This window comes from Muscardinus avellanarius (genome assembly GCF_963383645.1).
Source record: "Muscardinus avellanarius genome assembly, chromosome: 10".
Taxonomy (NCBI): domain Eukaryota; kingdom Metazoa; phylum Chordata; class Mammalia; order Rodentia; family Gliridae; genus Muscardinus; species Muscardinus avellanarius.
The window spans coordinates 2,403,570-2,686,873 of NC_137796.1; the positions used below are offsets into that span (position 1 = coordinate 2,403,570).

The 283,304-nt window shown below is 54.9% G+C and overlaps 2 protein-coding genes across 3 annotated transcripts in view; one reads left to right on the forward strand and one right to left on the reverse strand.

Moving 5' to 3' along the window:
- MTHFSD (methenyltetrahydrofolate synthetase domain containing) overlaps window positions 1-4,287 on the forward strand; it is a gene marked incomplete at its 3' end in the record, with an annotated part of 12,973 nt that extends 8,686 nt beyond the window's left edge. Inside the window, exons 5-7 of the mRNA XM_080702869.1 lie at window positions 143-255; window positions 465-590; window positions 3,793-4,287. Coding sequence (XP_080558995.1) covers window positions 143-255; window positions 465-590; window positions 3,793-4,287 — 734 coding nt within the window. The remainder of the gene's footprint in view (window positions 1-142; window positions 256-464; window positions 591-3,792) is intronic.
- An 11,913-nt stretch (window positions 4,288-16,200) lies between these two features.
- Window positions 16,201-167,626, reverse strand: FOXF1 (forkhead box F1; the record flags this gene model as incomplete). Of its 2 annotated transcripts, none has more annotated exons than XM_080702322.1 (3): window positions 167,521-167,626; window positions 17,649-18,636; window positions 16,201-16,361 (listed from the first exon to the last, which is right to left on the reverse strand). In XM_080702322.1, the coding sequence occupies exons 2-3, from the start codon at window positions 18,613-18,615 to the stop codon at window positions 16,201-16,203; spliced, it is 1,128 nt and encodes a 375-aa protein (XP_080558448.1). In that variant the 5' UTR covers window positions 18,616-18,636; window positions 167,521-167,626. The 2 variants fall into 2 exon arrangements, with proteins under 2 accessions (XP_080558448.1, XP_080558449.1); XM_080702323.1 differs by lacking the exon at window positions 167,521-167,626 and adding an exon at window positions 77,781-77,843 and having other exon boundaries at window positions 17,649-18,650.
- Window positions 167,627-283,304: the final 115,678 nt, after the last annotated feature.

Genomic DNA, 283,304 nt, shown 5'->3' on the forward strand with positions numbered 1-283,304 from the left:
GGGCTGCTTGTGTTGCTATGGAGATAGCTCTGGTACTGGGATGTCGGGTCAGGTGTCTCCTTCCACAGTGGCCAGACAAGAGCGCACTCCTGCAAGGCGCCCAGACCCCAGCGAGACACTAACGTTCCGTCTTGTCTCTCAGGCTGGAGAATCGGGAAGGGAGAAGGTTACGCCGACCTTGAGTACGCCATGATGGTGTCGTTGGGAGCCGTCTGCGAGGCGACACCAGTGGTCACCATTGTCCACGACTGCCAGGTGCTCCTGTGGGCCACTCAGCAGGGCCACCGCCCCCTGCTCGAGAGGAGGGGTCTGCTGGGCACCTGTGTCCCACGCAGCGTTGGCCGGGGTGGGGTTGCTGGTGGCGTGTTGCTGGTGGCATGGATTGGGGTGCTTCTGTAACCGCCTCGTGTGCTCTGCGCGGCGGCGCAGTGAGCCCGGCTTCTTGCCCGCCTCTGTCTGACCAGGTTGTGGACATCCCGGAAGCGCTCCTCGAGGATCATGACCTCACAGTGGACTACATCCTCACCCCAACCAGGGTCATCTCCACGGGCTGCAAGCGCCCAAAGCCAGCGGGCATCCTGTGGTCCAAGGTGGGTCTCTGCGGCCAGCTCAAGCTGTGGGCGGCTCCTCCCATGGACCCCCCGCACGGCCACCTCTGTAGGCCAGAGGCTGTATGTTAGAATCTCCTGCGGAGCTTTGAGCAGCTTAGCTCAGAGTCATGCCCCTGGGTGGTCTGAGGCTCTGAAACCAGTGTCGGTCTGAACAAGCAGCCAGGCTGGAGGTCCACAGAGGGCAGAGTGGCTGGGGACAGAGAGCGTGTGCTTGTGACGGTGCCTGCAGACTTTTTTTTGTTGTTCCTAGAGCCGCCCCCCCCCCATCTTGAGTGCACATCAGGGCCTGGCTCTTAGTTGAGCACACCACAGGCCGCATCTCCAGACAGGGTGACGCAGAAGCTGGCCAGAGCCCCCGGCCAGGTGACCGCATGCGCTGCAGTTGGCCTGCCTCGGGAGGGGGGCCAGAAGCCAGCCGGTGGCTCACAGTGCTGTGTCTGGTGGCAAGCAGTCCCAAGAGAACTGCAGGTCCCCATCCTTGGGTGCAGTCTGGCACAGCGCCGCTGCGGCCCAGCCCTTCCCTTCCTGGTAGAGCCAGGCCTTGCCTGTCCTGCACCCAGGAGAGGCATGGTTGATGTGATCACACAGCTGACCCTGTGATCACCGGTGCTGAGGGATGTCCTGAGCACGCTGTGTCATCAGGAAGGGGTGCTGCCTAGGAAGCCCCAGGGCCGGGGTCGAGCACCGTTGCCCCGTGGCCTCCCGGCGCGCCCCAGGCAGGTGGCATCCCAGCGCAGCAGTGCTGCCTTGGCCGTGCGGAAATATCAAAGTGTTTTCATCAGTGGATGGAAAGCGTTAGTGTCCCGAGTGGGCGCTCGTCTGTTCTGCAGAGGTGGGTTAGCAGTAGGAGCGCTCTGGGCCTGAGTTTACTTTGCCCAGACAAAGTAAACTTTTTTTTTTTTTTTTGCTCCCCAGACATCTGTGAGTTTTAGAATGAATTTCAGTATCATCCTTCTCTTCTCTCAGTCAAGTGAGGTGAGAGCCAGAAAGAGAATTATCTTGCACCGAGCTGCAGCAGCGTGTGGCTGCGTGGAGGCCACGCCGCGTCTCCCGCACCGGCGGGCAGCAAGCAAGCGGGATTTCTGACTCGGATCTGACTTGCTGCGTTTCCAGGGGACAGGGTTTCCGACTGGCTCTGCAGAGAGAACACATATTTCTAAGTGGCCAGCAGCTATGTGCTCCCTGGAGAGCCATCTTGGCCTGTGGGAGTCTGATTCGCATTATAATTTTTGAAGAATGGAGTGATTGTCTTCAGAGGGCAAACAGTATTATGTTTGATTAACAAACAGAATCTTTGATTTCACGTGGCACATTGACAAAATGTAATAGCTGTTCCTAATTGCCAGCCAGGAAAACCGAGTAGCGGCCTGCGGGCTGCCCAGAGAGCCGCTGTCCAGCCGCCCCACAGAGGGCCCTCTGTCCGCGCTGAAATGGCTCGCAGCTGGCCCGCACACTGGCCTACAGATGAGCCAGCTGACCTCAGCTTTGTCATCCTCTCCCAGAAGCATCTGCTCTGGACAGGAGCAGCCGTACTTAAAGGGGCCGTGTGTCCACCCACGAGAGCCCAGCACGCCAGAGCCCGAGGTTTGCGTGGCTCACCTTCTGATCCTGCCCCACTGGCTCTCCTCGGCCCGCATGTGTCCACTCAGGGTCAGTGGCTCCTGTGCCGTGCACGAAGGACTAGGGTGTATTTTTCATCATGTGACTGATTTTGTGTGTGTGTGGCACTGGGGATTGAACCCAGAGGCATTCTACCGTCATGCTCCACCCCCAGCCTTTTATTTCTTATTTGGAAACGGTCTTGTTAGGTGATGCAAGTCTTGCTAATTTCTGAGGCTGCCCTCAGGCCTGTGATCCTCCTGTTTCAGCCTCCTGAGTATGGGGATTACAGGCCTGCGCCGCTGCCTGGCTCCTGTGACTAAAGGTGGTCCCTGTGCAGAAGCCTGAGCCTCATCAGGAGGACAGTGGCTTCTGCGGGGGCCCTGGGAGGACGGAGCCCACCAGAGGCGCCGTGTGAGCAGGAGGCGGCTGCGCCCTGGCTGCCCGCCCTCCGTCCCTGTGTCGCGCTGTCACTTCTGTTCTCCAGATGGCGCATGTTCAGTTTCTCGCCATGCAGTTTTAATTTGACCATATTTTATAAGTGCTTGTTCTGGTGACCTAAGAAGCCCTTGGAAAGCAGATGACGACCCTGTCAACCCGCTGCCCAGCGTCTGAGCGGGCGGGGAGGCGGGCCCGGAGGGCTGTGGTGGGACTCGGGCCCAGGGCTCCGAGGCTCCTCCGAGCTCTCTCCCTCCAGGGAGAGTCACGGGAATGGCGAGGGCCAGGTGGCTGCTCAAGGTCAGAAGAGCGGAGTCGCCATGTAGGTGAGTGGGGTGTCGACCCGACTCTCACGGTGCTAGTTGGACGGTTAGTTTAGCGACACCTTGAATGCAGCTCAGTGCGGGTCTGTATCGTGCTGTGCGCACACTGCTTGTGGCCCAGGGAAAGGCAGAGGCTCTCTAGGAGGGGAGAGCTGTCCGAACCAGATGTGTCACGGTGTCGCCCCTCGGGAAGCCAGTCCACGCAGTGTCCAGCCGGCTCCGCCCAGGCCAGTGGGCCAGCCGCCTCAGTGCTGGGCCGCCTTCTGCCCCAGGGTGTTTGCTGGGCCTTGTGCCCGTCCGGGTCTAGCAAAGCCGCCCTTGTGCAGGGCCCCATGTGAGTGGCTCCGCCTCCCAGGTCTTCACAGCGTGGCCTCGCTGGCAGCCGTGGGTACCGTGCTGCGCTCAGTGTCAGCCTGGCTGGTGCTGCCTCCTGGCTCTGTGTGGAAGACCGTCCTCCTGCCCACCAGAGGCGCAGTGTGTGGTGTGAGGCTATCCTGGGGCGGTCTGGGAAGTTGCTGCAAGTGACTAACCTAATGCCCTAGCCCTTGAGGCCTCTTCTGGGTGGGGCCTTGGGCAAGCGCCCAGCTCACTCTGTGCCTGCTGGTGGGTTCGGCACGAGCCCAGGCTTCGCTAGGCCAAGGAGCCAGGCAGGGCTGCAGGGGGTGTCAGGACACCTCTCCTTCTGGCGGGCCCTGCAGCCCACTGGGCACGCAGCCCACATGTGCAGTAACAGATGCAGATGTCGCAGGACTGCGCGGGGCCCTCCCTGGGCCACCATCCCCTCAGACGCCCGAGGATGCTCAACAGCTCTTCCTTTCCAGGTCAGCTGCGAGATGCTAGAGAAGATCCCAGTGCTCAGAAGCTTCCTGGAGCGAGAGAGGCGGGCTGGGAAGGACGTCACCCTCTGGGAGGAGCGCCAGCCCCTTCCGGGGCCAGGCAGCCAGCACCCAGCTGCCCCTAGCGCCCCGGGGCCTGACTCCATGGGAGCGGTTCGAGGCCGCCCGCGGTGGGAGGACACGCTGGCCGCCTCCACCCTGTTTGTGGAGGACCTCCCCGGCGATGCCCGCGTGAGCAAGCTGAAGCATGTCCTGCGCGAGCGGGGCGCGGCGCCCCTGCGGCTCACCTGGCAGGCACCGCAGCACAGGGCTCTCCTCCACTACCAGGACCCGGCGGCGGCCCGGCAGGCCTTCTCCTGCCTGCAGGGCCTGCACCTGGGCGCCAGCGCCCTGAGGGTGGTGCTGGCCAGGCAGCAGAAGGACGAGGGGCCTGCTGGGCCTCCCCCAGCTGCCGCGCCGTCTCCCTCGCCGGGCGTCTGACACATGGCAACCCCCACTGCCGCTCCGTGGATCTCCAGAGCCCGCCCGCCAGCAGCCCGTGGGCCCTGGCAGGCAGGCCGGGAGGTGGCTAGTGGTCGGTTTCCTGCTGCTCGGGGGCTGCAGACTACAGGCTGACCTGGTTCTGGTCCTGGGTCTTAAGCCTGTGCGGCTGCATTTCTCTGCAGGACAGAGCAGCTCTGAGGGCTCAGGGCAGTGTTAGGGAGGGGTGACAGTTCAGGCCTTAGGAGAGGTAGGGCAGGGGAGACCGTGGGCAGAGACTGTGCCCAGGAGAGGCTGCCCAGGACCAGGAGCCAGGCAGGCCAGGCCCCGGTGGAAACTCTTTGTCAGGGTGCAGCGCAGCCGCCAGGCAGGAGCCCGAGGTGGGGCGACCCAGGCCCCTGGCCGGACGCAGGAAGCTTCGTCCGGGCACTGCTCTGTCCACGCACGCCCTCACACCTGCCCGATGCCCGTGTTTCCTCTCTACCCCAGTTCTTGGTGTCTGCAAAGCAAGCTGGGTTGGTGCACTGCTCTTTCTCAGCAGAAGTGCTTTTGCAGTTGACTGGACAAAAGTGGGATCTGCATTATAGTGGAGCTGTGTTCGCTCCAGGGCGGCCGGGAGCTCCCGGCTGTGGCACCAAGCCTCACCTGAGCGTTCAGGCTCAGGACCTCCCCAGGCAGCCTCGCCGGCTACCGCAGACGGAGCAGGAGGCTGGGTCGGGGGGGTGGGTCCGCAGTCTCCTGTGAGATGCTCTGGGGACTTTGGGGAGATGTCCATGGACAGATCTCGTCCGTCACCACGAACGAGCGAGGCGCCTGTGCAGCAACGGCTCCCCGGCCGCCCGCTGGTCCCGCAGCCTGGCGGGCACCCGGCCGCCTCGCCCTTCAGCCTGGTTTTTCCTCTTGCCAGAGCACTGCTGTGTTTGAGGGAGTCTTGTTCACTTTTGTCAACTTTTTTTATAGTACTGGGGATTGAACCTAGGGGCACTCTACCTTTCTGCCACAGCCCAGACCTTTTTATTTTATTTTTGGGTTTAAAACAGGGTCTTGCTAGGTTGCGGAGATTCTTGCTACTTGCCGAGGCTGGTCTCTAACCTGCGATTCTCCCGTCTGTCTCTGCCTCCCAAGTACTGAGATTGCAGGCCTGTGCCACTGTGCCCGGCATTGGAAACTTTTTGAAAATGGTTAACGTGCCCCAGTGAGGACAGCAGCTCAGGGAGGTGGCCGTGGCGCTGCCCAGTGGCTCCCTGCCACACCCCAGGGGATGTGTCCACGGGTGGTCCAGCGGCTGAGCAGTGGAGAGGTGCGCTCTCCCCGCCACGCCAGCTCCGCTGTCCAGCGCTCCTGATGCCAGCTCTGCTGCAGGCGGCTGTGTGATCACCGCGGGCAGGCCGGCTGCTGGGGTTCCCTGCACAGAGTGGTCTGAAACAGTCATCCGTGTCTGAAATGCCAGTACCCGAAATCAGCCTCCCCGAGCACCCCAGTGTACTGGGCTGCAAGTACCCAAGTGCCGGTGGCCGTGGGCCGCAGTCCCGGCTTCATGCGGAGGCACGGGCGCTGGCTGTGTGCTCTCGAGCACATGTTAGGTCTCACGTGGGTAAGTCCCGTGATGGTGGTCAGGGGCCTGAGAGCCCGACTGCTGGGCCAGGCAGCTGTGAGAGGAAGCCCCGGGGGTCAAGGCCGTCCTCTCGTGTTCCCAAGCAGTGGTGTGGCCTGGCTGGGGTGGGAGGGGACTGAGCAGGGGCTGCAGCTGCACAAAGCCCCCTTTGGCTCCGTCTCCTTGGCTCTCCCACCATGGGCACCGAGGCCGGAGCCCGAGTCCGCTCTCACTTGCTGCCCGTCCTGTGCGTGGCGGCGACACGGCCGCCTGGGCTCTGGGTTCCTGCTCTAGAGGGCTGAGGGTGTGTCCGGGCTCTGCCAGCTCTGGGTGATGCGTGTCACTGAGGCCGACTTGTCACCACCACTTAGACCTTGTTCTGTCTAGAAAAGTGAGCGTCCATTCTAGAAGTTTAGGAAGGTGAGAAGTGTAAGGCTCCACTCGGGGGCCTGGACACTGCCCGCTTTCTTTCCAGTCTTTCTCTTTGCAGTTTTAAAATGTGTCTGGGGAGCCGGGTGTGGTGGTGCACACCTGTAATCCAGTACTTGGGGAGCAGACAGGAGGATCACAGGTTCGAGGTCAGCCCCAGCAACTTTAGCGCGGCCCTCAGCAGTTTAGCGAGGCCTTGTTTCCAAATAAAATAGGGCTGGGGCCGTAGCTCAGAGGTAGAAGGCAGGCCTCCCTAGGGCCCCAGCACCACACACGCGCTGGGAAGGGCAACGGGGCGAGCGTCTCCAGGCACCGGCTCCGCCACTGTCGGGCACGGTGGGCAGGAGGCACCTGTCAGTGGGCATCGCGTCACACCCACCACCAGGCCGCGTGGACGTGCCCAGGCGTGCTCACACGGCAGGCTCATGAAGTCAGCCGCTAGAGCCACTGCCTCTGACAGGTTAAAAAGGAATCTTACAAACCAAAGGCCTCCGTGGTTGGGCAGAAGGTAAAACAGGCCAGTGTGCAGTGAGGACAAGCCGCAGGGCCCTTCCCGAGCCAGGGTGGACAGGGAGAGCCGGGCACATCCGCGACATGCGCACAGGAGTCCCTGCGAGGGCAAAGGTGAGCCCTGCTGCAGCTCTAAGGCGCGCCCCTCGGCAGGTAGCGGGTTGCCAGATTGTGGCAACCTGGATTCTACTCAGCAGTTCAAACAACACAGTCGTGTCATTCTTCAGAAGACGGAAAGACCTGGAGAACATTGTTGCGTGAGATCAGCCAAGCGCAGAAAGAGAAGGGACGTGTTTTCTCTAATATGCTCGAGTGAGGGAGTTTGGGGGTGCCAGCGGGCTCCAGGTAATGAGATCCTGGGGGCGGGGTGGGCAGAGGCTCCGTAATGGGAACCTGTGACTGTACATGTGAATAGAACGTTGTTAACCTGGACGCTCGGTCCTGGGAGGGAGGGGAGTGGGGAGGCGGGGCGCCGGGTGAGCGTGTGCCACTGTCAACATGATCTGCGGAATGACCTGAGGCTGTAATGCACCAATTAAAAAAAGACTAAGGATTGCATCACCCCAGCTACAGAGCCATGATATCCACGCCTTCTGGAAACCCCGTTAACAACAACAAAAAGGCTGGGGTGTAACTCAAGAGGTAAAATGACCCTAGTTTCAATCCCCAGGGCCAAAAAATAGTAATAAGCAGGGTGTGCTGGTGCACACTGGCAATCCTAGTACTTGGGTGGCTGAGACTGGAGGATCACAGGTTCGAGGACAGCTTCGGCAAGTACTGAGATGCTTATCAACCTAGGGGACCCTATTTCAAAGTAAAACAAAAAACATCAGCCTGGGGGTGTAGGTCAGAATGCCCCTGGGTTCAATCCCCAATAGCACAAAATAATTGATTAAAAATAAGCAGTAACTGGTCTAAGGGTGGTAACTCTAGGATCAATATTCCCATCTACTTGGTACCCACTAGACAACAGCCAGGGCCCGCTGATCTTATTTACACGAGGTGTGCAGCTCTGTCTGTCCACAGAAGGAGCAGGAGTAGGCATCCCCTTCACGTCCTGCCCGCTGCGTTTCCAGCCGCCCTCCCCAGCTCCTGGGAAGCACCTGGCCTGCCCAGGGCTCTCCGCCATCCTCAAGCCCTGGCCTGCAGAGGAGGGCTGGGGGTGGGCTGTGGAACCCACTGTCCTTTACCTGCAGCAAGTGTAACTAGTGTTCCAAATAGGACAGATACCCCCAAACTTGCAGACCTTGTCTCTGCGTTGAGGGCCGCCCATGCGGAAGCGGGAGGGAGGGAAAGGTGGGTGTGCGGGTAGCGCTGCAGAAGTCACGAACCTTGGCCCCAAGGCTCCTCAACACTCCCAAAGAGCCGCCCCTAAGCGAGACAGAGGTCACGGGCGTCCACTCGCACAGACGGCGTCTACTGTGTCCCTGGGAACCCAGCCACATGCCCTGAGCAGAGGGCCACACGGGCCCTGCAGTGGCACCCACCGCCGCCAGGGGGCGCCATCTTGGAGGGTCCAGTGGGCTGAGCAGCGCAGGGAGCCCAGGTGAGCTGTTTCCGCCCTGCCCTGCCCTGCCCTGCGGGTGGTGGTGGGATTTTACCACTGCTATTCAGGTGAGCTCTTTGTTCCTCAGTAATTGGTGTGTAATTTCATTCAGAGATAAGGACAGTCGTTTATAAAGTGTGATGCATTGATATATATTTCTATTAAAGATAGGCTATGTAAGTTGCACACGTAGATACGTCAGTGCACCGTTTACTTAGCCCTCACAGTCGCCTCGGAGACGCCCTGTTTCACAGCCTTGGTGGCTCTGATTCGGGGAGAGGAGCCCGGGGCGAGGGAGTGGGCACCAGCACTCGGGAGGCTGAGACAGGAGGATCGTGGTTCACGGACAGCCTCAGCTACCACTTAGTGAGGACCTCAGCAACTCAGTGAGACCCTGTTTCAAAATAAAGAATAAAAATAGGGCTGGGGGTGTAGCCCCTGGGGTCCATCCCCAGTTGTGAACGCGCGCGCACACACACACACACACACACACACACACACACACACACACACACCAGCTTCATGGAAGAAGCCAGAATGACCCATGCACTTTCTTTCCTTCATTGTCCATCCCTCCTGATTTGCCCTAAGTTAAGACAGAAGGAAGTAAAGCCAAGCACTTTGTAGAGGAGAGCAGCACCCCGGGGGAGGTCAGCGTGACGGGGCAGGCTGTGTAGACACCTGGCGCTGCCCGCGGGGTGGGGGGAGTCTCGGGCACAAGCAGCAGCTGCGCTCGCGTGGGCTCCCCGCACCTTCAGTCCCGAGCGCCCCTCCCTGGTCCTACCCCCCTCCGCTCCTCCGCTCCCCCAGGCTCCGACCCCCAGCCACTCCCCCGCCGCACTGCCCAGAGTCCCTGTCCCCTGGCCAGTCTTCGTGGTCATCTGAGGTTTTTACTGGCCACCGCCTGGGCGACCTTCCAAAGAGCAGAGGCTTTTACGCTAGGAGCCCGCACTGGCTCCCCGCTCACCGGGCAGGACTTCTTCCCGTGAATAGAGCCCTTTATGCTTGATGTCCATAAATCATAAAGGTTAAAATGGGAGCTGACATGTGACCGTGTGCTGTGGACATTTTGCACTTTGGAGGTTTGGAAGCTGCAAACGCAGCCCCGAGGTGCTGAGTTGCGAGCGCATTATACACCGCCACCCTGCAGAGAGCAAGTTCCCCACCCCGGGAAGAGCGCCCAGGTAGGAGGACGCGCCCACTCCAGGTGGGAGGAGCAGCCTGTCCCTGGGGCACGGCTGAGGACTCGTCTCCTGGCCAGGAGCTGATGAAGAGCCACGGCAGCTGCTGGAGCAGAGAGCCGTTGAGCAGCTGAGGGACACGGTGGTGTGGTCGCACACACCAGGGCTCGCAGTGGGTCCGGGCCGGGTGGCTCCGGCAGGGCGCCCGCCCCCTCGGGCCTGCTCCACGTAGGTCCACTCATTTGAGCCACACGGGCTCAAATCCTGCGTCCCAGGGGGCACGGGGAGGCCTGCAGAAGGGCGGCCTGCCCAGAGTTACCAGCCTAGGAGGAGGTGGAGTCCGCACTTGACCTTGGCCCAAGGTGTTTGTGCCCTCCATCACCCTGACTCCATCACCCCGGCTCAGTGTCTCCCGGAGCCCACGAACCTGCCCCCGGGGTGGGATCTGACATAACTTTTACTTTTTTTCTTTTCTTTTTTGGTTTATTTATTTGCAGTACTGGGGATGGAACCCAGGGGCATCCTACCTCCGAGCTTCACCCCTAGCCGTATTTTTCAGTCTTTTTTTTTTTTTTTTTTTTTTTGGTACTGGGGATGGAACCCTTCTACCTCTGGGCTACACTCTCAGACCTATTTTATATTTTATTTGGAAACAGGGTCTCTTAAGCCAGCGAGGCTGGCTTCAAACCTGAGCGATCCTCCTGTCTCCGCCTCCCAAACAAGGGGATTACAAGTGTGCACCACCACACCCGGCCAGTCTTTTTATTTTTGAAACAAGGTCTCACTGAATTGCAACGGGCCTCGCTAAGTAGCTGGGGCTGTCCCTGAACCATGATCCTCCTGTCTCAGCCTCCTGAATGCTGGGATTACAAGCATGCACGACCACACCCAGCTTTGGGTTTATTTTAAATAAACCCTATCATTTGTGTAATTAGAAGAAGACTAAATTAGTTTTATCCCCTTAAAAAAAAAACTCCAGCTACTCCTAAACAACGGTCAAAGGGTCTGAATGTCCAAACCAGGTTCGTTTCTGCCCATGCCAGCGCCCAGCTGGGGTGGAATCCTTTTTCCTTCAGGAACCAGGAGGTCCCGGTACACTACACAAAGGGGACAGTAGGTGGCGCTGCCTCCTTGCGGAGAAACAGCCTGGGCGAGGCGGCCAACTGAGGGGCGGTCGGAGGCTTCCTGGCGAGGACTCGGGTGTCCTGGGCTCTTCCTGTGCTTCCCAGGGGACTCTCGGACCCGAGCTCCCTGCCTGGGTTGGGCATCACCGCAAAGCACTCTGCCATCCTGTCCCCACTGCCCAGCCTCTGATCACCTGCGGTGTCCCTCCCCCGCCGGGCTCCCCGCGCACCCCAGGGAAGTGACTGGGAGCCCCGGGGCTGAGACAGGCTCGGCCCCTCCCCTGCTGAGCTAGAGCCCCCCCCACCCTGCTGCCCCTCCCCAGCAAGCCTGGCGGCCAGTGGGGCTGACCAGGGAGGGCACGCTACAGGGCCCGGGGTGGGAGGAAAGGGTGTCCAGGAGCCCTGAAGTGTTATGCTTAGGGACAAGGGTTTGGGGGTGAGAAAGTCCTGGGTTTGAATCCAAATTGCATCTCTTACCGAGTCCATGTCTGGAGCAAGCCGCCCTCCAAAGTCATTGTTCGCCTGGGAGGGGAGGTGCCAGGTAGCCTGGGCCGTGGGCCTGTGCGCACCGCAGCCCAGCACGGCACACCGCCTCGGTGCTGGCCATCCGTTGGGCCTGCTGGCCCGGGACTCCGCGCTCTCCACTGGAGCTAACCCCGGGCGGGCCGGCAGAGGGGGCAGGGGCCAGGTCCAGCCAGCTCACCAGGGTCTCCCGGGGGAAGAGACACTTGAACTTCGGCACTCCCAGGACCTCCGGGAGCTGGGAAGGCAGGCGCAGATTCCTGGGGCCCAACTTGGAGAGTTTAATCAGAGCGGGCACAGTGCTGGGTGCTGGTGCTCCGAGGAGGCGGCTCCGGGAGTCACCCTCCTCTGATCCCGCCTGCCCTAGTTGCCTCCCGGGCTCTCAGACCTCGTGGGGCAGTGAGGCTGGGGTCCTGGAGAGGGTCTATGGGGAGCAGGCCCAAACCCACTCTCCTTGGAAAGCCCACTTTCTGGAGCCGCCTGGGGCATCTTTTTCCCTCCTGGAAAGGAGGGAAAGTTCAGGTGCAAACATCAGGAGAGAGGGAGGGGGCCACCCCAAGGGGGCCTTCCTGACCCGAGTCCTTGGAGTAGGGGCCCTCGTAAAATATAGATTATTAGCTGGGCCATCTCAGTACCCGGGAAGCTGAGACGGGAGGTTTGCCACAGGTTCGAGCCAGCCTCAGCTACTTAGTGAGGCCCTCTGCAAATTAGTGAGACCCTGTTTCAAAATAAAGAATAAAAAGTAGGGCTGGAGTCTGTAGCTTGGAGGTAGAGTGACCCTGGTTCCATCCCCTGTGCCACCAAAAAAAAAAAAAGTATTGATTACGGCACCTCTAGGACAGTGGCCCCCACAAACACCCACACGCCACCATATTTCTGGGGTCTGATGGCCACTGTCGTCTGGGTCCTGGGTATCTCCTTGCTCCTGAGGACAGAATTCCCAGAGAGGGGGTGACCCAGGCTCAAATCAGGTGGCGCAGGGCAGAGACCCCATCCTCCCTCCCTCCCTCCCTCCCTCCCTCCCTCCCTCCCTTTTCTCCTTCCCAGGAAAACCAGGCTGCCAGTGTGTGTCTTCCAGGCACAGAGCCAGGCTTTAGTGTGCCACCCGCCTTTCCCAGCCCCAAAGAGTAAAGAAAGTAGTGGGAGAAGTGCCCTGGGAGGGCCAGGCACGGTCCCAACAAGAGCCCACACCCTGGGCACCTTCCGGCCTCTAAGTCCCCCCCACCCCAGGGCCCACAGGAACCCAGTCAAATGCTTCTGTGCAACAGACGGGCTTTGGGGCTCAGCTGCCCCCCAGGACTGGCCTGCATGGAGAAGCTGGCCTCTGAGAAACCCCACTCCCCATCCTCACCCTGTCCCCTCCCCCGGGCCTTCGACTGCTGGGAGTTCTGGGTACCCAGGGCCTCCACGCCACACTGCCTCCAAACAAGCTCCTATGGATGCAGAAAGACTGGGATCCGCTCTCCCGGATGCGTAGCTGGTGACTGCTCAGGCTGTAGAATTCTGCACCAGACAGGAGCTTCTGCATTTTAAACTTGTAACCGGCCCGCCGCTTTAGTGCCCCCCACAAAGACAGTGGGACGTTCCGAACCCCCAGGACCCTGAGGCAGACCCAGGCAGAAATGAGCCCCCGGGAAAATACTGTCCAACCCAGAGCAGTCTACCCGCAGCAAGAGCCCCGCAGACTCTCCGGTGTGGGCATGCAGGTGCGTTTGCCCGCAGACACTGGCCCTCCTGGGCTTGCCTGAAGCCGGGCTCTCCTGGTGGGAAGACTGGGCTTTGCCTCTCCTCCTAAGGGTGGGGGGCAGGGGAGGCCTAGAGACCAGGCCAGGCTGCATCCCCGAGGAACCTGGGCCAGCTCTATGGAAGTCCCTTGGGGCGCTCCTACCCAGCCATCCCCATGCCACCGAAACCCAGGGCTGTGAACAGGAGTTTCACGGCCTCCCGGGTCCAGCGGGCGGCCTGGGGTGCGGCGCAGGGAGGCCTCTGGTGTTCCAGGGGCCAAGGGAGCACAAGCGAGTGTTCGGCCGGCCTGGGGCTGGCGTTGGGTTTCTCCTAATTAGCTTCATCCTAATTGGGGAGCAGTCTCTGACTGCGGGGCAGGCGCCTGCTCTATCTAGCCTTGGTAAGCTGTCCAGATGCAAGCGCCATGTTGCTGGGCCGGGAGCCTAGGCGGCTCTCTCTGGACTGGGCGCGGCAGGAGCGGGCCTCGCAGGGAGGATCACGACTTCTCTGCCGCCCCGCAGACCTGTTCCCAAGTTCCACAAACTAGAGCGACTGGGATCTGGTGCAAGAGCACAGCGCACTCAGCCCGTCCCACAGCCGGCGTCCCAGGGATGGAGTCGCCGGCTTTTTTTTTACCGTCCCCTTTACCTCAGTTTTATAGACAGCTGCTAGTTTGGGACATTAATTGCCCAGGGTGAGTTTATTGATAATTTTGATGTAACAGAGCACGGGAGAAATTACCCCCTCGTCCAAAATGTCAAATCTGAGAAGAAGCAAGTCCGGAGACCCCACAGCGGGGACAGGGCGGTGGGTCAGCCCCACCGACAGCGCGACTCGCCGCGTCTGTCTAGGTAGCCGGGATCCCAATAGAGGGGGGCGGTCAGTAGAAGACACAAACATAATTTTTTCCCAGAAAAGGAAAAATATGATTTAGAAGCAGCCGGGAGCGGCGGGCGCTCCCTCGGCTATAATCCCAGAGACTTGAGGGGCTGAGACCAGAGGATCACAAATTTCAGTCCAGCCTAGACAACTAAACCGACGCCCTGTCTCAAAACAAAATGGGCTGGAGGTGTAGCTCAGAGGTAGAATGCTTGCCTAGCATGGGTGAGGCCCAGGGTCCATTCCAAATACACAAAATTTTATACACATTTATATTTATACATTTACATATATTTATATTATATACTTTCCCTGTTAACTCATATGATTTAACAGGGAAAGTCCATATATATATGATTTGAGAAGGAAAAGTTACTGAATTGGAAACGAAATTGAAATTGAAAATTTGAAATAAATATAGTCTTGGGTCTCCCACCAAAAGTCTCTTTCTTGCTCAAATTTTACTCAATTTTCAATTAGGGAAAACCAAGCATAAAGCACCACATAACAATAATAATGATGATAAGAATGCTAGTAAGCTGGGAGCCGCGTTTTAAAGCTGCTTCATGACCTAGAACCTCTGGGGTGTGGGGCTGGTAAAGTCTGACTCACGAGTAAAACGCTGATGGGCCTTGAGCGGCACACACGCAAATCTGTTACATATATAGCATGTATAAACACGTGTGTGTGTGTGTGTGTGTGTGTGTGTGTGTGTGTTCTGCTGGGGTTTTCCCAGGGGAAGGAGGACTACAGTTTTTCTTTAAACATCTGATTATTTCTTTAAAACCCAAATGACATGTAGAAGAGGCAGAGGGCTCTTCTTAAAAAACGGAAGCCAAGAAAAATCGCGACTCCACTCCACGCCGGCCCCACACACACAAGCACGCCAAGAAAGGATTTCAGGTCACCCAGATTAAAAAACAAACGTCCACTAAAAAGTCTATTTGTAGAGGGTAATACAAGAAAGTCGGGGTAAGAAGACGGCAGAAAAATGGGCCAGCAAAGTGGGCGAAGGTCTCAAAGCTTTCAAACAAACAAACAAAAATTTTAAGTCTAGAGAGCCCGGGAAATATTCTGCAATCACGGAACCCCTCTAACACACACAAAAATCCATGTGACTTTATTTCTAATTGATACAATTTTAAAGTCCATGTACAAATGTTATACATTTTTATTTTTGTTTTTTTAGGAAAAATACACAAAGGGTAAAACATCCTCAAATTATCATTTTATACAGTGCAGAAAGAAATTTAAAATACGTGTCACAAACGCTGCACCCCGGCAGCCAAAATACTAAAAAAAAAAAGGGAGGGAGGGAATAGTCCTTCATATTATATATATATTTATATAAAACATATGAAAATTTGTTTTTACACGGATCAGGTCTTTGTTTCAAATTTACAATGGGCAATCTAAAAAAATTCTACACGGCAAATATTGCCAACAAGGTACACCATTAATACTGATAAACGGAGGAGCCTAGGCGGTGTTTTGATTGTTAGGGAAAGAAAATAGAATAAATAACAGGTTGAGCCTTGCTATCGTTTTAAAAGTGCCTTAACCTTTCTGCGTCAGCGCGGTGCCGAGTGCGCGCGGCCCGGGCCTCCAGGTCCCGCCTCGCTGTGTTAGCCTCCATCTTGGACCAGAAAGTTTACAGTATAGCTCGGGAAAGAGAGAGAAAAAAACCCATCAAAAAGATAAAACTGAAATTCAAAACAAAACAGGCTGCAGGGACAGGAGAGGAGGGTGGCGGGGCACAGCAGAGGCCCGCGGCCGCTGGCTTCTTGGCTCCTACTTTAAGGACAGGCAGTGGCGTCAGAAATGGGAGTTTTTCCGCACAGACATCCACTTTGCCGCGGCTAGTGGAGGCGTCCGAGGCGGGAGGGAGTGCCACGGCCTCGGCCCTCCCCTTCCTACAAAAGTCCGTTCTAAAGGGTGGCTTGCGCATTCCAAGACATTCTTTCCAAAAAAAAAAAAGTTAAAAATAAAAAGATAAATACTCAACCAAAAAATAAAAGTATTTGATAATGACTGGTCTCGTGTTTGCCTTTGCTAAAACTCGTGCGGGGACCTCGGCAGAACTCTCCTCCGCGGTCCAGGCCCTTCCCCGACGCAGCGCCCTGCGGCGTCTAGAGGGTCGCGCAGAGAGCTCCTCTCGGACAGACAGCAGCGGGTGGGATCCCGGCGCCCCGCAGCCAGTGTGAAGACGCCGGGGGCGCCGGGGGAGCCGCTGGGGGAGCCGCCGCCGCAGTCCGTCGGGTCTTGGCGCCGAGGCTGGGGATTTCTTTTCAAATAATCCGGCTGGGGAAGGGACCGAACGTTTTTCTTCTGCCGAAGGTTATACCTCAAGAAAAAAAAAAAAGTTTCTCGCCGTGGGCGCCGAGGTGCCTGGGCCGCCGCTCCTCACATCACGCAGGGCTTGATGTCTTGGTAGGTGACCTGCTGGTGGTAGTAGGAGCCTCCGCTGGCCGAGTGCATGGACGAGGACGCCATGGCGTTGAAGGAGAAGACGAACTCCTTTCTGTCGCACATGCTGGGGGACTGGGAGTGATACCGCGGGATGCCTGCGGCCGGGGAGAAGGTCAAGGAACAAGAGAGTGTTACTTAGCCAGAGCCAGAGTTCGGGGTGGAGAAGCGGGCGCAGGGGGCTGCTTAGCCCGGCTCGGGCGCACGCGCCGCCAGGCCAGCTGTGTGGGACTCCCCGAGTTCCCTGTCGGTCGGCCAGGCGCGGCCCGCCGCTCTTCACCCCAGAGAGCCAGCCAGGATGCTGGCCACCAGCCCTGCTCTGAAACTTCCACCTCCAGGACACTATGCCAGGCCAAGGGCTTCCCGAAGGGGAAGGGGTAGAGGTAAAGGAAGCGCCTCTGTCTGCCGATGCTGGAGAGGGCCCCGGCGGCTGGCCGAGGCAGCCATCTCTGCTCCAGAAGAGCTAGAGGCCAGGCCGGCCGCTGGCTGGCTAGCGGCACAGCCATCCCCCAAGGTGAAAAGTGGTTTCTCCAGGAGAGCAATCTCTTGGAGAACAGGCGGCCAGGGCAGCTGGGATGGGGTACTTGAAACCACCACTGTACTGGGAGACCCCCGTGGAGAAGCGCCTGCCGAGAGTCTCCTGGCCAGGCTCCTGCCTCCCGCAGGCTGCTGACAGCTGACCCTCGACAGGCCCCTCTAGCCATTCCCAGACCAGGGGCTATCTGCTTTCTCAAGGAGGTGTGAGTGTCTGGAGCAGGGGTCTGGGGACCTGAAAACCTGAATCCTGAGAAAGAAAGAGCCTGCAGGGTCAGCTTGAAGCTCTGACCCTGGCTGGGCCTGGCTCGGGACTGCCCTGCCTTGGACTAGCCGCCAGGCCTGGCTCCTGAAGGACCCAGCCATGGGGCTGCCCGCTCAGCCGGGACGGCTGTGGGCCAGGCCGGCAGCCTGCTTGGGACCGCCAAGGGACAGTGGGCCTGCTCAGCGCTGGCCTGGGAGTTTCGAATCCTCTGGGAGAAGTAAGGAGACCTAAGGGGCCCCAAACAACTCAGAGTATCAGGGTCTGGTTCTTTCTGGTGGGAACGGGCCTACCTGGTCAGGCTTGGGGCAATCAGTAGGATGCAGTTGGAACAGAAAGAGAAATAAATTAGCCCAAATCGGTTCCAGGGGCACTCAGCTCTCATGGGAAGGACCCATGAGAGGAGGGACCTGCAGGCACCTGGGGGAGCCGCAACCTTCCCTCCCTGTGCAGGTTTGCCCCCGGGAAGCCCGGAGGCTCCTCCGCGGGTGGTCACGGCGGCGGTCACGGGGTCTCGGGGTCTGGAGCTAGGTCCTGCTGGGCGCGGGCAGGCGCTGGGCCCCAGGGGAAGGTCCCGGCCCCTGCTCACCTTGAAGCTCAGCCGGGGCGTTGTGGCTGTTCTGGTGTAGATATGGCTGGTCCAGGGAGTGCGTGGAGAGGCTGCCGGACAGGGGGTTGGCTGCGGGGTTGCAGGGAGATAGAGACTGCTGCTTGATGTAGGAGGCCCCGCTGTTGAGCGCGGCCGAGGCGGAGGGAGGCCAGGCAGTGGCCGAGCCCGAGTAGACGGCGTGGGGCTCCATGACCCCGCCGGCCGCAGCGGGCAGCAGCGGGGAGGCCGGCACGGAGCTGTCGTGGTGTGGGTACTCCGCGGCCGCCGGGCCGCCGCAGCCGCCCATGTACGAGTGCCCGCCGTTGGCGGGCAGGTGGGGCACGGAGTGGCCGGGCAAAGCCATGCCGTCCACGTTGGCTGGCAAGTGGCCGTTCATCATGCCCAGGCCGCCCTCCAGGGCCAGGCTGTTGGGCGGGCAGGCCAGGCCGCCGGCGGAGCCCTGGAAGCCGTAGGTGTCCGGGAGGTGGTTGAAGCCCAGCCCGTTCATCATGCCGTACATGGGCTTGAGCGCCTGGCACTTTCTGCGGAAGCCGCGCGGCCGCCGGCGGAACGAGCCCTCCTCGAACATGAACTCGCTGGCCGGGTCGATGGTCCAGTAGTGGCCCTTGCCCGGCCGGCCGAGCCCCTTGGGCAGCTTGATGAAGCACTCGTTGAGCGAGAGGTTGTGGCGCACCGAGTTCTTCCAGCCCTGGTAGGCGCCGCGGAAGAAGGGGAAGCGGCTCTGCAGGAACTGGTAGATCTCGCTCAGCGTCAGCCGCTTGCTGGGCGAGCTCTGGATGGCCATCACGATGAGCGCGATGTACGAGTAGGGCGGCTTCTCGGGCCGCCGGACGCCCGCGTTGGTCTTCTTGGCCTTGGCCGGCGCGGAGGACGCGGGGTCCATGGCCGCGCCGCCTCCCCCGCCGCCGCCCTGCGGAGGCTGCTGCTTCTCGGGCGCCGAAGACATGGAGGGCTGCTGCCGCCGCCGCTGCTGCCGCAGCTCTGCGCCGGGGCCGGGGAGGAGGAGCAGGGGGCGGGGCGGGGCGGGGAGGGGGCTGCGCGGCCGGGCCCCCCCTCCCGCCTCCCGCCGCGCGGGGGCTCCGCGGCCGCCCGACCCCGGCCGCGACCCCGGCCGTCAGGGCATCGCGCCCCCGGCCGCGAGTGTGGACGCCCCCGGCCGCGAGTGTGGACGCCCCCGGCCGCGAGTGTGGACGCGCCCGGCCCGCAGTGTGGACGCGAGTGTGGACGCGCCCGGCCGCGAGTGTGGACGCCCCCGGCCCGCGAGTGTGGACGCGCCCGGCCCGCAGTGTGGACGCGCCCGGCCGCGAGTGTGGACGCCCCCGGCCCGCAGTGTGGACGCCCCCGGCCCGCGAGTGTGGACGCGCCCGGCCCGCGAGTGTGGACGCGCCCGGCCGCGAGTGTGGACGCGCCCGGCCGCGAGTGTGGACGCGCCCGGCCCGCGAGTGTGGACGCGCCCGGCCCGCAGTGTGGACGCGCCCGGCCGCGAGTGTGGACGCGCCCGGCCCGCAGAGTGGACGCGCCCCGCCCGCCAGTGGCCAGCGGAGGCTCGGCGGCCGGGGTGCGCTCAGGCCCGCCCCGCCCCGCCCGGAGGACGGCCGGACTCGCCCCGCGGGCGGAAAGCGAAAGTCCAGCTTCGGCCCGGAGCCCGCGGGCCGCGCCGAGTCCACGCCGCCCCTCCCGCCCTGGGCGCGCGCACGACCGCGCAGCCCCGGCCCGCGGGCGAGCTCCCGGCCTCGCCGCCCCACCCACGGGCGATCGGGACTCCCCCGCGGGCTCCGCGCCCGGGGTTCCAGGTCCGAGCGCAGGCCGGACTCCCCGGCGACGGCCGAGGCTCGGGCGGGAGGTTCACAGGGCTCCGTGTAAACGCGCCCCGGGAGTCTGGCGATAGTCGCGGTCCGCGCGGGGGAGCTGGCCGGGCCGCGGGGCTGGGCGCGGGGACCGGCGCGGGACCGCCCGGCCAGGTGAGTGGCGGGGCGGCGGGGCGGCGGGTGCCCGCTGTGCCCAGCCCCGCTCGCGCGGCCCCTTCCTGGGGGCGGGGGGCGCCCGGCCGGCTCCCCGCCCGCCTGGGGAAGGCTCCCCGGGCCGCTCAGGTTTGCCTGGGGTTCGCAGGGGTGGGCGCGGGCAGGTCCACTCCCGGCACGCGACCGCGCTCGGACACCCCCGCAGAGGGGCTGCCTGCACCTTCCGAGCGAGCGCGCCCGCGCGTGGCAGCCTAGACCTGCCCTGGCGCCCGCCGGGCTGCGAAAGCCACCCCTCCACGCAGTGCGCTCCCGCCCCGCGCGCGCCCTCGCGGGGTCCCCCACCTTTTTTCCCTTTTCTGAACCCCCATCTCCAAAAGGCAGCGGCTGCAAAGGAAGCCCAGGTGTGCCCACTGGGAGGTTCCCAGAAAGGGGCAGCCAGGTCTCTGGGCTTTAGCAGAGAGGCAGCTGGGGGCCTGCCCGACCGTCCCCACGCCAGTGAGGGGCGCACCACAAACCCCAGGACTCCCCGAGACAGGTCCTAATGTTTCTTTTCTCTCCCACCCTCCCCAACGCAGGAGGCACCTCCCAAATTGGGGGGCGTTTATAGAACGGAAAGTGGGGCAGCCCTTTTCCAGGTGCCGTTTCCTCCCCTTCAGGCCCCTCCAGACCAGTGGTTGTTCTGTCCTTGACACCCCATCACATCCGTGACTTTCACGGGCTCCCTGGGGGGCTCCTTCTGTGTTGGGGTGCGAGAGCTTCTCCAAAGGAAGAAGCATGGAATTGGGGCACCCCGGCTGCAAGCCAGTGTGTACAGGGGAAGAACTGTGGACAGGGAGAGGGGAGGCCCCACAGCCAGAGAGGCGTGGGAGTGCAGAGACCAGAGCTCGCTCCTAATCCCTCTCTGCCCCGTGGGAGGTGGCAGGGAGGGTGTGCTGGGCTCTGTAATCTGGAGCCCCCACCCCCATTCTGGGAAAACCACAGGCACAGCAAAGGAGGGCTTTTCTATGAGTCCAGAGACGGAGGAGTTCTTGGCTCTTACGGGACCCTGAGAGCCTCCCTTAATTCTGCACTTTTAAGGTGGGGAAACTGAGGCCCAGGAGAGACTTGGTCTAGGCCAGCCGCCGCCGCCAAGCTACCTCTGTGCCCTCAAGGGCAGAGGCCGCGGCCTCTCCTCCCGTAGTGCAGAGGCTTTAAGTTTTCTGTCAACACAGAGCCCGGCTTCCCAGGCTGCAGGGGACAGAGACCTTGGAGAACAGCGCGCGGATGTGATCATAACAAAACCTGCAAGAAGGCGGCGTACGTTTCCAGTGCTGACCGCTCACCGCACGGCGGTCACTGCTCTATGAACTGCCCCGGACGCTCTTAATCTCTCTCTGGGCTCTGAGTTCCTTTGGTAAACGGTTGGAAAGCACAATCTCAGAGAGCCCCACCGCAGGGTGCATCCCTGCGACACTCGCAGGATAATTTTCTTCAAGGTTTCACCAAATGGAGGGGGGACTCATTCTCCAAGCTGTGGCCCTCCGTGCATGCCCCTCAGACCTTCAGAGATGCCCCAGCGATACTCAGTCTTCCCAGAAGCCCCTACCAGCCAGTCTCCTCCACCCCCCTTTACAGATGAGGTATTAATTCCAATTTCCCTGTCACCCTGCACGGCCGGGGACCCAAGCTGGTCTGGCTGCAGGTCCCAGCGGTCTCTCCACCCCATGAGGTCCCGCGGAGGACCAGGCAGAGCCCCTCCAGCCCGTGGGATTCATTCCATCCGGTTCCCACCTCCTCCTCGGAAGCCGCAGGAGCTGTGCCTTAGATTTTCCTCAGAATAATGGACCTGACAGCAGCACCCGCTTCTCGGGGCTGTGGGAAGGCACCTGGAGCTGAGCAGGACAAGCTGAGCTCTTCAAACAGAAACAAAGACCCCAGGGGCTCAGCCGGGGGTGGGGGGGGGGTGGGGGGGTGGAGGGCCAGGCAGCTCTTCTGCTCTTAGCTCAAAAGCCATGACGATGCCCTCCCCCTTCCATCCCAATCTGAATCTGCTCTTCGGCCTCAAAAATCTCAAAATTGGAGGGGGGGGCGCGTAAACGCAGACACGCGTGCGATGCCCGCTCCCCAGGCCCAAGGTATTTTTACTAGCTAATTGCATAAGTGAAGCCGCCGGCCGAGAGCGCGCCGTAACCCGAGCGGGAACCAGATCCAGCCCCGACCGTGCGGGCCGCCGCGGGGCGGGGGCAGGGCGCCGCCGACCACCCACCGCGAGGGCAGCCCTCCCGCGGCCCCCAGGCCGCTGCCTCGGCGCCTCGAGGTAGGGCGGTGGGGTGCCCGAGCCCGGCGGGAGAGAGGGGAGGGGTCCGGCAGGGGGACAAGCTTGGCGAGGCCCCAGGGCCAGGGCTTGCAGGGGGCGTTATTTGGAGATAGAAATGAAGCTTTTGGGTAGGAGGACTTGAGTGGGGAGTGTTAGGGTCAGAAGGAGAAGAGGGTGCCTGGATTCTAGGCGGTGGCCGAGGGGTGCAAACCATGTGGGTGAAATAGCAGGGTTTGATGTGTAATGGATACTGTGTGTGTGTGGGGTGTGTGTGTGTGTGTGTGTGTGTGTGTGTGTGTGTGTGTGTCTGGGGATTGGACTCAGGGGCATTCTACTTCAGAGCCACACTCCCAGCCCTTTTCATTTGTAATTTTTGAAAGAGGGAGGGTCTCACTAAATTGCTGAGACTGGCCTCAAACCTGTGACCCTCTTTTCTCAGCCTCCCAAGTACCGGGGTTACAGGCAAGCGCCACCACGCCTGGCTGGAATGGGTATTTTAAGGTGTGGACAATACGGTGTGTGTTCGCAGAACGTTTGAGTATAAGACATGTGCTGTACACAGAATATTATAAATGTGTGCACAGCGTTACACCGTTATGTATACAATTAAGGCGTTTAGAGTGCAGCCCATTGCACACACAAAATAGTACACACAATAGTATAGTACACAAAATATAGAGAATAGTATGCATTCTGGATGTATACTGCCACAGGCTCTCCAGACAGTGCACTCTAGAGTGTATAAAGGCAGGCGTAGGGTACAGAGAGATCATGTGTGTGCAGGATAAGTTATGTATGTGGAGCCTTGTGAGAGGCATGACCTCTGCACAGTGTGTAAGGAGAGAGCCCAGTAGAAATAATAATAATAATAATAATAATAATAATAATTAATAATAATAATAATAATAATGCTGTGTCACCTTGCCCTGTGGCTGGGGATGCATGGAGCCCAGTAGAAATTAATAATAATAATAATAATACTGTGTCATCTTGCCCTGTGGCTGGGGATGCATGGAGCCCAGTAGAAATAATAATAATAATAATAATAATAATAATAATAATAATAATAATGCTGTGTCTCCTTGCCCTGTGGCTGGGGATGCGTGGAGCCCAATGGTAATGATAATAATCACAATAGCGCGCCATCCTTGCCCTGTGGCTCGAGCTCCTCTGGGCTCCTGGACTTGCACCACAGCCCTGTGAGGCAGATTCCGTTTTGATCTCAGGTGTCAGGAAGCAGAGTGACATTCCTGCTGACTTCTACAGTGAAGGAATGCCTGTTGCCTGCGTGCTCTGGGAGGGTGTGCAAGCTGAGAGGTGCAAAGTCCCTGCGGCGTGGGGTGCAGGCGCCAGGCGCTTGCCACGGGGGATGAGGGGGCAGTGCCCCCCGTGGCTGGCAAGAGATGCAGGGACTGGGAGGAGTGTGCAGGCGGCTGGCAGAAGAGACCGCTGCCTAGGGGCCCCTGGAGAGCGACTGGTGTGGACGGCACACCCAGGACTCGACCCGCGTGGCTCTGGTGCTGTTCAATCAGCTCAGACTGAGGTGGTCAGTAGCAAGCCAGATTCCAGGACCCCCAGAGACTGTGCATGGGCACCTCCAAGAGAGGGGGGAGCAGGCAGCCCTCAGCTGCCAGAGCTGGACTCTGCCACACACACACACTCACACACTCACACTCACACATACACTCACACACTCACACTCACACATACACTCACACACTCACACTCACACACACACTCACACACACACACACTCACACACTCACACACACTCAGTGGCCCCCGTGGGGCCCAGCAAGGAGGCCAAGTTTGGAAAGCGTCTGTGACCAAGGCTATCTCTGGGCCAGGCCCTTGCAGTTAGTTATGTCCCCTGCTGGCTCTATGTGAAGAGGTTCATAATTTGTTTAAAAAAAAAAAAGATTGTGGTTTCGGCTGCAGCCCTGCTCGTGGCCCTCCACTTGGCCCTTTTACCCGAAAGCACGCACTTTCCATGACGTCCTTCAATGAAATATTTGACAACAGCGCAGGCCAGGAATTTTCAGCTCTCTCCCCTGCAAGATTTTTGGGAGTTTTTTGGCATTAGTAGTACACACTGCTCCAAGAAACAGAACGCGCTCTGGGGACATGCAGCGTCCTGGTGTTCTCGTCCGGATGCCCGGGCCTCTGCAGCTCTCTTCCCACACAGGCAGGCCCCCATCATCCCAAAGTATTTTTATCTCTGCTGCCCGAGCAGCTGTCCTCAGAAAGATGGCGCAAATATTTCCTCCCAGTGTGGTGTGCGAGGGAAGATTTGCGTGCCTGGTGGGTGTGTATGCGTGTGAAGGGGCTCCCAGAGATGGTTTCCCAGCAAAGGGTTGGACCTGAAGGAGAGTGATGGGCAGGAGGTGAGGCAGGGACTGTGGGGGGGTGGGGCGGGCAGGGACGGTGGCTCTGCCTTTACTCAGGGGGTGGGGCTCCGTGGAACCCAAAGGTGGAGAGGGGGTGCGGGGAGGGAAGGCAAAGTCAAGGCTGTCCACACAGCAGCCCCAAGAGGAAATAGAAATTAAATTTCAAGGGCCAGGTATCTTGTATATTTCAGACTATAGAGAGGTGCTCCTGCTCCAAGGGGCAGAGGGGCCTTGGTGGGGAGCCACAGGCCAAGGGCCCCACAGTCGGAGGCGGTAGGAGCGCGTGCTCAGATTCGGTTCTTAATCAAAAGCAGCACCCTGCTCCCAGAATTCAACCAGTGGGGACACTCGACATGTGCCTGAGGACCCACCTACGGGGCTGTCAACCTCTGCTGTCCCTGTTCTGGGGCATTAGCGTGTGTGTGTGTGTGTGTGTGTGTGTGTGTGTGTGTGTGTGTGTTGGGGACTGAACCCAGGGACATTCTACCTCCCAGCTATACCCCTAGCCATTTTTATTTTTATTTATTTATTTTTGGTACCAGAGATGGAACCCAATTTTTTATTCTTTATTTTGAAACTGGGTTGCAGAGGGCCTCATTAAGTAGCTGAGGCTGTCTGAGAATTACTATCGATCGTCCTGTCTCAGCCTCCGGAATGAATGCTGGGATTACAAGCTGCGCCACCACGCCCGGCTCCTTATTTTTATTTGGAAACAGGGTCTGCCTGGTTGCTGAGAGCCTCGCCAAGTTGCCGGCTCTGGCCTTGAACTTTGGGTCTTCCTGTTTCAACCTCCTGAGTACTGGGCTTACAGACATGTGCCACCACACCTGGCTACTCTGGGATATATCCCCAGACTTATTTTTACTTTTTTTTATTTGGAAACAGAGTTTCGCTAAGTTACTGAGGGCCTCTGTAAGTTGCTGTGGCTGGCTTCAAATGGTCATCCTCCTGTCTCAGCCTCAGCCTTCAAGTACTGGCATTACAGGCATGTGTCCACAGGCCTGGTTACAAGTGTGTATTCTTAGGATGAAAAATATGCCCCCCCTTGCAGGGCTTAGATGGGAGGAAGGGGCTTACCTGCCCCTTCAGGACCTGCCCAAGTCAGGACCTGCTCCCAACCCAAATGGAGGTAAGGCCCTCCTCCCGCACTCTCCGGGGTCCGGCTCAGCCCTCTGAGTCCCAGCAGGGTTGTGGTTCTGGGGACCCCTTGGGGATTTGCATGAGTGTGTGTATGTGTGTGTGTGCGCGCGTGTGTGCCCGTGCGTGCACAGATGGGGGTGGGGAGCCGGTGGGGGGAGCTTGGAAGGCAGATGTCACAGAGGCAGAGAGACCCCCACAAGCCGGAGAATCTGGGGCTCTCTGATCATCAGAACTCAGAGCCATCTACATGCCAGAGGGACAGGGCTGTGAGACCAGGGGCCACCTAGTGTGGGGAGAGACCTCAGCTCCAAGATGGATCCCATCCGGGGCTGCTGTAGCAGCAGCAAGCACCCCCTCTGCCCCACACCTACTGGACACTGGATCTGTGTCCAGAGCCCCATTCCAAGGCCCAGCAGGACAAAGAGGTCCAGGGCTCAGCCCTGACTTGGCCCCCACCATGCAGGCGGGGGCCCCAGAGAAAAGGGAGGTGATGGCTTTCCCCGCAGCCCTAGCTTTGAGCCTCAGGCTAAGGCTTCAACCGCTGCCGGTGGTTTTCCTCTTACAACAGTGTCACTAATGCCATCCACAGGGGACCCAAGGACCAGCGGAGGGACATCAGGGCTGCCCGTGCAGAGCTCGGGCAGGGTGGGGTGGATGGGCATCGTGAATCCAGGAACAGAAACACAATACAACCGTGGATGCCTAGGGGCTTGAGCCTTGTGGGATCAAGCCTGGACTCTCAGGCCGGTGGTTTTCCTCAACCGTGAAACAGTCACAAGGGCAGTACTTCTCTTCTGGGTAGTCAAGAGGATTAGATAAGTTAGTAATCATTAGCTGTGGTTCCCATCCCTGGGGGTGCAGCAGAGCCCCCTTAAACCTGGTTCCTTGGGGAGCTGGTGGACGAAATCCCTTACTCCCTTCTTGTGGCAGTCAGTCCCTGATAGGTGGGAACTTGTCTGCGGGGACCAAGAATTTGGTGGAGAGGAGACCAGTAGGGGAATCGAGGGTCACCTGAGACTCTGGGCCAGCGCCTTTCCCCTGGCTTCTGTGGCAGGACAGGGGCTTCCTTGGCCCTTACAAACTCTGAGTAAGCCAGGGGTGGTGGGTGTAATCCCAGCACTTGGGAGGCTGAGACAGGAGGATCGCTCAGGTTCGGAGCCAGCCTCAGCTGCCTAGTGAGGCTCCCAGCAACTTAGTGAGACCCTGTTTCCAAATAAAGTATAAAAAAAAATAGGTCTGGGAGTTTAGCCCGGAGGTAAAAGGTCCCTTGGTTCTATCCCCAGTACCACACACACACACACACACAAAAAGACCTCTGAGCAGCCCTCTGTGGTCTGGGAGTTAGCCCTACCCTCATGACCGAGTTCACTCCTGGTCACCCTCTGCAAGGTCTCCTGCTGCCCTGGGTGGCCGCCTGCAGCTGGCTGCCCCATCTACTGGGTGACTTCTGAGCAGCTGCCTCCCCTCTCTTAGCCCCCATTCCTCTTGTGCACGAAGTCTGTCTGTAGGAACGAACGCCAGGCTGCCAAGAAGCCTGACGGAGAACAGCGTGACCATTAGAATCATTGATGCCCGGAGAGGGGCGCACGCTTGTCATCCCAGCCTCCGGGAGGCTGAGACAGGAGGATCTCGGACAGCTTCAGCTACTATTTAGTGAGGCCATTTGCAACTCAGTGAGACCCTGTTACAAAATAAAGAATTAAAAAAAATAGGGCTGGGGGAGTTGCTTGAAGGTAGAATGCTCCCGGGTCCCATCCCCAGTATTGAAAAAATAAAGTGCTTGTGTCCACCTTCCCCCGATTTACCACACATAATAACCAAATGATAGTCCCCACAAACTCTCTCCCATCGGGGCCCAGCACCTGCTCACTCCTGCCCCAGTCCCCCATCCAGTTCCGAGAAATGGCAGGGGAGGAGGAGCAGGGGGTCAGGCCTGAGTGTGTCCAGAAAGGCACTTGTGAGCCGGGTATGATAGTGCATGTGTGTAATCCCAGCATTCGGGAGGGTGAGACAGGAGGATCGCAGTTTGCAGCCAGCCTCAGCTACTTACTTAGTGAGGCCCTTTGCAACTTGGTGAGATCCTGTTTCAAAATAAAGAATAAAAAATAGGGCTGAAAGTGTAGCTCAGAGGTAGGATGCCCCTGGGTTCCATTCCCTAGTACCACACGAAAGAAAGAAAGAAAGAAAGAAAGAAAGAAAGAAAGAAAGAAAGAAAGAAAGAAAGAAAGGAAGGAAGGAGGGAGGGAGAGAGGAAGGAAGGAAGGGAGGGAGGGAGGGAGGGAAGAAAAGGCACAGCGGGAGTTTTCCCGACTGGGCCGGCGGGGGCAACCCTCGCAGCCCCTTCCCAGGCATCCGGGAGGATTCCTCCCAGGGCTCCTTTCAGGACTCACAGTGTCACAGACAGACCAGCCCAGCTCTTTGGGGATCAGAGGCCCCTCTCCCACCCCTCGAGAAGCCCTCCTGGGAGGACTCTGCCCGGGGCCAGTGCCCCAAGAGGCCGGAGCGCCCGCCGCGGGACGGCTGTTCTTTCCGCCCCGCTCACCTGGTCGCCAGCGGCAGCTTTCTGCCTACAGAACTGAAAATCTGAAGGGAGGTGAACCAGCAGGAGCCACGCGAGCTTTCTCGTCCTTTTATTTCAAAGTATATTTCCTCAGTGGTTGAAATGCACCCGGTCCGCTCTGTCCTCTCTTTTGCCTCTTTCGTCCAGCCTATTTTTATTTTCTCTCAGTGTTTTGCAATGGTACACGATAGTGAAACTCTGGTGAACCCCTCTTGCACACAGGCTGCTTCTTTGGTTCCCTTCCTTATCCTCCTGGGTCCCGTCTCCCCTCACACAGGAGCGTGAGACTGAGTCCGCGTTGTAGCTGAAATACACCAACTCTAAACAACTTGATCACTCGGAGTCTGGTGCTCTTCCGTTTCTAAAGTAATTTCATTGGTTTACTTGGTTTTCATTTGTGCCCAGTACCAATTCTTTTCTTTTCTTTCTTCCTTCCTTCCTTCTTTCAATATTTTTTGCTAGAAAAAAATGACCCACGACCATCCTGACACGAGAAGTTCCAGACTCGCGCCTCTCGACAGCACAAGCCTCTGAGTATTTTAAATATTTTCTCCTATTCTCGAGGTCAGATCGTCCTTTTATCTCCATTTCTCTCCTCCCGCTCCTCTCAGGTTGGGAAGGGCCTCCCTCCTCGCCAGGGCTAGCCACCCTCCCTCCGCCTTCCTTCGGGACATTGTCCCCCCCTCAGGCTGAGACCTATTTAATTCGCCATGAAAACTAATTTAATTAGGAATCGAATTTGCTCTTTTGTGGCAGCGGGTCAGCGACTTCTTCGCCGCCCCTCGCCGCCTTTTCAACGCTTTTTGTTGTTGTTGTTGTTGTTGTTGTTGTTGTTGCCAAGCGGCATTTTGGGAAGAGAAATTGGGAAAAACCGCCCCGGGCCACCGCCTACCTGCCCCTGATTTCCCCCCCTCTCTCTCTCCAGTTAAAGCAACCGAGACTCACTCTGGCTTTGCGAGTCTGCCTTGAACATTCTGTGCATCGCATCCCAGAAAAGCAGCGTGGCGGGCTGGTGTTCGGCCCAGGCGGTGCCTCTGGCGCTGGGTGCAGAGGACGGCGCCCTCCCCGCGGCCCCGGCTCCCGTGCGGGGTGCGGGCTCAAGGGTGCGGCTGGACCCTGGTGGACCCGCTGGACCCACTGGACCCCGCTGGACCCCGCCGCGCGTCCCCGGCCGCGGCGGGCCCCCAGGGCCCCGGGCGGACCCGCTGTTACTGCCGTTCTCCGGCGGAGGCGAAGCTATTTTTCAGACCGTGGCTTGGGCTAATGACGGGCGCCGCTTGCGTGAACGCGCTGTTTATTTTACCTCCACCAGCCCGGGGGAGGGCTGCGAGCCTGTGGCCTGGCGAGGCCGCGGAGCAGCGGATCCCAGCCCCTTCTGGCTGGGGAAGGGTCCTCGAAGCCTCTTCTCCTCCAGCCGGAGGGGGTCGACGGCGGCTTGGCGTTCTTTTTCTCAGGGGGATGCCGGGCTTCAGGGGCGCACCTGGGGCTGCGTCCCGGGGGAGGCGCCCTGTGAGAGGGAAGTCCAGGCGGGCCTCCCAGCCCGGCTGTTTTGACCGCCGTAAGCGCACCCAGCCCTGGGTGCCTGCCGGGCCCCAGCCCCAGCCAGGAGAGGAGAAGGGCACCCTACGTGTGGTCTTCGGCTGCTGGGGACCCTCGAGGATTCCACCAAATGGGGATCTCAAACCTATGAGCCCAGGGTGGCTGCCTCCCTCAAACTGTTCCTTTTCCCGCAAAGCTGAGAAACGCTCTTTAAAGAGGGGGAGGCTTGCTTGGGATGCCTGTAGGTGGGTACTGGAAATCAGCGAATACCGCAAATTATAGGCCAAGATAAAGGGGGGGGGGCACCAAGGGGCTTGGACACTTGAGCTGCATCAGGGCCTAAATTGTCTGGGAAACGGGCTCCTTCCCCACCTGCGGTGTCCGTGTACACAGAACCTAGAGCTGGGCCACAGCCATTTCCCGTGGCTGTCTCCAAAACCCTCCCGATTTTCTACCCTGGCAGGCACAGGGCTGAAATGGGGGACAGCAGGGAGCGGCGGGGGGGGGGGGGGATTTGACACGGGCGGGGCACCCCAGAAGGGGTCGGCGTGCTGGTGTTGGCGGGGTGCGGAGAGCCCCCAGAAGGCTGCGGCTATCTACTAACCGGGGGGCAGATTTCTCCTCCCCACAACAGCCCGTGTGGGCCCCCATCTCCAGGACCGAGGTCCCCGGCTATGTCTCCCCTACCACGTCCCCGCCCAGCGTCCTGATGAACGGAGATGGAGGGTTCCAGTTCCAACTCAATTAGCGCGCAGGGAGGCCGCCCGGGACGGGGCTGCGCCAGGGCTGGGGCGGGCAGGTAGAGGGAACCAATTTGCCAGAGGCTGTATCCACAAGTGGCTTAGTTAGGAATTTGCCTTGACAACTCTGCGCCTCGGGTGGGGAGGGCTGTTGGGACGAGGGAAGCTGAGCTATAGGGGAGAGCGGGCCGGGGCGGCGGCCTGGGCTGGCCCTAGCAAGGAGTGCGCTGCGGACCCGGGCTCTGGGGCCCCCTCGGGCAGGGATCCCTGCTGGCCGGCTGGCTTGCTGGCCCGCGCAGGCCGGTGGGCACTGGACTGACTTTCCTTGGCGAAGTAGGTGGCCCTGTATATTTTTGTTCAAGTGGTGTTTATGTTAATGAAAAAAAGGATGGAATTACAAACAGCCAGCCTGTCCCTCGGTGGCCGCAGGGGACTAGCTGAGCGCCCGTCCCGGGTCCAATCAAAGGGCCCGTGCTCAGCGGCTCCTGGACGTTTAGCAGAACCCCCTCCCTTCCTCTCAGGGCAAAATTGTGCCGCACCCTCTCTCAATCCTTCCCCACCCCCCAGAGAATTGGGAGCTCACCCCCCCCCACAGAATCTAGCACTCCCCAGTCACCCCACCCGCCTTCCACCCCAGCAGCCCCAGTCCCATTTGTGGCTAAGAAAATCGCTTTGAGGTCCTGTGGCGCCTTTTAAAAAGGAGCCCATATAATTCTTCCAGGGCACAAGGATGGGGTCAGAGTCACTGTCCCACCTGCGCCCCACGCCCCCTTCCCTGGCGGTTGCCTTTTTCTCCCCTGTGTATGATATAATCAGCTCAGGGTTTGTTTGACGTTTATTTCCCAGCCTGGTTGCCTCTATTCTCCCCTCCCCCAGGGTAAGGGAGCTGGGCTTTTTGAAGAAGGTGTTTGGGTCCCCATTCCTAGAGGATTCCTTCTCTTTCTGTCTTTTTTTTTTGTACTGGCTGGGGATGGAACCCAGGGGCATTCTACCTCCGAGCTACACCCCCAGCCCTAGTTTTTATTATTTATTTTGAAACAGGGTCTCACTGGGTTGCAAAGGGCCTCACTAAGTAGCTGAGGCTGGCGGCAAACCACGATCCTCCCGTCTCAGCCTCCCGAATGCTGGGATTACAGGCGTGTTCCTCCTCATTTCCCCCTTCAAAACTGGTTGCCCTCGTTCCACATGCAGCTAGGGAGTGACAGACCCCTCTCTTTTTCTCTTTCTTTCTTTCTTTCTTTCTTTCTTTCTTTTTTTGCGGGTCTGTCCAGGTCTCAGCCTCCCGAATGCTGGGATTACAAGCATGCACCACCACGCCTGGCCTTTTCCTTCATTTAAAAGAGAACTACCAGGCAGAAGTAGCAGAAGCAGGTGAGAATGCCAGCCACCCGCCGTCACAGCCCAGCCGCCACAGCCGGCCCAGCCCCTTGCAGAGAGGCCGGCGGTGGTTGCGGTCTTGGGACCAGCTGGCCTGTGCCGGGGCGGTGGGGCTGACAGGGCGCCACACCTGCGGGCAGCCTGGCCCTGCACTCCCTCTTAGTGGGGCAGCCTGGCCCTTTCCAGACACTTCAGGGTTAAGACTCCTTAGACAAAGCAAAAGGAGGTTCTGTCTGGTCTTTGGCTGGGTGGACCACCCTAGGCCTTGCCTGATGTCTTCCTAGAGGACACTGGACTAGGGAGGCTGGGTTATAAGACCCGCTTCCCCAGCTCCTCGGCGCAGCACTCTGCTCCGGTAGACACTGCACCGCTGCTCTCCTGCCGAGACAGCTCTGCTTCCCGGCTCCTCCTGCAGAGAGGAGGCGGCCTAAACACCCCTGCAGGTGGCTCCCAAGGAGAGCTGGCCCCTCCCAGCAAGTCAGTGCGCCCCATTCCTCCCATTTTGCATCTGGGCTTTGCTCGGCCCACCTGGCAGACCTGCACGACTTCCGCCATGCTGCAAAGCCTGGTCCCCCGGCCCCTGCAGCCCACCTAGCACCCCAGCAGTAAAAGTCCACCCAAGGGAAGGCACAGAACACTCAAGGGAGAGAAGTAGAGGGCCGATTGCTTAGTGAGATGAAGGTTCTGCCCTAAACCTTTCCCCCTGGGGAGCCTTCTAACTCCGAGGTTTGGGTGTGCAAAGCCTGCCAGGCTGTGGGGCCACCAAGCAGAGTCCAGGTGCCGTCGGGCACTCCACAGCCTCTCCTCTGCCACCCCTGGGTTGGCGCTGAGCTCTGGAAGGCTGAGTCTTTGCTGGGAGCCCGGGTCCCTGGGTCTTCAGAAAGATGACAGCTGAGACGCTGGGAGGTGTCCTCAAGGCCAAATCGAAAGCTCTTGGGTGGAAGATGAAAAATGAGATGCACGGCTGCATTTGGAGGGATAGCACGTCTTGCTTTTCAGGGAGTAAAGCCCCTCACACAGGCTCCCTCCCCAGTAAGAACCACCAAGACAGAACAAAGTGGGACGGCACAGCCACCGCTCCCTTCTGTCAAAGCGGCCAACGCTGACACTGGCTTGACGGGTTTGTAGTCTTGACAGGTTTGAAGCCTTGACATTCCGGAAGAACCCCCTCCCAACCTTGGGAGAGAGGGGTGTGGCCGCAGCACCCTCCCCCGTGACCTGCCCTGCCCCCCGGGCAGGCCTGAATCCACCACTCCAGACTCTGAGCCCTGGAGGTCCCAGGCTCGGGTCGCCCAGGGGCATTCTATCTCCGAGCCACACCCCCAGCCCTATTTTTTATTCTTTATTTTGAAAGAATCTCACCAAGCTGCAAAGGGCCTCACTGAGTAGCTGAGGCTGTCTGAGAACCGCGATCCTCCTCCTGTCTCAGCCTCCCGAATGCTGGGATTACTAGTGTGCTCCAGCACCCCGGGCTCCAAGCGCATCTTAAAGAAGTTTTGGGGTCACAGGCCCAACAGGAGGAGATCCACACAGTGGCTTCATGGAGCCCCTCCCTCCGGCCTCTCTGCTCGGTGCCTCAGTCCGCCAGAGGCTTTTGGTCTGTTTAGCCCTGGGCAGGTGCAGGTCTGAGGACCCGCTACCTTCTGCAGTCGGTGCAGGTTTGCACTGGGAGCACTTCAAACCCGGATCGTATCTGTCGCCCTAGGTGGGCGTGTTCCTCTTGCAGATCCCTGCACTCCGGTCATGGGTGTGTGCTGGCTGTGTTTTCTGGGGGACTTTGGGAAGCAGGGTGAGGTAAAAGAGGGAGTCCCTGGGGCTCCCTCCAGGAGCAGGGGTCCCTGTGACATGACCACCTCAGGCGGTTTGGGGTCTGTCCTGGTCAAGGATAGCCCCGGATCCCACTGGGCTCCTAGCCCGCCCGCCCCAGTCCCTTGCGCCGGACCAGACCGTGGGAGCTGCTTTCTCCACCAGCACCACCTTCTCTGGGGCTGGAGGATACCAGATGCCGCTGGCGGGGGAGGGGGGCGCTTCTGTGAAGCCCAGACATTTACTCCATCCTGCAATTAAACTCGAGGTCAAATATCTCCTTAACAACGCTATCAGGCAGGCGGCTCATTATGGCGTATATTTAGCCATAAAATACGGGTTGTAGCGAGGAGGAGATGAAAATTATTGTGTTCTGGGAATGAATCCTCTTAGCCGAAAACCAGAGCTGTTATTTACCGCGGAGAACTAAGTACAGGCTTCGTCTTCCAGCAGGACTGACTGGCCGCGCTTCCAGGCCCTTCCAAAGCCGGAAATGGATTTGCCTGCGCCCCTGCCGCGGGCCTGGCACCGGCCTCAATGCCACTAACCCAGGTCCAGAAAGCGCCGCCCCTGGGTGCAGCAGCAGCAGAGGTGCAGCCTTGCTGCCGAACGACGAGGAGGCATTAGCACTTTTACACGGAGAGCGCGGGTCTCAGCACCGGTATCCGGAGCGCCTGGCAGACCCCTGACCCGAAAGCCTGCATTCCGCAAGGTTGTACCAAGGCCCATGAGCCACCGCGGGCAGCACAACAGCTGAGATTGGTGGTGTCTGCACCTTGGGATCTTGGGCGCTGCATCAGGGGTTACCCAACCTCTCTGCACCTCAGTAGCCTCATGGTACAGTCGGGGGGAAGTCTCCCTCTCCCTGGGAATCAGACGTGGTTGTGAAGGCTGTGGTCCTGTGCCTGCAGAGGGGAGAAGTTCCATAAATGGTGGCCAAAAGGGAAATCCTGACCGCCTGGGGGTGTGGCTGTGGGGGGGCACTTTCCTGTGTGAGGACCTGGAGTTGATCCCCAACTCTAGGGGGCGAGTGGGGAGCTCCTGAGGATGCTGACAAAAATAAGTCTTGGGGACCGCTACTGGACTGAATGAGTGAGTGCATTAATGAAACCACTCTGGAGAGAGACTTGGGGCTGTGCCGGATTCCAGGGTTGGGCAGATCTGGGGCCAGATCCTCACCAGCCACGCCCACCCTGGCCCAGGTTCCCCTCTGTGAACACCTGACCCGGCCACCAGGGCCAGCTGAGCCTAGTGACCCGGACCCAGCTCGGGCCTCCAGGGAAGAAGCCCAAATATTTCCTTCCTCCCTGCCTCCCCTGCCCAACACCAGGGTACGGGCTGGTCCCAGGTGGAACCAGAAGCCTCCAGACACACAGGCAATGTTTGGCCTCACCCCAGCAGTGTTGGGTAGACCGTGTGGGCCAGAGCAGCCCCCAGTTTTCCCCTCCAGAAGTGGCCCAGCGGTCCATAAGCCACACATATTTAGACAAATTTGAAAAGGGAGTCCCCAGTCTCCGAGAGAGCAGGTTAATCAGAGGGCTTCCCTGGGCAGGGGAGGGTGTCCTGGGGAGAGGGCTGTGCCCCCAGCCTTTTCCCTGGCTTGCAGGATAGGCAGACACCAGGCCTTCCATCCGGGCCCCAGGAGCATCCTGCCGGGAGATCCTGAGAGCTTCTGCCAGTGTGGGTGTGGGCTGTGTAGAGGCCAGACAAGATCCTCCAGCCCCTCCTGGTGAAAAGCACAGCCCCACCAACCAGCCCTGTCCACTGAAGCCACCTCCCTGCCTCCTGGACACCCTCCTCTGACTGGCCTCCCTCCTCTGTGACCCCCCAAAACAATGTGGAACTGGTGGGTGCGGGGCCTCCTGGATTCCAGCGGGAGGGCAGGGGTGTCGTGACTTTCTCTTTCTTGCTCTGCACACTCTGACCATTCCTAGGCCTGTTTGTTTGCAGCTCTGAGAGGGCAGCACTGGTCGGCAGTGCTGTGTGACCTGGGCAGGTTCTGCCCGGCCTCGGGGCCTCTGTTTCATCTTCCAGGAGATGGAGATTCTCTATTAGCTGTGTATGGCTATCAGCTCTGGGTGGGGGCAGCATCTCTAATCTGCTGCTGGAGTGTTAGCTGCGTGGCCGGGTTGTTCCGGGGTGATGATCCTGGGATCCAGGTTTGCTGGTGGCTCGGTGGCGGGGGCAGATAGTGATCCCAGGGGTCCCACTGCGTAGACACGTCATTAGAATGTCTATTAAGCGACGTTGTGAGATGCTTTTTTTTGCTGGTCAATTACTATAAATATGTGGCTTACCGCTCTAAAACAAGGTGTATTCAGGGCTCGAGTTTCTTTGGGCTGCATCTGGGGCTACGGAGGTGCTCCAAGGGGAAGACAGGAAAGGAAGACGCAGGCAGCCCGGCTCACACCGGCGGGGCTAGACAGCAGGCGTGGCTCACGGTCTCAGGCGGACCTGGGTCCTGGCTTGCACAGATCGTGGGTTTCATTAGTAACAGCCTGCCCCCGACCAGCTTCCCCGATACCCTACAGGTGCTTCTGTTGCTGGGAGGGTCTCCCATTTAGATGACAAACGGGCTTTTAGTGACCTGGGCTCTTGGACGCCCTTAGCCCAGGACTCACAGCAAGAGAACCGGCAGCCCAGACCGTGACTCCATTACAGGCTTCTACTGTAGGGTGAGCGCCAGCGCTGACCCCAAAGCACAATACTGCGATTGTGTCCGCAGGGCCTCCCGCTGCCCTCCTTACGCAAACCGAGCTCTTCTGTTAAAAGGAGACTATTTTTGTCTTCCTTCCTAGCTGTCTTCCCCTCTGAAGGTGAGCTCGCCGGCCCTGCCTGAGTCAGCCCGCTGAGTGTGGAAGAAATAACTGGCCTGCCAGGATTAGACTCGCTGAAACGACCCAGGCTCTCTGGGGATTGTACTTGGGCCTGTTCTTCTGGCTTACTGGGGATTTTCTTTTCCAGTCCTGGGGATGGAACCCGGGGCATTCTATCTCTGAGCTACACCCTCAGCCCTATTTTTTATTCTTTATTTTGAAACCAGGTCTCACTGAGTTGCAAAGGGCCTCACTAAGTAGCTGAGGCTGTCTGCGAACCGCAATCCTCCCGTGTCAGCCTCCCGAATGCTGGGATGACAAGCGTGCGCCCCCACGCCCGGCTTTACTGGCGATTTTTAAGGGGAGGGGATGCTGAGGACCCCTGGCATCGGGCACGGGGGATCCTTGTCTCTTCCTGGCAGCAGCCGTGCCTGCGTCCACGCGTGTATGGCTCATCCCGTGAACATTATCGCACCGAGTCAGCAGAGCACAGCACACTGAGGGAGGCTCCAGAGAGGACCCCGGACACAGGGCGGCCACCCAGGCGACCGCTGCCGAGCGGCGGGCCACACCGCGCCCAGCTGCAGAGCTGGTGGTACTGGGGTTCCTGGAAGCCCTTCTACCTCCGGGCTACACTCCCAGACCTAGTTTTTTTTTATATTTTTATTTGGAAACAGGGTGTCTTGAGCCAGCAGAGCTGGGTTCCTGGGGACACGTGGTCACAGACGCATGGCCACCACTTGACGCACGGGCACAACAGAGGCGCCGGGCCGTGGGCAGGGCTCCACCTCAGGACTCGTGTGCGAACTGAGGCCTGAGGCCTGGTGGGCTCTGGCTCCTGGACTCTGCAGCAGTGCTCCCGGCTCTGTGCGGCGGGCGGGGGGCTCTTGTTTGTGCCTTAGTCTGTGAGTCATAGGAGTATCTGTCTCTCCTAAGGACGTGTCTCCAGACGGGATTCCTGAGGAAGGTGACCCAAATTTGAAGGCAATTTTGGATGCAAAATGTCCAGTTCAACCAGCAATTGCCTCATTATTGAAACCATCTTTGTCCTTGTCTTCCAAAAGGATGATGTGTTTTCCATACCCATGGGACTGACTTCTTGAATGATCCAGGAGTGGGGAAATAGGAAAAAACAGAGAAAACCGGACTGGACTGAGGGGCCGAGTGGGCCGGGGCACACGGAGCTTGGGTGTAACATATTTTTTTTTTCTTTTGGTGGTACTGAGAATGGAACCCAGAGGCCTTCTACCCCTGGGCTACACCCCCAGACCTTTTTTTTTTTTTTTTGGTGGTACTGGGGATGGAACCCTTCTACCTCTGGGCTACACTCCCAGACCTATTTTATATTTTTATTTCTGGAAACAGGGTCTCTTAAGCCAGTGAGGCTGGCTTCGAACCTGCGTGATCCTCCTGTCTCCTCCTTCCAAGCGCGGGGATTACAGGCGTGCGCCACCACACCCGGCTTTTCCTTTGCTTTATGTCCCCCACCCCCATGATGTAAACAAAAAGAATCCCTTTCAAGTTCACAGGGACACGTGGGGCGGGGGTGCGGCAGGGAGCCTGCAGAGTTCACTGGTCCACAGGGTAAATTAAGGTGCACAAAGCTGCCACGAAGAATAGAAAGGAATCCTGGGCATTTGGAGCTGGAAGGAAACGCGATACAGCTCAGTCTCCCTCTTTCATTTTATAGGGAGAAGCCTGAAGATCAGAAAGGGTGAGCAGCCTGAGGGTTTGGCTCAGCGCTGCAAGGGCGTGCGTAGGTACCAGGACCTGGTCCCATAACCGACAGGCTTCCGGATCATTTTTATCTTTTCCTTTTTCTTTTGGGGTATTGGAGATTGAATTCAGGGGCATTCTGCCTCTGAGCTATTGCCCCAGCCCTGTTTTATTTTTTATTTTGAAACAGGGTCTCACTAAGTTGCTCAAGCTGGCCTCGAGCCTGCTGTCGGTCTGTCTGTCTCAGCCTCCCAGGTACTGGGATTACAGGCATACGCCACCACACCCAGTTCTGGTTCTTTAATTATTATTTATTTCCATTTTTATTTTTATTTATTTATTCATTTTGTGTGGAACTGAGAATCGAACCCAGGGGCATTCTACCTCCGGGCTATACTCCCAGACCTATTTTATATTTTATTTGGAAACAGGGTCTCACTAAGTTGCAGAGAGCCTCACTAAGTAGCTGAGGCTGGCTTCGAACCTGCACGATCCTCCTGTCTCAGCCTCCCAAGCGCGGGGATTACAAGCGTGCGCCACCATGCCCGGCTTCTTTATTTCCCTTTTAAAACCCCCATCTGAGCCAGGCATACTTGGGAGGCTGAGACAAGAGGATCATGGTTTGAGGGCAGCCTCTGCTACTTAGTGAGATCCTGATTAAAAATAAAGAATACAAAAAATTAGGGCTAGGGGTATTGCTTGGAAGTGGAATGCCCCTGGATCCAATCCCCAGTGCTGCAACAGAACAAAACAAAACAAAACAACAACGGGTCAGGTAGCAGAAGAAAATACTTTCGTATGCTTGCCGTAGGTCAGTTGGGGCTGGCGGCTCAGACATAGCAGACATTTCTTTTCCCCAGCTCTGAGGCCGGTGTGGGCTCGGCGAGGGCCTGGGCCCTCTCTCTGCCTGCCCACCGCCACTTCTCTCATGGAGCCAAGAGGGCCGGGAGCTCCAGTCCACCAGAGACACTCCACCAAGACCCTGCCACCCAGTGCCGCCATCACACGCGCTCTCCCGTGGAGCGTCAGAGCAGGCAGCCTGCGAGCCGCACGCCTGGACGGAGGGTGAGCCGGACAGGGAGCGCCTGCGCCTGGGGGCTCTGTGCTTCGGGGTCTGGGGGGATCTCTGGGTAGGGGCCGGTGTCAGGGGTCTGCCGCGGGCACACTGCGTGCTCACAGCCTCTGCCTTCCCAAGGCTGGGCTCCCAGCAGATGTGATAAACGATATTCTTCAGCCTGCCGTCCTTCCTGCCTTCCTTCTTATGCAACATTGGAAATTGAACCTAGGGTTTTGCCAACCTCCATTCCCTCAAAACGTTTCAAATAGATGGGATTTATTTATTTATTTATGGTACTGGGGCTGGAACCCAGGGGCATTCTACTTTCGAGTAACACCCCCAGCTCTCTCTCTATATTTTTATTTTGAAACAGGGTCTCACTGCATTGTGGAGGGCCTCTCTAAGTTGCCGAGGCTGGCTGCGAACCCGCGATCCTCCCGTCTCAGCCTCCCAAGGCCCGGGATTCCAGGCATGTGCCACCGCGCTCCGCTGAATGGCGGTGTTGAATAGAGGGATGGCTGAGTCCAGAGCATGGGGAAGGCTGCGGGCGCGTTCTTCTCCAGGCTTCCCACATCAGTCTTGGAGCAGCTAGGTGCTGACCACTGGGAGCTCTGTGCGAGCTCCAACAGGAAGCCCAGGAGGCCCGAGGCTGCCCCAGGGCTACTGAATTCAGAACACACCAGCCTCTCCGGCCTTTGCTCGCTCCGGCGCGGCCAAATCTGTTAGAAGAACTTCCAGCACCTTGCTGCAAGGGATCCTGGGAACCCCAGCTCCTTTACTTCCTGAAACAGAAAGACCCATGGGAAAAGGGGCGGGTGCTGGGAGCTGTCAGTCACACTAGCAGCACCAACAGGGCCGCTTCCAGTGTCTAGAGGAGACGCTGCCTCAGCCCTGCCTGGGTCCCTGCTGGAGTGTCCGCCGGGGCTCCCTGACCCTCAGCTCCCCTATTTCCATGTCCAGCATGGCGCCAACCATAGACCAGAAAGGTAGGGTCGGTTGTAACGTTGAAATCGAGTCAGGGGTCGCAAAGGAGGCAAAAACCAGCTAAGTTTTTGTGTGAGAGCAAGCCTCTTTAACCCACTGGCAACTTTGGGCGACCGTGGGAGAGGAGACCAATGACCGGGCAGCAGAGTCAGGAGTGAGGGTATTTACGTAGCTGGGATCTTGGGGTGCAGCTGGCTGTGTGGGAGTGCCGGGTCCTCTCATGGCCTCTGGAGTCTGCCCCACCTGCAGCGTCTCCGCCTGGCTTCCAGGTTCTGCCTCCTGTCCCGGGAGGGGAGGGGAGGGACCCGGCCCACCATCTGTGTTGGTAATGATCATCGTTCTCCCAGCCGGCTGCCCATCCCCATCTGTGCCTCCAGCCCCAGCCCTTACCCCATGGATAACAAGGAGCTCCTGTGTTTGCTGGGAGAGGCCGAGAGCAAGAAACAACGGGTCAGAGAACAGGAAAGGTGGTGTCTTAGCCGGCTTCTCGTCCTTGCGACTAAAACATCTGACAAGCCCTACATAGAGAGGGAGGATCTACTGGGGCTCTTGGTTTCAGGGGTCAGTCCATGGCTGGCAGGCTCCAAGGCAGAAAGCATAATGGTGGGACCGACTGCGAGGAAAGCTGCAGAGAGATAGAGAGAGAGAGAGAGAGAGAGAGAGGGAGGAGAGGGCGGGGTAGAGAGAGCCCCCCCGCCACGCCCCCACCTCCAAATCTAGTTGCTTGGCCTAACCCAGAGGTTTGGGGAAAACTTCAAATCCAAACCCTAACAGATGGCTTCACAGAGTCAAGGTAGAGAGTGAGTCCTGGCATGCCCTCCCTATGGCTGCATGGGGTCACAGTACCTTCATTTGCACCACTATATGTAGTGTGTTCATTTTCATCACTGTATAATACTCCATTTCAGGCCCACACAAGCTCTAAGTCTCCATCCTTCTCCTGTGGGGAGCCCCTGATTATCTCGGGTTGGGACCACCATTGGCAGCGCTGCTGTGAATACCCAGGGTACTTTCTTTTTTGCGGGCCTGGGGATGGAACCCAGGGCCATTTGACCTCTGAGCAATACCCTGCCCTATTTTTTATTCTTTATTTTGAAACAGGGTCTCACTGAGTTGCAGTGGGCCTCACTAAGTAGCTGAGGCTGTCCGCGAACCACGATCCTCCAGTCTCAGCCTCCCGAATGCTGAGATTACAAGCCTGCACCACCCTGCCTGGCTCCTAGGGTACTTTTTTGATGAACATGGCTTCTGTTTCTGTTGGAGATGATGGCAGACATCTCTTTTTTTTGGGGGGGGTACTGGGATGGAACCCAGGGGCATTCGACCTCCATGCTACACCCCCTACCTTATTTTTTATTCTTTATCTTGAAACAGGGTCTCACTGAGTTGCAGAGGGCCTCACTAAGTAGCTGAGGCTGTCCGCGAACTGCGATCCTCCTGTCTCAGCCTCCCAAATGCTGGGATTAGAAGCGTGCACCACCACGCCTGGCTTGCTAGGCATCTCTTAATATGTAACAGACTATTCAAAAATGTAGTGCTTAAAGCAATGGCCTTTTCTTCTCTCTCAGGTTTTCTGGATGGGCCGGCTCAGCGGGCTCGAGGGTGCTGGCCACAAAGCCAGGGCGGCTCCTGGAACAAAGGGCCTTTCATTTGGAGCTGGACTTGAGGAGCAGGAGGCGGGCAGCACAGCCCCAGGACTGGGCGCAGGACAAGCTTTGTGCTTGAGATGCTCGTCGCGTGAGTACCCTGCCCCCCGTGCTCTGGGCACGCACGCACGCCTGGCTCTCCGTGAGCGCGCTCCTCAGCGTGGGGTTGGGGCAGTCTAGATATGGAGGTGGCCGGGTGTTCCTCTCGAGGAGGCGGGCAAGGTGCTGCTGCACAGCCGTTTAGAGGAGTATTACGCAGCGGTGCGAGTACCAGACACTCAGAGCATAGCCGCGGTCCTGCACCCAGGACCCTTAGAGGCAGGAAGGAGCCTCTGCATGTGGCTGGTCAGGCTCTGCAGCCAGCCGAGCCAACTCCCAGCCCTGCCGCCAGCCCTGCCGCGGGACCTTGGGCGAGTGACTCACATCCTCAGAGAAACGCGCCGGGAAGGTGGGCTCCGTCATGGCTGGCTGCCACGCTCCCTCCCTCGGTGCAGTCCCCCAACCAGGTGGGGCGGGGGCGCACAATTAGAAGTGCCACCTTCTAATTGGAATAATTCTAATAATTCTAGTAACCGAATTATCCCGGGCGGGAGAGCAGGGCCAAGGCAGCCACACGCCCTGGGACAGCTCAGATTTATTGTCGTCTTGGTTTTTTATCCAGTTTAGACAAAGAGGGGCAAACCCCAAAACAACAACAACAACAACAACAAAGGCTTTTAAAAAATGACAGAGCCAGGCGTGGTGGCGCACGCTTGTAATCCCAGTACTTGGGAGGCTGAAACAAGAAGGTCGCAGGTTCGAGGACAGCCTCAGCAAGTAGTGAGACTCTCATCAACCTAGTGAGACCCTGTTTCCAAATAAAAATAAAATAGGGCTGCGGGTATAGCTCAGAGGGAGAATGCCCCTGGGCTCCATCCCCAGTACCAAAAAATAAAAAAAATAAAAAATAAAAAAGTGACAGAGACATAGGCTGAGACAGGGGGATCGCAGATTTGAAGCAACTTAGTGAACCCCTATTTCCAAATAATAAATAAAACAGGGCCGGGGGTATATCTCAAAGACAGCCCCTGTGTCCCTGTGTTCAATCCCCAGTACCAAAAAAAAAAAACCAAACAAAAAAGGCAGAGACAGTCACAGGATGGCGGAGGCAGAGACTGGAGTCCCGTTGGCTGGGGGAGCTGGAGAGGGCGGGGCAGAGGCCTCCTCCCAGCTCAGAGGGAGCCGGCCCCTGCACCTCATAGACTTCTGGCCTCCGGAGCTGAGAGAAAATGAATTTCTGTTGTTCTAAGCCACCCAGCTAGTGATGATTGGCTCAAGCAGCCTAGGAAGCTAGCATGAATTTCCAGGTCTCACTTTCCAAATATGGGCGCAGATGTCTATTTGTTAAGTAAAAGATAGGGGTGCGATAAGCCAGCAGGCAGGGGCGGGACTCATCAAACTGTGTTAACGGGAGCGGTATGACTTTATTCAGACATCTTATATGCTGACAGAGATGAAACTCCAGGACGACCATAGGGTTCCTCTTGTTTCAATTATTTCATTCCCTTAAACAACAAACAGTGTGGCTAAGGCGCACAGGGAAAAAAATGTTTCATGGAACAAACAGAAAGGGTTCAGTGCATTCAAGTGATCAACCATTCCCACCGGCGTGGAGACGGACCCGGGCTCGCGCCAGGGACCGTGTGGTGTGTGTCTGTGGGCTTGGGGTTTTGCTCGTTGAAGGGTGAGAGGGGAGTCTTCCCGAGAAATGCACGCCAGCCAGCGGCTCCCTGGGCTGCTCTGCTCCGTGTGGACGGCCCGGCGCAAGCCGGTCCTGGGTGGCCGCGCCTGCCCAGGCCCCTGGAGTCAAGCTGTAGGCAGGACCCTCCTTGCTCCGGGATGGACTGTCACTCCCAGAGACGTGTTGCTCTAACAAAATACCTGTGGCCTGATACTTTATGAAGAAAAAAGGTTTAGCTCACAGCTTTGGAGGCTGAAAGTTCAAGACTGGGTGGCTCTGTCCACTCATGCTCTGGTGAGGGCCCCTTGGCTGCATCTCAGTGAGGCCGTGATGGTGGCGTGTGTGTGTGTGTGTGGGGGGGGAGTGCACATGTGCTGAGATAGGAAGCCAGGGGTGGGAGGGGCCAGGCTTGTCCAATCACAGGAACCCCCAGGGGCCCACCCCCAATGAACTAACTACCTTCCACTAGGCCCCACCTCTTAAAGGTCCACTACCTCTGAGTACCACCTCTGAATACCACCACCCTTCAGCATGTGAACTCGGGGACAAACTACATTCGGCTCTAGGAAGAACCTCCCCAGCCCTTCCTCGAACACTGAGAACGGGCTGTGTCAGTAATGGACAAACTCCCAGGACACCAGACCAGGACACCACTCCAGCTTCACCTCCTGGAGCTCCGCTGGGTCCTCATGGTGACACTGGAACCCATGCTCCCATCCTCTGCAGAGCACTCTGCCTCCTCCCAGGGCTTTCCTCCACAGAGCCTGTCGGGGAGAAGGGACAGGCCAGCGCCTTTGGCCACCCTGTCCCACCTAAGCAGGGAATGCAGGCAAAAGCAAAGGACCAGGGAGCCTGTGTGATATTCACAGTCCTAACACCCGCTCCCTGGGAGGCTGCGACTCACTCACAGGGCCACGGAAGGCTTCCCAGAGTTCACAGCGTCCTCTACCCAGCACGTCACGTCTGATTGGCAAGACAAAACTACTAGGCATACTAGAAGGCAAAATCAGAGTTTGAAGAGAGAACGAGTGGGCATGGGACCTGACTCTGGCACGCACAGTACAGCCTAGGGGGCGCTGCCAATGCCAGGAAATTACTCTGGGAACTTAAAACGACTGTGACCAACACCCCACCTGGGCCTTCCTGGATTCCCCGCAGGGTGAAGCAAACTCTCAGGGGCGCTGGGTCCCGATGGGAGATGTTGCCTGTGATGTGCGTGGGCAGATCCAGCCCTCGGGTGCCTCCTCCCCACCCTGAGCCCTCTACACTCCAGGGGCGTGACGGGACACACTGCGGGTTAGATGGACACTCAGCGCTCACTGGGTGGTAACCCTCTGCACAGTGAGCACCGTGGGTACTCGGTTACCAACCATCTTAGCTATTGTTAATGAGTTCAGAGCTTAAGTTAAAAGCAATAGCCAGTAAACAGGAGTCTATAGCTTCTGAGTGGCCCCAGAGGGTAGAGAAAGAATGATGTTCCTTTACTTAGTACTTAGTAAAGGTGAGTGTCTTCCAGTGACGGGCTCCCAGGTCAGAGCCTGAGCGGAGGCTCGCTGAACCGGGGACACCCCTCCCCAGGACAGAGGCTGGAAGTCCACCGCCAAGTGCTGGCCACTTGGCTCCTGGTAAAGGCCCACTTGCAGGTGATGGAAGTTTCTCAGATGGCAGAGACAGAGACAGGGATAGAGAGATAGAGAGAGACAGACAAGTCTGTAGAGAGGGACAGAGACAGAGAGGTGGGCGAGGTGGCTTTATTTCACGGTGCTGGCCCGCACAGCTGGGTGGCAAGCCTGGTGTCTGCACAGTGGGCCATGGACTGGAGCCAGAGCTACATCGTGGTCTTGAGAGAGGATCTCTTCTCCTCTAGGAGGCCTCCGTTTTGCCCCAAAGGTCCCCACCTGACTGGACGAGGCCCACCTTCACCATCTGCCACTTTTAGAAGTTAACCACATCTATCAGAATCCTCCACACCAGCGCTTAGATAAGGGTCTGATGGGAGAGCGGGCGCTGCAGCCTGGCCGCAGGGACACACGGATCTGGCCGTGGCGTGAGCAGTGGTCAGGTGCGCTCTGCCTGTCTCGGTTCCTCCTGCGGGCACTGGAATCCTGCTGAGGTCTGGAGCAGGTCAGGGCCGCTGTGGACATTCCTCACACCGAGCTTGTCCTAGTGGCCGGCCGGCCTTTCTGCCACCTGGCCCGTCCTGGTAGATAGACCTCTTGGAGTTGTCCTTCACTGTGGGCTGATCCCAGGGTCTTCACACACAGGCAGGAAGAGAGGGTGCCCGGGGATCCTCGTACGAGCATGTGCCATGCACCAATGGCCATCAGCCGCCTCTTAAGTCTCAGCTCCGTCAATCCACGTAGATACCGTTAGCCATGCACCTTACAGGTGAGCAGACCGAGGCCCCAGGGGTTAAGGTCACGCGGCTGGCTTGTGGAGAAGCCGAGATTCAAACCCAGGCCCTGGCTACAGAGTCTCTTTCCCAGAGTCTATAGCACATGGCGTCTTTTCTTTTCTTTTTCTTTTTTTTCGGTACCAGGAATGGAACCCAGGGGCATTCTACCTCAGAGCTACACCCCCAGCCATATATATATATATATATATTTGGTGGTACTGGGGTTCCTGGAAGCCCTTCTACCTCCGGGCTACACTCCCAGGCCTATTTTATATTTTTATTTGGAAACGGGGTCTCTTAGGCCAGCGCGACTGGCTTCGAACCTGCGCGATCCTCCTGTCTCTGCCTCCCAAGTGCGGGGATTACAAGCGTGCGCCACCAAGCCCGGCCTATTTTTTATTCTTTATTTTGAAACAGGGTCTCACTGAGTTGCAGAGGGCCTCACTATGTAGCGGAGGCTGTCCGTGAACCTCGATCCTCCTGTCTCAGCTTCCCAAATGCTGGGATGACAAGCGTGCCCACCACGCCCGGCTAACACGTGGCATCTTGACATCTCACTCTTGGTCCCTAGGTCAGAACTGGGTAGACATCTGGGAGCAGGACACACAGCCAGGAGCCGTGGCCCCAACTCCCCACCCCTCCTCTGACGAGGGGAAGCCTCGGCTGACTCAGGACTACCACATCTCCTCATCCAGAGCAGGGCAGAGTCCCCTCTCCTCCTGTCCATCCAGTGCTTTGCAGGAATGTGCAAAGAATTTCTCAAACGCCAGTTTTTTAAAAAATTGATTTCATCCCAGCATTTGGGAGGCGGAGACCAGAGGATCGCGGTTGGCGGACAGCCTCGGCTACTTAGTGAGGCCCTTCACAACTCTGTTTCAAAATATAAAAAGACTAAAAAATAGGACTGGGGTGTATCTTGGAGGTACAGTGCCCCTGGGCTCCATCTTCAGTTCCACGAGCGGTTCATGAACAGCCTCAGCTACTGAGGCCCTCCACAACTTAGACCCTGTTTCAAAATAAATAATACTAAAAGGACAGGGGGTGTAGCTCAGAGGTCAAATACCCCTGGGTTCCATCCCCAGACCCGCAAAAAATAAAAAATGATTATAGGTTTGCCTTTGGGGTAACCCTAAGACGGCATAAAATCCCCAACCTGAACCCCTGGGGCGGACAGAGCAAAACTGTTAGGTTTTACCAATCTAGTCCTGGCCGTGGATTTCACACCCGGCGTCATCCGGAGTGGACCCTGATCTCAGGGCTCCTCTGAATCGAGGTTGCGGGTCCCAGCGGAGGCTCAAGTCTGCGCAGTGGGCTCTTCCTGAGGGTCCAGCAGCTAAACGACCTGAAGACTGGAAGAAATTAGCTCCGACCACAGAGCGTCCAAGGGTCCCATTTGATAATACATCCCAAATGTGTGAAGCTCTTGGTTTCAGCATAACAGGAAGGACGGATCCGCCTGGAACTGCACGTTGGTGTTTCGTTCCGGCCTTCGCAGCCTCGTGGAAACCCTGGCTTTCTCCGGCCATTGAGGGGGGAACCACAGTCCCAGCTGTCCCCCCCATGCCCTCTGGGGGGACGGATCCCGCGGAGGATGGCGTTGGGTGCGTGGCCGGTACTCCTGGCCCTCCGAGGCGGGTCTTCCTGAGGAAGAGGAGCTCGGCTGCGCCAGGGAAACGTGAGTCTCCACCGATTCGACCGCGCCACGGAAACCACTGGGAAATTGCCCCCTTCCTGCAAGGCTCTGGGCGGCTCCAGGAGGCCCTTCCACAAGAGAGCATTGTGTGGGGCGGATCCCTCCCCATCACAAAGGGGGCCTTTCAGGGCTGCAGCCCAGGGCGGGGGACCCGAGGCCCCTCATTAGCCGGCTCTGGGCACAGCGGCCTGGAGGGGTCGAGGTGCTGGTTGGGAACGAGGCATCGCCGATGCACCCTCACCTTGCCAGCCGCGGCTCCCCTGCCAGAGGAGAGCTTGTTTGTTGGGGAGAAGTGTTTGGTTATTTACTGTGAACACAGAGGACACAGAAAGCTCACAGACTTCTCTTTTGAAAGCCATTTCCTTCTGGGAGAAGGATCCTGCCAGGGTGGTTGGATCCAGGGCATGAACGGCTTTCAGAGAGATACCCGAAACATGCACGCGAAACCAGGAGAAAGGAGAGAAGAGGCCGCGCACCCTGTCCTCGCAGGATTGGGCGATTGCACCACCGGAACAGACATCTAATTTAAAAACATCTTCATCCTGCAAGAAGCCGAGCGGTGTGTGTGTGTGTGTGTGTGTGTGTGTGTGTGTGTGTGTGTACGCGCGCGTTGGGAAGATTTGAAATGTAATTGCTTTCAGCAGAACATGACCTGGCTGTGTAATTAAACCACCAGGCTGTCGACTCCGCGGGTTTAAGTAATTTCATGTGTATTTGGTCCCTCCGCGGGGAGAGGTGGGGGGCTGCTTCTATTTCCATGTATAAAATGGTTCCCAGACCAGGAGGCTGAGCCACTTTCCCTCCTGCCTGGCTAGGGTTGGCTGCCCGGGAAGGCCTGGCTTCTGGCTGAGGAGGGAGGAAGAGGAGCCGCCCGCAGCCAGGGCCAGCGCGCCGTGTCCCGCGAGTCTGAGCTGGCCAGGCCAGCCCGCACCGCTTCATCTGGAGACTCACGCGTGAGCCAAAGGCGGTGTTTTCTGTGCTGGAGACACAAGTGTCCCAGATCTCTCATTAGGACTAATAAAAAACGACCTGAATGTCCAGGTGGCCTCGCGCAGTCAGATGGAGACAGGGACTCTGCACCCAAGGCTTCAGCCGGAGGCTCTTCGGGGGTGAGGAGCTGCACCCTCCTGCCCACGAAACCGCAGAGAGGAGGAAAGGGCCAGTCCCGGGAGGGGCCTGGAAGGGGACGAGTGAACTGGAATCCTGCCCCTCCATGGCGTTAAGCAAAAGCTGGACACACATTCAGAACTCTCTCAGAGCGTTTTGAAAAGTGATTTCCGATCCTCACTTTCTGTCTGACTGCGGCCTTGGGCTGTGTGGCCTCAGGCGAATTAACCAAACACTTTGTGCTACCTTTTAGTTATTTTTTATTTTTTTGGTACTTTTGGGATGGAACCCAGGGGCATTCTACCTCCAAGCTCCACCCCCAGCCCTATTTATTTTTTTATTTTAAAACAGGGTCTCACTGAGTTGTAAAGGGCCTCACTAAGTAGCTGAGGCTGGCAGCGAACCACGAACCACGATCCTCTTGTCTCAGCCTCCTGAATGCTGGGATTAGCTTTTTAAAAATGCATAAAAAGGCCAGGAATGGTGGCGCATGCTTGTAATCCCCCGCTTGGGAGGCGGAGACAGGAGGATCACACTGGTTCAAAGCCAGCCTCAGCTACTTAGTGAGGCTCTCAGCAACTTAGTGAGACCCTGTTTCCAAATAAAGTATAAAATAGGTCTGGGGGTGTAGCCTGGAGGTAGAAAAGCTCCTGAATTCCATCCCCAGTACCACTAAATAAATAAATAAATACATAAATAAATAATAAATAAAAAGTGGAGACACTAACCATGGTACTGATGAACACCCAGCTCACTGGCCCTGATGGGTCTCTGTCTTCTCTTTCACCCATAGCCCAGGAGGAATGAGGACACCCGTGTAGACACAGCGCCCTGGCCAGGGCTGTGGCCTCAGCACAGGGACAGCGTTTCTTGGTCGGGAGGTTAGTCCAGACCTCTGGCTCTGGGTCCCTGGCTGTCCTTTGGACACCTGGAGAGATTGCTCCCCAAAGGGCTCTACAATCAGAACATGGCCCCTGGCTCCTGGTCCCAGGACCGTGGCCGCCTGGCTGCGTTGCCATGGGCAGACCGCTTGACCTCTCTGGGCTGTGCCTTTTGCAGACCCAGAGGACTCCTCTTGTCTCTCAGAGGATGACAGTATTTTTTTATTTTTTGGTGGTACTGGGGGTGGAACTCAGGGGCTTCCTACACTCCCAGATCTAATTTTATATTTTATTAGAAACAGGGTCTCACTAAGTAGCTGAGGCTGGCTTCGAACCTGTGCGACCTTCCTGTCCCCCAAGTGCTGGGATTACAGGCGCGCACCACCACGCCCGGCTCCAGGATGGCAGTATTGATGGAGTGTGTCCCAGCGGGCCTGTTTTGGCCAGGGCAGCCAGCTGGAAGACCGTTTAGAAGAAGGAAGGGGCCGTGGTGTTTGGTGGTTACACTGGCATCTCAGCTTGATGGCTTGAGCTGGAGGGCTGTGTAACGGGAGGGTTCACTTTCCGTCTGCGCAGAGCAGGGTAGGATGCTGCGGGAATTGTCCCAAGGATGACACAGCCGGGGTGCCCATGCTTCAAGCGGCCCGGGCGGGAGCGCCGGAGTGGGCGAGGACGTCCCACGATCATTGGCTCAGCAGAGCCCTGGGCCACAGAGGCGCCGGCGCCCTCTGACCCAGAGGCAGGGTTCCCGCCCTCCAGGAGACACTGGGATAGTGCGTGGTGTATTTTTTTTTTTTGGGGGGGGGATCACATTGGTAAACTCTACTGTTAAAGGAATTTCTCCATTTTATCTCACTTGTTAGATTTGTTGACCTAAATCTGTTCATGACATTTCCTTATGGTCTCTGCCTCTCCCTCCCTCTCTCTCTCTCTCTCTCTCTCTCTCTCTCTCTCTCTCTCTCTCTCTCCCTCCCTCCCTCCCTCCCTCTCTCTCTCTCTCCTCTCTCTTTCCTCTCTCTTTCTCTTTCTCGTTCCCTCTCTCTCTGTCTCTCTGTCTCTGTCTCCCTCTCCCCGTGGGATCCTTAGGGATGTCTCATTCCTAATCCTTATTCTGGGTTCCTTGGTTGTCTTCCAGGCTCCTGGAGAGGTTGCTCCCCAAAGCAAGAATTCTGCAGTCAGAAAAGTCAGCAGTTTGTGTTTCTCTAAGTTTCGTGATCTCTCAAGTTGGAGGTTTATCATCTATATGTCTTATAAAGAAATATCTATCCATCCATCTATCCATCTACTATCCATCCATCTGTTTATTTATTTATTTGTTTATTTCATTGGGGATCGAACCCAGGGATGTTCTACCTCTGAGCCACACCCTCAGCCTATTTTTTTTTAAATTTTGAACCAGGTCTCCTTAAGTTCCGGAGGCCCTCACTAAGTTGCTGAGGCTGGCCTCGAGCCTGCCGTCCTCCTGTCTCAGCCTCCCCAGCCCTGGGATTATAGAGATTCGCCACCACGCCCGGCTCTCTGTTGCTTACTTTCTGTTCTTACTTTCCGCTCCTATCTTTCATTCTTTTGCTTATATTTTATTTGTTTTTCTCTTTCTAACTTGTTAACTTAAAAGTTTTTCCATTACTAACAGAACATTACAGCTATACATTCTCCTCCCAGGAGTACTTTAGCTGGGTATCACAGATTATTACCATGCTGTACTTGTGCTGTTGTTAATTTTAAATCGTTCCGTCTCTCTCGTGCTCTCTTCCGTGACCTGAGGGTTCTCTGGAAGCCTGTTGCCTAATCTCCAACGACTTGGGGGACTGTCCCCGTAATCAGGTTATTGGTTTCTAACTTCCTTCCATTGTGACCAGAGAACAAATTCGGTGAGCTCTGTCTTCCCCAGTATATGACGACTGGTTTATGTTCTGTCTTGGCAAAGGTTTTGTGTGTACTCAGAATGAGTAGTCTACACTGGCTGTGTGAGTATTCATACATGAATTTAGTCAAGGTGGTTGATAATATTGTGCAAAGTTTTGTTTTTTTTTTTGTAGTGGTGAGACTGGGGATTGAACCCAGGGGCATTCTAGCCCTGAACTACACCTTCAGCCTGATTTTGTTTCATTCTTTTTTTTTTTTTTAATTGTGAAACAGGCTTAAGTTGCTGAGGCTGGCCTCAAACTTGGGATCCTCCTGTCTCAGCCTCTCAAGTACTGGGATTACAGACATGTGCCACACGCCAGGCTTCAGATCTTTATATTTATTTCTTTGCCTACTTATCTGCTTCAGGTCAATGCGCTGTGAGTGCCGCCCTCTGGACGGGGTGCTGAGCATGCCCCTGGCACTCCTCTTAAAAGTGCTGGCTCCTGAATCCATCGACTTCAGCAGGATGAGGTCGGTCACCTGATCCCCGTTTGTGTGTTTGGGAGACACAGAGAGCCCATGCAGCTTGCTCAGAGTCACACGGCGCAGGGGCTGAGACTCAGTCCCAGCCGTCTGGTTCCAGGTCAAATAAAGGTTAAATGTGTCCCAGACACAAAACATTTGGACAAGGACCTGGCACATAAGCATGTGCCATTTATTTATTTATTTATTTACTTACTTATAGTGTTGGGGGTTGAACTCAGGGGTGCTCTACCCTGAGCCACACCCCCAGCCCTACTTTATTTTATTTTTTTAATTTGGAAACAGGGTCTCGCTAAGTTGCTGAGGCTAGCTTCAAACCTGTGATCCTCTAGTCTCGGCCTCTCAAATAGTGGAATTACTGGCGTCCACCCCCACGCCTGGCTCCGTGACCCTTGGTCCTTGTCTTCTCTACCTGCCTGAGTAATGAGAGCCCCACCGGTCCAGCCCAGGTGGACGGGAGGGAGAACTGGAAAAGACCCCGCGCCAGAGGCTCCAAGCCCACGCCGCACCATTGTGGAAGGCACTAGCGCGGGGCAGAGGAGCGGCTGCCTCTGGCTCAGGTGGGACGGGCACACGGGCGGGGCGCCAAGCCCAGAGCCTGCTCCCAGGCCCGGGCTTCCAGGATGACGCCCGCGGGAGGCCGTGGACCGGCAATGTGCAAACGATTTGGAGTCCCCTCGCTTTCCTTGCAGCAGACAGAGAAGCAGAGGAGTTAGCGAGCTGTTTTTGGCAGAGGAAAAAACACAAAGCGCCCAACCACACAATCCTCCAAAATATTTCTAAACACTAATTTTGCTAACATGTTAGACAGCCCTCAGATCCAGGCAATCTTGTTTCTTGGCTGGAAATAGTTCCCGAAAGCCACGTGACCCCCAGTCCGCCCTGGGCACCGAGGGTAAGGAGCCTGCGCCCTGGCCTCGCGGGCGGGCTGAGCCGGGCATCCCGGTGCGCAGCCCCGGCCGCCCTGAACACGCCGCTGCAAACGCCCAGCTGCTCCTGCCCTGCTCGGCCCGCCCGGGCCCCACGCAGCCTGGAGATAAGCCCCAGGCCCTAGCCGCTCAGGCGGGTCCCAGTGCGGAGGCCACCTTTGGCACGAGCATGGGGCTTGGGGTGGGGCTTGGCTCCTCCCGCGTGGGGACGGTCTCCAGACCGTCCACATGCCTCGTCCTTTCGACCCAAACAGGCTCCCAAAAAACGAGGCGGATAACATCACTGTGAAGAAGGTAATGAGTCACAAATGCTATTTCGATGGTTTTCTTTGAAAGAAATACACAGAACCAAACCAATTTTAATTAAAGATCTTGTCTTTGTAATCAGGGAGCCACAAATGAAGGAAAACTACTTTGATGTGGCATGAATATACACAGAGCCCAATGAGTTTGCCCATAAAAGGGCAGGACCCTTTTTTTTTTTCCCAAATAAGAAAATAGTTTGTTCCCAGCCATATGGAGGACTCCACGCGAAGCCATCTTTTGCAAAGTACAAAACGCAACTCTTCCCGTGGAAGCCGTTTGTCGGCATTAGAACGATCCGAACATTTGCCAAATTCCCATGCCAGCCGGGCTCACCCCACCCACTGCGATTAGACATGTGAGCCTGATTTTTAAGTGAAAAACACAGCCAAAAACCAAATAAACATACCTACGAGGACCTCTGAAGCGGGCGGGCGAGGCGTGATCACGACACACCACAGTGTGTATTCTGTGGAAGCATCAACCTGACCGGCCAAACGCTGTTTTGATTTTCAGTTTGAAAAACTGCAACAGAATCGAAATACCTCCCTGAGCGTGTCCTTCTGAACGAGCGAGGAGGTTAAGCATTTTCAGCTAAATATGCATGAAATTTTACAACCCCCGGGACGAGCTCCACGGGGCCACGCACCGCCATCAAGTCTTGCTTGGGGACAGCGCGGGGTCTCGCCTTGCTCAGGAGGAGCACACTCGCCCACTGCCGTTCACGGGCCATAGCTTTGGATGCCGCCCTCCGGCCCGAATGTGTCAGAGGCGTCGGTGTCGGGAATCTCCTCGACCCCCCCCAGGGCAGGGAGCCCGGTGGGCACCCAACCATCGTCCACCCAGCTGGGTGATCCCAGGTGGCCGCAGGATGCATGATCTCACTGATTCTCAGCACCTTTTCTTTTTCTTTTTTTATGGTACTGAGGATAAATCCAGGGGTGTTCTATCTCTGAACTACACCCCCCCAACCCTATTTTTTTATTTTTTTTGTGGTACTAAGGGTGGAACCCAGGGGCTTTTCTACCTCCGGGCTATACTCCCAGACCTATTTTTTTTTTTTAATACTTTACTTGGAAACAGGGTCTCACTAAGTTGCTGAGAGCATCACTAAGTAGCTGAGGCTGGCTTAGAACCTGCGTGGTCCTCCTGTCTCAGCCTCCCTACTGCAGGGATTACAAGTGTGCGCCACCACACCCGGCTATTCTTTATTTTTTTATTTTTTATTTTTTGTGGATCTGGGGATGGAACCCAGGGGCATTTGATCGCCTGCCCTATTTTTTGTTCTTTATGTTGAGACAGGGTCTTAGTTGCAAAGAACCTCACTCAGTCGCTGAGGCTGGCCGCAAACTGTGATCCTCCTGTCTCAGCCTCCCAAATACTGGGATTACAAGTGTGGGCCACCACACCAGGTTTCTCAACATCTTTTCTTCCTTCCTTCCTTCCTTCCTTTGAGTCTGGGGATGGAACCCAGAGGCATTTGAGCTCTGAGCTACAACCCCTGTCCTATTTTTTATTCTTTTATTTTGCAACAGGGTCTCACTAAGTTGCAGAGGGCCTCACTAAGTAGCTGAGGCTGGCCGCAAACTGTGATCCTCCTGTCTCAGCCTCCCGATGCTGGAATTGAAGCGTGCGCCCCACGCCTGGTTTCTCAGCATCTTTTCAGAGCATGACTGGCCCACTGTCCACACTGGTCTTGCGAGTACTGAACTCGGTCGTTGGGTAATAATCAAGGCACATAATGGGGACACAGAGGATGCGGCCCGTAGACAGAGCCGGCTGGGTGGATGGCAAGGCTCCCGGGTCAGCTGATCATGCCCAGGGCCGGCTGGTACCCGAGTGCGGGGCTGTGCTACGCAGCCCCTCGGGACCGCACAGCTCTGGCAGACCCTCGCTTCCTACAAGAGATCTGACTGGTCCTTGTGGCTGGTTAAGTCTTGGCTATGAGAATAGAAGGCCAGCGGTCATTTCTGTGCCGTGCGAGAGCAAGGGGCACCCCAGGCGGGTATCGACCACCTCTGTGCCATCTGGCGAGATAGTCTCGCCCAGCGCCGTTAACTCTAAGTGCTTTTGATGTTGGGGATGGGACAGAGGCGTCTCCCACTGGCTACACCCCCAGCCCCTTTCTAAATTTCTTATTTGGAAGGGGCTTGCTAAGTTGCTGAGGTTGACCTCAGCCTGCGATCCTCCTGCCTCAGCCTCCCTAGTAGAGAGATGACAGGCGTGTGTCACCATGCCTGGCTTCCTAAATGTGTCTAATGGACCTGCGTGTCTTGAAGGCTTCAGAGGCAGTGCACACAGGGCTCTCAGGACCCCAGCGTGTTCAGGAAGCTCAGCTGGGGATCTGCGGGACCCTGCGGGACCCAGCCCCTGGGTCCAAGTGCAGGTCTGGGGGTCAGAGTGGGCTGGGGTTCACCTCTGACCCTAGCCGGGGGACGGTGTTCCCATCTGTAAGACAGATGGCGCCATCCTGTCCCTCACGGTCTTGCTGTGACATTAGGTGGAGTTGTAATGGCCAGACCCACGGGCCGCCACCTGCCTAGAACACCTGCCCTGTGCGCACTGTGGCCCATCTTGGGCTGATGTCTTGATCACTGAGGCTTTTTAATATTTGCATACCAAATCCCTTTAAAAAAGGATTTATAAATATTTTTTAAAATGCTATACGCTTTAGCCGTGCGTGGGGGCGCATGCTTGTTATCCCCGCGCTTGGGAGGCAGAGACAGGAGGATCGCGCAGGTTCGAAGCCAGCCGCGCTGGCGTAAGAGACCCTGTTTCAAAAATATAAAATAGGTCTGGGAGTGTAGCCCGGAGGTAGAAGGGCTTCCAGGAACCCCAGTACCACCAAAAAAAAAAATGCTATACGCTTTAAACAGAATTTTTCTGTGGCCCAGCAATTCCACTCCTGGGAATCTACTCAAGAGAATAAAGAAAAACATCTGTGTGCACAAAAACCTGTTCACCAGTGTTCACAGGAGCATTATCCACATTGTGCCAGAGGTGGAAACAGCTCACAGACGATGGGTAAACAAGATGTGGTCTCGCCACCCCATGGAATACTATTCAACCAGGAAAAGGAACGGACCGCTAAAGCACTGCTCTGTGGGTAGACCAGGGGAACGGAGGCTGAAGAAGGAAGACGGACAGAGGACAGGCAGACGTGGCCGCTCGAGCCTGAGACACCTGGCACGAGCGAATCCATAGAGGCAGAAGCAGGTGGAGGGCATCGGGCTGGCATGGGCCTGGGGAGGAGTGCAGAGTTTCTGTTCGGGGCGATAGGACTAGATAGGGTTGGCAGTCATACGACATTACGAATGCAACCAAATTGTACACGTAACATGCTTAAGATGGCACATTTTATGTATATATATGTATATATTTATGTCATCACAGAAAATATAAAAATGTTGTGGAGCTATCATTTTCTTTTCTAGAGTGAGCCGGCTGCTGGTCGCCATTCTCATGGCTGATACGCGCTTCTGTCCCTTCCTGTTGCTTCCTCATTGGTGTCCAGACTGCGGGCCTTCCAGATTCCTTCTCCCCCACGTGCCTACGAGGACAGGGAGGCTGTGACCAGGCTGCTCCCACGCCGGGGCCGGCGGCTCGCCCTGCAGGATGGACCCTGGTGTGGCTGGAATTAGCACCTGGAATGTGCTGGGGATGCTGGCGGGGCCTCGGATCACTCCACCACTCTAGGAAAAGTGTCCCTTGAACTAATGCGCTTTTTTTTTTTTTTTTTTTTTTTTTTTTTTGTACTGGGGATCAAACTCAGGGGCATTCTACTTCCAAGCTACACCCCGCCCTATTTTTTATTCTTTATTTTGAAAGAGTCTCACTGTTTCGGGGGGCCTCGCTAAGTAGCGTGTGCCACCACGCCTGGCGGAATGCACTCAATATTTTAAAGAGAAATGTTAAGATAATAAAAACCAAATGAGAGAAAGACTCGTAGAGTTCTCACATAGCCCCGCTCACCTCTCCATCCTCCCGGTTTCCCGTTAGTTACATCCGCTGACACTTTTGTTCCAAGTGGACCAATCGCGATACACTGTCGGCAGCCAAAGCCCACGGTTCACAGCAGGCTCCTCCTAGTGTTGGGCCTCCCACAGGACTGGGCCATGTGTCATGGCAGGTGCCAGCCACTCACGAGAGATAGTGAGTTAGAGCCTGGTGTGTGGCGCACGCCTGTAATCCCGGTACTTGGGAGGCTGAGACAGGAGGATCCCAGGTTCGGCCAGCCTCAGCAACTTAGTGAGGCCCTCCGCAACTTAGTGAGACCCTGTTTAAAAAAAATTAGGTCTGGGGGTGTAGCTCAGGGGTTGAATGCCCCTGGGCTCCATCCCCTGTATCATATACACAAAAATAATGAGTTTGAAATGTAAGCTCTTTCTGAATACCTTTGTACTTAAAACTACAAACTAGTCATTCTGGAAGCTATTTTCACAGAAATAAACACGGAAATGTGTGGATGCGTGTTATAACAGCGTTGTAATTCCTGGTTCTAAAGCCCCAGCCGTGCACACCGAGGCCCCCATCACGCCCTGCCAGCCCCCAGGGCTTTTATAGAGCTTCGTGTTTTCCAGATTGTCCTCGAGCGCCTGTGCCTGTGCCGCCTTCACATCAGCTGCTTTCATTTTGCCATTGGCATTTACGTTTCCTCTGTGTGTGTTCACGGCTCAAAAGCTCACTTCTGTTTCGTGCTGAGTAATATTCCATTGTCTGGATGGACCAAGGTTTATCCACCCATCTATCAAAGGACATCTTGATGGTGTCGAATTTTGGCCGTCGGAATAAAGCTGCTGCAGACGCTTCTGTGTGGTTTTGTCTGGATGTGAGTTTCAGCTCTTTTGGGTCAGCACCAAGGAGAGGAACGGCCGGACAGGACGGCAGGAGGACGCAGAGTTTTGTAAGAAGCGGCTAACCATTCTCCCGAGCACCACGTTGTGTTCCTGTGAGCAGCGGTGAGCGCCCGCTGCTCCACACCGGCGCCCGCACTCGGGTGTCGGCGTTTGAGGTCTCAGCCCTCAGTTGTAACGGTATCTCACTGTCGTCATCCCAGTGCTTGGGAGGCTGAGACAGGAGGATTGCAGGTCTGAAGCCAGCCTCGATAACTTAGTGAGGCTCTGTTTCCAAATAAGAAATAAAGTCAGGCTGGGGGGTATGGCTTGGAGGTAGAATGCCTCTGGGTTCCATCCCCAGTACAAAAAAGAAAAAAAGAACTTAGAAACGTGAGCTCTTGGTGTGTAGACTTACTGCTACAACCTCTCATGATTTGAGGAACAGATTTTATTTTACATGGAAACGAAACCAGAGTGCTCGGCGCCTTCATTTGCGTCCAGGCGAACTGAACCAGCGATTCCCCGGGGCCGGGTACCAATGAGAAGGAGCCCTCGTCCTAGCCCAGGTCGCTGGCGCCAGCGGGGAGAGGGCTGGCTTGGCTCTCAGCTCCGCTTTGCTCTGTGGACTGCTGGTCCACAGAAGCCTGCGGTGGACCCGGAGGAGGGGGCGTGTGGGCCGAGGGGGAAAGTGTGCAGGAGGGCCGGCCAGGACCACACCCGCGTGGCCTCGCCCAAGCAGCTGTGCAGATTTGCACACATCCTGAGTCAGGGTTGTTTTTTTTTGTGGTGCTGGGGATGAAATCCAAGGACCTTCCTTCTACCTCTGAGCTATGCCCCTAGCTCTATTTTACTTTTTATTTTAATTAATTTATTTTTTTACAGGACTGGGAATTGAACCCAGAGCCATTCTACCTCTGAGCTACACCCCCAGCCTTATTTTTTATTTTGAAACAGGGTCTTTCTAAGTTGTAGAGGGCCTTACTAAGTAGCTGAGGCTGGCCGGGAACCTGTGATCCTCCCGTCTCAGCCTCCCAAGTACTAGGATTACAAGTGTATGCCACTACGTCTGGCTTTATTTATTTATTTATTTATTTATTTATTTATTTATTTTCATTTTGAAGTAGGGTCTCGTTAAGTTGCTGAGGCTGGCTTTAAACTGGCAATCCTCCTGTCTCAATCTCCCAAGAACTGGGAGGACAGGCTTCGGTCAAACACTCCAGCCCCCGCCTGCCACCTTCCTAGTGCCCACCCTTCTCCCTGGATGTCCCCACCTGCCTTCCCTTGGCCAAGATGCCACCTCCTGGGAGGCCTCCACCCCCAAGCCCGGCAGCCCCATCCCCCTGTGGCCGGCCCCCCATGCTAGGAAGCGGCACCAGTGATGGCCGTGTGGGCTTCACATGGGCTGGAAACAAAGAACCCAAAAGCTAGCTGCATAGAGAGCAGCTTTTATTTTATTTATTCTCCTTCCTCCCAAAGTCCGAGGAGGCGGGCTGGGCATGGTGGTACTTCTCCACGGCATCCTTGGGGGACTTACCGCCCTGCCCCATGGGGCACCTTGTCCAACATGGCCCTCAGTGTCACCCCTACATCCCAGCAGGAGGAAAGAGGACCGCCTGGAAGAAAGGCTGGGGCTGGGGGCAATGCTTTTATGTTTGTTTGTCTACTTATTTATTTTTAATTTTTTTGTATGTGTGGTACTGGGGATTGAACCCAGGGGCAGTCTAATACTGAGCTACACCCCTAGCCCAATTTATCATCTATCTATCTATCTATCTATCTATCTATATCTATCTATCTATCTATCTATCTATCTATCTATACAGGATCTTGCTAAATCGCCCAGGGGGCCTCAATCACACATGTGCCGCAATGCCCAGTTCATTCACCTGCTTTTTAAGGGAAGGGCCCACCAACTCCGCTTAATCCTATTGGCCAGATGCGATCACATGGCCTCCTAGCTGCAAGGGAGGCTGGTGAGTGCAGCTCCACCCAGGGGTGGCCCCGTGCCCGCGACACCCGGGGCTCTCCCACTGCGCTGTCTCTGTGCTCTGGTTCTGCACAGTGCCAGGATGGCCTGCGGTTCTCAATGGGTAAGAGATGCCCATGGTTAGGTGTGGTGGCACACGCCTGTAAGCCCAGTGCTTGGCAAGCTGAGAATGGGGGGGTCACAACTTTGAGGTCAGCCTCAGCAACTTAGCAAGACTCTGTTTCAAAATAAAAATTTTAAAAAGGCTTGGGTATACTTCAAATATAGAATGCCCCTGGGTTCAATCCCAGTAAAGAGAGAGAGAGAGAGAGAGAGAGAGAGAGAGAGAGAGAGGGAGAGAGAGAGAGGGAGAGAGAGAGAGAGAGAGAGAGAGAGAGAGAGAGAGAGAGAGTGTGTGTGTGTGTGTGTGTGTGTGTGTGTCGGGGCACAAGGAGGCTTGTGGGAGGGGCTGCTCCAGTAGCCAAGGGGCTCCAGTGATGGCTGCCCATCCCCTGAGCCCCTCCTCTGCCATCTAAGCCCCCCGTTGCCCTCTTCAGCTTCCGCAGTGGGGACCTTACCAAGAGGGCCACGGGTCCCCGCTGCCGTCTCGCAGGTCCCGTGTCCCTGGCGTGGCTCCGCAGGCGGCCATTTGGGATCATCTTTTACAGCCCAGTTAGCAGCAGACCCCCCCAGACGCGAGGGGTGAGCGGTGGAGGTCAGGCTGGGGAGAGAAGGGAAGACTGGAGCAGGAGCGGGTAACTTGATACTGCAGGGCGTGGGGGAGGCCCTGGGGCCCGTGCCCCTCCTGCTGTGGAGTCCCATCTGCAGCCCCAAGTGGGAAGGGCTCACGTTCCTTTCTCTCTGGCAAAAAGACGTTGAGGGGTGCTTGTCTCCCTCCGTCATCCTCAGGTGAGGCAAGAGGGGAGACCTCTGAGACCCGGAAGGGGCTTTGCAACCTTCTCCTTTGACAGAAGGGGAACTGAGGCTCAGAGAAGGGCATGGGTCGCTCCCTACCCAGGAGCTCTGGGACCAGGCCTGAGTTGTCCTGACGTCCTTGGTAGGTTCCCCAAAGGGGTCTGCTTTGCGGGAGTCGGCATCTTGCCTCAGTCGTGCTTGGACCGGACGCCAGGGTCTTGCCCCTCACCAGGAAGCCCCCACGTACCTCCCCTTATTATTTGCTTTGTCCTGTTGATTTCGTTTGAGGGCCCCTCAGAAAGCCATCGCCCCTCCTTGAGGTGGGGGAGACGGAGGCACCAGTAAGTTGGAAAGATGCCTTCCCGCCCAGGACGTCCCGGCTGGCCCACGTCCAGCTGGTCCTGGTCCCGGAGGCACTGGGTGACCTTGCCTGACTTCTGTGCCTCGGGGCTCTGCCTAGCTGGCTGCATTGGGAAAGTCACCAAGCAGGCCCTGCTGCGCCCAGAAACTCCTTTGCATCTCAAAGGACCAAGGGACTCCTCCACCCCCCAAAAAATTGCGGATGTGGACTGAAGAAGGGACCAGCCTGGGTCCCAGCTAGGATGGAGGGTACCGAGACAGCCAGGATGGGGAGGGCCAGGTAACCGGAGACCCGAGCTTCGCGTTTCAAATGAAGGGTGGGGTTACAGAGTCTACCTTTCTTGCCGTAGAATCCTGCTATTATAGTGTAGAAAAGTCTAAGGCAAATGCAAACCCTGCTCCAGATGCCCACATCTTAGCTCACCTCTCCCATGAATTGCTGATTGGAGATGCCAAGCCCGCCGCCCTCACCTGCCGCCGCAGCGCAGGGTGGGTGGGCTGCCCGGCGTCTCCTGTGGGGGGGGGGAGGCATGAACTTGGCCCCTTGCTAACTATCCCTCCCGGTTGCTCGGCCTGATAGCTGTTGCACTTGGGACTAAATGACACACTTTTCCTACATCTGCTCCAAATTTGCATTTCAGAAACTAGAGAACTTAGTTCCAAGGTATTACATGGCAATCCAGGCTGGGCTGGAGTCGGGGACTGATTGGCTATTCCGCCCAAATGAGGGGGGCTTCAAGCTCTTTCCAGGAAATTGCCTGGAACACCCTGACTGCCATCCAATGTTCAATATTATATGTGTATAGTTGTTCCTTAGTGTTCCCTGGCATCCGACATCTGGGAGCGAAATTTATAAGTGGAGAAACTGAATACCTGGTTGGAACAATGCTCATCAGGGCTGAGAAATTAAAATATTACTGTATACACTCAAGACGGCCACTTATAAAGGTAGAGCTATTAAAATATGATCCGCCAAACCGTATTTTGTCTCAAGAATGTCATACACCATTAAAGTTGAAAAGACTTTGATGCGAGTACCCCGGGCACAGACTCTGCCTTGTCAGCAGCAATGGACTCTAGAATGTTCTCTGCAAATATACAGCCTCACCGAGGGAGGGGAGAGCGCACAGAGGCCCGGGCGCAGCGGGACCCAGCGTCTCAAGCCCTGGTGCGGGCCGGCTCAGCGTGGCCCCTTTGAGGTCGGGGCTGGTCACTGACAGGGGCACGGCAGGAGGAGGTGCAGACTGTAGCAGGATGTGACCATCTTGGCAGGCAAGGTGTAATAACAGCAACTGGAATTAGAAGGGAAAAATGGCACTGCCAAGCTGTTGTCTGCTGCTGCTACCTAGCCTGTCTTTATAAAAAAAAATTTTTTTTTTTTTTGCAGTACTGGGGATGGAACCCAGGGGCATTCTACCTCTGAGCTACACCCCAACCCTATTTTTTTATTCTTTATTTTGAGACAGGGTCTCACTAAGTTGCAGAGGGCCTCATTAAGTAGCTGAAGCTGGCTGTGAACCTGCGATCCTCCTGTCTCAGCCTCCCAAGTACTGGGATTACAAGCGTGGGTCATCGTGCTCGGCTTATAAATAAAGTTTTATTGGAGCCAGGATCAGGATTAGGGAATGGCCTGCCAGGGAGAATTGCTAGAGAATCAGAGTTGGATCCTGTCGGCGTCCCCGGCGTGTAGAGCTCCCCTCTGATCCTAACATGCAGTCAAGATGGAGGAGTGTGAGTGTTCCCCTGAGCAAAAATGCACCCCTGTCCCCGTGAAGAGGGAGGACGTGGGGCAGGTGTGGTGCTGCATACCTGTAATGCAAGTCCAGAGGCTCACAGGTTCAAAGCCAGCCTCCGCAACTTAGTGAGACCCCGTTCAAAAATTAAAAAATTAAAAGGAGCTGGGCGTGGGGGCGCACGCTTGTAATCCCAGTACTTGGGAGGTTGAGACAGGAGGATCACAGGTTCGTGGTCAGCCTCAGCTACTTAGACCCTCTGCAACTCAGTGAGACCCTGTTTCAAAATATAGAATAAAAAATAGGGCTGTGGGTGTAGCTTGGAGATAGAATGGCCCTGGGTTCCATCCCTAGTACCTAAAAAAAAAAAAAAAAAAAAAAAAAAAAAACCATAAATAAATAAAATAAATAGAAAGGGCTTGGGAGTGGTAGCTCAGAGGTAGAATGCCCCTGGGTTCCATCCCCAGTCTCTCCCTACCAAAAAATAAGATATGAACTATGGAGTCTAGCTTAACCCGGTGAAGGTCAAGGGCAGGACTGGTGTCCATCACCAATTTGAGCAGAAAGCAGTGGACTTGGAAAGTTATGGAAGGGAGCTGTATCTGGGGTGATACATGGGGTGAGTTATTCTGCACGGTTGGTTTTGCCTGCAACCACCAAGGCCTGGAACGAACCCAGACATAATAGAATCGGCCATGCTGCCCACTTGCTGTACAGATACACTGCCGGAGAGACCCATAAACTGGGATGGAGGGCCCTCTGCGGCCTCCTGCCCGGCCGCCTGTTTGACTTGGCAGGGACCAGGGTTCACGCCTGCCTTCGTTATTATTATTACGGTTGTTCGCGGTGACTCACCTCCCCTACGCGAGCTCTCCCCGGACTGCCTGAGGAGGAAGCGTCTCTGACATCTCAGTTGCTGCTGGGCCTGGTCAGGGTGGTTGGATGGAGCCCTGGCACCCGGGAGCTGTGGCCGCTGGCTCTGGCCACGTGGAGGGCAGTCCTGTCATTGTTCCTGTCTGTGTAAAGTGCAGGGTGTCACCGTTTCATTGGCAGTTTGGGCTGGAGAGAGGGACCCTGGGGCCCTGGAGGAATGCTGCTCTGGGATGCTGTCTCCAGACCTGCTTCCTGGGCAGACATTTGGCCACACTGTGCGTTTTGCTCAGCTATAGCCTAAGAGGAAGTAAAATGAGTTATCCTCCAATACAGGGCAAATCCAGACACAGCAAGACCGCCTGGCCGCAGCTCTGCGCTTAGACACGGACCTTGAACAAATGACTTAGATCAAAAGCTCTCACAGGTCATGATGGCTCGCACCTATAATCCCAGTACTTGGGAGGCTGAGACCAGAGGATCACAGGTTGGCGCTAGCTTCCGCAACTTAGTGAGACCCTGTTTTAAAATAAAAAGGGCTGGGGATGCAGCTTGGAGGTAGAATGCCCTTGGGTTCAATCCCCAGTTTTAAAAAAAAGATATAAAATCCTCTCAGGTGGTTGTGGTGCACACTTGTAATCCTAGTACTTGGGAGGCTGAGACAGGAAGATCACAGGTTCGTGGCCAGCTTCGGGAACTTAGCGATGCCCTCTGTAACTTAGTGAGACTGTGTTTCAAATATAAAAAATAAAGTAGGGCAGGGGGTATAGATCAGAGAGATAATGCAGGGCTAGGATTTGACCCCAGCTTCTGGAATTCCCTATTCACCCCAGAGCCTGGGGCAGCTCCTCCTGCAGCAACCTGCACTTCAAATGGCTGAGAACGAGGTGGGGGGTGATATCTCCATCATTTGCGTGATAACTGATTTTAGCGTATAATACGATCACCCCCAAGCGTTTTCAGGCATCTCCTACCCAGTCTGGAAGTTTTCCTCTTGGAAAGCAGGAGTTTGGACCTGGGGCAACCCCAGGGGGTCCGACTTTATGTAGCCTCCAGGGAGGTCGGCTTTGAGACTGGATCTAGGGACTTTTCTTGGAAGGCGCATGCCCATTCCACCAGAGTCTTGTGCAGTTGTGTCTGGGAACAAAACCGCACTTCCTGTGTTTACTGAAGCCATTATGTAGGATGAGCAAAGACCCAGGTCATCCCAGCCTTGGAGCACATTCCAGGAGACCAGCTGCCCAGGAAGTAAGTCCGGAGTGGGGGTGGAAGGCACTCGGTGAAGGTGCTGGGGTGGGGGTCAGGCAGGAGGCATGCTCAGGACGCAGTGTTTCAGACCATCTAAGATGATGGGAACATCTTCACTCTTTCAGAGAGGTGAGGAGGAAGCCTAGTCCTGCAACAAGATGGAGCTCAAGGCTAGAGTTCAGCCCCTGTGGGGGAGGGTGGACCAACTACCATCACTGATCATCACCACCATCACCGTCATCACCATCACTGCCACCATCACCATTATCATCACCAGCATCATCGCCATCACCATTAAAATCATCATCATCACCATCATCACCACCATCACCATCATCACCACCATCATCATCACCACCATCACCATCATCACCATCATCATCTCATCACCATCATCATCACCACCATTATCACCCTCATCATCACCACCACCCTCATCATCACCACCATCACCATTATCACCACCACCATTATCACTATCACCATCATCACCACCATCATCATCACCATCATCATCACCATCATCATCATCACCACCATCATCATCACCATCATCATCACCATCATCATCTCATCACCATCATCATCACCACCACCCTCATCATTACCACCATCACCATTATCACCATCACCATTATCACTATCACCATCATCACCATCATCTCATCACCATCACCACCATCACCATCACCACTAGCACATGGAAACAACAGCAGCTCCTATTGTTGAAGGAGCTTTTGCGGGCCAAGCATGTGGCATAGTTCATCCCTCTCCGAAGCAGTCGTCCTATCCCCACTGTATCAACAGGAAAACTGAGGCTTACAGAGCGGAGTCACTATTACTACCTCACACAGCTGGTAAGAGACAGAGCCTGGGTGCAAACTAGGGTCTGTCTGGACCCTAGCATCTTAACCAATGGGCCACATAATTGAGCTTGCAAATTTATCAACTGGTAGGGAAGCCAAGGCTGGGGTGAGCGTGTGGCCTGCTCAGCTCCTGTTTGAATAGATGGCAAAAGATAGGGCTTGTTCACCCACGTGAACGTTTCTTACTGTCACTCTTCCCCACGGAGAAAAATAATAATAAAATACTAGACCAAGCAACCTTCTTGCATCTTCTTTAGCAGATGTCCATGGTTAGCACCCTCTCTTTCCCTCTCTGTGGTGAGCTAGGCCAGTGCAAGCTGGTGCCAATGAGCTCTGAGTCCTTGGATTAGGGTGTGTGTGGGGGCTCAGAAGAGAACCCCAAGGTAGGGCTTCCTCTGTGGGTTGATGTCCAGCCCCCTGTTGGACAAGTCCAAGATGCGTGACAGATTAAATGGGTGTGGTGATAAAGATGAGACTCAGGAACATGGGACAAGCTCAGTTCACAGGAGATGCCTAGAAAAGGGCTGCAACTCCCCATCCGCCACTTTGCCGTACCTTCATCTGAGCATGTCTTCCTTGGGTCCCGTCTCTATGGTAACAGAGGGTGCTTGGACCACTCCTGAGCATTTTAATGGCAGCTCCACACCATCCACCGCCCAGCATCGATAGCACACTGATGGTATGGAGATGTCATTAAAACACTCGGGAGTGGTCCAGGACCCCCACCCCCGTTACCATAGAGACAGGGCCTGGGGCAGCCATGCCTACTGTGGGACACACTTCTTCACTCTGCCTTTTTTCCTAAGGCCAGTGAGAGGTCAAGGCATCTTCATACCAGAAGCAAGGAAATAAATAACGCGCAGTAGAACACATCACTGGACACGTCCTCAGGACACACTGCTCTGTGTGCCCAGTGACAGGCTGCTCAGCCATTCCTCTAGTGGGGACTCTGGCTCGGGATGCTAACTTGCTCCAAGCTGCCCAGCAGTAAGAAGAGAGCTTGCAACTCTCTTGAGAATCTGTTCCTGCCCATCTCTGCTCCTAAAAAATCCATGTGGTCCTGACCCCACCTCCATCCCCAGGCTAACCTCGGTGGTCTGGAGCCTCTCCCCGTGCCCCGTTCTCAGCAGAGCCTCCCCCAAGCACTAGCCCTGGGCCAGCCTGTGTTCAGGGCACACGGCGGGGCCTGCGCCCCCTTTAGTACTGTTCCCCAGGCTCAGCCAAAGGCCACAAGAGCCTCGGGACATGATCTCATTACTGTGTCAGGCTGGACAGGATTCAAACTAAATCCCAAAGGTGCTGGGGTGCAAAGGGCGGGAGGAGGCAGCACGCCTCCCGTCCAGTCCCCCCCCACCCCCATGCCCATGGCCGGAGCTGCCTGGAGCTGCTCTGGCGCCCTCCCCCTTGGCCGGTCCCAAGTCCCTGGGGTTGAGGGGCCAGACTCTGGCCTAAGGTGGCAGGTCTCAGACTTTGTGGTACATTCATAGTCCTGGGGGATGTTCTAGAACACAGAAGCCTGGGCCTCCCCAGCTCTCAGTCCTGGGGTTCCATGAAGTCTGGCATGATTCTGATACCCGCATCTTCTCACAGTTTTCTAGGTGACGTTGCTGCTGTCGACTCGGCGGACCTCGAGGGCAGACTCTAGGGTCTTACTGTCCGGCTGTCTTAGTTTGGGTGGCTGTGTGTCCACACAGAGGGTAGGGTGTGTCTCACTGGGACGTCCCTCTGCACCCACAGAAGGCCCTTGCTGAGGACCTAACCAGCCCCCAGCTTCCCCCCGCCAAGCCCCAGCGGACAGCCGGCGCCCACCCGCTCCCCTGGAGCGGCTCCATGCTGGGAGTGGACCCGGCCCGGCTGACGCCCAGTGGAGCCATGGCTAGCCTTCCTCGCTGAGTTCTGCCCCGGGCCTTGTCCATGGGGTCAGTGTGAGGCTCTCTCCAGTGTGTGTGTATGCCGTGCACACCTGGCCACTCAGACGGGGAGTGGGCATTGTTGGTGGGGTTCCGGTTGCCTGGTGAGAGATGGGTCCTCTTTCCTAGCGTGCAGCCACCCACCCTAGCTTCTGTCTTTCTCCATAAAGATGGCCTCACAGTGCTCCTCCAGACAGCCCCTCTGCTCCCCACCCCACCCGGCCCCCTCTGTGCCATCAGTGGAGATGGTCGTCAACACAGGCACAGAACAGCGTCAGGGCTGCCGGGGTGGCGGCGCACCGGGCCCCGGTCGCCTGGCAGAGAGGTTGGATGCGGGACCGCGTCCACAGCTGGGCTGGGCGGGGCGGGGGGAGAGGCACAGGAATAATCCGGTGACCTTTCCTCTCCGTGTTTGGGTGAACATAAGCCTGTTTACAATAAACCACAGGGAGAGTTTTCATCCTTCCAAATGGAACAAGGGTTATGTAAGCACGGGGCCCTCTCTGCTCGGCTAACACCTGCTGCAGGGGCCAGGCGGAGGGCAGGGGCAGGAGCGGGCCCCCCGGGCAGGCGGGCGGGCGGGCAGCGAGTCACGTTGGTGCTGGGGGCTCTGACTCAGCTGGGAAGGCGGTGAGCACTTCCCGGGGCTGAGCAGACGAGCCTTCCCGTAAGGGTGCCCGTCCTCTGCACCCACACACCCCCGGCACGCTGCGCAGGCCAGCACTAGCATCCTGTCCTGGCGCTTACTTCAAACTGACCCTGAGTCCTCACTTCACAAGCCTGCATTTGCCTGGGCTGGGAGGCTCCTAAGCAACCACCTTCCCAGCAAAGGACTAGCCTGTGTTTCCGATCAGAGTCGGTGAGAAGACAGGAGAACCATTCAGAAACCAACACGCAAACTCAGAGAGGGCAATGGAGACCTTGCTAGGTTTTTTATTATTTATTTTATTATTTATTTTTGTCTTTCTCCTTAATACCAGGCTTAGTGACTCGCAGGGGTCAATTCTGCCCTGTAATGTTTCGTAAAGAAATTGCTCTTCCATCTTCAAGTTTCGGTGTAACTGACTTATAAGATAAACCGTCCTCATTCTGGAATCCTAAGGTGGGCAACCCTTGTGTATTAGCTCCTTTGTGCTGCTACGACAAAATACTGTGTATTGGGTAATTTACGAACAAGAGGCTTTTGGGGTTTGTTTTTACATGCCCTGGGCCTGTGCAGGGGGCTCTTCTCCTTCCTCTCTGTTCTACAGCTGGAGGGGGGGGGCAGGAAAAGGGAATGCTGAGTGGTGTGCTGTGGCTGAGATGCAGGCCGTTCACATCTATTGTCAACCTTTCTGAAGTTGAGAGCCACCATGCCTGTCTAGAGCTGTGGCAAAATTAATGAGGACAAGGTCTAGTCACTGAAGGCTGTCCCTAGATGCCTTCCCCAGCTGCAGGCACCCAGCCTTCCCACCCACCCAGCGAGCTAGGTGGTCTTGTATCCCCATTTGATAGATGGGAAGACTGAGGCTGGTCGGCTGAAGATCACGTCTTATAAGCAGGGCAGCCCGGACCAGGTGCAGGGGGTCAAACTTCAGAGCCTCAGTCTCTTACCCTTAGGGGCTTAGAATATAAAATGGAAAAGATATGCACCTGGTTTTTCAAGGGTGTATGTGAGTTTATCTGCCTCCCCCTGTTGGCTCTGTGTACAGCTCTCCTCTTAGCCACTGCTCCGTTTCTTGGTGACCTTTCTAGAACTAGTTCATGCATTTGAAAGCAAAAGCACACTTCCCTTCCCAGCAGTGGCTGGTCGCTGTGGCACACCCCGGGGTTTCTCGGTGACGGACACCGGCTCACAAAGGCACCGCGCCGAGGTGTCGCTCCAGCACATCCTACTCCTGGAATTTTGTACACAAAAGTTTTGTACTTTTTTCAATTATTATTTTTTTTGTGGTACTAGGGATGGAACCCAGGGGCCTTCTACCTCCAAGCTACACCCCCAGACCTATTTTATATTTTATTTGGAAACAGGGTCTTGCTAAGTTGCTGAGAGCCTCACTCAGTAGCTGAGGCTGGCTTCGAACCTGCGGGATCCTCCTGTCTCAAGCGCTGGGATTACAAGCGTGCGCCACCACACCCGGCAAGTTTTGTGCTTTTAATATAAAAAGGAAGGAACTTAGGCAGGCATGGTGGCGCACGCTTGTAATCCCAGTACTTGGGAGGCTGAGACAGGAGGATCGCAGGCTCAAAGCCAGCCGTGGCATCTTAGCAAGGCTATCAGCAACGTAGTGAGACCCTGTTTCCAAATAAGATATAAAATCAGGCTAGGGGTATAGCTTGGAGGCAGAATGTCCCTGGGTTCCACCCCCAGTATCCATAATAAATAAATAGGGTGGCTAGTCTCTGGGGTTACAGGTGTACTGGTGGGAGCCCGTAATCCCAGGGATCCGAAAGCTGAGGCATGAGATTTGCAAGTTCGAGGTCAGCCTGGACAACTCACTATTTCAACAAGTCACCTCTCTGGTTCTTGCCGTCTCCCCTCCTGACCCAACTGCACCCCGCAGTGCTTTCTTCTTGCTATTTTTTATTTATCTCCAACTCTGTCCCCCAGCTAGAGCTAAGCATCCTCGAGGCAGGGACTCTGCCTTCCCCGGGGTCCATCTCGGGCATTGCAGCCTCGGTGGAAGGCGCGCTGCGCACACACCCAGGCCGCCTTGCGTTGAGGGTCCCCTCCTTCGAGTCTCAGAGGGCGGGGGCTTTTTTTCTTAAAGTAAACTTCATGGCGGTGTGACCTACAAACAGCAAACCCCACGAGCCCTGGGCGGGCGGCGGGGAGTTTTGCTCTCTTGTTTGCAGCTGTGCGCCTCGCGCTGGGAGTGATTATTTGTTGAACATTAGTCCTTGTTAGGAACAGATGCCAGGTTGGCTCCGCGCCACTTTGGGTGGTCCTGGGCTCTGGGCTCTAGGCTCAGCTCCTCTCCACTCTTCGGCCCGGCCTGCTCGGCTCCTGCTCTGGTCTCTCTGAGCCGCTGCTGCCAGCGCGTCCATCTTTCAGATGATAAAACCCAGGCCCAGAGAGGTCAGGACGTTTGCTCTACGCTGCCACACTATAGAGGGACAAGCCTGACTCAAACTTGGACACGCCGGAACCAAACCCTTAGGTTGCCCTCCCTCCACCCTTCCTTCTTTGCTCTCCTTCCTACTTTCCTTCTCTTCCCCCCCCCCATACTGCTGGGGATTGAATTCAGGGCATTCTACTCCCGAGCTATACGCCCAGCCCTGTTTCATTTTTTATTTGGAAACAGAGTCTCCCTTAATTGCTGGCAGACTCACTAAGTTTCCAAGTGTGGCTTCGAACCTGCGATCCTCCTGTCTCAGCCTCCCAAGCACTGGGGTCACAGGCGTGAACCACCGGGCCTGGCGGTCCTTAGGTTTCCCCTCCAGGGTGCAGCCCGCTGGCTAGGAAGGAGGAGGATGACTGCAAGCTGGGCTTGGGCCAGGCTGGGCTTCTCCTTAGCCAGGGGCCTGGGCAGGTGACTGTGCCCCGGCATTTCATTTAAGACAGTGCCTGGCTCTGGGTGTGGCACACCCAAGGACTGAGGTGCCAGGAAAATGCCCAGCCCACAGAACAGCCGCCACACGCCCTTCTCCCTGCCCACTGTGCTTCCTGCCGGCCCGATGCTCCCCTCGGCCTCTCTTGCTGTCCCCCTGCTCACGGGTGGACGCCCGGAGCGGAGCGGCAGGAGCCTCTCTCCTCTCTGCTTCCTGAGGCTCGACTTTTTCACATTAATACATGTCTAGCTTCCAGGTGTGCAATAAAAGAATTAGAAAAGTCATATAAGCACAATGAAAAAGACACCTGGGGTCCCACCGCTCAGGGTGCCACTATCAATATCCAGATCCCCCATCCAGCCTCCGAGGTGGCTGTTCACACAGGCTTCGCAGGGCTTGTTCAGTATCTCTCCTCGGAGCCCCACATCCGAAATGCTGGGGGCTAGACTTCTTCCAGAGTTCTTATTTTTTAGTTTTGGGATTTGGGGATATTCGCATATACATAATGAGATATTTTGAGGATGGGACCCAAGTCTAAACACGAAGCCCGTTTAGGTTTTGTACGCACCATATATACACAGCCTAGAGGTATTTTCTTTATTTTATGGTACTAGGGGTTGAACCCAGGGCATTCTGTCTTCCAGCTACACCCTCAGCCCAATTTTATTTTTTTATTTTGAAATACGGTCTCACTAAGTTGCTGAGGGACTCACTAAGTAGCTGAGGCTGGCCGTGAACCTGAGATCCTCCTGTCTCAGCCTAAGTGCTGGGGTTACAGGCCTGTGCCACCATGCCTGGCTTGGAGGTGTCTAATACGGCACTTTTCCTGTGCCTGAGTCTTGACCTCTCTGCATAGAACTCTCTGCTTATGGCAGCGCATTGCTTCTCATAAAAGCTTTGAAGCCAGGCGTGGTGGCGCACACCTGTAATCCTAGTACTTGAGAGGTTGAGACAAGAGGATCCCGGTTCCCGGCCAGCCTCAGCTACTTAGAGAGGCCCTCCACAACTTAGTGAGACCCTGTTTCAAAATAAAGAATAAAAAATAGAGCTGGGGATGTAGCTCGGAGGTAGATTGCCCCTGAGTTCCATCCTCAGCACCGGAAACAAAACTAAACAAAACTTTGGATTTGGAATTTGGGGACTAGAGATGCTCACCCTGTATCGTCTCACTTTATCCTCCCACGACTCTAACAGGTGCACATTGGAACCATCTAGTTGTAGCGTAGTGATTAGTTCAAGATCATGTTGCCAGAGATAGAACTGTGATTTGGAGTCAGCCGCCCGGATTGCAGGATCTATGTTCTAGACAGACAGACAGACAGACAGACTGATGCGGAGTCGCCGCTGGCCGCAGCTCTGGTAGCGTTTCCGGTGGCTGCAGAGCGGGGACTGCTTCCGCTCCCCTGAGGGGAAGCCGCTGCTTTTGAGGTCTCTGCCGCGAGCCGGGCTGCGTTTCTCCCTTCATCCGTCCAAGCTGGATGTCTAGGGACACGTCACCGCCGCGAACATCTTAGAGCGGAGCCTCTGCGCACACCCTTAATCATTTCCTTTCTGCAGACCCCTCCCTCGGGGAAGCCTGCTTGGCCATCCTTGGTGGTTACTTGCCTGGCTTCCGGGAAGGCGGGGCACACCAGCCACCCTGTCAGAGCGGGACTGCGCGGGACCCACGGGGTTTTGAGAAAATCTTCCTTAACGAAGGCTCTGATAGCTTAGAGACGTTTTTGGCCATTAAGACCCAGAGGGTGTTCCAAGGCAGAATATTCCAGTTATCTGGGAGTCAAGGCAGAGACCCAGGGCGCCTGGAGAGGAGGCGGGGGAGGGGCGGCGGGAGTTGAGCGCTGCAGGGACTTCTCCAGAGAGGCCTCTCCTAGGATGAATTCAGCTGCGTATCGGGTCCTCTAAGTTGCTCGTGCATGAGGCCAGCACTCGTGAGGAGGAAGAGCATGGGCTCTGCCACTGTTTGGAATTAATTATGTCTGAGAGCACCAGAAAGCCTGTCTTCAAGCTTAAAGAATGATTTCTGGAGGAGTGTCGAAGGGACTGGCCAGGAACTCACACAATGTGCCCACTTGTAGGCGGGCCCAGGGGATGAGTCAGAGCGCCCGCCCCGTTTGGCCGGGACCCCTGGCATCCTGGGTGCGGGGTCCGCAGCTGGCCTCACCTCCCTGGGTCATTTGCATCTGGACCCCAGACGTTTGCAGACAACGTGGGCAAACGGAGAGTGTCTGGAAGGAGACATCGCGATGAGGAAGAAGACACGTGGCGGGTGGACAGAACCGGGTCTGGGAAGGCCTTCGGCAGACCCCTGCTCCACACCTCGCCAGCTCAGGCCCGCTGCTGGGAGCCGACGCCGTGTCCTTGTGCAGACCCTGACTCCTACTCCGCAGGGCTGTGCAGATGAGCAAGGGGTCTGGGATACTCATCAGTAGAGCCCGCTGCCAAATTTCATTCCCAAATCAAGGAAGGCTTCGCCGAAGCCGGGCGTGGTGGCGCACGCTGGTAATCCCAGTACTTGGGAGGCTGAGACAGGAGGATCGCAGGTTCGCAGCCGGCCTCCACTACTTAGTGAGACCCTGTTTAAAAATAAAGAATAAAAAATAGGACTGGGGGTGTAGCTCAGAGGTAGAATGCCCCTCTAAGGGTTCCAGCCCTTAGTACTGTTTAAAAAAATAAAAAGCAAAAGAGTGTTCTGTGGACCACGGTCTGCCCATGGCTGGTCCAGACCCACAGTGAGTCCCCGCTTCTGCTGCTCCCGTCTGCCACTTGGGACGCGTCAGCCTCTCGGAGGTCACATCCTCTGCTGCAGAATGTTTTAGCTTCAGTGAGTTCATGAGTCTGCTTTCCATTGCTATAAAAAAAAAAAAAAACAGCGGAAGCTGGGTGAGTGTATAAAGAAAAGAGGTTTGTCAGCTCGCAGCTCTGGGGCCCAGCTCACACCTGGCGATGGCCTTCTGGACGGCAGGGTCTCAGGGCGTCGCAGGATGAGAGATAGAGAGCCATCTCTTCCGCAACTTGGAAGGTTTATCTTGGAGGTAGAATGTCTCTGCATTCATTCCCCAGTACCAAAGAGAAAGAGAAAGACAGGAGGAAGGAAGGGAGTGAAGGAAAGGAAGGAAAGAAAGAAGGATGGAAGGAAGGAAGGAAGGAAGGAAAAAAGAAAGGGAGGAGAATTCTCTCTGGCTGGTTTTGGACGCAGGCTGGGGCAGTTGTCTGGGGACCAAGGGGTGCCGGGGGCAGCAGCCCTCGGATCTGCCACCCAGACGGGCGCTACGACAGCCTCAGCTGCCGGCAGGGCGTCCGGCTGCCCCGTTTTCTCTCGAGTCTGAGGACAAGCAGCCAGAGGAGATACTGTCTTGCAGCTGGATCACGTTGGGCAAAGCTGTGAACCGCTATTAATGTTTGAAATTGCATAATTTTTTTAATTAAGACGGAGGCTGCGCAGAGTGCTGTCTGTTTTCCATTGTCGGCGAGCGCTCCCCAGGCGGCTGCTCAGCCACCTTGGAAACGATTGTTTTCATGCCCCTCGACCCCCTGTTCGCTGAGAAGTGTCTCCTACAGGTCGCTCCCCGGGATGAAAAAACAATAAAAGTAAATATATAACAGTGGAGGCCTGAGGTTAATGTCTTTAACAAGATAATGTTACTGGAGGGAGCTGTAAAGCAAATCACTCTGAAATTCCACTTCTGCGCCCAGCCTGAGCTGCGTCCACAAACCCCGCGCGCGTGTCTGGCCACGTCCCGGTTCCCTGAGTAATACTCATTTTGATCCCGTGTCAGGCTGTCAGCTGAATGCCACAGCCATTCAGAATCCCTCTGCGGTATTCAGAAGGCCGTGTGATAGGACTGGAAATTCTTGCACATTGAGCCTTCCTTCATGCCACCTACGGTGTTTTCTGGACCAATCAAGGTCCTGCCATCAATTGCACGGGTGCTCCCAAGGGGACGGATATCTCCGAGTCACTATGTGGGGCCAGGGTTCCGTCTCAGGAAACCCAAGAACGACAACTCAAAAATTCAGCTCAGCCAGCAGATGGGGAGGCTGCTGGATGCCAAACATGTGGCCCTTTGCAAACCAGGACGGTTGGTTAATGGAGAGGTGCAGGTTCAATCTGGACTCTGGCTTCAGGTAAACACGGGCTCATAGGCTGGTAGGTTAATTCAACTCAGCCTGGATATACTGTTCCTCGACGCTGTAAACGCCCTCCTCAAACCCTGTTCATCAGAACACAAGCTCTGTGGCCAAGCCCAAAAGTACGGGGAAGAGGAGCCATAGAAAATATTCCTTCTGTGACCAAGAGCACGCCCCGAGGTTCCTCCCCACGATGATTTCTTGAGACTTGCCGGTGGGGAGGGGCCAAGATGGAAGAGCCACCTGAGGCCGGGAAACACCAAGGCGCCCCACACTGAGGGCTGCTGCGAATACCAACGAGGGGCCACCTGTGGGCGAGGCCGTGGGTGGAACGGACCCGCAGCCTGCAAGGTCAGGATGCAGGGGAACAGGTCCAAGAGAGAAAGGATGTCCTAGGGTGCAGCCTGGGCCTACGATGGGGAAGCGGGCACCGACTCCATCGAAGAGCTGCTCATAGTTCAGCGGTTTTGGAGACCCAGGCCCAGTGCACAGTCACTTACTGATTTATTTATTTACTTTGGTACCGGAGATTGGACTCAGGGGCATTCTACCTCCGAGCTATGCCCCCAGCCCCCTTTTACTTTCTTTTGCTTGTTCATTTGTTTTGAAAGAGGGTCACACTTGGTGGCTGAGAATCTTGCTGAATTGCTATAGCTGGCCTCAAACCTCAAAGCCTCCTGTCTCAGCCTCCCAAGTACTAGATTTATAGGCACGTTCCACCACACTCAGCTACAGCCATCTTTAAAATAATGGTCTAGGCACACACTGTTGGCTGCCTCATCCCAAGTCCTGTTTTCTGTGCCTGTCTTTGCTATACAATTAGCAACAACAACAACAAAAATGTTTAAGCGCCAAAGAGTTTAGAACAGCAAAAACATTAATGTTTGGCCGTGTAAAATGTCTTTAAAACGCCCTCGGCAAACACAGGGCACATCTCCACCCGCCCTCCAAGAACAGCCCCACCATTATCCTCCCACGAGAAGAGTATTTTTAGAGCATTTTCAATTTTTACTGAATCTGGGTCTCCCCCACTACCCGGTCCACCCAGTACCTGAGGTGTAGAAGGGAATTTATAACAGGAAGCCTTTGATTTCGAAGCCTTTATGTTTTTGAAGTCCTCCAAAGCAGGGCCGTAAAACAACCGGGCTGCTGTAAAGGAATGTGAGTCTGCGCGGGGGCTGGCACGCGCCTTCCGCGACGCAGGCGGGGCGCCGTGTGCTCAGAGCGAGGAAGCGGCGTCCCTGTCCCAGCTGCAGCCCTCTCCCGGCTTGGACCGGGGAAGGGGGCACAGAGCCCCCGTGGGCCCAGGTCCCCACATAGCCCTGGGATCCGCGTGTTTGCACCTACATTCTTCCATCAATTTGATAACTGCTTTTACTGATCACAGGAGAAGAACCGCGGTGACATTAAGTGCCCGGGTTGGTAGGCAGGTTTTCATTTTTTTAAATAGATTCATTTGTTTTGAAACGGGGCTTCAGGAATGCTGTGACCAGGGTGTACCTTACACCTGGGCAGAATGTGCCAACGAGGGCGGAGTCCTCTGAGAACCCTGGGTCAGCCTAGGGGCCGCCCGGGCTGTCCACACCAAGCTCCTGGCCCTGGCTTAGCAATGAGGCTGCTACATTTCCCCCTTGGTTTCCCGGGTGCTCGGCTGGCTGCCTAAATGGGGTGTCTGCTGTGACCCCGAAACCCTGGGGTGGCGCACCTCACCTGTCCCGGACTCAGCCCACCGCGGACTGCGGTTGATACCGCTCCGGCTGGGCAGCCGGGTCCCAGAGAGAACGCGCACACAGGAGTTATTTTTGCAGCGACTCGGAATCCCCGTTCTGCAGGTTTTCAACGCGCATCCGCGGGCCTCAACTTGCCTCCCACCTGGGTGACAGAGGTGCCCACTCTCCCGTGGCAGGGCTGAGCGGCGGTGACAGACAGCGCGGCTCGCCGCTGGGCTTGGCGGGGTTTGGACGTGCCCCTGGAAGCGACTGCGCCGGAGTTTAATCCCCACGGTGAGGTGCTAAGGTGGAAACCATCTCACCGTGGCGTTCAGCGCTGAGGCTTTGGGGAGGGGAGTAGGATGAACATCGTTAGGGTGGAGCGAGCGATCAAAGCCTGCGACTTCAGCACTGGGACAGGCCAGGGGTGGGGATGTGGCTCTGTGGTAGAGAACGTGCCTGGCAAGCAGAAAGCCCTAGAGAAAGAGAGGGAGGTGGGGAGGGCGAGAGACAGAGACAGACAGACAGACAGACAGTAGGTTTGATCCCAGCACAGAGAGAGAGAGGGAGGGAGAGATAGAGAGAGAGAGACAGACAGAGAGACAGAGAGAGGAAGAAGGAGGAGGAGGAGGAGGAGGAGGAGGAGGAGGAGGAGGAGGAGGAGGAAGAGACACACGCATGGCTCTCCGTCTCTCCTCCTGCGACGCCCTGAGACCCTGCCATCCAGAAGACATTGCCAGGTGTGAGTACTGAGCCCCCAGAACTGCGAGCTAACAAACTCTTTTTTTTTATATAGTCACCCATCTTCAGCTATTTTGTTATAGCAATGGAAAGCAGACTCATGAACTCACTGAAACTAAAATATTCTGCAGCAGAGGACGCGGCCTCTGAGAGGCTGACGCGTTCCAAGTGGCGGGCATGCGCAGCAGAAGCGGAGACTCACTGTGGGTCCAGACCAGCCATGGGCAGACCGTGGTCCACAGCCCACCATTTTTTTTTTCCAGTGCTGGAGATTGAACCCAGGGACATTCTACCTCCAAGCTACACCCCCAGCCCTATTTTTCATTCTTTATTTTAAGGGCCTCACCAAGTAGCTGAGGCTGGCCATGAAGCGCGATCCTCCTGTCTCAGCCTCCCAAGTACTGGGATTACAGCGTGCACCACCGCGCCTGGCCACCCTTCGCTTTTGGAAATAAAGTTTTATCGGAATACAGCTATGCTCTTTTGTTTACGTCTTTCCTGGGGCTGCTCCTATGCAACGACGGCAGAGTCTGGTGATGGCGATAACCATGTCTCCTATAAAAGGAGACTGCAATACTGACCACCTGGCCTTCCACAGAAAAGCGTCCTGCGCCGTGATCCAGACACACAGAGTCCGTCTTGAAACAATGGGTACCGTGGAATTGTGGGGACAGACCTGGGGCCTCCGCTGGAGCAGGATAGTGGATTTTTGAGTCTGGATGAACTGGAGGCTGCTGTTGGGGACCGAGCTCAGAGCCCAGAGGGGGCTGAGACCCCGGCCTCTGCTGGGGGCTCCAACCCCACCTTGCCCAGCTCACTGCTGCTCACCTTTCTGCCCCCCCGGGAAGCTTCCCGCTGGCCCTAGGCTGGTTTCCATGTTGTCCCTGAAGCTGATCTTACCTGGAGAACTGTACCTGTCGCCCGTGACATCGCGTCCTGCCCAGGTCTCCGTCTTCCTGCGGCTGTTTGTGTTTTCTGCAGATGTTAGGACAATATTTCATGCTCCGCACAGGACTCTGACACTCTCTTCCTTAGCAGGTTTTTGTCTACGGTCCCCATTTCTTGAAATTCAGCTGGTGCTTGGGACCGTTTGGGCTGCCAGAGAATGGAGGAAGGGATACTGTGAGACTTCTCCAGCCAGGCTGCAAGACAGGTGGCGTCCTGTGCACCCTGGAGGGTGCCATGTTGCGAGGAAGCCCAAGCCAGCGCACACAGAGGCCCTGAGCACCTGAGACCACGTGCCGAGAGCACCCCACGGTCGCCACATGGATCCTCTCCCACTCCAGATTCTGTGCCTGCAACCACACAAGAGGCCCCCATCCAGAGCCACCTGGCCAAACCAGTCCTAAGGTCTTGGACCCGGCGCTGGTGGGAGATGCTAAGGGTTGAACCTTCCAAATAAAGGCATTGGCTCCTGGCCCCCAGGACCTCAGAACGTGGCCTTCTTCAGCAACTCAGGTTAAGGCGAGTCCCTACAGTGGGCTTGACTGCCATGGGACTGGTGTCCTGGTAAAAAGAGAAAAGTTGGGCAGCAGCACAGAGACCCAGGAAGAAGACCCTGTGGACACAGACCCTGGCCGTGCATCTAGACGCTGCGGGGACACCAGGATGGCCGGCGAACCCGGGGCCAGGGGAGAGGGCAGCGGAGAGGCTCTTCAGGCCCCAGAGCAGCCGGTCCTGAGAGGCCCGATTTGATTTGGGCTTCTGGCCTTCGAGAGTGTGGTACTTTGTTACAGCACCCCATAGCAAGCACACACAGGGATGGCCGGCCGATGGTTGTTTTAAGGCACCAGGGCTCCCCGAGGCTCTCGGGCACGCTGTCTTCTTAAGTGCTCTCTCCGGAGCACACAGGCAGGAGAAGGGAGCTTCGCGGTCCTTGCCCCTGATGGCTCCTGGACGAGCACAGCTGAAGGCCGTCCTGGGATGGGATCCGCCTGCAGGACACGCCTGGGAGGGAGTGCCCAGGATGAGCTCCCTGCCGTGATGCACATCCTGAGAAAGCCAGGGCTGGAAAACAGGAAAGTGCGTGGCTGTGCGTTTTATGGGCACCCACACAGCGCGGCGGGGATGGAGGACCGGGAGGAACAATGCCGGGGGGGGGGGGCATGTGCTTTTGCATTCAAGTGGGGCTCACAATGGGCGGGGGGGGGCTGCTTCCGGAATGTCTCCTGCACCGCGGAGCCTCAGTGGAAGCGGAGAGCGGGCCCGTGGGGTTGCAGACCGCCAGCGCCTGCCCGCGGGCCGGCAGCACCCACCACCGGACGGAGGGGGCTTTCCTTATCTCTGCAAAGTGTGGTGAAGCGCTGACGTCCGGCGTCCATATATCGCCAGACACCGGTGACATATATTTGGGTAACAGAAATAGCTGCCGCCCGATAGGGAAGCCGTCTGTCCTGGACCCAGGTGCCGGGCACAGAGGAGCCCGGTGAGGAGACGGGAGCCCACAGGACGCCGTCTCCCACGGTGGTCAGCGGCGAGCCGCTGGGATTTGCACTCAGGCCCGGGGACCTTCGGGGCTGCGGCCTCACTCACGGCCGCCGGCCCTGCTGCTGGACAGGGCTCCTGGGGCTCCTTCCTCCATCAGCTCTTCACTTGGGGGTTAGTGTTTTGTTCAGTTCTTTTTTGTTTTGTTCTGTTCTGTTCTGGGGATGGAACCCAGGGGCATTCTATCTTCAAGCTATACCCCAGCCCTTTTTATTTTTTATTTTGAAAATTGGTCTCAATAAGTGGCTGAGGGCCGTGCTAAATTGCTGAGGCCGGCCCCAAACCTGTGATCCTCTGGTCTCAGCCTCACAATACTTGGATTACGGGCAGGAGCCACCGCACAAACAGCTGACAATATTAGTTCTACTTAACTCACTCAAGGTTTTTTTTTTAGTATTGGCGATTGCACTCAGGGGCACTCTACCACTGAACTAACACCCCACCCTCTTTTTAATTTTTGTTTAAAATTTTAAAAAATAAAACAATTTCACTAAGTGTCAGGTGTGCTGGCCTCAAACTTGCGATCCTCCTGCCTCAGCCTCCCAAGTATTGGTATTACAGGCATGCACCATCACTCCTGACTCAGTTTACTCAATATTTTAAAATCCCATAAATGACCCATAGTACAGTGATGCCTTCTAAATTTGAAGATGATTATCGATAGCCGTCTGCCTCTACTATCAACGTGTGTGTGTGTGTGTGTGGTTGGTGCTGGGGATGAACCCCAGGGCATTCTACCTCTGAAATACACCCCCAGCCCTACAGGGTCTAAGTTTCGGGGAGCCTCACTAAGTAGCTGAGGCTGGCCGCGAACCTGCGATTCTCCCGTCCCAGCCTCCCCAGTACTGGACGACGAGTGTGCACCGCCACGCCCAGCTTACTGCCAACCTTTTCCGCGGGACTTTTCCATGTGTCCCTAATGCTTCGTCCGAGGCCTTAGAATGTTTCGTTTTCCCGTGAAACGTGTTTTTCCCACTGGTTGGAGTGTGGCTGGCGAGTGTGGCTGGGCTCCTTAATTTCCTATCTCCAAGGCCTGGTGCCAGGAGCTCCCGGTCGATGCAGCGCCTCCTGCCCTTGGGTCTTAGACTTCTCCCCTGCAGAGCCATGTGCATGATTCTACACAGACAAGTGTTTGTCTTGTTTCTTGGGACTATATTTCTAGAGGTGAGATTTTACAAACCTGAGCTATGCAGCCATCTTGGGTAGTCTTTAATACGCTTTAAAATCACTTCCTAAAGGACTGTAAGGACTTCCTCTACTGATGGGCTGCAGATTTTCCCCGTGTTGCCAGTTCTGGGTTTACAGCTGTCACCGAACTGAACTGCTAAACCACGCCAATAACTAGAACGGGGCTCACATCTGTCCAGGAAAAACATTTTTTTTTCAGTACTAGGATGGAACCCAGGGGCATTCTATCTCTGAGCTACACCCCAGCCCTATTTTTTATCCTTTATTTTGAAACAGGGTCTCACTGAGTTGCAAAGGGCCTCACCAAGTAGCTGAGACTGGCCGCGATCCACGATCCTCCTGTCTCAGCCTCCGAATGCTGGGGTGACAAGCGTGCCCACCACGCCCGGCCCAGGAAAAACATTTTTGCTTGTTTGTTTCTGTTTCTGTAGGCTCCGGTGGAATTGGGTCCACATCTCCTGATTTGAACCACGCAAACCCAATTATTAAAATCTCTATTTCCACTCGTATTTTCCCCCCTCTGGGTCAGAAATACATTTCTTTGGTTCAACAGAACATGAAAGTATGAAAAAAAAACACCTCGCCTTCTGCAAAGGATGTGAGCTGGCTGGCGGCCAGCGGCCCAGTCGGACTTCACCCTTGTAAATACCTTCCTTTCCCGTTAGGAGCCCCGAGATAAGCTGTCCGGGATTCTGCCGTGGAGGGCCGTGTCCCGCCCCTCTGCGGGCGGGGAGGACCCCAGGTCAGCTGCCCATGCAGGCCCCGGCCATCATCCCTCTGGCCGCTCCGGCCCCAGCTTGTTGGCTCCGGGCATGCAGTTGAAAGAGAATCTTTCTGTTTGTCCGTGTTCAAGCCACCAGCAGGGCGAGTCCTGGCAAAACCCTGCCCTGGGCCCGGCCCTGCCAGGCACCCTCTCCTGCGGTTCCCACCTCCCTGCCCCTCCCCCAGCCTCACTCCCCACCCCTCGTGCACATTTCTGGTCTCTTTGTCCCTGTTCGCTGTGGCTGCGCTTCTCAGGGGAGCTATGGGGGATGATAGGTCCTCAAGGCTGCCTGTCCCCAGAAGACAGCCAGCCACCTCCCGGCCCCCAGGGTCTCGCCCTTGGGCCTCTGGTGCCCTCAGGCCTCTGGCATCATCAAAGGGGCAGCAAGTCCAAGCCCAAGTGCCCTGAGCAGCACTTCTTAGCTTCACGCTGCCCCTGCCCCTCCAGCGGGGCCCGGCCAGTGGCCGGCCTCCGCAAGAGAGCTGAGCTGGCGTCCAGTGGAGGCAGGCACGGCCCCCTGGGCTGGAGAGCCGGGAGGGAGGCGCGTGGAGCTGCTGGGCCGGACTGTCTCAGGCTTGGCCTGTGGGCTGTGGAATCCTGGCACCGGCCCTCGGAGGCAGGAAAACCACACTCACAGAGTCACACGCGAGGTTCCATTGAGAACAGCCCGGCATGCTGGTGTGACCGGGAGGGGCCGGTGCACCAGTCCTCCAGGGGAGCCAGGCAGCTCGGCTGAGCCAGTGCTGGGGACACAGCTCTGCTCTGTCCCCTGTGCTCTGCCAGACCTGTGTGTGGCAGGAACTCTTTGCTCCCATCCGGGGCTGTGCGGACGGTCCCCGGGGAAGGGCATGTGCCTATTGCGGGTGCTGGGTCATGCACAGTTGGCAACCTACTGCACAGGATGGCAAGGTCTTCTAGGTAGGAGAGGACCTCGGGGGCGCACGTGCCAGCCCCACCCATCCTCAGTGCCCGGCTCCCCACGGCTCCCCTATATCCAGCATCTATGAACACGGCTGGGGTTCTCAGCCGGGTGCAAAGTGTGGATTCGGTGATGCCCGGAGACACTGTCCATGTGGGGTGTGTGGGTGCAGCTGGCATCAGGTGGGTAGAGACCAAGGATACCACTCAGGGTCCTGAGTGTACAGGACCATCCTCAGGGGAGGATGGTGGCTGTGGGAGGCCCCATCATGATTCTGAGCGTCAGGTTTTCATCTGTAAACGGCAGCAGTGATATCAGCCGCTCCAGGGCTTCAAGCGAGGACCACGGGAATGAGCTGTTCTCTGCGTGGTGCCCGCTGGGCTTTGTGCATATCTGGGAAACACTGAGACAAGGTGGGTAAAAGATGCCTACAGTACGACTGCAAAAAGAAATGCCCATGAGCTGGGCACATGCCTGTAATCCCAGTACTTGGGGGGCTGAGATAGGAGGAGGATTGCAGGTGGATTCAGCTACTTGGTGAGGCCCTCTACAACTTAGTGAGGCCCTGTTTCAAAATAAACGATAAAAAACAGGGCTGGCGGTATAGCTCAAAGGAAGAATGCCCCTGGGCTCAATCCTTAGTACCGCCAAAAATAAAAAAATAAAAAAGTAGGGCTGGGGATTTAGGTCAGAGGTAGAATGCCCCTGGGTTCAACCAGCAGTATTGAAAAAAGAAGAAATGGGGTCCAAAGGCCTGGCCACAGGTTTGACTCCGAGTTTTCCTATTTCCCAAGGTTGGAGGGAAATCGGATGCTATTGAAACCTACCGTGTCTATAAAATAAAGGAAAGCCATTAGTCAGAGGATTACAGCTGTTTCTGATAGCAAGAAATTTCTCCCATGGGTCTAAACAGCCTCTCTCTCTCTCTCCCTCTCTCTCTCTCTCTCTCTCTCTCTCTCTTCTCTCTCTCTCTCTCTCTCTCTCTCTCTCTCTCTTCTTCTCTCTCTCTCTCTCTCTCTCTCTCTCACACACACACACACACACACACATAATAAAAACTAAAAACAATTGAAACGAAGAGCAAGGGGAATTAAGTTAAAGCAACTTGTTGAATTAAAAGACTTTTAAATTATTATGTTAGGATGTGTGTGTGTGTGTGTGTGTGTGTGTGTGTGTGTGTGTGTGGTACTGGGGATGGAGCCCAAGGGCATTCTACCTCTGAGCTACGCCTCAGCCCTATTTTTATTCTTTATTTTGAAACCAGGTCTCACTGAGTTGCAGAGGGCCTCACTAAGTAGCTGAGGCTGTCTGGGAACCACGATCCTCCTGCCTCAGCCTCCCAAATGCTGGGATTACAAGCCTGCACCGCCACACCCAGCTATTATGTTAAGATTTAAATGTGTGCATAAAAATGTAATAAAAAAAAAAGCCAGGCGTGGTGGCGCATACTTGTAATCCCAGCATTCAGGAGGCTGATACCAGGAGGATCATGGTTCGCGTACAGCCTCAGCTACTTAGTGAGGCCCTCTGCAACTTAGTGAGACCCTGTTTCAAAATAAAGAATAAAAAAAAATAGGGCTGGAGGTGTAGCTCAGAGCTTGAATGCCCCTGGGTTCCATCTCCAGACCTGCAAAAAAAATAAAGTAAAAAACCATAAAATACTCATATATCTGAGTGGCAGCAGCATTGAACCTTAAGTAGACTAAAAGTTAAAGATCACAGTTTTATTTGAAATTTTCCTATGTGTAGACATTTATTCTCGCCCATGAACTGCGAAGTGGCGCCAGGTCCCTCTGGCCGTCCCTGGGCTACGCGCTCCTCAGAGGCAGCGGCAGCTCAGGGGCCAGGCGACCCTCCGCGAGCAGGATCGCTTTTCATACGCCGGGGTCCTCTTTCACGGCTTCATAGTTTAACTCTCCATAAAAGCCCTTCACTCTCTTTGTAAGGGTAATTCCCCCCTACCTCATAATGGCTTGCCCAGCATGCCGTCTCCTCCGCTGTGTGGACACGTCCTGCCCTCGTCCAGGAGGGCCGCTGACCTGCTGACCTGCACGCGGAACTGCGCGTGTCCAGTCCCCATGGCTGTACCCACTGGCGCGGGACCGCCAGCCTTCATCCGTCCTTTTAGGATATATATACACAGACACCAGAAGCTGCAAATGGTGTGGAGTATGTCAGAACGATGATGACTGCTTTCCCCGCAGGGCTTTCCCCGGGCCCCCAGCAACTCGTTTATGAGGGGGGCGGCAGCTCTGGGGCTCAGGCCCTAGGGACACTCAGGTTGCACTGAAGCAGCCCTCGACCATCGGCAAACCGGAGTCAGAGGAGAGCCAGCCATCCCCCCGTCCTTCAGCTGGGATGAGGCTAAGGCATGTTCCACCAGTTTCCCATAAGCTTCCAGCGCGATGGGGCTCCAGTTACCCACAGGAAACCTGCTCCAGGGGCTCCTCTTACTGACTGCCTTCCTACGCCCCCTCGGTGTTTTCTGGAATCATCTTCCAAACACGCTGCTGGCAATCCTCGCCCCAGAGTGTGCTTTTGAGGGAGTCCAGGAGCAGACAGCAGCTGGACTGTGGGCACTGGACTGGAGAGTGACCCAGGTGGTCAGTGGCTGGCCCGCTCAGGACCACATTCCCAGCACTTTGCATCATGCCTGACCCAAACCAAATGCTTGGGTAAATGGGTAGTCAACACATGAGTAGACACGTAGATGGCGGGAGGTGGAAGAAGAGGCTTGTATGGATGGATGGATAGGTGGAAGGGAGGCAATGGAGGGAGAAAGCTTGGAAGGAAGGAAGGACGGCTGGATGGATGGGTAAGTGAAAGGAGGAGTGGATGGACGGATGGATGGATATGTGAGTGGGTGGATTAATGAGTGGATGGATGGGTAGGTGGGTGGATGGATGGATGGGTGGATGGATGGATGGATGGATGGATAGGTGCATGGATGGATGGATGGATGGATGGATGGATGGATGGATGGATAGGTGGATGGATGGATAGATGGATGGATGGATGGATGGATGGATGGATGGATGGATAAGTGAGTGGGTAGATTAATGAGTAGGTGGATGAGTAGACAGGATGGATGGATGGGTGGATGAATAGGTGGATGGATGGATGGATGGTTGGATGGATGGATAGGTGGATAGATGGATAGGTGGGTGGATGGATGGGTGGATGGGTGGATAGAAAGAAGAAAGGCAGCATGGACAGGTGGGTGGAGGAGTAGGAAGGTCCCAGGCTGCCTCAATCATGCTCAGTGCCCTTACGTTCCTCCCAGGCTCCCTGCTCCTTACATCCCACACCCTCCTCTGAAAAAGGTTCCCCTGCTGCTTCAAAGATGGTGGCTCTGGCAGCACTTCTGGCACATTCTGTTGTTCACAACTCAGTCACTCTGTCGCTCCAACTGCAAAGGAGCCTGGGAAAGGAGAATGTCTGTGCGCCCTGGGGGAGAGACCCGTCTGAACCTGCTGGACTCTGCCTCAGCGCTCCACGGTGGCGGTCCTGTGACCTGAGGACTGAATGGAGACCCCGGGCTTGCAGGGACGAGGCCTGCCAGAGGACACATTCCTAGAGGTGTGTAAGTGTGAGCATGCACAGTTGTGTGTGAATGTGTGCTCCCCAGAAGACGAACCCTGAGGCCAAAGCTGACACGTGGCCGCTCCAGGAAGCAGGAGGGAGGCAGGGAGGCTGGGAGGCCCAGCTGGAGCCACCTGGCCCTTGGTGTTCAGAGCCAGCCACTGCTCCGGTACTCAGACACTCTTCCCGAAGCCTATCTAAACAACCCCTTCTCCCATAGTCCATTCAAGGAGGAGGAGAAGAAATTTTCCACAGGCTCCTGCAACCTACGGGCCAGTTACTCAGCCACGATTCATCAAGTGTTCCCGGGCTGTGCAGGATGACCACTGGGCAATTGGTACACCGTCCATCACACCCCCGGCCAGCAGAAACTCCAGAGTAGGAGGTGGTTCTGTGCGGCATGGACCCCCGCAAGGTGCCTGTGGAATCTGGTTGAAAGCACAATGAGTTGGCTGCTGGGGCCGGGCCTCAAACAGGAGCCACTGATCCGAGGATGAGGGAGGCCGGGAGGCTGAGCCTCCCAGAAGGCTGCTGATGTAGGTCCCACCTTTGCCCAGCTCTTGAGAGATGGCCGGGCCGCAGCATGCAGCGAGCGCGCGGCGAGTCCCTTGGGCAGCTGGGTGGCTTCTGCCCGGTCCTTCATCTGAGTCGGAGCATTTGCTGGAAACAGAAAGTTGATGCACCCAGCGTCCTCCCAGGCCGCGGCCCTGCCATCCTTCACCCACACGAGCCCTGCGGCAAACGAAAATGCCCCGGCATCCTCCCAGAGGCCCGTCCTGACAGGGCCGCTGGGGCTCCTCCTCGTAATCCCCAGGATTGCAGAAGCTTTTAGGTTGCGTGGAGCAATTTGAAGCTGCCTGTCTTGCAGCCAGCTCTGCCGGGACTTGCCCGTGTGTGCTCTCGGGGGTCTCCTACAAACTGTGGGCTGGACTCGCGCCAGGTGGGTGGGCGGCTCTGCTGACCCCAAACAAGGAGGTCTCTGAATCCCAGCGTCTCAAACACTCTGGAGAAAATCGACAATAGCAATATCATCCTCCTGGGCTGGGAGGGGCTGTGACCCAGGCCTGGCGGGCATGGGAGGGAATGTGCCCACCGGGGGATGCCCCAGTGACTGTGGGCCTCGGGGTCGAGAGCCTCAAGGACCCGCCTCGGGCCCAGGGCTGCAGCTCATCGCTCCACGAGTGACCAAAGGCCAGCCACCTGATCTGCTTACCTCCCTCTCTTCAGTGGTGTCTTCGGTGCTGCCCAAGGCCAGCCCACTCCGCTCCCGTCATGCCCCTGTTTCCGCACGGCCGACCTCACCCTGCCCCAGCTGCCTGGTTCCACTCTTCCCTGCCGCAGCCACCCGAGAGACAGACGCTCTGGAGTTCATGAGCCCCGCGGCTCGCTCCAGACACCCCACTTGACCTCTCCTCTCTGTGCAGTCAGGAGGGGCCGAGGCTGAGCGCTCGCCCATGGCCGGGAAGGGGGGCCACTATCGGGCCCCCAAAATGTCTCCTGCCGTCTTCCATGATTTCCCCTCTGCCCACTGGACACTGAGATCCGGGGGTGAGCTCCAAGACCCCAGAAAATGAGTCCTGGGTTGCAGAATGACCGCTGGAGCCGCCCACTGGACCAGGGCATAAGAGAGGATTACGTACTGGGTTCAACCCCTGAACCCGGGGACTCTCTGCTCCAGCGTTTAGCCCATGCAGACACACACTCTCGAAATAAACGCATCCTCCCTGAGCCTGTCTCTGTCTCAAAACTGCAAAAATCACAAACGCCTTGCTCAGCCCCCAGGGTCAGTGGGATAGATGACAGATGGGGCAGCTGTAATCTGGTGCCCGGAGAGACCAGGCCCCGGGCCGCAGCCAGCAGCACCCCTCCCGGGCTGCCGGGCAGTGCACGGGATCCCCTGAGGTCTTGGGGGCGCAGCGTCTGCCCAGCCCCCGCAGCTCGCTCCACACCCGCCCCCAGTGGCTGATTATTCTTCATTCTTCTCAGCAGACCCATCCCCAGCGAGCGCACACTGCCTCTGAGCTCCAGAGGCCATAGCACCAGGGCCTGTCTCCTTCCCGGCTGCCTGATGGCTTCAGCCAATGGCAGGCGCCTACAGGAAGTTGGTGGGTGGGACAAGAGTGGCGCCGGCAGTGTTTCCTCTGGCATGGCCCGTCTCTTTTCTGCAGCTCAGGACTCCCGGCCCTGGTCCTCTCGAGCCTGCAGGGTGCTCCTGGGGGTCTCAGGTGGTCTTCCTCTGTGCATATCTCTGGATGGTTGTTCCTTCCAAGGCTCCGCACATCACCATCCAACCTGCCCTCTCTTTGCCCTGGGGACCCCGCCACCGGCTCCCTCCTCGGGAAATGTGTTTCTTCTACTAGTGCACTTAATATTTTATTTTATTTTGTTTCATTTCATTTTATTTACTTTATTATATATTTTTGCAGTACTAGAGATTGAACCCAGTAATAGTCTACCTCTGAGCTATGCCCTCAGCCCTATTTTGTATTCTTTTTCTTTTTTTGCAGGTCTGGGGATGGAACTCAGGGGCATTTGACCTCTGAGCCACACCCCCAGCCCTATTTTTTATTCTTTATTTTGAAACAGGGTCTCACTGAGCTGTAGAGGGCCTCACTAAGTAGCTGAGGCTGTCCGGGAACCGTGATCCTCCTGTCTCAGGCTCCTAAATGCTGGGATTACAAGCGTGCGCCCACCACTCCCGGCTTTTTTATTCATTCTGAAACAGGGTCTAAGCTGCAGAGGGCCTCACTAAGTGGCTGAGGCTGGCCGTGAACCTGTGATCTTCCTGTCTCAGCCTCCCAGGCACCGGGATTACAAGTGTGTGCCACCACGCCCGACTCTTTTTTCTTTTTTAAAGGGAAAGGCAGCCAGGCATCACGGCGCATGACTGTAATCTGAGTAAAGCTGCAGGATTGAAGGTACAAAGCTAGTGAGCAGTAACTTAGTGGGACCCTGTTTCAAAATAAAAAGGGCTGAGTGTAACTAAGAGGCAGAACATGCCTGGGTTCAACCTCAAGTACCACATAAATATAATAATAATAGGGGAAGGGCATAATGATAGTAAAGTTTTCTTCTTTCTTTCTCTCATCTGCTATCAGGAACTTGGATGTGATGGCTAGAGCCAGGCAGCCACCTTGGGCCTCAAGGAGGAGGTCCGTGCTGTGCAGAGGGTAAAGGAAGTGTAACCCTCCGGCTTTAGAGAACACCTCTCAGCTCTCTCTCCTCATGCTAAGGAATAAATTATTGTGGGCTTAGGTCACTGTTCCTTATTTGGTTTCTTATGCATGGCATCAAATCCCTGTGTAAACGTCTTCTGTCTCTTTATTTTTTAATTTAATTTAATTTTATTTTTTTGGTGGTGCTGGGGGTGGAACCCAGGGGCTTTCAACCTCCGGGCTACACTCCCAGACCTGTTTTATATTTTATTTGGAAACAGGGTCTCACTAAGTAGCTGAGGCTGGCTTTGAACCTGCGGGATCCTCCTGTCTCAGCCTCCCAAGCGCGGGGATTACAAGCGTGGGCCACCACGCCCGGCTCTTCTGTCTCTTTAAATAAATTCAGACCTCCACAAAAGTCCACGTGGGACCCGCCCGCTCACCACAACCTGGACCAGCGGCATCTCTCTCCCTGTCCTCCTGACGTCCGTCCTTGGGTCTCCGGTGTTGGCTGTGTCTGCTCAGCGCTGATTCGTTGATTGTGGCTGCCCGGGTGAACCCACAGAGACAAATGTGTTCAGTTCCAACTCACAAGAAACCAGCCAGACCCTCTGACGGGCTCTCGGCACTTTCCCGCTTTGCTGGAGTCCGATCTCTGTACGGTTCATCAGGATAAGGCTGGGAATGGTGTTTGGCGTCTGTGGCGCCGGCCGGGCCTGTGAGGCTCGTACATCTTCTGCCGCCCGTGGTAGAACTAAGCACCGAGTGGAGGGTGTGATTTACTCTGTCCTGGTGTCCCGGCATTCACACGGGGCAGAAAGCGCAGAGGGAGGAGCACGTTCGTGTAGACGACTGCAGCCGAAAAAACAGAGCACCGAAAAGTGGTAAGAGAGAAAGCAAGGACTGACAGCTTGCGTTGCGGGTGAGGCGTCTCCTCCCGTCCCGGTGGGCGTGTGACGTGCTCAGGCGTCTCCCGCTGGGAAGCTGTGGGGTCTCACGGTGCTGGTGGGGGCTGCACGCCGCCACAGGAGCCACAGGAAGGCTTCCCGGCCAGGACCAGGAAGGCTGCGGGTGGCACGGGGCCTAGCAACCAGGAGCCCTGGCTCCCGTCCTGCTTCCTGACCCCGTGGGGGCCGCTGCGTCCATTGCTCGGATGACAGCTGAGCCCCGGAGAAGCAGAGTGAGGCGGGATTCTGGCTGGGAAGTGATGGAGTCCGTCCTGGAGCCGCCCCCCCCCCCCCAGCTCCTGAGCAGACATGGTCACTGGGGAGCGGGGATACCATTGACTTTTGATAGTTGGGAGTCCAGGCCCCTGCAAAGAAGACCAAGGTCCTTCTGGAAGACTCCAGACCGCTCTGGGTGCCGCTGTCTCCTGCTCAGCACAAGGCCATCTTCCATCTTTCCCTTCTTCTGAGCCCCCTGGTCCAAAACCTCTCCTGGGCCCCGTGGCACCTGTCGGTCCCTCTGATTTCCCCAGCAAGCGCAGGCTCCCTCCTTTATGGGCAGACGTGGCTATGGGGCCTGGTGGACATCACCTGTGGCTGCACTGGGGGTGGGGGTCCCGTTAGGAAAAGTTTCCCAGGTCACGAACACTCAGCGAGGTGGTGTACGTGTGTGTGCACCTGTGTGTGCACACCCGTGTGTGGCTTAGAGATCTACGCAGCTCCCCCGGATTGTTGGGGATCCGGAAACACTTGACTGGATCCCTCCATCTGCCATGAAGGAAGCTCACTTCCCACAACCACTGTCATCTCTGAGAAGCCACAGGCGACAGGTCTTCTCTGTCCTGGACCCGAGCCCTGGACCTTCCACCAAGAGTTCAGCCTATAGGATCCTCTCCAAGAGGCAAGACCCTTGTCTTGTCCACAGCTGTATTTCTGTGCCTAGCTCCGAGCCTGCACACAGCCGGCGCTTAAGAAATACCATGGAGTCAATAGCGCACCGCCAAACCCCACCTGCGAGGGCTCCTGGTGAGCTCATGCCTGTCCCAGAGGCACCAGGCACCGGCCCTCTGCTCCTCCCCGCCTCCTCTGACCACAGAGCAGCTGGCCTCCGGGGCTGGGGGCTCACAACTGGAGCCAGGTCCAGAGGACGGACGACCCTTCAGTCAGGAGGCTGCTCCCGGTTTGGAGACAGGGCTGGTGGGAGAGGGAAGAGAAAGAGCCGCCTCGCGCGCGTCCTGTCTGCTGTTCACATCCCAGAGCCTGCTGCGAAGGCCAGCGCCAAAGGAAACCTGGACGCGGGCCCCAGGCAGCGGTGTCGGCATGGAAATGGATTTGCCTACAAGAGGGGATGGCAAGCTGTGGCCTCTGGGCCAAAATGGTTGCTTTTTGTCCGTCCTTCCTTCCTTCCTTCTTTCCTCTTTTCTTTCTTTTCTTCTTTCTTCTTTCTTTTTCTTTAGCTTTCTGTCCTTTTATTTTTTACAGCCTGAGAGCCGAGAGTGGGTTTTGCATTTTAAAATGGCTGAGCAAGTCAAAAAACGAATTCTACTTGACAACATGAAAATTGGATGACATTTAAATTTTAGTGCCTGGAGCCGGGTATGGTGGCTCATGCCTGTAACTAACAGTACTTGGGAGGCTGAGACTGGAGGACTGCAGGTTTGAGGTCAGGCTCAGCAACTTATCACGATCCTGTTTTTTTTGTTGTTCTTTGTTGTTGTTGTTGTTTTAAGCCAGGATATAGCTTGGAGAAATGCCCCTGGGTTCAACCCTTAATACCAAAAAAAGTGTTAAATTTTATTGCCCAGAAATAAAAGTTCACTGGGACGTGGCCACGCCCACCTGTTGGGGGCTTGTCCCGGGCGGCCATTGAACAGGAAGCAGGGTGGAGGAGTCCCCGTGCTCCGGCCTGTGGAGCCCCAGATCTGTAGGCTCCGCCCTGCACGCACAGTGTCTGCTAACCCCTGAGCATCGGGGCGGCACTGGTGGCCGAGACAACATGGCTGTGTGTCTGGCACGTACCGTGACCCCTAGTGTCCAGGGAAGGAGGGTCAGGGCCTACAGTGGGCGGGCTTTCCCGGCAGGTCCTCGGGTGGCCTTTTGTGGACATTGTTGCAGACCGCCTTGGTTTTTTCAGTTTCCCCAGACTTTGTAGAAAAAGTCCTTGCCTGGGAAGTAGCCCTCCAGCCTTAAAGGTGTGTTGAAAGCCGACTTCTGCCCCAGGGCCTCAGTTCTGCTGCCTAAAATAATACTGCAGGATGCTGGCGGGGAACCGTGCACTTCCTGCGACTGTGCGGCCCACATTCTCCCAAAAATAACCCCGAGACTGTTCACACCTGCACTCTGCAGCGGCCCCTCGCTCGCGCGGGGAGATTGATGGTCCATTCAGAAACGGGCCTTTCCGGCCTCACGTGTGAAGCTGAGGAGCTCAGGAAGCCGCTGCCGATCCAGGTCTCCGTAGCCCGGGATCCCGACCTTCCTGCCTCCCGGGATTCAAAGTTTTGATCCAACGCTCGGCAGAGTTCCCCCCATGGATGACTTGTAACGCGATTTGCGTGAGTTTGCTGCGAGGAGAGATTTTTACTTTAAAAATATGCTACGAGTCCTCAGGATGAAAAGGGACCCAATGAATCCCAGCTGATTAGCTGAGAGAAGGAAATGGAGGAAAAGGAAGAATATTGTGGCCTCCAAGCCCGTGTCGGTCGCGTTGCGGGCATCTCCCGGAGGGGCAGGAAACGTGTGCCAGGCTCACACACGTGCGGTGTCTCAGGGCGCCAACCAGCTTCGATTCTGTCGACGTTCATCTGTACATCTGTGTTACACCCCTCATTTGGCCGTCTTTATTTTTTGCTGCCTACTGTGTGTTTCTCATTAGCTTAGGAATTGTAATCATACACAAAAGCATATATTATTATTACCCTCGCTTGACCCAAAGGTTAAATATAAAAATGATTCTATTTGGCAAGTCCTAGAAAGTAAAACTCATGTTGCTGCTTTTTGCAAAACACGACAAAATTTTAAGATGCTCCTCTTTAAGGGGAAGCCCCAGGACCGTGCTTCTCTGGGAAACTTTGCAGGGCACTCTTTTAATTTCCCAAGTGCAGCTGACTCGCTGGATTTTGTGAAGCTCATACGGTGATGTGGGGTGGCTGGACTTCCCATCCAGGGAGCGTGGCCGCTGCCCGCAGGGTGAGCTAGCCGCCAGGTAAGGGCCAGCAGAGCACAGTTCAGTAACAGCAGGTTCCTGGAAATCGGGGTGGGGAGTCACAGCGAGGGTGGCCACCCAGCAGAGCTGGTAGACTCCCAAGGGAAGGATACCCCAGGGACCTCTGAGAAGGAAACCGCCAGCCGCCACCCACCAGGGAGGGCCTTGAGCCCGGGGCCACCTGGCTGCTCCCGACCCCAGCACCCTGCTGGGCTCCCGGCGGCCCACCCAAGGGAAGCTGGAGGTCAGGGCTATTGCGGCCTCCACACAAGCCAGCTCTCCTTCGAGGGCTGAGCAGGTGGGGGTCAGGAGAAGATGGAGCATGTTTGTACCCCTAGTAAAGGAAGCCTGCCCCAGCACACGCCGAAAGCTGTCAACACGGGTGTCTCACCACACTTGGCACGACCCCCAGCCGTCTCCTGACCGCTCTGTCTCTGGCCGGTGCCCTCGCTGCCTTGTAAGTTCCCAGGGGTGGTGACATCCCGGATGAGGTGGGAGATACCCCACGTGCCCAGTAAATGTCAGGGTCTGTCTTGTGTGTTCTGGGAATGCCGTGGCCTGTGTTGTGCCAAAGAATGCTCCAGAAGGGGCCTGGCATGGCCCCCTGGCCGCCAGCCAGCGCCTTCCTCCCCTGACCCTTGGCTCCCAGGCCTCCAACTCCAACGCACACTATGGCGGCCATGTTGGAGGGCCTGAGCCGCATCGGTGTCAGGATCTGAGCCCCAGAGCCCTGCCCAGCAGCCTCGCCTAGAGGCCGGACCGCCCGTGCCCTGGAGGCCGTCACACCAGCACCCTCCACCCAAGCTCTGAGCCTGCTGTCCCCAGCACAAACCGCACTCCTGTTCCCAGTGACAGGCCACCTTTCCCAAAAGCGTGCCGAAGGCACCAGTCCAGCAGTCTGGCTGGAATAAACCCAAGAGTGCTGGGACAGCCGGGCGTGGTGGCGCACGCTTGTAATCCCTGCGCTTGAGAGGCAGAGACAGGAGGATGGTGCAGGTTCGAAGCCAGCCTCAGCTACTTAGTGAGACCCTGTTTCCAAATAAAATATAAAATAGGTCTGGGAGTATAGCCTGTAGCCTGGAGGTAAAAAAGCCCCTGGGTTCTACCCCCAGTAGCACACACACACACACAAAAAGAGCTTTGGGACAACCCAGGATGATGTAAGAGACGGGAGATGGGAAGGGGCTTGACGGTGTTCCTGGAGGGTTTCCTGAAGGAGGCAGAGAATGGTTGCTGTAGGTAGGGGCCAGCTCACGGTCGGTCGTGGCGCTGGAGTCAGGAAGCCAAGGGAAGCCTGCTCTGCTCGCAGCCCGGAAAAGACAGGACATTTTCCTCGCAGGAGCCCAATTGTGGCACAAAGAGCTGTTCTCTGGGGGAGCTCCTCTGAGCACTCATTTTTTATTCCAAATTCCTGGGGCATTTTGATCAGTGTGAAATCACATTTATCCAGCGAGTTGGGAACCTTTCTGAGGGGCCATTTATCCCCCAGTCCCCAAAATATGTTCCCAAGGCGCATTGGAGGCACAGCCCATGAATAATGTTTCACAGTGCCCCGGGCTCCGCACACGCGCCTGGGAGGGGCTCACTCACCCTGTCCAGGCTCCGGCCTGGGATGGAGTCTCTTCTGTTTGTGCGCCTTTGGGTGTCTGGGTGCCTTGACCAACTGGATGCGTGTGTTGAATTTGGCAGTGGGATGCTGGAAGTGGCTGGGGAGATAGTCCTTGGCTTAGAATAACTTTGCATTCCTATACATTACATAGGCTGCCCCTGGCGACTTGAAAAGGAGGCTTATTCATCAAGTGGGTGGAATTTGGTCCCCAGGGTTACTGGCTTCAGTCCCTCCCTCTGCCCATATAATCAATCATGCAAATAGCCAGTTATCTGCGAGAAACAACGCAGCCATGTGTGTGGAGGGGCCTGGCACTCAGTGCGGGGGCTGTGGGTTCATGGAGTTTGGACCAGGCCATCAAGAGACTCCCAGTGTCTGAGAGCAAGGCAGAGGCCAGGCGGGAAGCTGGGAGTGGAACCCCAGCTGGTAAGAAGTCAGAGAGGTTCCACGGGAAAGCCAGGGGAGGCGACGGGACCCTGCCACCCTTGCAGCAGTAGAGACCCTCCCCTCAAGATGTGTGGGGACAGCCTGGCGTGGTAGTGCGCACTTGTGATCTCGGTACTTGGGAGGCAGGTTCAAGGTCAGCTACAACAACTTCAGCAAGACTTTCAGTGACTTAGTGAGATCCCGTTTCAAAAAGAAAGAAAGAAAAAAGGAGCTGGGGGCGTAGCTTAGAGGTAGAATGCCCTGGATTCAACCCAGTACCCCCCCAAAAAAAATAGAAACAAGGGTGTGTGTGTGTGAGAGAGAGAGGTACTGGGGGTGGAACCCAGGGACTTTCTACCTCTGGGCTACACTCCCAGACCTATTTTATATTTTATTTGGAAACGGGGTCTCACTAAGTTGCTAAGAGCCTCACTAAGTAGCTGAGGCTGGCTTTGAACCTGCGCGATCCTCCTGTCTCAGCCTCCAAAGCGCTGGGATTACAAGCGTGCCCACCACACCCAGCAGTGGGTGTTTCTATTTCTGAGATACACCCCCAGCCCTATTTTATTTTTTATTTTGAAAAAGGGTCTCACTAAGTAGCTGGGGCTGGCCTCAAACCTGCGATTCTCCATTCTCAGCCTCTCGAATGCTGGGATTACAGGCATACACCACCCCATCTAGCTCATTTATTATCTTGATAATTACTCCAGATTACAAGTGAGACCCCCACAGTGAGGCTAAGCTCTCGCACTTGTCCTGGGTTCTTTTAGGGAACCCAGGGTTTAGAGATCGAGGGGCCCCTCACAGAAATTCATGGGGTGACCTGGGGGAGCCCAAGTTTTCAGAAGGCACTAAGTGCCCTGAACCCAGCAGGGGCGGGCGCCAAGTAGAGTCCTGTCTCTCTCCCGGGTGTGGCGATGATGGGCCCCGCTTCTCCAGTCTCCCTGAGGGACTCCTTCCAGCTTCCTCAGCACCAAGTGGGCCTGCACTTCCGGTCCCCAGGACTGGTTCTGATGACTCATCTGTGAGTTTCACATTCTTAGGCCGGGTTTAATTTCTGGCATGAAATCCTCAAGAGTTTCCTTGCCTGCCTGCTTACCTGCCACGGTGGCCAGAAGACTCAAGATGGCACCCGCCAGGTCCATCAGCCAGGTCCCTGAGTGATCTCCATGTCTCTGTAACCCGCAGGGAGCCATGGGGCGTGAGTATAATTAGACTTCTGGGGCCGGGTGTGGTGGCACAGGCTTGTAATTCCAGCATTCAGGAAGCTGAGACGGGAGGATTGCGGTTGGTGGCCAGCCTCAGATACTGTTTCGTGAGGCCCTTTGCAACTCAGTGAGACCCTGTTTCAAAATAGAGAATAAAAAATAGGGCAGGGGGTATAGCTCAGAGGTAGAATGCCCCTAGGTTCCATCCCCAGTATAGTAATCATAATAATAAAAATAAATAAATACTTCTGTTTCTTAGGGGCTGTTTGTTACAGCAGAACATGGATTATCCTGACTGATGGATGAACTCCCCGACCTTAGGCGAGTTACTCCCGTCCTCTGAGCCTCGGTTTCTTTGACCTCGGTGTTGGGGGTGGAGGGACGATTACCGCCTCCCTAATTTGGTGTGTATAAAAAGGACCTGGACCTGGTGGGCGCTCAGGGGCAGGAGGCTCTCCAGCCCGTGCAGGCGGATGCGCGCTCTGGCCGGACGTCTTTTCCTCCCGCCTGAGCTCGTCTTCCCTAACTGCGTTCCCAGCTCGCTCGTCTCGGCCACGGCCCCCGGTTTGACGTGTGCTGTTTGACACACAGGTGACACTTACACACTCCAGGGCCCTCTCTCAGGAAGGCCGGGGAGCCGCGCTAGTCAGCTTCCCCCTGGAGCACACAGGTTTGCTTTTTTCTAGTTCTTTGAATCCACCTTTTCCATTAGCGGAACTTTTATAGCCTGGAAGGAAGACAGCGCGTCGTACACATTTCCAAGACTCCTTGGGGCCGCATTCTGCAGAGCACGGGCCTCAGAGTGCACCCCTGCCTTGGACTCAGGGACGTGGGGGCCGTGCGGAGGGCTGGGGGGGTCCCGGGAGCAGAGCAGCTCTCTGCTGGGTCTTGGTCCCCACCCCACACTGTGGAATGGGATGAGAGCTCACCCTGGAGGGCTGCCCTGTGTTCATAGAGCTGAGTCTACAAAAAGTATGTAAAAACAGCGACGGCTGGGCGCGGGGGCCCTCGCTTGTAACCCTAGCACTTGGGAGGCTGAGATCGAGGATCGCGGGTTTGAGGCCAGCCTCAGCTACTGAGCTGGCTTGCTTCCCTTCCTAGACTGCCAGAAACACGCTTAGGCTGTCAGTCATTCTTTCAAGTCTTCAGAATTTTCCTCTGAGACAGGAGGATCACAGGTTTGAGGCCAGCCTCGGCCACGCGGCGAAATTCTCAGCAACCTAGTGAGACCCTGTTTCAAAACAAAAGAAAAAAGAAAAAGAGTTGGGGGTGCAACTTGGAGATAAAATGCCCTTGAGTTCAATCCCGAGTAACACACACACACACACAATAAATAAATAAATAAATAAATAAATAAATAAATAAATAAATAAAAAAAACGAAGCAGGCTACTTGGCTCCGTGGCGGGTTGCTCCTAATCACGAGCCCTGTCTTGCTTCCTCACCTCCTTCGCAGCGCCTCTGAGCACTTTCCAGGGCTGCTCAGTTTGTTTTCCAGGATGGACAATCATTTGCCTTCTGGTTTTTTACTATAAGAATACCTCCAGGCCACGCTGCGCCCCCAAACGTGACCTCTTTCTTTTGTAGGAGCCCGGGGCCGTGGCTCCTGCGAGGACCCGGCAGAGGAGCTGCTCTCAAAGGCTTGGCAGCAGAGCCCTCCCCGTGCGGGGATTTCCTGTGGCCAGCCCGGGCCCAGAGACACCGAACAACAGAGGCCGCGCTCAGCCCCAGCGCGCAGCCCGTCCCCCCGCCGGAGTTCGCTACAGAGGGGCGCGACCCGCCTTCCCCAGCAGACCGCTCAGGACCTGCTCGAAGCGTCCGACAAGCCCACGGGTGGAGACCGAAGCCTCAGGGTCTCACTGGATCCGGATGGTCACAGAGCGACTGGTAGACCTCGGTGCAGGGGCCGACACGCCTCAGATGGGCTCCAGGGAGGTGGCAGAAGACCGGACTGAGTCAGGAAGACTGGGTTTCTGGTTCTGCTGTGTGGACTCGGAGCCCTCAGGAAGCCTGCTTGAGCCTCGGTCTCCCCGTTGGGTTGACGATGTCAATGGTGGTGATGGTGATGGTGGTGATGGTGATGGTGGTGATGGTGTTGGTAATGATGGTGATAACAATGGTGGTAATGGTGGCGATGATGTTAATGGTTATGGTGATGATGACGATGATGATGGTGATGGTTGTTATGATAGTGGTGATGGTGATAATGGTGAGTATGGTGTTGGTAATGATGGTGATAATGATGGTGGTGATGATGGGATGGTTGTTATGGTGGTGGTGATGGTAGTGATCATGGTGATGGTGGTGATTGTGTTGGTAACACCAGGTTTCAAACGGCCTGACTACCTAATTAGCTCAAACATCTCTCTTCAGCAGATCTGAGATAAAATATCACGCAACATTTACTAAATATAAGCAAATGACTATAATGTCACTTTGTAAGAATAAGGTATAAAACATAATAAACTTGCTATAGTAAATACTGACTCTAATCTGGCTTTTTTACGTGGAATTCTAGAAAGGACCAGCGCCGGCCCTCCCTTACTGCAGGAAGAGTGCAGTGAGTCTTCTTTCTGGCCCTGCAGCCTGCCTGTGGCTGGGGACCGTCCCCCCGTCAGTGTTAGGAAGAGAGGAGGCAAAACTCACCAGGGGAACGGGAGATCGCAGGAGGCCCAGCTGTGGACGGTGCCACAGGCGCCCGCGCCGGGGGTCCTGAATGCAGGGGCGTGGGCCAGCCTGGGCGATCCTTGACGGGTCACGGAGGTGCTATGAGGAAGGGCCTCTCGGAGCATGCTGGCAGACCCCGAGGGGCTTCTGTCCACCTGCAGAGCGTGTAAGGCCGGTGCCGCCAATAAATTCCTTTTCTTTATCAGCCAGAAGGCGTTTCTGTGGCTTTCAACCAATGACTGTCACTGATGGCTGGCGCCTAAGAGCTAAATTCTCAAATGCTATTGGCCCTGCAGGAGTGTTCACAGATGCCCGCAGATGGGTTTCAGGCACAGTGACGGCCCTGCTCCTGTACAAAGAGGACAAAGTGTATGTGGTATTAGGCTATGTAAAGTGTTAGCGCAATTTCCAGAAGCAGCAGCAGCAGCAGCTTCTCCTCCTCCTCTTCCTCCTCCTCCTCCTCTCCTCCTCCTCCTCTTCCTCCCTTCCTCCCCCTCCTCCTCCTTCTTCCTTCTCCTCGTCCCTCCTCCTCCTCTTCCTCCTCCTCCTCCTCCTCTTCCTCCCTCCTCCTCCTCTTCCTCTTCCTCCCTCTTCCTCCTCCTCCTCCTCTTCCTCCTCCTCCTCTTTCCTCCTCCTCCTCCTCCTCCTCCTCCTCCTCCTCCTCCTCCTTCTTCTTCTTCTTCTTCTTCTTCTTCTTCTTCTTCTTCTTCTTCTTCTTCTTCTTCTTCTTCTTCTTCTTCTTCTTGTATGGGCATTCTACCTCTGAGCTCCACCCCCAGCCCTTTTATCCCGTTTTTTATTTGAAACAGGGTTTTGCTAAGTTGCTGAGGCTGCCTGCAAACCTGTGATCTTCTTGCCTCAGCCTCCCGAGTACTAGAGTTACAGGTGTACGCCACAGTAGTTTGAAAACTAATTGTCAAATAAGAAGTCACCCCCGGTGTCCTTGTGTGTTCCAGTTAACGGTGCCTTTACCCCAGGAGGCACAGGAGGAGTGAGGTCCTGAGCTTGGTCCGCCCCGGGCTAAATCTGCCCTTTGGGGCGTTTGTGGCGTGTGGTCTATGCCTTAGGGCAGGCTGGGCGGCACACCACCGTGGGTGCAGAGTTCTTACTCACCGAGCGGCCCAACGCTGACGGCTATCGTCGGCCCTTCAAGGACAGGCCCCTCTGCCTCCTGCTCTGTCCTTCCTACAGGACACAGAAGCCCCTGCCTCAGCGAGTAGGCCAGGACGGAGCGGAGGGAAGAGTGCGCAGTCTACCCCCACGTCTCTGATGTCTTTTCTTCACTCAGTATGATTTGTTTGTTTGTTTGTTTGTTTGTTTATTGTGCTGGGATTGGACCCAGGGGCATTTCTACCCCTGGGCATTGCCCCAGCCCATTTCCTTTTTTTAAAATTTTTTTTATTTTGAAAGAAAGTCTTGCTAAATTGCCGAGGCTGGCCTCAAGCCTGTGATCCTCCTGTCTCAGCCTCCCAAGTACTGGGATCATAGGTGTGTGCCATCATCCTTCCATAGGTGGGGGCTGGTCCAAGTCCCGAGGTCCCACCTCACTGTCCGGTGAGCTGGGAGGTGTGGCTCCTGGGGGAGGAGCCACGGCGCAGCGGGCTGGGCACCACGGTGCGCTCACGGACAGCGAGCGGCCTTCACCATGCCAAGGGCGATCTGGCCGAGCGGGAGCCCCACCACAGGGGACCTGTTCAGTGCCCCGCCCCCTGCACGGGCTGCTATTGGAGGGACGCGGCTCGAGAAATATCTGTTGAATAAACCCGAGAGGGCAAAAAGTGAATGAATGAAAACAGCCAGGCCCCGTGAAGTCTGGGGAGTATCTCCAGGTTGCCCTGGTTTTTAGGAAATTGCTCTCAATCTGGTTCATCCACTTGAAAGGAAAGAAAGAATTGGCTCGGCGAATATAACATTTTTCTCCAGGACGGTGGAAGGAAGCGTTTTGACTGTTGTCCAGGATATCCGGAGCGGGCCGGACGGATTTCTTCCCCAGCCAGGCAGGCCGTCTCCCCGGGGCGGGCTGTTTATTGGCAGGGTCTGTTCCTGCTGGAGGACAGGTGTCCCCGAGGGCGACCTGCACGCGCTCACCCCGCTGCCTGGAAATGGATGGCCTTTCTTGTTTTTCTGGTGGGAACTGGGAGTTTCCCAGCAAAAGGTAACAGGGCCTGTGGAATATTATTCCCAAGAAGCCCTGGACTTCCCCCTGCATTAGTCATCCCCCAGAGGGTGTTGTTTCAACTCCAAGAGGCAGACTCAAGTTTTAGAGTGTCGAAGGCAGAGGCAGCCTCTTCTTTGGGGCATGGTGCGATGCTCCTGAAGGCAGAGGCAGGTGTGCAGGCCCGGGGCCTGGCAGCTCTTTAGAAGCGGGGCCGCAGCCACCCTTGGCCTCCTGAGGACCAGGTGGGCGTGGCGTGGAGGGCAGCCATCTTTACATGGCGCTGGCTCAGACCCGTAGACGGCATCCAGTGGTCTCATGCCTCTGTCGTGTCCTTCTGCAGCATCTGGGAAGTAGACGAGGCCTGGCCGGGGTCCACTGGCGGCCAAGCCGTGGCTGGGCCGAAGGCTCGCCAGCTCAGAGGAGCAAGGGCGTATCGTCTTCAGGAAAGAGTCGTTCCCAAGGATGAGGGGCTTCCAGATGAGAATGAGTGGCTTGCGTCCGGCTGGGCAGCTTGACCCGCCGTCTCCACTCCCACCCACCTCTCTTCTGCTCTGGCCACCTCGGGGGGGGGGGGACCCGGTGGGCAGCTGCGGGCTGGGAAAGCCCGTGAACTTGAGCGGCCACCCTTATCTGTGAGGAAGGCAGGGAGATCAGAGGGAAGGCGCAGGCGGGGAGGGAGGCCTGGGGGCTATCAGAGGTGACCCGGTCGCGGCTGGATGGGGACCAGCTGCGGAGTACTGGGGGCAGCGGGCAGAAGTCCCACAGGGTCCCATGGTGGGACCCTGGAGGCGCCGTTAAAACAGCCCCAAAAACTGAAGAGGGAAACCAAGCCCCGAGAATTGAATCTTCAAAACATGAAACGGATGAGGAGGCGGCCAGAGAGGAGGCCCGCCAGCACCTCCAGCTCTCTCCGGCGCCTTCAATGGCCCGTGTCCTCGCCGCCCCGGTCACTCCGCTCGGCTCCTTCCTAGGGTTTCAGGTGCATTTTCTGTTTGTCCCGTCCAGGCCTCACTGACCCCGGCATGCACGGCTGTGGGGCTCGGGGCTGCTGGGATTCAGAAACGGGAGTTTTGCTATGGGTGATCGGTGGGCTTTTTGAGAGAAGGGACAAATGGTAAAGGTTTTCAGGTGTGTGTGTGTGTGTGTGTGTGTGTGTGTGTGTGTGTGTTACTGAGGATTGAAACCAGGGGTCTTCTACCTCTGAGTAACACTACCAGCTCTTTATTTAACCTGATTTTGTTTTAAAAGTGGGCCTTGTGGGGCGTGGTGGCGCACACTTGTAATCTCTGTGCTTAGGAGGCTGAGATAGGAGGATGGCGCAGGTTCGAAGCCAGCCTCAGCTACTGAGTGAGGCTCTCAGCAACTTAGTGAGACCCTGTTTCCAAATAAAGTATAAAAAAGGTCTGGGAGTATAGCTCGGGGATAGAATGCCCCTTGGTTACATTCCCGGTACTGCAAATAATAAATAAATAAATAAATAGATAAATAAATAAACAATCTGGGTCTTAATAGCCCAGCGTGGTGGTGCACACTTGTAATCTCAGTACTTAGGAGGCTCAGACAGGAGGATTGCAATTTGACGCCAGCCTCAGATACTTAGTGAAGCTCCCTGAAACTTAGTGAGACCCTGCTTCAAAATAAAGAATAAAAAATAAGACTTCAGAAGTAGAATGCCCCTGGGTTTAATTCTTGGTATGGCAAAAAAAAGAAAAAAGAAAAAAAAAAGAAAAAAGAAAGAAAAAGAAAAAAAGAAAAGAAAATAGGGTCTTACTAAGTTGCCGCGAGTCTTGCTAAGTTGTCAAGGCTGACCTTGAACCTGCAGTCCTCCTGTCTCAGCCTCCAAAGTGCTGGGATTACAGTTGTGTATCTTCACGCCCAGGAGGTTTTCAGGTTTGAAGGTCACGGGAGCCTCATTATGGCCTAGAGACCTTGGCGTCGTGGCCTGCAGCTGAGCAGGACAGCTCCTGCTGGGTGAGCGTGGCATCTTCCAGAAAAGCATTACTTGCTCAAACAGATGGCAGCTGCTCGGGGCTGCTGCCTGCCGACCCGGCTTGATTTCCATCTCTCCGTGTCCGTCACATGGAGCTGCGCATCCTCAGTAGCAGGGCTGCCATCGAACAGTCCCCCTCTTCCTCGCTCATTCCCTTAAAGCTCCTGGAAACACTTGGGGGCCGTGCCTTCCACACAGGGCTTTGGGGGGACAGGAGAGAAACCAGAAGGAAGAGAAGTCAGGGACTGAGAAAGAGAGGCTGGGACAGACGGGCGGACACCAGACAAATTACAGACATTGACAGGGGGACAGCAGGACGCAGGAGACAAAGCGGAAAGAATAAGGGTAGAGAAAGGACAGAGAGAGTAGGAGATGGAGGGGGAGAGGCCGAGGGAGCGAAGAGGCAGGAGCCAAGGGCGGGCGGGGCAGCCGAGGGCTGAGGGTCGCTAAGTCCCACCAAGACAACCCATCCCGCCCCGCGTCGCTGCACCCAGGGCCTTCTAGGCCGGCCCTAAGTGCCCAGGATTTAAGAGTGGCCACTGGGACAAAGGGCGCACTCTAGGCCCCGGCTCCCGGGGCTGCGGGCGCCGTGCATTCCCGCGGCTGCTGTGCGACTCCCCCGGCCGATAGCGGGGCCTGCTTAATGTTCCCAAGTCCAAGGGCCTTGGCCCTCGGATCTAATTAGGCCTGTCACCGGGGAGGGCTGAGCCTTCACGTCCACCCCCGGGACCAGCTGCCGGCTTTATCACGATCCCCTGCAGGACGCTGGGAAGAGGGTGGGCACGCCAGAGACCACCCCCACCCCAGGCTTCCAGGGATTGGGAAATACCCAGCTCCAGGGGCTTCGATGGGGAGGAACGGGCTTTATGTGGAGCATGATTCCACTCTTCAGAGGCCACCTCGATTACTCCTCTGACCAGGGGCCCTGGAGGGAGTGGCCACTGTACCAGAGCAGCAGGAGGCCCAGCTCGAGCTGCATGAAAAATGGACAGATTGGCTCTGGTACCGGAAAAGCCCGGGAACAGAAGTCTCAAAGGCCACAGTGATTACTTGTAAAAAGAATGGGAGCACCATTATTAATGTAATAATAATCTGATTAATAAGGATCCATTCATCTATCTATTATTTATATATCTATCCACCACCCACCAATCCATCCATCATCCATTCACACATTTATACTTATATGCATATATCCACCATCCATCCATCCATCCATCCACCATCCAGCCATCCAGCCACCCAGCCACCCATCCATCCAGCCACCATCCATCCACCCATCTACCATCCACTCATCCACATTTCCTATCCACAATGCTTGCACAGAATTGGAGTTCTGTTAGCAAAAAAGAAAAGTGAAGAAGGGTTGGGTTGGGTTGGGTTGTCAACACCCACGTGTACTCGTCCACGAGACCCCTCTCCGATGCTGACCTCGCCCTCATCACACTTCAGCAGGAGGCTGCCAGAGGGAAAGCTACCATCATGTCTGGGGACCACGCATCTCTCTGCACTACTAAACCCAACCCAGATCAGCAGCTGCCCAGCTCGGCCATGGGGTATGCTGGAAACGGGGCACTCAGGGCTGGAAGCTCTTCTCTTTTCCAGATCTGTGACCTTGGAAAATTCCTTAGCCTCTCTGTGGCTCGGGGCTCCCTTCTGTGACACAGGGGACTTTCTCCTGTGCCTGCGCCTCTGCCTGTGTCTCACTGAAGGGGACACGCACTCCCCTGAGCCTTGAGTTTGGGATGGAGGTGGGATTTGATTCAGCCAGGGGGATGCTAGGGGGGAGGGCACAGGGGATGAAGTGATGTGTGGGGCTGGCTCCTCTCCCTGTGCCGTGGTCACGAGAGGACTGCTCCCAGGCAGTAGGGACCCCACCATCCTTGGCCCCAGAATGCCAAATGTCAATTTCACCTCGTTGGGTACTAGCGATTTTGTCTGGGGACATAGTTCATTTCCTGGGAAGCAGCTGGACTCAGAGGTAAAATGCTCTTGGGTTCAATTCCCAGTACCACAGAAAACAAAATATGTCATTTCATGTATTTTACCTTTATATTAAATATATGTGGGAGGATTACTGCTATACCTGCCATCATCATTTTGGAAGTCAGAATAAATTTTTTTTTTTTTTGTGGTACTGGGGGTGGAACCCAAGGGCTTTTCTACCTCCGGGCTATACTCCCAGAACTATTTTATACTTTATTTGGAAACAGGTCTCACTGAGTTGCTGAGAGCCTCACTAAGTAGCTGAGGCTGGCTTCGAACCTGCGCGGTCCTCCTGTCTCAGCCTCCCAAGCGCGGGGATTACAAGCGTGCGCCCCCATGCCCAGCTGGAATCAAATTTTTTATGGTCAAAAAGTAACCAACTTTTATGACACTCATTGATGAACCTCTAGGAGGTGTGGATGTATTTAGGTGCGTTTTGCTTTCCTCCTCCCCTCCTCCTCCTCCTCCTCCCCCCCCCTCCTCCTTCTGGAAGCAGGCAGTGGGCTCATGTTTTGAGAGTCTGTGTGCGTGGTTCTGAGCTAAGTTGTTTTCAGGCCGAGAAGCCAGCCTGTCATAGGTGTCTCCTGGCGCGCTGTTTCAGGTAGCTTTTCTATGACCAGCCGGGAGGCCAGGTGGCAGCCATCTCCCACCCACCATGGAGTCTGGTTCTCCTGGCTCTGACTCTGCCAACAACCACCAGCCTTCAGACACCCTCCTTCCCTCCTGCCCGGGCTTTGAGCGAATCCTGACAACTTTAGGACAGCTGCTCAGACTCCGGAGGGGTCACATCCCCTCTGAGAAAGGTGGACTCTGTCATCGCCCCGGTGGTCTCAGCAATGAGGCAGAGAGCAGTCCTCCCGCCCCAAGTCCACGTTTCTCACCAGAGCCCTGGGGCCTCGTGGGGCCCTTGTCTTTCTTGTTGTGCACGTCCACTTCTCTCTGCTGCACAGGGACTCGCTCAGTCTCCACGGCTTCCTCCGCCTACGGCTCTTCTTTCTTTCTTTTGTGGGTCTGGGGATGGAACCCAGGGGCATTCTGCCTCCAGGCTACACCCCCAGCCCTATTTTTTATTCTTTAATTTGAAACAGGGTCTCACTGAGTTGCAGAGGGCCTCGCTAAGTAGCTGAGGCTGTCCGAGAACCGCGATCCTCCGGTCTCAGCCTCCCGAATGCTGGGATTACAAGCGTGCACCAGCACGCCCGGTATGCTCACGATGGTTCCAGTACAGAGAAACCAGCTGGAAGGTGGGCAGGTCCCCAGGTGGAGCCAGGCAGAGGGAGTTCTGGCTCCAGGTGTCTAGAAACTTCTCCTTTCCATCTCCCGTCCTCTTCTTAAAGTGTGTCACCGGAACCAGGGTAGCAGCCAGAGGCTTGGTGGAGAGGTGCAGAGAGCCCCGCCCAGCGCATGCTCCTGAGACCCAGCATTGTACCAGACGGCTTGGCAAAAGCTGAGCAAGAATTTTTTTTTTTTTTTTTTTTTTTTTTTTTTTTTTTTTTTTGGTGGTTCTGGGGTTCCTAGAAGCCCTTCTATCTCCGGGCTACACTCCCAGACCTATTTTATATTTTTATTTGGAAACAGGGTCTCTTAAGCCAGCACGGCTGGCTTCGAACCTGCGCCATCCTCCCGTCTCTGCCTCCCAAGCGCGGGGAGGCCCGTCCTGCAGGCAGAACCTTCCCCGCTCCACGCTGGGCTCAGTGGTGACCCCCGAGGAGACTCCATTTCCAGGCCACTGCCTCCCCGGCACTGCCTGAGTCCCAGCACCCTTTTCAACAAGGGTGGCCCCAGCCCAGGTTCCCAGGGGCCGCGCAGGGCCCGGTTTACAGGACACTCAGCCTAAACGCCACACGTTTACGACCCCAGCAGCTTCGCTTGCTCAGATCTGGCGGGAGCTTGGCTGTTGTTACAGGAGACATTTTTCTCTGTCAGGCCACAGAACGCAGCCCGAGGAGACCAGCTGCGAGGCCTCAGAGCCCAGGTCTCTAATTAAAACAGTGGAAAATTAGATAACTTCACAGATTCATCACGGCCGCCGCTGGCTGTCAGGGGAAGGCTGTGAGGGCTACCCCCCACCTTTTGTTTATACGCTGCCGCCGGGGTTTCTCGGTTGGCCCCCGTGTGTGTGCGAGTGTGTGTGCGAGTGTGTGTGTAAGTGTGCTCATGTGTCTACACCCCCCCCCCCGTTTTCCCTCTCTGCCTTTTTTTTTCTTCTGATTTTCTCTCTTTCATCACGGTCAATCAAATCTCCTTAGTCTGGGTGGTAATCCAGAGAGAGAATTTCCTCAACCAGTGAATTTTTTTTTTGTAATTTTGTAATCACTCCTTTGAGATGGAAATGACCTGGCTGCTCAAGGCAAATGTTTGCAAGATTTTATTTTATTCTCCCTACAGCCCAAAGATAAATTTATCAAGACTCTTTTACAAGATAAAGGCCCGTCTAAGAGCACCCCACCAACTGCCTAGGCTTCCCCGTGGGGACGGAACTGGGGCTCGGCCCCCCTGCCTGCTCGCAAGGCTCTCGGCCTAAACTCAGTAAGGTCTAGAGCCCTGCGGCTGAGTTTACGAGAAAACCCAGGGATAAACACAGTGGCAGCTGTGATCTCTGCCATGTATTGTGCGCCGTGAGTACAAACTGCTTTTCCTTACCCCAGACGGCAGGGTGAGGTGTTATAAATATCCTCATTTTACAAGAGAGGGAAGTTGAGGCTTACGGATGAGAACAGACGGCATGGGCTGGCTTTTTCACTCGTAGCCCCCAGGTTTCTCAGCAAGAAGTTTCCCTATGCCCCCCGCTTGCAGACTAAGTGCTGGGGATTTAGTACCCCCGGAGCACAAACACTTCAGCTCCCACGCGACTGGCAAAACCCAGAGCCTCATCCCGTGTGGCTTCACAGAGGCCCCGAGCTCCCACTACCCATGGCGGCGATGCCGTTTGCTGTCTTCCTGCCTCCTCTCTCAGCCGTCTTGCTGCTGTGTCCTGGAAGGTCCTTTCAAACAAATGACACGAGCAAGCGTCTTCATCTCAGGACAGACGGAGGCTACAGGGTGGGGTGGAGGCAGAGTCCAGTCTGTCCACTCCCACGGAAGGCTCCTTCCCCTCACTGTGGCTTCCCTCGGACTGCCACCTAGCCTTCACGGAAGCATTCTAACAACTGCCTCAAACATAAAACTAATGTGCAGAGATACATTTTAGGCTAGTAAAACCCGTGTTGGAGATGCGAGCAAGCCACGCTGCTGCCGACGGGGTGGTGACGGCGGTGGTGATAGCGGAGGTCAATTTGCCCAGCCATGCAAAGGATTTCCTGAGTCTAAATCTCTACCCCTAAGGTGTAGCAAGACTGAGAAGCTTGGCCCAGCTCTCACTCTGATCCCTGGACACCGACCAACGCCAGTTCATCTCCTGTCCCCTTGTGAACAGACAGGCCCCGCAGCTCCCACCTCACCAGGCTACGTGAGTCGTGAGACACCGCCTCAGTGCTCAGCAAGCGCGGAGAGCAGAGAAAGCGCTCATCAAGTGCCAGCCCAGCGTGGACCCGTCCTGGAGACATCCTGCGGTCCACGCCGCCCACCCCTGAGAAGGCCGCTGCGCACACAGGCCAGGTGAGCAGCGGCGGGGCCCTCCACACCCGCGTCACACCCGTGTCCGCGTCACGCGGGCCGCGGCCGTCCGGTGGCGTCCCCTGCGGCCGAGGCTTACGGAGATGCTGCCCTGCCGCGCCCTCGGCTCCTCAGCCCTTCCTTTGAACCCTGACAGCAACCCCACATCTACACGGAGCCGCCGAGCCAGCACGTTTGATGTCCTTTCCGGCTTTTGTAATGCCATTTCCTGTGGGGATGGGGAGATGTGTTATGATGTACAAGAGTCACTTTTTGGCATGAAATTCTCCACACATGCAGAAAATCAGCGCGAACAAATCTTCCAACTCAGATGTTGCGAGAGTCTAAGATATAGGGCGCTCCTCCTCCTCCTCCTCCTCCTCCTCCTCCTTTTCCTCCTCCTCCTCTTCCTCTAATGTGGGCACCTTTAGGATTATCTATTTGGAAAATGTGGGAATTAAATGCAGAGAGATACATCATTGTCTTTAGGAAGTAGTCAGTTCTTTGTAAGAAGTTCATTGATTGGTGGATTTCATTGAAGAATTGTATGTAAAAATATACTGAGAAATTACAGATACAATAGTCTTAAACATCTGATATAAGTGAGATAGCACATGCAGTGAATATAACATAAAACACAACATTGGCAGTGCGTGGCAGGGTTCTCCAGACATTTTTGTTAAGGGCCAGGAGATCAATATCTCAGGTGTCGTAGATTGTCCTGTCTCTGTCTCAATTATTCCACCTTGTTGTCACAGCATAAAGCAGCTACAGACAATACGGTAAAGAGCGGTATGTGCTTACGTTCCGATCAGGCTTCCCCTGTCCTCACAAGGATCCCCTTTCTTGGTGGCCTAAGTATGATCTGGCCGCGGTCACAGGTGGTGGGCCAGATTCAGTCCATTTGCCCTCTCTGGATGAGAGCGCTGGTTCAGGAGGCAGAATAAATTGCATTAAAATCTTAATTTCAAGCCGGTGTGGCGTGGTGGCGCACACTTGTAATCCCAGCATTTGGGAGGCTGAGACAGGAGGACTGTGGTTCAAGGACAGCCTCAGCTACTTAGTGAAGCCCTTTGCAACTCAGTGAGACCTTGTTTCAAAATAAATAATAAAGAATAAAAAATCAAGCTGAGGGTGTAGCTCAGAGGTAGAATGCCCCGGGGGTCCATCCCCAGTACTGAAAATTATATATATCATCTTAACTTCACAGCTCAACAGCCATGAGACCTCTGAGCCCCTCAGCTGCACCACTCGTAAGTAGAGATTGGGGTCTTAGTAAAGCAAGCTCTGGGGCGCATGGGGAGATGTAAGTGAGGTGCTGACCTCAGGGCCAGGCGGGAGGAAGACGATTCCAGGGGGACCGCTGTTGTTGTGGAGGAGGAGGAGGAGGAGGGATGAGGGAGAACAAGGAGGTCAGGGAGGTGTAGAGGAGGAGATGAGGGTGAGGGTGAGGAGAGATGGAGGAGGAGGAGGAAGAGCTGGCAGGGTTGGAGAGGGAGGAGAGGAAGGCATGGGCGAGGATGGGGACATAAAGAAGGCAGTGCAGGAGGAGGAGGAGGAGGAGGAGAAGGGGGAGGGAGAAGAGTTGATGAGATGGAGGAGGAGGGCCTCCATGGAAGAGCACTGGCCCAGGAGTCCAGAACTTCTCCCTAGGCGTTCCCCAGGCACTCCGTTGCTACCGGGGCACCTTCCTTTGACTCTCCGGCTTCAGCCTTCTCAAACAGCCGGCAAGGAGGTGGACGAGGGATGTCCCTTCTGCTCAGGGGCTGGGGGACCCGCACAGACTGGAAGCAGGACTGCCTGGGACAGGGGCCCCGGTCGTCTGAAAGGCTGGTCCCCTGGCAGGTCACTGCCGGCCGCTCTGCGAGGTCTGACCCGGCCGCCCACCGCCTGCTCCTTCCTGCTTGTTGCCAAAGGGCCGTGTGTCCCCAGGGAGGTGCGACACCCACGGCGTGGACGGGAATGGCTGGAGGAGGCCCCACTTGTGGGGACCCAATTTAGAGCACCGGGTTGATCTGACTGCAGCCTCCTGCAGTAGGCTGAATCATGCCCCCCCAACACACACACACATAGGATATGGCCTCGTCTGAATCCCCTGGACCCGTGGATGTGATTTCATTTGGAAATAGCTTCTTCACAGATATAACCAAGACTCTCGAGACGAAATCATCCTGGATTAGGGCAGGTCGTAAATCCAGGGCCAGGTGTCCCCAGAAGACAGAAGAGGAGCTGCAGACACGGGTGGGGGGGCAGAGAAGGCGGACTCCAGGCAGTGCGGCCACGAGCCACGGCCGCCAGGCAGGAAGGAGCCTCCCGGGGCCGTCAGCGCAGGCACGGCCGCCAGGCCCTGACTCTGCACCTCTGGCCTCTGGGCTGCGGGAGGGCAGGTTCCCACCGTCCTGCGCTCCCGGGTACGTGGCAGTCAGGCCGCGTCCATGGACACCAAGCACAGCTCTGTAGGGTCCTCCTGAGGGGCCCGGCGCCCAGTCCCTTGCGCTGAGACTCATGTCCCTGAGGAAATGCCATTTCCTGATAAGCAGAAACTTTTTCAGTGGAGAAATTACAATTCATGAGTACAAACTCATGAGTGAGGTTCAAGGGCTCCGTTTTAATGATCGGGTCGAGCAGTCGTGCAGAAATGGAGGGTCAAACCCACTGTGACCACTGGGCCAAGGAACCCGGCCCAGAGTGCTGGGGCAGGAAGGAGGGACTTCTGCATGCCTGACTATCTAACCAACACACGTGATGGGAGCTTCATTAAGGACACTGAGAGCGGGGCGTGCACGCTTGCGATCCCAGCTGGGAGTCTGAGACGAGGAGGATCACAGGTTTGAGACCAGTTCAACAAGTAGTGAGATTCTCATCAACCTAGTGAGACCTGCTTCAAATAATAAAATAAAGTAGGGCTGGAGTGTAGCTCGGAGTTGGAATGCCCCTGGGTTTAATGGCCAGTATCCCTCCCACACTCACACGATGCTGATAAAGATGTTATTATAAATATTAACATACACGATGCTGTTATAAATATTAATATACACATTAATATTTTTATGTAGGGGACCAAAACTGAATTTTTAAAAAGTAAAAGCTGAACTGACTGATGTCAAATATAACACTGCTGATTATAATCAGTGGCCTTCCCACACCATAAATATCTGTCCTATCGCTTTCGTTTCCTCCTCCTCCTCCACTTCTTCTTCTTCTTCTTCTTCTTCTTCTTCTTCTTCTTCTTCTTCTTCTTCTTCTTCTTCTTCTTTGGTGGTACTGGGGTTCCTGGAAGCCCTTCTACCTCTGGGCTACACTCCTAGACCTATTTTATATTTTGAAATAGGGTCTCTTCTTAAGCCAGCACAGCTGGCTTCGAACCTGCGCGATCCTCCTGTCTCTGCCTCCCAAGCGCGGGGATTACAAGCGTGCGCCACCACGCCCGGCTGATTACCTCTTCTTCTGAGTCTAGTTTGGGCTTAGCCTTCATTCAACAACTTTGGTCAACAAATTTTTCTCAGGTGTGCCCAGGGCTTGAGAGAAGCCATCTCATTGTCCCTTTTGGGAAGGTTATTGGCCCAGTCCTCGGCTTCCCGCATGTGGAGCGGAGGTAGACGAGGTCACAGCCCATGCAGACAACCTAGCGACAGCTCCCTGCTGCTGGGCAGAGCCGCACAGAGCAGGCGCCTTGCAAGGGCCCCTCCTGGTTTCCTGTCCGGGACGCAGATGGTGCCGCTCACCACAAGGACACCTCTGCTGAGTCCTTGAACTCCTCGGATGCTGGCCTGTCCAGGTGGACCAAGGTCTGGCACCCAGCGGCTAGGCCGGGTTGGGACACCACTGTGCCTGACTCCTGCCACTCACAGCCCTGCCCCTGAGACCCGAGTCCAGGCCTCCACGTGGACCGCACTGGGGCCTCCAGCCCTTTCCTTGAGCCTTTTCCTCCGGCTTCCTTCTAAGTCGCAGGTCAATTCAACTCGAAAGTCAAGAGAGTTCTTCAAGGGAAACGTCTGATTTGCTAGGAGGGCTTCTTGGGTCGCAGTGCCTGGGCCAGGCTTAGGGCCCGGCCTGGTCTCCTGCACAGCTCCGGGCCTCCCTCCAGGGAGGGATCTGCGTGCCACCCGCGAGACTCCAGCTCGGGGTTTCTGTGACCCCGCATCCCAGCGCAGAGCAGAGCGGGTGCCCGGGAATCGTCGCCATAGCAGGGGATGGAGGTGATGTATCTTAGCAGAGCATCTCGGAGCCGACGCTTCCCGCCAGAATCTCGTCATCCTCTCTCAGGCTCTGGGTGCTGCTGCAGTGGGCGATGGCTGACCATGGAGGTTTGACGGAGCTGGCTTACACCTGCTGTGTTCAGAGACCTGTCCCCCTCCCGCGTGCCCGGGGAAGAAAACATTTCCACAGATTTTTAGATAACTTCATGCTGACCCCTCTGAGCGCCAAAGACTATCCATGACCCCCCACCATCACTGGCAAAGAAAATTAAACAAAGCCCGAGCCCACGTGGAGGACAAGGGTCCCGGCCTGGAGAGAGCGCAGGCCAAACCCCAGCAGCACTGCTGCTCCAGGTCCGCCTTGCCCGGCACGGAGCAGCTAAGAGAGGCAGAACGCCTCTTTCCCCGCCCTGGATGGACAATGACCATCTGCAGAAGGGGCGGAGCTCGTGGCCGGCGATGACACATTGCTCACCCCCAGCCAACAGCGTGACCCCCAAAGTTGGTATCAGAGGGACGGAAGCCAGGCCTCCTGCCCCACCGGCCTCTTGCCTGGGGGATGTGGCGGTGTGGGGCGGGGGGCAGGGGTTGGCAGGGCACATGGGGATCTGAGGAGGCTCCGAGCATGGTGCAGGTGGCAGGGCCGGCGGCCAGGGGCCTGGCTCCACGCTGAGGGAGACGCTGCTGGCTTTTGGTGTGGCTTCCGGCTCAGACGCTGGCTTCACTCCCGCGGGTCTCTGTTCTCTTACCCTGGGAGCTGGGTAGCAATCCAACAACCTCCCAGGGCTGCTGGGGGGATGAGACGAGACCCGCACACAAAGCCGCAGAAAGAGTGGGGACCTCGCTCAGCAAGACCCCGCCCTTGTTCTCAGAGCCAGGACTTCCCCACAGAAGCCCCAGGCTGTAGTGAATTACCTGTGGGGGAGGCATTCAAGTAAGGCGTCTTGGAGAAGGTCCATGAGCAGAGAAGAACGTTGCCTGATGACCTGCGTCCCTCCCTGCTTGGTCTCCATGACGGCACGAGGCACCCTCAGGCAGAGATTCCTGGCAGGCTGAGCCTCACTCCCTGCTACACATTCCTGACACTGTGTAACAAGTGACCCCCGTGTCTACTTAGGTGGTTCAGGGGTTCCGACCAGACACGGCTACCTGGACTTGCCTCTGCCTGTGCTGTCTGGGGCTTGGATGAAAGAAGCTGGCCCGTGGGGAGAGCCCCGGCAGCTCTCCCTGCGCCCCGCCACGTGGCGGGCCTGGGCTCCTGCAGGCCCAGCAGCCTCAGGAAGGCCTGCTTCCCTCCCTGCATCCCTCCACCCCTTCCTGGGCTGTGAGCTGGACGTAGCGTGTTCCCTGGCGGAGCTCCTGGATTGCAGTGTGAAATATTCAGAGGTGACGTCACTGATTGATGGGCGTCCTAACCTCACCCGTGGATAAGTCCTTTGTGGGTTAGTGGGTATACTGGGTGATAAGGTCTGCAGGTAGCATGCGGCCAGGAAGTGGGTCACTGGAGGGGTGGCTTTGGGGACTGCGTATCTGACCTTCATCCTCTCTCTCTCTCTCTCTCTCTCTCTCTCTCTCTCTCCCTGCCATCATGCCCTGAGCTCCTCAGGTGTACTTGGCCTAAGATGGACTGAGCCTCTGAAACCTCCAGAACTGTGAGCAAATCAACTCTCCTTCCTCTGAGTTGAGGTCACCGGGTATTTTGGGTCCCAGTGGTAAGAATGACTGGAACAACGGAGGCTGCACTGAACTGCCTGCCCTTGCCCGTGGGGAGGCAGCTGTGGACATGAAGTCTCGGGGACCGCCAACCTCTGGAGGTGAAGTCTGGCAGCTCCCCACCCAGCCTCCCAAGCGCACCCTACCCTATTCATTCTAGAACTTTCCGGAAGCACAGTCTGGAAGAACTCAACGACAACGGCAGGCTTGACCCTCTCATATTTTTCCACAGAGGAGACTGAGGCTCAGAGAGGCTAAATCACTTACCCAGAGTCACCCAGCTAGAGGGTGTGGAGTCTGGATCAAGTGGCAGGTGGCATCCCTGGCCCCGGGGCCCAGGTATCAGCCCTATCTCAGACCTCACATTCCTTCTTGGTGGACCCTATCGGCAGCCCTTCCTGGGTCTTCCTGGGCTGGCTGGCTGGGCCTGCGCTCGGGGCTCGGTCTGTGACACTCAGAAGGCTGGGACCCGAGTTGCAGGGCTTCGGGGCAGCCCCAGAGGGACAAAGGGTCCAGCCGGGGGCTGAGCCAGGCCTTGCAGAGCGCTGTCCGGGCCCGCGGCGCGCTGGGTGGTCCTGGGCCGCGGCTTGTCAGCTCCTGCGTCTCCGACACCTCACCCCCTTCCCTGGGTCCCACACACGTCAGACACCCCCCCCCCCCCGTCAATCAGTCAGCGACTCGAGTGTTTATTAAGCCAGACGCTGCCCCCAGGCTGCTGATAACACGGAAGATCTGATGGTTGGAGGGTCTGAGCCGAAACACGCCCAGAGCTGGGCGGCCCCAGTGCCCACGACTTCATTCTGTCCTCACCACATCTTTGAAATGGATACTATTGTTCCTGGCTTTTATAGATGAGAGAGCTGGGTCACAGAGAGGCGAAGGGACCTACCTTCTATCACCGCACGCTGTCGGCCGGCCGGCGGGGTTGTTAACTCCGAGCCCCTCCGCCTGCCGCTCGCCTGTTCTGACTCACTGAGACACTCTCGTCCTCAGCCTCCAACCCCCCTCCTCTTAGACAAAAAGAAGAAACAGTTCGGTTTCTTCCACTGCACGTTGTGGCATCTACCAGTGATGTCTGGAATTATGGCAACCATTCTGTGATGCTGAGGAAGAGGCTGGGCATACTGGAGAGTGGTATGGAAGGAAAATGCCAGCTGCCCGCACACAGAAGGCAGAAAGAAAGAAGGAGGCGGGGTACGGAGAGTCAAGAAGAGACAAATACAAACTAGACTGTCTCTTATGGACCTCGAAGACACGGCTACCCTGAGTTCTACAACTGCAAGGAAAAGAATTCTGCCAGCACCCAAGGGGGCTTAGAAAGGGACCATCTACTGCTGAACTGCTGATGAGAACATGGCCCTGCTAACACCCAGGCTGGCCCACGGACACCGTGAGATCGGGGCGAATCGTTATGCAGTTATAAAGGAAAGCGGTACAATGGTGTGCAGTAATAGAAGAGATGCACTTACTTAGCCATAGAAAAGAAAAATCCAACAGCTTTCAGAGAGAGACACAGAGCCGCTCAGCCATAGAAGGAGATACGCTGTTATATAGTAACAGGCAGACAACCCAACGTTACAGCCAGGAAATGATGCCGGCCCAGCGCGGGCACATGCTCGCAATCCCAGTACTTGGGAGGCTGAGACAGGAGGATCACAGGTTTGCAGTTAGCCTCAGCAATTTAGTGAGACCCTGTTTTAAAATAAAAATTAAATAGGGCTGGGGGTATAGTTTGGAGGTAGAATGCCCCTGGTTTCAATCCCCAGTACCTGAAAAAAAAAAAAATAGATACAATGGCATAGAGTAAAAGAAAGTAAAACAATGTCGCCCAGTAATAGACAAACACTACAAGGTCTCTGGGCAGGAAATTTACACGGCAGGGAAGGATCAGGATGAAGGATCAGGACCGCCCTGTGGGTCCAGTCGGCCCCTCTTGCTGCCTCTGACCTGTGAGCTCAACACCCTCTTCAGACCCGGCCTGACGTGCAGACAGCCCGGTGCGGGGGACGCTGGCTTTCACCCATGTGCAAACGGTCCCTGTCCACCACAGCCCACAAGCAGTGCATAGCACCGCAAACAAACCTTTGCTGTTTTATTTGTTTTTACGACGCACCCCGCAGCCTTCCCCTCGGCTCTCAGAGTGCTCACAGAGGAAGGGGGGATGGCCCCTCTTAGCCGCTGGAGATTTTTGGCAACTCAACTGTATCTTAGTAGATCTTTTGTTATAAAAGGAACATATGATCTTTAATAAGTGCTAAATTCAGAGGTAGATGAATACAAAGGACAAGCTAGGAATTCGCCTCGAGATGCAGGATGGAAGCACAGTGCCGGAGGGGTCGGAACTCCACACGGCGCAGCCGCACCTCACCCAAGACTCAGCTGGGTGCGGCGGTGCCCGCCTACGATCCCAGTACTCGGGAGGCTGAGACCGGAAGATCACAGGTTGGGGGCAGCCGCTGCAACTTAGTGAGATGCTGTTTCAAATAAAAAAATAAAAAGGACTGGGGGGTTAGCTCAGAGGTAGAATGTCTCTAGGTCCAATCCTTTTATAATGAGAGAAAGAGAGATAGAGATAGAGATAGAGATAGAAAGGGAGGGAGGGAGGAGAGAGAGAGAGAGAGAGAGAGAGAGAGAGTTAAGAAATGCACATTGCTCCCATATGCTGGAGTTCTGCAGCTCTTGGAAAGACTTGGTAGCACATTGGTGTCATAAAATACTAGACAGCAGCGTAAAGGAGATTGGCAGCCACAGAGACCAACACCCAGGGATCCTGACTGCTCAGTGCTGAGTCTAAGGCGCAGAAACAAGAGGACACACACAGATGAGCTCGGCGGCACATACCTGTAACCCCAAGGACTCGGGAGGCTGAGGTAGGAGGATCACAAGTTTGAGGCCAGCAAGACTCTGTCTATAGATACAGCCCAGTGGTCGAGCACCCCCAGATTCGAGCCCCAGTACCAAAAAAGACACATGTGGTGAGTCCATTTACAAAGAGCAGGCCAGGTGGCCACGGCTGCCAGGAGTCGCCCCCTGGGTCCCCTAACTGTGCTGCAGGGAATGCCCTATTGGGGTGGTCCCGGGGCTCTGCCTGCGGAAGGACCTAAAGGTGCAGATGCAGCCAGGGCCTGGGGCGTCTGGGGCAGCTCCCAGCCCCCAGGGCTGGAGGGATCCCGGCTCTCCCAGGCCCAGGTTTTCCCTGTGTGGCTCCTGCTTCCTGGAGCCAAAAGGGGCAGCCCCTGGGGACAGACCGTGTCCCCGAACTGCCACAGCCCACGAGTCTCCGTTCTAGACTTTGTCTCCGGGCGAGAAACCGGCACAGAACCGGTCACTTCTTGGTCATCTCCATCCGGGCCGAGGACGGGGAGGGCCCCCCTTCCGGGATGATTTATAGCCCTCTTGCTGGGGGTCCATCTGCCTCCGTGAGCCTCCTCCGCAGGCCAGGTATAGCTGGGGTCGTGGCCCAGGAGGTGGGCAGAGGTCAGATAAGGATGTGGCTGGTCCATCAGCGATGGCTCCCCTGGAGGAATTAGATTTGTCACGGGTCCATCAGGGAGTGGAGGGGAGATGCTGGCTAGGGTCACGGGGTCACTGGGCCTCGGTGATTGAATGACTTATAGATAACAAGCTTGCCCACAGCTCCTGCCGAACCGCATAGGGTCCAGCAGCCCCAGCAGCCCCCGGCCCTTCTGGGGAGGCCGGTGGCGGGCAGCCCAGGGGTCAGCACACGGTAAACAAGAGCTGGTGTGTGAGTGTCTTGCAGTGTGACCCCGAGGGGGTGCACAGAGGTCTCGGGGAGGCCTGCACCCACCCCACCTTTCTCTGGTCAGATAACTTGGACTTTTCTTCAGGGAGAAGAACATTTCTCTGGTGAACATACGGTCATATTTCTTCCTGCCCAGGCCTCAGAGCTGGCCGCAACTCGAGCTTGGGCAGTGAGTCTTCCCAAACAGAGGGAGAAAGGCCCAAGGGGGTGGGCTGCCGGGAAGCCCTCCTGGTGGGAGGCCGTCCCTGCCCCGTTGGCTTCCCACCGGCCCTCCAGCCTCCAGCTCTATATCCAAGGCTTCCCGGGCTATTCTTGTTTTTTATTTATTTTTGGTACCGGGAATTGAACAGAGGTGCATTCTACCTCCAAGTGATACCCCAGCCCATAAATATCTTTTTCCCAGAACTGGACATTGAGCCTAGGTGCATGCTACCTCTAAGTGATAGCCCCAGTCCTAGGTATGTATGTATGTATGTATGTATGTATGTATGTATGTATGTATTTATTTATTTATTTCTCCTTCCTTCCTTTTTATTTTGTGTTACTGGGGAGGGAACCTAGGGGCATTCTACCTCTAAGCTACACCCTAAGCCCTATTTATTTACTCTTTATTTTGAAACAGGGTCTCACTAAGTTGAGGAAGGCCTCACTAAGTAGCTGAGGCTGTCCGCGAACCGCGGTCCTCCTGACTCAGCCTCCCAAGCACTAGGATTGCACGCATATGCCACCACACCCGACTTAAAAAATATATTTTATTTTGAGACGAGGTCTCAGGTAGTTGCCGAGGGCCTTGCTAAGTTGCCAAGCTGGCCTAGCACCTGCGATCCTCTTGTCTCCTCCTCCTATAAGTCCTGGGGTCACAGGTGTGCCCCACCACACCTAGCCGGAGACAGTTTTCCTTTCCTTTTACTGGTTTCTGTGTTTGCAGCCCTGAGCGGCCTCCCCACCCTCGTACACTTGCACAAATGCAATGGCCTCGGCTGGCCAAGGGTCTTACTTCCCGGGGCCTCGGCCCGGGCTGCGGGGAGCTAGTGGGGGTGTTAATGACGTTGCCTCCTGGCCTGCGTTTGGGTCAGCAGAGACTGATCGTCTGCTTACTGGTCCTGCCAGAGGGTGCGGGCGGTGGGCACTGGCTCCGGGGGAGTTGGATGGAGCCCCTCCCCCCCTGCTCCGCCCCTCTCCTCTCCCCCACCCCTTGGCTTTCAATGTCCATGGAGACCCGGGAAGCAGAGTGGGAGCTTTGGGACCAGAGCTTGGATCCTGGAGCCCGATTCCCAGGATCAGATCTGTCCCTACAAACCGCCAGTAAGGTGACCGTGGGCAGCAAGTTCGGGCCCCCAGGCCTCCCACTGTAAAGGGAGAGTGAGGCAGGCGGGGACAGGATGCCTGGGTCACAGTCCACGCGTCCAGTGTGTCCACACCAGGGAGGGCGCTGCGCACCAGGGGGGTGAGAGGGAGGCGCAGACGGGGTCTCACCTGTGAGGAGCCCAATGGTGCCGGTCCCCCCGGCACACACCGTCTCAGGCGGGGCTCCCTCCTGCGATGGGGGCTGGTGACAGGGTCCCCAGGATCTGAGTGCAGGAGCCACAGCTGGGGAAGAGGGGACCGAGGGGGAGGGAGCCGCAGGGTGTGCATCTGAGCAGGTTCCGGGGGCCTCGGGGACTATGAAGGGACCCTCGGAGCTGTCCCTTGGGGCATGGCACCTCAGGTACGTCCCACCATCCTTTGTACAGAACAAGCATGTACGGATGGCCAAAGAATCGTGATGCTCTTGAGAGAAATCTCCTGTGCTCGCCCTCCGCCCCCGAGGTCACCCACTCTTTTTTTTTTTTTTCCAATACTGGGGATGAAACCCAGGGGCATTCTACCTCTGAGTGACACCCCCAGCCCTATTTTTTATTCCTTATTTGAAACAGAGTCTCACTGAGTTGCAAAGGGCCTCACTAAGTAGCTGAGGCTGTCCGCGAACCACGATCCTCCTGTCTCTGCCTCCCCAATGCTGGGATTACAACTGTGCGCCACCGCGTCTGGCAACCCACTCTTAATTAATTGATTATTAATTAATTCAGTCATTCCGTCCTGATAAAATAAACAGTGGGATGTACCTACTGTGGGCTGTATGCTTGGTCCCTGCAGATGCAGGAGGAAGCCCTGCTGTCCGCGGGCTCCCAGCCCAGGGTGGCTGCCGGGTGGGCCACCCACAACCAGCTTGCGGTAGGACCAGGTGAGAATGGCTGCCCAGGCTCAGGAGCAAGGGCCAGGGCTGGGGTCCGGGAAGGCTTGGGGGGCAGGGCTCACAGTAGGCGTCCTGGGTGCTGCTGCGGCAGCAGGGAGAGCAGGCTGGAGGAGGGGCCTTTCTCTCTCCCGGGGGTCTTCTCTAGCGCTGTTTGATCTTCATGTGAGCCTTCCAAAAATACCTCAGAGACCCCAATTCCCTGCCCCACAACCTGCCCAGGCCGGGGCTAGGAAACCTTTCCTGAAACCAGCCAGAGAGACCAGGCCGCCCTGCCTGTGCAGCCGGGAGTGTGGGGTTGGTGTCCGTGAGGGAGATTGTCCTGTCCTTCCATCCTGACACAACCCGCTCTGTCCAGGGGTTTTCTTGGCCAGTTCTGCAGCCTGCGGCTGCCCGTCCCTAAGCGGTCTGGGGAAGTTCCTGTGCCCATAAAGCCTTCCTTCAAAGCCCCACCCTGTGAAGATTCTGAGACACCCCCTGCCTCCTGGGCCGCATCCCCGAAAGACCCAGAACATAATTCCTGGAACTCTGCTCTGGGGCAGAAATGCAGTGCCTGAGAATGGCGATCTGAAACCCTCACGCTCTTACGCTTATTGTTGGCGTGGGAAGCCACCTGGCCCCTGCCACATGAAACAGGTCACACTTCCAGCCCGTCCCCAGAGGCCGGAACCCCCAAGATGGCCGACCCGATGCCATCTCAGGAAAACCCCAGCGCTCAGTGCCAGCGCGCAGCAAGTATTTTAAGCAACTTCACAAACCAAACGCCAAACAAGCAACGAAACGGAGATCCCTGGTTCAGAAAACCAACCGGGTCGAGAGGGAGGGAAGGAGCTGCGGGACACAGACCAGCCTTCACAGCGCTCAAAACAGGCTCCTGCGGTGGCTGCCCCGTCTCAGTTTACCTCTCCAAGTCCAAGCTGAGCCAGGCGTGCTCGCATACACCTGTAATTCCAGGAGTGGGGAGGCTGAAACAAGAGGATTGCAGGTTTGAGACCAGTCTCAGCAACTCAGTGAGGATCCCCAGCAACTTAGCAAGACCTTGTTTCAAAATAAAAATAAGGCCGGGTGTGGCGGCGCACACTTGGAATCCCAGCACTTGGGAGGCTGAGACAGGAGGATCGCGGTTCGCGGACAGCCTCAGCGAATTAGTGAGGCCCTTTGCAACTCAGTGAGACCCGGTTCCAAAAAAAAAAAAAAAAAAAAGAATAAAAATAGGGCAGAGGGTGTAGCTCGGAGGTAGAATGCCCCTGGGTTCCATCCCCAGTACCAGAAAAAAAATAAAAAAAGATCCACAGGGCTGCGATGGCTGCGCCTGGGCTCTGGGGAGGCTGCTTTCCGCCTCTCCCCGCTCCTCAGTCCCTAGGGCCTCTCCCATCTCCGCCTAGGGCCTCTCCCATCTCCGCCGGGCAGTCTCCAGTCTCTTCTTTGAGTGGCGCTCTTAGATTTCAAGGCCACTGGCGTGACCCAGGAGGACCCGTCTCCAGCACCTTCACTGAGTCACCTCTGCAACCACCCTTTTTCTAAACAAGGGCAGATCCGTGGGCTCTGGGAGTGGAGACGTAGATGGACCTTCCTGGGGGCCCCGTTGGGTCCACTACATCTGAGCAGGCGCCCATGGCCTCCCAGGAAGAGCCCCCGCTCACCATCCAGGGAGGGATGCAGAGGCCCCAAGTGCCCCCTCAGGAGACATTGCACCTCCAGAGGCCTGCGCCCCCCCCCCCCCCCGGGCAGGCACTGGCCACACACCAGTTAATGGCAGGAAAGTCAGCCCCAACTGAAGTCCTGCTCTACCACGCCTGCGCTTCAGTTTCCCCATCTATAAAGTAGGAGCTGGAAGAGCGCACGCCGCTGGGACTGTTGTGTAAATAGAAAGCGCTGCTGTAAAAGACAGGGCCTCAACCACTTAATCAGAGTGTCTAGCACAGTCCTTCCCGCCCTGACCTAGGTAGGGTCATATATGTATATATGTATTGCTAGGGTACTAGAGATAGAACCCAGAGGCATTCTACCTCCGAGCTACACCCCCAGCCCTATTGTTTAATTCTTTAAACAGGGTCTCACTAAGTTGCAAAGGGCCTCACTAAGTAGCTGAGGCTGTCCGCCAACCATGGTTCTCCTGTCTCAGCCTCCCCAATGCTGGGATGACAAGCCCCTGCCACCACGCCTGACTGGGTCCTATATTCTTAATTCTCAACATAAAATTCACCTCAGTAGGGCAGCCCCTGCAAAGACAGTCATATCCTAAAGCATCCCTTCTCAAGCTTTCTAGGTGTTTAGAGTAATCCCAACATTCGGGAGGCTGAGACAGGAGGATCACGGTTCGCGGACAGCCTCAGCTACTTAATGAGGCCCTTATTTCAAAACTCAGTGAGACCCTGTTTCAAAATAAAGAATAAAAAATAGGACTGAGAGTGTAGCTTGGAGGTAGAATGCACCTGGGTCCAATCCCCATTATGGCAAAAATAAATAAATAAACAAACAAACAAATAAATAAATACAGAGAGTCCTTAATTCAAATGTAGCTGCAGGAAACACGAAGTCAAGCCAATTAGCAGGAACCCTGGCCATGGCGCCAGGAGGAGAAGGACCTGGGACCCGCCAGGGAGCTGCTCTCTCGGGAGCTGCTGTGCTGGGCTGGCTGCGTCCACATCAGCACAGGCGAAGCGGGGCTGGCGGGGCCTGTGCGTCGTGCAGGTTTTCATCCTGCGGCCAAGCCACGGTGGGTTCATGGTTCCCTCCTCCCTCTCTCCTTACACATTCCCAGCCCGCATAAAAGACCACCTTACCACGGACCGTCAAATGAAGAGAAACACAGAGAAGGGACTAGAGGGGAGAGGAGGACTTGACATCTTAAAAGTAAATAACTCGCTCTTTGTAGAAAATCTGGGGACACAGGTAGGGACACAGTGTAGCCTGGAGGTAGAAGGGCTCCATCCCCAGTACCACACACACACACACACACACACACACACACACACACACACACAGCACGTAGAGGATTCCTTTTAACCTATTGGTCTTCTTAGGATATTTTATAAACACGTCACCATGACAAGGTATCCTGAGCTGCAGAGAAACACGTTTCTGCCTCTGCTGCAGAGAGGGCGCCTCAGTAAGGGGGCATCCCAGCTGGAGGTCAGAATCTCCCAGGTGGACGCCGCGAATCCCGGCTCAGCCTCCGAAGAGGCGCGTCCACTTCCTTCTCCTTCTCCCCGGTGTCCAGCCGCGAGACGGGCTGTGGGGCGCGAGGGGCCCACACAAGGGGAGAGACCCAAGGTTCTGAGCCACTCTGTGGAGGAAAACGGCCCCCACCAACGTGCCTGTGCACAGCTCTTTCCCAAGAAGAATTACCTTCTGCCCTGAACCCCGGGGGGCGGGGCACCGTCACAGCACCTGGTCAATGTCTTCACTGTGATCCGATCCTGGTGAGGAGCTGCAGGTCTGAAAAGACACTGGGCCCGAGCTCTGTGTTCCTGCGTCCTCTTCCTATGACCTCCCCATGACCTCCGCCTTGAACACACGACTGACGCATGCTTCACAGAGTAGAAGCCAGAAGCTTCTCCACCAACCTGAGACAGGGACCCCCCTTCAAGTCCTCTCAGAACGGAACAGCAGGAAGGCGCTCATGACCCTGAACAATCTCCATCTTGTCTTGGCTGCCAGGATGCCAAGAAAGGAGAGAAAGAGAGAGAGAGGAGAGGAGAGGGGAGAGGGGGGGAGAGAGAGAGAGAGAGAGAGAGAGAGAGAGAGAGAGAGAGAGAGAGAGAGAGAGAGAGAGAGAAAGAAGGAGGGAGGGAAAATTCTGGGCTTAATCACAGCACCAAACTCACCTCAGATTCCTGGAAACGCAGCTGTCTGCCTCTTGACTATTTCTTTGTGAGCTGTGAAAGGTGGGTTTAAGATTGCTAGTCAATCACTTTTTATTTTTATGTATTTTTGGTACTAGAGATTGAACCCAGGGGCATTCCACCTGAACTATACCCCAGCCTATGATGATTATTATTATCATTGTTATTTTGAAACAGGGTCTCACTAAGTGGCCTCCGACCTGTGATCCTCCCGTCTCAGCCTCCCGAGTTCTGGGATTCCAGAAGTGTGCCGCTACGCCCGGCTCTCCAATCCTTTTTTACACGGGTGGCTCATAAGTAGTGAAGACACAGATATGGGTGTGACAGGCGCTGTAGTTGTGGTTACCAATTCTCAGGACAGTACGTCTCCCCCCGACCCCGAGGGGACCTTTCCTTTGCATTAGTTGCTAATCAACGAACTAAACACATGGGTACTGACCCTTGCCACAGGCCCAGCGAGGCGCCAGGCACCCACACATTCTATGCAGGCGTGGGTCTGTTTCCTAGGGGGTTAGCTGTCTGTTGGAGGAGACTCATGAGTAATCAGAATATCAAGTGGAAGTAATAACAATAAACACAGTATAATATATAATAAGCATGCATATGCAAAAAAGTTGCTGATTTAACCTGGGGGCATTGAAGAAATCATCAGAGATGCAAGTTATCTAACCTGAGTGTGTGTGTGTGTGTGTGTGTGTGTGTGTGTGTGTGTGTGTGTGTGTGTCTGTGTGTCTGTGTGTCTGTGTTACTGGGGATTGAGCCCAGGGGCATTCTACCTCTGAGCTACACCCTCAGCCCTATTTTATATTATTATTATTATTAATTATTATTTGCAGTATTGGGGATGGAACCCAGGGGCATTCTACCTTCAAGCTACACCTTCAGTCCTTTTTTTTTTTTTTTTTTTTGAAACAGGGTCTCACTGAGTTGCAGAGGGCCTCACTAAGTAGCTGAGGCTGTCTGAGAACCACGATCCTCCGGTCTCAACCTCCCAAATGCTGGGATTACAAGCCTGTGCCACCACGCCCGGCTCTGTGGATATCTTGATTCCCGACTTCTGGCGCCCGAAAGAGAAAGAAGTGTCTGCCGGGTCGAGCGCCCAGTTGGGGGCCACTTGCTCTGGCAATCACAGAAACCTAGTGCCCAACAAAGAAGCCCCAGAGGCTGCTCGGCACCTATGAGGTTCTCTGGACCAGCTCGGGCCCAAGAAGAAAGTCCCGTCCATGCTGGAGGACGCGGGGACGTCACTGCTCACCGCAGGCTGTGCTCCCTGAGCTGGAGGGAACTGGACTGAGCTGGGGCCGCGGTCCTTTTTTGGTGAAAGGATTGGGCCAGGCCGCGGGAGGCTGGCTCCTTCGCGCTCGCCCTGCGCCTTCTTATCGTGATGAATTGCCGCCTTCTCGGGAGCAGGATGGAAACTTAACCATGCCCCGTGCTGCAGCGGCTCCGGGCAGTGCCTCGCTGGCTTCACTCGAACATCCAGGGTCGTAAACTTTTAAAAATAGGCACAGGGCTGCGGTCTCATTAAAGGGGACACGCTGATTTATGAAGGTACACCGGCATTGTCTGCGGATGGTTCTGGAACTTGCTAGAAAGGTCCTGCTTGCGGTGGGTGTGCGTTTTGTCCTTGGCCTCTCTCCTCTTACTCCAGCTCCTTCCCCAGGGTTAACTCGGGGAAGGTTAACTCTCTAAACGCTCCTCGGATGGTTTGGATGAAAACATTAAGAAGACACTCTCGGAGGGAGGCCGAGAAGAGGAGCTGGTCGGATCAGGTTTTTACTGAGTGTGTCGGAAGAACAGCCTCTGGGGAGGAGGAAGAACAGAACAGCCTCTGGGGGGAGGAAGAACAGCCTCTGGGGGGGAGGTTTAAAACACAGACGAGGTCCGGAGGGAGCAGGATGCTTGCCACTCTCGCAAGTACTGCTGTTAAAAGTATATTTAGCCAATTCTGTTTGGATAATGGTGGGAAATAAAATTTTCCAGAGACTCAGCTAACTTCCCAGCCAGCCTCAGCTCTACCACCTGAGAGGGAGCGCAGGGCCTGCCTTCTTATTAAATCACTTTTTCTTCCATCGAGGCCAGAAATGGAGGAACCCACAGGAAAAAAAAAAAAGTAGGGGTGACCTTTTTTTTGGTACTGGGGATTGAACTCAGGGGCATTCTACCTCTGAGCTATACCCCCAGACTTATTTTATTTTTTATTTATTTTTTATTTTTGAAACAGGGTCTCTTTAGGTCGCTGAGAGTCTCAGCTGAGGCTGTCCTTGAACCTGTGAGCCTCCTGTCTCAGCCTCCCAAGTGCTGGGATTACAGGCCTGCGCCACCACGCCCACGTTGGGGTGAGGTATAGTCCTGACACCTGAGGATGTTGGCTCCGGTTCCCTTTAGTGTTTTGGTCACAGGCCTGTGTGTCTACATGAAATAAGATCTGCGTTCTACCAGGCTGCTGGTAACCGTTTCTCTCGTGCCCTGTGCTGTGGACATTTTAACACACATCAGGGATTTCTCTGCATCATCTAAACGAATGGGTTTTCAGGGCAGGAAGGAACCAGACCCGTGGGACCCGCCCCTTGCTGTAGACTAAGAGCGCACCGACGTTCTATTCAGGACTCAGAGGTGGACGTCTTCTGCCAGGAATTCTTGTCCCTTTATGCCTGGTACCCAGGTCGCACGGGATGCCGGCTTCCGTCCTCCTGCTTGGAGGTGGTGGCCTGGAATGCCCCTCTCCTCTCTGCAGCAGCCAGCTCCAGGCTGTCATTCCGGACCTTTCCTGGATGGGTTCAGGGCATGCAAATGAGGGGGCGGGGCCTGGAGTCACTCCAGTGCCCTGGGTCTTAGGAAGCAGGAACATCCTTTGCCTGACGAGAACAGCACCTCAGAAAGCGGGTTTCTGTGGGAGCAGAGAAAGCCCCAAATGGGTGAGTCTTAAAGAGCTGGCTGCCAGAACCTTCTGCTGAAAGAGGGCATCCTTCAAGGCTTGCGTTTGTTGCTGGGCATGGTGACACATGGCTGTAATCCCAACACCAGAGAGGCCAAGACAGGAGGGTTGCAGATTTGAGAACAGCCTCAGCAGGTAGTGAGAGTCTCGGCAACCTAGTGAGACCCTATTTCAAAACAAAAAATAAAAATAAAAAATAGGGCCAGGGGTGTAGCTTGGAGGTAGAATGCCCCTTGGTTCAATCTCCAGTACTGAAAAAATTAAATAAAATAAGCCAGGTGTGGTGGTGCCCGTCATCCCAGCATTTGAGAGGCTGAGACCGGAGGATCGCAGTTCATGGACGGCCTCAGCTACTTAGTGAGGCCCTCTGCAACTTAGTGAGACCCTGTTTAAAAAAAAGAATAAAAAATAGGGAGGGGGTGCAGCTCTGAGGTCAAATGTCCCTGGGTTCTTTCCCCAGACCCACCCCCCCCACACACACACACACAAAAAGTATTTAGGTGCTTCTAACAGAATGGAGGCCTAAATACATTCGGTATTATTTTTCTTAAGTCCCAAGGTTGAGGTGGATAGTGTTGGCTTAATACAAGACGGTCAGAATTGAGATCCTTTACCTGGGTGTGGTGGTGTTCACTTGTAATCCCCGTGCTTGGGAGGCCGAGACAGGAGGATCGCAGGTTTGCGGGCAGCCTTAGCTACTTAGCAAGGGCCTGTTTAAAAATAAAGAATAGGCCGGGCGTGGTGGCGCACGCCCCCCGTGCTTGGGAGGCGGAGACAGGAGCATCACACAGGTTTGAAACCAGCGCGCGCTGGCTTAGGAGACCGTTTCCAAAAAAAAAATAAAAATAGGTCTGGGAGTGTAGCCCGGAGGTAGAAGGGCTTCCAGGAACCCCAGTACCACCAAAAAATTTAAAAATAAAAAATAAAGGATAAAGAAATAGGGCTGGGAGTGTAGCTTGGAGTTCAAATGCCCTTGGGTTCCATCCCCAGTACCATTGAGAGAGAGAGAGAGAGAGAGAGAGAGAATTGAGATTGAATCCTGTGATTTTTCCTCATTGATGCCTCATAGCATGAAGATGGATGCAGGGCCCTCCCCATCACACTGGCGTTCCAGTCAGAGAGAAGGGAGAGAGTGAAGGTCAAGGGAGCCAATGCCCATGGCAGCTCCTCCCCCTGCTGCACCTCAGGGTCACAGCTCTCTGCAAGGGAAGCTGGGAAACAGTTTTCAAGATCTGGCTTAAAATTTGGCTCTGTTAATAAGGAAGATTGAATGTTGGGTAGATAACTAGTCGCTTCCGCCACATAAAACTAGCCAAGCGTCTTCTTGACCTGCTTTGAAGGTAGGTAGTTGAAGGGCCGACTGCAGAGGCGGCGTGGCCCACCGGGTCATCTTGGCGGGCGGCGTGGATTGTCCCTAAGCGCAGGCCACCGCGCCAGCACGTCGCCGTCTCGAGCAGAGGCCGGAGCCTGGTCCTCAGCACCCATCTTAGAGAAGGGAGGCTGCGGGCTCCAAGGCCCCTCCTGGTGCCTGTGGGACGCGGTGCCAGCAGCCCACGGAGGCGGGTCACGAGGCACAGGGCACAGAAATGACAGAAGGGGAAAAAGCGGAGGACCAAAACACAGAAGTAGTGATGGGAGGGACACCTCTCTCCGCGGGGCAGCGCCTGGGAAGGCTCGGCGGGCCCGGCCGAGTTTTCCTTCAGAAACGTGGCCGCCATGAGCAGCTTCCTACAGAGATGGCTGGGGGCATTCACGATTCCCCATCGGGCAAACTGATGACTCTCTCCTTTGATAAACCCCTAGAAATAGTATTTTTGGATCAAAGCTTTAATTTTGTGCTTTAATTTTGTAGAAGCACCGACTCTCACGAGCACTTCAGAAAGTGTTTAACGATTTTTATTCTCCTCTCTGATGTCGGACATCACCACTGGGGTGGGGGGGATTTTTTTTTTTTTTTTTTTTTGCCTAGCCAAAGAGTGGAGAAACCCTGCCTCATGTCTATTTCGTGTCTGATTTGAATCACCGCTGAGAAGGACGCTTTACTTCTCTGCTGCCGATTTTCATATTTTTCCCTATCGAGTTGTCTGATCGAAGCCACGACTTGATTTTCTAAAGGAGCTCGTGATTCAGCTTGTGACAGTGACGCTGATTCTTTTTCTAATTGTGGTGCGGGGGATTGAACTCAGGGGCATTCTACTTTCAGACTACATTCATAACTCTCCCTTTTTCAAATTTATTTTGTTTTGAAACACAGTCTCATTAGGTTGCTGAGAATCTCACTGTGGGACTGAGGCTGATTTTGAACCTGTGATCCTCCTGCCTCACCTCCCGAGGACCAGGATGACAGGCGCGCAGCATCTCAGTAAACCTTCCATAAAGTCAGCCTTCTGGGGCTGTCCTTGGGGAGGGAGGACCTAGCCTCAGGTGGTAACCGCATAAGACCAGCAGCGGTGTGAACTCGGCCACATTCGTGCCTCCCCGGGGGGCACAGCAGAGGAGGAAGGGCCCCTCGGGGACCATCTGGTGCGGTGTCAGGGCGGCACCGGGGTGGGGCGCCCGGAAGCGGGCAGAAGGGGCCGCTCGCTGCTCTGTCTGGACCTCCTTCCTGGTGCAGAGCAGGCTAGGCCCAGCAATTAGGAAAACTTTTAAGGGCTTATGCCGCGGCCTCTTCCAGAACGCTCCGCTTCAGCCCCGCTCGTAAACAGATTGTAAAGGCGCAATCAGCCCCCAGCCCCGCTCGGCCGCGATCATCTGATGGAAGCCAGGCACTGATTTATACGCGCCAGTCCAAACAAACATACCTGTGGACCATCAAACTAGAATCTCTTGCACACTTTGCTCTCAGGCATCCAGGAAGTGCGTGCGTTTCTCTTTCTGCCAGGGGGAAGCGATGTATTTATTTCATGGAAATAGAAGAGCTGCGCGGAGAGTTGCGAGGCTGGGGGCACGGGCGGCGCTGAGGGTGGCGGGAGAGGATTCTCCTGCTCTAGGGCCGGCTCGGGGATGGGCGACCGGGGGCGCCACCCGGTTCACTCTCTGCTCACGCTTGGAAGCCATGATGTGTGCCAGACGCATCCTGAGAGTTCACAGATATCAACCGCGGGGCTCTTGCATCCCCATTTCAGAGATGGCCAAATAGAGGTGGCAACCGTGTCTGGGCTTTAGTTTTTTTGTTTGTTTATTTGTTTGTTTGTTTGTTTTTTAATCTGACTTCTCCTCTCGTTCTTCTATGAGTTTGAAGATTCAGGTCTGGCTGGGTATGGTGGTGCATACCTGTCATCCCAGTATCTGGGGAGGTTCAGACAGGAGGATCGCAGGAAAGAGGCCAGCCTTGGCAATTTAGTGAGACCCTCAGCAACCTAGGAAGACCCTGTTTCAAAATAAAATAGGGCTGGGGGTATATAGCTCAGAGGTAGGACACGCTGAGTTCAATCCCCCATACCAAACACACCAAGATTTGGGTCTGGATTTGCCTTCTTGGTCCTGGATGGTAAAATTACTGGACTGAATGAATACACTGCCTGCCCTGTCCCTGGGCGGCCTTGCTGGGGGCTCGATGTCCAGCTCCCGCGCCTCCTCCTCTCCCCCGACGCTGCTCCCCCAGGGCTCCGCCACCGCACCCTGGCTGGAGTTCCTGTCTCTGTCACCCTTGCTGTGAGACCTCCTCGTCCTCTGCACCAGAGGGGCAGAATGTATTTCCCCAGCTCTGAACTTTGAGCTTATCATGAGACTCGCTGAAGTCAGGAGTGACTGAGCCCGGCCCCCAGGGGCCTCGCAGGCCCCTCTCATGCCAGCTCATGGGGGACGAGCCGGGCCACCACCGACCCCGGGGGCAAGCAACAGGTGCAGCTGTGGCCTCCAGACCTGCCGCAGACTCCATCATCAATAAAGGCTCCTCCTGCGGTGCTCAGACGCTGCGCTGCTCTTCCTGGCTCCTGGCCCGGCGCTCACTGTGGAAACGGAGACAGACGCGGACGGGAAGTCTCCCTGGCGTCCCTGTCTTCCCGCATCCACAGGACATTTCCCAGGTTCTGCCTCCCCCGACCTTCGCACGTGCTCCCTGCCTGCCCAGAGAGTTCTCCGGCCCCTTTAGCTACTTGGCCCCAGGCTCTGCCTTCCCGTCTGCCTCCGGCTCACCACGATGCCAGGATGCCAGCTTCCTCTCCTCACGCTGAGCTCTGCCAGGGCGGGGGCTGTGTCCAGCCAGCGTCCCCCGCCAGGGCAGCCCCTGGACACAGTGGGCGCGCGGTGATACTGGGAAGTGGAGGTGCAGCGTGAAACCAGCGTGATGTTGGCGTGCCCCCGAAGCCAGGCTTGCTTTTTAATGGAAAATCGCCCCAGGCTTTTAGAGACCTCTGGCAGGCTCAGTAAGGCCCGTACTTGAAGCTGGGGCTTGAGGACACTTGTCTAAAAGGAGGGCCTGGTCCCCAGATAAACAGCCCTTGGAGCAGGGCCCGCGGGCCCGGCGTGACCTCGCCTTTCCTTGACCACATCCGGAGAGCATGCTTCCAAATAAGTACAGGCTGGGGTGCGGGCTGGGGCCCCGACGTGCCCTGAGGGACCGAGCTCAAGCCGAGCCGTCGTCCTTCGGGTCCTCACAAAGGGTCAGCACGTGCAGCCTTGCTGGAAAGAGCTCTAACGATAAGCTTCAAAAGCCCAAGATGAAACTGGCTTCCAGTCCCGTTCTTATTTCGTCCACATTAATCTGGAGAAAGTAAGTAGGCGTGCGTGCAGCGATTTGACGAGATGGCTCGGCGCGGCGCTGTCTTAAAAGTGCTCGAAACCAATAGATAAACGGGAAAACTGGATTTTTAACTTGAGCCAGCGACGCCTAAAACGGGGTTGGCTGCACACGGGGCTCGTTTGTCTTTTAGACGAGGGGTTGGGAAACTTCTTTGGTAGAGAAGGAGATGGTAAATATTTAGGCTGTGCGGGCTGCAGGGTTTCTATTACAACTGTTCACCTCCGCTGTGGTCGGGTGAAGCAGCCCTGGACCACACACACGCACACACACACACACGTGCGCACGCGCGCGCACACACACACACACACACACACACACACACACACAATGGTCTGGCAGTGTTTCAATAAAGCTTTATTTACCAACACTGCTGGTGGGCCAGATTCGGCCCCCAGGCTGTTGTAGACCGCCAACCTCCATCTAGACCAAATGCCAACAACCCCTAAAGAGAACGCCGCAGGGGACCCGTGCGGTGCCGGGAGCCACGCCGTCCAGGCTCGAGGGCGTCTTGGTGGGGCCCAGGGGTTTCATGGGAGGCGTCCCCAGGAGATAGAGTGAGGAGTAGAGAGGGGCAGAGAAAGCCAGGCCAACCCAAGGAGCACCATTAGGGGCGTCCGGGCCGGCCGCACCGCCTCCTGCCCGGCTGCTCCAGCGACGTCGGTGAGCCGGTCAGCCGCCTCGGGTGCACGGGCTCTGGCCAGCAGCCTCAGGTCCAGCCTGTTCTGTTATTGTCCGTGCATTCTGAAAGCTGATACAAACACACAAACGATGCCGTAGGGAAGAAAGCCAGCCGTCTCAAAGTAGTGCAGAGAGGCCGCGCTCAGGGCCCCACCAACAAGGCAGGTTGTACGCGGCGGCAGTGCGGGGCTCCGCTGTAACTGCCGCTCCTGTGCAAGTGTGTGTGAGTTTGCAGAGTTGTACGTCTCCATACGTGTGTGTGTCCATACGTGTGTGTGTCCATACGTGTGCGTGCATTACATCTACATATATCTACCAGTCCTATCTCCCTATCCATTCATCCATTCATCTACCCATCTGTCTATCCGTCCGTCCGTCCATCTAGCCATCCATCCATCCATCCATCCATCTGTTTATCTGTCTATCTATCTATCTATCTTTTTTTTTTGGTGGTGGTGGTACTGGGTTCCTGGAAGCCCTTCTACCTCCGGGCTACACTCCCAGACCTATTTTATATATTTTTTTATTTGGAAACAGGGTCTCTTAAGCCAGCGCGGCTGGCTTCGAACCTGCGCGATCCTCCTGTCTCCGCCTCCCAAGCACGGGGATTACAAGCGTGCGCCACCACACCCAGCTCTATTTATCTATCTTTCTTTCTATCTATATGTCTGTCTGTCTGTCTGTCTGTCCGTCCATCTATCTATCTTTCTGTCTGTCTGTCTATCTATCTTTCTGTCTATCCATCTGTCTGTCTGTCTGTCCGTCTATCTTTCTATCTTTCTGTCTGTCCGTCCATCTATCTTTCTATCTGTCTGTCTGTCTATCTTTCTGTCTATCCATCCATCTGTCTGTCTGTCCGTCCATCTATCCATCTGTCTATCATCTATCTTTCTCTTTCTACCTCTGCATCTGTTCATGTCTCTATCATCTCTGCTTCTGTTTATCCATCTCTTTCTCCATCTGTCCATCCACTCATCCCTTTATCTCTCCACCATACATTCACCTTCCCCCATTTATTCATATCTATCTACACTCACATGTGCGCACGTGTGTGTGTGTGTGTATGTGTGTGTGTGTATGTGTGTGTGTGTGTGTGCGCGCTGTTGGGGACTGAACCCAGGCGCATTCTACCTCTGAGCTACACTTCCAGCCCTTTAGTATTCCTTATTATTTTTATTATTCTTCTGTTTGAAAACAGAGCTAGGTGTGGTAGTTCAGGCTTGTAATCCCAGCATTCGGGAGGCTGAGACAGGAGGATCGTTGTTCGCGGTCAGCCTCAGCTACTTAGTGAGGCCCTCTGCAACTCAGTGAGACCCGGTTTCAAAATAAAGAATAAAATATAGGGCTGGGGGTGTGGCTTGGAGGTAGAATGCCCCTGGGTTCCATCCCCAGTACCGAAAACAAAACAAAACAAAACAAAAACCAGAGTCTCGCTAGGTTGCTGAAAGCCTTGTTGTTTGTTGGGCTGTGCTCAAATCTGAGTCTTCTGTCTCAGCCTCCCAAGTACCATGCATCTCTCTCTGTATCCCCATAATTACCATCGACCCGCCCAGGGAGGAGGGAGCGCTGGAGAGCTGCGTGTGGTAGCGCGTATAGCACAATGTGAGCTGTGGGTTCAGGTTTTCGCCGTGTCTGTGCAGTTCAGACTTTTGAGCCACGAACATTTTCTAGGTGCAACTCAGTCCAAGCGCTTGGGCCCTCCGGCTCCTGCAGGCTGGCGCGTGGCGTCTGAGAGGTGCCCCGCAGGACAGGGAACGAGGTCACCCTCTCAGCAGAGCCATGGGGGCCACGATGGCCCCACCCCTCCCGGGCTGTGTGGGTAGAGGCCAGTCCTTGGCAAGCAGCCCACCTGGCAGGAAGCTGGTTCTGGCGCAGTCCCCTGTCCTGGGCTCAGGAACCATCAGAGGTGGTGGGAGGCAGAGAGTGGGGGCTCCCGGGGAAGAGTTGTGAGGTGAGAAGAGAGAGGACTGAGGCTGGACTGCCAGGCACCTGCCTGCGAGGGTTTTGGGGGCTGATCATCTGCCCCAGGGCCTTGGTACAGGCTGGCTTGTCTTGCCCTCTGTGCTCAGCTTCATCTGCTCAGCTCCACTGGCCCCTCTTACCTCTGGGCCGTATCTTTCTCTTGTTTTCTCTGTGATTGTGTCTTCCTGCTGGAATTGTGGCTCTGGGAGGGTGAGGCACAGGCCCCTCGAGGCCACAGCTGGCTCCGGGTTGGGCTGTAGCCGGACACTCAACAAAGCTCCGTAAAGCATAATTCTCCGTCACCTGCCTCTTCTCCCCCGGGGGGAAACAGGGCCTGGGCGCACCGTGGGGTCTACAAGGTGAAAGGAAGGAGAGCAGCGGAGTGGGCCGGGCTGGCCTCACGCTGCACTTCCGGCTGGGGTTCAAAGTTGGCCCTGCCCCCTGCAACTGCCATGGGCATTTAGATTGTTCCAGAATCCCACTGCAGCCTGTTCAAAAGGCTCCCGGCTGCCATCAGGAAATAGCTCAGGAAAGTCTCCATTAAATCCAAGAAACTGAGATGTAATCGGCAGGCTTGGAATTTAGAAAGTGCTGCTGCTGGGCTGGGGGGGCGCCTGGGGGCGAGGCTGTCCTCCCCGGGACTCCTCCCTCCACCTGCCGGCCTGTCTCCCGCAGGGGAAGTGGCCGGTGGGCCCGCGGGCAGGAGGGCTCGGTGATTGCCGCTTCCTCCTGCTCGTTGGCATCGGCCCGTGATCCTTCAGTTGTGGTCTCCGAGGCCAAACACGAACCAGGATTTTCCATTAGGGTTGCAATTTCGGCTTGTAATTTTATCACTCAAATCTAAATCCACTTCAGAAATGCCATAAACTAATTGTCACTGAATAAACTGAAACTTTTGGGGAGTTTATAAAAGTGATTTAAGGAAGGAAGAAAAAAAAAGAAAAGAAAAGAAAAGAAAATAGAAAACAAATGTGGCCCGGAGAATTGTTGGCAGAAAGGTAAAAACTCCCTGTTTCTTTTGAAAGCATTCCCTTGGCTGGGTGCAAGCCCCGCCCACCTCCGCCCGGGAGCCCCGCCGCGGGGACTGTTTGTCTTGGAGACTGAGGGTCCGACTTCACTTTGTCCCCAAAAGCGGGTCCAGGGGCATCAGTGAGGGTGTAAGCGAAGGCAGGTTCAGCCGAAAATAAATTGCCACAGGTCAGATCAAATCTTCTTCCAACAGAATTGAGCCTGCTTTCTTGATAATAATAATAATAATAATAATAATTATTATTATTATTATTATTAATTAATAACAACAACAACAAAGTGCATGTCGGGGTTAAGTAAATGTGAGTTAATTCTAAGTGGAGACCAGCTCCCAGTTTCGGGAGCTGAACGCTTGCACCTCCGTTAGACAGCCGTCTGAGCGCTGCTGGCGAGCGGCTCCACTCCGTTCCTAGCAAGAATATACAAAAGGTATAAGGCCACCAGCCCCGCTCACGCTGAGCAGGAGGGTTAGAAAACCAGCTCCAGGAGCGGGGCAGAGGGGAGACGGCGCAGGGTCTCCAGGGGGCTTCTGTTCATCCTCTGTGAATGGAATTTCTCCGAGAAACTTCCCGCAGAAGTCGGGAAGGGCCAGCCGTTGCAGAGTGGAACAGAGAGGAAAGAGGACCGTCCCCTGGGGCGTGTGGCTTGTGCCTGAGGGACGCCGGCTGGAAGGAGCGGGGAGCAGAGCCCCTGGGCTGGGGCCAGGCGTGCCCAGTGCCTGCTGGCCGGGCGGGTGTGGGATTCGAAGCTTCCCGGCTGGGCGGGAGGGTGGGCTTGGTTAGGGGCCCACCTCCCATCTCCCCATGTGGGTCAGAGGCGCCACGTGCAGGGACAGCAGTCAGGCCATCCACGCGCGGCCGGCACATCTACGGGATAAAGCAAGAGAAAACGAAGTGCCCCAAAGATGGCGAACACAGACCAGCCTTCTTTGGAGTGTTCTGAGGTCTTGGGAGTCATCTCGCCCCCCAGAGCCTTCAGTATCCCACCCATAAAAGGGGGGGGGGATACAAAATGTGAAAATACCAACGAGGAGGGCAGAGGTCCCACCATCTGATTTTAAAACTCACTACAAAGCTGCCGTAATCTAACCACCGTGGTGCAGATGTAAAGACAGACAGACCAATGGGACGGAACGGAGTGCCCAGAAATAAACCCTCATGTACACAAGCAAGCGGTCACTGGCCAGGAAGCCGAGAACCTTTGGGAGGGGAAAGGGGTCGTCAGGCATGCAGTGCTGGCGGATTTGGGCCTCCAAGTGCAGGAAACGAGGCTGGATCCCTACCTCACACCATGGGCAGCCCTGAGCTCCAAGAGGAAGAAGACAAAAACATAAGAACTGCAGAGAAGAACTAAAACTATAGAACCCTTAGGAGAAGGTGCAGGGGTCAGCAGCGTGCCCTTGGATTTGGTAATCATTTATGACACGGAAGGCGCAGGCCAGAAAAGGAAAAATAGATCAATCCATGCTCATCTGTGCGCACAAAGGCTCCCCGTAGCACAGAGTGCAACGGCCAAACGGTGGGACCGTTCCTGGAGCCCGTCAACACGTGGATGCATGACCAAGATGTGGTTTCTCCGTGTGTAGGAATATTAGTCAGCCATAAAAAGGAAAAAAAATCCTGACACCAAGCAAAACATGAAGGAAACTTGCAGACAGTGTGCTGTGTTCAGTGAGCCACTTGCAACAGGACAAACGTTCCATGATCTCACTCATCTGAGGTGCCAGCTGTCAGCACGAGATGTCTGCCCTCCAAAGGCCACCAGCATCACCTGGGGGAGGCCAGTTTCTGTGAGCCTCGCTCCTCCCCCGCCCATGCTTGCTGGAGGCGGCCTCCTCTCCAGGAACCATCTCCCCCTTCACATTATCTGGCTCTTTTTTTCTTTTCCTTCCCTTTTTCCTGGGCAAATGTTTTGGGCACTGCCAAGAGAGCCCCTTGGCGGAGCACCAGGTCCAACAGCAGTGTGTACAGGAGCCAAGAGTCCGTCTCTGGAAGGAGACAGAGGAGGGGACTATTTTTCTCTTATACTATGATGGAGTCCTCAGAGACATACCCGCTACATCAAAAGCCCCAGAGCCTGCCAGGCCAGCCTCGCTTCTCAGTGGGAGGGACTCCCGGGCCACGGGCCTTGGTGCTGAACCCCGACAGCGGCGGGCACCCGGGGGGCAAGCCGGGGCCCCACCACACAGGCCAGTCTCCCCCGGCCTGCCGTCCATCCCTGCGGTGCGCTCCGGGCTGCGTGGTCATGCAAGCCAGCTGGAATCTCTGGGAGGAGGCTGGCAGCAAGCGCCGACATCTGATCTTATCACCGTCTTCCCTGGCAGGCCCGGCTCCCCCAAAATAACTTTTATCTGCAAATAAAATAACGCAATTAACGTCCTGCCCGCTGCTCTCTCGGGGGACCTCGGCGCTGATGATTTAACGGCGTCCTTTGCCCGCTGATCTCCAGAGCGTCGATGAAGCCAAAGGTATTGGTCCCCTGGCAAAGGCCGGGCTCTGAGCACAGAGGCGCGGGGTGTGTGTGTGTGTGTGTGTGTGTGTGTGTGTGTGTGTGTGTGTTCTGTTTCTTCTTTTCTCCTCCTCTATTTGGACCTAGAATGGCTCCCCACACCCCACCCCTTCCCGGGGCAGGAAGAGTGCTTGCCCCTGGCAAATGCCTGCGCCACATTTACGTCACCCCGGAATGTTCTTTTTCTGGCATCGCTCGGCCAAGAGGCTCCAGGAAAATCGTAAACCCTGCTGATGGCACCGTGGTCACAGCCGGCCCGCGGCACGGCCTGAGCCTTCTGTCTTGAGTGTGAGCGTGCAGTTGGCCGAAGCCGGGCCGCCTGCCGTGTGCGGAAGGGCTCCCCGTGCCGGGGGAGGCGGGGTGTGGGGAGCCGAGCCCTTGGAAGGCCACACCGGTGGCCCCGCAGAGCTGCCCTGCGGGTCCTGCAGCACACCCCGAACCTTCGCACCCACTCGGGCCTGGCTCGCCGCGCACCGGATCCCCAGGGTAACGACAGACTCCGGCAACCCGGGCGCCAGGGGAGAGCTGTCGGCCGCCCGCAGCGCACTCTGGGCACCGGGCAGGGCCGGTGTATCCAACTACGTCCTGACCGGGACTTTCTTTCCTATGGGGCATGTCCCGGGAAGGGTCCTTGGTTTGAGGCAGATGGTCCTGAGCAGGCTGACCCCCGAGAACCCCTCAACCTCCTCAGGAGGCCCGCGGGTCTCCCCACCGCCTAAGGGGACACCAAAGGGAGTTTCAGGCTGGCGCCTTGCCTGCGGTCTGTGTGTGTGTTTAGCTAATAAAATCCCGTCTAATCTCCTCAACCATCTTCCTTCCTTCCTTCCTTCCTTCCTTCCTTCCTTCCTTCCTTCCTTCTTTCCTTTTTCAGTACTAGGGATCAAATCCAGAGGCATTCTGCCTCTGCTACACGCTCAGCCCTTTTTTATTTTTTATTTCTATTTTGCGGTACTGGGGATGGAACCCAGGGGCATTCTACCTCTGAGCTACACCCCCAGCCCTATTTTTTATTCTTCATTTTGAAATAGGGTCTCACTGAGTTGCAGCGGGCCTCACTAAGTAGCTGAGGCTGGTCGCCCACCTCGATCCCAGGTCTCAGCCTCCCAAATCCTGGGGTGCTGCGGGCTTGCCACGCCCGGCTGTCCTGTGTCTCATCTACCCACCACGCGGTCGGCACCAGCCGTCCCTCAACGTCTCCCTGTCTCATCTGGCCATCGCCCACCCTCTGCCGATGTAGCTACCTGCCAGTTGACGAGCTCTATTGGCCCTTGTCTCCCGCGTCGCCCAGTCCCAGAACCCCCAGGGGCCTCGGTCTCACAGACTCCACCCCCAGCCCCTGCCTCAGTGGGTCCTAGGGTTCAGTTCAGAGTGAGGCTGTGACCCCAGATCACACGTCGGCCTGAACCTTCCTCTTTTTCCTTAGCTGCGAGAGCAGATACACCTCTGATTTTTTACGAGGTTTTACGAAAGCCCAAAGCGTGCACAGCAAAAGTAGCGCTGTTCCTCCCGAGTATCAGGAATAATCATCTGAGCCGGACGTGGTGTGCACGCCCGGAATCCCAATACTTGGGAGGCTGAGACAGGAGGACTGCAGGTTTGAAGCCAGCCTCTGCAACGTAGCGAGGCCTTCGGCAAGCTGGCAGGGCCCTGGTTCAAAGTCAAAAACCAAAAGGGCTGAGGGTGCAGAGCTCAGAGATAGAATGTCCCTCGGTTCAATCACCAGTACCAAAAAGAAAAAGAAAAAAGGCAGAGAGAAAGAAAAGAAAAAGATAAAGGGAGAAGAAAATCGCTCTTTCCCTTCACTCCATCCGAGGTGGGCCGACGGTCTTTGTACAGAGCTGTCTGTTTGCTGAACTCACAAAGGCGGGAAGGCAGATGTGCTCGGCCCAGGGGATCTGGGCTAAGCGGTCGCCACATCAGGCCCCGCAGACGCCCACTTGATAGAGTGCACTGCGTCCCAGAGTCTGCGCCGTGGTAGGCTCTCTACTGTGGAATTAGGAATCTGCACTTAAAAAGAAAAAGAAGTTTCCGTAAGTTTTCCAGGTGTTTGGGGAACCCAAGTTGGACGGGCTCGGGGACCCAGTGGGTCTCCAGGTGCTGGGCCGGCACTCGCCTGCGCCCCCTGGTGGCGGGGACCAAGGACACGCTGCCATGCTGGGTGGAGGAGCCCTGGGGAGGAGGACGGAGCGTCTGGAGGGCAACCTGCATCTTCCTGCCGAAGGTCCCGCCCCGTCTCGTCGGACCTCCCCTGTGCGGCGTGCACCCTCGGGGTTCCGAGGAGGCTTTGATGGAGGAGCCTGAGCCTCTGCAGCCAGAGCAGCTTCACCGAGGGCTCCTGCCGTCAGCTCAAGCCCCAACCCCTGGTCCCCGCCCAGAGGCATCCCTGGGATCCCTCGTTAACAGGACAGGGATTGCTGACCTGGGCGAAGGAGAAAGGCGGTTTCAGGTGTCTAACATGCTATGTCCACAGAAGATGCACAAGGGCCGGGGCTGCACCAGGGCTGGATATCATCCGTGAGATAAGGAACACGGGCCTGTGCTCTAGGAAGTTGGAATCTATGGGGGAAGAGGTTGAAAAGCCACAGCAATAGAGAATTAGAATTAGAGGCTCTGCGGAGGTCTAATCTGAGAACCCAAGATGAGGGGCTAGCCATGGTGACAGCTGGAAAAAAAAGTGCTTAGAGGATGGGAGAGCATGTGCAAAGGCCCCGTGACACCTGCCTTTTCAGGCTGTGCATGCTGGAGCGGAGGCAGAGCAGGGGCAGGCTAGATGGGCAGGGCTCAGAGTCCTAGCGCGGGCTGGCGTCACAATCCTCCTGCGAGCCCTGCTGTCCCCGAGGGGTAGTGGCTGGGCACTGGCATAACCCAACATGTGCTCCTCTTTCCCCAGAGGTGATGTGTGCTGATGATTAAGAAGGACCAAGTGACCCCAGAGTGTTTAGGGAACTGAAACTGCCTGCTCCACCCCTCCTCCGCCCCGGACTCTCCCTAGAACAACCATTTTGGGGGTTGGGGTTGTCTGTGTCATCAGTAAAGCGTCTTCATTCTGGGCCTAAGAGTAGAGGGCATTTGCCGTCACTGTGTGAACGAAGGGGCGTGCACCCCAACTCCCGCCTGGAGCCCACCTGGGAAGGCAAGTATGGCCAGCGCTCCCTTCCCTGGGGCTGAGCCAGGAGGGGGAGGGATGGTGGTGGGCACAGGATGGTGGCTGGATGGGTGGTGGTGGACCGGGGTAGATGGAGCCCTCCACGGGCATTGACTGGAAGGAGGTCCTGAGCTCCCGTGCCTGGCACAGAATCCAGGCAGTGCTTCTGTGGATGGGCTGAGCGAGTCGTGACACGTGTGTTGGGGTCCTGGTTGGGGGGTCTCTCCTCCCTCGGCCGTCCTGGGAGCCCTCTCCCGGCACACCCTTTTCACACCCAAACCCTGAGATGCCAGGATGCCTCCAGGACTTCTAAACCTTTGAGGAACTGGTGGAGAGGGTGCTGGGAATTAGGGTTCTCCTCACACTGACAGAGGGAAGCCACACTTGGCGGGACCGTGGAGAATGAGCAGGAGGAACTGAGAGTGGACCCCCAGGGCTCTGGCTCCATGGAGGCTCTTCCAGGAGTCACCCCAGACTCCCGTCCTTGCTGCGCCCACCGCCCTGGTGCCCCGAGCAGGCCCGGAGGGTCGGGGTGTTGGGGCAGCTCTGCCGCCTGAGCCCGGCCGCCTGCCCTGCTCCCACCCTGGGAGTCCTGCCGAGCTGCGGCCCCCAACCACGGAGACTCAAATCCCAAGACCCCAGAGGAGGAAGGGGCAGACGGGAAGGCGAGGAGGGGGCAGAGGTGGGGAAGTGCGAGGGGAGGGCGCTGGAGCCCAGCCGCTTCTCAAAGGAGCCCGCCTGCCCGGGTCCCTCATCCCGCCTGGAAACAGCTTGGCAAAGCCTGGGGGGCTGGTGCATCGCACACCAGGGACCGCCGGGGAAACTGAGGTAGTGTTCTTTGCGCCCCCAGTCGGGGAATGTCTGCCACTCGTGGCTTCTGAGCGTCGGAAGCGATTTTGTCTATGGGGGGACCTTTGGTCTTGGGGACATCGGAGGTCGGAAATCTGACAGGAAAAGGCATTCCCAGGAGAATGTCTATCCATGTCCTTTCGAACGGCCGCCACCGGCCACGGGGCGGCGGGCTGCGGGGCGGCGGAGCCGCAGGGAGGGGACTCTGCGCTAAGCACCCACCCCCGGCTCACTCACTCAGCAAACACGTGGGCACCCGGTGCCCTGGGAGCCCTGCTCTGGAGTTGCACTCCGGAGGGTTCTGTCTGGTGATGGACGTAAGCAGGAGAGAATCACAGAGTGCCAGGAAAGCGGGCGGCTTGTGGGAGGGCGTGTAGACCTGGGACTGGCCACTGGGCCCGAGGGAGGGGAGAGAGGGGCCCCCATGTGGGAAGGGAAGCAGGTGTGGCCGGGACGGCCAGGGAGCCCAGAGTAACGGAGCGAGGGGCAGGCGCATCCCAGAGGCAGGGCCCGCCCGTGGGCTATGCTGTGTAGACAGGAGACATTGGAGGCTTTGAGTAGGGCAGTAATGTGACCTTCAGGAATCAGGTTGGAAGCTGGGAATGGTGGCACACGCTTGTACTTCCAGCATTCGGGAGGCTGACACAGGAGGATTGCGGTTCGCGGACAGCCTCAGCTACTTAGTGAGGCCCTCTGCAACTCAGTGAGATCCTGTTTCAAAATAAAGGAAAAAAAATTGGGCAGGGGGTGTGGCTTGGAGGTCGAATGCCTCTGGGTTCCATTCCCAGACCCGCCAAAAAAAAAAAAAAAAAAAAAAAAAAAAGGCTGGGAGCCAGGTGTGGTGGTACACGCTTATAATCCCAGTACTCGGGAGGCTGAGACAGGAGGATCGCGGTTCGAGGACAGCCTCAGCTACTTAGTGAGGCCCTCCGCAACTTAGTGAGATCCTGTTTCAAAATAAAGAATAAAAAATTGGACTAGAGGTGTAGCTTGGAGGTAGAATGGTCCTGGGTTCCACCCCAGTGCTGAAAAAAAAAAAAAACCCAGAAAGAAAGAAAAAGAAAAAGAAAGAAAGAAAAAGAAAAGGCTAAAATATCGGGCTGGGGGTGTAGCTTGGAGGAGAATGCTCCTGGGTTCTATCCTCAGCACCACACACACACACCACACACACGCACACACACACCACCACCACCAACAACAACAACAACAACAACAGCAACATAAACGGGCTGGGGTATAGCTCAGAGGTAGAGCCCCTGAGTTCAAGCCCCAGTACCCCTCTCCCCCAAAACAAGAATTGAGTTGGTGGTTTTGGTAGAACTGTGGGGGGTCACAGGTGCACCAGGAGGATCCAGGTGAGAGGGTGCTGCAGGGCCCCGGGCCAGGGAGTGGGAGCCCTTGGGAGAAACACACGCCAGGGTGAGACAGGCTCGAGGGACCGCTTGAGGGGTGCGGGGATGGGTGGGGACCATGAGAGGAGGGAGGCGAAGGGGAGGAGGAGGAAGGAGGTAGGCTTGCGGGGAGTCAGGAAGGGCCGGCAGGCCTGAGCCCCTGAGAGGACGGGGTGCCGCAGCTTCTCTGGGGCAGACTTGGAAGGAGCAGGTTTGGGGGTGTTTGGGGAAGGGCAGCCATGGCCACCAGTCTTCCCAGGACACCTCTGAGCCCTCAGATGAGGAGGGAGGCTGTGGGGATGCGGCCCGGCCCGGCAGCAGGCCCTGGCTGCTGTCCATACGGGTTCTAGGATGGAGAGACCAGCTCCACGGTCCTGATGCGGTCACAGTGCTTGGGCTGACCCTCTGGCATGGAGGGCTTTATGCGGTGCTGGCCCCGGCCCGAGTTGAGACAGGAACTCCAGGGCTCCCCGGCCCTGCACCCCACCTCGCGGGAGCCTGGGCCACCTACCAGTGACTCCACCATTGCCACCAACTTTCCATTTTCCATTCATGAAAGTGGGGAGCCCCACGCAGCGAGTCCTTTGGCTTCGAGCAGGTGAACGCTGCGCTTGCAAAAGGGGACTGGAGGGTCGCATGGATGCTGACAGGACAACATAGGCCCCAAACGGGTGCACTGCACTCTGACCGTGTCCCCCAAAGTGCAGCTGCTGGGAACTGACCACCAACCACAGGATGGGGGCGGGGCCTAGTGGGAGGCCGCAGGGACGGGAGCAGGGCGGTTACCACCGTGGGGCTTGTTATGCCCCGGAGCCCCTCCACCCGCCCGCCCTTCTGTCTTTAGCCAAGTCAGAATGAAGCAAGGAGACCCAGCACCACCATGTCAGACTTCCAGAACCGTGAGAAATAAGCCTCTGTTCTTCAAAAAACTGTCCAGATATTCTGTTACAGACGCAGAAAATGGACCAAGATGCAAAGTACATCCGTTACTGAATTTAGACGTATTTATATGTAAGTTCACTTATTTATATTTTTTACAAATATTTATTACATAAGCACCGTATAAATACATTACATAGTAATTTTGTAATAATATGTAAATAACATAAAATCATATTGAAATAAAAACAATATGCATAGGTACATGTATATATATATATATGCTTTTCATATACATATATACATGATTTTAAAAGACAAAATTTTTGGGGGGGAGCGTCATACTGGGAATGGAACCCTTCTACCTCTGGGTTACACTCCCAGGCCTATTTTATATATATTTTTTGGAAACAGGGTCTCTTAAGCCAGCACTATCCTCCTGTCTCCGCCTCCCAAGCGTGGGGATTACAAGCATGCGCCACCACGCCCGGCCAGAAAAATTTTTTTAGTAATGGGAATTGAACCTAGGGGTGTTCAATTCCCCTCTGAGCCCTACCCACAGCCCTATTTTGTCTTTGTATTTATTTCTTTATTTTTGTGGTGCTGGAGATGGAACCTAGGGCATTCTACCTCTGAGGTACATTCTCAGACCGATCTTATTATTTTTTTAAGCAGTCGCTAAGTTGCTGAGAGCCTCGCTAAGTTGCTGAGGCTGGCTTCAAACCTATGATCCTCCTGTCTCAGCCTCCCAAGCGCTGTGATTACAGGTGTGTGCCACCGTGCCCAGCGAGAAAATTATTTTTAACCCCTTTCTAGATAATATGCTGGGAGGGGAGGGGCACATCTGTGTTCTCCAAGCCAGAGCCCAAGGCTGGGAGAGGGGGCACCTGCCCACTGAGACCCTTCAGTAACTGGGAAGCTTCCCCTTGGGGGGAAGTCGAGGCTCAGAGGCTGAAGCCGTGGCGCCAGTGCTGAGCCCCAGGGAGATCCAGGAAGCCGCTGGTCTCAGCCCAGAGTCTTTCTCAGGGTCCCCGCAAGCCTTGTGGGAACGCACATAAAACGTCCCCGGTCAGTTTATGAGTGTTCTTCCTAGCTCTGGCAATGTTTCTTAGATAAGAACTATTAAAATGTAAAGGGCCAGCCACTCAGGGTCCTCCTGGCTCGCTCCTGGGAGGCAGATGGGGACAGTCTCTTCCCCGTGTGCACCCAGGTCCCCTCCGTCCTCCTTCCTCCCAGGCCCTCCCCGGTCCTTCCCTAGCTGTGTGCACCCATCTTTGGCCTGGTGGACCTTCACTGAGCACTGCCTGGGCTGGGGGACCAGGGGATAGACAGCTCCCTGCCGGCTCCCAGATTCCCAGATCCAGGACCCCTGCAGCCCCCCCAAGTGAAACCTTTAGCTGTGGCCCATGCGTCTGTGTTGAGAACTGTGTTGAGAATTTATTTATTTATTTATTTATTTATTTATTTATTTATTTATTTATTTGTGGTACTGGGGTTCCTGGAAACCCTTCTACCTCCGGGCTACACTCCCAGACCTATTTTTTTATATTTTTTATTTGGAAACAGGGTCTCTTAAGCCAGCATGGCTGGCTTCGAACCAGCACGATCCTCCTGTCTCCGCCTCCCAAGCGCCGGGGATTACAAGCGTGCGCCACCACGCCCGGCTGTGTTGAGAATTTAATACATGTCCTAAGAGGAAGCAACCAGGTAAGTAAAGCTTAAAAGCACCCTTGAAAATTGCAGATGGGAATTTTATTCTTTTTCATGTAATTATTATTTTTCAAAAATATTTAGTTAAAAGATAATTATTTCCTCCACCAAATGTTCGTGGAAACCTTGTCAAAAATAACTTGACAATACATGGAAGAATTTATCTCTAGGCTTTTATTTAACTCCAATGGTTTATATATCTGCCTTTATAACAGTACTACACTGTTTCAATTATTGTAGCTTTATATGGTCTGAAATCAGAAAATATACATCTTCTAGCTTTGTTCTTTTTCGAGATCGTTTTGGGTATCTAGAGTCCATATTCCATATTAGGATAGATTTTTTGTGAAAAATAAATAAATAAACATATGATAGTTTCACCTTAAAAAAGAAAAAGAAAGAAATATTCTCTGGTAAGAAAGAAAGCAAAAAGAAATGTTGAAATGTTATCTTTAAGTTATCAAAAGCTTGGTATCAGACAAATGAAACTGTTATGTGAGATTATCATTGTTAATTTTGGATAAATTGCTATCATACTAGATGTCAACCACTAAGCCAAGCATGGGAAAGAGGGATGGGGAGGGAATGGGGTGGGGATCGGGTAGGGGCTAACTGGACGATGTGTGCATGTATGTCTACAAAAGTATTATTTTTATCCCATTATGATGTATGAATACAGTGCACCAATAAAAAAAAATTAAAAAAGAAAATTGCAGATGGGGATGCGACGGACAGGCGGAGACGTGCACAGACGGGAGCCATGCAGCTTGAGGAAGTTTTTTGTGTGAAAATCACAGCTCTGGATGCAGCCCCTCCAGCCCCTGACAGCTCCCCCTCGGCTCCCCCTCCTCCTGACGACACTTATCAGGCCGGCCCAAGGGAGTGGGAGGCAGGAGGGCTGACGTGGTGTGGAACAGCAGATTTATATAGGGATTAGACTCCTCACAAACCAGGGAGGAGCCGTGCGAGGCAGGTCCTGCCTGGCTTCCAGAAGCTCCGGGAGGCGGGTGTGCCCTTGGCATGGGGGGGCTGTGGGGATGTGGGTGGGGGAGGGCTGCTTTGTGACTAGGTCCCGGGGTCTCTGGTGGCCAGAGAGGTGGCAGAGGAGGGGAGAGGAGAGGACACAGATGTCACCCACCAGTACCTCCTTGCCTGTCAGGACTCCGGGTGATGGCGGCGGCTGCGCTCACACTCCCAGTTCCCGTGCACATTTGCCTGGCTTTAACCTGGCGCCATGCCCAGGAGCGTGGCCTAGCTCAGCCAGGGGGAGCACCTGAGCCCCCGCTGGGCAGTAGACAGAGCGCCATGCCGGAGAGCCTTGGGGCACGGGCTCGCTCGACGGCGTTGGCAGGTCCCCCTGGCTGCCGGCGTCTCTTTGCTGGTTTTGGGTCAGCTGATTGCCAGGCCCTGCGGACACACAGGGAAGAAGATGGCGGTGCCAGTTCCCTGTCACGAGTCACGGAAACCCAGCAGCTCACCCGGGGACAAGTGCTGTCTCCCAGCCCTGGGGGTCAGAGGTCTGACACAGGTCTCACTGAGGAGAGGTGAAGCGTGCGTGGGGCTGGCTTCCCTCTGTGGGCTTTGGGGAGAGTGGGGTCCTCCTCTTTGGTTTTGGAGGTCCCTGCATTCCTGGTCTGGCCTCCAGGACCCCTCCTCCATCTCCACGGCCAGCGATGGGGGTGGAGCCTTCTTGTACCTGTACCGCCATATCTGGTTCTCTCTCTCTCTCTCTCTCTCTCTCTCTCTCTCTCTCTCTCTCTCTCTCTCTTTCTCTCTCTCTCTCTCTCTCTGATGAGCCAGCATAGGCTTCCTGTTTGTCCAGCTGATTGGCAGCCTTAGCTCCCCTGCCACCTTCATCCCCTTAGCCTGGAAGCCCACGTCCCCCCAGCTCCAGGGGTCAGCGTGGGGGTGCCTTTGGTGGAGGGGTCGTTCTGTTAGTACAGAAGACACAGGACTTCCCGTCCCGTCCTCTTTGTGTCTAGCCCGGGACCCAGCGGCAAGAAGCCTGGCCTGCAGGCTCTTTGCGGTTTACGACGTGATCTTGTCACTTCTCTTCTGCCCCAGTGGGCCTGTGACTTGCCAGGTGCAATGGTTCAGCTTTAGAATGTCCCCTTAGCCTTCATGGAAACAAGGCAGCCATGTTGGAGGCGGGGCTTGGCTGCTCAGGAGGGCCCCTGGGGTGTGGCTTGGGGGATTATATAAGCTCTGCTCCTCCCGCGGGCACCCTCTCTCCCTGCTTCCAGCCTCCATGATGTGAGAGCAGAGCCCCGCTCCCTCTCTCCCTGCTTCCTGCCACCAAGCCTAAACTCCACAGACCTGGCCTGACATGGACTGAACCCTGAGATCTCTAAAGACCGTGAGCAAATAAATCTCCTTTCTTCTAAGTTGTGTGGTCAGTGTTTTGGACTGCAGCAGTCAGAATGCTGACCTAGACCCCAGGCCCCATGGTCAGGGAGTGGGCACTCAGTGGTGCTTGACGGCCTCTGAGTCCTAAGCTCCCCTCTAATGTCCGGCAGCCTCTGAGCATCCTCAGGACAGGGCTGTGGGGGGAGGGTACAGGGCAGAGGCCAGCCCCGAGCAAGCCCAGCACGCCGGAGCCTACAGAATGCAAGAAGATCTTTGCCAAGTAGATGGAGGACAGATATCTAGAACTGATAAGGAACTTTAAGAGTTTAGCACTAAACAAACCAGTAACCCAATCAAAAAATGGGCAATTGAACTGAATAGACACTTCTCAAAAGAGAAAGTCAAGAGGCCAATAAATGCATGAAAAGATGTTCAACATCCTTTAGCAATCAGGGAAATGCAAATAAAAACTTCCCTGAGATCCCATCTAACTCCAGTTAGAAGAGAATGTCCATCATCGAGAACACAGTCAGCCCGGCGCGGGGGCGCGCACCCGCAATCCCAGCATTCGGGAGGCAGAGCCTGGAGGATCGCGGTTCGTGGACAGCCTCAGCTACTTGCGAGGCCCTTCACAACTTAGTGAGACCCTGTTTCAAAAAGTAAAAAGACTAAAAAATAGGCTGGGGGGGGGGGTGTAGCTCGGAGGTAGAACGCCCCTGGGTTTCATCCCCGGTACCACATACACAAAAAAAGAACACAAACAGTAGTAAATGCCGGCGAGGACGTGGGGAAATAGGAACTTTTCTACACCGTTGGCGGGGTTATAAATTAGTGCAGCCACTGTGGAGATCAGAGTGGGGGTTCCTGAGAACACTAGAGATAAAATCACCATGCGACCCAGCTATGTCGCTCCTTGGTATATTTCCAAAAGAACTCAAATCAGAATACTAAAACAATATATGCATACCCACGTTTATAGCTGCACGATTCACAACAGCCAAAACATGACACCAACCTAGGTGTCCGTCAATGAAACGAAAATGTGGTCTACACACACCATCGAGTTTTACTCGGCCATGAGGGATTTGTGGGAAAGTGGCTGGGACTAGATAACATATGCAGAGTGAGATCGGCCCGTCTCGGACACTCAAGGGTCAGATGTTTTCTCTCATGTGTAGAAGCTACAGAGGAAAGAGAAAAGAAAGGAACTTTGGATAAATGTGGGATCGTGGAAGCGGATCGGGAGAGGCTTGATGGAGCGGACAGTTCAAATGGGGTAACGTTCCTCTAAGAAGTTAGCACCGCCGACACTCTCACCGACAGGAGCAGGCGGGTGGGGGACAGACCAAGGCCGGTGCGCGGGTGCCGCGGGTGCCGGGTCACTTTGAACTTTCCTGTGATGTGTAATTACAGCGTACCAACAAAAGTATGAGAACAAAAGGAGGAGTGAGAAAGGCTGCAGCCGCCCCGCGGGGTCTTCCTGCCGCTGCATTAGCGTTCCCTGAGCCAGAGCCAGCGGGGCGAGGAAACCTGGAGAGGAAGCCCGGGTCAAGGGAAGTCGCTTCTTGTGGGTGGGGGATGCTCATAGGAGGTAGGGCCACCAGGAATCGCTCAGGCTAGAATCTTGCCATTCTATTTCGGGGAAAATGGTTCAAAAATAGGGTCCCGGTGGACATCTCTCTGTGCCCTGGAGGAAGGGCTGCTCAACTTCTCCTGCTCGTGACCCCGATGGGGCGGACTTTCCCAGATACCGCCAAGGGGCACCTGAGCCCACAGGGCCATCTAGGTGCACCGGACGGGACGCTGCAAAATTAGTCCCCAAGACAGCATGGGGCGGGGAGGTGTTGAACTCTCTTTGAGGAAGGCTTTCACATTTATTTTTATTAGTGACCACTAACTATAGCCACCTGAGGTTTTCAAAGGAAATTAAGATGCGGGAGATCAAGGTATTTTCCCAAGGCCACGGAGCACAATAGACGCTTCCCCCAGGCCCCGGTTTCCAGGCCGCCACTTGCCCTGAGGACTTGGATGGCCTCCCCTCCAAACTTTAAATATAGTAAACTAGATCCCCATCCCACCGCCCCTTCCCGGCCGGAAGCTTGTCCTGTACCTATGTGGGAGCCAAGCGCAGCAAACAGCATCCCTGCAGACAACTGGGTGGGCTGGGGGGGGGGCGCTGGTGAGGGCCCAGGGCACCCGTGAGCACCACCTGAGCAAGGGCCCGTTAGTGAAGGGCGTGCGGGAGGCACGGGCACCGTCATGGCGTGGGTGAGACCCGCGGTGTCAACCCAGAGACGTGCCCCCACCCCCCGGGGTGCGTGCCAAACTTTGTAAATCACAGCCTCGCTTCCTGTGGGAACAGGAGACACTGAGATTCTGTGTCAGAGTGCAGAAATTGATTATGAATAGTCAATACGTACAAACATGAGCCTCACCAGGCGTACAAGACCTTGGGTCTGTAAAACCAGATTGCTCGGGGCAAGAGCTCAAGAAGCTTCCTCCTGCAGATTTTCATGCGGATGGATCGAGGGGCCTCTCTCTCTCTCTCTCTCTCTCTCTCTCTCCTGAATGTTGAACCTAGAAGCATTCTACCTCCAAGCTACACTCCTAGCCCTACTTTTATTTTTATTTTTATTTATTTATTTTTGTGGTGCTGGGAATTGAACCCAGGGGCATTCTACCTCTGAGCTACACCCCAGCCCATTTTTTAATTCTTTTTTTTAAAAAAATAGGGACTCAATAAGTTAAAGAGGGCTTTAATAAGTAGCTGAGGCTGGCCACGAACCCAGATCCTCTTGTCTCAGCCTCTCAAGTACTAGGATTACAAGCATATGTCACCATGGCTGGCTTATTTTATTTTATTTTGAAACAGGGTCTTGCTAAGTTCCTGAGGAAACTTGGGTTGTTGAGACTGGCCTTGAGCCTGTGATCCTCCTATCTCAGCCTCTCGAGTCCTGGACACAGCACCACCACACCCAGCTCTCAAGGCAGCTTTTGTGAGGACTCAGGCTCCCTGAGGCAGAGGCTGGTCCAGCATGTCACTGTGGCAGTGCACCCTGCAGCCCTGCACGGGCACCATCTCCTGGCACCTCCTTGGGTAAGGACGGCCCCACAAGGTGCTTTGAGGATCTTGCCACTTGGTGGGAAGTGAGGGTCATCTGCCTGGGAAATGTCTGTTACTGACTCAGTCCTTATGAGATGCTCCTGCTCCTGGGTGTCCGTTTCCATGGAGACGCAGGTTGCTGGGATGTGGTCCTCCCTCCTGGCTCCTGAGTCCATGGGGATGGACAATCCCTGTATTGATCCTTGTATTGGAGATCTTACCATAAATCTCCAAAGGTGTACTTTGGGGATGAGGAGGTTGCAAGTCGAATCTCATCACAGGCTGGGGCTTCCTCAGAAGAACAGAACCACAGACTGGTTTCAGAGACACCTGGGAAGAGATGCTGCCCGCCATGCTGGGCTGGGGACCCTGGCAGGTTAGTTTAAGCCTCTCTGCTCCTCACCTGCTGGGGGAGCGAGAAGGAAGATGGCTGGCATTGGCCAAGTGTAGGGCAGGCTCAGCATTCGGCGAGTGAGTGGAACCAAGACACTGACACCGCCCCCCTATCTTAGAAGGGGCTGTCAGATTATTTGGGGGGGGTGCCAGCTGCAAAAATCCCCCACTTCTTTGTCTCTGCAAGCATGTCATCCAGCAGAGATGCTTCATGTGTTCGTTTCCATCTTCCTGGCTAGCCAAACAGAAAACAGATGCTAGGAAGGAAGCCAGTGTGTCTGATCCGTCCCTCCCCCACGCCAGCATCCCGGCCTGGTTTCTGCAGGGCAGCGCAGGATGAGGTCTTGTGCCATCTGCAGCTGAGGCCATCCCGCGGTGCCAGGAATCTGGTGGCTGGGGAAACCTCTGGTGCACTTCCAGATGGAGGAGGGGTCCTGCAGGACTCTGTTCCCAGTGCCAAGGCCAGTCACCCTCCGGATCCGATTACCTGAGGTCATCAGTGGCTTTGGACGTGTTCCCGGCTGACTGTTCCAATAGCCGCAAGCTGGAAATTGGGTTTGGCCACCGCACACAGCCGTCAGCGCCGGGCCTCGGTCAGTCCCGCCCCAACTCTGGAGTTGAGCGGATTCATGAGGCCCAGTTTGGGTCTTTCATGCCATTGCCTAGCCAATGGCTATTAAGGGAATTATGGTAATGTCCTGGCCAATGGCTTTTAAGGGAATTACGGTAACATCCTGGTCTGGCATAGCCCTAGCACGGGCCATTCCTGGGCAGCGAGTCATGGGTTCACGTGGCCGGTGGCTGTGGTTGCTGACCCACAGCGGCTGTTTGGAGAAGGGAATTGGATTAGATGTTGAGAAGATGGTTGGGGTGAGCGGCGGCAGCCAGATGACTTGCCGAGAAATTCCGACCCCTCTGCTCTGCCCTCCACACTCCGGGCAGAGCCGTCTGCTCACTGCTGGACTGGCGATGGCGGCGGGGCTCCGGAGGCTGGCCCGGGAGGAGGATGAGTGTGCGGGTGCACACACACGTCATACACAAAATAATCCATGACCTTTTAAATACTTGAAACATTTTATTAGGAAATAACTCCAGGCCTTCAGAAAGGTTACAGAATGAATAGGAATAGGTCTTGTCTATCTTCAACCAGACTCCCATCCACTCCCCTCCCTCCATGCTGGCCTGATTCACATCCAGAAAACACAGTGTCCTTGTCCCTGTGTGCTCCAGAGGGCGTTCCTAAAGACAGGGACACGTGCACACACAGCCGCGGCGTGGGCACCACGTTGGGGAAGCCGCCGCCCACATCAGCTGTTGTGCTTCTACAGCGAGCTCCTGTGAATGTCGCCGTGGGCCCAAGACAGTCCTGCAGAGCCAAAGAAACCAAATGCTGCTTTCTGGGTCTGGACCCCATCTAGGACCCCAGGTGCTACTGGTCCTGTGTCTTCGTCTTTTTTATTCTTTTTTTTTTTTTTTGAGGTCCTGGGGATGGAACCCAGGGGCATTCTATCTCCAAGCCACATACCCCCAGCCCTAATTTTTATTCTTTATTTTGAAACAGGGTCTCACTGAATTGCAAAGAGCCTCACTAAGTAGCTGAGGCTGTCCACGAACCATAATCCTCCTGTCTCAGTCTCCCAAATGCTGGGATTACAAGCGTGCATCACCACACCTGGCTTAAACATGCACTTTTTTTTTTTTTTGGTAGTGTTGGGGATGGAACCCAGGGGCATTCTACCTATGAGCTATACTCCCGGCCCGTTTTTTTTTTTTATTCTTTATTTTGAAACAGGGTTTCACTGAGTTGCAAAGGGTTTCAGTGAGTTGCTAAGGCTGTCTGTGAACCGCGATCCTCCTGTCTCAGCCTCCCGAATGCTAAACGTGCTCCTTTTCAACAATAAAAATAAAGCTGGTCAGGGAAGTTAGTGCCCCCTCCGTCCCCGCCCACCCTCACTGCAGGTAACTCACCTGCTCCACACATCTGCGTGAGTGTGGTACGCTTCTGCGTGAGTGTGGTACGCTTCTGCGTGAGTGTGGTACACTTCTGCATGAGTGTGGTACGCTTCTGTGTGAGTAAGCTGTAGTTCAAGGACCAGCGAGTGCCCAGCCTCAGGAGCTGAGGTGCTCTGGGAGGCGCTGTCTGCACAGACTGCTCGTACTCACCAAGGTTTGCCCAGCCTCCACCCGACGTCTGTCCAGCCTCCTCCGTGGCCAGTTTTCCCCAAGCCCCTGCAAGTACAGCCCAGCCAAAGGACTTCGTATGTTACCAGACGGTCGCTTAACTTGGAGAATGGAGGTGCTGGCAGCCCTGAGGCGGGGTAATGCACAGGACCAGAATTCTTAATCTCCTCAATCCCCAGACGGCTTTCAACGCTTTGCTCTGCGTCTGTAAGTCGACAACCAAAGCTACACAAAAACAGGGGGCTTCCTGGCTAGTGATCTGAGCCGCTGCCACTGGCCCAGTGTGCAGACTAGAAAATGGCGCTTTTCCCCTTAGCGACTGCAGCACCCAGACAGCTACCAGGCCTGGGGAGGGCAGTGTGGTCTGGCTCCCACACGTCTGCCTCCTCGGCGAGGCTTTGGGGTACTCACCACTATCCCCAGCAGCTCAGAGTCCAAGAGAGACCGGTAGCCTTCTCGTGGACTTACACAAAGTTCTACTGCCAGTCCACAAAGAACACTTGGCAATCATGCACTGGGCCTGGGTTCAATCCCCAGAACTGTAATAGATACCAATAACACCGATAAGGATCATAAAGGCAGCTACGGGTGGCTGCATACACTGCCCCTTGAAAGCTGTGCTTGTGTGAAGGGTATCACTTGGCCAGGCTCAATCTCAAGGAGGAGCTTGGTTCCAGGGCCCCTGGAGCATCCCTGAAAGAGCAGCCAGGGAACCAAGAACAGCCGGGCCGAGCCCCAGCTGCCCGGGCTGCGCAACGGCAAGAGCGTCGCTAGCAGCCGCCCGGGAGCAGGGTTATTCCCACCTCTGGCCACCAACACCTCGGAGCGTGGGAAGATGGCATGAGGCTGGGGAGGCCAGGGCAGGCACGTCTCAGGTGGACCTTTTAATCTCCAGGTTCCAGAAGGACCGAGGCTCAGGAAGTGGAGAAAGCCCTTGGCAAAGTTCCCCCGGCAGTGGCCATGTAGCCCAGAAGTGACAGGATTTGTACCGGGAGCCAAAGCCCTTGGCTGCCTTTCCCCGTCCTCCTGTGCCCATGCTGCTGCCTGGGCCCTCTCAGAGCTTTGCCTCAGACCCGTGGTTTATTTGGAGTGACATGGACCAGAGCAGAGAGGTGTGAGCCCCGGAGTCCTGGGGACAGCGTTCCGAGTGGCGGCCCCTGTCCCACAGGAGTCCCCCGAGTTTCAGAACTAAGGGGATATACTGATGCCAAGCAAGATATTTTTAATTTTCTGAATTTTTTTTTGCAGTACTGGGAATAGAACCCAGGGACATTCTGCCTCCAAGCTACACCACCAGCATTAATTTTTATTCTTTATTTTGAAACAGGGTCTCACTGAGTTGCAGAGGGCCTCACTAAGTAGCTGAGGCTGTCCGAGAACCACGATCCTCCGGTCTCAGCCTCCTGAATGCTGGGATGACAAGTGTGCGCCACCACGCCCGGCTTAATTCTCTGAACTTACACACACACACACACGCACACACGCACACGCATGTACGCACACACTGATTTGTGTAAGCTGTCTCACCCTCTTTGCTTTGGCTCTCAGGAAGCTCGGAGGGGAATTTGCAAGCATTGATAAAATGGTACGTAGTTTGGAATCAGTAACTCTTATGTCTACATTCAGCCCAACTTCAATTTCTTCTTATTTCTTACTGCATATATACCTGCAAGTAAATTATATGCTTTTGTAAGGATTCAGTAAATAGATAAAATGATGGGAGATTAAAAAAAAAAAACAACTTCCTGGCCACGCGTTGTGGCGCACGCTTGTAATCCCAGCATTCGGGAGGCTGAGACTAGAGGATCGCCACAGACAGCCTCAGCGACTCAGGCCCTCCATAACTCAGTGAGACCCTGTTTCAAAATAAAGAATAAGAAATAGGGCAGGGGTGTATAGTTTGGTGGTCAAATGCCCCTGGGTTCCATCCCCAGTACTGCAAAAAATAAAAAATTTTAAAAATTCCTGGTAATCAAAACAACAATTAATAGAATCACACTGTGCGCCAAGCCGGGGGCTCAAGTTTGAACAAGACAGGAACTCTGTAACTGAGAAAGAGGACATGGTTGAACAAGAAAGACAGGCGTGTGCTCCAATAAATGCCCCAGACGGTGCTGCGGAAGCCCCGCCCACTCCCCACGGTTCATGTCGCTCCTCCCATGCCACGTCCCCTCCGCCTCAGAAAAAGCCACAACGGCGGTTTCAACATCTAAGGGTTTATGCTTCTTTTTTATAGACCAGGTTCAGAAAGGGGGAGCCCGGGGTGTATCTCGGAGCTCCATGGTCACTGGGGCTCGGCCCCCTTTTAGCTTTTCTTCCACCATCCTTACCCCCTCATGGCTCAAGCTGCTGGCTGGAGCTCCAGCGGTCACGTAACTAATTCATCCGTCTCCCTTTCAAGGAGGCTTCTCAGGCGTCCTCCTACCCAGCGCTGATCACCAATATGGCCTGTGCCAATCCCAGCATAAGGGAGCCTGGCAAATCGGTCGACTGGTCCAAACATCGCCTCCTAGGGTTAAACGTGAGGTCCTGTTACCAAATGCCTTGGTCAGAGCGGGCCCAGTGTGGAGAGGCGCAATCTCCCAATCTCAAGGCCTTTGGCGGAAGGGAAATTCTTCTGTAATCACCCAGCAGCTAATTGAAAGAGGGGTGCCCGGTGGCTCTCACCCCCCGGGACCCCACCCGTCACCCTGCACCCCATGAGCCAGCTGCAAGGGATGCTGGGAAATGTCTCCGGTGCAGCCATGCAAGGGGACCCTGGTTGCGGGGATGGGGGCAGCCCCCTGACACGCATGGTGGACCTTGGGCAGCTGGCCACCGGCATGACAAAGCCGCTCCTGGCACCATGAGGAATCCTAACCCAGCCTGGGATGGGAGAACCAGCTCCCACCGTCAGCCGCCGGGGCCTCGAGGAGGGATGCTGGGGGCCATCTCTTCCACCAGGAGATGCAGGAGCCTCATCCTGGAAGCCCGGAGCCGCCCTCCTCCTCCTCCTCCTCTTCTTCCTCCTCCTCTTCCTCCTCCTCCTCTTCTTCCTCCTTTCTTCCTCCTCTTCCTCCTCCTCCTCCTCCTCCTCTTCTTCCTCCTCCTCCTCTTCCTCCTCCTCTTCCTCCTCCTCCTCCTCCTCCTCCTCCTCGGCAGACTCCACGCCTGGAGGGTACAATTAGCAGAGCTGCTCAGACGGGCTGGAAAGCGGCCTCTCCTCCTGACCTGAATGGGTCATTTGTGGTTCCAATGACAGACAAATGTAATAATTAGGCCTATTTAGCAAGGAGGAGGTGAAAGGTCAGACTGCGAGGCCACCGGCTCCTGTTACCAGCCTGGTGAGGGCCTCAGAGGGGCGCGGGCTGGTGTCTGCACAGCAAACTGGCCAGGGCTGCGGGCTCCGCCATTGGCCCTCTGGGGGCCTCCGGGGCGTGGCTTCCAGGGAGTGCCCCCCACCAGGCCTCCAGCCGCTGCCCCCCCTGCAGGACTCCTCCTGGCTCCTGGGGGGGCTGCTTTGTCCTCTATCTTTCCCGGACTTAAAATAAACTTTCATATTTCTATACCCTTTGCTAGTCCTTAAACTAGTCCACTGGACAAGAACCCCATAGGAGGAGACACCCCAAGTCACTGGGCTGGGCCGGCCAAAGGTGGGCATTACATCCCGGGCTGCCCCGGGGGCTGGCGGCATCGCACCCCACCCTCCTGCCTGCCTCGGAGTCCTTGGGTGACAGCCAGAGTCCTGGGAGCCTCTGCCTCCTGCCACTTACTTACTGCGGGGCATTTCAGCTCTCAGACAAGGGCCGCTGAGGGGTCACAGGTGGGGAGCGGACCCTCTTCCTTCGAACGCTGGACTTGACATATGGCATGGCTTCAGTGCGTCCTCCCAGACCTCAGGTGTCACTGAGTCCCCAGGTGGTATGTCGAGGGAGTCCCTCCATTTGATGGGGGTAGGGCACAGGGGCCAGGCCTGGATGGGGTCATGAGGGTGGCCCCCGATGGTGAAAGAGGAGGCCTGAGATGGTGTCCCCGCTCCCTGCGAGACCCCCGCTGTGTTTCCATGCAGCCGGGAGGCCCTGGCGGGGGCGGAGCAGGTCCCAGCACCCCGCTCTTGGATAGCCTGGGTTCTGGAGCTGTGAGCTACACACATCTTTCTTTACAAGTGACAGTCTGTGATACTCAGTTATAGCAATAGAAAATGGATGAGACGGCAGCTCAGGCTGCAGAACGGGGGTACCCGGGCTACTGCCCCATGAAGGACCCGCAGGCATGAGCCCTGCTCGACTCCCTGCCCTGCCCTGCCCGGGGGAGTGAGCTAGAGAGGAGAGGAGCCACGTGCTGGGTGCCCGCCTTGTGAGCTCACTTCCTGCGCCCCCTAAAGCTGTGCATAGGGCAGACGTGAGGTTCCGCTGGGCTTAGCAGTCACGGCGGAGGGCTCAGGACCCGGCAGGCTCATGCAGCACGCATCACAGCAGATAGCCTGCTTTCAGGCCTCAGTTTCCCCATTTGTCACGGGGTGCTCATCCAGGACAAAGGGAGGCTGTGGCTTGGTGTGGGGTGCACGCCTGTAATCCCAGTACACGGGAGTACACAGGAGGATCGCAGGCTCAAGGTCAGCCTCAGCGATTCAGGAAGGCTGGCATCAACTTAGCGAGACCCTGCCTCCAAATTAAAAACTTAAATGAAACAGGGCTAGGGTTGAAGCTCAGAGGTAGAATGCCCCTGGGTCCTATCCAGAGCACATGCACACACACACACACACACACACACACACACACACGCACACGCACACACACACACACACACACAGGCATCCGTGTCCCCAGTGCCTGGCTGGGACTCTCCTATTTATTTTCTTGGCAGTGCAAAGCCTTCCGCATAGGGTCCTTTGCTCTCGGGACTGCCCCCGTGGAGCTCCCGTGGCGTGCAGCACCTCCCTATCTGCTCGTTCCTTTTTTCAAAGGTGCCGTGGGCAGGGGAAGGCACCCAGCCTGGTCCAATGACCCAAAGCAGCAGGACTGGCGACATTCCTCCGCCTTTGGCCTCGAACTGAGCCGGGGCCTGGGCGGGTGCGGACCCACCCAACTTGACCAAGTTTGCATGGGAACTTGATGGAGCTGGGGGTAGGGGGTGGTTCTGAGACAAACCCAGCTTCTGGGTTCCCAAAACAGAAGGGTACCAAACCCAGTTTTTAAGTTTCGATCCCGTTCTCTCCGGCCACACTACTTCTTGCAAGGCATGGGTAGTTAAAGAAAGGTCTGGGGACCAGAAAGCCAGAGGGAATCTTCCTTTTGCATGCTGGGAGAGGCGTGGAGAGGCATCGGATCGCACAGGACCCACGGGTGCTGGTTGGGGACGCGCTGACCGGCCAGGCTGAGCTCAATGGCCTGCAGTGAGGGCCAGGCAGACCCCTGCTGACGTGTTGGGGGCTCAGGCACATGGCCACACTCCTGGCCAGCCACACCGGGTCCGGCCTCTGTTGGGAGCGGGCGGAAGGAAGCCTGATGTGTTTGTTTGTGGAGGAGGCCGGAGCCCCTCCAAATCTCACGGAGTCCCAGATTGCTCCTGGGAGAGACGTCTTCAGTTTTATTGTGCAAATTAGAGCCCAGGGGTGGAAGCCACTAAAATATATAGCCCCAGAGCAGGCAGGCAAAGGAGATAAATTGGGCAGAGGGGGAGCAAAAAGCCCAGCCCCCAAACAAAATAAAACACAACTCCAGGAACCACTGGGGCCCTCCCCCCCTGAGCCAGCCCATGTGAACTCCCGCAAGACACGAGACGCAATGAACACTTGCATCCCGAGAGGGGACCTTTGCAGCTGGCCCCCGTTGGCTGGTGGCCTCCAGGCCTCCCCTTCCAGGCTTGTGTGGAACCAGCAATCAACCAGTCCCAAAGTACCAGGAAGGGCTGCGCTTTGGTGTTGGCTTCTCTGCAGCTGCCACTTGGCACGCGGGTATGCCTCGGCAGGGACTGGGGTGAGCTTGCCAGCAGCTACCGTGAGCCGGGTGCCGTCCAGCGCCCCTGTTCTCTCCATCTGACATATAGGGAAACTGAGGCACGGGGAAACTACATCACATGTGAAACGAACTCCTGGACCACGGGGTAGCCCAAGCCCTTCAGTGTCTCTGCAGATGCCCCAGCTCTTCTTTCTCTGCCTGGGGCATGTTAATCCAGGTCATACAATCTTGCCAACACCTAACTGGTTTTGACTAATGAAAATGGCAGCTCTGTGCCACTGGACCCAAGATCCAGGCCATGGAGTCTCCGGTGAGGAGTGGGTGTGTGCTGTTCTCTGCTGTTCAAACAGGCTGCGGCAGCCCGGGACCCACGTTCAGCATGAGGTGTAGGGATGGGAGAGGTTTCAGCAAATGGCAAAGACCATCATGACACCCAGGAAAAAGGAGCCATGGCTGCCCAAGGAAGTCGGCTGAGGCTGCTGCCAAAGCCCGCCTTTGAACAGCGAAAGAGCCCAAAGGCCAAGCCTGCCTGGGAGCGGGACGGCCCTGTATTTTTCCTTAACCTAATCTTAAGAAGTCAGGCTTAGATGAGTGTGGTCGTGCACGCCTGTAATTCCAACTTGGGAGGCTGAGACAGGAGGACTGCAGGTTCAGAGACAGCCTCGGCAATGGAGTGAGGCTCTCAGCAACCTAGTGAGACTCTGTTTCAAAACCAAAGAGTGAAAAAGGGCTGGGGGTACAACTCCGAGGTAGAATGCCCCTGGCTCAGTCTCCATTCTGAAGAAAGAGCAGAAAAGGGGAAAGAAAGAGAGGAAGTAAGAAAGGAAGGAAAGAAGGAAGAAAGGAGAGAGATTAGGTTTTTGGGGGGTGAATTTAAAAATATTAATATTGGGCCCGGCGTGGTGGCGCACACTTGTCATCCCAGCACGCGGGAGGCTGAGACAGGAGGATCACGGTTCACGACCAGCCTCAGCTACTTAGTGAGGCCCTCTGCAACTCCGTGAGACTAGGTTTTAAAATAAAGAATTAAAAATAGGGCAGGGGGTGTAGCTCGGAGTTTGAATGCCCCCGGGTTCCATCCCCAGTACTGTCAAAAAAAAAAAAAAAATCTGATTCCAACTCTCCCACCGAGGGAAGAAAAAGAAAACTCTCTCTCTCTCTTTTTTTTTAACCATGAGATTTTGGTTTCAGCGCCTAATTAGGTTGGTTCCACCATTATCGTGTTTTAAAAGTAAAACCTGATTTTGTAATGAGCAGTAGACTCGCAGATGAGATGGTGTTGCAACTGGGATTGTTCAGATAAGCCTGAAAGTCAGACCAGATGCTCTCAGGCCCGGGCAGGAGGGCGGGGGCACGGGGATAGGATTCCACCAGGCCCAACGCTCCTTCCCTGCTGTTTTAGGCTCTTTGAAAAGCACAACAGAATCAGGGCAGCGAGGGGTCAGTTAATCAGAGCCTTTTCCAGAATCAGAACCTGGCAGTGTGTTTCTTCTCCATCTTAACTCACTGGGCTGGTTCAGGGCATCTCCCCAGCCTTCTGCATCTCCTGGACGCCTGGGAAGTTTTCCTAGAAGACCTGAACTCAGGTCCAGGCCAGAAGAAGGTTCCCAGGTAGCTGCTTAGCACAGAGAGCGTCCTGCCTGGTCCTGGGACCAGTGGGCGTCTCCGTGATGGGGCGCCCACTGCGCAGCGTTTCTTGAAGCCTGGGGCCCCCCCACCCCCTTTCACTGCGTGCGTACATGCCTTTGGAGTTCATTTTGGTTTGAAAACAGAAAACTTTGGCCTGGGAATTCCGTCCAAGTGCAGCTGGAGGGGAGCAGAGCCAGACCCACGGAGCCCTGCTCGAAGCCCCGGGCGTCAGGCGTGGGAGCCGGCGGCCAACTTTTCCCAAGCTGTGATTGTTTCAATTTTAAAAACATGGCAGCAGCCACGTTCCCAAGCAGTTCCTCTCAGTCTCCACCCTTTTCTGTGTTTAGATCGGCACTTTATACCCTAAAGTTGAAAACCTTCAGAAGAGAAAGAAAATAACCTTTGAACGAGAGCTTTTAGAATAAAGCGCATTAACTATGCAAGTTTTCTTTATTGCAAATGGACTTAATAATAACCTAGTATGTGCATCCTCAAACACAGGAACAACTAGCTAGCTCATCTTCTGTTTATCGGGCCATCATTCACTGAGAATCTCCTATGTCCTGGACGCTGTCCTAGGGGCTGGGGGCCAGTGGCGAGCGGGAGGGACAAATATTCTTTGATGCGGGAAGTAGGGCTGGGGGAGGCCGTACACAGATACACAGGCGCTGCCCGCTGTCCCGCGCTATGGAGAACAGGGAACAGCAGAAGCGGGGGTGGTAATGGTTGCGGTTCCAGGGAAAGTTGTTGGAAAAGTTTGCAAGAGCTCGGAGGTGGCCATTATTACTCCTGCCCTTTCACAGAAGAGGGTTCTGAGGCTCTGAGGTTCATTGAACAAATACCCAAAGACGGGCCCGACTTTTCTGCCAAATTCAGATTTAAATTCAGACGCGCTTGGCGCTAATATTTAAGCCCTCGGCTCCATTACTTAGCTTAATTGTTAAGCTTGTTACTTGGTTTCGTGAGCCTTTTCCTAATAATTTAACCTGTCGTCTCCTATCGCAGCTGCCCTCCCCCTGCTCCCCAGCAGAAAGGATCGTCCTTTTTATTGATGAGGAGATGGAAGCCCAGGAAGTCATTTGGGGCTGGCCCCCGCCAGGGCCGCGGATGGTCCCACGGCTCCGACCTGCTGGGGCCACTGGGGACATCTGAGAGGACAGATCTGCGTCTCTCCAGGGTGACCTCTGACACGGCTCAGCGTGCGGGGCCCCGGCAGAGCGGCCATAAAGCTGAGAGAGTGCAGGCTCCCGTGAAGATGGGGGCGTTTATCAGAGGAAAGCCTCCGTAATTACTGCGCACTAAACCTCGGCTGCCCTGCATCACCGCGGCTCGACATCTTGATTTGTGCTTGGAGATTTCGGGACAGAGGGAGGGGCCAGGCCCGCCAGGACAGAGAGGCCTGGGGAGACCCCTGTTCTCTCTCTCTCTTTATTATTAAAAAATAATAATAAATAAAACAGCCTCACAGCCTGCTGTGCTGTGGTCACTAGAGCTGCTTCAGCTGAGTGGGTAGCATGGGGAAAGAAGACAGAGCCTCCTCCCCAGAGCCTCCTCCCTGGGCCTCCCTCCTCCCGGGCCTCCCCGGTGCAGCCTGGCAGTCCGCTGGCTGCAGCCGCTTGCTTCTCTCGCTCGACAGTGGGGCTGGAAGCTCGTCTCAGTAGCGGCCCCCCAGGGCCCACGCCACCTCTGTAGCTCTTCCTTTTAAGCAGATTCAAGCACATCACCTGCACAGGTTTTGTTTTTTGAACTAAGAAAGGAATAGGTGCTCGTTTGGGCGAACACAGCCCATCTGGATGAGTACAGGTGACCAGCGCTGGCCCTCCTGAACCCCCGGGGGACGCCAGCTCCAATTTTTCCATCTGTTCAAAGCTTTGCGCGCCATCTTTCCTTTGCAAAAAAAGAGGGGGGGGCTCACCAGGCACCTGTTCTCCTTCTTGCTTTTCCCACTTATTAAGCTGCCGCAGGTGACTCTCAGGCTTAGCAGGAGACCCCCATTCTCTTGCCATCGCAGTACCGGATTCATGTAGAGAGCCAACAGCCAGTGCCGTTTCTGAACGCCAGCCACTGCCTTGGACGATGAGGATCAAGGCACCCGGCCAATCGCATCTTTTCTTTGGGCCGCCAGGAAGCTCAGAGGAAGCCATGGCTGTCCTTCGGTGCCTTGGAATCGAGCTTTCAGTTCACTTTATCATTTGATGGCTGTTTCTTGGCAGCCATTAACATATGTACTCTTGGCATATATATTTAAGTTCTCTTAAATAGGCACTCACGGCCGAGGTCACGAGTCCCTCCTGCCTCCTGGAGTTAGGTAGGCCGGCCACACTACTCACCTTTAGCACTAAAGGTCAGACTTGCCTTTACAACACCCACTAACCACCTGGGGTCGTAAGCTTCTCAGGGGCAGGGGACATAAACTTGCCACCTTTTAACTCGCTCCCTCTGGCTCGGGCCGGCCACGTGCGCATGGGCTCTGCTTGACGACCAGCGCGGTGCCCGGGATGCCCAGCGGCACCCGCCCCTCTCCTCTTTATCTGCAGTACCTGAATCCTCTCTCTTCTTCTATGCTTTTATTCTACTAGAAGTTTCCAATTCTCCTAATTTCTCTTTCACTTTGTCGTGAAGGACTGCTAAACTATTTGGGGCATTCGAGGGAGAGAGAACTTAAATATATATGCCAAGAATACATATAAATGGCTGCCAAGAAACAGCCATCAGATGACGAAGCGAACCGATGGTGCGATTCCACAGCGCCGAGGTCAGACGGGCTTCCCCTGCGCCCCTTCTCATCCGAGGGGATCGCGTCCCAGGAAACACACGGAACGGCATTTACGAGGCCTAATGATCTATACTCCAGAGCTGTGCAGAGAAAGCTCAAAGGAAAAGTGGGGCGGGGTGGGATTGCCACTGCGCAAAACAGACGCACTAGGCACTGTAAGACGAGGACAGATGGAGCAAGCACCGGGATGTGCAAAGTCCAGGTGCTGTCGAGACCCGGGAGCCCGTGCGGCGGCGGCCACCGGCTGTCGCCTGTCCAAGGAAAGGTGACCGTGGCCGGCTCCGGAGTGCCATGGTTCCTCCCACAGCCCCCACCGTGAGTGGCAGCTGCCCAGCTACACTGATAACACTGGAGCTGAGCTGGAGAATCCTTTCCTTCTTGGCACCAGGCACAAGGCGCTTGTCCATGCCAGAGGTGCCCGGCGATGCCATGGGAAAGGTCCCTCCCACAGCATAAGCCAGCTCTGCCTGCCGTTCCCTGCCATGCAGCCCGAGCCGCCCTTCTAGCAGTGCTGCGTGGGAGCCTGCCATCCTCCCACCCCGGCCCCGGCTCGAGGACAGCGGTCCCGAGGCCAAGCCATCCCCATCCCTCTCCTCTGCCAATCACTCCCGCCAGGATTCTCTCAACAACTGTGGCTGGTTGCACTCTCTGGGGACGGCCGCCCGGAGCCGGCTCAGAATCCAGTCCTGGTGTCGCCCCAGGTGGAGAGGGGCCCAGGGCCGCGCGGGGCGAGGTTCCCAACGGCACGGCCTCTGCCGTGGACGGCGCTGCGGACACGGCGGCCGAGGACAGCGCCCGCCTCAAGCTTTGTTTCCAGGCTTTCTTGCTTATTGTCCAGCCGATAGGTTCAGTGCGGGAATGTGAGGGAGAACGCAGATGCAGGAGGAAAGCGTTCTCGCTAATCCCACCCAGAACCGGAGCGCCGGGTTCTGGGGTCCAAGTAATTTAACTTCTTGGCCTTGGTTTCCACATTTCTAACAAGATGCCAATGGTGGTACCCGCTCCTGGAAGCTGAGCAGCTGTCAGTACAGACGGCTGCCATAAGCCAGCACTGTGCCATGGAGCCCAGCGGGGTGTTTTATTTTCTTATGCAATTATTGTTTTAAAAATTGGATTATAGCTGGGCGTGGTGGCACACGCTTGTCATCCCAGCATTCGGGAGGCTGAGACCAGAGGATCGCGGTTTGTGGACGGCCTCTACTTATTGAGGCCCTTTGCAACTCGGTGAGACCCTGTTTCAAACAATAAAAAGACTAAAAAATAGGGCTGGGGGTGTAGCTCGGAGGTGCAATGCCCCTGGGTTCCATCCCCAGTACTGAAAAACAAATTGTATTATGCTATTGGTGGTGTCTTTCTCAACCCATTATTATTATTTTTAGTGTGTGTGTGTGTGTGTGTGTGTGTGTGTGTGTGTGTGTAGTACTGAGGACTGAACCTGAACCCAGGGGCATTCTGCTTCTGAGTACACCCCAACCCTTTTTATTTCTTGTTTTGAAACATGGTTTAGCTACATTACTGCATGCTAGCCTGGAGCCTGTGACCCTCCTGTCTCTCAGGAGAAAGGAGAGGAGAGAAAGGAGGAAGAGGAAGAGGAAGAGGAGGAGGAGGAGGAGGAGGAGGAGGAGGGGAGGAGGACGAGGAGGAGGAGGACGAGGAGGAGGAGGAGGGAGAGGAGGAGGAGGAGGGGAGGAGGACGAGGAGGAGGGGAGGAGGACGAGGAGGAGGAGGACGAGGAGGACGAGGAGGAGGAGGAGGGGAGGAGGACGAGGAGGAGGAGGAGGAGGAGAAGGAGGGAGAGGAGGAGGAGGAGGAGGAGGGGAGGAGGACGAGGAGGAGGAGGAGGAGGAGGAGGAGGAGAGAGGAGGAGGAGGAGGAGGAGGGGAGGAGGACGAGGAGGAGGAGGAGGAGGAGGAAGAGGAGGAGGAAAGAAAGGAGGAGAGAGAAGAGAAGGGGGAGGAAAAAGGAGAGGAAGAAAAAGATGAAGAAAGAGGAGGAGGACGAGGAGGAGGGGAGAGGAGGGGAGAGGAGAAGAAAGGGGAAGAAGAAGACGGGAGACAGAAAGAAACAGAAATGAAAACGTTCACACATCAACATAGACAAATAGAAAAAAAAAGAAAGATTTGGCTAGAAACCACAGAGAGAAGACACAGGCCCTGGACGCGCTTCCGTCCGCCGCAGTCTGTGCCTCCCTGGCAAGTGTTAGTGGCCTCAGCTCCTGCGGCTCTAAGCGGTGCTGGCAGGTGGCCTTAGAGATGCAGAGAAACGTGGTGGTTTCTAGAATCTGCTGCACGTCCCATCCCATCCGCAGTCTGTCCACTCGGCTGCAGTCTGCCCCTCTGTGGTGCATGGAAACCCAGGGGCCACTCGTGTGGCATTTGGGGGTCCAGGGCACTGGCGCCCTGCCCTGGTGCCCTGGATGTGTGGAGAGCACCCCACACCCTGGGGCCTGGAGGGCTTTCAGTAGGGCCTGCATCTCAGGCCACAGGGCCTCGGGACTGGCTCCAGAAACAGGATCATTATTCGTCTAAGACACTTTGAGAGTCTGTTCTTGGAGGAGGCAACAGAAAAGAACACCGGTGCCCATGGCGTCTTCGCAGAAATGTGGGGCCAGGAGCGAGTGTCTTGGGGTTGGTTGAAGGTGAAACCGGCAGCTCAAGGGAGAAGCAAGGTCATCGTCGTGGGCAGCGGCCCGGAGTTTGCCCTCCCTGCCACCTCCCAGGGGACCGACCCTCTGGATGCCAGGTGGGGGTGGGACCTGGGAGCCCAGGAGGCTCAGAAGTTGCAGCAACTAGGACACCACGGTTGAGCACGGACAGCACGACATCAACACGTGGGCTAAATGCTTAAGAGGAGAGAGGGGAGAGAAGAGAGAGAGACGATGGAGAGAGAGACAGAGAGGCAGACGACAGACATGCAGGCAGGAGGGAGAAGAAAGACCAGGAGGAGGAGGCAGAGGGCGGAAGGGAGGAGGCCAAGGAGGGCAGAGAGAAGGGAGGAGGGACCAGGGAGGAGGGAGCACCGCGCTGGGTGTGCAGCCGGACCAGACACTTCTGCTTGGTCCCTGGATCGTCCCAGAAGTTGCCAGCCACGTGCTCTGGGTGCAGGCCAGCCTCGTTCAGCCTGAGAAATGAAGGGGTGGCGCCGAGGTGATGCCTGGCCCTGCCCTCCCGCTTCAGTATCCTAGAACCGTCCCCACAGAGCGTCACATTCAGGGCTGGGGACAGATCTATCGTGCCTGGAGCTCACGCTGCATTTGCTGAAATGAACATTACTTCATTACAAGAACAAATTATTATTATTGCCGAGAAAAGGGTAAATGGGGCCCCGGGGGTTATTAAAACCAAACTTCCTGAAGCCCATCAGCCTCCCGTAAGAACACACTGATCTCGCCCGCAGGCAGCTCAGCCTGCAGAAACCCGCTTTTAATTACGGATCGGCCCTGGCTCAATGCGCTATAGCTGTCTTATCGCATTTAGAGCGCATGTCCACCGACACTATTTAATTTAAAGTGATACCTTTAATTTCCTCGTGGTTTCCAGAGTTTATGTTAACTGCAACCTGCTAGTTGGCAAATGGAGTTTTTGCTTTGATGACCTCAAGGTAAATCCCACTCCCGGGGCTCCAGTTACCTCCTGGTGATAGCCAAGCTGGGGTTTATCGGCCCCGTCCCCCATGCTACAGTACCAGGAGTCGCTTGGTCCATGTGGCACTCCAGTTCAGACCAGCTTTCAGGCACGCAGTGCAGCAGCATCAGCGGCCACGCCCAGAGCTGGCCCTGTGCTGGGCTGGGGTGCCTTCTGCTGTGCCCCGTCTCATGGTGCTGGTCCTCATAGTAAGATGCCACTGTGTGCCCATTTTATAGCGGAGGAGAGCTGTGGGCAGCAGAATCAGAAGCCCACTGGCACTATCTGCATCCTGAGTCCACCTGTTAGAAAGTGTGCTTGTCAGATAAACCTGAGCCGTGGCCCGTGGGCAGGATAATGGCGGCTGCTCCGAGGATGCCAAGCGCCGGCACAGTCTTGCACGCCTCACTCAGGCCTTTGGGGTAGCCGGAGTGGGTGGCATCGAGATTGCAGAGGCGCCAGCCCGTGCTGGTGAAGGGGAACTCGGCCCAGGACACACACCCAGCTGGTAGCTGATGGACCCAGAGTCCATGCAGAAGGTGGGGCCTCCCTCTGTCCTTTTTCTCTTCACGGAGACCGTGTTCCTCCAGCTCCCTGCCCTAAGCTGGCCCTGAGTTGAGTGCAGAAAGCTCTCCGAGCTCTGCACTGCTGCCTCAGTCCAGAGCAGGTCTTCCTGCTGAAGAGGGGACAGGGCGCTTGGGAGGGCTGCCCTGGGGATGGAGGAGTCGGAGCACCTGCTGCGGCCTGGGCAGCCCGTGGCTTCCGCGCCTGCTCCAGTCCCCACCCGTGCCCTCCACTTCAGGGTCGCTATGCCGATTGAGTGTCTGCTGTAGAAAGCACTTGAGGTTCCCACACGGCGTACACCTGTCATCCCAGGACTCGGGAGGCGGAGACGGGAGGATCGCAGGCTTAAGGCCAACCTCGGCAACTTAGCGAGACCCGTTTCAAAATAAGAAATTAGGAGGGCTGGGATGGAGCTCAGAGGTAGAATGCTCCTGGGTTCAATTCCCGGAATAATAAAAACAAAAAACTAAAAGGAAACAAAGTCCTCAAGACACTCCGTGCGAGGCTTAGAGACGCATCTCAGTGCAAGGATTTTACAAGTATTATTCATTAAGAGACAAGGGGTTGCTTTTGCCAGGTACAGCACAGAGCCTAGAGCCTTGCTGTTGTGGGGACCCGAAAGCCAACGACGGAGGCCGGACGTCCACACAGCAGACTGTTGCTTAAACATGAAAAGGGGTCAAGTCTGACACATGTGCAACGAGGAAGAGCTCAGCAGGACGTCGAGTTCAACGAGCCTTTACGCCGGGTGTGGTGGCGCGCACCTGTGATTCCAGTCCTTGGGAGGTGGAGACAGGAGGATCGCAGGTTTGAAGTCAGCCTCAGTACAGCTCTCAGCAACTTAGACTCTGTTTCCAAACCCCCCCAAAAAAATTAGGGCTGAGGGTGTGGCTCAGAGTCAGAATGCCCCCGAGTCTATCCTCCCCCAACACATGCACGGCCTTTACTGCTAATGTACGTAAAGTGTCTCCAACAGACAGAAGAGTTAGCAGTTAGCAGTATTTCTCAAACTGATCTTTCCAGAGAACCCCCTGGGATATTTTTCAAGGGTCATCAAAGAGAACTAGTACTTGGTGGAGCCCTGCTTGGGAATGTTTTCCAGGTCATTTCAAATCTCTCAGGTTCTCTGACCTAGAGATGTGGATTTCTCCTCTTTCTCTCTCTCTCTTTCTTTCTCTCTCTCTCTCTCTCTCTCTCTCTCTCTCTCTCCTTTTGACCTTTTTTTGGTGGGGCGGGGAATGCTGAGGATTGAACTTCTGAGCTATACCCCCAGCCTGATTTTATTTTTTCATTTTGAAGCAGGCTCTCACTAAGTTGCAGAGGGCTGCTCTAAATTGCTGAGGCTGCGAGCCTCCTGTCTCAGCCTCCCAAGTCCTGGAATTACAGGGGTGCACCACCACACCCGGCTTTCATTTTCTGGACAATTGATCCGATGTATAATATGAAATTGTAGCGTAAATGAGCCCCAAACATTCAGTCATATAATCCAGCCATTACTTATCTCTCCCAATTCTCTTAAAACGTCCAGGTAGGAAGATTTACTCCAAAGCTCTGTTTGCAGCTGGGGATTTTCTGCTGTGATCTAACAAAACCCCGGGGACGGTCCCTGTCCCTTAGTTAGTGGCTTCCCAGCCTATTGCCTTTGGGGTTTGCAACAGCTCCACCTGGCTGCTGCCCACTGTATGGATGAAGAAACTGAGACCTGGACCAGAGAGTTTCCCAATTATCATATGAGGAGGTGACAAAGCGGGGTGCTGTCCCCTGAGCCCCACAAGTGCCCCAAGACCGTGCCATCTGGGGCAAGTCACACGATGCTTTATGGGCGGAAAAGGGACCGAGTCATTCCTAACCCCATCAAATAGCTTCTGAGACATGAAACCGCACGGCGTAAACACGGCCACTATTTTAGGTCTTGCCCGGCCGGAGCCGCGTTCCTTTTGCAATTCTTTCAAGTGCGCTAAATATACGTTGGCGGCCGATTTGCACAAGCCACAAAGTTATCTGCAAGTTCTATTTCTTTGCTCATCCTTTCCTTTGTAAACACGCGCAAAGTCTTGGGTTTCAGGAAGAATTTTATAGTTTCTCAACTTCTGCAAAAACAAAAGTTTTTCCCTATTAAACGTCAATGGTCAGTGCTCACAAGGGAAAAAAAAAGTGTTTTATGGTCTTCCCGGAGCTATGAACGGGAAGGAATTCAGGGATGGCTTTGGAGCAGGGTCACCCGGAGGCCCTTATCAATTAAACCCTGGGCCCTGGGGTCCCCAGGGGCTCTGCGAGGGGTCAAGGGTCAGGCAGCCCTGGGATGGTGTGTGGACTCTGGGAACGGCCCGCTCTTCTTGGGCTCCACAGCGCCCTGCATCCTGTCCCCTGCCGCTCCTGACGCGTCCGCAGTGGCCCGTCCCCTCCTCTGGTGGGGGGGGAGTGGCACCCGTCCGCGCTCAGCCTCGGTCTCCCCAGGCGAGGGTCCCGGCCCTCTCCTTCCTCTGGTCACCACGGGTCAGGATTTGGAATCTACCAGGAAGAAGGTACTTGAGAGGCACACACACAAAAATGCCTAGTATTTTTTACCCAATTTCAGGAAATCGCAAATAACATTTCCAGAGCAGCTAATTCCATGTTTCCCCCCGCTGGGAAAGGAAGTCTGTACACACTAAAACTTTTTTTTAATCACAGGAGAATCAAAAAATAAATCATAACATCTATAGGATGGAGATCTGGGCAGCCATTAGCCTGAGGCTTCCTAAGAAGCTTTTGATGGCTTGAGAAGGTGTTTATGGACTGTGGGTCTGTAAAAACCTCAGACTAAGATTCCTGAAACTGCTTTAGAAAGGGTGCATTTCATAAAACATACACATGTATATGTGCTGTGTGTGTGTGTGTGTGTGTGTGTGTGTGTGTGTGTGTGTGTTACTGGGGATTGAACCCAGGGGCATTGTACTTTTACCTCCACCCCATTTTTAAAATTTTTAAAAAAGTATTTTATTTATTTATTTATATATTTTTTATTTATTTAATTTTTTGGTGGTACTGGGGTTCCTGGAAGCCCTTCTACCTCCGGGCTACACTCCCAGACCTATTTTATATTTTTATTTAGAAACAGGGTCTCCTAAGCCAGTGCGCGCAGCTGGCTTCGAACCTGCGCGATCCTCCTGTCTCCGCCTCCCAAGCGCGGGGATTACAAGCGTGCCCACCACGCCCGGCCTTATTTATTTTAATTTTGAACAGGGTCTTGCGAAGTTGCTGAGGCTGGCCTCAAACCTGTCTCTGTTTCCTCGGTACTGGGATTACAAGCCTGACCCACCACACCCAGCTGTACATATGTACATTTTAAGAAATGGATTAAAAAATTTATCACAATGCCAATCTCTGCTACTTCTGTGTGGTGAAATCTCGTGTCACTTTTATTTTCCTCCAGGAAATACTCTCTTAAATTTCTTCCAGAGCAAGAAAACTGTGTTTGGAACAGAAACAAAGGATTCTAGTGAATCACTCAAAGCAAGAGTGGTGGACCGGGGCCGGGAAGAGAAAACGCAGTGACCACACCGTAGCTAGGAAGGTCGACAGGGTCTTCAAAAATGTAAACCCAAGTCCTTGTGTCTTATTCCTGCATTGGAAGACGGCCGATTCTGCTACAGGGGCTCACTGGCTCTGCGGTTCACCCCAAGCAGGGCGGGCCATTGTCCTTGTCTGCTATAAAACGGGAGCTGGGTTTCACGGCAGTTTGACAAGTGTCTCGCTGTTTAACCCTTTTCTCTTTCGTACTCTCTGTAACTCAGTGCAAAAAGCCAAGGCATTGGGATTCAAATCCAATTTGTGGGATGCAAAAAGGAGTGTAATCACTCCTTGTGCTAAGACAGACAGAGGCGATGTCAGCGCCCCCCCCCGGGGGGGGGGGGCGGTCTCCTGTTTGCACACAGCCTGAGGAGTCACCGCAGACCTGCCTTCCTGGACACCAAGGCGGCCTGCGCCTCCCTGTGCAGAGAATGCCGGCCTGGCCCCTCCTGGGCTGCTCCCCGGGGAGGCTGGGCTGTGGCCTGGTCCCAGGCGCCCATGCAAGGCCTCCTGGGCTCTCAGTAAACAGCTCGCCCGAAAGGTCACCTCCAGGCTCTGGCCCAGCAGCGGAGGAAGCTGCAGTCATCTGTCAGGGCTGTAAATGTCAAGACAGAGACACACTGAGTCACGGCTCCCCTCCCTGCCAGAGGCGCGCACTTCCTCGCCAAAGAGGGCTGCCTTTGCTGCCCCAACCTGGACTGGGCCTCTGTAACCTCCGCTCAAGCATCTTGGGACCCAGCTCTTGTGTGTCACATACAATCCCGGGGAGAGCTCCCGACACCGCAACCGCCGCGCCCCGCACCCTCTGCACCCCGGCGGCCGGCCGGACCACGGCGCCCTTCTGTTTAACTGCTAGCATTTTTCCTTTCGGTGGAGTTTGCTTTGGTTTACGCCGAAACCAAATGCAGGGCTTTGTTTCTGTGGTCCGACCTTCCTCCGATAGGAAGCGGCTCACGGCAGAGCATGTTTCCCAGGAATCTTGAGGGCAGATGGGTGTCCAAGAGAGGTGAGGACAGACAGGGAGGTAAGGGTAAATATAAGGACCAATCCATCTCATGGACAAATGCGATCTCTCTCTCTCCCCTCTCTTTTCTCTCTCCCCCCCTCTCTCTCTTCTCTCTCTCTTCCTCTCTCTCCTCTCTCTCTCTCTCTCTCTCTCTCTCCCTCTCTCTCTCTCTCTCTCTCTCTCCCTCTCCTTCTCTCTCTCTTTTCTCTCTCTCTCCCTCTCTCTCCTCTCTCTCTTTCAAACTGGGAATTGAACTCCGGGACAGTCCACATCTGAGCTACAACCAAAGCCTTTTTTATCGCTTGTTTTGAAACAGGGTCTTGCTAGGTTGCTGACTCTCTCTGCTCCATTGCTGAGGCTGTCCTCCAGCCTGCGATCCTTCTATCTCAGCCTCCTAAGTACTGGGATTACAGGCAGTGCCACCACACCCGGCCGAATGGGCTTTCCTTTAAAAAAAAAAAAAAAAGCCCAGTGTTCCTGATAGAGCCCAACTATTTACACTTGGACTACTTCATACTAAGGTGTGACTGGCTGATGCCCTGCCCTTCAGAGACCTGAGGCCTAGAGACACTCAGAGAAGAAGTTTAAAGAGTAGCAGGAGGCCTAGGTGGGCAGCTGGGCAACAGGGTGGCAGGTCATCACGGAGGCGAGGCCCAGGAGGGCGGTGGGGCCACTGCAAACTGTGCTTCTGGTTGGTTGAAGGACACTCCGTACACACAGAAAATCCAATCCCTAAGTCGGGCATGGTGGGGCGCACTTGAAATCCCAGTACTCGAGAGGCTGAGACAGGTTCGAAGTCAGCCTAGCAACTTAGTGAGAACTTGTTTCCGAATAAAAAATACACTAGGTCTGGGGGTGTAGCCCAGAGGTAGAAGGCTCCTAGGTTCCATCCCCAGTACCACAAAAAAAAAAAAAAGAAAGAAAAAAGAGAAGAAAAAGAAAGTAAAAAAGAAAATCTAATCTCAAAAACTGGCTGCTGGTGGGGAAAAGTATAGGTGTATTCTTTGGACTAATTTGAGGTTTATATCAATTAATTTAAGCTTTCAAAGCCTAAACTCAGGCGTCTGGACAGGGACTCTGCTTCCTTGGGCATCGGAAACGAGTGCGCACAGGAGACAAAGTGTTTAAAGAAATCTACAGCCTGAGAAATGATTATATTTTTAAGTTAAATCTCTGACCAGCCTAATTTACTCAGTGAGCCTTTTTGGTATGCAAAGTTTTTTTGTATTCAAGAAACTTCCTTTCTCTTCATGTTCTTTGTGTGTGTGTGCGGCTCTGGGGCTGGAGGCCAGGGCTTGGGCACGCTGAGCAGGTGCTCTGCCTCTGAGCGCCCGCCCCAGCCTGGCTCTGCTTCCCCATCGCCGTGCGGCCCTTGGCAGGTTACTTAACCCGGTGACCGTGGTGGGAACGAAGGTGGAATCACCACCTGTGCTCTGAGCGACAGTGATGGAGGCACAAGACCCTGCCCACCAGCAAGCTCAGCCTCGCCCGGCCCAGTGTGGCTCTCCCACGCATGCCATTTTTGTGTTGTTCAAGTAGCTGAGAACACAAGGGAGCGCCTTGGCATGGCGAGCTCCTGTCTGTGGGTTGCTCAAACAGATCACACACAGGGCCATCTCTTCTGGGGGAAGCAGTTGAGCTGGCTCAAGTATTGGACGAATGGGTGGATGGATGGATGGGTGGATGGATAGGTAGATGGATAGGTGGATGGATGGGTGGATAGATGGGTGGATGGATGGATGAGTGGATGGATAGATGGAGAGATGGGTAGGTGGATGAATGGGTGGATGGATGAATGGATGGGTGGATGGATGGGTGAATGGATGAATGGGTAGATGGATAGATGTGTAGGTGGATGAATGGGTGAATGGATGAATGGATGGGTGAATAGATGAGTTGGTAGATATATGGATGGATGACCAGGAGACGAATGGATGGGTAAGTGAATATATGTATGTATGTATGTATGTATGTATGTATGTATGTATGTATAAGGGTTGGATGGATGGATGGATGGATGGATGGAGGAGTGGATGGATGGGTGGTAGATGTATGGACTGATGGGTAGGGGGTTGTAAGTATAGGTGGATGGATGGGTGGATAGGTAGATGAGTGAATGTGTGGTAGGTAGATGGATGGGTAGAAGGATGGAAGAATAGATGGGTAGATGCGTGGATGGATGGATGGATGGATGGATGGATGGGTGGATATATGTATGGGTGGGTGGGAGGTGTTGGATCTTTTGACCATCAAAGACCTTTGCAGCATGAGGATGTCGTCCTAAATAGCTATGCCAGTTCACTGGCACCTAAATGCCTAATAAATACATGCAAAGTAATATTTTAGAGACCAAAGCACAACAGTGAGATACCACCTTCTCCCTGTAGTAGTGACCAGAGAGAGGACAAAGCAATGTCTAGAGTGATGTGGGCTGGACCCTGGGGCCCCGCTGCTCGCCCATGGGGCGGGGTCAGAACTCCCTCTTGGCAGGCAGTTTACTCAGAGTCGACATTTGACACGTGAACGCCCCACGCGCCAGCCATCCCAAGTCTAGATCCCAAGGAAGTGCTAGACAAATGGACAGTGGATGTTCACTGTGGTGGTGTTAATGCCCAATCACGGCAACGCTTGGAGAAAAGTCTAAGTGCCACAGCTGGAGGTGGTGGGATTCTATACAGCTGCTTACAGAGGACACTGGACTCTACGTATGATCATGGAAACGCACTCCTGCCACATTATTGAGTTAAAGAGTAACTCAGCCGAGAGTGGCATGCAGAATTTAACCCCATTTTTTGAAAAGAAAAATTCCACGTGGCTCTGTCTGGGCGTACTTTGCGTAGACAAATGTTTAAGAAAACATGACCAAAATATTAGTTGATAATTTAGGGAAATTTTTTAGTAGTACTACGGATTAAACCCAGGGACGTTCTACCTCTGAGGTATACCCCTAGCCCTATTTTATTATTTTTAAAATTTTGAAACCGAGTCTCACTAGGTTGCTGAGAGCCTACGTTTCAGAAGCTAGCCTTGAACCTGCAATCCTCCCGTCTCAGCCTCCCTGCTCTCCTTCTGTTTTAGTCTTCCAAGTACTGGGATTATAAGTGTGCACCAACATGCTTGGCTTTGGGAATGTTTTATAAGGAATATTTTCTAGACTTTTAAGAGAGCATATACGTGTTGATTTTGAAGGGACAAGAAAACCAGATGAATTGAGCTCTGCAGAAACCCTGCCCCTACCCCCACGGGGACCTGGTCCCCCTGTAAGATGACTTTCCAGGACAGAGAGGCTTCAATTGCTTCAGAAGGCAGCTGATGGATGGCAGAGCCCGCCAGCCTATCTGGACTGATAGGACGATAACCTCTGAGCCACAGCATGGCCTCAGACCACAGGGCTGGCCGCAGACCCACCACCCCAGCTCCTCTGAGCTGTAAACAGGAAGCAGAGCCAGGGCGGAGAGTGGGCGGTGGACGGCCCTCCAGAGGCCAGAGCGGAGACCTGGCCTCTGGATCCACATGGACTGAATTCCCAGGAAGCAGGCTGCAGCTTGGGCGCGGGACGCTGGGGAACGTGAGTCCTGAGCTCCATCAAGGGGGAGGATGGACAGATTGAGGGGACGCAGATAGTCAGATAGGGGCCACAGAGATAGAGAAAGAGGAACACGGTACTGCAGGGTCCTGTCTGTGAAACTACTGTATCAGCTCCTTGACCTGGAACCTGGCTCTGGTGGTTTCTGGCCACCCCCAGAAGCTGGGCAAATTAGACTTACCGTGGAGCCAGAGGATGAAGCTCCGGCTCTCGATGCAGGGCTCATTGCCATATGTGACTTTAGCAGACCCCACTGGCTAGACGGGGTTGGCTGCCGGGTACACCGAGTCCAGGTAGCTCTGCTCATCCTTAGGGTTTAGAGGAGGTTGAAGGCAAACTTGGATGCAAAAATATAAAACGTTAGCCAGGCGTGGTGGCACATGCTTGTAATGCTGGTGGCCCAGCACTCGGGAGGCTGAGACTGGAGGATCGCGGTTCGCAGACAGCCTCGGCTACTTAGTGAGGCCCTCTGCAACTCAGTGAGACCCGGTTTCAAAATAAAGAATAAAAAAATAGGGCAGGGGGTGTAGCTCGGAGGTCGAATGCCCCTGGGTTCCATCCCCAGGCCCGCAAAAAAAAAAAGTACCCTGGGTATTCACAGCAGCGCTGCCAATGGTGGTCCCATTGGATCATGGCCCTGGGTTCCATCCCCAGACCCGCAAAAAAAAAAAAGATATATATATATATATAGAAAATGTCCCCCAATATGCTGTGTCCTACTCACATTCTCAAAGGACTTTAGGTCAGTTAAATTCTGTCCTTGAAAGAAAACTACAAAATGCTCACCAATACACTGGGCCACCGTCGTATTCTCAAATCACTTTAAGCAGATTAAATGCTGGATTACTTTGAACAAAAACATGAAATGTTCCAATACCAATACAGTGGGTCACACCTGTAATTCTCAAATTAGTTTAAGCAAATTAAATGCTAGATTACTTTGAACACCACCAACAACAAAAATAATTAGAAACCATCTCTTTTTAAAGTACTCTAGAAAACCCCACAGAAGGTATCCTCTCTGTGAGGTTTATTTCATTTTTCTCTTTCACTTCGTCTCACATAAATTCTCAATTATTTGTTGATCTTTTCCTGTGTCCCAGAGGATATTTCAGTAAACAAAAGACATAAACCCCCGCCTTTGCGGAGTCTATATTCTGCAGGAAACTGTGACTGTTCGTGATAAGCTTGGCAGGGGTGTGGCCCCACAGAGCCCCTGGCAGCCAAATGCTACCCCGAATGATCAATACCCAGCAAACGGCCATGAAGGCTTGTTTCCCAGGAGCCGCGGGTCGTCCCTGTCCCCGGATCAGCGAGGAAGGAACGCTTGAGAACAGCTTGGCTCTGAAGTCCCACAGCCCCGGGATTGTGGAGCTAAATCTCACAGCCTACTGTCAATTCTGTCACGGGGAGTTTCTGAGTCCGCAGCACGCAGACACACACACATGCACCCTGTCGCTGGAGATCACGGCCACCTCTGCCATGTCCTGGCCACGAAGGGGACACTCTCCCTCTCCCAGAATTCACACAGCTGTGGTTTCTGAGCTGTGTTTCCCAAGATGGGCAGCTTTCCCCATATTGCGTGACAAAAGTCACAAAACTTGTACATGTCCCCAAAATGGCTTACAGTATGTTTTCTTCAAAATTTTAAAAGTCATGCCGGGTGTGGTGGCGCACGCTTGTCATCCCAGCATTAGGGAGGCTGAGACCAGAGGATCGCAGTTCGCGGCCAGCCTCAGCTACTTAGCGAGGCCCTCTGCAACTCAGTGAGACCCGGTTTCAAAATAAAGGATAAAAAATAGGGCAAGTGGTGTAGCTCGGAGGTCAAATGCCCCTGGGTTCCATCCCCAGACCCGCAAAAAAAAAATAAAAATAAAAATAAAAAAATAAAATAAAATTTTAAAGGTCTTTCTCTTTTAGTTACCTTTTATTGGGGTGTGTGTGTGTGTGTGTGTGTGTGTGTGTGTGTGGTATTGGGGATGGAACCCAGGGCCTTTCTACCACCAGGCTACACTTCTAGACTTATTTTTCTCTTTTATTTGGAAAACAGGTCTCACTAAGTTGCTGAAAGCCTCACTAAGTAACTGAGGCTGGCTTCAAACCTGCATGATCCTGCTGTCTCAGCCTTCCAAGTACTGGGATTACAAGCGTGCGCCACCATGCCCGGCTTAATTATCTTTTTATTTTATTTTTATTTATTTTTGTAGCACTAGGGATTGAAACTAGGCACTAGGAGTATTCTACCTCTGAGCTACACTCCCAGCCCTAGTTTTTTATTCGTCATTTTGAAACAGGGGCTCACTAAGCGTGGAGGGCCTCACTAAGTAGCGGAGGCTGGCCGCAAACTTGCGATCTTTCTGTCCCAGCCTCCCAAGTCCTGGGATTACAAGCGTGCACCATCACTAATTATCATCATCTGTAACGTGAAATTGTTTGCGAAATAAAGATCTTTAAGCCACTTTGAGCCTTTGAGGATAGAAATCTCCCCCACGTGACAATGAGATCAAAGTGAGAAATCACAAAGGCAGCCCAGGGCTGTGCGAACTGAAGTCCTGTTGTCTTTTCCCCTTCACGTCATGGCTCTGGCCAGGCTGCTGCGTGGGCCGCAGGCTGTAGAGTCATCTTAGATCCAGGCTTGCAGTGTCCCTCCATATGGCGGCGGAGCGGCCAGCTGATCTGAGCCCAGCTAGAGTTTCTGCAGGGGCACATTTGAATGTCACACCCACCACCACCCACACCTCCAACCAGGGTACCCAGAGTCACATGGGGGGCAAGGCAAAGCGAAGCCAGGCCTCTGAGGGTTGCGGTCTGTGCTCTCAATGCCTTCCATGGGTCCAGGAGAAAGAGGAAGGGGAGGAGGAAGGAGGAGAAAGAGGAAAGAGGAGGAGGAGGAAGAAGAGGAGGAGGAGGAGAAGGGAAAGGAGGAAGAGGAAGAAGAGGAGGAGGAAAAGGAGGAGGAGGAAAGAGGGAAGAGGAGGAAGATGAAGAGGAGGAGGAGGAAGAGGGAAGAGGAGGAGGAAGAAGAGGGAAGAGGAGGAAGATGAAGAGGAGAAGGAGGAAGAGGGAAGAGGAGGAGGAAGGAGGAGAAAGAGGAAGAGGAGGAGGGAGAAGAGGAGGAGGAGAAGGGAAAGGAGGAAGATGAAGAAGAGAAGGAGGAAGAGGAGGAAAAGAAGGAGGAGGAGGAAAGAGGGAAGAGGAGGAAGATGAAGAGGAGAAGGAGGAAGAGGGAAGAGGAGGAGGAAGAAGAGGGGAGAGGAGGAAGGGGAGGAGGGGGAGGAGGGCACTAAGAGCTGTAGTGGCACTCTGGTGAGCTTTCACCCCAATCAGCCCATACCTGGTGATGTGAACTCTTATTCTGACCCCCATTTTACTTGTTGGGTGAAGGTCAAGTGGCCTACCCAAGGTCACAGATCCCTGAACGCCAAGGCCCCGAGTTACACCCAGGGCTGTGGCTCGGCTCTAGCTCCCCCCCGCTGGCTGTTCATCCACTCCAGGTAGCGAACCACAGCAAAACAAAATTCCAGCTCTGTGCTAAATGGCTGGACTCTGTGAATCGCTTCAATCCTCAGAGAGGACGAGTTTATGGGGAGAAAAAAATTATTTAAACCTACCTTGAAAAAGTTTGAAAACCAACATTAGCTTTGCCCCCAGGAAGGAGCGGGTTTTAGAGATCTTATCTGAAGATGCCCTGGCTCACTGGACAGCTGGCTCCGGGTCCCTTCCCTCGGCCTGAGCAAGTCTAGGCATCTGTGTTTGTGCGGACCGCCTGCTGGGTGCCCATCCCGCTCCTGCACGACTGTGCTGGTTTGCACCAATTGCAGCTGGCTGTGCTGGGCCTCTGCAGAGCGCCTTCCTCCTGTCCTCCGCCCGCCCCAGTCCCGGGCTCTGCTCAGAGGAGTGCAAGGGCTCTTCGGGCCTGGTTCCCTCCTCTCCCCTGCTCCCTGCAACGTGCCAGCAGCCTCTGGGTTGCATTAAGCTGCATAAATAACCGTCTGCTGTCAGATTTCCCCCTGGCGAGCAAAGGGCAGCTGGGGAAGCCGGGTCGCGACCTTCATGTTTCTCAGCGGGAGTCTAAACGCCTTCCATGCTGGGCGCGGGGAGAGGGGTCTGTGTTATGCTTCCACTGGGCCCTGACAGGCAGATGGAATTCCTGTGCGGGCTGCAGGGAACGCCGGGATTTGTTTTATAGCCCGGCGAGTCTGCTCACCAGCTCACATCTGGTGGGAAATGGAAAGGTCCCACGCCATCTTTGAGGCACGGATGACGGGCAGGTTTGGGTGGCCCACCCTTGAGAGGGGGCTTTTTGCTTTGCCGTGCCTCAGCTTCCCCAGTGGTGAAAGAAGAAGGCGGAGAGTCCTGACTACGGTGGACGGGAGGGATGGGTGAGCTGGAGCCCGTAAAGCTTGGGGTGCGTGGCACAGAGTCCTTGTGCAACAGACTCGAGCGCTGCTGCCCCTTGTGCAGCACGGTTGGCCTAGCTTTCGACGGCGCTGCCCCGCGGCCGGCTGGGACCCAGCTCTGCGAAGGCATGCACCCTGGGGGCATGAAGGGCTGGGGCAACATTGGGGCCAGGACTGCAGACTCCCCGCCCTGACCCCAGTCTGCTTCCTCTGATGGGGGCAGGAGCGAGCTCTGGCCCTCAATTTGCACAACCTTCTTTCAGTGTCCCGGTGTGGTCATTCCTGCAGGTCCTGAGCACTTCTGTGATGTCTGACCGGGGAGCCACAGGGGAAGAGAGGAAGGAACGCAGGAAGCAGAGCTGCGCAGCCGCCCAGTGCACAGGGTTTCCCCCTCCTAACTCCATCTCCATCTCTTGACCCCCGCCTAGAGCTGGTTGAGGTTCTGGGCGATGGAACGGCTAACAGCTGCCCTTCCTCGAGCCCTCCTGTGGGATGGAGCCAGGAAGAGGTCCAGGGAGAGGGGGCGCTGGGCTTCAATCGCCCTCCACCCGCCCTCCCCTAAAGACATCCCAGAGCCTGTGTTCCTCGCTCCCGGGGCTCATCACCCTCGCCATGCTGCGCCAGTGCAAGGTGCAGGTACAGTCGTTTCAGCAAGAAGAAAGTGCTGTCCCGGTCCGGTCCCTGCTTCCAGGGAGGACTGCATGCGGCATCCGCATCCCCTGGCCACCTAACCCATCCTGAGAACTGTGTCTTTACTCTCTGCCTGCTGACCAGGAGGCTACTCTCAGAGGTGTCCTGAGCCCCTGGACCATGCAGCCACAGAGTGGACATGCAGTAAAACAGCTGAGCAGGACTGGGAGAGCTGGCCAACACCCCAGCCCGACCCCCAGGACTGAGTCCCCACGTGTGGGACCACCTGGGCTGCCCAGAGCTGCAGAGCTGCGGCCTGGAGGGGCTTCAGAGCGGCTGCCAGAAGATCAAGGCTTCCCACAGCCCTGACAGCCCAGCCCCTCACCTCACCAAACAAACCCGCTAATGAAGACAGATGGCCCTGGGCGCACAGCACGGCCTCGCACATGGGCCGTGGTAGCCTGGGCCACGCAGCCGCCCTGCGGCCATGGGCGTCATGGGGCGTGCCTCCCTACATGTCACCCCAACCTGTGCGGGGGAGCCTGAGGGGCCGCTATGCTCCGAGGTGGGCCCCCAGCCAAGACCACCGCCAGCGCCACCTGGGCTGCCAGTGGGTCTTGATTTAGCTAAATCCTCATTAAAGGGGTATCCAAGACTTGGGATCCCCCCCCCCCCGCTTGGGGATGTGGGCTATTTTGGGGGTGGAGTGGGGTTATTTTTTGTGTGTGTGGGTCTGGGGATGGAAGGGCATTTGACCTTTGAGCTTTATAACCCCTGCCCTATTTTTTTATTCTTTATTTTGAAACAGGGTCTCGCTAAGTTGCAGAGGGCCTCACTAAGTAGCTGAGGTTGTCTGAGAACCGCGATCCTCTGGTCTCAGCCTCTTGAGGGCTGGGATTACAAGCGTGAGCCACCATGCCCAGCAGAGTGAAGTTATTTTTCAGGAAGCGATGGTGGGCGAGAAGCAGGGGGACCTGGCGGTCTCTCTGTGGCTCTAACTTCTCATGGGAGCTGCTCCCTGTATCATGCGGGCTCTTAGCAAGCTACATCAGAGACCTTTCCCTTGGTCCCCTGCAGGGCATACGGGCAGACAGAAGGGACGGATGGGGACAGGACAGATGGGACACAGTGCCCAGCGCCCCAGGGAGCTGCGGACTTTGAGGTATATGTGAAGGGCGCGCTTGGGGTGACCCAGTCTGAGGTAGAGGTGGGGCTGTCTCTGGACCCAGCGAGGACACCTGATAAGCAGCCCTTCTGACCCATCTCTGTCCATGCACAGGCCGCCTCTGCCTCTGCCGAGGCCCCCTCTAGGTGGCCCACTATTCTGCCCCCTTCTGGAGTGGCTGAAGCACAGAGAGGGCAAGGAGCTGGCCCCAGAGTGACCAGCTGCCAGAGCCCAGGCGTGCGGGCCGGCTGTGTCCATGTGAGAGCTGGTGGCCCTGGCTTCTGGAAGGTGCAGTCACGTGCTCAGGTGAAGTAGGTTAAGGCAGGTCTGTGGGGAACGGCGAGCCCCAGGGGCATCGCCCACCCCTTCCCCATACAGACACACAGTACCCTTGCTCACCCAGGTCACGGTTGGAAACTGAGGCCCAAGAGGTGAAAGGACATCCCTTCCCCATGCCCCCAGGCCATGCGTGGGCCCTGGGCCCCTGTGGGACCTGGCCGGAGGGGCTCTGGAATCGCGGGGTCAGCCCTGGGTCTGCGCCTGGTGGGTGTTTAGAGTGTCTCCAACCATCCTGGGATGCCCGGCTGCATCGGGGAAGCGAGGGCGTCCTGTGCGCCTCTGCGTGAGTGCGTGTGCCGTGTGGTGTAGACAGGGCGGCAGGCAGACGCCTGTGTGGTCCGAGGGGCTTCGTGTGTGTGGTCCTCCCCCGGCCCAACCACCGTCATCTGTCCAGAGGCCGCTCGCTGCCTGCCGATGACCAGTGTGTTTACTTTAATCCTGTCTGCAGTGACGGAGCCCCGGAGCCCTGTCTCCTTCCAGCTGGACCTCCTCAGGGCGAGGGAGAGAGAGAGGAAGACAGAGGGCGAGAGGAGGAGGGCGGGCGGGCAGGACGCTGGACCGAGAAAGATGGAGATAAAACGAAAATGATGTCCGCCCGAAGCTCCACATCGGACGGGCCGTAGCGGGCTTCCTTATAAATCACGGTGACCCTTCACAGGCCAGCTCACGGCTCACACCTCCTCTGCAGCACCTCCCAGCCTCCTTCCGTGGGCCCCACCTGCCCCCTCACGAGCTCAGACGGCCCAGGTTCATAAATCGCCCGGTTCCCAGCCACTGAAGTGCAAACACGCACCCGGGGGAGGGGGCGGCTGTGCGTGCAAGGCCCTGTGCGTGTGTGGGCCAAGGCCAGGCCGGGCAGGGCGGACCTCCGGGACCCCCAGCACGCAGAGGCTTTCAGCCTGCAGCCACCACCCGAGTCTCCTGAGGATGCATGGGCCCTGGGGAGCCGGCTGACCCGGCCCACACTGAGCAGAGTTCCTGGCTCCAGGGAGTGTCCTGATGGTGTCCCGGACAAACCCTCGCACTCAGCTCCAAATTATACTTCCCCGGAGTTTTACTTATTCATTGATAATTTCCTTTTTCAATATTTACTTCCAATAGTATATGCAATATATATTATTTGTGTTATATATATGCAATATATGTAACATTATGTGTAACAATATATGCAATAGAGGCGGGGGAGATAGATAGATGATAGAAAGATAGATAGATAGATAGATAGATAGATAGATAGATAGATAGATAGATAGGAAATGCTTTTTTTAAACTGAAAAAGGAAAGTTCTGGAAAGCTTGTTCTTAGAGGCTGTCAGACCCCAACTCGTGTTAAGGAGAAATTAAGAGCCGTATGATATATAAGAAAACAAGCAGATGTTCTACTTAGAGGGCTCGTGCTTCAGAAAGCTCTGGCCTGAGCCTCCCGGAGCCTGTGCGGCTGGACCTGCCATGTGCAGTCAGCTCTGCCGGGACCCACTGCCACGGGTGGAGAACTCAGGTTCCAGATCGGGGCCGACACCACGCTGCTCTGGACCAGAGAGTTCTTATACAGACAACTGGGAAATAAACTCACAGCTCAATAGGTGTCTTGCTTTGCTACAAAATTGGGTACTTTTTTATTGAGCTGAAATTTCTGTAATGGAGAATTAATCGCCCATTTTATTTATTTATAATTAATTAATTAATTTTTATTTATTTATTTATTTTGGTGGTACTAGGGATGGAACCCTTCTGAGCTACACTCCCAGACCTATTTTATATTTTTATTTGGAAACAGGGTCTCTTAAGCCAGAGAGGCTGGCTTGGAACCTGCGTGATCCTCCTGTCTCCGCCTCCCAAACGCGTGGATTACAAGCGTGCGCCACCACGCCCGGCTATTTATTTATTTATTTATTTATTGCAGTACTGAGGATGGAACCCAGGGGCATTCTGCCTCCGAGCTACATCCTCAGCCCTTTTTTTTAATTCTTTATTTTGAAACAGGGTCTCACTGAGTTGCAGAGGGCCTCGCTAAGTAGCTGAGGCTGGCCAGGAAAGAATTAACCATTTTAAAGAGCGTGCGTTTAAAGAGTGTGGCATTTTGTAGATCTCCAACGTGCAGCAGCCCTGTCTAGCTCCAGAACAGCTTCATCGTTCCAAAAGGAAGCCTCATGCCCTTCAGCGGTGTCTCCCCAGCCCCTCTGCCCGCCCTCGGCAGCTCCCAGACTCTACAGATTTCCCTACAAAAACAAGCACTTCTCTGAGTTACCAAAAGTGCTCATTGGGAAATAGTTAAAATCACTTAGTTGAGGTTTATATTCCTTCATTTCATATGAGGAAGAGAACACATACTCAGGCAGCAAATGCAACCACTATAAGAAAAACAGAGCAGAAGTTTTAAAACTGACCCCTCCTCCCATCTGCCGCCATTAAGTGCCAGGGGCCCGGACCCCAGCTCCTTGTCAAAACAACCCCGGGCACACCCTTTTCAAAACGGAGAGGATCCTATTAGACTGTTGGTTTGAAGCCTGATTTCTAAACTTTTTAACAATTATCTGTCACAGTCGGGCTCTGTGTCAACACAGGCAGCTCTCAGCGCAGGCCCCTCCTGCGACGCGCACTTGGTCTCCCGTCCTGGGCTCATAGTTTTCCTTCCAAAGGATTGACTTTCGGGGCTGCGTTAATTGATTGGATTTAGGGGCCTTGCTCACAGGCCAGAGGGATCGAGGGAGGATTTGGGAAAGCTATGGAAGCTTTCAGGGCTTAAGCACAGCAGCAGGGCAGCCAGTGAAACCAGACAGCCGCCAGTCACCTTTGCAGTGGGGGGGGTGGGAGGGGCGCCAGGCACCGGCCGCAGGTGGTCTTGCGGCAGCAAGAGGGCTGCCTGGGGGCTCCAGGACAAGGCGGGCAGCCAGTGAGATGGGAGAGCAGCAGGCCGGGGCTCCGGGGTGGGGTGTGGCCGGGTCCACCGAGAGGAGGAGAGCCCTGAGAGGGGGGACGTGTTGCTTCCCAAGGCCTCCCTGGCGCTCTGCAGCCCTGCCTGGGTTTGCCTTCCTGACACAAGGCGCCGTACATGCAGAATTTTTTAGCCAAACATTTATCCATTTTTCAAAGTTATCATACAGTATGTCTCCCTCCTCCTCCTCCTCCTCCTCCTCTTCCTCATTTTTCTTCTCCCTCTTCTTCTCTCTCTTTTTTCTGTCTCTTTTCTCTCTTCTCTCCCTCTTTCTGTTTCTTTTATCTCTCCCTCTCTCCTTTCTTCTCTCATCTCTCTCTTCTCCCTCATCTCTTTCTCCCTCTCTCTCTTCTTTCTGTCTCTTTTCTCTTTTGTCCTCTCTTATCTCTCTTTCTCTGTCTCTCTCTTCTCTCTCCTCTCTTTCTCTCTCCCTCTCCCTCTCCCTCTCCTCCTTCTCCCCCTCCACCAATCATCCTTCCGACAGCACAGGGCCCCGCTCGCTCCTGCAGCTCCTTTCTGTCCTTGGCTCTGACTTTCCTGCGGAGCTCTTGGATCCTGGGAGCTCCCAGGACAATGCCTCCTAGGTCTCAGCCCTGGTGCTTTGCACAGCTGTGCGCTCCGTGGCGCTGTGTGGGTCTCTGGTGAGGAGAGAGGCGCCCACCTCGGGGCAGTAGGGAAGGGCCCCAGCAAACTCCATCAGCAAGATGAGGACGCTGACTTGGTGCCAAAATAAATCCACAGGGAACACAAATCAAACCTTAAAATAAAACAAGCCGGGCGTGGTGGCGCATGCATGTACTCCCAGCATTCGGGAGGCTGAGACGGGGGATCGCGGCTCACAGACAGCCTCAGCTACTTAGTGAGGCCCCTTGCAACTCAGCGAGACCCTGTTTCAAAAATAAATAATAAAAAATAGGGCTGGGGGTATAGCTTGGAGGTAGAATGCCCCTGGGTTCCATTCCCAGTACCACAAAATAAAATAAAATAAAATAAAATAAAATAAAATAAAACAAAACAAAACAAAAAAAACAAATGAAACAGAAAGCAGGCTGGGCGCGGGCGAGGGAGCCGGCCAGGCAGGAGCTGGGTGATCTGGTCTTTGTCCAGTGTTGTGTCCTCTGCGCCACAGACTTGCAGCAGGCGTCCGGTTGGTTTCAACACTGCTCTAGGACCGTGTCTGTCTCGTGGCCAGGCTCCGGGCCACCTTCAGTCCTCTACCCAAGCTCAGCTCCTTGCTCCCCACGCCCTGGCCCCGGGCTAGCCTTAAGAGGCCCCTGTTCTCAGTCAACTGCAAATGAGGGGCTGAACTGACGCGCAAACCCAGGGCTTCAGCGGCCACAGCCTTGCTGCCTGACTGGTGGGCCAGAGCCGCACACTTAAAAAGGGCCGAGAGCTGGGAGCAGGGCACACATCAGCTACTTGGGAGGCTGAAACCAGAGGATCACGGGTTCAAAGCCAGCCTGGGCAACAACTTAGTAAGATAAGACCCTGTCTTGATGGTTTATTTGTTATTTATTATTAGAGCTGGGATGTAGCTCAGTGGTAGAGCACTGGCCTAGCATACAGGAGGCCCTAGGATCTATCCCCAGCACCACAAATATAAATAAATAATAAATAAATAAATAATTTGACCTCACTGTTGGTCACATAATTCTGCCTTTTTTTTTTTCCAGTACTAGGGATTGAATCCAGGGGATTCTATCTCTGAGCTATAGCCCTAGCCCTCCTTTTTTTTTTCCTCTCTTTTTTTCATTTTCTTTTTCTTTCTTTTTTTTTTTTTTTTCTGTACTGGGGATGGAGTAACCCAGGGGCATTCTACCCCCAAGTTACAACCCCAGCCCTATTTTTTATTCTTTGTTTTGACGCAGGGTCTCGCTGAGTTGCAAAGGGCCTCACTAAATTCTAAATTGTCTTTTTTATTCTTTATTTTGAAACAGGGTCTCACTAAGTTGCAGAGGGCTGAGGCTGACCACGAACCTGCGACCCTCCTGTCTCAGCCTCCCAAGTACTGGGATTATATGCGTGCACCACCACGCCCAGCTTGCCTATCTATTTTTAAATGATAAACCAAGATGCTCCTAAATGTACGTGAGTGTGTATGCACACACACACACACACACACACACACACACACACACTCGCACTTGCAGAGAGACAGAGGTGTGCTTTGAGTGCCTGTGCCTGGAGATCAGGAGGTCCCACCCAGGACGGCTTCCAGCCTGGCCGGCTTTAATTACACAGATTGGCCAATTTGGTTAAAACAACAACGGTGCAGTTATTTGGCTTGTGAGCTGTGCCTTACTACCTGGAAGGCTGGGGAGGAAGCACCCGGCCCCTCCCTCCTCTTCCTGCCTGGCTTGGCTGCTGCCTGGAAACTATCAAAGACCTGGACTCCTTATCTGCAGCTAGGGAATTGGTGCCTTCTCCCTTTTTCCAGAAGATTCCACCTGGGTGGGATGAGGCAGTGGTCCCTTCTTCCCTAGCCCTGCTCCGCCCCTCCCCCAGTCAGGACAGAAACTCTGCTAAGAGGCATATCACTCCAGAAGGAAACCCACCTGCCTGAGGGAGGTTCTCATGGGGCTCTGATGGGCTGGGGAGGTCGCTGAAAACACCCTTTGGAGCCGGGCGTGGGAGGCTGAGACAGGAGGATCGCGCAGGTTCCCAGCCAGCCTCAGCTACTTAGTGAGGCTCTCAGCAACTTAGTGAGACCCTGTTTCCAAATAAAATATAAAACAGGTCTGGGAGAGTAGCCCAGGGGTAGAAAGCCCTGGGTTCCATTTCCAGTACCACACACACAAGAAAAAACAACACCCTTTGGAAAAAGTATTAGTATTACTCACCGATCACCTAGATATCGATGGGCTCTGATAAGCCACAACCCCAAAGCCCAAGATAAAGCAGACCCAGTCCCCGTGGAGATAAAACACCGAACTCCATGAAATCCAGCGCCAGTCCTCAGAGAAAGACAGGCTGGGCACGGAGACACCCGTCTCCTCTTCCTGGGCCACAGCCCCAGTACCCACGTCTCCACTTTAAAAGTGTGCTTAAAACTGACTGCAAGGTTTTTTTTTTTAATGCATAGAAATGATTTTGCAAAGGAATATCTGTTTATTGTACGATACTTGGAACATAAAGATCACCAAGATGGGGACCGAAATGCCCCATCCAGAGAGAATCACCTTCTGTCTCCCTCTTACACACACATAGGCCATCTCCGGGCTGGTCCCGGCGTGGAGGCAAATCCCGGGGAGCGCTAGCTCTCATATTATGATGATTTCTTTTCTCTGGCCTGTATAAAAACAGATGGGTAGCCAGGCGTGGTGGCACACGCTTGTAATCCCAGCATTTGGGAGGCTGAGACAGGAGAATCGTGGTTTGCGGACAGCCTCAGCTACTTAGTGAGGCTCTTTGCAACTCAGTGAGACCCGGTTTCAAAATAAAGAATAAAAAATAGGGCTGGGGATGGAGCTTGGAAGTAGAATGCCCCTGGGCTCCATCCCCAGTACTTAAAAAACAAAAACAAAAACAAAACAGATGGGAGTCAAGCATGAGCTGCTTTGCCAGTTAGTTCCCTCATTTAAGTTTTTGAACATCTTCCCTTCCCTGTGATCTTTTTCTACATATAATTCTATTTATCTATTTATTTATTTATTGCAGTACTAGGGATGGAACCCAGGGGCGTTCTACTTCCAAGTGACATCCCAGCCTTTTTTTTTTTTATTCTTTATTTTGAAACAGAGTCTCACTGAGTTACAGAGGACCTCACTAAGTAGCTGAGGCTGTCCGAGAACTGTGATCCTCCTGTCTCAGCCTCCCAAAAGCTGGGATTATAAGCGTGCGGCACCACACCTGGCTTCATATAATTGTTTTTAAAGCTGCTTTAAAAACCCTCAGCAGACCTCCTTTTTCCCATTCCCTGGCTGTAGAGTTCCCACAATGTCACCAGCAGTCCTGAGCCACTGAGCTCGCCTTCCCAGGAGAGCAGCCCTGCGGTTCCTGGGCTTCAGGAGGCAGCGAGGCTGGGACATTTGGAGCAGTTCTGCACCAGTGCCCCAGCTCCTCTTTGTAGCCCAAGGGCTGCTCAGGGGAAGGGAGGAGCAAGGTAAGGTAATGAGGATCCCCAGTCCTGCCTGGCTAGCGCTGGGTCGCTTCCCTTCTGGGATACTCCAGATCCCACCCACAGTAGCCAAGGCAAGCTGGCTCCAGACGAGCGCATAGTACTTGGAAAAGAAAAATGTTTATGATAGTCCTCCTTTTAGCCATGCGTGGTGGTGCGTATTTGTAATCCTAGTACTTGGGAGGCTGAGACAGGAGGATCCCAGGTTTAAGGCCAGGCTCAGCAAAATAGTAAGACTCTCAGCAACCTAGTGAGACTCTGTTTCAAGACAAAAATAAAGCCAGGTGTGGGGGGAAAAAAGGTAAAATAAAATAAAAAATTCTCCCTTTTGCTCTCCCTTAACATAGAACACTGAATGCGCTTGCTGCCTGCGACGGACCAGCTCGGCCAGAGCACTGGGGACTGTTGGAAAAGGGGTCTTGGAAGATGGGCAAGGATTCGGCTTAGTTCTGCAGCGGCTTTTTCTGCAGCGATTTCTCCCCCTTATCAAATAAACTCCTTCGAGTCCCTGTTCACGGTCCTAAATGTGGAGATTCCTCTCTGGAACTTGGGAGGGAGAGACCTGAAATGACGGACCCGGACAATTGCCTCTCGTGCAACTGACAAAGTTTATTTTCCAAAATCAAGACTCTTATACCCTTCTCCAGTGAGATTCCTAGTAAAAAAAAAAGTGTAAACACCAAAGAACAATAGTGAAGGACAGGTAAACAAGACAAAAGGGAGACCTGTCACTGGTCTTGTGGTTAAGGCCAGCCCCTTGGCCTTGCAGATGGGCCAGCCTTAGAGGGCAAATTCCAGAAAGGACAGGAGTCACACCCAGAGTTTTGGGAGAATTCAGCCTTTAGAATCTCCTTTAACCCTTTCAGAACCTTCCGGTCCTTAGGCTTTGTCCATGTCCTCCTCTGTCTAGTAATTTCTTTGAGCTGGACGGGGACGAAGTCGGGGGTCTCAGCTTTAGGGTAACATTCATGCATGCAGTTGGCATGGAATCAGATGGGTCCGTGCCGGTATGTCTATGACGATCCAAAGGGCTGCGATAGATGTCTGTCAGGTCCTGTCTGTAACACCATCTGATGTCTGAAAGCTTCAATCCTCTGAGACAACACTCACAACACATTTTAGCAGACAGGGCCCAAAAGCAACATGACAAGAAGACACAGGCGAGTTGATTCCTGTAACTATTCTCTGATAAATATCATTGCAGACTTCGGAGTCTTTAGATTTAATTGTCAGATGTACTCCTCGAGCCTCTACTATCCATAGCACGCTCCTGCTGCTGAGCACTTTCCTCTTGGGAATTCACAAGCGGTAGGCTTACTAGAAACCTACTCCTCTTAATAATCCATCTTAGTATGCAAATAAACATACCACAAACCTTCTGCAACTTGCTTTAGCCCTCTGACTTTTATCCTGGTCCTTTCCTTCCCATTTGGGACAATCTTAGGATAAAACTTACTTCATACAAAATGCTTTCTCATTCTCACAAGCCTTTCTTTATCTCCATCAGAACTTTATACCTGTATACTTATTATTTCTGTCTTTTGTTCTGACATACTTATTCCTTAGCCAGGCGGTGCCTCTTTGTCTCCGGACAGCGCACGTACTAAGTGCAAGGGTCAAGAATCCACCTGGCCCTCGGCTCTATTGTATTGGGCAGTATTGGTTGCTCATCAACTAGGGTGCTTTGAAGCCGCACACAGAGTTTACCTTTCCTATCTCCAGGCCGGACACAGAGGAGAGGAGGTAAACAGAGGCACCGGCTGCCTCTATTGTAATTTTAGGGCTAAAGGCTTCAGCTGACTCTTACTATAGGTTACTGATTAGAATGAAGGGCAAAGACAGAGAGGAGCTCTGCACTGTAATCGCTCCCTGCCTGAGCGCCTGCGCAGCACCTAAGCTCTGACTAGATTTACACTTTGGAAATTATCAAAGCAATTTTCCAATACCAGCACATTAGTACATTTTGATGCCTCTTCCCAATACTGGCACATTTCCCCCTCTGTCTTCTCTAGCCAATTTTATTATAGCTTGGAGCAAGGCAGGGGGAGTCTAAGGGCTCAGACATATATTACCAGAAAATTTATCTTCCACGGACTCAGTTTCTCCCACAGTCCTGAGTTTTGGGGACCTTGTTTTACCTCACCGGAGCCATTTGAGTGGAAAGTTAACAGAATCATTACCAAAAGAACAATAGCTATGGAAGAACATCCAAGAGCAAGGAGCGGTCTGACCAGGAACCACGCTCCCTCAGGGCTTGCGTTCTTTAAGCATGTGCCACGTCATGCGTTCAGGGACACCGCAGACTCCAAGGGGAGCAGCCCGTGGCAGCTGCCCACGCTTGAAACACCATGCAGAGGAGGCTACAGGCAGTTCTGACCTTCCTGACCTGAGACAGCCACTGCTATGACCAGAAACAGGACACCTGTCCAAGCCACTCCCCAGCCTTTTTTTTTTTAATTGTACTAGGGGTGGAACCCAGGTGCATTCTACCTCCGAGCTACACCCCCAGCCCTATTTTTATTCTTTATTTTTTGTGAAACAGGGTCTCACTGAGTTGCAAAGGGCCTCACTAAGTAGCTGAGGCTGTCCTCAGAACCACAATCCTCCTGTCTCAGCCTCCCAAGTGCTGGGATTACAAGTTGCACCACCACGCCCGGCTTGGCTTTTGCTTTGAAATAGGGTCTTGAGAGTCTCATTAAGTGGCGGAGGCTGTCCTCAAGCTGGCAATCCTCCTGTCTCCACCTCCCAAGTGCGGGGATTACATCGAGAACCACCACGCCCAGTCCAAGGCTCAGCTTGACCAGCTTTTAGGATCTTCCTTTTCTCCCAAGGGTTCAGTGCTCATCTGAGCCTGAGATGCTGCCCCTGCACCTGTGGGGCGCCCACCGCCCCCTGCACCTGCCTGGCCACACAGGAGAGGGAACCAGGCAGAAGAGCCAGCCACAGAGGAGACCTGACCGGGAGACACGGGTCCTCAGCGGGAGTGTCCAGGGAGTGTCAGGGGCTGTGGTGAGTGAGCACGAGCACGTGGGGAGGGGCACCCTGGACCCTGGCTGAGGGAGCAGGGGCAAGAGGGGAGGCTCTTGGTGACCCAAGTCCTCTGAGCCTGTCCCCACCCATCCTCCACTCGCAAACGAGTTGGAGGAGGTTTAATAATTAAACCTACACAGCACCAAGAGCTTCCAAGGGACGGCTATAGTTGCTCATTTAAGCGTGCCTCTGGTTACAGAGATTTTCACAAAATGTTTCTCCCGTGGACTTCGTCATCCTTCCTCATCTGACCTAACCATAGGGTGATACGGTGCAGGAAAATGTCCCAAGAGTCAACAGGTACCATCTGGAGGTGGATCTGATGTGGTGGCCACCCTCTGGGCTCTCCCTGCCCTGCCCTGCAGGGGGCTCCACGGGCTTCATTCGTGCCCAAACCATGCCCCCTTGGTGGCCTGGGGCAGGCATTCCACATTTCCACTATCTGCCCAGAGGGGGCCAGGTCTCCGCCTCCTACCTGGGATCAACCACAGCCAGCCCAGGAGACAGGTCTGTAGCCCCCGAAGCTGAGCACTGGGAGGGGGCGCAGCCTCTCCCTGGAGCAGCCTGGGTCGCTGGGGAGTGTGGGCAGGGAGGGCCAGCGGCCTGGCCGGGTGCATGCAGCTGCCTGGAGTGCAGGTTCCAGACACCTTGCAAGTTCCCTTCACACCAAAAAAGAAGTAACTCGGGGTTTTCCTAGAGATGGCAGACTAGCGCTTTTTGTTGTTATTTTGGCCTTTGTGTCTCACCATTTACTGATGTTTTGCCTTGTACATCCTAGTGAGGGTCCACATGTCAAAAACACAACGCATCCAGAGCTGGGCTTGGTGGTGCATGCCCGTAATCCCAGTTACTTGGAGGCTGAGACAAGAGCATTGTAGGTTCAAAGCCTGCCTCCGCAACTTTGTGAAGCTCTCAAAAAGTTGCCTGGTGAGACCCTGTTTTCCAATAAAAAATGAAAAATGGGCTGGGGGTATAGCATAGCGCAGAGGTAGAAGGCCCCTGGGTTCAATCTCCAGCACCACACTAAATAAACAAATTAATGAATTCACACACACACACACACACACACACACACACACACCTCTCTTTGCATATTTCCCCTTCATATCCCAATGGACTCCTTCTTTCTCCCTCCCCACAGAAGATGGTGAGATTGATTGGTAATAACTGTTACAATTTGGAGTAAATGTTACCATTTGGGGTCCCCCCCCACCTCTGTTAGGCACCAGAGACAATTCCCATAAAACCGCAGGTCCTTGTCCAGACTAATGATAAATATGCAATAGTCCCAACTCTTGCTGAAGATTTAAATAAGTTTATTATTAAAAGGATAGAAATACAGAAGACAGTTGCAGCCTCATGAGGGGATCGCATCAGGGGATGGCCCGAACGAAGTCACCGGAATACAAAATCCACAGCAGCTTTTATAGACATGAACCCTCCATCTTGCTTTCCTATGTAATTCTATGACATAGGTCTAAGTCCATTCCCTTAATTTCCGGGCCTGTTGGCCTACGCCCAGGGTTTTCTGTTTAAACCAGAACATTCACAAGGTCAAGGGCCTTGTAGTATCCATTCTCCTTTCAGGAGTCAATCCCCTCCTCGAATACTCTGGGGGAATTTGCAAACCTGTCTTTAGAATGTGAAAGTTCCAACTCCCCTATAGACTTGCTAATTGCTTTTAGCTAGGGTAATTTGCATTATAACAGCTGCCTGATTCCTGGCAGTAACCAATCCCTGACCGCCCTTCTCCTTCACAGATCTGACCAAAACTTCTTTCTTGAATCTTTCTAGGCCATTCCTAATACTGGTACAATAACTGCTTTTGGTTTGACCAACAATAAACCTTTGACCTACCTTCCCGTCGTCATCTTGTTATATAGGGGCCATCACCCCCTTCCTAAGTGGGCCTCCTGGGTCTGGAGGCCCCTCCTTCTTTCCCACCTGGGCCCTCCTTCCTTGCCAAGCCCACACAGCTGGCCTGCCCAGCCAGAGAACACTGCCCCTGCGCTGCTCCCCGCCTCTCCTGGAGGCCTGGGAGCTCACGCATGTCAGGGGACGTCCGTGCTCACCCACAGGCACTCTCTGGGGTTGGCCTACGAGCACTCCGCCGGCGTCTGCTAGGCGTCTCTGCCTCCACTGCCCCCCAGTTTCCCAGCAGCTCTGAGCTCTGTGGCCCATTTTGCTAAGTAGCCCGAGGCCCTCCCCACATCGGCCGCCCTCTGTCCCCATTCCTCTTTCTTGCCACTCCGCGCGGATGTTGCTGGGATCGTCAGCTAAACAAACACCATCCTGGGAGCCCTTGGCTCCACATCTCTTGGGAGGAAACCAAATTGAAACGGTCTCCAAGAAATCTGACGGCTGCTCTCAGGGACAAAAGCTGCCCCAGACCAGCCCTCCGTGGAAAAGGCTCCTGCGACGTAAACACAAGTTAAGTACCACAGCCTCGTGGCGACTTTTGCAATTAGAACAGTCCCAGCATGACACGACAGGACACGGGAAGCATCCTGGCAGGGTCGCCCCGGACGCTGCCCAAGTCCAGGCCCCAGTCTTCAGAAGGATCGGATTCTCAGCAGAGGGAGAGCTGCCCAGGGCCAGGGCCAACCAGGTGGGAAGCTGGGCTTTAGTGAGAAGGGACCTTGTGTCAATGGCCCCGAGGGGCTTCCAGAGAAGAGTCCAGTGTCGAGGTCTCACTGAAGCTCCATCTCACACAGAAAAACGGGTGACGCCAGGAGAGAGACAGAAGGTGGCCGGGGCTCTGGAGCGTTGTCCTGGAAGTGCTGCCCAATTGCTTTGCTCAGATCCCAAAATACTAAAGAATAAATAGGCTAAGAAACTAGAATTCAAAATTGGATCATAGCCGGGCGTGGTGGCGTACACCTCTACAGGAGGATCGCGCAGGTTCAAAGCCAGCCTTGCCGGCTTAAGAGACCCTGTTTCCAAATAAAATATTTAAAAATAATAGGTCTGGGATTGTAGCCTGGAGGTAGAAGGGTTCCATTCCCAGCACCACCAAAAAAAAAAAAATAGGATCATAAATATGATAAGAAAAGTCGAAGCCAGGCCCTGCCTCTTTCTTCTTTCTGGAGACATGGAGTGAGAACCAGGGGAAACTGTAATACCATCTGCCAGGTCCTGTTTATTGGATCCTGACACTCAGAGGCTTTGAGTAGCTAATGTCCACAACCACCTTCCCTGTATAGGGACCAAGCACAACCACCTTCCCCATGTAGGTACTGTGCACCACCACACAAGCACTGGGCTGGGAGGCCAGTAAGTGTTAAGTACCCAGAGTATCTGGCCAGAGACTTGGGTTTCTGTATTTAGGTTAAAGTGGCACTGCCAGTCCACCAGTTAGGCTTCCTTTCAAGCTCACTTTCACGTTACTCCCCAGCTCTATTTTTTATTCTTTAGTTTTTATATTTTGTGTCACTGGAAGTGGAACCCAGAGGCTTTTTACTTCCAGGCTATACTCCCAGACCTATTTTTATATTTTATTTGGAAACAGGGTCTCACTAAGTTACTGAGAGCCTCACTCAGTAGCTGAGGCTGGCTTCGAACCTGTGCGATCCTCCTGTCTCAGCCTCTCAAGCACGGGGATTACAATCGTGCGCCACTTCGGCCGGCGAGACCCTGTCTTTAAATAAAAATATAAAATAGGGCTCAGCCGTAGGAGGCCCCTGGGTTCAACCTCCAGTACCACAAAAAAGTGTTTTAAAAAAAGCAAGAGCAAGGTTGAATAAGATTGTCCTGCAGTCATCCCCACAGGGGCGGAACGGAATGTGTTCCCTTGCTCTGGCTGGGTCTGCTCGGTGCTCCCCAGTGTGGGCACGAGTGCTCCAAGCAGCTTCCATCCTGTGGCTCAGGCTCAGGGTCAGCTGTCAAGGTTTGCCGAGGGCAGGGACATTGCTCTGAGGGTCCTAGGGCCAAATGACCAGGAAGTAACAGCCTCAACAGGAAGTGACGCATTCACCAGGAAGTGATGCGATGCCAGGAAGTGACAAACCTCCAGGAAGTGACGCATACCCTTCTGCACAGCCATTGGCCAGAGCTGCTCACGTGCCCAGCTCAGCTTCCATGAAGTCATATGTCCAGGAGAGAAATGTTGATCAGCTCTAATACTATCTGTCATTGGTGGGGAAATAGAGAAGACATCCTAAGAAGGAACTTGAATGATTGCAATCTGGGAGACACTAGATTACAGCGTATTACTTATCAAGGCTAATTTACTTCAATACCAGTGGACAATTAGGAACTGGATAATGCCTCTTGAGGGAAGTCCGTGGGCAGCACAGGTTTCGGGGTTGGCCCAGGTTCCAGTTGATTCCTGCATGCTCCCACCTCATCAGGATCTGTACTTTTCCCCACATTTCCACGTATTCAGTCTTGGCTACATCCTCAGGTGGTCACCAGGGCTGTGCCGCTCCAGGACGGGAGCAGATCCTTTTTTCCTAGGTCTCCCTCATTAACAAAGGAAGTATTCCTTGTGTCTCATTGGCCAGAAGTGGGTCATATGGCCAGCGTTAAACCAATCGCTGCCAGGGGAGTGGGGTTGCTATGATTGGCCCAGATGTCTCAGGTTTCCTCCTCAGGTGGTGTTGGAAGCATCTCTCTGAGGAAGGAAGATGCAGACAAAGGTGGCGCCTCCTCCTGCTCCTCTTCCTCCTCTATCCTCCTCCTCCTCCTCCTCCTTCTCCTCCTCTTCCTCATTTTTGTGGTACTGGGGATTAAACCCAGGGGCATTCTACCTCTGAGATACACCCTGGCCCTATTTTATTTCTTTTGTTTTGAAACAGAGTCTTGTTAGATTACCAAGAGTCTCACCGCATTGCTTAGGCTGGTCTCAAACCTGCAACCCTCCTGCCTCAGCCTCCCAAGTACTGAGATTACAGGTGTGTGTCACAGTACCTGGCTAAAGGTGGCGTTCTCTTAGCAAGACAGAAGACGGGGCCCATCTAACTTAGATATAGAAGACGGGGCCCATCTAACTTAGATATAGAAGACGGGGCCCATCTAACTTAGATATAGAAGACGGGGCCCATCTAACTTAGATATAGAAGACGGGGCCCATCTAACTTAGATACACACATGCACAGGGGACATAGAGGCTCAAATCTAGTATTTGAGCCTAAGCATGCTGATATCCAGGGAAATGATGCTGGGCCTGTGCTCCCTCTTAATATACCAAGAAAATGCGTGCTGGTCCTGATGTGCCAGCACTGATGTGTCATAGAGCCTCAACCCTTACTCATTTTGCATATAAATAACCCACTGCCACATACGATCTGTCACCAAGGGGGATGCAGTGGGGGCCTTGAGTGGAGGCCCGCTGTGTGTGTGTGGAGGTGGAGGATGTGGCTTCCAGGTTTGTTTTTTTTTAGGTTCTGGGGATGGAACCCAGGGTCATTCTACCTCCAAGCTACACCCCCCAGCCCTATTTTTTATTCTTTATTTTGAAATAGGGTCTCACTAATTTGCAGAGGGCCTCACTAAGTAGCTGAGGCTGGCCACAAACTGCGATCCTCTGGTCTCAGCCTCCCAAATGCTGGGATTACAAGCGTGCGCCACCACGCCCCACTGGCTTCCAGTCTTTGAAGGCAACTAGTGGCCTCCAGTGGAAACCCCTTCCCAGCACCCTCAGTCTCAGGGTCATGGAGGATTCCCTGTGGCCTCTGGGCCGGCGGGCATCTGCTCAGGTTGGCCCATGTGCAAACATCCCACTGTCCCCGTGGGGCTGTGGAGGAGAGGCAGGTCCTGTGGGAATCGAGGGACCTGGGACTTGGTCTCTTCTCCAGTTCCAGCCCCTCCTGGTCCTCCGGCTCATCGTCCTAACACGAAGGCCTCTTGGAGGTGAAAGGTTTCCCACCCTGGCACTGGACGGCATGGAAGGCGCTGGACGGGAGAGGCTAGAGGGTGGAGAGCGGCAGAGCACGGTTTGCAGCCCTGCCTCCCAAGCCTAAGCCGCAGCTGTGCACAAAATGTGAAATGTGCGTTCAGGCCGGGCGTGGTGGCGCATGTTTGTAATCCTATCATTTGGGAGGCTGAGATAGGAGGATGGCGGTTCTCAGCCAGCCTCAGCTACTTAGTGAGGCCTTTTGCAACTCAGTGAGACCCTGTTTCCAAATAAAAAAACAAAAAGCAGGGCTGGGGGTGTAGCTTGGAGGTAGAATCCCCTAGGTCCCATCCCCAGTACCACAAAAAAGGTACATTCAATTCCTCCTGACCCCAACTTTGAGGCTCTGTTCCACTGAACCAGTCGCCCCCAGGGCCCCCGGTCACCCTGACAGAGGAGGCACATCTGTGCTCACGGCTGATGTGCAGCGATGGGTCCATCCTTGCCGGCCGGCAGCCTTTCAGGGATGGAGGCCACGTGCACGGGAGCACTGCAAAGCCAGCTGTGCCTCGCTGACCCGGCCATCAGGGTCTTGTCCACTCCAGCCCTTACCCTGGTGGGCAGGAGGCTGGCTCTCACTTGACCATCCGGGAAGAAGAGTTGGCTTTGATAACAGAGACCCCAGTCAACACCATGGTGCGTTTCCCTCCCACGTGACATATGAACCAGTCACCTCGAACTTCACTGCCAGATGGAGGAGCCGGGATTGGGTGGCCTGGCTACAGAGAGGCCAGGGAATTGGAAGGCTCATCAGGGGATGCTGGAGATGAGACGAGGAAGAGGAAGAGGTTGGGCCCGGATCAGACACCTCTCCCCGGTGGAGGAAGGCTGTCGGGAACTATCTGTGACTGTGATCTCCGAGATGGACGACCTGAGGTCAGAGAGGGCGATGATGGAGCTGTGAAGGGCAGACATGTCTCCCTCTGTGCAGTCACTGACAGGCTCCCCCACTCGTAGGGGCCCCAGGAAGGCCAAGAATCGAGAGCAGCCCAGTGCAGCCCAGAGAAGTTCCCGACCTCCGCGATTTAAGGACAGGCATTTTCCACTCCACGGGAACTTGCGCCTCTCACCAGCCCATTCGCAGACAAAACCAAAGCTGCCTTTGGGATGAGCTCAAAGATGCTCAAAATATCTCCTAAGCCCCACGGCACGCACTGGGCCCCGGGCTCCTCGGCGCCACCTCCCTGGGCCTCGCTCGAGCGCCTGGGCGGCCTCGGTTCCTGGAACGGGCGGCCTCTTGTGTAAACAAGGCTGCAGCATCCTGACGTCATCGCTTGGGATTTTAAAACTTCCAGCTTCTGGTCTCTTGGATGGGACTTTCCAAATTCTGCCCCTTTCCCCAGATTGAAGGTGGAAACGTGAACTTGGGATCCTGGGGACTGATAACTCCGTGAAAGCGTATGACGGCGCTCATTTAGTTGAAAAATATCTCGTCCTATCATAGCTTGGATGGAAGAGCGAGAGGGGAACTCGTGGGATGAGCGCGGGGCCAGGCGAGCGCTCACCCAGGCACATCTGGGGTTGCATCAGCCGGCCGCGGTGCGGGGCCGGACCCCGGTGCCATCTCTGTATCACACGGGAGGGGATCTTGTTTACTTTTAGTGAAGGGACTGACCGATGGATGGACTGATATGATAGCCAACTTCTGCACAGGATGCTTTTGTATAAAAACCAGGCAGAAAGAAATGGACTCTGCAACTGAGCCCCAAATGCAAGTTGCCAGGATGGTGACCCGGACATTCAGCTCTCCGTCTTTTGCTTTTTCCTGACCTCTGAGACCTGCTTCACAGCCCCAGGCATTCTCCCCCTCGTCTTGCCCTGAATAAGGAGATCTGGGGACGGTCATTGGCATGCACCGTGGGTTGTCCGTGGGCCACTCAGGAGGTCACAGATGAAAGTGGGGTTGAGCACCTCTCTCCAGCGCGGCTAGTCGGGAAGGACTGAACGGTGAAGGGCGAGTGGGGGTGCCCTGCGGAGAAGCCTGGGCGGCGCAGACTTGGCAGAGAAGTCTGCCATGCCCTCTGAGGAAGTGGGCTTTAATAACAGACTGCACGTAGGTGGGAGGATTTCCCAGGAGGACATGGTCAGTGTCCTGCTGGCCCAGGAATCTTCCCAATATTGTGAGCTGGGGCTCTGGGGACGGGGGGATGTTTTAATCTAGAAGGCCCCCAAGTTTGGGTGTGACTCCAGCACTGAGAGAAAGGCCGATCAGGGTGGTGGGAGAGACCTCAGGACCCCTGGGAGGGCGCGGTGGCCCGGGCCCTGAGTTCCTAAGTGTTTCCCACGCACCCCACCCATGGTGTTGGAAAAGCCCAGGTCCAGAATCACCGACAGACCCAGATCTAAAATGTCCTCGGGGAAAGCCTGTTTTCTGTAATCAATAGACCAGGAAGAGTGCGCGCTCAGAGCAGAGACCCTTCACCGCCTGCCAGCTGCGCCAGCCTGTGGAATACCAGTGGCCCCGCTCGCTGGCCCGCAGCTGTGGGGGGCTGCGAGGGGCCTTCAGCTGGGCCCCAGGAAGCAGCAACCTGGTCTCCACATGAGTGCTACTGCAGAGCTGGCTGGGATGCCTTCCTCCCTCTCCACCCAGGGCTGCCCATCTGGATTCCCTTGCTGGGCGGGGCAGCGGAAGCCAGAGCTCCCTGGAGCCCTCCTCACTCCCACTGTAGGGCTGGTGAGACAGGAGGCCCCTGGCCACCCCATGTCAGCATGCCCCGCGGGCAAAGATGCCAGCACCCATCAGTGAGGGGAGGAGAGGTGGGGGAGGCAGGCCAGGCACTAGGCCTCCCCTTCCCTGCTCCCTCGCCCACGGTGGGTGGGGGGCTGGGCACACGCTCTCCATGTTGCATTGCAGTGAAGAGCCTGGTGCTGAACACTTAGCTCAGTGCCCCGGCCCCCTCGGTGCAGTGAAGCCGCTGAGACCCTGCCCCATGCGTGTGGGGGCCCCAGGTGAACCTGAGGGCATTCTGCCTCTCAACTCCTCCCCCAGTGCTATTTTTATTCTGAAGCAGGGTCTTAGTAACCGTGTGCCGGCCTCAAAGCTGTGATCCTGCTGTCTCAGCCTCTAAGTACTGAGATTATCGGCATGTGTCACCGCGGCTGCCCGCTGCGCCACTCTCGAGGGTGGGTCGTTCACAGGAGCCACAGCTTCACCGTCCTCCAAAAGCCCGGGATCCAGACAAAAACCACTTTCCGTCCAATTGCCAGGACGACTGAATACGGAAAGACGACCAGCCGCCAGGGAAAGAAGGCAGCCTGGGAGGGCCCGACAGAGACCCGACGCGGTGACCACTGAAGGCCTCGCCGAGGAATCGTGACGGCGCTTGGAACAAACAGAAAGTCTCAGCAGAGAACACAGAAGAAGGAACCAAGAGAGTTACCGTGGTCGAAATAGGAAGCTTTATGGAGGCAACACGGAATGAAGGAGACAGACGGAAGGATATGACCTGAAGGCAGGACGATGGGGATTATTCAACTTGAAGGACAGAAAATAGAAAAAGATGAACTGAACCTCGGGATACCATGGAATAAAACAAAATACCTACTATTCCTGTCATTAGGATTCCAGAAAAAGAGAAGAAAGAGCGCGGGGGCTAAACACATGTCTAAGAATATAATAGCTGACTGTTCTCTACACTTGGTGAAAGGCATAAACCTAACAAGAGTCAAGAAGCTGAGTGAATAAACCTAAATGAATCCACACCAAGAGAGCTCATGATCAAACTCCTGAAAACGAACGGCATTAAAATATATTGAAAGAAGATAAAAAGAAGTGATATTATCTATCAAAGAAAATCCATTCAATCAGCAGTGTTTCTCATCTGAAACCAGGAAAGAGTTTTCAAGAGATGCCAGAAGAATCACCAGCGGTTAGTTTTAGACCCAGAAAAACTGTCCTTTGGGGTTGGAGGAGAAACTAAAGATATTCTTTGATAAAGGAAAGCGAATAGACTCCATCTCTATAAGACGCACCCTTAAAGATGGCTACAGAAAGTACTCCAAGGTACTCTTTAAAAGAACAAAGAATGAATATAAAAATAAAGAGACAGGTATACACAGCAGACTCACTTCCCATGAGTTTTTTTTTTTTTTTCCTTTTGTGCTAATACGGATTGAACCTAGAAGCATTCTACCTTCAAGCTATACCTCCAGCTCCTTAAAAAATTCTCTTTTGGTTTTGAAGGTGGTTCTCACTAGGTTGCTAAGGCTGGTCTCAAACCTGTGATCCTCCCGTCTCTGCCTCCCAAGTACTGAGATTACGGGTGTGCCCCACTGCACTGGATCCTTATGAGTTACTCAAATCATAGGTAAGAGTTGAAGCAACAATCTTGATACTGTTTGAGGCAGTACTCAGGGTAGGTAAAGGAACTTCCTAAGACCATCATACTTTAGAAACACCCAAGATAATGTCATAAACAGCCGAGATAATTACATTAAAAACAGGAAGAGACACCTACGTGGAAGTCACTCAAAGTGACCTAAATATCACCCAAAGTGACTACGCTGGCCAGGCACAGTGGTACACACCTGCAGTGGTACACACCTACGATTGCAGTACTTGGGAAGCTGAGACAATAGGATCACAGGTTCAAGGCCAGGCTCAGCAACTTAGTGAGGCCCTCAGCAACTTAGAGAGACCCTGTTTCAAAAATAAAAAATAAAATAAGTTTGAGGTTGTGGCTCAGAGGTAAAAACCTTGCGTTCGATCTCTAGTAACACACACACACACACACACACACACACACACACACACACACGAAACCAGAAGAACCTGGTAAGTTATAGCAGTATCTTGTAATATCTAAAGCAGTCACCAAGAAATCTACAAGGGCTATATACGCAAAAGATTACATATAAATCAAAATGGAGTCCTAAAGATGTTTCATGAGGGCTGGATGTAGCTCAGTGGCAAAGCGCTTGCCTGGCAAGTGCACCACCCTGGGTTCGATCCCCAGTCCAAAAAGACAAAAAAAAAAAAAAAAAAAAAAGACCCCCTTTAAGATGTTTCATGAAACTACAAAAAGACAAGGAGAGTTGGGTGTGCCTGCACACACCTGTGATGCCAGTACTTGGGAAGCGGGACAGGAGCAGGTGAGAAGACAGCCTTAGCAACTCAGTGAGGCCCTCCGCAACTTAGCAAGACCTTGTTTCCAAATAAAAATAAAATAGGGCTGGAGGTGTAACTCAGAGGTAGAATGCCCCTGGGTTCAATTTCCAGCACACAAAAGGAAAAAAAAATCCCCCTCTGTCCTGCTAAAGGACATGAGCCACCCGCTGAGCGGGAACGGGCTCATGGGTGTCCTGGGCCCGTCCGTCCTGGGCTGCTGGGGGACCTGAGGGATCCCAGGCGGCCCCGGGGCTCACACGTAGCCGGGTGAAGTGGTTTTCAAAGGGCTGGGCTGGGGCTCCCATACTCATCTGACCCTGAGTAATGTAAACTGCCTTCCTCACTAGAGCTACGGTTTATTTGTACAGTTTGGGCCATTTCTTTAAATGTTTGACCCGTTTGGAAATCCAATCCCAAAGAAAGCAAATGCGTTGCTTTTATTGTGCAGCGGATCCGCGGCCAATGGCAGGAGCACGTCACCTGTTGCTGTTCATTTACCCAGCTCGGTATTCGAGAAGCGAGATGGAGAGGGAGACTGTTTTGCTTGGTTCTGGGACATCTTGCAGCCCAGGGAAGGGAAAGATGCATGGATGTGTGAGGAAAGAGAAATGCAAGACTCACTCCTGGGATCCTCTTTACCGCGGCCGCCCCAGCGCACAGCACAGGGAGCAGTAGATTTGGGTAGATGGAGGCCCGGAGACGGGGAGGGACCTGGCCTGTCAGAGCTCAGGACGCCCAGGAGCCAGCATCCACGAGGGAGGTGAGCAGGTGCGCAGCTCTGCTCTCGCGAGGACACAGGTGAATCCTGACATGCCCCGTCCCACGCTTCCCTGTTTCCGTTGAATCTTTCCACAAATATGCCAGGGAGCTTGTCAGGGACAAGAAACCCACTTTCACATAAAGTGACTAATCGCCATGACAACTTACCATATGTAGGTAGGATACACCAACCACATTAAAATAGAGATTGCCAAATCTCGCTACCGCTCATAGTCAAGGGAGACAGAAAATCAGAAAGTAGAGATGAAATCATGGAAAGAGAGAAAAATGGGAGGAAGGGGTGGGAGAAAAAGAAGAGCCCTTGAGTATGCACATAGCAAAGTCCTGGTTTTTAAATTATTGTTACTATTATTATTATTATTATTATTATTATTATTATTATTGCAGGTCTGGGGATGGAACCCAGGGGCATTCAACCTCCGAGCTACACCCCCAGCCCTATTTTTTTTCTATTCTTTATTATGAAACTGGGTCTCACCGAGTTGCAGAGGGCCTCGCTAATTAGCTGAGGCTGTCCGCGAACCGTGATCCTCAGGTCTCAGCCTCCGGAATCCTGGGATTACAAGCGTGCACCAGCATACCCGGCCTGATTTTTAAATTATTGTTATTGTTACTATGTGGCAGTCATTTTCAGGGGTTGGAGACACACTGCAAACTCTCCTGATGCGTCCTTGCTTAAGGATGTGGAGCCAGGGTGGTGATGGACACCTGAAACCTCAGTGCTTGGGAGACTGAACGGGAGAATCACAGGTTCGAGGCCAGCCTCAGCAATGGAGAGAGGTCACTTAGTGAGACTGTACTTCAAACTACAAAGACAAAAACAAAACCAGAAAAGGGCTGGGGGCGCAACTCAAGGTGGAATGCCCCTGGTTCCGGCATCTCCGTTAACTTGCAGAGCCCAGACGCTCCCCCTAGAGGCTCTGACCACTGGCCACAGGAGGGCCAGCAATCTGCGTACTCCTCAAAGCTGCTTTCCCTGTGCTTGGGCCACAGGGCGACAGACCCTACCGGGGGTATGCCAGGGAGTGTGTGCATGGCGTGGCTGGCACACGCTTCTAGACAGTGTGTGTGAAAGGTAACACCTCTGCGGGGTGTGAGGCCTGTGTCTCTAGCAGGTCCCCGAGGGCAGCAGAGGGCCCAGTTCCCTGAGAACTGCAGGATGCTATTTACTAAGGATGAGGGGCTCCAGAGGTGGGGTCAGGGAGCCTCTGGGGGCAGCAGGGCGCAGGAGCCCCGGCACCCCTCAAGGGAGGGGCCCACCAGCCCAAGGGCCCTGCAGGGAGGATTCCAGGATGCAGAGTCTATACTCCAAACCACAGGCTCCCCAGTGGGCTTCCCGTGTTCCCATTGGCTGAACTGGGAAGTAGAGTGGGGTCTGTGTTCCCATTGGCTGAGCTGGGAAGCTAAGAAAGGACCTGTGTTCCCCTTGGCTGAGCTGGGAAGTGGGGCATGGCCTGTGCTCCCATTGGCTGAGCTGAGAAGCAGGGCTGGGGCCTGGGTTTATTCTTCCATGATTCACCCCAGGCAGAGCGCTCCAGAGGGAAGGGCCTTGCCATGTGTCCTTCCTCAGTCCACACCGCTGCCGGTCCCCATGTCCATCTGCGGCCACTGTCTCCCTCAACTCTGTTCCCTGCCTGGTGTATTGTCACTGCTTCCAGACTGGGCTCCCTGCCCTACTTACCCTCCTCCAATCCACCCTCCAGAGGCCCAGAGACCCAGATTTCTCACCCCATCCTGAGCACGCCCCCTGCGGTAAAAGTCCTCCAGGGTCACCACCCTTAGGATAAGATTCCAGTCTGTGCCAGCCCGGCCGTCCCAGCCCCACTCCCACCCGCAGCCTCTGCTGGCCTGTGCAGACCACGCCCTGGGCCACTGGGGACCCCTCCGCACACCTGCCCCCGTATGGCTGGACCCCTTGCCTGGTCTTGAGGGGCCCCTGGGACCCCGCTCAGCTTCTTCTGTGGTGTCACCTCCTCCAGGAAGCCTCCCCTGACGCCAACGTGTGCATCGCGCCTGCGCGCCGGTAGTGGGCGTGGACGTTCAGGGTACAGACATAAAGTGAAGTCGCTCTTCCCCAGCTGCCAGGGGAAAGGCTACTGGAGAAAACTGAGGCTAGCAGTCCCAGCCCCCTAAGGCTGTGTTACCATCGTCACTGCTGACCGGGGCGGGCCGGGGTGGACCCCTGGCCGAGGCCGGGCTGGGCTTCAGAACCGCCATCCAGGACGCAGCGCCTGTGTCCAGTCCCCAGCTGACCCCCAGGAGAAAAAAAAAAAACATTCCTCGCGTTAACTAAAACCAAACCATGACCCCATGGCTCCATCTGGAGGAACCGACCCCGGCCCCTTGCCCCTCTCCTCCTCCTGGTGCTGAAGCTGATCTGGGCCAGCGCACGTTCTGATGTTTTGCACAATTCACCTCTGTTGGGATCCAGGTTGGCTGAGCCCAGAGCTCACGCGCGTGGCGGTACCTGAGGACAAACTGCACCAGCCTGTGTCTGTGCTGGACCAAATGTCTCTGCCGCGGGGATCCTCCACTCTTAGAGGTACAGGCAGGCCTGGGATCACCAAACATCAAATGGGGAGAGGGGAAGGGGAGGCGGAGACGGGAGGATTGTGGCTTGCAGACAGCCCCAGCTACTACTTAGGCCCTTTGCAACTCAACGAGACCCTGTTTCAAATTAAAGAATAAGCCAGGCGTGGTGGCGCACGCTTGTAATCCCCACACGTGGGAGGCTGAGACAGGAGGATCGCACACGTTCAAAGCAGCCTCAGCTACTTAGTGAGGCTCTCAGCAACTGAGTGAGACTCTGTTTCTAAATAAATTCTAAAAATAGGTCTGGAAGTATAGCCTGGAGGTAGAAAGCCTCTGGGTTCTACCCCCATTACCACCAAAGTAGTAGTAGTAATAATAATAATAATAATAATAATAATAATAATATAGAAAATAAAGAATTAAAAATAGGGCTGGGAGTGTAACTCGGACGTAGAATGCCCCTGGGTTCCATCCCCAGTACCTCGGGGGGGGGGGCAGTGTGCCGCGGTGAGCAGGACACTGAGTTACTCCCAAGCGCCCCCCATCCTGTGTTCTAGAGCCAGAGTGAGCCTCCCGCACGCATGTGTGGGAGTGAAGCCATGACTCATCCCACCGCCCGCCCTCCTGCTGGGCTCCGAGCTCAGGGAGTGGGCTCTGGTGCCTCTGGTGTTCTGCTGAGCAGAGGCTTGCTTAATAAGGAACAAGAACTGGTCATCAGGGGAATGATATGCGCTGGGCGCGGTGGCGCCTGTCCTGTAAGCGCAGAGCTTGGGAGGCTGGGACGGGAGGGTCGCAGGTTTGAGACCTGCCTCAGCAACTCAGCGACAGACACCCCGCTCCAGTGTGCTTTCCCCACCCGTGCAGCAGCCACAGCGGCTCACTGTGCCACCATCGCGGCCACTGTGCCACCATTGCGGCTCACTCTGCCACCATCGCGGCTCACTGTGCCACCATCGCGGACGGCCTTCGAGGCTTTGGAAATGGTAGAGAGAGCAGAGGCGCTGGCTGGCCCGGGATGTGCTGCGGCCACGCAGCTGGGGAGATGAGAGCGCTGGAGCGGAGGAGGAGGAGGAGGATGGCTGTTCGTGGATCAGTCATCAGTGTTAAACACAATCACCCCAACCTCACAGAGTCCTTGCTTATTAGCCAGCCTTCGATCCAGTGCGATGTCAGTGGCACGGTTTAAACGCGTGTCCCGTGACACTCCTTCCCTCAAAAGCTGGGTTCTAGCCTCCCTTCCTGTGGACGCTGACAGGCTCCGTGACGCTCCAACTCACAGATGCCCTGGAGGTCCTATGCGGACCCGGGGCAGGTCATAAAGGCGATGTGGCTTCTGCCAGGCAGTGTTCTGGCCAGGAGCCTGCGGTGGCCGGTCAGCCCCGCTGGTCCCGCTTGCCTCCGTGGCGCACGGTACGTGGCCCTGTAGCATCGGTGGACTGTCCTGAAGTCTCCCAACGAGCACCCTCGGGTGACCGTTGCCCCTCCCTGGTGAAAGCGCCCCCCTGCCCTCAGCAGGCTGCTCTACCCTTCCCCATGGACAAAGCCTTGGGCTTCAGTGTTCTATTTTGGGAGGGCACAGGGATTGAACCCAAAGGCATTTACCTGTGAGCTAAACACCCAGCCCAATTTTATTTCTTATATAGAAACAGGGTCTCACTAGGTTGCCGAGGACCTTGCTAAGTTCCCAAGGCTGGCTTCGAACCTGAGATCCTCCTGTCTCAGCCTCCCAAGTCCTGGATTACAAGCGTGTGCCACCACGGGCTTCAGTACTCTACCAGATTAGACAAAGGAGACCAACCGGCTGTGTGGGGCTCCGGGAGCTGGGCAAGGAAGTGATTTACTCTGCGGCTGGGCTGCAGACTTCTCCCTGGAGGGTGCCTCTGGGCCTCCCCGCAGCCATTCATAAGTCTGCGGCTCCGGCAATGACAAGATAATTGTCACTGAGCTCTGGACTCGGCTCCTCCTGTTTTCCTCCAGCCTGGCTGCCTGGAGCCTGGAGTGACGGACAGACCCATATCTCTCAGAGCTGGTGCCAGTAACGGGATGGCGGGCCGCCGGGCCGTGCTGCGCCTGGCGCTCATGCCGCCGGGCGTGTGGGCCCTTGCCGAGCAGCCTGGTTTGTGCCTCCCCAGGGGCCCAGCAAGGCAGGCGGCAAAGCAAGTGTCTGCTGGAGGTGAGCTGCCATTTGAAGAAAAATGTCAAAACCTGGGTGTGGAACTAACGGTGAGGGGCCCTGCGGGCTGTGAACCCCGTCCAGCTGTGGACCGCCTGCTCTGAAGGGGGACAGGCTGACACGTTCGTCTCCCGCTCCTAGAGGCAGCGGCCACGTGGAGAAGGGCAGGACAAGAGCAGCAGGATCGTGGTGCCGGCACTCTGCCCCAGCACCTACCACGGCGGCTCCTGTTCGGACACGCACACGGGCCCCACAGTGACAGCCAGCAGCAGCCACCGGCCTCGGGACCCGAGGCCGCAGTGAGGGAGAGGCTGGACCAACTCATCGCACAGGCCCAAGCCCCCCGCCCGTGGAGCCCGGGGAGGGAGGCACGGCCCCTGGGATGTGAAACCCAGACGGGGTCTGAGGCTCCATTGAGTGAGCCTGGGCTGTGGGCAAAGGGAGCTGGGGACCCCTAAATCCAGGGTGCCCCAAATCTGAGCCCGTCCCATCCTCCCCCCTGCAATCTACTGTTGGAGCTGCAGTCTACTGGGGGCTCAGGGAAGGGTGGCTGGGGGGCCTGGGAGGCCGAGCAGGACCTGCAGCCTGGACGACCCGCAGGTTGATCTATGCGGATGTGGTGGCCCACGCTTGTAATCTCAGTACTTGGGAGGCTGAGACAGGAGGATCGCAGGTTCAAGACCAGCCTCCACAAGTAGTGAGACTTTCACCGGCCTAGTGAGACCCTGTTGGAAAATAAAAATAAGATAGAGCTGGGGTGCAGCTCAGAGGCAGAGTGCCCCTGGGTTCAATCCCCAGTGCAAAATAGAGAGAGGGTGTGGCTCCACACGGTGTTCCAGCATCTGCACCTGTGACATGCCGGGCCGGGCACTCTGTTGCGTTGGCAAAACAACCCGGTGCCCCCGGTGCTGCTCCAAGCCACGCGGGGGGAGGTGGCAGGGCTCAGGACCACACACGCCTGGACCAGGGCGTCACCCAGGAAACTGCTACAGAAGCAAAGTCCGCTTTAGAAACAAAGACGGCGCTCTTGCCGGCCGCCTTCCTGGCGGGGCCGAGGCGGGTCAGACCAGGGAGAAGGAGGTGACCGGAGGGCCTGGGCCTGGGCCGGTGCCGGGAGCCCGCTTGTAGGCCTGCACACGCATGTGTGAGCAGCTAAGGCCCCGGCACACTTGCTTCTGCTCAGCATGCAGTGGCAAGGGCGATCGGATGGCCCCAAACCTTACAGGGGCTGCCGAGGGTGGTGTGTTGCACATGCAGGATGCGGGGAAGTGTGTGTGTGTGTGTGTGTGTGTGTGTGTGTGTGTGTGTGTGTCCCTGTGCCCGAGTTCCTGTGAATGACCGTGTTTATGAGCATGCTCAAGGGTGTGTGTGCTGTGTGCACTCTTGTGTGCGTGAGGTTTGAGGAGCAGACTTGGTCAACATCGTCCCACGCCCGGGCGGCTCCTGCTCCCTTGTGGGCACGCCATCCGCCGCTGCCTGGGAAATTTCTGGGATGCTAAGAACAATGTGGGACCCTCTGGAGGAAGCTCCTTCCTGCCGGAGCGGAGAAACCCATCCCGCACCAGCAGGGAGGGACCTGGCTGCGGGATGTAGCTGCTTCTCCCGCCGGCCTGAGCCGAAGGCTCCCAGGGATTCCAAGGTCGGGACATTGGTTTATCTTTAGAGACAGCGCAGCTCTAGAAATACCCTACGAATGGCGTTCTCTCCTTTCCCCTTCTTCTTGTCTCTGCCATTCAATAGTCAAGGCTGATGGGGGTCACCCATGTCTCGATGCAGACTGTAGAGCTGGGTGAGGTGAGGAGGCGGCTCTCGCAGTTCACAGCGATCCGTGTGAGAGGTGGGCAGGACCCGGAGCCGCTGTTCCTCCTGGGAACTCCTGAGGGGGCAGAATGAGCCTGCCTTGTCTGTTGACAATCCTGGGTGTTCTGTGCTGGGTCACAAGGCCCTGAAACCATAGACTACCTCTCCCTCTGTCTTCTAGCCCCTTCTCATCTTTTATTTAATTTTTTATTTTTTCGGTACTGGGGATGGTACCCAGGGGCATCCTATCTCTGAGTAACACCCCCAGCCCTATTTTTTATTCTTTTTTTGGAAACAGGGTCTCACTGAGTTGCAGAGGGCCTCACTAAGGAGCTGAGGCTGTCCGGGAACCATGTTCCTCCTGTCTCAGCCTCCGAGTGCTGGGGTTCCAATCATGGCCCCCCACACTTTCTTCTCACCCTTTAATGCTACTGGTCACCGTGTTGCTGTCGCCTTGTTCCTGCTACTTCTCCCCGTGCCTTCCCGTGCACATCTGTCAAAGCCACAGCTCAGCGCCTGCTTCGGGATGAAGGCCGGCCGCCACCTGCCCTCTCCACGGCACCCCTGGAGCTCGGGGCAGGCTGGGAGCTGAGCCCCTCTGCGGGTGTGCGGGGAGCTCTGGGTCCCCTCTCTTCAGGGGCTCGAGGTCTCCAGGGCACAGCTGTAGGGAGAGGCGGTCGGCAGTTTATTTATTGCCATCCTGGGGTTTTACTGGGGTCTCCATACAAGCTGTTTGCTGAGTCAGAAAGGTCTATGGCCTGGGCTGTGTTTGGGGAATTTTAGATTCTGCCTATTGGGTTTGTCATTTTGAGAAAAGCCACAAGTTTTGTTTTGTTTTGTTCTAAACAAAGGAATTTCAGGATTTGTGGGGAAGCTAAAGAGAATTCTACATCCCACAAAAGGGAAGAAAGGCTTTTCTGGGGCACTGGCAGAGAAACAGAACCATGAAGACGTGGGGCGGCTCAGCTGGTATTTTTTAGTCTCCAGTTTTTAACTCTCCTCTCCCTCCCCCTCCCTCTCTCATCTCTCCTCTCTCCTCTCCTCTCTCTTTCTCTCTCTCTCAGGATTTGCAAGAAAATCTATGGAAAAAGAACTTTATCTCCACAAAGACTTTCGACCTCATAATTCTCATACTCAGATACAATTAAAACTTAGGAAGCCGGGCATGGTGGTGCACACTTGTCATCCCAGCATTCGGGAGGCTGAGACCAGAGGATCGCGGTTCTCGGACAGCCTTGGCTACTTAGTGAGGCCCTCTGCAACTCAGTGAGACCCTGTTTCAAAATAAAGAATAAAAAATAGGGCAGGGGGTGTAGCTCGGAGGTCGAATGCTCACGGGTTCAATCTCAGGACCGCAAAAAGAAAAGAAAAAGAAAAAGAAAAAGAAAAAGAAAAAGAAAAAGGAAGGAAGGAAGGAAGGAAGGAAGGAATCCCAGGCACCTTTTCCCATATGTAACACTGCCCTCCAGCCTCCGTCCCTCTCGGGCGCAGTCTTGTGTGTATAGAGAAGTGACCCGGTGTCTTTATGCAGGAACAAGCTGTCTTATCTGTGCCACCCCACTCCACGTTCTAAAGTCACCTGGGAGTCATGTAGAAGAAGCCCATCTTCTTCGACCTCACCCTGCCGAGCATGGTGGCGCATTCCTGTGACCCCAGTATTTGGGAGGCTGAGATGGGAGGATCATAGGTTTTGAGACCAGCACACAATAACTTCAGTGAAACAACGGCTTCAAAATAAATAAAATAAGGTTGGGAATGTAGCTCATGGTAGAATGCCCCTGGGTTTAATCTCCAATACCACAAAAATCAAATCAAATCAAATATCCCCTCTGCGTAAACTTTGCTTTCAGTGAATTTAAATTATTTTCGTGTAAACGCCACTCAAGGCATCTCCTTCATCTTCTAGTTCATTTATGTGCATTAAACACACAAAGCCATCTTGGGCAAGTACCGAGTGCTCGCAGTGGGTCGTACTGAGAGCAGCACTTACGCCCAGGGTGACTCTGAGCCCAGCACCTGTCAGACCCTAGAAGTCCTCACGGTGGCTCAGACTTAGAGCACAGGCAGATGAGTTAAGGGGTCTCCGCAGCGGCTCAGACCTAACCAGTGCGAATAGGGCCAGTAGAGCCTCATTCCGGGTCTTGGAAGTAACACTTTTCATTTTTGGCAGTGGGGGAACTGGTCCATGAAGTAACACCACCAGATCTGTGGCTCTTTCTTTACCTTGTTTGAAACACGCGGCACAATGGGAAAGGGCGGCTTACTCATCACAAGGACCACTCGCTGCCCCCAAACGGCAACCTCCAAAGGCCCGGAAATGACACCGGGCTCTCCAGCGGGGACAGGTGCCTGTCCCGAGCGCGGCCCTCACCGCGGTGGGAGGGGCAGTGCAGAGCCCCCCCAGCTGCCCCGGGGACGCCCGGCCCCAGGTGGGCGGCGAGGGGCCTGGACTGCAGGCTGTGGTGGGGCAGGACTCGTGGGCTATTTGATGCCTTTATGTCAGGATTGAGAACACTCACAGGAGGCAGAAAACACATCTTGCGACTCATAATTTTAGTGCCTTTCACAGAGCTCTCTGGTGTCCGAGATGGGTCTACAACAAGCACATCTTGCTGCGTCCTCCCTACGGCCGTAGGTCCTCACCCGCGGCCTCGTCCGTCCTCCCTCCCACGGGCTGATGGCCAGGGGCAGCTCTGCCCTGAGGCCCCGCCGGAGGCCGCGCCGCAGACTAAGAGGGTGCGCGTGCAGGTCCCCACAGGGATGAGGACGAGCCTGGCCAACCCGCTCCCACTGACCGTCAGGCGCGAGGAGGAGGCCCCCAGGCCAGCCTCTCCCAATGAAAGGGACCTGCACTACATGATAAGTGGACTTTCTACACAAAACACGCAACCGTATGAACACACGTGCCGTGCCAGCACATGGTGAGCAACACAGTCTTACACGTGGTCCTTCCTCCCCACCGCCCGCCGAGGCAGAGCCCATCCTTGCAGGGCGCGCCGCCTATGGCCTGGTGTTGGGACGTCCTACAAATGGGTGAGGACACACACGTGTGCATCCATATCCACAAGTGTGTGTGTGTGTGTGTCTGTCTGTGTGCACATGCGTACAGGAGCCTTCGGAGGCGCAAGGGGTGATGGGGAAGAAAAGGCCAGGGTTGGGAGACGACCCTGCAGAGTGTGGGCGAGGGCAGGGCTGGGTGCGCGGGGCTCTGTGACCAACCTGCTTCCGTGCAGGGCCTGGACTGAGCGGAGAAGTGGCCCGCGGGTCCCCAGCAGGGTCAGGAAGGAAGGGGGCACGCGTGTTTACAATGTACGAGGCAGCCAGGCCTGGCGGCGCACGCTTGGAATCCTCGTACTTGGGAGGTGGAGGCAGGAGGATGGCTGTTCGCAGCCAGCCTCAGCTACGTATTGAGGCCCTCCACTACTTAGTGAGACCCTGTTTCCAAGTAAAGAATTATAAACAATCGGGCTGGGGGTGTAGCTCGGGGTAGAGTGCCCCTGGGTTCAATTTCCAGTACCAAAAAGAGAGAGAGAGAGAGAGAGAGAGAGAGAGAGAGAGAGAGAGAGAGAGATATGCACGGTGTGACTTGGTGGTGGACACGCACACAGGAGGGTGGTGATAACACCAAACTAAGTACGTTTTCACATGCCGCACCCCTCGCCCTGTGCCCAGGCCCGTGGTGAAGACACACTCTCGCGTCTCGGCCACGCCGGCCACACTGTCCCACATGCGGACAGGTCTGCGTGCTGCGCAGGGGGCACGGAACTGCACTCATCTTGCAGAGCTGAACCTGCGTGCCTTGGCCACGTCTCCATGTCCCCTCGCCCAGCGCAGGCGGCCACACCTCTCCCTTCACCCGCGTCCCCAGAGCCCACAAGCTAGTGAGGTCAGGCAGCTTTGAAGAAGTAGGAGCCCTGCGTGCTTGGAGTTAATTAAGCCCCAGGTAGGGATAATATTGTATTAGGTCCCTAGCTGGGCACGGTGGCCCCCCTCTGTAATCCCAGTACTTGGGAGGCTGAGACAGGAGGATCGCAGGTTTGAGACCAGCCTCAGCAACCCATTGAGACACTCAGCAACTTAGTGAGACCCTGTTTCAAAATAAAAAAATTTAAATAAAGGGCCAAGGGTGTAGCTTGGGGGTAGAACACCCCTGAGCTCGATCCTCAGCACCACAAATAAATAAATAAGTGACTCCTGAGGCTCTGGAGTGTGGATGAGGGTTGGTGGGCCAAGGGTGGCAAGAAATATCTACTTTGGGCCAGAGACATTTTTCCTGACCTTTGGCTGTGCAAAGGTCAGGACAGGGAATCTCAGAGCAGGGGCCCTGCAGGGAGCCGCCGAGAGCTGGGAGCTGTCTCTGAGTATCCATCCTCAGCGCTCAGCCTGCTGGGAACCCCTTCCCCACCTCCCCCTGTGGGTGGCCTGGGGGAGGGTCTGCACTCCAGGGCTGGCAGGCCACCCAAGGAGCGGGCTGTGCAGAGCCAGCCACCTCCTGTTCTTAATGGACTCCGCTGGCAGGGATCGTGTGTGAGGTCAGGTTCCCATCCAATCCCGGCGGGCAGGTACCGGTCACCAGGACCTCCGCTCCACTAAGCAGCCTGGGACTCCCGGGCCTGGTGGCCCAGTGGTTACAGAAGTGCACAGTGTCAAAGCCAAATCCCATAAACGGTCTTGGCAGTGAGCCGCCCTCCACCCCACCCGCCAAACCCCAGAGCCAAGAGGCAGGGCCCTGGACAGACCGCCTCCCACACACAGTTGGTCAAAATTGATCCCCAAGGCCTACCCAGCACCTCCCCCAAAACAGGGGAGGGGAGGGGAGAATGGGTTCCTGGGCTCCTCCTTGGCAGGACCAGAGCTGCAGGGGAGCCGGGCAGACGCCCAGTGGGGACACAGTTCTCGGCCCCCTGCGTCACGGCGTCAGATGTCAGCTGGAAGCAGCCTCTGGCCAGCGTGTGTCACCGGCTTGGGGAAGGAGGCTGACTAAGAAGGGTGCTGTCGAGGATGGAGAAGAGGACGGATGGGCTGGGAAGTTGTCATTGAATAGTTTTAAATATGCGCACTCCTTGGCCCACCAGCGAGGCTAAAATTAAATGCTGGCAAGGATGTGGGCGGCCACTCGAGGGAGTGTGGACTTCCCTTTTGGAAAAGACCTGGCTGGATCTGCTCAAGCCGGACATCATGCCGGCTGGATGACCCGGCAGCGCTGCTCTGGGGGATACACACAACAAGAAAGCCAACATGTGTGTGCCAGGGAGTGTGCAACACTCGTCACACAGGCCCGAGCTGGAGTCCTCCCGAAGCCCTCGGCAGGAAGGAGCACAGAAGAATGGGCCAGCTGTTCCTGGCAGCGGCGGAATATCATACAGCCAAGAAGAGGGATAGTGCGGGGAATGATGACGCTTAGTCTTGAGCTGTGAACCTACAGAGAGTGTATGGCGTGTTCCCACTCACAAAATGCTCCAACCTGGGCTCCGGGGAGCCAGGCGAGCCCTCGCAGAAGCAGGGTAGCAATGGGGAGGCCCCGGGGGTTCTGGGGTACAGGTCCTGTTTTACTTGCAGGCATGGGTGGCGGTTACGCAGGGGCTTCAGGGTGTGATCGCACACTCAGCTCTACACCTAGGGTCCTCACCCTTCTCTGAGCATCACGCGACATCTACCCTGCTGGTAACCAGCAGCCCCCAGGCCTGTGTTTTTATTCCTCTGAGAAGTGAGGGGCACAGACAGCACCGCTTTGTTCACACTGGGGACCCCACTGAAACGCCTTCGATCTTGAGAAAAGGTACGAGCGCCCCCGGCCTCACGGGTGGGTTCCCGAGCCCATGGCGCCTGCCCAGCCCGGTGTGTCCCACCCAGGGAACGGCCCCGGGCAGGTGGCCGGGCTGCAGGTTAGGGAGCAGGTTCTGGAGCCCAACAGCCATGGGTCATGGGCCTCGGGGGAGGAGCTTGGTACTTGGGCCTCAGTTTCCCCATCTGTCAAGTGGGGGGTAACACGCCCAGGAGGTTTCATGGAACCGAGGTGCCGGAACGTGAGCTCAGAGCCCGCCAGGCAGGACAGTGCCGCCATGTCAGCGGCTGCTCCGAGGTGGCCTCCCGCCTCTGATGCGCCAGGACCCACCAACCCCCCAAATTCTACCCCACGCTGGGTCCCAAGGCTTCCTTTGGAAAGTTGTGGTTTTGGCGCTGGGCTCTCCCTGGAAGCCCCAGTCATCTTGCGAGTGAGCTGTCGTGTGTCCTTAGCGTCTTGTGTGCAGAGAAGCTTCCAGAAGTCGTCCGCTCCAGCCCCAAGACTGCTGGACAGCCTTCAAGGCCTTGGGCCACAGGACTCTGGTTTCGTAGCAATCAGCCTTCAGCCAGCAGACCGCTCGGAGCCTTGGTCGGGTGCCCTGTGGGTAGTTGTGGGACCCCGCCACGCGAGCTGTGCGCCTGGGGTTACCGTGGGTGGGGAGGGCGCGGTGCCGCAGCCAGGGCTCTGCTGAGGTCCAGCCTCATCTGCCGGGGAAAGAAGAAAGAATTTGCAAGCCTGGCATGGTGGCGCAGGCTTGTAATCCCTGCCTTCGGGAGGCTGAAACAGGAGATCAAGGTTCGCTGTCAAGCCTCAGCTACTTAGTGAGGCCCTCTGCAACTCAGTGAGACCCTGTTTCAAAATAAAGAATAAGAAATAGGGCTGGGATGTAGCTCAGAGGTAGAATGCCCCTGGGTCCCATCCCCAGTACTGCAAACAAACAAACAAACAAAACAAAAAAGAAAGAAAGAATTTGCAGTGATAATAAAACCGCAGCAGACTCAGCCGGGCGTGCGCCTCCCTCCGGTAGGACGGCGGCGCTGGCCTGCAGGGAGCAGCTGGGTTAGGAGGGGAGCGGATGCCTCTGGGGCTCAGCGCTGCCCCCAGAGATGCCCATCCTCATCCGCGGGTGTCCTGAGCCCCACCATCTGGGGGGAGGGGGCTGGGCAGAGAAAGGGCCGCATCCACCCCAGTGTCCCTCCTTGAAGGAGCAAAGGCCTCCTCAGGTTTGGGGCGATGGTCACTGCGCTGGACATGCCGACACCAAGCACAACGGGCTTCGGTGTGGGCTCGTCCGCAGGTCACGCTGACCCTCGAAGAAGCATCCAGTGGAGGGACGGCTCCGGGTCCATTTCACAGGGAGGAAACTGAGGCCCGAGGAAAAGACGTGTCTTGAAGGCCATGTGCTCTGCTTTGGGGGTCCAGGCCCCGATGGTGCCAAGACGGGCCTGTGACATTCCCAGGACAGAGGTGTGGGACATTCCTACATTTGCCAGAAAATGACACAGACCCCACCCAGCCTGAGAGCAAACAGTAGCCTGATTTCCAACTGAGGGCCATTCTGCAAAGTACCCAAGCAGCAAGGAAGGAAGGAAGGAAGGAAGGAAGGAAGGAAGGAAGGAAGGAAGGAAGGAAGGAAGGAAGGGTATGTGTGTCAGGGGAAGAGGAGGAAGTCTGGGCCCTGATGAAGGGACTGCCAGTGGCCGAGAACCTTGGCCATCATATACAATCTTTCTGTCTGGTGCTTTTACAAGGCAGGCTGGAGGCTGAGGGAGGCGGGCAGGAGCCCAAAGCCAAATCCCTTCCTCTCTGCATGGGTGGGGCATCTTCTAGGCGAGCCGACCGCCGTTCTGGAAAGCTCTGCAGCCACTGCTCACTGCCGGGGCTCGACGTCCCGGAGCCACGCAAGGTGCTCCCCGACACCGGGACCCCTTCGTCTTCCAGAGCGGGTCCTGATGTAACAGTGATCACAGCAATGGCTCCCATCGCCAGGGTCTTCGAGGGCAGGGAGCAGAGATGGCTGCGTGGTCAGCATGGACACAGGACGCAGGAGACACCGCTCAAAGGAGTCGGTGCGGTCGGTCACAGGCTCGGGCTGGGCGCCGGGCCCGTCCTCCGGGGTGAACCCCACGGCCCAGAGGATCAGCGCTTTGGAATCTGCACTCGGGGGACCGGCACCTGGCTGGCTCTGAGGACAGAAGCACTCGTCGACATCAACCCCCAAAAGGATGCGACCGACGCACACAGTTTCCAGTGCTTCCAGTCTGGTCCCCGAGGAGGAAGGATATTTGTGGTCTCGGAGGAATCTGCCACCCAGCGCTGTGCCCGAGTCAGGTTTCTGTGGTCACAAGTTATTCATCCCAAATTGGTCTCTGCTAAGAAACAAGGAGAAATTCCGTACTGTGAAACAGCGGGACTCGAAGCAGAAAAAAACCAGAAGCACACTGAACGGGCCTTGACGGTAGGAGCAAAAGCAAGGCGCACCGGGCCTGGCGCACCGAGGCCCTCCCAGCACCGCGCACATCCTGCCCGCCCGCGGGTGTTGGGCACAGGTCTCGGTCCTCTGCCCGCAGAGGCTGGGCGCCCTCTCGTAGGGCTAAGGATCGCACGTGCGCAAATGCGGGTCCCGCTCCAGCACCAAGAAGTTGCTGTGCGATGGTGGAAAGGATCCCCTTAAAAGGAGACTGGAGTTCAGTTTCTCCCGTCCTTGGCCCCCACCTTTTTGCTTTCTCTCAGAAATGACGTTTTCTCAATCAGCCTTCTGGGCCAGGCCCTAGAGCGCAGCATGAGGGTGTCCCCGAGCCCCCCTGCACACACCAACCAGCCCAGGCTCCCCTCTGTGGAGGCCACCGCCCCCCACGAGCCCATCGGCCCAACCCTGTGGCCCCTGCAGCCTCTCCAACCACTCAGAGATGCTCGGGGGCAGGACTGAGACACATCCTGGCCTCTTGCCGAGCCTCAGCAGCTCGGGGGACAGCAGGGTGATGGCGCTGCTGCCCACCCCTCGTGGTCCTGGGAGGCGCGAGCAAACAGCCACACAAATCTCGTTTCCGATGGGCCTCGCCTCTCCCCAGGTCCTGGGCTCCATCCACCTTTAGCTGAGAGGTGAGGGGCTGGACCGCCGGTTCTGGGCTCTGAACTTCGCTGAGCAGCGATGCCCCAGGTGTGGCCAAGGCTGAGCCCCCGGGACGGACGCAGCCTGGCCTGGGAGCCGCTCCGGCTCCACTGAGGAGGGGATTGCAGGCTGTGGCCGGCGGCCCCCTGAGCCAGGCTGGGATGGTAACTGACGGCCACGGAGAGGATGGAGCTCTCGCTGTGGCCACGGGTCTCCTGGGGAGGGCCTTTGCAGAAGGGACCACGAGGCACAGAGGGGGCACATTTCTCCATCCACCACGGCACCACGCGCTGCACCCTGAGTGTGTGTGTGTGTGTGTGTGTGTGTGTGTGTGTGTGTGTGGCACAGGGCCATTCTACCTCTGGGTAGAATCTGGGAGCTATGCCTCCAGCCCTTTCATCTTTTATTTTGAAACAGGATCTTGATAAGTTGCTAAGAGTCCCACTAGGTCCTGAGGCTGTCCTTAAACCTGTGCTCCTCCTGTCTCAGCCTCCCAAGCACTGGGAGCACAGGTGTGGCCCACCACGCCCCGCTTTTGTGTCTGGGTCTTGGAATGTGCCCCAAAGGCCCGAGCTTGTGCTAAGGGCTTGGTCCCAGCCAATGGCACCGCTGGAGGTGGTGACATCTCTAGAAGGCGGGGCCTAGAGGAAGAAAGCTGAGCTGCATGGGGCGTGCCCTTGAAGGGGCACAGGGCCCTGGCCCTTCATCTCTCTGCTCCTGGAACACCATGAATGGACAGGCTCCTCTGGCCATGCTGCCGCCATGATGTACTGTGTCACCACAGGCCGGAAGCAGCAGGGCCCAGCGACCGAGGACGGGAGCCTGCGACACGGTGAGCCAGAACAGACCTTTCGTTCTTATGAGCTGATTATGTCTGGTATCTTGTCACAGCGATGGAAAGCTGTCTGACACACACCCCCTTTCCAGGCGAGGAACCCAGGTGCAGAATGGAGAGCTGGCCCCGGGCTCCCCAGCTGGACCCACGCAGGACCCAAACACAGACGCTGGACTCCCGAGTCGGCACCTTGCACGCCGGCCTTCTGTCACAGGACGTCTCTAGGAACGGGTCACACCGCTGGGGCCGGCCAGTGTCTCGTGTGCAGGAAGTCATCAACCCCTGTCACTAGCCAGGGCAGGGCCAAGGCCATCCTGTGGACAGGAGAGAGCCTCGGGGCTGAGAACCTCGGCCAGTACTCCCCAGGAACTGAGGGACGGTCCCTGAACCCTGTCTGTCCCCGCATTTTGCCACCCCGTCCCCAGCGGCCAGTGTCCCTGGGTCTGACTCCTGCCTCCCCTGTTCGGAACTCAGTTCCCCTCCTTTGCAAAACAATCGGATTCCCTGACAGTCGTGGTTCTCACTTAAGGGGAGGTTTGCCCTCAGCGACGCTCAGCTGTGTCGAGTGGCATTTTAGGTTGTCACCACCAGGGCTGAGCCATTGGGCCTACTGGACAGGGCCACCGGGGTCCTCAGGAGGTGGACAGAGCCCTGGCGCAGAGGAACCTGGGCTCTCAGCAACTGGCTGAACCTGCAAAGCTTGTGAGAAATGGGGTTCTCAGTCAAGATCCCTAAACAAAAAGAAGGGAAATCCTCCATTTCCCCAAAACTAGCCCCGGAAAACACACATGTGGGCCCTTCAAAGCCGAGCAAGGGCCACGTGAGAGTGACCGTGGTCCAGACGGGAGGCGGCGCGCTTCCGGAATGGACCCTCATTTTCCGACGTGAGCTGCACACCTCTGCAAAGCCGCCCTGCTGGCCCTCGACAGTAAAATTAAAATTGCTTTTTATTTTCTCCTCCTCCCGCTGCCCTCGGATTGCAGCTCACTGAACTCCGGCACGGGTTGTAAGGGCGTCTTTATAAAGGGTCGCACGAGATTTCTCCCCATATCGGAGCACACGAGGGTGATGTATCACGTTACTAATTCCCTTAATTGCATGTCTGGGCTAAAAACAGACTCTCTTAGTTTTCCTAAGAAGTTACGTTCTTAATGACATTAAAACGCTGCGGTAAGGAAGGTGGAGGCTGGCTGATGGGCTTACAGCATGAATCAGCCCACCCGTGTTTACTCAAACTTGTTTACCCTCCTTGGTCACTCATTTCGGTGGGTTTTGCCAAGACAGAGAGAGGAACAGTGGTGTCGGGTTCAGTATCTGGAAAGGACTCAAGAATTTGTGTTTTCTTTCGATCTTTTAGCCCCAGACAAAGTGGACGCTGCAATCATGCGGTAATCAAAGAATTAGAGGGCTGCAGGCGGATCCACTTCCCCGGCCTTTGCAGAGCGGGGAGGGTGGAGAGGCGGTGGGCGAGGTGCTGTTCTCCCCTTAAGAGTGAAACCTGCTCAACCTGGCACCGTTTGCTTCTTTCTGGTTCAATTTCTTTAAAAAGCAGATGGAGAGATGTATGTATGCTCCACCGCCAGGGGTGGTGTAGAAGGGTCATCGTCCAGGCGCCGGGCTCTGAACTCTGAGAATCCTCCCCACACACCCGGCAAGCGGGGATCCGCGCGCCTCCCAGATGAGAAGGGTGAGGCCCAGAGGGGCCGAGCACCCACGCAGGAGGACCCAGCTGCGGGCACGGGGCTGGGATGTGCTTCCCATAGGGCTCCAGGTTCCGCCGTTAGGCTTCCTGCCTGAGAACCCACCTGTGGGGCTTCCAGGGGGGCTGCAGGCTTCCAACAGAGCCCCGGGCCTCAGACCAGCTGCGAAGGTCACCACTGCTCGCAGATCCTTCCCCACCGGGGGCCTTAGCAATGTTGACATAGAGGTACTTTTCCTTCTGTGGGCTCAAAATGCAATTTTGATTTGTACTAGTCTCTTTCTCTCATCTCTTTATCTTTCTATCCCTATTGAATAAAAGTATCCACATTATATTTGATGATGTTGATGATGATAATAGTTATTTTTATTATTTGGCACTATAATAATAATAATAATAATAATAATAATAATGATAGGTACTAGAGATTGAACCTAGAGGTATCCTACCTCCGAGCTACACGTCCACCTCCTTAATATTTTGTGGTTGTTGTTGTTTTGAAATAGGGTCCTGCTAAGTTGCTCAGAGTCTCACTAAATGGCGAGGCTGGCTTTCTAACCTGTGATCCTGTCTCCGCCTCCTGAGTACTGGGATCGCAGGTGTGCGACGTGCCCAGCTGATTCTCTTGAACAGACAGCACAATGTCAACTCTATTCAGTGCTTCCGCTCTGAGCATTTAACTCTACGTGCATTTTGTCTAAAAAACAAAGAACACCAAAAAAAAAAAAAACCCACCACTGAACACCACAGACAAGCTTCGAGAAAGGTGTGCGGTGGATGCACCTTCGGCATTCTTTGAAATGCACCCAAGAGAGTAAGAGCTGTCGGTGGACACGAGAAGGTGCGGTGGGGCCAAGGACGGACGCGCCACGTGCCGCACGGCTGTGCAGACGGGCGTGCGGGTGGCTCCCTCCAGGAGTCCTAAGCCTTCTGCGACTTTTCATCAAAAACTTTCCCCAAATGGAGTCCACAGACACTTAATAGAAATTCAAAAGATAAAAGTAAAAAGTCTCCCTCCCCTTGGTCCCGGCGCACAGCCTTCCCAGTCCCTCTCAGCAGCGATCCCTGGTCCCCGTGGCCGCGGGGCCCCTTGCAGGGATATGCCAACCATCACGGGGCACTTGCTAACCTGCCAGGCACCATCCCCAGTGCCGAACACGTTAGTCTAAGTCTTCCGCAGCTCCACAGAGCCGAGCTTAGGGTGAGGGCTGGGTTAGGGTTAGGGTTCTTATCCTCACTCACAGACGGGGAAAGCGGAGCCCAGCGGGAGGGACTCAGTAACCTGCCCCACTTTGCGCAGCTCCTGGTGCCGCCCAGCAGAGCGCCTCACAGGTGGGCCCCTGCAGAGCTGGGGCGGCCTCCTTAGCTCTGGCGGCTACGTCGCTCTCCATGTCCACTTCATGGAGAAGCCATGATTTATTCAATGCATTCCCGGTGCACACACATGTAGCTTGCCTCCAGACATTTAGCTACTAAGAACAACGCTGTAATAAATAAACTAGGCTGGGCGCACTCCTGTGTGTGCACTCGCCCCACAGCACAGGGTGGATGCCCAGCGCGGAGTGGCCAAGGCCAACTTGAGAGCAATGCTGGCTGTCTTCCCAACGGGTTGCAGTGGACCCCGCTGCGGCCAGCCCTGCCCGCAAGCACCCGCCATGATGCCCTCTGCCAATACAGTGGACACCGCGCTCCAGCGGGGCCCGGCTCTCGGAGGAAGCAGGGTGACCACCCACAGCAGCCTGAGAGTTTGGTTAGACAGTCTCCTGGGTTGGGACTCGTGTTTTCTCCAATCAGATGAGCTGGAGCGTCTTTTACTGCGTGTAAGTCCATGTCCCCGAGGCCGCCGTCTTCTGGGGTGTGGGTTGGAGGGTCAGGTACACAGATCTGTCTCTCCCTGTGTTCTCACTGAAGGTAGATTGGGAAATGAAAGTGACTAAAAAACATGTATCACTGTAAGAAAGAAAGAAAGAAAGAAAGAAAGAGAAAGAAAGAAAGAGAGAAAGAAAGAAAGAAAGAAAGAAAGAAAGAAAGGGCTTAAAAGGAGAGCGGAAGAGCAGACGAGAGAGAGAACTGAGGCCTGTGAAGAGCAGCGAGGGCTCCCAGGCCGCGCCGCCCACTGGAATCTCATTTCTGTCAAACCCTGTCGCAACATTTTCCAAGAGGCCGAGAGTGGAAAAATCCTGGGAGAATGTGTGTTGGGGGAGAGGCAGGAGGATGTGCCTGCCTGCGTGCTAGACCTGGACTTACAGAGAAGGACAAGGACACGCCTGGAAGAGAAGGGAACATGGAAATGTTCCACCAGGTTTGGCCTCCCTGGAGGAGACTCGCCGCGGGATCGCATCACACCTGGGGCCTTGCAGGTGTCTGCCTGGGGCCTCGTGGGGGCGCAGCTCTGCTTCCAGACAGCAGCCATGTGGCTCTCGGGGCCTCCCTCGCGGTGCCCTCTGAGTAATGGATGGGTATTTATGAGCAGAACAGGGCTTAGCTGTGTCTCTTCATGATCTAAGGCATTTGGAACGTAACTTAGACCTGACTGTGTCTTGCAAAACTGCTGTGCGCCTGCGGGGCCCCCTGCCTTGGGAGACAGGCGGTTCTAGGGGACATTTAGGCAACTCCTTGACCCTCCTTGTCAGGGAGGGATGCTGGTGGGCAGGTCTGGAAAAGGGCAGGCTTGCCGTGTGTGTGTGTGTGTGTGTGTGTGTGTGTGTGTGTGTGTGTGTGTGTGTGGTGAATTTGCAAACTTACACCCTGAGCCTCACATGCTGGAGGGAGGGTCTGCCCGTCGTGGGTGGTCTTCCTCGGGCCCTCTGGAGGGAGGGATCGGATGGAGCAGATCACGTTTAGCAACATTTCCAATAGGGTAACGACAGCAGTAATGATAGCCGGCCCGCTAGGGAAGGGAAATCACAGAGGCCTACACAGCAACAAAAGTAAACAAGCGTGTGACGGCAGCTGAGCCCCGGCCGGCCGTTCTGAACTCGGGAAACATCAAAGCGGAGCTGGTTATCAGGCGGCCCCAGCTCCGGGTCTGCTGCGTCCCATCCAGGGCTCTCCTCAGCCCTGCGCACGAGCCCAGAGGCGGCCGCGTGGACACAGGGCTGGGTTGCGGGTCTCCGTAGAGGGATGCTCCGGCGACCGCATGTGGATGGGGCCCAGGACAAGGTTTCACAACTTTACAGAGAGGAACCAACGCTCCTGCGCCGACATTACAAAATCCTGACCCTCAGGGAACCGCAGAAGGAGAGAAAGAGCTCAGGCTGAAGCAGAGCTGGGAGGGACGCTCATCCGGCACACGGTGGATGGCCGGAGCCTCGGCTCCCTGGTCTGCACCAAGTGGCAGCTCCACCCAGCAAGTGCTCCCGGCTGCCGCGGCCAGGCAAGGCTGGGCGCTGGGAGTGAAGCGGAGAAATAAAAAAAATTCTGAAGAAATAGGTTTTTATTATTATTTTTTATTGCAGTACTGGGGATGGAACCCAGGAGCATTCTACCTCCAAGCTATACCCTTAGCCCTATTTTTTATTCTTTGAGACAGGGTCTCACTGAGTTATAAAGTGCCTTACTAAGGAATTGAGGCTAGCTGCGAACCACAATCCTCCTATCTCAGCCTCCCAAATGCTGGGATTACCAGCCTACGCCACCATGCCTGGCTCAGAATTAGGGGTGTGTGTGTGTGTGTGTGTGTGTGTGTGTGTGTGTGTGTGTGTTGTACTAGGGATTGAACCCAGGGGCATTCTACCTCTGAGCTATGCCTACAGTCCTATTTTTTTTGGGGGGATGGTACTGGGGTTTCTGGAAACCCTTCTACCTCTGGGCTACACTCCCAGACCTATTCTATATATATATAATTTTTTAAAATTTGGAAACAGGGTCTCTTAAACCAGTGCGGCTGGCTTCGAACCTGCGCGATCCTCCTGTCTCCACCTCCCAAGCGCAGGGATTACAAGCGTGCGCCACCACGCCCGGCCCTATTTTTTATTCTTTATTTTGAAACAGGGTCTCACTAAGTTGCAGAGGGCCTCACTAAGTAGTTGAGGCTGGCTGTGAACCTGCAATCCTCCCAAGTACTGGGATTACAAGTGTGTGCCACCACGCCCGGCAAGAAATAGTATTAAAAAAAAACAAACAAAACCCTGAGTCAATGGAATGTTTTACATCCAGACTGTGGTGGGGAGCACAGGAGCCCACACTGGGCCACAGCAGAGAGAGGAATAACGAAATCAAGGAGGGTAGACCGTGTCTGCACGGGTCTTCTCACTGCGACACTGCAAACTGTTACCATCAAGGGAAAGGGGGAGGATACTTCTACACGTCTGGGATCTCCATACAAATTATACCATAACGCACACACAGGCTGGACTCTGAGTCCAGTGTGGGGCCCCAAACGTATGTGGAATGGGGGGCGCAGGGCCAGCAGGGACCAACACAGTCGTTATTAGCGGCAGTCGGTCTTTGCACAGCTGGACCCCTGCGGCTGCTCACACTGGGTCCTGGTTGACAGGCCTGGGAAGGCAGTGTTCCCAGGGGTGTGGTCCAGGTTCCCGGGACCCATGAGAGCAAGCGAGAGGGATTGCGGGGCCAGGGCAGGAGGTGAGAGGAAGCGGGCTAGGGTGGTCCACAGCAGGTGCAGCCCAGCAGGGGCCGGTGGGAGGGTGTGGAGCCAACCCCATCTCCCAGGGTGCTCACTCCCCGGCTGGGAGGGGCCCGGCCGTGGGAGGCCGGGCTGCCCAGAGGGGTCCCTCTCTCTCTGCACCAGGCACTGGGGACACAGCCTGAACAACGGGATGCGCACCCTTGTCCTCACGGCCTGGTGGCAAGGCGCCACAGACCTGATCGTTTAAAGCTGGAGACGGCTGGGTGGGACATTTGTTGGGCTGCCATAAACAATTACCCCAAACCGAGGGGCGTAAGACAGCAAACAGTCATTCCCTCACGATGCCGGGGGTCTGGGGGACTCTTTCCTGCCTCTTCCAGTCTCGGGGCTCCAGGCGTCCTTGGGCTTGAGAACATTTGCCTCCGCCCAGTCCCTGCATCCTGGGTACACGGCCGTGTGTGTGTGTGTGTGTGTGTGTGTGTGTGTGTGTGTGTGTGTGTGTTTTCTCTTCTAGGTCCTATAAAGACACCGATTTGGGGTCTGGGGCCCACCCTGGGCCAGAATGATCTCATCCCAAGGTCCTAAACCAGTTACATCAGCCGAGTTCCCCCTTCCCTTCGCAGGTTCCAGGGCTTAGGACGCGACGTGTCCCGTGGGGGCCACCTTGCAGCTGCAGGTGAATCAGAGTCTGGCAGGAGAGTAGACGGACTGTCTGGGCTGGGAGGGGCTGGGACAGTGGCCGCAGGGGCCTCAAAGCAACCGCAGCTCCTGGTCAGAGACAAGGACCACAGCCATTCCAAGATGATGCCCCCGGGTCCCCTCCGGCACGGTCTCGCCTTCCTCCCAGCCTGCAATCTGGGGCCATTGCTTGTCTGGCCTTGCACCCCGGTGGCTCTGATCCCGGCCTGGGTCTGCTTACTGGGATCGATGGCCTAGGGTTACATCACCCGAGTGACCATGAGCAGCCACCTCCTGAAGGTCCTGCAGCCCCGGGCCCTGAATTGGGGAGGAAGAGCTTTCCCTAGAGGGCCTGCACAGCCTGGCCCCCAGCTGAATGAAGACATGGGTCCCTCTCTTCAGCAAGTATGTATTTTAAGACGGCAGCCACAGGACACTGAGCCCAGCACAGGCCTTTATAGTGCAGCACCCTGGGCAACGCGAGAGGTCAGGTCATGCCCCTGAGCCAGACCCCGAGGTGGCCCCGAGCCACACAGCTGCTCTCAGACCCCAGCGGGATGGGCCTGCATGAATGATTATATCAGTCCTACGTGAGTTACATTGGGATGGTCCTACATGAGGTAAGGGCCATCTCTTGAGTCTGGAGTTTCCTGGCTGTAAAACAGGACATGCCTGTCACAGGGCTGTTGGGAAGACTGTCTAGAGCCGTGCCCAGGTCACGCCCGGGCTTTGGTGTTCATAAGTTAGACTATATGGTTCAGAAGCTCCTGTCCCCAGGCATGGTGGGGCCACACCTGTCATCCCAGATCTTCAGGGGGCTGGGGCAGGAGGTCCACGAGTTCGAGGCCGGCCTCAGCAACTTAACAAGACCTCATCTCAAAACAAAAAATAGAGCCGGGCGTGGTGGCGCACGCTTGTAATCCCAGCATTTGGGAAGCTGAGACAGGAGGATCGCGGTTCATGGATAGCCTCAGCTACTTAGCGGGGCCCTTTGCAACTCAGTGAGACCCTGTTTCAAAGTAAAGAATAAAAAATAGGGCTGGGGGTGTAGCTCGGAGGTAGAATGCCTCTGGTTCCATCCCCAGTACTACAATGAATAAATAAATAAATTAATTAAATAAAATAAAAAGCATGCCTGGGGATGTGGCTGGGTGGCAGACAGTGCTCTATCTATGAGGCCCTGAGTTCAATCCTAAGTACTGAAAAACAGGGGAAAAACCTCCTATCCATTTAACAGTCTTCCTGCGGCATCCCAGAAATGAGAAATACCCACACATTAACTTCAGGACCCTGCAAGCGTGTTGCCTCATGCGGTGACAGGGATCTTGCAGACGCGATTCCTTTAAGGAGTTTGACCTGGGAGGGCACCGCAGGTGACTCGGACAGGCCCAAGTTCATCACAGGGCGCCCATCAGTGGGTGAGGGAGGCAGAAGACAAGAGAGCAGGAGTCGGGCAGCAGGAGGGGCTCAGAGAGATGCTCCCTGCTGGCTCTGAGGATGGGTGGAGGGGCCACGGGCCAGGGACCAGAGGCGCCTCTAGAAGGTCCAGCCCCCACCCCCGGAGCCTCCAGAAGGAACTGACTCTACCCTGCTGGCCTTGATTTCAGCCCAGAGAGACTCGCATCCGACTTCTGACTCCCAAAACCGTGAGTGGATCAGCGTGTGGCTTACACGGTAAGTCTATGCTGATCTGCAGCAGCCGGAGGCTCACACAGGCTTCCCGAGAGAGGAGGACGCCCAGCCCAGCTCAGGCGCAGCAGCTCTGGGTCACGATCGCCCAGCAGGGCCAGCCTGCGCCAGGCCTTTGGGATGCTGTTTGGCTTCATCCTCCTGTTATCATCTTTCCCCATCACAGAACCAGCTTCAAGAGGCCAGTGTGTGTGAGGCCAGGCTGGGGCAGGGCCAGGGCCAGGCCAGGACCACTTGAGTCTGCACTCATTCCACCAGAAGGCCCAGCTACAGAGCTGCCCAGCACCTTCAGACCGGGGGGATCTCGGGGGCCCGCCGAATAAACACCCACACACCATGCCCAGCCGGCTTCCCTGCCTTTTCACCCCCAAGGGTGGATACCCACCCATCATTCCCGACCCCTCCCCATGTCATCCGTCAAAACGGTCCCCAGTGGGAGTCACTGAAAGCCCCAGAGCCTAACGAACTATTTTTCCTTTGAACCAGGAAGCGAATCCTGCCAGCTCTGGACAGAACTGAAACTGGGAAATCTCCAAATTCTATTCCCAAATTAGAAGCCGGGAAGTCCAGATGAGATCTCCACGGGGCAGAGCGATAATTGGGACCAGGCTGTCCCAGCAAGGTCAGGACCCTGAGCAGACCCGGGCAGGAAGGGGCCCAGAAGACTAGGGCCGGCCCTTCTGCTCATCCGTAGGTCCTGAGCGGCCTGGATGGGCTTGAAGAGGACACGTACAGGGACAGGTGACGCCGTCGGCAGCTGCTCTGGGCCAGCGTGGCTCCCAGAACTTTCCATGAACGGTCTCATTGATTCCCTGACAGCACTGGGGACAGGGAATACCATCTCATTCTACAGATGAGGAAAATGATTTCATTCACGGATTGGTCAAGAGACGCGCCCAAGATTATACAGCCAGGAAGTGGTGGAGCTGGGATCTGAAGGTAAGTCCAGGGTTCCAGAAAGTGGGCTCTTAATCCCCCACCAAGGAGAGCTGGAGCCCAGGCTGAGGTCCGTCCGGGTTGGGGCATCGGCCCCGGGAAGCTAGGGAAGCTGCCTGTAACCCCACATGGCGGCCTCCGGCTCCCAGCCCCTAATCTAGGAGGGAGGTCTCTTTGGTCTCAGGCTTTCCTTGGACCACCTGGCTCTCCTGCTTTTTCACATTTTGGGGGATACTGCTAGTACTGATCAACTACGAATCCAAACCTTAAGCTGGAGTCCTTAGGCTGCCCTGCACCCCGAATTCTGGGGGTAAGTAGCCACAGGCAGGTTGACTCAGCAGACAGGGCGGGCCTGAGCCCCCACCTTCCCAGCCAGTTCCCAGGGCGCAGCCCCAACTTAGGGGCAGAGGGCTGGTGGAGCCTACTGCCCAGGGCTGCTCACTAGATCTACCAATAGCAAAGCGGAAATAAACACAGGAGAGGAACCTGCAGAGGTCCACGCCCTGCCCAGTCTGAGGGGTCAGGGGATCCAGTGGGTCCCCCACCTCTGCATGTCCGCAGCTGCCCAGTGGGAGTGCCCGGGTCCTCTCCATGGGAGGCATTCAGCCACCAGAGCACATTCAGTGTGGGGAGCACTGGGGCCATTTCTGAGCAAGCGTCAGTACGGCTTCACCCGGCGCCCTGGGGCTCAGACTACCTGCAGAATGGGAAGGCCCAGGGTCAGGGGCGGAGAGGCCAGCGGGAGGCCAGGAGGACTTGGAGTAGGTAAGGTCCTTCCAACAGGGCGCCCGGGCGACCTTCAGTGCCAGCAGCTCTAACCACTGTGTTTACTAGGCACCCCCTGCTGGCCAAGCGCCTGCACAGCCAGGCACCCTGCAGGCCTCCTCCCTGAGCCTGGGACAGGCAGGAGAAGAGGGCAGGGCCCCTCAGGCCTCCCCACTTCTCCACGGGCTTCTCCCTAACTAAGGACCCGCAGGAGCCTGGGCCTACCTCAGCCCTCAGACCGCCCTCCCCACCTCCCCGCCCACACCTGCTTTGCTGTTTACTCTTACCGCCCCTCCTGCCCTGATACTAAGGTTTGTGTGATTTTGATCAGAGCTCAAAGTGTGGTTTGGAAGACACACAAGGCTCCTCTGCAGTGGGTCCAGGGCTGGGGCGGCAGGAGTGCCAACACCAGTACCATGGGGATGTTACCTGAGTGCCTCCATGCTGGGACCAGAGGGGAAAAGAAAAATGGGGGCGCTGTGCACCCTGGGAGGGGCTGGTGGCAAGGGTCAGACGAAGGAGCTGCAGGTGTATTCGCAATGAAGGATGCTCTTCTTCAAAGCTACACCTCCAGCCCCTTTTCTTTTTCTTTTTTAACTATGAAACAGGATCTTGCTAAGTAGCTGAGGCTGTCCTTGAACCTGGGTTCATTCTGGAGGAGGAGGAGGAGGAGAAGGGGAGGAGGAGGAGGAGGAGGAGGAGAAGGGGAGGAGGAGGAGGGGAGGAGGAGGAGGAGGAGGAGAGAGGAGGAGAAGGGGAGGAGGAGGGAGGAGGAGGAGGGAGGAGGAGGAGGGAGGAGGAGAAGGGGAGGAGGAGGAGGGAGAAGGGGAGGAGGAGGAGGAGGGAGGAGGGGAGGAGGAGGAGGAAGAGGAGGAGGAGGAGGAGGAGGAAGAGGAGAAGGAACAGCACAAGGAGGCTGCGTCCCGAGCTGTGCCAGCATTTCAGTCCATGTTGTGTATTTTTCTCCTTCCCTTTCTTGGCTTAGCAAATTTGGCAAGAATATGCCAGGGAAGATCTCACAAGTCAAGGTCAATCTAGGCTCAGAGTCCGGTGGGAATTTCAGATGCCCGATGTTGTGGCATCTCAAGGAAATTAGAGTCTTACTCAGAAGCTCACACATAGAAGGCTTGGTCCCCAGCACAGCAGGGTTCAGAGATGGCCTTTGGGGAGGCGGTTGGATCCTTGAGGCCCTGACCTCAATGGATTAACCAATTAATGGGCTTATAGCATGGTGATGGGCTATTGGGAGGACATGGAAACTGGAGGGGATAGGACCCAAGTGAGGACGGGGTCACTGGAAGGGTCCTTTTGTCCCCAGACCCTTTCTCCACTCTGTGCTGCATCTCCATGATGTGAGCAGCCATGCTCCACCATGAGGCTCCACATCGACACAGGCCTAAAAGCAATGGCGCCAGCCATCCATGGACTGGAACCTGACACCACAAGCAGAGTAAACCTTTCCTCTGTAGAAGTTGGTTACCTCAGGCATTTTGTCATAGCAGCAGAAAACTAACACTCAGTCTCTCCTTATCTTCTTCCTACTCACTCTAAAGCTTTATGATTGTGATTCAAACGCATCACTTTAATGTGAAAAGGTTTTAATTTCCCAACTATCACGTTTGTAATGGGAATAATTAGAAAATACAGATAAAAGAAGAAACAGAAAAACACCTATCTTCCCATCAGCCAGAGATAATCAATCAGTATTTTGGTCTGTACCTATGCAGGTTTTCTTGTAGAAAACACGGACACATGGCCAGCCAGCCTTCTAAAGCAGGTTTTATTTATTTTATTTTATTTTTTTGTGGTGCTGGGGATGGAACCTAGGTGCCTTCTACCTCCATACTACACCTCCAGACCTATTTTTATATTTTATTTGGAAACAGGGTCTCACTAAGTTGCTGAGAGCCTCACTAAGCTGCTGAGGCTGGCTTCGAACCTGTGAGATCCTCCTGTCTCAGCCTCCCAAGTACTGGGATTACAAGCGTGCGCCACCAAGCTCAGCTCTTAAGGCAGGTTTTAATTGAACACACTTCAGTCTGACTTCCCTCCCCATGGCCCTGACCCACCCTTTACTAAAGCCACCAGCTGCCTCAGTGAGACCAGATTCAGTGGTCGCTGCTGGCTTCTGTACACTCAGCAGTCCCGCCTCTGTCCAGGGCCTCCTGTGGGACACTGAGGGTGTTTACAACTTGTCTACATTTCCAAATAGCACTTCAGTAAACATTCTTATTGATGAAGTCCCTCACTTGACTATTACACAAAGAGACTTTTAAGTTAATCTTTCTTCTTCAAATGTATAAAATGTTAAAAAAGAAACAGAAAAGATTAAGTCAATGACCTAATTGGTCTTTGGTCTCACATACTCTCCCTCAAGAAGCTATAGATGGGGTCTGCTAGAGACCTGACTGCACGCAGACCCCCTCAGCTCAACCAAAATGGCTGCTGGATGGCCACAAAACAAGCCGGAAGTCCTGCCCACAGGACGGTCCATTTAGAGGAAGACCCGCCCACAGGAAGCCCCACCCACAGGAAGCTCCCAGTAGTGAAATGTTCCTTGTAGGTCTACACTCTCCAATATGGCAGCCCCTAGCCAGCTAGTGCTTGGAATGTGGCTGTTTGGAACTGAGATGTGCTAAAGTATAAAATACCTACTAGATTTGAACAGTTAGCATAAAAAAATTTAAACATCTCAATATTTTTTGTGTTAACTGCAGGTATATTTTGGCTCTGTAAAATTAAATCTACCTGTTTCTTTTGCTTCTTTTTTAATATAGTTGTTAGCAAGTTTTAAATTCCATGGTATCTTATTTACATTTGCCTCAGGCCTCCGTTTGACACGTGACTAATGCTTTACGCCTTCGTGGGTGCCTTCTTCGGTCTCTTTGATCTCACCACAGCCCTGGGAAGCTGAAATTTTTTCTCATCTGCATTTTATGGGTAAAAACTGCCTGTAGAGAGGGCAGATCCACCACAGCTCTTTGGGGACCACGCAGCTTAGGCCCAGACCTCTGCTGGACCCTGAGGTCCTCAGAGAGGGTGCCTCCTGACTCACAGGGAGCAGAGGGCTCCCCGCATTCCAGCCTGGACTGCTGGGCCTTTGAAGTGCGCGGTGCTGGAGTCCTTGCAGGGGTCTGGACTTGCAGGGGCATCTGGCTGTGATCCCATGCGCCCCAGGAAGCTGCAGGAGACCATCCCTCCGCCCCCTGCAGCCCTGCTCCCTGCCCTGAGCACTCTGTCTCCTCTGGCCCCCACCTGCGGCCCTCCGCACCCCTGCATCTAACCCCTCCTTCCCTGCCCACAGAGAACAGGGCGCCTGGGAAGGAGCCCGCTGCCAAGGGCTCCCCGTGGAGCTTGGTTTCCATCAGGACATCTGTTGACAGAAACATGTCACTTGGAAAGATGTATGCTGGCTTCGTCCCATAAGTCCTAAGACCTCGGAGTCAGAGGTGGCCCCGAAAGGCCTTCTCTCCGTAAATTATGGCGTTTATTTCACCCTTGAAGGGTTGTATACAGAGCCTGCCCGTCCGCAGAGGTGGCCACGACCACTCCTCCTGCAGGCCCTTGGCCTTGGGCGGGGCGGCGCCCTGCTCATTCTCTCGTAGGCAAGGGCAGAGGCAGCCTGGCGCAGAGGCCTCGCTCTGGCATCCCCTGGAGACTGGGGCGTGTTTCGCGCCTCTCCTCTTCCCTGGTCCGAGCTGGCCTCCATGGCACATCTTGACTTTGTATAGGAACGCGGACTGGCGGAGAGGACACGGGCCCGGGAGGCCCCGAATCGCAGGCGCCGTCTCCTTGGGCCCTGACAGCTGTTCTTCACCAAGGGCCCACGTCCCAACGCTGGGCTCAGAACAGCTCTCCAGGAGGGATCCAGGAGCCTCGCTCGCCAAATGGGGAAACTGAGGCGAGGAGAGGGGGTGACTGCAGAACCCGAAGGGACCGTGGTCCAGCAGTGGTGACCATGAACAGCACGGGAGGGAGCGCCACTGTCTTTTGCATTGTGCTGGTAACACACAGGGCTGGCCACATGGACGCGGGAGGTGGCATCTCCCTAAAGGTGCTGCTGAGCCAGGGCCGGAGCCGCCGCACCCTCCCTGTGACTGGCTGCACAACCTCGTGAGTGCACTGAATGCGGCCGAGCTTTTCTCTTTAAAATGGCTGACCTTAGGGTATGCTCATTTCTCCTCGAAAAAAAAAAAAATTACAAATAAGCTCGAGCCAGGCGCGGGCGGGAGCATGGGTGAAGTGGAGAAGTCAGGATGCCCGTTTTCTACGCATTATGGAGACAAGCGGTCAGGCACCCTCGCACTCTTTCCTCGTGCACAGGGCTGGGCCCTGGGCAGTCCGTCCCGATGTGCCGCACCACCCAGGCTGGGGACACTTCCCACTGATTGACAGAGTGCTCAGACCTGGGACTGTGGTTTGAGGCAAGATAGCGTCAGCTTTTGTCCAAGCCACTGAAGCCGGGCCTCCAGGATAGGCTCTCTCCTCATCTCTAGTGTCCTCAGACTGCAGGAGGAGAGCTCACAAGACTCCCCCAACACACGCACACACACGCACGCACGCACGCACGCGCACACACACACACACACACACACACACACACGCACTCATCTGTCCTTCTCTCTCACCTCCCTCCCCCGTTAGGGCCTCTCCAGCAAATTCCACCAGGCAGCAAAGATTGAGGGGAGATCCCAGCCCCATACCCAGTGCTGGGAAGGGAACTAGATGCCGTATGGGAAGAGAGAATCTTTTTCTCCACGTCCATACAACCCAGTAGCTGCTCCCTACCACCTTCTTGTTAATGGAGTCAGAACTCCTTTCGGGAGAACTGTGTTAAAAGCAAGGACAGCGGTTTCTAAACCAAACTGGAGACGAGAATTTTCTGCCCCTTAAATCAGGCGAGCATGCGTGAGCACGCGCGCGCACACACACACACACACACACACACACACACACACGTTAAGAGTCATAATACTCAGTGTTGGCAAAAGCAGGGAGAGATAAGGATTTGTTTACATGGCGTATGGACAGATCTTTGGATTTATCCCCTTTCTAGAGGATAATTTGGCAGCATATACCAGGAGCTTACAAAGTGTCCACACTCTTTGATCTGTGACTCCTCTCTTTGAAACTTGCCAAAGGACATAAACATGCAGGTTGACGCAGATTTGTGACTGGGGCTTCACGCTGACATTATTTATGAAGGTGCATTTTCAGGAGCAACCTAAGTGCCCACCAATAGGGGATGGGCTAGACACACACAAGACGCACGCCGAGGTGAACCTACAGCTGCGCTCACCGGGGTTCCGCCCTGGCTGCTCTGCTCTGGACTCCCACTTCCACATTTCCACCACAAGATACAACACTTTCCTTTTTATTTTCCTCCCAAGCACTGGGATTACAAGCATGCCCCACCACACGTCCCTCAGATTTATTTTTTATTCTTTATTTTGGAACAGAGTCTCACTAAGTTGCGGAGGGCCTCACTAAGTAGCTGAGGCTGTCCTCGAACCTCAGTCCTCCAGTCTCAGCCTCCCGAATGCTGGGATTACAAGCGTGCTCCGCCACACCCAGCTCATAGGAAATCATTTTTAATTTTAATATATGTATGAAACATGTATGTTCTCAAGTGATATTTAAAGAAATGGAAATGTTTTTTGATGGAAAGGCGGGATCCTACAATATATTTAATAATTCAGACTGTGTTTAAGGCGTCCAGAGGGAGGGAGGGACAAGTGAAAAATCGCACACTGCACGAAGCAGGTGACCCCAGACGGCAGGATTATGGCTGGCTAATAAATGGTTCCCTAGAATTTTCCATCTTAAAATAAACCTTCTTTAATGAATGTTTGGTTTATAATCAACATGATACTTCTTCTACAGTTGACATCAACAAGTGTTTGTTTTCAGGGCTTCCTTGGGGCTCGTCTGGAAGGCAGAGGCGAGAGGCCTACCCTGTGGGGATGGCGGACGGGGCAGGGCTGCGGGCTCCTGGCGCCCAGCCGCCCTGAGCGCAGCCAGCGTGCGCGGCGCCTCCTCTTCCGGGGAACCGGTGTGGCTGCTTGGTATGCTTCTGCAGGTGGAGAAGCAGCCCAGGCTCTGAGCTCCGTCCCTGCCAAATACATCCCTGCCCGGGCACTTCCAACCTCCAGGAGCTCTGCCATGGCCCTGCTGGCCATCGCCCTCCCTGCTGTGCTCCCCCTGTGCCTCAGTTTACCCCACCGTGCAGGTTAGTATCTCCAGGTCAGTGTTTCTAACACCCGATCCTTCCAGTTTGTCAAAACTATCAAAAGCTGCTGCTATAGCTATTTGCCATTCCTTGATTCTACCTATTATTTTATATTAATTCACTTTCATTTTTAAGTGAAAGTGTGTGTGTGTGTGTGTGTGTGTGTGTGTGTGTGTGTGGTGTTGGGGATTGAACCCAGGGGTGTTCTACCTTCAAGCTGTCCACCTAACCCCTTATTTATTTATATTTTTGGTTGTTTGTTTTGCAGTACTAGGGATGGAACCCAGGGGCATTTTAACCCCAAGCTACATCCCAGCCTTACTTTTTATTCTTTATTTTGAAACAGGGTCTCAGTAAGTTGCAAAGGGCCTCACTAAGTAGTAACTGAGGCTGTCCATGAACCGGGATCCTCCTGCCTCAGCCTCCCAAATGCTGGGATTACAAACGTGCACCACCACGCCCAGTTTTTGTTCTAAAACGGTCTTGCCAGGTGTGGTGGCACACACCTGTAATCCCAGCACTGGGGAGGCTGAGACAGGAGGATCACGGTTAACGGACAGCCTCAGCTACTTAGTGAGGCCCTCCGCAACTTAGTGAAACCCTAATAAAAAATAGGGCAGGGGTATAGCTTGGAGGTCAAATTCTCCTGGGTTCTATCCCCAGACCCAGGAAAAAAAAAAAGAAAAAAAAGAAACAAGAGTCTCACTAGGTAGCTGAGGCTGTCCTGGAACCCACAATCCTCCTGTCTCAGCCTCCCAAGTATTGGGGTTACAGACATGTGCCACTATGGCCAGCAAGTTAAATATTTTAAAAGGAAGTTTGCTGTGGCCCTTGCAAGTGGAAAACAATTGCTTGCCGACATAACGGTAGGAATCAATTCAATGAAACTAAAATAGTGTTGAATGGATGATGATACTCAGCCCCAAGGCCTGTGCTGGCTAAAGTCTGACAGGGTGAGGACACGGTCTCTTTAATTTAATCAGAAAGTGGAAGAGAAGTACCTTCCTGCTATGACAACAGGTGTTTGCATCTTGTCTGTTCCTGGTAGAGAAAGGAGGAGACCTTCTAGGACTCCACTCCCAAGCAGTCTGCTGGGATCCCAGCCTGCGGGGCCAAAGGCTGACTTGGTTTTCATTAGGCCCCAGAACAATGGTGGGTGTTAAGTTGTTTATTATTTCAAGTCAGCAGAATTAGCAAAGACTTCACGCTTGGTACTTAAACCTAGCCCAGCCTCCAGAAAGCACGCCCCCTCAAGTGATGTGAATTGTTCTCAAATCTCTTATTAGCGATGCTCTTAACTGTTGAAAGATCACAAGCCATTAAGGGGCCAGAGAAACCACAGGGACACCAGAGTGGTGGCCCAGGGTTGGAGGTGCAAAGGGGCAGAGTCTCCACCTACCTGCAGCTTGCCCCAGATGCCAGGTGCGGCACACCTGTTGCCTCAGATAGCTACCTGCTTACAGCGAGGTGCACTTGGCCCGACTTTCAGAGTTCTAACTGGAGTGCAGACAGGTTACCTGGCTCTGAGAGAAAGCACCCTCCATTTATTTATTTATTTATTTATTATTATTATTATTATTATTATTATTATTATTATTATTATTGGTGGTGGCACTGGGGTTCCTGGAAGCCCTTCTACCTCTGGGCTACATTCCCAGACCTATTTTTATATTTTTATTTAGAAACAGGGTCTCCTAAGCCAGCGCGCATGGCTGGCTTCGAACCCGCACAATCGTCCTGTCTACGCCTCCCACGCACAGGGATTACAAGCGTGCGCCACCACGCCCGGCTTAGCACCCTCCATTTAAAAATTTTTTTAAATTTCTCCATTTAAAGGTTTCTGCATCAGGCATTGGGGTACAACAGTGAACCCAGGGGCAAAGTCACCTCCACCTCAGGGAGCATGCGTGCCCACAGGGGAGCGTAAGAATCAGAGGTTCACCGGGCGTGGTGGCACACGCTTGTAATCCCAGTACTTGGGAGGCTGCACGGGTTCGCAGCCAGCCTCAGCTACTTAGTGAGGCCCTCCGCAGCTGAGTGAGAAGCTGTTTTGAAATGAAGAACAAAAAAACAGGGCTGGGGGTATAGCTCAGAGGTAGAATGCCCCTGAGTTCAATACCCAGTGCTACAAAAAAAAAAGAATCAGAGGTTTGAGGAGGTTTGAGGTTAGTGTGAGGCTGTGATGAATGCCCCACCCCAGCACTGTTTGGTCTTAATTGTCATGACTACAGAAAATTCTAGAAAGCCGTGAGCTAGGCTTAAAAGCATGGAACACCCTCTACCACCGCACATCAGAGGCAGGGCAAGGCCCATTCACAAGTGAGGAGGTAGGACTCCCAGAGCTGAGATGGACAGCGAGGGACTCGGAGGGTGCCAGGGCCCCAGTGAGCCCACACTGCACGGCAACCCTGCCCAGCCGGAGAGGCGGGTCCTGCCGGGGCTCACAGCTGCGAGGGCCTGGCTTTGAGGAACCCCAGGCCAAGCACTGAGGCAGCTTGACCTCGGGCCAGCCGAGGCATAAGGGCCCCCAGGCCTGAGAGCAAAGGGCTGAGAGCCCCGGGGGCCTGCCGCAGGGCCGGCACCCCCTGCCCACTCAGGTCTTGGTCCCCCCAGCTTCAGCCACACCAACAGGTGTGCTTGTCCAGAAGGACTCTCCCTTCCCTGAGAGCAGATCCCAGCAGGTCGCAGTCCAAACCCTCAGAGCCCAGAAAGAAAAAAAATTCCGGAAGCTCGCAGCGGGTGGGAGCCAGAGGGAGGAGGAGGCACAGGGTGGGTGTCCCCAGCGGCCAGTCTGCAGCTCCGGCCCCCACACCTGAGAAACCTCCACCTGCCACAGAGCTCCGGGCCCGCTGCCACCCTGACCCCTGTACCGCCAGCCCGCGGGATGCAGGGAGCCTGCGCTCCAGCTCTGAGGACCCCTGCGCAATGGGAGCCTGGTGGCCACTGGGAGAGGGCTGACCGTGCGGCTGCCACCGCAGCGTCAAGCTCAGCAGGTGTTCTGAGCCTGGGCCTCACCAGCCAGCCCTGCAGTTCACAGGAAAGGTACGGGCCGCTGCTCAGGACACGTAACCAGAACTTATGTCTTAACTCCAGGACTTGAGTATTTCCCGGCGGTTCTTTTTTAGCCTTTGTTTTTTGTTTGCTGCTGCATTTACCAAGAAAAAGAAGTCACACGGAGCGCCAACGTCCCCTCTGTGGCCAAGAACGCGTCCGGGCCTGTCATGGCACGCCGTCAGCTGCACAGTGAGGACTCGGCCGCGGGCCTCGGAGCTCACAGACTAACGCGTCGATTTCCTTTCCTTCAGACCTCACCCACAGGGAGGACAGAACAAACGTGGGCACCTTGGAAAACCTGCCCGGCTTAGACGGTGTCTGCTTCACCAGAGCCAAGCCCGGGGTGCACCACGGGAGTGTCCGTGGCGGGGCCGAGCTTCCTTGCCCACCTGCTGCGGCGGCTCCATCGCGGTGAGCCCACACTCAAGAACGGGATTACAGGATTACGGTCACAAGAAGCAAGTCCTGAAGGCCCAGCAGGGAAGCAGAGGCTTCCAGAGCCAGTTTGGTTGATGTGGGTTTGGACCCCGGCTGCATCTGGGGGCAGGTTAAACAAACAGAAATGGGGACCCACACCCCCCCGAAAGCCTCCATGGATCTCGGGGGTGCCGTGTGTTGCCAAACAGCCGTCCACAGAGCGCTCCAGCAGAAGCAGCCGCCAAATGGCAAAGGGGGGTCGTGGCGGCCCCGGCCCCACAGGCCTCCCCTCCCCGCAGCAGTTCACACTTCCTAAAGAACACAGCCGCGTCGCCCCACCCCCACCCACTCCATCTTCCATCTCGGCCTCCTTGGCCTCTCCGCTCCCGCCTCCAACCCTAAAGCTTTCCAACTCTTGCAAAGGTTCTCACCTGCTTCTCCTCCCTGCAGGGCCTCTCTCCCGGGTCCCAGGCAGGCTGCTACCCGGCTCACAGAACGCCCTCCTTCCGGGGCCTCAGCGTCATCTTTGATGCCCAAGAGGTGGAAGGTCGCTGCCGACCAGGCAGGGAATGAAAACCAGGCCTCCTGGCTGGCGGATTGATTAATTGCCGCAGCTCTCAAGCCTTTGGAAAGCGCTGGGCCTCCGCTTCAGCCTCCAGCCACGAGGGGGGGGGGCAGGCAGGGGGCCCACCCAGAGTTGCAGACTGGGCTTGGGGAACTCTGTCCAAAGCCGAGGTGGGCTACACTCGCCCATCTGGCCCAACAAAGATCTGAAAAGCTAAGCACAGGAGGGCTGCAGATTCAGCTATGAGGTGAGAAGGAAGAAGTCGGCTTGCAGGAGGTCTCTGCGGTTGCCGGGAGTGGCCGGCGGGTGTGGCTGCCGGAGCCAGGCTGCTGTGGCTTCTTGGAGTGCTGCTCAAGGTCCAGCTGCCACCGTAGCTCTGGGTCCGTCCCGAGTGTCTGCTAAGAGGGAGCTGCAGCACCCCGGGAATTAAAGGAGGTGACCTTTGGGTGCACCTGGAATACACCTGGCCCTCCAGCCACTCCTCAGAGGCCTGTTGCTCCGCCCCACTCTTCTCAGCGCGGCTGTCACAGATGCTGGGAGGATGCTTCATCTGCCAGCCAGACTCCGGGCCAGTGTGACTTATCAGGAAGCAATCGCTGAGTCTCCCAAGAGGGTCCGAGCTGAGAAATAAACTGCCCGCGTGTGCTGGGGGAGGGGGCTGTTTCCCAGATTCTGGTTTAGAAAGGGAAGCAGCGGCGGGAGCCCTGGACTTCCTTCAGTTAATGTCAGGTAGATCCTTCGGGGTGGCTCTGGGTGCCAGTCATTTGGCAAAGAAAAGAATAAAGACGTGAAGAATTATAATTAAAAAAGCAACCTGCAGTTTTGAAGTGTCTTTTATTCTAAGAACACATTTAAGGCTGAAGGGGAAAAGACAGGTTGGAAGGGGCTCCCCTGAGCGCAGACCCCCTGCAGCCCACTGGGGCTCTTCCAGCTGGCTCAGGACGCTTCATCCTCAGTCCCCAGAGGTGCAAAGCTCTCCTGCAGGGCCCCGCCCGGCACTGCATCTATACAGAATGAGAAGATAGAGCCCAGAAGTAACGTGCGCCCAGCCCCCCACTCCCACGGCCTCCGAGACCACAAACTCCAGCTCCACACTGGGTCGCGTGCATGGCGGGGAGCACAGATATCCAACCAGCTTACACTGTGAAAGAAAGGGGGATTTTATATTCCACATGATCTTTCTTCCTGGAGAACATAGACATCTGGCATCCTCTAAATAAAATCCAAAGTGTAAATACTGTGAAGCCATTAGGGGGTGGTTTGAGGCTTGCTGAACACACGGGTCATCTCCTCTCCGTGGTGGGAAACACGGGCCGCACGCGGGTGCCACCGCGTCCCCAGAGCGCCGCGCTTCTGAATAAACGTTGAAACACGGGTCAATTGTCTTGTATTTATCCTGTCACATTAACGGTTGAAACGGCTACCTACAAACTTTCTGCTTTCATTTCATACGTGGGAGGGAAATACTTTGCGGAAGGAGGGTGCCACACTCTCCGTGGCGAAAATAAATCCTGGGGCACACCGGCTAAGACGCAAGACGTGCGCTCGGCTAGAGAGCTCCCGGCTGGCCCGAGACACCCCTCCAAAGATCAGTCACGTGCTGTTTGAAACCCATCAGACAAGCTGACTGACTGACACTGGATTTGACATATGCAATTTAAATATTTGCTCTGATCGGCACCCATTTCATCCCGGCTTTGCTTCCAAACGAAAAACCTTTTCTCGGGTTTATTTTTTTCTTCGGTGCTGGGTCGGCAAGGGAGGCACACAGCCGTCTTCCCGTCTACGTTTCTCCAGTCCCCGGCGCGCATAAAGAGGACTAGAGCCATAAAAGTACCAACCAAAGGCTGCTTTGAAAATGTTAACCCTGCCTCCTCTCCTGCCTGTGTGGCTAAAGACAGAAAAAAAAAAAAATCAATTAAAAGATTCCTCCTAGCCAGGTCATTATAAAGAGAAGTTTTGGGTTTTGTTTGAAAGTCGAACAGCAGAATGTAAAGAAATTCCCAGGGAGACGCTCTTCATTGAGGTAGATTTAGCAAAGGTGTCTCTGCTCTGACCGAATTCTGGCGTTTGTTTTTTTTTTTTTTTTTTCTTGGTACTGGAATTGAACAGGAGCATTCGACTTCCAAGATACACACCCCTGCCCTTTTTGTTTTTTATTTTAATTTATATTATTATTATTATTATTATTATTATTATTATTATTAGTGGTGGTGGTACTGGGGTTCCTGGAAACCCTTCTACCTCCGGGCTACACTCCCAGACCTATTTTTATACTTTTTTTATTTGGAAACAGGGTCTCTTAAGCCAGCGCGGCTGGCTTCGAACCTGCGCGATCCTCCTGTCTTCACCTCCCAAGTGCAGGGATTACAAGCGTGTGCCACCACGCCCGGCTTTTATTTTTTATTTTTAAAGAGAGTCTCACTAAATTGCTGAGGGCCTCCCTACGTTGCTGAGGCTGGTCACAAACCTACAATCCTCCTATATCAGCCACCCAAGCACTGGGATGACAGGCATGGGCCCGTGTCTGGCTACTTAGCGATTTTTATAACAATTACTTATACCAAATGGGTGGCCATTCTTCGAGAGGCAAGATTTTAAGAAAGGAGCAGAAAAAGAGGTAGCTATTTTCATATTTTTGTTCACTGTATCTTAGAGGATGCTACTTTGATTTGTATTAACTATAGAGACATTTTACATACTTCTTTGGGTTACCAATATTATTGTTGTTATAATTTTACTAATGCAATGTTAGAATTCAAACCCTAAGTTTTATCCTCACAGGCTGCCTTTGAAGATAATCACCTTAAAGCCCGTAGCCTGTCCCCCTCTTGGGGGCTCATAAAACCATTTGTAACAACATAAACGTCAGACAGTTCCACTCCCTGGTACCAGTCCTGGGCAAGTCACCGTGACCAGGGTGGATAGGACCCTGTCCCTTATCTACACAGCCCCCGTGAGGGGCTCTACTCCGAGCCTGCGAGGGGGTCTCTTTCAGGCGAAAGTAACATTTATTAGCTCAGGCCCTGGTTTATGGACCCTGGGGGTGGGAGGGTGCCTGCCACCCGCCCGCAGCCTGGGTCCTGGCCTGGAGTGTTTATCTCACGGTGATTTACAGCACCCAGGTGTTCGCAGAGGATACATCTCTGCTCTGGGCTAACACGAAGATTGCATGGATTTGCAGATCTCAGCATTTTTCCATTCATTAATGGTCTGCGAGGATCAGAAAGACATTTTAAAAAATGCTGGCCCCAAAGCAGGTTCTTCTGTGGATTTCCTTTAGGAGGGTCCAGCAACCACTGGAGCCAAAGTCTCCAGCACGCTTCCTCGGGAGAAATTTGCTAGGCTTAAAGTTTCCCTCTTCTCAAGAGCTCACTTCTGCCCCCCAGTTTTCCCTGCGTGGTGCTGAGCCGGCCTCTGGCTGGGGCTCCCTGGGGCTCTGCCTCGCGCTGACCCGTCCTGCTGGGCAGCTTCTTTATGAATTGTTCCCGGGTGCACGGACGCGGCTTGCAGAGGGAACCTGGCGGCCACGCAAGGTCCCCTCCGAGACTCCCGCGCACCCTCCCTCCGGCAGCGGCTCCCGCAGCGAGGACCCAACCTACAGCCAGCGGCCCCCAGGACCCTCTGCACCCTTCTGCTGGCCTCAGGCCAGGTGGCACAGCCACTGCTTGCCCTTGGTCTCGCCCTGTGGGTCCCGACAAGTGAAAAACCTGCCTGAGAAGCTAAAAAAATAGCTCATTTGGTTAAAATAATAATAAATTAAATGATAATAAAAATGATAGTCATCTAAAAACACATTTAAGATGTGTTTCGTCAGTGCCCACTTCTGTTGAGAAGAACCCAGCCCTGTCTTCCTTATTCGTTTTTTTCATTTTTTACCCTTTTTCTTGTCTTTTCTCCAGCCCTTTGTGATACTATGGTGAGAAGGAAAATAATTGTATTTTTGCTTCATTGAACTATATAAATTTTTTTTTAAGGGGGATGCTCGTAGGGAAAATAGAGAATGTTTTCATTTTTACAAGTGACTTTTTTTTTTTTTTTTTTCTGATTCCCAATAACACGGAGCTGATTTTTAAAGCCCATTTCGTCCGAGCAGGTTTTCTCTCCTGGATGGATCCTCCAAGATGCAGCCCTTGTCTCCCTTGCAAGATACGCTGAAGACATAAGGCATTTGGCCAAATATACGTGGGTGGAAACCCAGGGGCCACTCGATTTCATTTAAGCAAATAATATAACTGCTTTGCTTTGGGTTCCAGGGTTAAAAGTCATCTTTTAAGCCAACAATTTGAATGCTAACAAATTCACTTAAAAAAGCATTCAGATCTCCCCTGCTGGCACGTCTTTCTCCCAGAGCTGTAAATACAATCTCCTTCCCCCAAACAGAAAAACAATATCATTAATTTGCTAAGAAGGGGAACCACCAATGACTGTCGAAAACTACCAGCCCCGGGGCAAGAGGAAAATATTCCAGCAATAAGACAAAACCTTTTTATTTCCAAACATGAGGTCAAAGCCCTTCCGAGGGCCAGGCTCCCTGGGCTCCCTGGGCGGCAGTTCTCGGTGACCTCCTGTGGTCTGATATTGGGAAGAATACAGAAAGTAGCTCACTGATCCCATGAAGATTGTGTTCCAGAGGGCTGTTTTCGCCTCTGCTATAGACTTCTTAACAACACGTCAGTGTGAATCTCTCTTCTGAATTGAAATAGGGTGGCGTGGCACACATCAGTTTGAGGGTATTGACACGTGAAAATGTATGGGACCGCACTCTAAAGAATTGCTGAAAAGGGCGGGATTCTCAGTACTTGAGAGGCTGAGACAAGAGGATCACAGGTTCGAGGCCAGCCTTAGCAATTTAACAAGCCCCTCAGCAACTTAACGAGACCCTGTTTTCAAAAATAAAAAGGGCTGAGGGTGTAGCTCGAAGGTAGACCACCTCTGGGTTCAATCCCTACTACCGAAGAAAAGTAAGAGAGAGAGAGAGAGAATGTGTAGGATTCTCAAACACACACAGCACCAAAGGCGCTAAGTGCACAATTTAACTCAAGTGCTGGATGCGTTTAACCTCTGCCGAAGCTCGCCACCCAAAGCAGGTGACTATTGGAAAATAATTTTTTTAAAAAAATTCTAAATAGCAAGGGAATCAAACAATGCCATTCTATAAGGTCTGAACATTAGAAGGTAAATGAGAGCTGGCCAGGACCTGGTAAATGGCTAAACAGATTAGTAGCCTTACTTTTTAACATATAAACATCTGAAACCCGTTTCCTGTTTAAGAAAAAAAAAAAAGTCTAGGTGGATGACCTGGGGCACTCTCTTTTGATTAACAAATGTGAATTGTACATCATGGTGGGGAAAATGATCCACGCTTGGTGGTCTTTCTACAGTCTGTATATGGGAGAGAGAGGAAAAAAATAGAAAAATAAACGTTACCTTCTTACTTTCAGGGTGGGCGATGCCATTTCTGCAGCCGTCCGGGGCTCTGGCAAATGTTACGGCTGTCACCGCAGACAGAATCCCCATGGTCTGTGTGCCTCGATAGAGTCAGAAGAAAAACATTCCGTGCATTCCTGACTCGTGGTCCTATCTCCAGGCCTTGGACTCGGCCCTGCCGGCCATGTCGCCCCCCCACCCCCAGATGGCCTAGGCCACGGCTAATCTAGACCCGCGCCTTGCCCGGCCGGGGTGAAAACTGTCAAGGATTTGCTGCCTGAACCGGAGGACAGGGCGAGTGGACGCTCAGCCCTCAAGCACAGAGCACCAGCTGCGAATTGTTCCGCGGAGAAGAGCTTAGTGGTTCTGGCACATTCTGACAAGATACATTTTATAGGGTTTGTGCTAAGTTTGATATTGGAAGTTGGGAATTCCAATTTTATGTCTCCAATGATAACAATAGCAGCTGGACCCTCTAAGCAACATGTGTAGCACTTTCTATTCACGAGTTCTATAATAAAAGCTATTTATGTCAAACACCTTATAAGGAAAAGCTTTAGCCCGAATGTCAATATAACATATAATACTTTTTTAATATTTAGATAGGGAAGAAAATCTGTGATTAGTACTATATATTATCTTTGGTTTGGACTCTTAGATGTGCAGGGGCTTGAACGATTTGAAGCAGGCATCTCTTAGTTTTCCTTCACAAATTCAATGCGGACTGGCCTCCTTTCGATTTCTGCATAAAAAGTTAATGCCAGCACGCAGTGATTTGCTCGCCCAGGTCTTTCGATGAACGGGCACACTTTTCTGTCGTTTGATTTGATTTCTATAATTTCCAAGTGTGTCATGAACATTCCCACTAGCCACTGGCCACCGACCCTTCCTTTATTTTTAGAGAGGGACTTTGGTCTTGGAGGGTAATTGGCTTCCGCAGCAGGAATGGGGCGTCAGGCCCAGAGAAGGAGCAGGGACAGCCCACTCCAGCCTTTGGGTGGCTGTACATCGGAGGGACTGAGAATGCCCTCAGCTATCTTGGTGACACCATGCAGATATTTTCCAAGGAGAGTGATCACAGTCCTACGAAAGTTCCCATCCCGGCTTGTGCCGGTGGCCAGGGAGCGGGCGCACACTGGCCAGCCTCCCCTTAGATTCTCTACCCACACTCAAACTCGCTGGACTCCAGAGGAGAAGTCCAGTTAGCAAAGCCCAGGGCTTCCCAGGATGTGGGCTCGCAGGTGGGCTTCCAAGGACAGTGCCGCCGCCGTCGTTCATGAGAAGCCCAGCCGGGCAGTGGCACGAACTGAACTTTCTGTCTTCCTCCCTGCCCCCACCCCAACTTTCTTATTGTGGGGGAAGCAGAATGTGGACGCCTCTTCTCCAGCTGACCCCAACTGCAGCCCAGCAGACACAGGTTGAAGCTCCTCTAGTGGAGCAGCTCCTGGGCACCTGTGACCCCCAAAACAGCTCATCCATTAGGCCTCTCCTTCCTCTGCTCTGCTTGGTCGGAACATGTGCTGTTGCTCTGATGGAAGGTGCTTCTTCCTGTTCATCTCTACCGAGGGCGCACCAAGCGCTCAGGTTTCTCCCCTGCTTTTGCCACCAAAGGCGAGCGGGAATGGAAGAGATCCCCCTTTGAGTCAGTGGCTGGGATAATTAACACGCTGAGTGTCAGGTTGGCTAGGTTGGTTGTTGTCAGAATCCTGCTCCTGGAAAACACAGGCGGCGCCTCCAAAGACAGTAAGAGCGTAGGAAACGCAACCAACCGGCCAGCCGGCCCAGAGCTCTCTCTCTGCGGACCCTGCGTTTGAAGCGTGGCAGCTGTGCGCGGCTCCCTGCCCCTCAACGACCTTGACAGCGACTATCACTATTTGTATCTGACACCAAAGGAGAAGAAGGAAAAGGAAGATTAACTGAATTTCGCAGAGGGGGGTGTGACGGATGCGGCTACATCTTATAGTGCCTGCGTTACCATGTCTGTGGCAGGCAATGCGGCGCACAAGGGGTTCTGCGCCGTTATGTCCTGTGCGTGGAAGGACTCTGTGACCCATGGCAACCCCAGAGGACAGGGACTGCTTCCCCCTCATTTTGCAAATGTGGGCAGGCAGAGGTGAGGCCGTCGCTGAAGACCAGGGACGGGGCACACGGGTGGTGTCTGCTGCAGGCCAGGGTGCATGCCGGCGCGTGGTCTGTGGCTCCAAGTCACTAGCGGGGCCAGCGTCTATACCGCAAACCTGGGCCGGCCCCTCTGTGTGCTGGGGACGCCCTGGTCCCCACTCCCGGGCTATCATGGAGACTGCATAAAGCAGGATGTAAAAGGTACATGTGGACTGCAGCACCATGGCCCGCTGGAGCCTGTTCCCCACTGCTGCCAGTCTCAAATGCCCCAGAGCCCAGCTCCTGCAGGGAGCGGGTGGGGTCCCCCAGCAGCCAGGGCTGGCCGGAAGCAGCTGCGCTCCGGCCCTTGCAGCCTCCAGCCCTGAGCGCCAGCCTTGGCCGGCAGGGAGCATACCGACTGCTCACAGCCGACCCAGGCCTCGCCGCATCCGGGTCCTGCTTCATTAAGTGGCTAGAAGGACCAGCAAGCTCCCGGCACCCAGCCCGGCCATCTGTCCCGATGGCACAGCCCTCAGGCAGCTCCTGCTCCGCTCCCACCTGCCTTCCCAGACCCCCCCCCCCCCGAACATCGTGTGGCTGTCTACACAGTGAGACACGGGAACACAGCCTGGGCTCCCGACAGCCGGCTCCCTGCGAAGTCCGGGCCCTCCTGACAGCCAGCCGCCCTCCCTGCCACCGAGGCCCAGCAGCAGGGATGCTGGGGCCTGAGAGCCGGCTTCCGGCTACCCACGGCTATCCTGACCTGTGCTTCCGGCAGGCTCTGCTGGCTCAGTCAAGCAGCTTGCCTCTCTGGATCCAGTTTTTTGATCAGTCCATAAAAAAGCAGTAGAAGCTAGGCATGGTGGTGTCTGCCTATAATGCCAGCACTTGGGAGGCTGAGATAGGAGGAGTGCAAGTTTGAGACCAGCCTCAGCAACTTAGTGAGAACCTATTTCAATATATATATATCCATTCAGGAGGCTGAGACCAGAGGATCACGGTTCGCAGACAGCCTCAGCTACTTAATGAGGCCCTCCACAACTTAGTGACACCCTGTTTCAAATATAAGGAATTAAAAAAAAAATAGGGCAGGGGTGTAGCTCAGAGGTAGAACGCCCCTTGGTTTGTTATGTAGTAGAGAGAGATAGAGACAGAACATGTATCAAACATTTCTGTATTTAAGAACAAACCCTAAAAAAATAGAGAAAAAGCCGGGTGTGGTGGCCACGCTTGTAACCCTAGCACTTCGGAGGCTGAGACAGGAGGAGCAGAGGTTTGAGGACAGCCTCAGCAAGTAGTGAGACTCTCATCAGTTTAGTGAGATCCTGTTTCCAAATAAGAAATAAAATTGGTCTGAGCGTGGAGCTCGGAGGTAGAATGCCTCTGGGTTCAATCCCCAGTATAAAAAAAAAAAAAATAGAGAAGAAATAAAAACAGAAAACACAAATGACTGAACAAATGTAACAACAGGCGGTCTCTGAGCTGCATCACCTTGTGAAACCCAGGGTGTACACAGCCAGGGCCCAGTCCTGGACCAGGCCCCTCCCTGCGGGCGCACAGCCCTGGGGCCCGCCGAGCGTGGCTGGGCTGGGCAGGTCTGCGGGGGACTGAAACCGCCCGTCACGAAGGGCCCAGGGTTGCCGGGCTCACTGGCCCCGGAGCCTGTGAGGGCCGGGACTCAAAACAGAATGACCGCCGATTCCGTCTGCTCAGTGGAAGTGACCTCCCAACCGAGGCTCTGGAGCCGCGGATCTTAACCTTTCCTGGACTTCAGAATCACTAGGGGAGATTAAAAATTGTAATATATACAGCAACGCAGCTGTGCCCCAGACTCTAAGAATCAGAATCTCCAGGGGCAAGGCCCGGTCTCGGGGCTTCCTCAAAGCTCCAAGCGGCTGTGTAGTGCCGCTGGGGCCGGGGCCGGTGCCCTGGACGCCTCCTCGGGGCTGGCAGCAGGGCCCAGAGAGACGGGCTGGTGGTGTCCCAGGAGAGGCTGTGGCAGCCACCGCGGCACCAAAGTGTGCGCGGGGTGACGCGCTCGGCCAGGCCTCCACCGCGGCGGAGGGAGAGTCGGGACCGGGTCTCACACTCGCACCGAAGGGCTCCGGGCTTTATTCGAGAATGATGCATGCGGGGACATAAGTCCTGAAAGTTCAAAACTTTCAAGCTCGCATCTATCTCAGTGTGTGAACAGGAGCGGCAAGCCCGCGTCCCGGGCTGCAGTTTGGGTTGGAGAGGGAGCGGCTGGGGAAGAGGCAATGGGCATCCGGGACGCACTCCAAGGACCAGAGTGCAGCATCGGGGAAGCTGGCAAGCGGGGTGCTCAAGGGAGCCCCACCGTGTGAGATCCCGGAGGTCACAAGACCAGGGCAGACTGCCCCAAGGGCAGAGTCTACAGAGCAGAGCAGTGACCGTCCTGACCACGAGCGTGATGGAGCCGTGCGCTGTGTTCCCAAGTGCGTCAAGGGTAGAAGGGGACGCGTGGCACCGCTGCACTGGGGGCACTGGGTGCTGAGGGTGGCCTGTGTTTTCATTTGAGGGGTTCCCACCTGTAAACACCATCGAGGTATGGGTCAAAGAGCTGTGTGCGCTGTATTTTCCCTTACATAAGTTAAACTTTAAAAAGAAAAAAACTATTAGGGCCAGGCGTGGTGGCGCACACTTCTAATCCCAGCATTCGGGAGGCTGAGACCGAAGGATCATGGTTCACAGACAGCCTCAGCTACTTAGTGAGGCCCTCCGCAACTCAGTGAGACCCTGGTTCAAAATAAAGATTAAAAAATAGGACTTGGGATGTAGCTCAAAGATAGAAAGTCCCTGAGTTCCAGCCCCAATACCGCAAAAAAAAAAAAAAAAAAAAAAATGAGGCTGGGGGTGTAGCTTGGAGGTAGAATGTTCCTGGGTTCCATCACCAGTACTGGAAAAGGAAAAAAAAAAAAAAAAAAAACCTGGAAAAGACAGTATTTGTTTGGAGGAAGAAACACTGCACGAGGTGTGGCTGTTTGCAGAGGAGCTGCGCTCACGTTCTGAGGGAGGCCCAGTGCACGGGGCCCAGGAAAGCTGAGCGGGTACACTGGCTTCAGAGGGGCAGCGTGGAGCCCAACTCTTCCTCCTCATGGGGCCAGACACTCCAGCAGGCGTGTCCACAGGCAAAAAAACAAAAGAGTCTAGGAGTCAAGGTGAGCGTCCAGGCAGGGACCGGCAGCATCTTTGGGGAACAGAAGGTGGCCACAAGTCAGCGCACACAGCTCCTGAGTTGCAAGTGTTAACATGGCGCCCGTCTGGGCAGTCTGGCCCAGCCCCTCTGCCAAGCTCCGTCGGCGTCAGCATCTGCACAAGTATTCACAGCAGCCCTAATTTGATTAGACCCACAGGACCCCTTGCTCTGGGTCAGGCCTCCCTCAGAGCCTCCCTTCTCTCCTTTCCTCCCCCAAACCCACTTTGGGTCTTTACGAACCGAATCTAGATGGAACCTTCCAGAACAGTTGCGCTACTGAGCTGTTTCCTTGGAGCCGTGGTAGGTGGTGGCTCCTCCCCACTGCCCTATGTCATACCAATGTTATTTCCTTGTATTATAAATAGGAATCTCGCTCAAAGGGGTGCAGCCGTGTGCCCCTCGGTTGCTTTGAACTTTAATCAGGGCTTTCCTGCCGAAAATGTTTATCCTCCAGCGAAGAGGTGCTAATTTTATCTTGCAGAAGTGGATATCTGCTTACGTCCCTTCTACCTTGGAGAAAGCCAACCGAAGGCGTATTATGTCATCTAAATACGCATCCTTGGAGATCAAAAGGCGTAATGTACACATCTGTCAGAGTTGATGGAGCGGCCATTGGCGGGCGCTTCCGCCCGGCCGGCGTGCGCCCCATTGATAGACGCGCTGTACCATTTCTATGAAAGAAACTCCCAGGCGCTCTGTGCGTGCCAGCTGATCTCCACGATACCGAGACAGGGATCCAAAATAGACCTGCCCTTCTACCCCTCCGTGCGAGCCCTCGGCCAGGAAATGGCGCAAGTTCCAACTTTCCTAATGGAAGCGGCGTGGGACTAGATAAGAAGCGTGTTCCTTACGGCGACATTTCCATGTTTAAAGTAAAGTCAAAATGATCCATCGCACAGCGCCACCTGAACAAGCTTTCCTGGACTCCAGCTCTGCTGTGAGCTCACTGTTTTTCAGCCTCTTGGACCTCTATTCTATCACCAGAGAACACACACACACACACACACACACACACACACACACACACACACCTGCTTGAAGTAAGCATTCACAATCCTGTGATCTGACATACAGGGCTTTCTGCTGGGCTCCTTCCATTCTAATGCACCTTTGTTATTTAAACTAGGACCCTGGCCGGGGCGTGGTGGGCATGCTTGTCATCCCCGTGCTTGGGAGGCGGAGACAGGAGGATTGCGCAGGTTCGAAGCCAGCCTCGTGCGCTGGCTTAGGAGACCCTGTTTCCAAATAAAAATGTAAAAATAGGTCTGGGAGTGTAGCCCGGAGGTAGAAGGGCTTCCAGGAACCCCAGTACCACCAAAAAATTAAATAAAATAAAAACTAAACTACGATCCCGGATCCCGGACCTCTCCCACCTGCACCGTCTGGGATGTAGAGACGCCCAGTCCAGAGCCCCGCGGAAGGCCCGAGGCGGGACCCGAGACGCCGCTGCCTCGGACGGGCTCCCTGGCAGCACTGAGGCCTGTCTACTTCATTTCTTTGAAGTTATTTATATTTTATAATTTCATTACCACTGTCTAAATCAACATGACCATTTGGCAAGTTCACTGAGCTGGTTAATTTGGTACTAACTGCAATTGAGTTGTTGTTACACGACCCCAGGTGTGAAAAATCTACTTTGGGACATTAGAGCCTGGATTCAGGGCCTCCAGGTGGATCTATTGGAGAAAGGGACTGTGGCCTATAACTCTGTCCTTAGAAGGCACTTCTCCAGCCAGACTCAGGGGTGCAATCTTGCAATACCCATACTTGGGAGGCTGAGACAAGAGGATTGCAAGTTTGATGCCAGCCTCCGCAACTTAGATCCTCCTTAGCGATTCGGCAAGACCCTGTTAATAAATAAAAAGGTCTGGGGGTGTAGCTTAGAAGCAGAATGCCTCTTGGTTCAATCCCCAGTTTTCCACTCTACCCCACCCCCCAAAATCAAAGAGAGTGGGGCTCCCCACATTCCCAGCTCAGCAACTCCAAATGCTGGGCAAGGGAAATCAGATGAATGTGCGCTCTGAGTCCAGGCTGTGCAGCCTGATTCTCCTGGCGAGGCCGGTCTGCCTCCACCACGCCCTTACCAACCCTGCCTTTAGTGAGAGCAAACCTCTACTTACAATCAAACGGACTGAGTGTGTAAGCGGGAGGCAGCGGCTCCAGGCCGCCCGCCTGCTCGCCACGCCCGCCCTGCCCCTCTGCGGCTCCCTGCGCAGTGGCAGCACCTCTCCTTTCTGCGCTCGCTGGGGCCTCCTCTCTAGAAGTGGTGGCTTCTCTGGGCATTTCCCTCTCACAGGGCGCTCAGATGTGGTTTGCATGGTGAGACTCGCTTACATGGAGACTCGCTTGCATGGCTAGGGTGGTGAGGGAGTCCGCATCTCAAGGCCAACCCTCTCAGAGGGCAAGTCCAGGAAGCCACCTCGCAGGGGAGGAACAGAACAGAACACGTGACTCTCGCCAGAGTGCTCGCAGGGAACCACTCTGTCCCCCGCTCCAGTCCTGGCTCCGTGTTACAGGATGGCGCAGAAGCCACTAGGGAGACAGGGGTTCTGGCCTTGGGCTCTGGGACTCTTACCCCGTGAACACTTTTCCCCCCTGTGGTACTGGGGATGGAACCCAGGGGCATTCTACCTCCGAGCTACACCCCCGGCCCTAGTCTTTTATTCTTTATTTTGAAACGGAGTCTCACTGAGTTGCAGAGGGCCTCACTCAATCCTCCTGTCTCAGCCTCCCAAATGCTGGGCTTACAAGCCTGCTCCACCATGCCTGGCGCCCCGGGACCATTTTTAACTCTGAATGTCCACACCACGGTCCTCCACTGGGCCCCGTGGCTGCCTCCCCATCTCATGGAGCTTCTGTCTGTGGGATGCAAGGCCTTTGCCTGGTTCCCGCCCCACTGACGAAGTGTGTCTTAGCGCTGTGAACAGTGGGATTTGCATCCTGAGAGGACACTTTGGAGACTGAGTCAACATGCTTTCTTCTCTCCATTTCTTCTCATTAATTCTGTGTGTGTGTGTGTGTGTGTGTGTGTGTTAGTGGGCATTGAACCCAGGGGCATTCTACCTCTGAGCCCCATCCTATTTTGTTTTTGCGATGGAGTCTAACCACGTTCCAGAGGCCCTTCCTAAGTTGCTGAGGCTGGCCTTTGAAGCTGCGATCCTCCTGTCCCAGCCTCCCAAGTATCGGGATGATAAGCAGGCGCCACCACGCCCGGCTCCTTAATTCTTGGATTGAAAAAGGAAAAGAAAAAAAAAGAGCCTGAGATTGACCTAGAAAACACAAAACACTTCCCCAGTGTTGACAATTTGTCTCCATCAACCAGTTAGCACTGGAATGGCATCCCCGGGGAATGGGAAACTTGGAGCATGGAGTGGTCAGACTAACTCGCGAGCCTGGGAGCCAGCGCTCTGGGGCCGGCGGATCTGTGTGGTCTCGGGGCCTCGCGCTGGTGACCTGATGCCTCTGTTTCCCAGCACAAGTATAAATATCAAAGTCCTTTCCCACTTGGAGATTTTCTCCTCCAAGAACTTAAATGTCAGACTAAAAATATTTGCTCGGATGTGCAAAGGAAGCGACAGAAAGTCGTCGCGGCTGCGTGGGGGGCCGGATGGCCTTCTTCCTCTGCGGCGTGTTGCAGAGCCGGTGATGGGTGCCTACAAGACCCCGGCTCTCATCCAGCCTGAAGACAAACTTGGATGCGACTTTACACAACCCAGCCAAACGTCCCAACCTCAGTTTTCCTTGAATAAAAAAATAAAACTGGCCAGGGATGGCAACACATGATTGTAGTCCCAGCATTCGGGAGGCTGAGACCAGAGGATTGTGCTTCGCTTAGTGAGGCCCTCTGCAACTTAGTGAGGCCCTGTTTTAAAAAAAAAATACAAAATAGGGCAGGGGGTGTAGCTCGGAGGTCAAATGCCCCTGAGTTCCATCCCCAGACCCACAAAAAAGAAAGAAGACGAAGAAGAAGGAGAAGGAGGAGGAAGAGGAAGAAGAGGAGGAAGAAGAAGGAGGAGGGAGAGGAGGAGGAGGAAGAGGAGGAGGAAAAAGAGAGAGGAGGAGGAGAAGGAAGAGGAGGAGGAGGAGGAAGAGGAGGAGAAGAACTGGATTGGACGAGTTCTCAGCCTTGGTGGCATGGTAGAGCCCTCTGGGAAGGTTTTTGGTTTTCTGTTTTTGAAAATACCAATGATCAGACTCCATCACAGACTCTGGGGTTATGACCCGGAGGACAGAGTCCACGGTGCTACCATCCACAGGCAGAGGGAAAGGAATGATTTCATCAGTAGTGCCATGGAACTACTGCAGCTGGAGCTGCAGGGGGCAGAGGGAAGACGATTGGTGTTACACAGGAAGTGCAGGGATCCGTTTTTGCAGATGCCATGGGACGTACTTCTGTGCAGAGCCAAACCCCGGTCAGGACGTCCCAGTTCTAGACCTGAAGCGTCTTAAACAAAATTCTCTCTCGTACGAGGGATGTAACTCCACCTGTCAACTTGCCTGGGTTGCCTGGGTTAAACATGGCTGTGTCTGGACTGTGTTTCAGGTGAAATCAGAGTTGGAACCCATGGATGGCTGTCGGATGTGGGGCACCATCCAGCTCACGGAGGGCCCGAGGAGAACGGCCAGCGCACACCAGGACGTGGGCCTTCTCCTGCACCTGATGAGATTTCTACACTCAGCTCTGCGGGTCCTCGAGCCTCAGTAACCACACCTCCGGCTTTCCTGGGTCTTCTACCTACTGATGGCAGGCAGATCAGGGGACTTGCCTGACCCAGTTCTCCTAAATGAGTCTCTCCCGATATACACACCCTGTGGTTCTGTTTCTCTGAAACTCTTCCACCAAAGACAACAGAAATGCAGCTCTGGGGAACATGGTCAGCATCCTTGAATGAGATGGTGTGGGGGGCAGAGGGCCAAGGACCAGGACCCCATCCTCAGATAAAAAGTCAGTGTTGCTCTGAGCCCAGATTTTAGCAGCCCTGGCTTCAGCACCAACTCAGGGAAGATAACCTTATAACGCAAGGTTTTCCACAAGTCAAAATTAATGCCAACAATCCCATAGTAAATAACAGGTGAAAACTTCCAAATAGAGAGAGAATCCACCATCCACAGTCCTGACTTTTTAAATTGCTACAGGCACCAACGTGGTTCACTTTAATTCTTTGTGTGTGTGCGTGTGGTACTACGGATCGAACCCAGTGGCATTCTACCTCCGAGCCACACCCCAGCTCTATTTTTTTTATTCTTTATTTTATCACAGCGTCTCACTGAGTTGCAGAGGGCCTCACTCAGTAGCTGAGGCTGGCGACAAACCTGTGATCCTCCTGTCTCAGCCTCCCGAGTGCGGGGATTACAAGCGTGCGCCGCCACGCCTGGCTTCACTTTAATGCTGTCAGAACCTTTGGCTTCGCTTTAATTCTGACAGGGTCCTGTGGCAGGATGCAAAAGAGGCTCTTACAAATGATGACGATTCCACGGAGCTCCCGCCAGCCTGGGCTGCCGCGCCACCGCCGCCGCCACCCAGTAGTTACGGCGACTTGGCGCTAACAGGGGCCAGAGACGCTTAGGAGGTGCCAGTATTATCCGCATCTAATTTTCACAACCATCCCAGCAGATAGACATTTATGATCATTTTACTGACGAAAAAACTCAAGAAGATAAGTTCTTTATCCACGTGTGAGCGAAGAGAGTGGGGGGCTCCCCAAAATCATGTACAGAACGTGGCGTGGAGGAAGCCCGGAGGCCAGGCAGGGCCAGAGCCCCGGCTGGGTTTCCCCAGGCCTCCCTTGTCAGTGGGAGTGACGAGGCCTTGGAACCCAGCCGCTGCTCGGCGTGGGTCTGGCCACTTATAACCGGGGTTGTGTTGACTTGATGGGAATGGGATTTGGTGCTCGCCTGGCATCATACCCTAAGTCGAGTTACACCATCTTGATAATTGTTTTCTGCTAAGAAACAGGAGGATTTAGTTGACTCCCAAGCATCGTTCAACTTTATTTGTGTTTTTTTGGTGGTGCTGGGGGTGGAACCTAGAGGCTTTCTACCTCCGGGTTATACTCCCAGACCTATTTTTATACTTTATTTGGAGACAGAGTCTCACTAAGTTGCTGAGAGCCTCACTAAGTAGCTGAGGCTGGCTTCGAACCTGTGTGATCCTCCTGTCCCAGCCTCCCAAGCGCGGGGATTACAAGCGTGCGCCACCACGCCCGGCTGGCATCGTTCAACTTTAAAAGGTCTGCTTCATATCCATCCACCACCTCTACTTGGCGTTGCTGGGCAAATCCCTGTGGTGGACATGACTTTAGGGGACACTCTTCAACCTGGTATGCACCCCTTTGTTGCAATTTGCATTTATGATTGTCGTGTGTGTGTTACAGGTATAGTGAGTGACTGGCTGCCCTGAGAGCGGACCCTGTCTCCTCATTCTGTAGCCATGGCAACCAGCACCAAGCTGGAAGACAGGAAGTCCAGCAAACTCGACGTGCAGGGAGCCAGTGAATGAGTGGATGGATGGAGATGGAATGGCCAGGACCTAGCTCCTCTTGGTAGGTGCCTGAGTTGTGACTGGTCCCAGTTCAGCGGCTACCCACTTAAACGCCTCGACAGGTTCCTGCAGCCCGAGTTATCTGCAAGATCACCAAGAGCAGAGAACACAGGGCTGTGTCTGGTAGAAGGCCGTTCAGTCGTGTGGACTTTCCTTGCATCCTGGGAACTCGGGAGAGACGGGCTAGCAAGCCTCAGTAGCCCCAGGGCTCTCATACGGGAGCCGTGTGATGGGAAGAGCTGGGATCTGCGCTGGGCTGCGCTGCGTGGGCCGAGAGGGCAGCTGTGAAGGCGTTCCAGGGGCCAGATGAAGGGCGGGCGCCGGGGACTATTTATGAGTGTTTATTCCAGCTGTTGGCTGGAGGGTGGGTTCCTGCTGCAGCTGGAAGCCGGCAGTGAAGCCTCAGAATTCCAACCTACTTTACAACCTGCCTTGCGATTACCCGGAAATTCCACAACCCAGGAGTTGGATAATCCCTGTAAAACCCGAGGCCCCTGGGAGCCGTGGCAATCCCGGTAGTAAGAATGCCACACCTGTGTGGCTGGGGACTCCAGCTTGCCCGCAGCCTCCAAGTCAGAGCCAGCCTCTCCTGCTCTACTGCGATCCCCGTGTTGATCCAGCTCTGTGTGTGTGTGTGTGTGTGTGTGTGTGTGTGTGTGTGTGCGCGCGCGCTACTGGGGATTGAACCCAGGGATGTTCTACCTCCAGACTATACCCTCGGCCTAATTTTATTCTTTTATTTTTGAAACAGGGCCTCAGGCTTCTGAGACTCTTGCTACTTGCCGAGGCTGTCCTTGAAACAGCATTCTCCACCGTGCCCAGCCTGTTCCAACTTCTGCCCAAGGCAGGTCTCCCGGAGCTCGCCAGGCAGAGAAACCAGGAGAGGTGGTAAGTGCGCGCTGTTGCATCCTCTGAGCAGGACAGGCTGGGCACGTCCTTCCTCTGGCTTCTGTGTCCTTCAGCTGCCCAGGTCCCTTCCACCCTGGCCCCCTTCGTGTGTCCAAGCCTCCTGGGAAGCAGCAGGAGGGTAAGTTCTTTAGAACTAAGAGACGCTGACGCTGTGTAGCTCAAATCGCGTTCTAAGGGAATGACCCTGGTCACCAGGCCTCACCTGCTTTGGGGAGGGGGCTTCAGGAGGGTGGCCAAGGGCTTGATTAAAACTTGGGGGCTTTGCTAGTAAAGGAAGAGAGGGAGCTGGGTCTCGAGAGCAGTTAGCCAGGGTCTGCAACAGAACAACCTACCCAGCGGTGGGCTTTTGTGGACTCTTGACGTAAGTGCTCTCTGGGTGAGAAGTACCCACTGTGATCCCAGACTCCCGCCTCTCTCTGGTTCTTGGGAGGGGAGGAGAAGGTCAAGATCCTGGACCCTGATGGGAGTCGCCAAAGAAACTCTCCAGCCTAGGTCAGAACAGGAGACCCGGTGCGTGACCACGAGGTCATCGTCTACAGCAAGCTGTACATCTGAGATAGGAAATAAAAACACGTTTGCTGCTTCATCTAGCGACTACGTTTCTGAGAACGCAGGGCCAAGCAGGGTCTCCATCCCCAGACCAATACAGAAACAAAACAAAACCGAAGAGTCGATTCCACAGCTCTGTTCACACAAGAAGCAAAAATACATGTAAAACATTATCATCACGGCATTGCTTATAAGAACACAATGGAAAGAATCACCAGGGGTCATCAATAGAAACCACGTGGTGGTCCAAGCCCGCCGCCCCTGACTAGCAGCAGGACCCCCTAAATGTGAGCTCAGTAAGACGTGGCCCAGCCTCGCCACAGACTTCTCTCTGCACGCACCTTGGGCCAGAGGCCCGGGAAGCCCGGACCAAAGCGCCCGGAGCTCTGTGGCCTGATCCTCCGACCGCAGACTGCAGCTCCCAGCTGCAGCCCCCAGGGAGCCCCAAACCCAGCCCTGTCAAAGCCCTCAAAGTGCAGCCAGACCTCTTTGCCGGCACCCCTGCCCAATGCGCCCGGAGAGCTGCGCACTCACCCACCGGCCCAGTAACAAAGGCTGCGCTCCAGCCGGTTGTGGTTTACCATACACTACTTACACCCCAAGAACGCCGCCCAGAATTAAACACGGGGCTGGGGCAGCTCTGCCCGGCTTGCACAATTCCTTGGGTTCAATCCCCAGCACCACGTAGAAATTAAAAATGAAACATGCTCATTAGAAAGTTTCTTTATACACACATATGTGTGTGTGGACATACACATTCCTGTGTATTATATATACATGAGTTGTGCACCCCTGTACATATAGCCATAGAGACAGGTACGTGCATTTATTTATATTTATTTATCTATTTATTTAGACACTGGGGATTGAACTCAGGGGCATTCTACCTCCAAGCTACACCCCTAGCCTAATTTTTTTATTCTTTATTTTGAAACAGGGTCTCACTGAGTTACAAAGGGCCTCACTAAGTAGCTGAGGCTGCCCACAAACTGCGATCCTCCTGTCTCAGCCTCTCAAGTACTGGGATTACAAACGTTGGCCACCACGCCTGGCACCATTTTCTATTTGTTTTGAAACAAGGTCTCACTAGGTTTCTGAGGCTGCTTATAACCAGCAATCCTCCTGTCTCAGCCTCCAAGTCCTGGGATTACAGGCCTGCATGCCCAGCCCCAGCGGATCCGTGCCTTTAGGCACAACGAAGAAAGAACCTGACCCCGAGGCCGCAGCTCTGGCCTTGCCCCCACGTGCGGAGTGGGCCTGGGTGGCGTCCTCTCTGCTCCACGCCTGAGAGGAGGCACCGCGTTTCTCCAGGAGCCATTTATTACACAGCAGCCAGAGAGGCACGGCAGGAGTGGCTGCTGCAGAGGCCCAGCGTGGCCCGACCACCTGCCGCCCTGCGCACTGCAGCCCAGCGGCCTCGGTGAGCCCTCTGCTCCCATCTCCTTGGCGCTCTGTGAAGACAGGACCTGCCCGCTTCATATGGTCATGGCTCCCAAGCTTCCAGAACCATGCTCAGCATCTGCCATGGTTCGGGAAATACTGTTGAATAAAAAGACAAAATTGCGTGTAGGAAGAGAGCTGGGCTATTCAGCGTGGCTCAGCCCATGGCCTCAGCTCCTCCAGGCTCCCAGGGACCCTCTCTCCTCATGTCCAGGAGCTGGGTGGCACTGGGGTGGCACGCCGCCCGCGCCCGGCCCCTGACCTGCCCGCCTCACGCCCAGGGAGCTTTCCTGCCGCCTCCCCCTCCAGTGGGCACGCCCCTGTGCCGGGCTTAGCCCAGTGCTTCCCGAGTCTGGCTCTGTCCTGCCTCCGCCCTTTCCACCGAGCTTTTCATAAGACCCAAATCTCCCCCAAACTTGAGAAGCATTTCTCTGTGGGCTTATGGAGTCCCTGGTCCCCAGCTTGCTTGGCTGGGCTCAGACCACAGCGGGCCACCCCGGCGACATCACCGACCTGCAGACCAAGGCCGCCCTGCCCGAGGAGCAGAGCTTTCGTCCCGTGGCCACCACGTGCGTCTGTTAAGGCCGGAGAGGCGTTTCGACTTCTCCCCTGCCCGCCTGACAGTGGGTTTACAGTTTCTAATCTGGCTTTTGTAAGAGCATTTGTCAGCCCGGGTATTTCATTTGCAGCCCGACCACCCAGGCAGAGGACAGGCAGGAAGCGGCCCTTCACGCGCACCAGCGGGCGGCCGGTGCTTGGCCGTGGAATCGCAGGGCTCCATCACAGAGGAGGACTTTTTTGGCACTATCTACTTTGCATCTCTGCGGCGAATGCAGGCCTTGTTTATACGAAGCGATTTCTGAACACTAAATTTGGAAATTCCGCGTATTCCTCTAATCCACCAGGCCCCGTGCGGGATGGGCGTCTCTAAGAGCCTGGCCACTTCCTTGGCGCTCCTCTGGTCTCCAGCTGAACCCCCAGTCCACAGCGCAGGCCTGGGCGCCAGGAGCCCGGGGGCCAGTGCCCACCCCATCACTTCTCCAGTCGGCCAGGGAGGCGCGCCTCGCCGGGCCGGCGGTCTTATTTTTAAGTGTTTGTGTACAAATGTGTATGACCTGGCTCCCTCTGGGCCGGCCCAGCCCCAGCCCTGGCAGAGTCTCAGGCCCTCAGTCCACCCACAGGAGCGGGCTGGGGAGGAGGAGGAGGCAGGGCAGAGATAAGGCGCCCGGGAGCCAGGCTGGCAGAGAGCAGAGAAGGAATGTGATGTCATCAGTCACACGTTTATCTGTGCTGCTCGAAGACGTTTTCAAGGGAGGAAATCACACTGCTTCAGGCGGCAGATAAAGGAACCGGAGCCCGCGTGCAGAGCGCGCTCCCCGCAGCCCCACCTGAGCAGGGCTGTTGGAATTTGGCTCCAGCCTTCTTGCTGTGGCTGCAACATCTTATCAGCACCAGCTCCCTCCCCGAGGCTCCGGCCTCTCCCCAGCATGCCCGCCCGCTCTGCCTCCTCTCTGCTGCCAAGCCTTCCTCGGCACCTCTCACCCCCGGTGGTCTGACTATTATGGCACCAACAGCACCTTCAGGGAGTCGGGACCCGCTGGTCGATGGGGACATGGGCGCACGGAACCAAGGTGCAGCGTTCCCAGGACTCAGCTCCGCAGCTCTCTGGCCCAAAGCTGGGGCTACTTCTTTGCCCCCAAAACATTAGACACTCTCCAGGCTGAGACCTATCCAGAGGTGGCAGGAAGAACTCGCCCATTTGTTTGTGTGCTGGAGACGTATGCAGCTCACTTGGTCCTATCTCGAGCTGCCTTCTGCACGGAGCCTGAAGCAAGGGTTCTGTTGCGAGGAGGCCACCCGGCAAGTGACCCTCGGAGACACTGGCGCAGGAGTCGCTGTGGAGACCAGGGACACCCGGCCAGTGCAATGAGTCACCACAGGGCCACCAGAACTGGGAGCCCCACGGGGCAGTGTGGAGCACACACCACAGATTAACCACCCCACGGGAAAGGGCGTGGAGAGTTACCACCAGCTACCATCGCCAAAGGTACCAGACGCTCACGGTGGTGTGTTCTTACCACAGGGGGAGCTCTCAGGCAGATTTGGAAGCCAGGCTGTCCTTGACTACGGTGGCAAGGACTCGGGAGTGGCGGGGCTCAGAGAGGCTGTGGGGGCTCTGCCAGGGCGTGTGGGCGGGACCCAGGCCCAGACGGCCCGTGTTCTTCAATGGTCTGCCGCCACCTCATCTGCCAGGCACAAACCGGCCTTGGCACAGCCCTCTCCCCAAACCAGGGTTCAGTTCACACCCCATCATTTCAAATGAATGCCCACAAACGCGTCCCAGTTTCTCATGAGGGACACATATTTTATTTGAATGGATTCCCGCATGGCAGGTTGTGAATCCTTCTACTGCGAATACAACCCTTTAAGTGGTTATAATCAAATTCCGTCAAGAATACTCAAGCTATCAACAGGTCCCGCAGAAACAAATGCCAAAACACACCCTATCCTCTGATAAGTTGGGACTCCCAAGCCTAGGGGGCCGTGGGGACCAGTCTTATGAATGACTGCCTGACCCTGGGTTGGAGGAGCGTCCACCAGCTTCTGATCTCTGGGAACACTGATGGCCCAGCACAACTTCTCTATGAGTAGACAGCCCGGAAGACAGATGGAATCTCTATAGACCCAGAGGTTATAAGTCTGGAGGGAGTGGATACCAGGGGAGGGACAGGAAGGGAAGTCACACTCGTGTATCTAATAGGATGAGATGGCGCTGCACTACTGTTTGTCTACATGGTATGGGATTATCTTAAAACATTCCAATGACAGCGTTCCTCTGAACTGGAGGACCACTTTATCTCACAGCGACGATTATTACCTTGTGCTTTTCGGTGTCGGATCATCTCTACAGGAATGCCTACATCCCAGAGTCACTCGTTCTGCTGGACACTGCACGGGGCTGCCAGGTAGCCGAGACCTCCTCGCCTGACAGAACTTCCGATGAATCAGCTACATGTGGCGTCGAGCGCAGGTCTGCACAACCGCCTGAACTTCCGATGAATGAATCTGCAACATGTAGCACCGAGCGGATACGGAGGGCGTGACTACTCTCCTTGTCCCCGCTAGCCCAGTTTGGTAATGTTGAGCCTTATTGGCTCAAATAATGCTTCTGTGCTCGTGAACCCCTCGTGCACTGGATAATGATTGGCTGCAAGTTATGTGCTTTGCACATGCCAGGGTGACCTTTAGCTTGATAGGTTAGAATAGTTTCCTGTTGGAAATCCCCCTTGCGGTTTTTGCTTTAAATTGGGTTGCCTGAGAGAAATAAACAAGATCCTGCTTGACTTGACTCCCAGCCGGTGTGTTTCTGTTCCGGCCATCGGCACTCAACCTTCCTGGTTAGCCCCACCGCTGATGGGCTGGACCCGTCTGTCTGGTGCCCCGTGTGAGGCACCACCACTTCTTGCTCTGAAGGAAACACTGACAGGCCAATCAGTCCGCGGGTGAGTGTCCCCCCATAAATTATGGGGAAGTCCAGTTCTAAACCCAACCCTGCCCTAGAATCCCTTCGACTCTTTCTCAAGAGCTGAGGACTTAATCTCACTGATAACCAAGCCACCCAGGCCTGGGGGTATCTTTTAAAAACTGCCCCATGGCTCCCCAAAAGTAATCTTTATGTTTGGGACACCTGGGGTCGAGTTCAGGGGCTAGTTAGGTGAGCCCAGACAGAGCAATGGGAGATCCCCCCCTGGGGGTTCTCCCCACCATCTCCGCGCTTAAAAGTTGTTTTCCCCAGTGGCCTCCAAAAAACCTCGCTGACGGTGGCCCTAAGCCAGCGGAAAAAGGGGCTGCCTTGCATATACCCTCCTCTGGGTCCAAAGCCCCTAAAAAACCTCCTGATCTATCCGATCCCTTTGGGGACGCTAAGGGCTCCCCACAACCCCTTTCCCCGGCCAATCCCTTCTCCGTTTCCTCGGCTCTGCCGCCATATGCAGATGAAGGGAGAGCCGGAGGAACTGTCAATGTCAACCCGGGAGGAAACCGCCCTGCAGCCTGGTGCCCCTGGGAACCACAAGACCTACAGGAACTTAGACAGGCTGTGGCAGAGGACGGGCCTAACTCACCTTGGGCAGACACTCTTATAAAAGGGTTATCCCACCAGGCGCTTGTTCCACGCAACTGGAGAGACCTCACTAAGGCTGGGATTCTTTTTCTTAAGTGGACAGCGTATTTTCAGAAAAAGTGTAAAATCCAGGGTAAACGAAATCAAGCTGCTCAGCCTGTTATACCTCTGAATTATGGCATGCTCTCTGATACGGGCGATCAGTTCACCACTGGCCTCCAACAGGCGGCCCTACCCTCCCCCTACCAAGACCAGGACAGCTGCTTTGACAGCGTGGAGGAAATTAGATAAAGGGCCTACTGAAGCCCCTATCGCTGGGATAACCCAAAAAGCAAAAATACAAAAGTCAATTAATGAGGCATCCTTAAGGCAATTTAATCCCACGCTGCCTTTGATTTTATGTGCTTTCATGGGAAGCACCCTGTGCTTGGCTCTTTGGCCCAGATGGGAGAGCCCATTAACTGGATTCATCTTGCCATAGGAGGAACGCCCCGGGTATATTCCATAATTGATCAAGTAGCAGATCGCATTACTAAAGGAAGAGACATAGCAAATCGGCTTTTTAGAATGGACCCTCAAGATATAATTATCCCCTACCGATTATCTGATTTCACCTGGTTGCAAAAAAATAATAAAAGAGTGGTGATAGCATTAGAGGGATTTGGGGGTAACACTGATTGTCATTATGGTCCCTATAAGTGGACGAGCTCTTTTACTAGATTGGAGTGGAGGCCCCCAAAAATCTTTATCCAAGAGCCTAATCCAAATATCCTGACGATGTTTACCGATGGGGAGGTATGGGGGCAGCCGTGGTTATATATCCTTCATTTGTCAACGGACAAGACCCACAGCCGATTCAAACAATATCCCAGCCAATAGAAGCCCCCCCCCCAGTTCAAGGAATTATTTACAATAGTATTAGTGCTAAATGCCATTCATAAACCCATCAGTTTATTTCAGATAGCCAATATATGGCTAATCTGTTACCTTTATTGATGGAGGCCCATATTAAACTAGATTCCAATCCTAGTACCCCTCTAATGATTCAAACACAAACAATTTTCAAACAACAAATACATTCTATATTTTTACAACATTTGAGAGGCCACCAAAATCTACCGGGCCTCCTCTCTAAAGGCAATCAAACCGCAGACAAATTAGCCTCCTTTATAACAGAGGCCACCAATTTCCATCAACGTACTCATGTCAGTTGGAGGGACTTTACACATAAATACCCACAGACATCGGCAACTGATTTAAAAAAGATTGTGCGTGCCTGGCGATCCTGCCAACGCTTCCTTCAAATAACGCCCCTATAAATCTCGGACAGCAACCCTCAAGGATTGCGCCCCAACAATCTCTGGCAAATTGATGTTACCCATTATTCCCCCTTTGGCAGACTAAAATATATCTTTGTTTCAGTTGATACCTTCTCCTGGGCATGTTGGGCATCAGCCCATGCTGGGAAAAAGACCAAACATGCTATTAGTCATGTGCTACAGTGTTTTGCCACCCTCAGGTTGCCTGACCAGATCAAAACGGATAATGGACCATGTTTTATGGGCAAGGCCCTTGCTGTTTTCCTCCAAACCTGGAATATCTCCCATACCATGGGCATCCTAGAGGACAGGCCATTGTAAAAAGATTTAATCAGACCTTAAAGGTTGAATTACAAAAACAAAGGGGGGACTCATTACCCCCACATGATCAGCTTAGAATATTAAATTTTTCTAAACACAGCCCCAAACTTTCACCATTCCAGGAACATTGGTCATCCTCAATCACATATGCATCTGTCCTGGTGGAATGGAAAGACCTACTCACAGGCATATGGAGAGGGCCAGACCCATTGATTACGGCGGGAAGGGGATTTGGATGCGTCTTCCCTCCAATGAAAAAAGACCCCTGTGGGTACCAGCAAGGGACATCAAATATCTTCTTCCATGCACTAATAATTGTGATTCCAGGGAAAAAGAGATCCCTGAGATTAGCTCCCTTTTCTTAATTTCAAAAAGAGAGACGAAAATCCTCATCAGTCTGATCCTATTAGCACAAATAAGGGATGGTACACAAGGATTTGGAGACCCAGGTAAGGCAGGAGAGATCCTTGATAAAAGGATGGGGCGGCCCTGTGATTGTGGAGGGGTACCTCCCCAGTACTCCCGTAGATGGACAGGCTATCCAGAGTAATCCATTTTACAAGCCACCTTTAGACTCCCTTCCAGATGCAGCGTTACAAAACCAAAAAGAATTAGACTTGTTAATGGCCGAAAAGGGAGGCATCTGCTTGTTTTTACAGTAAAAAGCCTGTTTTTGTTTTTGTTTTTTTAAATTGGGCTTAGTCCAGGCAAGATAAAGCAACTCCAATAAGACCTTAAAAATGCCGGCGAGATCTACAAGACAACCCATATGGACAAGCCTCAATGGGCTTTTGCCTTATTTCTTCCCTCTATTGGGCCCCCTTGTGTCTCTCCTGATTGTCTGTAACCTGGGCCCCTGTATCCTCAATAGGTTAGTTCAGTTTGTAGGAAAATACATCAAGTAGAGATCCAGTATCAAAGCTTACCGAGAGAGAGCCCAATCAGTATGACTGGCGTTCTGACCATGAACATCCCTCCTCTGCTCCCCATGTACCCAAAGACGGTAAGATCATCAGAGGAGGACAACCTAAGACGGGCTGGGGTGGCTTATGAGCGGCTATCGAGCATGAGTACCCAATGACGGGTAAGATCCTCAAAAGAGGACAACCTAAGACAGGGACCATGCATTTCGCTCTCATATATAAAAAAAAAAAATAAGAAAGGGGGAGATGTTGGGGTCTGCTCAAACCGCCTGACAGAACTTCCGATGAATCAGCTACATGTAGCGTCGAGCGCAGGTCTGCACAACCGCCTGAACTTCCAATGAATGAATCTGCAACATGTAGCGCCGAGCGGATACGGAGGGCGTGACTACTCCCTTTGCCCCCGCTAGCCCAATTTGGTAATGTTGAGCCTTATTGGCTCAAATAATGCTTCCGTGCTCGTGAACCCCTCGTGCACTGAATAATGATTGGCTGCAAGTTATGTACTTTACACATGCAAGAGTGATCTTTAGCTTGATAGGTTAGAATAGTTTCCTGTTGGAAATCCCCCTTGCAGTTTTTTGCTTTAAATTGGGTTGCCTGAGAGAAATAAACAAGATCCTGCTTGACTTGACTCCCGGCCGGTGTGTTTCTGTTCCAGCCGTCGGCACTCAACCTTCCTGGTCAGCCCCACCGCTGATGGGCTGGACCCGTCAGAGACCTGTGCCCATAGTGATTTCTCAAACTTTGTATTGAATAGTAATTTTTCAATGAAAACTTCCGTAGAGCCGGGCGTGGTGGCGCACGCTTGTAATCCCCGCACTTGGGAGGCGGAGACAGGAGGATCGCGCCGGTTCATAGCCAGCCGCGCTGGCTTAAGAGACCCTGTTTTCAAAAATAAAAAAATAGGTCTAGGGGTGTAGTCCGAAGGTAAAAGGGCTTCCAGGAACCCCGGTACCACCAAAAAATATACAATTAATTAATTAATTAATTAAAAAAGAAAACTTGTCTAGAACACCAACATATTAAGTAGATAAACATGCAGTTGTTTCCAGTAGAATTAGGGTGGGAGGTTCCAGTTGAAATCTATGTTTCCACACACGTCCAAGGATTTGCTCACAAAAAGCCATGCAACCCACAGCCTGAGCACAGAAACCGTGATTAGGGCCAAATCCTGCACCTTGCATAGGAGGAACACAGGGTGAAACGATGCCACATACCTGGGGCAGCCTCACAGGGCAGGTATGAACCAAGTGGGCTCTGCTCCTGAACTCTGTGTGGGTGTCTGTGGACACAATATAGATAAAAACATGTTCATATCCTACCGAGTCTACCAAGACATTCCATAGAGATCTAGAAGGGTCAGACTTTAATACTGGGCATTAAAAGTGGCCTGAGAATAATAAAAAAAATCTTTCTTTTAGCAAAGACTTAAAACAAGCCCCTAGAGCCGGGCGTGGTGGCGCACGCTTGTAATCCCCGCGCTTGGGAGGCTGAGACAGGAGGAGCACGCAGGTTCGAAGCCAGCCTCAGCTACTGAGTGAGGCTCTCAGCAACTTAGTGAGACCCTGTTTCCAAATAAAATATAAAATAGGTCTGGGAGTACAGCCCAGAGGTAGAAAGCCTCTGGGTTCCACCTCCAGTACCACTAATAATAGTAATAATAATAATAATAATAATAATAATAAATAAATAAAACAAGCCCCTAAAGAGCAGAGCTGATCTGCAAGCAACTTGACTACCTGCCCAAAGAAACCTCAACTCTCTGCAGAGAAAAGGACCATCAAATCCACAAGCTCACTAATAAGCCTTTGCAACGTCCAGCATCCTATCGAGATTTACTAGACATAGGAACAGTAGTGAGATGTGATCCGCAACCAGGAGAAAAATAAGCAAAAATAAACAGAGTCCAAGTTGACACTGGCGATGGAATGAATGGGCACGGATAAACCTTACATCGTTTTTATAAACAGACCCAAGGATTTAAAGGAGAACATGAACGTGGAAATAATTAGGAATACTGCGATCCCCATACCTGAGGGGCTGAGGCAGGAGGGTTGCGGGTTTTAGAGCAGCAACAGCAACCTAGTGAGACGCTGTCTCTAAATAAGTAAGTAAGCAAGCTGAGCTGTCGCTTGGAGTTATAATGCCCCTGGAGTCAATCCTCAGCACCCCAAAATAATATTAACAACAATAACTGGCAGATATTAAGGGAACCTATTAAATATTTAGACCTGAAAATACTAATCTAAAGGGAGAGGTTTTCTGGGTGAGCTCTACAGATTTATCTTTGCAGAACCTGGAGGCATAGCGATGTGAACACTCTAAACTGGAATACAGCTCTGTGCTGAGCCACCCAGCAGTCTAATATAATATAACTGGAGTGTCAGAAGTAGGGGGAAAGAAAGGGACAGAAAAATATCTGAACTAAATTTACCAAATCTGATGAAAACTATAAACCTGTACACCCAAGAAGCTCAACGAAGCCCAGGCAGGAGATGCAAAGAAAACCCCATCAAGGCACTTCATAATGACGTTGTTCAAAGTGATAAGGAGCAGAATTCAAAACCAGAGAACAAAAGGTTACATTGAATTGAGAACAAACAAGAATTCCCACAATTCTTACCAAGGAAAAACCACAAGCCAGCAGATACTGGATGCACCAGCCCTTTAAAGTGCAAAAAGGAAAAATCCATCCAGAAGTCTGTAACTAGTGCAAACCCCTTGCAAAAATGAAGGAAAACTAGTCTTACATCCTAAACAGAAGCTGGAAAAACTCATCACCAGCAGCCCTGAGCTCCAAGGAGTGTCTAAGGAAACCCTCAGGTAAGAAGGGGTGGTATTGACAGAAACAAAGGGACAAGAGCACCAGGGGAGACCGTGGGCAAAGAGAAGACCTTCTCCCCTTCCATTTCTGAAAAAAAGGGGAAAATTTGGTATATTTTTCTGGTAAAAATGTAATAGCATTCTAAGGTTTTGGTGGTGGGATTTGGTACTTTTCTTTTTTGTTTGTTTTTGTGGTACTGGGGATTAAACCCAGGGACATTGTACCTCTGTGTACACCCCTAGCCCCCCCCCTTTTTTTCCTTTGAAACATGGTCTCACTAAGTAGCCGAGGCTGGCCTCACACCTGCGATCCTCCTGTCTCAGCCGCCTGAGTACTGGGATCACAGGAGTGTACCACCACGCCCCTCTCTTTCCACCTGGGAAGGCAGTGGGAAGGCGTTGTCTCAAAGCCAGGGAGGGCCCTCGCCAGGAACAGAATGGGTGGGCACCTTGGTCTGGACCTCCAGCCTCCAGAGCAGTGAGATATGAAGGTCTGTGACCTGAGACCCCAGTCAGGATACTTGTTCTAGCAGCCTGGGCTGACCGCGGCAGAGGAGCTTGTCACTCACCCAAAGCCACCATCCGCCACACAAGGCCTTTATGAGGTGTATGAAATTAGCACATCTGGCCCCACTGCTCTGTGAACAAGGTCATATTAAGGCACAAAATACAATCAAGACCACCCTCCCTGAACCCGGTACAGGTGGGGAGTCACCCCTTCCCAAAGCACCTCCAGTTTTTCCAGCCCCATCTCCACCTGAGATGCCTGGCATATGGGAAACCTGTCAACAAGAGCTTCTCACGGTGTTCATCCCAACCTCCCTCCACACCTAGCTCCCACTGACCCAGCACAGCCAAAGCCATTTGACGTGACTCACACCTGCCCTTCAGAGACCCCCATCAGTCTCAAACCCAAACACCCAGGTACACCTCCACACAGCCTGCCATTACCCTCAAATGCACCTAGAATTGTGAGCAGACGTGGGGCTGCCCTGCTGGAGAACACCTACCCTTCCTCCTCACATGAGATGGACCCGCACCTAAGGGACCCCTGCGGTTGTGAGGAGTCACTTCCGGGCCCCTGCTGTAAGTGTCCTCCAGTCTTTCCCCTCTAAGAGACCAAGCACAGAGACAGGAGCTGCCACCCAACTCCCGCCACACTGAGAGCCCGGCACCAGCAATGCAGAGCAACAAGCTGGAAGGAACCTGGGATGGGGACGACAGAAGCACCAGGCCCTGTGCGCTGTCCCCAGGGGTGCAGCAGAAGCAGGAAGCCACATGCAGTAGTTCTCAGGTGTCATATTTTGGACCATTTAATGTTGAAGCTGCATAGAGTTCAGCGGGAAGGATGCCAAACGGACCAAGCAGGAGCAGGACCCACCCAGGTGACCACACCTTGATATGAGCCTGCGAGCCATAACGCTGTGGGCCGCTCCCTAGCCACCCTCTGACTTCACATGTGAGGAAGCCTTAGCCTCAGGGGTGGGTGTGTGAAGCCCCTCGCAGTACGTCCCCCCAAGTCCCAGGGGACTGGGGCAGGCTCAGAACCCATGGCAGGGGTGCAGGTGGGGAAAGGCCCTAGTTCTTCCTTCTACCAGGGAGATCAAGCTGCCCGCATGCTTGTCATCTCTTATTTGCCAATTGAATCGCAGCCCCCAAGGTGTCTATTCATGTTTGCCGTGTGGAGAATCCACGCCTTGGGGGACGTCTGAGCTGCAGGAACTGACCCCTCTGCACAGGCTTGTGTTACCTCGTCAACCTCCCACCCAGCTACCTCCTCTCCCAGAGGAGAACCTTCTGGCCCAGGTTGGGAAACCAATCCCCCGAGACCCATCAGGAAAGGCCAGAGCAGAAGGGAGCAGGCATGGCCGCCTCGTCCACGGGCCCTTCCCGGGGGGAAACTATGGGGGCACCTTCCCGGCTGGTTCTGGGGTGTCAAATGAAGTAGTCCAATACTCAGCATTCACTATTAAAATCGTGATTTTAAGCAGCAGAGGGACCCAGGCTGTACCCTCCACAGACAGGAGGCTGGGTGGGACTGGCGGGACTCAGACACAGGTTGCTCCAACCTTGTGGTCCCCGGGGCATCACCAGGTGACCCCTCCGCCCCACCGCAGGGGAGGAGCCCACTTCTGAGCCCTCAGGAGGGAGCGGCCCTGTGCACTTCCACTCGTAGCCCATTGGCCAGAGCCAGTCACGTGGCTCAACCTCCCTGCAAGGGAGGCTGGGAAATAACACCTTCCAGGTGTCCTGGCAGAGGAGCCAGGTACGGGCACAGAACCGCTCCGCAGGCCTTCACAGACTCACTCAGGCCACGACCAAGCCAGGGCAGAGCCTCTCCCTGTCCTGCGTTCCCCAGGAGAGCCGCGGCCCGGAGCAGGGAGGGCTCGGGAGGCGGCGTGCACCTGGCCGGAGTGGCTCTGAGCACGGAGCAGGATCCAGCCAGTTTCCTCATCCTGTTATCACTCCCCAGCAAATTCTTGAGCAAACATGATTAAGGAAGAGGAGATGCCACGTCGGCAGCTTTTACACAGCCCGAGATGGTGGCTGCTCCTCCTGAACTGGCCTCACCGTGGGCGAGCCCGGGATTGGCGGGTGGGTGGAGCCCCTGGGTGGTGATCGGACCATGACTACCTGCCTGGCTCTGGGCAGCCTGGGGAGGATGGTGTGGACCTCCCTGGGGCTCGGGGAGGCTGCCCTTCGCTGCCACCAGCTGGGGAGTTGGAGTTGGCGGGGGCGGTGGGCACTCTGGGAACCCACCACGCCTGATCCTGCGGCCCTGTGCCTCCGCCCAACCCATCCACGTGCCCTCAGTCCCTCTATGCCTGTCTCTCCATCCTCAGGACAGCTAAAACAGCCCTCCCCAGGAGGCCTCCCTCCCTGCCACTTGAGAGCCGCCTCCCCTCCTTGGAGTTCCCGGCTTCCTCTGGGACAGGCGCCCTGGGGGCCCCTTGAGCTGGCACTGGCCAGGGACCTGTGCGCCAAGACTGGCTGTCTTGTCCCTGGCTCATCCCTCGGCCCCAGGGAAGGACGAGAGGCTGTGGCCCTCCTGGCTACCCGCTCTGCCTGGCCCAAGCCCAGCTAGGAGCCATGTCGTTTCAAGCTCCTGGGCCTGGGGTGGTTGGCTGTCGTTGGGGTCTGCTTCTGCTAGCACAGAATACCACACCCTGAGTTGTTCACACACATCGGGGAGAGGTAGCGCTCACTGTTCTAGGAGGGCTGCTCTCTGGTCCACAGATTGCACCGTCTTGCTGTGTCCCCATGGGGAGGGTGATGGGTCTCTCTTGGCCTCTTCCCTAAGGATACAGACACCTCAGACAAGAGGCCTGCTAAGGGGGTGGCAGAGGTGGTGGCCTGGGGCGGAAGAGGAGAAGGAGCCGGACTCGCAGTGGCTGGGAAGGTGCTCTGGCCAGAGGGCAGGTGTGCACAAGGCCTGAGGTGGACGGAGCCAGCCCGTGTGAGGATGGGAGACACACGTCAAGAGAGGAGGAGAGCACCCGGGGCTTTGGGAACGGCGGCCCCAGGCTGGTCTCCAGTGCCTCTGGCTGTATTCCTTTGATTTCACTAGGTTTGGATTTTTTATTTTTATTTTTTGTTTGTTTGTTCTTGTTTTGGCATTTGGGATAGAACTCATGGGTATTCTACCTCCAAGCCTCACCCCCACCCCTTTTTAAAAACATGATAATTATTTTATTATTGTAGTAGTAGTAGTATAATTGTTTTGAAGCAATGGCTCGTTAAGCTGCCGAGCGTCTCACTACACTGCCGAGGCTGACCCCCACCCGTGATCCTCCCGCCTCAGCCCCTCAAGCACTGGATCGCAGGGGTGTGCCACCATGCCCAACACCTCTGAAGCCTTGCACTCACCTCTGTGCCAGCTGCGTGGCATTAGTGAACAGCAACACGTGTGCGTGGAATGCCAGGACAGGCAAGTGAGCGTGGCCACGCCAACCCACAAGCAGGGAAAACCATCGATGCAAAATCACAGACAAGGGTCCAGAAAAAAACAAAGGAGGGGGCAGAGGATCTGAACAGACGCTTCTCCAGAGAGGACGCACGAGTGGCCAGTGCGTGCTGTGTGCAGGAGGAGATGCTAGATGCCCTCAGCCATTAGGCAGGAGCAAACCCAACCACAGGGGGGAGGGCCGCCCACCGTGGCAAGATGGCAGTCAAAAAGACAGAGGCCAGCCCTGGCCAGCCTTCTGGCCTCCCAGGTGTGTCCCTGCAACCCAGACAGGTGCCAGCAACGTCGGTCACCGCCAGCCCAGGGCCACTCAGGACCCAGCGAGAGCTACCCTCGGGGCCTAGTGTGGTGTATAGGGGCCCAGCAGGGGCGTCCCACTCGGCCCAGAGGCACTGGGACCCCAGCTGCAGCTATCCTGCCGGCTCCTAAATCAAAGAGGTGGAAAACGCCCCCCGGGAGGGCCGGAGGACGGCACAGAGGTTCCTGAGAAGCGGCAACAGGCAAGCCGGGCGTGGTGGCACACACGTGTCATCCCAGCATTTGGGAGGCTGAGACAGGAGGATCGCGGTTCGTGGACAGCCTCAGCTACTTAGTGAGGCCCTCTTCAACTCAGTGAGACCCTGTTTCAAACTAAAGAATAAAAAATAGGGCTGGGGGTATAGATCAGAGGTTGAATGCCCCTGGGTTCCATCTCCAGTACCAAAAAAAATAAAAATAAAAAAAAGAACAGGCCAGGGCCAAGTCCCTCCGACTGCAAAGGCCACTTCTGAGCAGGGACCCGTGGCCAGAGCCTCCCCGCCGCCCCCACCTCTGCTCCCAGAAGAAAAAAAAAAACCCTTGGCCAGGTTCCATCTCCACCGGCGCTGTGTCTGCACAGACGCGCGCTGTTTACACAGCCTGTTTGGGTGGGTGGTCAGGCGTTTACAGAGGCCCTGGCACAAATGAGCTGCTGACGAGCAGCTGGAAGGCCTCTGAGAAATCACAACACGTACGATATGAAAAAGGGCCCTCTCCCTGGGGCGGGGAGGAAGAAGGAGAGAAAGGCCATTTGGAAGGAGTCCAGGCCACCACGACGGGCCACGCACGGGAGTCGGCCCGGAGCACCCGCACCTTCCGCGGCCCGGCCCCCACCCGAACAGGCGGCGGCCGCCGCGGCTTCTCATCCATTTCATAGATTTAAATCGTTTTTATGCATCAAATACAAGAAACAGACCGACATTTTCTCATCCCCTGTCATGTGGCAGGCTAATATTTGGTCATCTACGGTCCATTGAGGAGCATTTCGGAGGAACAAGGCGGCTTCCAGGCTGGTGGTCGCCCACCCTGGCTGCCGGGCTCCGCCGAGAGGTCTAAACCAGAGGGCCCGCACTGCCCTGGTTTGGAGACAGGGGCTCCGGGAGGGTGAGGCTGGGGCTCAGGCCCACAGCAGCGTGGATAAACATGTCCTCCGGCACTGACGTCCCACGGAGGTATACAGAGACCCTCTGGGGAGATGTGAGGACGGTCCCATCGGGCCTGCTGTGCACCTGGCCACCGCTGTCCAGAAGCTAGCCACGCCAGCTTGCTGGCCTGTTGTACTATGGTTTGCTGCTTGGTTGTTCTTGGGATGAAGTCCAGGAGCATTCTACCTCTGAGCTGCACCCCCAACCTTTTTGTTTTTAGTTTTTAAGTGTGAAACAGGGTCTTGCTAGGTTGCCGAACATCTCTCTAAGTCGCTGGGGCTGGCCTCAAACCTGCCACCCTCCTGTCTTAGCCACCCAAGTTACTGGGATTACAAATGTATGCCACCACACTGGCCCAAGCATATTGTTTTAAGATATTGAACCTTACAATGGATATCAAGGCCCCAAATTCCTCTCCAAAAGCCATCACTTTTAAGCCATTCCCAGAAGGATTTTTTTATTATTTCGTTTTTATTATTATTTAAATAGTATTTTATTATTATCATTTATTTTAATTTTTTCTCTCCTATTATCCCAAATAACTTATAATGTCATCTTGCATTTTTTTTCTGGTACTAGGAGTAAAACCCAGGGCTTTCTAACTCCGAGATATATTCCCAGACCTATTTTATACTTTATTTGGAAACAGGGTCTCACTAAGTTGCTGAGAGCCTCACTAAGTAGCTGAGGCTGGCTTCGAACCTGCGCGATCCTCCTGTCTCCGCTTCACTTTGCATTTTTAAAACAGATCTTTAAAGCATCTTTTGACAGTTTTGTGTGCTTTTTTAACCACTAAGTCTTTTGTTCTGAGCTTGTGCCTGCAGGTACCAAGCGTCTTACTAAATAACTCTGTGACTGTGTCAAGCCCGCCATCTACTAAGTGTTCTGAGCTCCGTTCCCAGCTCCTTCCCCTTAGCTGACACCTGAGTCTCCACAGCATCCCTGAGATGCTTGCAGCCCACCCTGGGCGTACCAGCCTCTGGGTGCACGCCGATGCCATCGGTGGCTTGGTTTTTGATGTTTTGTTTTTGTGTACTGGAGATTCAACCCGGGCATTCTGTCTCTGAGCTACACCCCTCAGCCAAGCTAGAGAATGCTGGTCTTGAACCTGCCGTCCTCCTGCCTCAGCTTCCCAAGCGCATTACTGAGCACCAATGCATCCAGCTGCAGGTGGCTCCAAGGACCGCGTTTCTCTACTGAGCCTTCTCCCACATGCTGTCCATGCCCAGAAAACCCTCTGGCAAGAATTTCTCCTGGGAGTGGACTTATGGCTCGTGGGAATAATACTTAGCTTCAATCTTACTGGAGAGCGCTCCGAGGGCCCCTCACCCAACGCTCACACCTGCTCAGCATCTTGGGGACATCACTGTTTGAGTTTTCTCAATTCCAGCCTGAAAATGTATTGTTTAAATTACCATTTTTCTAGCTACTTAATGGTACAATATGCATCTCCTCTGCATCAATCTAATTAATATTTCTTTTTTTTTCTATAACTTATCTACTCATACTTTCCGGTTTGGATGGCTTTTATTGGGTTTTTTTTTGTTTTTTTTTTTTTTTTTGGTGGTACTGGGGTTCCTGGAAGCCCTTCTTCCTCCGGGCTACACTCTCAGACCTATTTTTACATTTTTATTTGGAAACAGGGTCTCCTAAGTCAGTGCGCACGGCTGGCTTCGAACCTGTGCGATCCTCCTGTCTCTGCCTCCCCAGCGCGGGGATTACAAGCGTGCCCACCACGCCGGGCTTTGGATGGCTTTTACTATCACATTCCTTCCAAATATTTTACAAACTTGGATAATTACAACAGTAACCAACCAGCCGGGTGTGGTAGCACATGCTTGGAATCCCAATACTTGGGAGGCTGAGAGAGGGATCGCAGGTTCGCGACCAGCCTCAGCAATTTAGGCCCCCTGCAACTTAGTGAGATCCTGTTTCAAAATAAAGAATACAATAGAGCTGGAGGTGTGGCTCAGAGGTAGAATGCCCCCGGATCCAATCCCCAGTACCGCAAAAATAAATAAATAAATAAATAAATAAATAAATAAAATAACAAATTCTAGTGCCCAGGACGAATTAAATGGTATTCTAAGTACACTATAGGTGTCATCTGATATAAGCCTTGTCACAGTTTGTAAACGAGGAAATAGGAAAGACCGGTTCTGAGCGGAGCCTGTGTGTATAATACGTGAGTCCCGCTCCAGCCGGGACACCACTGAAGGCGAGGGGCCTTTCCCCACTCTGTGGCTTCTAAGGCCATTTTGTTACAGGTATTTTTTGTTAAGAACGGGACCAGTCTGTGTTTTAGTTTTAACGCTGTTGAGTGCTTACACTCCTTCCTGGTTTGTGATGCCCACGCGTTGTTAAGAGGCTGTTTCCATCCTGATGTCTTGAGGACGCTCTCCTCAAATCCCCCTGGCGTTCCAGCACTTAGCGGCCCACCTCTAGCTGCATACCCAGCTTGCTGCTGTGGCATCACGTTGGCCTGGCTCTGCTAGACATCATCATTGCGTTGAGGACACGCAGGCTTGATGGAGCAGGAGGTTTTGGGGGCCAGGAGCGGGGTTGCTGAGACAGTCCTAAGAGGGGGCTTTGAGGCTTTGGGTTTTTTTATTTTTTTAATTTATTTATTTATTTATTTATTTATTTATTTATTTATTTATTTTTTGGTGGTACTCGGGTTCCTGGAAGCCCTTCTACCTCCGGGCTACACTCCCAGACCTATTTTTACATTTTCATTTTGGAAACAGGGTCTCCTAAGTCAGCGCAAGCGGCTGGCTTCGAACCTGCGCGATCCTCCTGTCTCTGCCTCCCAAGCACGGGGATTACAAGTGTGTACCACCACGCCCGGCTAGGCTTTGGTTTTAAAGCCATTGCGACCCTTGATCTGCTACCAAAGTTTATTGCCTTTTAGGTTATTTAGAAGAGAGAAGGTTACAACTCTCCAAAATTCTTTTAGCCACCTCTAACCCTGTCCAGAAACCAAACCTGCAGCCCTCTGGATAATGCCCCGCACCTACAGGGTACCCAGGCTCCAGGCTCATGGGGCTCACAGCCTGAAATGTGGAACTCTGAGCCCACTGTTGCCATCTGTCCTCGTCTCGGCCTCTCCCTGAGGTCTGCAGATGCTCGGAGAGTGGCAAGCCTTTGCCACGACCCCAGGGCCACAGGGCGGAGCCAGTGTTCAGGGGCGGACAATTTCCACACAAGTGTTCTTTCTCTATTATTTCCCAAGGAGTGAGATGTCTACTTCTGCTGGCCAAATGGTGTAAGCAGCAGGTGGAGGGCACCTTCATTTAATCCTTAGGCATTTGTTGTTAGGGGAGCTGGAGGCTGGTACCCAGCACCTCCACATATACTGCTGGGCACCAGGCCACTTAGCTCTGCTAACAGCACCGCAGGGCTGGAGCAGCTGGCCAGGCGCTCAGGCCCCAAGTCCTCCCGCCACTCAGAACCGAACGGCACTTAGCATCAGCCTGGTCAGCAGCTCTCCAAGGGAAGGTGGAGGAGGAGGGAAAGGAGGAGGAGGAGGAAGGGGAGGAGGAGAAAGAGGAGGGAGAGGAGGAGGGAGAGGAGGAGGAGGAGGAGGGAGAGGAAAGGAGAGAGAGGAAGGAGAAGAGGAGGAAGAGGAGGGAGAGGAAAGGGGAAGAGGGAGAGGAGGATGGAGACCGGAGGGACAGAGAGAAAGAAGCAGCAGCAGAGGGGAGGAAAATAAAAAGTGTCTCAAGCTCTGTGAGATGGGGGCCTGCGATCTCCAGTCTTCCCTTTAAATATGGGCTTTAATTACACATATCAGACTGGCAAAGAAAAATATGAACCCCCAAGGGGGTCATGACCCTGGAACATGTCTTTAAACATCCAGAGGAAGTTCCCAATTTGATGCTGGCTAATGTTTTTATTCCCCTCACTAAAACCTGGTTCATGACCTTCAGCCAAAAAGCAATGCTACCTTGACACTTTGCTGTTAACATTTAAAAAGGGTCCCAGGCCAGGGGGCACTGGATAACCCACACCTGTAATCTTAGTACTCGGGAGGCTGAGACAGGAGGATCACAGGTCTGAGGCCAGCCTCAGCAACTTAGCAAGATCCTGTTTCAAAATAAAAATATAAAGAGCTGGGGGTGTAGCTTGGAGATAGAATGCCATTAGCTTCAATCCCTAGGACATAAATAAATAAATAAATAAATAAATAATAGGGTCTCAAATCAGTATTTGTTGTTCTGGATAAGATAGTCATGGATGGATGTAAACAGGCATTCTTGCTGGCCATAAATCAGACCAGAAGGAAAGGTACAGACCCAGCAGGCAGCCCCCGCGGGCTCACACGCAGAGCCTGCCCACCAAGCCTGTACACAGAGCCCGCACGTTTGTACAGAGCCCTCACAGCATTTAACCTCCGCGCACATCAGAAGCAAAGAGCGAAAGGGCGACCCGACAGCCAGGGGTGGGAAGAGCGTCTCTTAGAAAGAGACTTCGCCAGCTAGAGTCCCGGGACTCGGGAGGCCGAGACCAGAGCGTGGCGGGTTGGCGGCCAGCCTCGGCAACTTAACAAGGCTCTCTGCAACTTAGTGAGACCCTATTTCAAAATTAAACAATTAAATGGGGCTGGGAGTGTAACTTAGTACTACAAAGGGAGACAGACAGACAGACAGACTTGAGCTGTCTAAGCTCACTGTGATTCTTGGCAAGTCTTTTAAATTCACTTTCAGATACCAGGATCAGCTATGTTGCAGCCTCGTTCTAACTTAGACGCTTTCACTGGACTAACTGGGGACCCTAAAAACCATATCAGAAGGTGATATACTTTCGTGGCAGGGGTCCCACGGTCTCTGGGAAGCTGTCCTGCTCGCACCCAGACCGCT